Source organism: Thunnus thynnus, chromosome 15, assembly GCF_963924715.1.
Source record: "Thunnus thynnus chromosome 15, fThuThy2.1, whole genome shotgun sequence".
In the NCBI taxonomy this organism is placed as follows: domain Eukaryota; kingdom Metazoa; phylum Chordata; class Actinopteri; order Scombriformes; family Scombridae; genus Thunnus; species Thunnus thynnus.
Window position 1 is genome coordinate 11,096,166 of NC_089531.1, and position 243,793 is coordinate 11,339,958.

The 243,793-nt window shown below is 39.4% G+C and overlaps 5 protein-coding genes across 6 annotated transcripts; 4 read left to right on the forward strand and 1 right to left on the reverse strand.

Annotated features, from left to right (window-relative positions):
• The first annotated feature begins 26,956 nt into the window (after positions 1-26,956).
• angpt1 (angiopoietin 1) lies at positions 26,957-82,329 on the forward strand. The gene is made up of 9 exons (XM_067612551.1): positions 26,957-27,858; positions 48,948-49,103; positions 49,997-50,118; positions 51,173-51,405; positions 58,500-58,627; positions 59,762-59,863; positions 63,048-63,214; positions 76,331-76,461; positions 80,252-82,329. The coding sequence occupies exons 1-9, from the start codon at positions 27,463-27,465 to the stop codon at positions 80,413-80,415; spliced, it is 1,599 nt and encodes a 532-aa protein (XP_067468652.1). The 5' UTR covers positions 26,957-27,462; the 3' UTR covers positions 80,416-82,329.
• A 10,969-nt stretch (positions 82,330-93,298) lies between these two features.
• On the forward strand, positions 93,299-97,311 carry abrab (actin binding Rho activating protein b). Its single transcript, XM_067612553.1, has 2 exons — positions 93,299-94,341; positions 95,877-97,311. Exons 1-2 carry the CDS (start codon positions 93,545-93,547, stop codon positions 96,358-96,360), a joined length of 1,281 nt encoding a protein of 426 aa, XP_067468654.1. The 5' UTR covers positions 93,299-93,544; the 3' UTR covers positions 96,361-97,311.
• A 1,605-nt stretch (positions 97,312-98,916) lies between these two features.
• On the reverse strand, positions 98,917-100,813 carry LOC137198676 (zymogen granule membrane protein 16-like). The gene is made up of 5 exons (XM_067612554.1): positions 100,483-100,813; positions 100,325-100,362; positions 100,173-100,225; positions 99,868-99,994; positions 98,917-99,657 (listed from the first exon to the last, which is right to left on the reverse strand). The coding sequence occupies exons 3-5, from the start codon at positions 100,222-100,224 to the stop codon at positions 99,333-99,335; spliced, it is 504 nt and encodes a 167-aa protein (XP_067468655.1). The 5' UTR covers position 100,225; positions 100,325-100,362; positions 100,483-100,813; the 3' UTR covers positions 98,917-99,332.
• Positions 100,814-104,713: 3,900 nt separating this feature from the next.
• On the forward strand, positions 104,714-106,736 carry LOC137198126 (zymogen granule membrane protein 16-like). Its single transcript, XM_067611782.1, has 5 exons — positions 104,714-104,822; positions 105,017-105,054; positions 105,152-105,204; positions 105,382-105,508; positions 105,719-106,736. Exons 3-5 carry the CDS (start codon positions 105,153-105,155, stop codon positions 106,041-106,043), a joined length of 504 nt encoding a protein of 167 aa, XP_067467883.1. The 5' UTR covers positions 104,714-104,822; positions 105,017-105,054; position 105,152; the 3' UTR covers positions 106,044-106,736.
• A 3,472-nt stretch (positions 106,737-110,208) lies between these two features.
• Positions 110,209-222,732, forward strand: samd12 (sterile alpha motif domain containing 12). Of its 2 annotated transcripts, none has more exons than XM_067612556.1 (5): positions 110,209-110,359; positions 130,055-130,263; positions 139,572-139,701; positions 155,018-155,158; positions 218,793-222,732. In XM_067612556.1, the coding sequence occupies exons 1-5, from the start codon at positions 110,347-110,349 to the stop codon at positions 218,822-218,824; spliced, it is 525 nt and encodes a 174-aa protein (XP_067468657.1). In that variant the 5' UTR covers positions 110,209-110,346; the 3' UTR covers positions 218,825-222,732. The 2 variants fall into 2 exon arrangements, with proteins under 2 accessions (XP_067468657.1, XP_067468656.1); XM_067612555.1 differs by lacking the exon at positions 110,209-110,359 and adding an exon at positions 110,530-111,202.
• Positions 222,733-243,793: the final 21,061 nt, after the last annotated feature.

Here is a 243,793-nt window from a genome sequence, read left to right on the forward strand (position 1 = left end):
GTCCACGTATATTCTCATGAGAGCAGTCTCACCAGAGGGTGGTGGGTGACAAAGAGCAAGACTGTATAGCTGCTTGTGCTTCTGTATCTGACCATGACTAATATTCTCCTGTTCAATCTGTTATCTTGTATGATATAACAGTATGATACAACAGCAGTAGGATCTGGGGGTAGACAGAGGGCATGTCCTCAGCAATAGTTAGGGCATTAAATATAATTGTTCCCAGGTTTTTTAAAAAAAAGTTCTGTGCATAAACTGACTATAATGGACGCTGATCGAAAATGGGACTGAACTTTACTTTTTGTTCCAGTGTAGAGTAAGAACAAAGTAAAGTTCCAAGTTCCAAGTTCCAAGTAAGAACGCTACTTTATTTCATCAAAATAAGTCAGATAAACGGGAAGAGCTTAAAACAAAACATTACAAAAATTGTGAAACTCTTTGGCCACATTCGAGGCATTAACTCAACATCCATCATCTTCTAAGTACTTACAAGTTGTGATGAAAGGGATCTGGGAAGAGTGTCATATGAGTGTAATATTTACCAGACAGAGATCGGGGGCCTCATCTGTTATGTCAACAGTTATGTCTCTCAAAAAAACAACTATAATTAGTTTTAAAAATAATTGAAATAAATAATAAGAATTTTGTGTTAATAGTTCTGCTAAGAATAACGCCCTTTGATGACCTGACATGATTTACCTGTGCACTCTTTTACATTTCTACAAGTAAGATTTAGCACCATCTATGTGCTCATTTTTCAGAGGCGTTGAATGTAATTTCCGAGGTGCAAATGGCTGGAATTGTTGTTGCTTGGGTTTGGCAGCCAATGCGGAGAGAAAGGATTAGTAAGGTTGATGGTTTTCAGTTGAAAATAAAGCTGAATTTCCAGTGTCAACTAAGACTTGTGACTCCTAATGACGAGCATTATTTCTACTCAAGAGGCCTTGGAAATGACACGCTCCACCAGCTTTGAATTAGTTATACAGAACAGGAAACATTTCTTGTAGTTCTATCATTGCAAGCCATCTGCTTTTAAACCCTGAACTCTGACGAAAATGTAATTTGCAACTCTCTTTAGTGCTAACGCTGTGAGTCACAATGACAATATTTTAAAACATGATGCCAGAATTTTAAAATGGCCTTCAAAGGAATGACAAATCACCTACAAGATTTAAGATAGCACACTTTTTCCTCTTTTACCCCTAAACGTCCTGAACAAGTCTGGAACTCATTTCTGTCCGTTTTCAGATAAGGACGTGAGTAGCACTTTTCGTGACACTCTGCAGAACGCAGGTTTGAGTCAGTCTCACAAAGAGTCCATTCAACTCACAGGGGCAGAAATATCCTTTCAACGCAGATGCCATCTTTCCAGCTACATATAGGACACTCGAGAGAGACGTGGCAATAATAAGCTTGGAAACTTCTCGGCAGCTCACAGCCAGACACAGCTCAGGTATGTGTGGTCAAGAGAAAAAGGGAATAAAACACAACACTGGGATGAAATGAAGCAGCTCTCTAGGCTAAACCACTAAATTGAGGTCAGATTTATTAAGGGCCACTCAGGGGAACGTGTCGGTTTTCAGATTAATCACATTTACTCATGGTTACATGCGCAGACACACACTACGCTGGCAGAGTCACAAGTGTGTTCAGCAATTAGAGTGGAAATCTTTTACTAAACCTCTTTTCATCGATCACACTGACACTGACCGAGCTTATTGGCTCGCGTCCAGCAATTCATGTCACATTAGAGATGTCAAGTAGACAGTTGTGTGCATCTCGATGCCAAATCAAATACATCATCGCATAGGTGGAGTGTGGCATAGTGCAGCGGGCTCATATCAAGACTTGTGCAACAAATTGACCATAATATCGAGCAGCTGTGAAAGTGATGGTATAATTACAGATAAACAGAGACATCTCACATTCTGGATTTCCCAAAGCAACAACCACAGAAGGGCGGTCTGTTAACACAACGTGACATCTCTGATAAATTAGGATAAATTGGTCATTGAAGTCTATTATTTGGGAAATAAAAAGGAAGCCTTTCTTAATGAAACATGATGGCTGATTCTGTGTTTTTTATTTACTTTGTTTTTATTGTAACCATTGAGAAAGGAATTCCTAAGTCCCTTAGGCGCAATTCAAACTGATGAGGATGTTGCGGAGGAGGTCCGCTGGTCTCAGTTTTACATGAGGCAGAAAACAGGGATTACATCAATATTTAAGAATCAATTAATCTACAGTGACGGGATCAGAGTGGATAGGGGTCTGGCATCCGGTTGTTCCCCAGCTGTCAGAATGGGTTCCATGTGCTGCCCAGCTCTGCTGCACTGTGCAGCTGTCAGTGGCTGGTAAAAATAGAGGGTGTAAGAGAATGAAAAGACGGTCATGCTGCTGTGCCGCAAAGGCCGCTGTCCTGACACCTTTCAGCAGATATGAAGCCAAATTAATTGAGCAGTTCTTCCATACACTTACTGTAGAGGAAAGGTTGTGTTTGGACATAATCTCCCGACACCTCGGTGACACAGGCCTCAGGGAAGGGGCTCTGTGAAACAGGCTTAGCTCTTACCCCATCCTTCAACTCTTGATTGAATTTATCTTATCCAACACCCAAGTGAGCACACAGACATGCCCGAATGCACGCATGAACACACACGGCCTTTCCTTGAATTAAACACTCCTCACAAATTACACCAATAGAATAAAATGGAGGAAAGTGAAGTACATTTACTAGTGCATATACACAAGTGTAATCTGAGGCACTCGTACTTTTCATTTTATGCTACTTTATACTCCACTGTCATGTCAGTGGGAAATTTTGTACTTTTTACTCCACTACATTCATGTATCAGCTATTGTTACCTTCTTTTTAGATTAATATTCTACATACAAAACCTCAGTTTACAAAAAAGTATGTAAAGTAGTTAAAATTAGCTCCACCTCAACCAACTGCAACATCAAAATGCTGCTTACATCCTCAATAACAATAATAATCCAATAATACATCACTCAAAGAGGCCATTTTGCAGAATAAGCACTTTTACATTTTGTATGTTCATATTGCTGCTAATACTATACTTCTGCTACTGTAAAATTCTGAATGCAGGATTCTGAATGGAGGGTTTTTAGTCGTGATTGTGTTTTTACAGTGGGGTTCTGCTATTTTGCTTATCTAAAAATGATCTGAATACTTCTTTTGCCCCTCATAGAAGAATAGAATAGAATAGAAATGACAAATCAAGCTAAAAGGTTCTTTATCTCAAATGTTTATTTTGCTTTTGAGATAAAGTTTGTTCACTCTTTAGTCACAAAGTTTGCCCACAGCACCACTGCGGCTGCATATTATCACCATAGCAAAGACCGGAAAGCTTGGCGGCAGTGCCAGTGTTGGATGACAGTTCTCCATTTCCAGGCAGAAACTGGATTGCATTTGGCCATTTATCCAGCTCAAAGGTGACAGAGAGGCTGTGGTGATGTCACAAGAGGGTGCTAGTCACTACACACCATATCAGGACAACACAACCTGCACTTTCGGGGAACTAAGTGACAACTAAACTCACACAGACACGCACTCAAACAGAAGGGTGAGCATTACTGTGGAAATAATGGAGAATAATTGTAGAATTCAGCATTAAAGCCCATTTATAGCAGTCTACATTCACCTTTTTCCCAACATTTTAGAATGGAGAGAGTATGATTGGACATTTTTTAACCTGGGTACGTTTTGGGGATTAAAAAAACAATAACAACAACTATCACAGGTGAAAAAGATGCTCCAAAGAGGAAGATGTGGTTGTGACAATGACACTTGGATTTCTACCTGGATGGATGATTAGTGTAGCAGAGTTGGTGATTCCACTTGACATTACTTACCATTATCACTATAAATGTGTTCTTATTATTAGAATGCTATATTTTATCATTATGTTATTTACATTTTTATTTCAGTTAATTCGATTTATAATGTATTATATTAGTTTTCCACTCATGCTACACACAACAGCCAATGAACGAGCTCCGTTAAGATACTTTAATCAGCTTGTTTTTGTTGGTGAAATTGTATTTATGTATGTTATAAGGGTGTGCAATACCCACAGCAAATACCACTGTGAAGATACTAGTTATGAATAATTTGTTGTAGAGTAATTTGTTGAGTACACTGCAATTTGCTAACCAGTCGTTAGTAATGACAAAAAAAGATGCCCTTCTTCAGCATGTGCACTGGCAATTACACAATCAATAGACACAGGTGGGGTTAATTATAGATGTCCACAACTGGCACAATAGGTCCATCCCAGCAGGGGGAGCCACAAATATATGATGTAGGTTTCTCACATTAAACAATATATAGAAAATGATAAATAAAAGGAAAAAAACCCAATATGTTCAATTCATAAGAAACAAGCAATTGAAATCTCCTCATTCAACCCATTGGGAATGAAGGTGTTAAGGGAATGTATCCAATACGCCTCCCTGTGAAGAGGGATTCTGTCCCTGTTGCCACCTCTCTGTGGCATATTCACTGTCTTAATGCCCATGTAATGTAGTTCACTCAAGCTGTGTTAACACAGCTCAAACTGGTTGTGAGAGACCTAATTATATTCTATTCTTACCAGAACAAAAGTGTTCATCATTCATCAAATGGGTTAGGAGCGTTAGATAAAGAGACATTAAAGCAAACTTTACAAGCAGAAAAAATCACCTTCATCTTGGAAACATTCAGACATTATTGGACACTGGACTGTTTTAAACTTTATACAAGATTCAGTAGCAACACAAAAGCATTCAAACCCTTTTCAACACCTACCTTTGGGGATGACACTTGCAGTGTTGACCCCAGTTTAAACTGACCTTCATGTGATATGTGTACGTGCTGTTAATCAGTTGTCCCTTAACCATCTTTAGCTTGAACCCAAGCTATAAAGTTAGAGTGCAACAGACTCATTTAACAAAGATAAAGATCTAGCCCTGATTCTTAATGTGAGTCAACGTCAGTTTGCTCAGCTTTGTCTTTGGCAGAAACGTTCTCAGTTTAACATGTGAAATAGCTTGAAGCCAATTTCCTATAGCTTACTTGAGGACTTTTTTGTCCAACTGGATCAACTGAGAATTCCTACTCAAGACAACAGTCAGGCCAAAATGATATTAACATTAAGATGACGCTATAATAGGAAATTAGCTTTGTAATGGCTTGCTTAAGTCAATAGGGGATTTATTTGACACATGCACAATGAGACAACCGGCCAGTTGGACTTCACATCTTTGTTTTTAGACTTATTTCCCTCCTCTCACAAACCACAAACACCATCGGCGCCAAATCCTGGAGATTCGTGTGATGTTCCAGCATGAAAGCTCATCCTCATGTCGCCAGCCTCCTGCTGCAGGGCCAAATGTGCTTGTGTATGTGGTGTGGGTCAAAGGGACAGATATCAAAAATAACACATGCATTAAAACTACCCTCTTCCCTACTCCATCCTGCAAATTTTCGCCTGGGAGCAGAGCTAGTGAGCTTTACTGGTGCCCAACATTTTCCTAATCAGAGTCTTTATATGTCTGTGATCTTTGGAGGCTTAGAGAAACAATCACAACCTCATGGAAAGTCTTGTTTACGTTGTCTTGGGCAGTTATAAGCTAACAGGCTCTGCAAGTGTAACAGAGTCCTTACCAATGGCTTATGTTGGTCAGCTTGTTTTGCTTTCATAAAATTTGTAAAAATATCACACTTTAAAAATACTCTATATTGCAAATGTAAGTCTTACCTCCAAATTTTTACTTTAAAGGGCATATGCAATGTGCATAATGTACTCCTTTTTTCTCTGTTGGCGTTATTTATAGACCTGTGACCCTTGGCTACCCTTTCACACAGATTGGACACTGGCTGCCTTTTCAATGGCACCCTCTTCCCTGCATGCTCTTTATCTGTTTGCCCTTCACCTTCTTTACAAAGGGTGCGAAAGAGAGTGAAGGACTGTAATCAAGGAATGATTGATCAGGCCCCTTGATTTTGAGATATACTGTAGCAGCAAATTTGCTTTAAGTGAACCAAATAATCTACTTTGCTGCACATGTGTAGTTTTTTCTATGAAGATTTTTTTTTACATTTGACAGTGTTGCAATTTTTAATCCAATACAAAATCTCTCTTGAACATTGTGCATTTACTTTATTCTCTGTCTTGTCTTTACTCTGAGATCCAATTCATGCCGGCACAGTGCCGCATGTTAAACGTGTAGTATATTAGTTGTTGACGTGAATGAGTCGACGCACGTCATCCAACCAGACTTTAAAACCCTCCTCTGGACATTGCCCAGCTTTGGGAAGAGGCATTTAGAGATAGGATTTGATTTAATGCTACTGACATTTTAAAACATTCAACCAAGTCCCCAATTTAGCCCACAAGTGGGCAAGAGACAAACACACAGCAAGGGCAGCAGCAGAGAAATTGAACTAAAACTAGCTTTATTAGAGATTCATGTAAAGTAATTATGTATGTTATAGTTGCAAACATATTCTATCTGAGCGGTTTCACCCGTGACAAATATTACAAACATTCAACAAAGTACCACTTGGAGAAGTCAAGGGAAAACATTATGTACTTCTCATCATTTCTCTGCATGGTATGTATTTGTGGCATGAACAGATGATTTTCCATTAAAGGAAAACTATTTTTCTATGACTTACAGTAAGACTGTCTGTGTCTGGTGAGTACCTAGTAAATAAAATGCTATAAAACCTGAAATAATAGCCCAAAGCACAAAAATATGACAGATGTAATTTCTCAAATGCAATGGAATTGAACAGAGAAAGTAAAATATGTCTACATGATCAAACAAAGTTGAAAGTTGGACCCAAACAGCAGTCACAGGGAAAGGTGAGCAGTCATAGACGGATATGGCTACAGTTACAAAATATAACAGTCTAAAAATACCAACAAGCAGGGATACATTTTTATAAAAAGAAAAAAAAAAAAGAGAAACAGAATTTTCATGGCATATCCTGGAAGTCAAACATGTTAATTCCAAGCATGATCTGAGAAAGCTTTACACAATCCTTAGCTTTTCACCTCTTTCTGCGAAATGGATGTTTAGCCCTTAGTCATTTTAGATGTTTTTGTAACTTGCACAATACCAACTGAAGCAAGCCAATTTCCCACAAACTAACTTACAAATTTGACTGAAAAGCTGTTTTCTGAACTTGAGAAGCCAAAATGTAGAGAGCAAGGATCTGTCAGGCTTTTGTCTCCCTTATTCACCACCAGTTTATGGTTTTGCACGTTTTAAATCACAGTGATGACCACATAATTCCTCAAAGATAAAGAGCTGTATTGAAGCTATATCTCTGCCCACTCCTCCCTCTGGGCTGGTTAAAATGCCACAAAGGTACATACTGACCTTATAATAAGTTACTCATTAAAGCCTCTTTTTGGATACTGTAGACAGTTTGCTCTGCAATTAATTTTTTGTTATTTTATGTTGTAATGCCCAGAGGAATATTACATTACTGAAATCAAAAGCATATTCTGTATCAAAGGTGGATAGGACAGTTGATTTATGAACCTAGGAGATGTTCCTGGTGTGTTGTTGCCAAGGAGCTGGGTCATCACCCTAACAAGTTGGCCCACCCTGCAACAGCATCTGCAGAGTATTGCACTCATCACTAGGTGCCTCTAAGAAGTCTTTCATGCATTTCCTTAGGGATTTACACCTATCCTCATCCTCCTCTTCTGTTGGAAGAACAGAAAGGTTTCAGTTGAACCTAAAAAATGGCATTGAGAGGTCAACTGGCACTTAATAAGCCCTCGAGATGCCATAACTTTGGGCCAATCTCCATGTGTGGAGAACTTTTCTGGCAACCAGAACACAGCATATGAAGGTGTTTAGTACAGAACGTCTCACTCACCATGGCAGGGGAAGGAGTGGGGAGAAAGAAAAAAAAAAGAACTAGCATGTTAAGAGCAGCAAGGGTTGGATGTAGTGTTGAAAGACTGGCCCGTTTCCAGCGTCCTGTGTGGTGTCATGTGATGGACAAGCTACGGATGATATAAAAGGTTCTGCCCCACACATTCGTTGTTAATTATCAGTTTGGAGGGTCTGGGTGGATGCATATGTATTCTATGTTCTCAGATAGACCACAGAAATGGTGGAATCTGACATCATTAAAAAGACTTATGACAAATGTTGTATGGCCAAATAACTTCTTTTAAGTGTTTCTCTGTATTTTTACAATGCTTGATCAAAAAATGGTGCCATCACAGTTTGTGATAGACTCTCAAATTCCCGTTTTTCTTAACTGACTAAAGATGATGATTGTAAAGTACGGAAAGGTACAATTTAAAATTTGTCGAGGACAAGACAAGAGGTTATATCAGACTATGATTAAAAGATGAACCATTTATTTCTATAGACAGATATGTTTTTGACATGACAGAGGGGAGAAATTGAACTTTACTTTTTGTGTAAGTGGGGCTTGAGACAGGTTAACACAAACTGGCAAGAATATTATATTTTTGGGGGGAAGGAGACCCATGAAAGTCATGGGATCAGTGATATACATGCATACCTTTCTTCTTGTCCAGGTACTGAGTCCATATAAAACATTCAACCATATATAGTTGTACATTTTATGAGTTGTACATTTTATGATGTAATGATGTAAAATGTACATTTTACATCATTATATTTAGAAAAAATATAACATTTCAATCCCAAAGTGGCTCTTCATCAGGTACAGCGGTACAGTACCAATATGTATTGCATAAGTGTTTATCAAGTCATGTTTTTAACCCAAACATGACCCCATTAGTGTGAAACACAATGCTCCATTAGTGTGACTTGCCGTAGTGGCAGCACTCCACTTAATAAAAGAGACAATGCTGGAATTTATTTTCACAGCAGAAACACTAAAGAGACCTTTTTCCCTTCTACACCCAACGACCTGGGGATGTGTGGTAAGTCAAAGGCTTCATACCAAACATCTTCCAAAACCACATTCTGACTGCTTCATATTAAATCTTCTGTGATCGCAGTGTTTTTCTTTCTATAGAAACCAACTGACATGCTTTATGTCAATTTGGCCTCCAAACATCAGCCATTGCCAAGCAGGGTTCTGAAAGCACAGATTAAAATGATCTGAAAGCAGAGCTGTGACACAATAAGATAGCGCCAAAGCACATTATTTATCACTATCACATCAAAGCCATCAAATTTTAGATGTACTGATTTTTTCTTTGGTATTTGAATTAGATTTTTTTTTAAAAAGATCAGATAAAAAAAAATCAACCCAAGGGGAACATGAATATGTCATGGCAATTCATTCAATATCTGTTGACATTTCAGTCTGGACCAAAGTTGTGGACCAACCAACCAGCTGACAGACTGACAAGCCATGCTAGCAGATAGCTAAAAATGTTCTATTTGAATCTGTTGACTGTAATGCTATGACTGTTATGCATCTATTTTATGGTTCTGGACATTTTAAGTGTCATAATTACCAAATGATGCAGTCTGAATCATTATTGCTATATACCAGTGGTCCTCAACTCAGAATGAACCCGGGGTCCTTCACTTTTGGACTGCAGGCTCATTCTGCACGGGTCAACTTGGGTCAACTTTGTCAAGAAAAAAAAAAATTGTATGAAATGTAGTGAATTTCCACAACAATGCTTTTATTTTGAGATACCACTTCCCATGCAACTTCACAGTAGGAGTATAATTGATGGTGGCTCGTCATGGCTGGTCATGTGACCCTCACCTTGCATGTCCATTGACTGTAGCAGTCTTTCCAGAGATGGAGAAGAAGTTTGCTCCTCAACAGGTTGTATAAAACTGAAAGAATATATTAAGCTTGGTTTTACTTACACTGAACGCAAAGAAGAAGTAAAATACATTTTATTCAATGAAGTACTGGCCTGGCTTGAAACCTAGCTGACCTGGCTTAAAACATTTTAGCTTAGGTTGAACTCTCTTGCTACAATGCTTCTTATTTAATTGAGCTTTAAGCCTCAGCTGCATTTAAGTTATTTTAGTTTCCATTTTGTGAAGGGGAAACAGTGGATATTGTCTCAATCAAGGTAGGTCTAGGGTTTGAATCTACTGACAGGCAAACGTGATGATTGGAAACACAATGTCTAGGTGTTGGTCAATATGTGGACTGTGACTTGATGTCCAAGGTAAAATCTGGACCCTGTGGCTAGACCAGTTGGGAACCACTCCTATACAGTGTAATTTACATACTATGGAAATAAAGGAATGATTAAATTAATCCAAGTTTTTGAAGAGCTTTAAGAAGTGCACAACTAGTGACGCTTTGACACTGTCATCTATTTTGATAACTTGACGTGTACTTCACTCAGTGCAGACACAGTAGGGATAGAAGAGAAAGTGCATTAGCAATGCCACGGCTGTCTGCCCATCTGTGAAAAGTGGGAAGCGCTGTACACCTCAAGGCCCCAGTTCTGTCAACTGTTAGAACACTAGAAGCAACAAACATAACCAGAGAGATCTGCAAGTTGGTCAAACCCCGGGGTCACACAGGTCATATACCATGTGGTGGTGCTTTTGCTCCCCATTTGCTAAATTAGTTTCAATTTATTTTTACTTGGTAATAGCGGCTTTAGTGCGTGACATGTTCATAGACACATACTCAAATAAGCACTAAGGACCCTCTCTGGTTTGTCCTGGAGGCGAGGCAAGAGGGCCTGCCTTTGATTGTGTTTAGTGTTGGCCCTCTGACCCATACAACAAAGTGACATGATGTAAACCATTGGAGCACTTCTGGCTTTATTTGATATGACAGAACCCTGCTAAACATATACATAGCGTGGTCAAGTTTAAATCACTTCTCTACCTTCAAACTTATTTCCCGACATGAAATCGATAAGGTCAAATTATCAGTCAAGTGAGCACAAATTACTCTGATTTAAAAGGAATCAATTCATCAATAATGACAATGTAATGAGACATTTGTTTCTGATCAGCAGCTGAGGAATTCACCCCCAAGAAGCAACTGGCATCAAGTGTTTCACCACGTGAGGTGTGGAGGGGGACGTGAAGATCTGGTTTGTAGCACATTCAATGTTTCTGACAGATCACTGAAACATACCCACCCCAAATCACCAGGTGAATAACTGCCAGTTTGCCATGAGACATGTTAGACACGCTCTTTTGCTATTTGAGTTTTAATAGGCAGTTAATAGCCCTGCTTTCTGTGAGGTGTTTAAGGTCCACGCAACACTCTGTCACTCGCTCCCCTGACCTCATTGTGTTTCTAATGGTTGAGGCAAGCGTCGCCAGACACTGACGCAATGAAGCCTCACAGGCCGTTTCCATATTCAGAGAAACTGTAGAAAAGCTAGGTGGAAATTTTCATTTTGCATTTGGGTTACATGTTTTCTTTTCTGGGTTTTTTTTTTCTCCGCTTGTCTTTATAATTTAAGTCTATAAATGTCTCCAGTTATCAGAGGGTCTTGTCAGGCAAAGCAAGAGGTGCTATCAACAATGGTGATATGCATTATTTATTTATTCGTATCACTTTGACATTACACACGATCCCACGCACTTGGTAAATCTTAGAGAAGTACTGCATAAGATCAACTTTGTGGCAAGAGACAAAAATGAATTGCTTTGGCTCAGTGACATTTAACTTTATGAGTGCACATAATGATGTGGTCATATCTGTTGGGTGCTGTTTCCCATATGGTTGTCATAAAAATATGATCTTATAAGCTCAAAACATATCCTTTCAGTATGTTATAAATCAAATTTTGGCACAGTAGCTTGTTTGGCACCAGTCAGCAGGAAATCACTGCAGCGCTATCACAGGTTAAATGGGTGGTCACCGACTGATATTTGTGCAAAAAGAAGATAGCCACCCTAAATGGTAAAAGCATGTAATATCTTTTAGTTTAATGTTTTGCTGTTGAATCTCTATAAAAAGCTGCAGCAAATGTCCTTTTTGAGGCAGATCAGCAAGTGGATAACAACTTATGACTCATGTGCTTCTTAAACTGGGATAAGTCTGACAACCTATATGAAATTTTGATCTTTTTAATCCCCATTTTCATGCTGAGAGTTCCAAGTTCAATTAAAATATGCCAGAAGGTGTGGATTACTTATGGTGACAGAGAACTTGTGTTGTAGTTACAATATAGACTGGAGAAAACAAACAAAAAAAGGAAAAAAAATTAAAAAAGTTTGTTTTATATGCAGAGATCATCATTGTGGTGAAGGGCAGTGAGAAAAAAAAAAGCAAAACAACCTAATCGCTTCAAATTACAGCAGGAATGCTTGACTGGATGTGAAAATGGGGGAAAAGGTCAAAAACAGTGATTAGTCCACCACCAACAACAGACTGTTTTTAGCCAAGCTCATTTTTGTTTGGGTTTCCTTTCTGCATGGGGACATTTTTTTTGTGATGTGAACCAATACAAACACAGGAACATGATGAGGCTCCCACAGAAAATATGGAAATATATATTTCATATGAAAATATTTTCATATGCTGTTGCATTCATCAAACTTGCTGTTACCTCAGCGTAGGCAATGAGCCTGAGGTGATGACAGCACACTGTGCAGCAGTTCACCTGGTCAGGTGATGACAAATATGCTTCATTTGTTGATGGAAAAATTATCTTTCAGTGACCTTATTTTTTGTCCTCTTGAAGACACAACATAGACGGGAGATTTCTAATATGAACTAATATTATGAAATGATAAGAAGAACAAAAATGTAGAGAATGTAGCCTACTATGTTACAGCCTTCACCCAAATAATATGCATATTCGATTAAGTAAATTGATGAACTAACCACAGTAGATGACAGACTAGACTGCCAACACAAGACTGAGTGCTATCTACCATCACCAAGGAACAAACGACTGATCAATGTCAGGGCTGCGGAGATGGAAAATATGAAAATCACTTTGTGTTGTCATCAGGTGATTCAGATACAGCAGACATATAAGGGATAAAATTGAAAACAGACCATTTTTTGGGTGAGTGAAAGTGAACAAGAAAGGGTGGGAGAGAGTGAGACAGAAAAAATATAAATTTAAAGCAATGCTTTTCTTGAAGACCAACTATTCTCTTTTATACAAGTCGCAGGTCCACGTCTTCAAAATGCTAAACTCTACTGTACAAAAACATTTCAATAATAATAATAATGATAATAAAGTTAGTATGTATTATTTTAAGACTATGGAGAGCCTTAAAAGTAATCAGTTAAATCTTAAAATCAATCTTATAGGAAATGACAACCACTGCAGTGAATGGAGTAATATGATCTCCTTTCTTGTTTTTAGTTATAAGTCTAGCAGCAGCTTCCTGTTCTTGTTGGAGCCTATTATGTGACATCTGGTTTATACCTGCTAATGGACCACTGCAGTTGTCCAGCCTTGAAGAAACAAAAGCATGTATGACAATTTCTGTATATATGAAGCTGAATCCGATCTTTTTATATGATAAAAACATATTTAGGAGGACAAGCTTGCCTCCTAAACCCATCCCCCAAATATGATTCGATTTACACCTGCTGATTCTTTGGACCAATGATAAGAATTTCTGTTATGTCAGAATTTATTTGTCGGGTAATTTGTAGACATTTAACCAAACAGGACAGATTATTGAGGTCGCTGGGCTTCACAGGAGTGCCATCTGAGTGTAATATTGGACTGCAATGCCATGCTTCTCTATAATTAGCATATGTAAAGAGAATATGATTGGTCCCAGAATTGAACCCTGGGGTACATCGTATGTTATAGGGGCTAACCTACATTATCTGTGTATTGCTTCACCAAAAATATGTGCAGGGAGATGGTAAACAGATGCAGGATTCACAAATGTTTCAGCATGCCTCTGTTTAGTCTGAGAACATCAAAGACAGATTAGCTAAACATGATTGGTCCCGTGGGGCTTGGTGGCCATGTGCAGTTGATTTCTTTGCTCAAAGCAAATATTTATGTTTTCAGTGCATGAAATGTGACAGCTGTTGAGTTTTAAAGTTTATATTGACTTTTTCTCACATTAGTCAATTTAATTCTTGCTTCCCTGCCATGTATCATTAAATGTTATTAAAACAAGGATACAAAAAGGATACAAGCATTTTTTTATGCCAAATGATTGATTACAAATGAAACAAATCCATCTAAAAAATGTACGCAGGTGACTAAGGGTGTTTTCAAACCTGAGTTATTTAGTCCGGTTGAAGTGGACTTGAAGTGGTTTGTTTTCCTCCTTGGTGCGATTTGTTTGGGCAGATGTGAACATAGACATCATACTCGAGTGCGGACCAAAATAACCATACTGAAATCAGTTCCTCAGAGGGTCTGTTCCCAAACAAAGGGAGCAGTTTGTTTGTGGTGGGAACATGATCCGACCTTGATCCGACCTAACTACTAGGCGTACTCTACAAGTTTGAGCTAAACAGCTCCCATAGCCAGGTGCATACTGGGATGCAGTTGCTAGCAGCCAACTTCAATTTTTTTCTATGTGGAAAGAAACTGAACCAATGAGAAAACACAGCAAGTTCACCAACTCATCCACCAGTATGGACCGGCTCAAACAAACTATGGATTTGACAATGCTTTAAGTATTTCCGCACTTTCCACAGCCTGTTAAATTTGTGAATGCATCTTCTTCTCTCCTTTCAAGCCCTCTGTCCAGACTAAAAAGGCATTATTCTTCCCACAAAACTGAGCTTTTCTAAAACAGCTTCCAGAGTATATAAATCTGAAAACGCTGGCTTCAGCATGTGTGGGGAAAGTGGGGGGGGGGGTTGCGAAACCGTGATATAAGATGTCCACTGAGGGCCTGGGCTTTGTGGCAGATAAGTTTTGAAGGACTTTTCTGTCAGTTTGGAAATGAGTGCTGGTTAATATGTAGTATATGTGAGCCATGATTACATTTGTTTTCTGTTGTCTGACAACAGAAACAGAAAAATCTGTCTCTAACTTTCTCTGTGATCCTCATTTTAAATGTCAATATAGCAGATCACACAAATCATTAAATCGTATCTATGTAGATTGTTGTTCCATCACAACCATAAAACTATGATTTGTTCAGGCAGGCTGAGTTTGTTCACTCCTTACCTGATGTTGGCTGTCAAGTACAGTTTTGTTGTTTGACAACTAAACAGATCAGGTGTTTCACTATGAGCAGAGGTCTCTACAAAAACAACCTGGAAAAGGGAATGTGGACTTAGTTTAGTGTAGATGTAGTCTCACATAAATTTCCCACCATGCATGTTTCTTCTTGACCATTCTTTAAACAATTGGTGATTGATTTCACAAGCCTTTAACAACATTTAATCACACAGTTAAAGGGAACCTTAACCCACTTTTCTGGAATTTAATAAATCAAACCAGCACTCTCCACTGTGTTTGCAGCAAGTAAGCTGCATTAAGTTTTTATCGCTTCATCACTCCCAGATAACACATGTTTGAAGATGGATGTTACATCAAGAGCAGTATCGCAACGATCCATCTTCACTCTAGAGTCTCTATTTTATACACTACTTGACACGGCAAAGACACTATGAACATTCTTGAGCTCTCAACAAACTAACCTTTTGTCCATTAAAGGATTACCGTGGTGACAGAAACGACAAAACGCTGCTCTGTATGATGTTGGCTGTATCATACCTCATAATATTCACAAACAGAGCCGTGAGTAGGTGTAGGTGGGATGAACAGGGAAACACACAGAACAACCCTTGTTCACAAGACCTCTTATCAGATTCGCTACCCTCCATCCTTCATACAGTATGCTAGGAATGGGAGTGGGCTCTGAGGTGAAGCCGTAGCTTTAAGCAGCCCCTTTCCTATTCAACCCAGCCTGATGGACTGCCATACATCATCCTGACAGAAAGAAGGAAAGAGGGAAAGGGAGACAAAGACACTAAGGACTATGAAACACAGGAAGTGTACGTGTGGAAAATTGTGCATGACATCCATTTTCGACACCGCTTTACTGCCTCTTTGTGTGTGAGTCACTGAATGTGATAGGCAACATGCAATTGAATAGACCAAAGGCTGAGAGTCTTAGGTGGATGTATTTATTGCTCTCACATGTATGATCTCATACGAGCGCAACACACACCTACTCACTGACTCAATACGTGTTGTTGATTCCACAGGCAGCTTAAGTCAAGAAAATAACCATGAGCTGATGTCATGCTTGTTTCCCATGTTAGAAGGACCGACTGGCCCCATTACCACAGAAGAAAATACAACATGACAAATGGCAGCAAGCTGGCTGTGCATTAAGATGAAGAGAGCAAACAGCGCTTGCCAGCAGTGAAATTAGCAAAGTAAGAAGATATACCTCGGCTTACTGTGTCTCCTCTGATGTATGATACTGGACAATGTAGCCTATCTGAGACCAACAAAAACCATCTCCATCAGCAATTCTGGGACACATATATCATGATTGATGTCAAACAGTGGTCCAAGTAGCCAGGCTAAATTAGTTATAGCTAATTAAAGCTGCATTGCTGCCTCATACCCGCATCAGATCATGTTCCATTGTTTGATAATGTTATGGAGCACTGACAAACACCAAGACGAGAGTGCCATGAGATAGTCACAGTAAACAGTCTAAGTGTGTTGCTCAGACTGACAGAAAATCATGTTTCTGTTTACAACCAATATCTGATTGTGTAACCCTACACACATTGTGAAGGACACATGGTGATATCAGCAGTCATCGGCTTATATCAGGTGTCAGCCTGATGTTGTCTAGAATGTTCATTTCACTTTATCTGATGTGGCAGAAGAGGATGGAGAACGTACATCGAGAATATTAGCTAAAGGCTGAGGAATGTGACAAGTGAGGCTCTTACAGTTCCTGACTAAAGCTGGGAACAGACCTTGAGAGTATAAAGACTAGGAATCCCCCGACAAAACAACAAATTTCCATAAACATACAGAGATCTTTTACTCTTGACAGAATGGACATAATTTCATTAAAACAGTTTGTCTTTGTAATCTATGCTCCAATTTGCATGGAAAAGGGATTTAAAATGGAGTATAAATGTAAAATTAGAATGAGAGGGCAAAAGGACCATAAACTCTGCAGAGGGATATAGGTGGGTTGATTTCTTATAGACTGTATAGAATTTTATTGCATTTTACATTGTGTGAGACACCTACATAAAATCTTACTCACAATGTGTGTGAGGCTGCACACTATCAACTTGAAGCATGTCAAATCGTGTGCTGAATGCATGGCGAATCGCAGCGCTATGATGTAGAGTGAATAGAAAAAGTTAATGAAAGCAGAGGCCTGTCATCAACTTGCGTCATCCATTTGTGCCGCTCTGATATTTTGAAAATGCAGCAAAGTCACACAAACTTCTATTTCGTTTCACCTCCATCGTTTTAGTTTTTGTGTGAAATGGGTGCATTAAGGAGAATTTGTGTGTTTTCCCCCTAAACTTAATTCTAAAAACTGCACTTATGAAAGGTCACACTGGCCATTGTATTTTGTGTTATTTCATGTTGTATTCTGATTGGTTTATTTGTCGACGTGGGTCATAGCAGCAGTCACATTGTAAAAATTTGGTCTTAAATTTCTGAAAGCTCCAAATAGGTCATCAGTGGATGTGTCTCACAGTGCATCTAGGACCAAAGTTTTGTTTATCTCATGATTGACAGTATAAAAGAGCCTTAGAGTGAGGTGAAGGAAAGGGGAGTTTTGTGACTGAAACCACTGTCACTGTCACTGAAACCTGATAAACTACATTATAATTCTCACTAATAAGTGCACCACACTATTTATCCCTTTTTATATGGTCCTGATTCCAGTTGTAAAAATTAAACATGTTAACAGGCAGCAACTGGATCAGAAGCCTGACATATAGAATCATTAGACATCAAACAATATATGGTTTTATCTCTCATCACCAGCTGATCAATCAACAGAAACATCTGAAGCCTCGATTGTGACATAAAGTGGGAATCAATGTCTTCTGTTCCTTTGCATACAATTTTATGTGTATGTAAATTTCATGTTTGAATGTCTGTGTATATCTTTTCACTGTGTGCTGTGTCTGTCTGTCTACTGTGTTTTGTGTCCTGCAGACCTACATTATTCAGTGTTTACTCAGCTCTCTAGAATAGAGACAGAACAGTTCAGTGTTCAGAGTGTCATGGCAGTGCTGGCCAGTCAAGCCAAATCCCTGTCTGACCTTTGCAACAAGCAAGCATTGCAACAGCAAAGGTCATCTTTTATTTGTGCATTTGTTTACACATGGGGTTGGTCAACCTTATGATTGCGAATTGAAAACAGGGCTCAAGTGACATCGTATAAACTCGATTGTGACAAATTTGATCTCAGTGATTTGTGGAAAATGATTTCAATGTTCACAATGCAAACTCAAACTAAACTACACAGTGTGTGGCAGTGCGTGATGAATCTTTGGAAGGATGAGGGTGAGAAGTTGGAAAAGGATACATCAGATGGGATTGGTAATATGCAGCTCACAATAATATACAGAACGTCTTAAAAAATATGCACATCAACTTGAACTTTGAAATTGATTTTGCTGTAATGATAATGGATCAAGCACAGAGGCAAAACAAACATGGGCTCTAAACCGCAAAAGCTTTTGGAGACAAAAACTTTACAATGGATCCAAAGCACTCATTGTTCTTTTTTTCCGTTTATCTGTTTCTATTGTTAGCTGATGTTTTGTCATTTGTTTTATAGTCCCGCTATGGTGTCATACCCCCCACCGTTGGACCAACAGGAAGAGTTACCTTGATAATGGATGTCCCCGTCTTGGTAATCTTTTTCCCCTTTCTGTTGCTCACATTGTTGGACAAGAACTAACAGTGAAAAAAATGATCCCCTTCAGTTAAGTCATAAGTACATAAGACCTGAAATAAAAGATTTAATGCCATACTCACTGACAGAAAGCTCCTAACTTTTCCGTTCACCTAAGCCTGAACCTTGCGTCATGCATCGAGGATGGGAGGGATAGAAGTGGAACAGGGATTGGGCATGGCCGCTTTCACAGCAGATAGAGGCCATGCCTGTGGCGAGCCCGGGGGGATAAAAAAGAATGGCAGTCACCTTGTGCTAATGGCTTGGTTGTGTCACTCTTCCAGTGGTCTCACCCTGATGACATCATTTCTCCAGGCAGGCACGTGTCACAATGGGTTGTTTAGGGAATCCATCAAATCATCTGCTGCTACAGCAGAAATTACACCGAGCCGCTATTGATGGCAACGAAACAATGAAACGTACTAAGCCTCTTAGAACTGTGAGTTTGTGACTGCATTGCCTGTAACTTGTTGAGCTGAATGAGAATAAATACGCTGTTATCAAAGGGTAATGGTTTTATATTACAGACTGCAATTAATGTGTAATTATTTAGTACATATGGAGTATCAAGAACATACATACTGGGTACCTATGAGTAATTCGTTTAGCCTATCACCACAATAAATGCTATTAATCAGCAAACAAAATATCTCCTTCTCACTGTTAAAACAGTTGTAAGAGTGTAAACAGTAGAATGTAAAACGTGAAAAGTCTTGCATAATAAGACGAATAAGACTGGCTAGCATGTTCAACATCAACGTTTAATTTAACTGGAAAAACAAACAAACAAAAAACACATTTCAAAACACAATCTTGAGCTTGAAGCTAATTCTGGCACACCCACTACATCATCACTCAAACTCTACATCTACAAACCACTTCAAGTGTAGAAATCCCTGGCAGAGATTCACAAGCCGAGGCTCACAAGCATGATGTGAAGGTGATGGGAAGGTGTGAGGTGTGAATGAGTACCAACAGCACGTTATAAATAATAAGAATTCTAATAATAAATAAATATTTTTTTTCTCATTTCATGTAAAATAAGGGTTACATTTAAAACTAAAATACATAAAAGAGAGATTTTGATAAAATGTGCATCTTAAAATAAAGTGGATTGATCATATTGGCCTTTTAGATTGTTTATTTTCTGTACCTTTAGTTCAGATTTGAGTGGGTAAGTTTGCTCAAAAGATTTGTGCTTTGTCTCATCATGGTGCTTCACAATCGCCACAGTCTTGGAACATATGAGACTATGGGACTTTTTTCCTATCTCTATTGTGATCTTTCAGTTTGAGAGCATGATTTATTGATGTAATGTTCAGATTTGGAAGTGCTGCCTCTCCTCCCAGCCACTTCACATTCGGCTGCAAACCATCCAAGTGCCTGCTGGAGGTCGGCCAACAGAACCACATCATCTGCAAAAAGCAAAGAAGCAATCCTGACGTCCCCAAACTGGACACTCTCCTCGTCCCGGCTGTGTCATGAGATTCTGTCCATGACAATCACAAACAGAAATCACAGGTGACAAGCGGCTGGGATGAGAGTGAGCACCTCAAAATCTGAGGCCATGGTGCTCTTCTGGAAAAAGGTGGACTGCCCCAAGTGAAGTAGTTCAAGTATCTCTGGGTCTTATTTACAAGTGAGGTTTAGATGGAGTGTGAGGTTGACAGGCGGATCAGTGCAGCATCAGCAGTAATGCGGGTGTTGGACCAGACCGTTGTGGTGAAGAAAGAGCTGAGCCAGAAGGCAAAGCTTTCAATTTATCAGTCGGTCCACGTTCCAACCCTCACCTATGGTCACAAGCTTTGGATAGTGACTGAAAGAATGAGATCATGGATACAAGAGGCTGAAATGAGTTTCCTCCGGAGAGTGTCTGAGCTCCGCCTAACAGACAGGGTCAGGAGATCGGACATCCAGGAAGGAGCCAGCTGAGGTGGTTTGTGCACCTGGTTAGGATGCCTCCTGGACGCCTACCTCTGGAGGTGTTCTGGGCACGTACCACCGACGGGAGACCCCAGGGCAGACCCAGCACACACTGGAGGGATTACATATCTCTCCTAGCCTGGAACACCTCGCAATTCCCCAGGAGGAGCTGGAGGGCGTTGCTGGGGAGAAGGATGTCTGGGTTTCCTTACTCAGTCTGATGCCACCATGACCTGGTCCCGGATAAGTGGCAGAAAATAGATGGATGGATAGATGTTCAGACTTTGTAATGCTTTCCTTCAAACCTTGCTTTCACACTTAAACAGCCCCTGCTTGCACTTAGATTTTCTCTGCTTCTGCTCAAACTGTATGCTTGCACTCAGACATATTGTTGCTTGCATAGATTTCCTGCGCTCCAGCCTCAGCCCTTCTCCTTGCCCTCAGACTTCTTAAAGTGTCCCGGACAGGCAGTTGCTCTTTAGACAGATTAATCCACTCCCGCCCTCCAGGGCTTTATTAAATGTGCTTCCCTTGCTTCTTTTACGACTTTCGTAATAAAAGGACAGTTAATATATATATCAGCTTCTGTACTTTTTACTATAATAGCTACATATAATAGTAGCCGTATAGCACACTGGCCTCCCGTCTGTCCTATCCCAGGATACTTGTGCGGGAGACTCTAAGAAGTAAATTGAACACGCCTGCAAGCATCTGGCATTCTGTTGGTTGAAGAATTTTGACAGCTTTGTTGCACAAAAAATCTGAGAGCGGAGCAGAAATCAAATTTGCAGATGTTTCACAAGTGCACAGAAGCAGCCTGAGTGTGAGGAGAAGGGCTGAAGCTGGAGCAGGAAATCTCTGCAAAAAACAATATATCTGAATGCAAGCACACAGTATGAGCAGAAGCAGAGCAAATCTGGGCACAAGCAAGGGCTATTTGAGTGCGAGTGCAGGGCTTGAGGGAAAGCATTACAAAATCTGAATGTGAAATCAATAAATCATGCTCTGAAATTGAAAGACCACGCTTTTGAATACAGATAGGAAAAAAGCCTGATACAGGCCCTGGCACAGGTATTTGACCTGTAGCCATTTATTTTAGATATTCTATTTTCTCCACTGTGTTTAGGTCTTTGAAGAATTAAGGATTTTAACTGTTAATTCCATTCTCCAGAGGCCCTAACAAAGCAAAACTGATGTCCTGGCCTGGCCTCTGTATAACTCTATACTCAGCTGAGTGTCTACTTTTCCTCTTAATCCTTTTATGTTTGTCTATACAAGGAAAACCAGTGGAGGTTGAGCCTCAGTATTATTTTCCAAAAGGATTTCTGTAAGCAGACTTAAAAACTTGAGCTTATTACTCTATAGGCTTATTGCAAAGTTGTTGAAGTGGCTTCGGAAAGCCACCAGTGTAACTCTTAACTTCCTGCACATCCACTCGCGGTGCTTCACAAAACCAAAATCCGGTCAAAGCACACACAAATATATAATTCTTCAACTCTCACCTCTGAACTACTGAGTGTGAAATGTGAAGTCATCACTCGGGCAAATGCTAATGAGGCTATTGTGCGTGAGATTAGCGCTCCCTCAAGGCCCCAGCAGACCGGACTACAGACCTTTCAGAAGGAGCCCAGAATATGACAGGTCCGCCCTGCACTCAGTAGAATAATATAACGGAATGAACCGCATTAGCACTTGCAAAAAGGTCTCTCCTCAGATGAAATAGTATGGAGGCTGGCACTGGTTCAGCATTACCATGACATTGTGTCTGTGTACACTTTAATCAACATCACCATGACAAACAGTGCAGCTTTGAGCAAAAGAAATGGTGCCATCAGTGCTTTGTTAGAGTTATGCAACCATTTAATCAAATTCAAATTTTCCTAGTTAAAAGAAACAGGCAAACACTGAGAGTGCTGAGGCTATTCAAGCACGTCTGAATGAGTTGCTGAGGTTTGTCTTTGGAGTCAAACGGAACGCTTTTGCCTTTTATATTCGCTGACAACTACATTTATAACCCACAGTGTGTTCGTTTTCTGGACAGGAATCAAAGAATAGAGACCCACATTTATTCAACTTCAATTTTAGTTTATTTAAAGTCCACAACACTCAGAGAGTCTCTGTACACATTACGAGTCCATAAAAACAACAACAGAAAAAAAAGAAGCACATGGTATTACATGTAAAAGTGTACACATTATACACACGCACTCACACACACACACACACATACACATATTAATATTACAACATGGTTGAGGTTAGTAATTTTAAAGCAGATATCATATAACCCTAATAGGGTTGGGGTAGCTACATGTCAAGGAGGAAAGCAGTTAGTAATTTGGGTTCCCAGGAGGTGAAATTAGGAAAGGTCATAGTAAACAAAAACAAGATGTGTTTTCAGCCTGGATTTGAAAGTAGTATAAGTAACAGAGTTTGCCTCACTGTTGTGCAGTGGTAGATTATTCCAGAGAAGTGGAGCTCAGTGGGCAAATGCTCAACCACCAAAAGTGTTCTTATTTAATCAAGGAACAATTAAGTAACCAAGGGAACGTAAAGGACATGATGAAGTATATGGAGCAATAAGGCTGGAGATGTATGAAGGAGCCAGTCCACTTAAAGCCTTGTAGGTAAGAAGGAGGATTTTGAAATCAGCTCTTGCATGAACTGGTAGCCGTTGCAGAGACATCAGTACCAGTGTTATATGATCCAAATTTTTACACCTTTTGAGGACCTTGTGTTCTGGACCAGCTGAAGACGTTTTGTTGCTATCTTAGGCCTATCTAAGACTAGGTTGTTTACATCAACCTAGTAAACGACATGTTATTATTTAATTTATTACTGTGCTTTACACAATAATGATAATCTAACAAAAGAATGATAAATGAAAGATATGAATGTAAAATCATGAAAATAAATTTAAATTATTAATGCACTAACCCCACTTAAACTCGCATCTAGTTTAATTAATGAAAATATAGTGCTAAATGATCATTACTAAAAAAAAGCACTGTCTTTTACTGCTTTATGTTTGATTGATGTGACAAAATATAGATTTTCTTTTCTAAAATATATGTTGTATATTCCTTGTGGTCTTACCTCACCAATCAGGGATATGGGCAGCATTTATGTAGCCTGAGAGGCAAAACCCAGGGAAACAAAAAGTCTAGAAGTCTAGTTGTAACTGTAAGGCTGTGCAAGACAGACAACAGTGCTGCATGAAAAAATGCAGTCCCCTCATTCATTTGAATGAGAATGAACTCCAGTTAAAAATGTACGGTCATCCCATGCCACAATCCAATGCAACGTCATCTAATAAGGCACTACGTTGGCCAATCAAATACATGCAACGCACAATCCTGTGTATTTCTACCATTTACATGGTAATCATCACAATGGAGGATAAAATGATTGCCACTGGGATAACTTCCAGAGTCTTAAAATCCTGCCTCATAGTATTATAAACCTGCAGATAAGCCTTCAAATTCATTGATCCGTTACTCAAACCAGCCTGAAATGCAAAGCAATTGGCCAGTAAGAGGATACAGTTCACCTTCCCCAGTGGAAATCATGCTCTTAACATAATTTAACATGTAAGCAGCCACCACAACTAATTTGAATAAAAAAATACACCAGTCACACCAGGAAAGACTGAAAACTCTGATCTGCTGTATTCCCACATCATCTATTAAATTTTACATTACATGTGGAAGGCAACATCGGTCAGACTGATGTTGAGTTATACAAAACGTCCTCCCAAACTTTTCACAAGTAAAACATAAGCCAGATTCCCATGAATCCCCACTGCCTCGAGGCCTCTCACAACTGACATGACCCGTGCTGTGCTTGACTGTCACCAACAAAATGACTATTGCATTTTACAAAACTGGGTGCACATTGGAAATGTGTTGGACAGCTTGCACAGAATGGGACCCCGGGGGTTTGCAAATGATTGTACTGTTGCTGCTTTGCGTTGTTTGTTTTCTCAATAAGTTTACATTCCAGTAAGAATTCACATCTGAGATTGCACCGCTCAGTTAACGCCTCATAAATATAAACAGCTTGTGATCTTTTTCTTGTTCAAGAAAGACAAGCCAATACTGGCTGCAATACAGAAAAATATGAGAATGCTGATTTTGATGTAAAATGAGTATTTGAACATAGTTTAATGAAAAGCATGTGTACACAGTTTGGTATCAAATATTAACTGTCTATATAATGCCCATATAAAATTTATAGTACACAGAGGGATAGATGTCATGCCTCCTCTCCTCTCTTTATTTTTAGCCGCTAGCGTTGTGGCTCTATGCCTGTCAATGTCAGTTTGTTGGTTGATCCAGCACTTTGGTCCAAACTGAAATATCTCAACTATTGGATGGCTTTCCATGACTTTTTATGGAGATATTCATGTTTCCCAGAGGAAGAATCCACCTGACTTTGGTGCTCTATTGACTTTTCCTCTGATGCCACCATGAAGTTCAGAGTTTTGAGTGAAATGTCTCGTCAGCTATTTGAGGGATTGACATGAAAATAGGTACAGACGTTCGTGGTTCCCAGAGGATATATTGTAATAACTTTGGTAATCTTCCAACTTTTCCTCTTATGTCACCAGCATGTCAAAACTTTCAGCGGATTTTCAGTGAAATGTCTGGACATCTGTATTGCACAACTATTGTGCAGACTATTGCATTGTGTGAAGTTTGGTGCAGACATTTTTTCGTTCTGAGACATTAGCAGTTAGCGCAAAGCAAAAAAGCCACTAGTGTAGCTGTAGATTGTGTAGTCTTGTTTTTTTTCTACATCTTTGGTTGTTTTGTTTAGCCGTTCATAGTTGTGATGTGTAGTTTTAATTTTGCACACTAAAGGTTGTCCAGTGGCGGCGATTATCCCCCACTTAGTTTCCTTTGGACACAGCAACTGGCGCCCAGATTTTAGGACACCAACAAAGTATGTCAACCAAAGACAAGCGCTCCAAGAGATATTTGCACATGCTTTGTGTCTTAGCCAGTCTGGGTTATTCAGGGGGTTTGTTATCTTGGGTCTCCTTCATGCATTCGTTCACACCACCCCTCTGCTCCCACACAGAGGACCTAGTTTTCTGTAGCCCCCTGCTATCACTGAATACACACGCTCTATCAAACACACACATGCAGGAACATGCAGACATATATAATATGTAAGCACATGGGTGCAGAGGGAGGCAGTGCGCACGTGCACAGTGACACTCATCCACATACAGTACATTTCACACGGATACAAGCATAGATACACACACACACACACACACACGCACTGTCACACAGATTTGAATGGTTTGGACTAAAGAGGAATGTTGAAGTCCGGCCAGAATTCAGGCAGCTGTGTCTCCCGGAATCAGAGATTTTAATGGACTGTCCATAACAAGGACTCGACCTTTGACCCAGGAGCTCTCAGCACTGTGTTTCCTCACTCTGCTCCTTATTCTGGCCTAATGATGAAGAGACATTCCTTCTTCCTCTGCTCATTCTTGGATTTCACTTTTGTTTTCTTGAAAACATAACAGCAGAGGGTGTTTGTGATAGAGACATACTGTATATATAATGAAGATAAAGACAGTGTACATAATGGAGATATTATGGGGTGGATGAAAGACAGAAGATAAATCTCGCCAGCAAAGCTTTTTGCAGTCTTTGCAGAATCTCACAGAAATTGTTTCTGCTATTTCTGGGCTGGAGTAAGGGAAAGTTATTATTGTCATTCAATCCCAGGATGAGCAATACTTAATCATTTAGCATAAATCATTATGTTAAGGTACTTGGAAGATATAAGACCTCCATCGAGGAGAAGAAGAAGAAAAAATATTGCTTATATAATCGCCTTGATGATGGTTTTCTATTGTCAGGAGAGAGACAAAAGTTGAGAACTAGACTGTAAAAACTCCTAGAAATAGACCTCGCTTGTGCCTATTTATAATACAGCACCTGTCATGTACTGTATATAGTATAGTAGGGAGTAGTATCTCAGGAGCAGTAAATTAAACGCACACGTTTAAGTGTGTTTTTTGTGTCAACACAGAGGCAAAAAGTCAGGTCAACCACATGAGCCTGTAGTCAGAGAGCCTGTAAACCGATCCTTATAGTCTAAGCACATCCTCTGTGCTGGGGTCCCTTTCTGCCAGGCTCACACACACAGACACACACTCACACACTCACATTCCTCTGCAGGCTCTACAAGGGGCAGGCGCAGAGTGTGCTGGAAGCTTGGAACTGCTCTTCAGAGTGAGCGTCTCTCTCACTCTCCCCAGTCGTTAAGTCAGAGAGCAGGGGAGGAAGGGAAGGCAGAGAGACCAGGGGAGGTCTGAACGACACCATCCCAGCTATCCCGGCACCTATTTTAAATGCACAGACTGATAAATGCAAGCACGCAGACCAGCTTTGATTTACTGGAGGAACATCGAGATAACCAAGCTGTCACTCTGCAAGACATGTGTTCAACTTTTCCTGCCAGGACACAAACTTAAAGGAGCTCTTCTAGGAACTGTGGCATGGTTAAGTGCATATGAAAATAGCTTTCAATGCTGGAGGTCCAGTATAAAAATGGATGACACATGTTCCAGGCCAACGGTGTTCTTCACCGTTTTCTGATTCCAGATCTAAAGGAAGCATCCAGCCAAAACGCCAACTAAGAAGGAGCAGATAAAGATACAAGGACTTCAATCACCTGCAACCTTTCCCCCAGGCTGATATGATGCTGTGGTACACATTTGGGCACCACTTGCTCTCTCTGGCAGCACTTCTGGTGATTGTGAGCTGCGGAGGAGGGGAGCAGAGGAGAGGGACGGAGAGCAGCACCAGCAGCACAGGTGGCAGCAGCAGCAGCAGCAGTAGTGGAGGAAGCAGTAGTAATTATAGCAGCAGACGTTTTCATAAGATCCAGCATGGCCAGTGCACCTATACATTCATCCTACCTGAGGGAGATGGGGCCGGAGGAGGCTCCTGCAGGGAGGCGAAAGGTGGTAGCCCACAGTACAACGCCAACTCTCTCCAGAGAGACGCTCCGCCACCTGAGCCAGACTTTCCAAGCCAGAAGATCCAACAGCTCGAACACATTATGGAGAATTATACCCAGTGGCTGCAGAAGGTAAGGAGGGGCTCAGGTGGTATGAAGTTTTAAAGCAGCGCTAACAAAGTTGAACACAAAAGCAACTTTCCTTTTTTTAAAAAAAAAAAAAAAATCCAAATCCAAAAGAAAAAAATTGAAGTTTTAAAGGGAATCTTGTATGTTGATTCGTTGTTCAATATCATCATCTGAAATAGAAATGCAGTTAAATGCAGTTTCTGTAATATTATCCAGTTTTAATTTGACCGCCGCTGAAAAAGTCCGACCTTGAATCGCATCTGTAACAACCCTGCATGAGACTGGATCCGTTTTTTCTTTTGAAGTGGTCAATCTGTTGTCTATTTGTTGAGATATTCGTGTTCCCGTGGGTGTGTGGTCTCAGCTGAACGTCTGTTTGTGGCTTCACTAGATAACTTGTTTTGCTTTCTGGATGAGGCTCTTAGACTAAAAGTGAGCAGTGTTTGCTGTTTTCTCATAGTCAACACATTGTTCTCTGAAGTGTTTGTCAGTAGGAGAATTTATGTGATTTAGGAGTTGAGATTTTTGTTTTTCTCTGAGATGCTTTGTGACCAGATTTAAAGTGAAATGTCATGGGGAAAATATTGTACAAATGACACACAAAAAAAGGGATTAACAATGCAGCAGCAGTGTCAATTTAACTGGAATGACTACAGTATATGCTCTTTTATTACTTGAGAAAAGTTCAGCAACTAGAAATCTCTAGAATTTTTGGATGAACTCAAAAATACATTGTGGTCAACTGGACAAGACAGCTGTTCTTTGATTCTGATACGTTGACAACTTGGAGAAACAAAGCTTCTGTCAAAGAGCGACAAAATATGCATTTAATTAGTCTAGAAGCCAAAACACAATTTATATAATCTCTGCTGTGTTGTTATGTAACTGTGTATATTAACCACATTGAACTTTTTGTCCTGGATGTTACTCAGCTGTCTAGCCTCCAGAGACATCTTATACTCCGTGGCGGCTCTTTCCGTCTCCCTGTACCCGTCCAGCAAACACATCTATGTCTTGCCTTTATATTTTCCCTGAGTAAACTACTGTTCGAGTAAATTCCACAGATGTCCAGTTAAGTTCCACAGAGCGTCGGTCATAGAGCAGAGGTAGTTACATGTCAGTCACCCCCTGTTCTCCAGTGGGCTGTCTCTTTAATGGCAGGAAGTCAGAAAGCCCCAGGAGACACACAGAGGAGGAAAAGACAGAGAAACAGAATGCTCCCTTTATTTATTCAAGTCAAGGACGTGTGAGAATAACTTGAAAATACAGATTCACATTAAATAAAAATAATACCCATTTTTATTGAGCGGACACGATATTATGCAAGACTCAAATACCTCCTATTTAATTACTGTTAAACAACACGATTATGATATGTTTATAGAGCCACTGAGGTGTTTACTATGGTCATATGGTTCTACTGTAATGTTAATGAGTTGCGAATTGTGAGGCCATCGCTGATATGGTTTGGCAGCCACTGTGCTTTTCTAAGCTTTGAGACTTTGTGTCTCCAAAGAGAGCAAGTCTATCTCTCTGAAATGAACACATGAATCAAATAAACAAACTTCAAATTTCTGTGTAACCTCTATAAGCTCTCCTGCTCCTCTACTTTCCACAATATTGTGGTTCACAAATAAGATTAGCAGGTCCAATCTGTGATTAATTGCTTAAAGCTAATGGTTTATTTTTGTCTATAAAACAAGAGGAAAAAAAAAAAACTCAGCGGAACACGAAGCAAATGCATGCACAGATAACACCTGATGGATTTGATGAATTACACTGGAACTGGGGTATTAATCAACCTGAACTTCATCAATACTCTGAGTCTATTCATTAGCAAGTAGCGTGTCCCCCCAAAGCTGTCTGAGCTATACGCTGCTGTGTGCCTGCTTTTCATTTGCTCTCCGAAAGTAAACTTTTCACTCTTCAGGTCGGAGGAAATAGTCATTCCTCATCAATTAACCAGGCGTTGGTCACAGTATGTTATAGCGAGATGTTGATTGAGTTTGTAATTAGGGAGGGTAGAGTTAGAGGCAACTCCACCCTCATGCAAATACAGAGTCTCTAACTAAAGCGCAGAGCAGATACACCGACTTTATCTCACGTAAGCAAAGGAATTTGCTGGACTGTATATGGTCCATGTCAAGGTTTAAAACATGTTTTATAGCAAATATTTCATAGCTGTGAGGATTCACCTTTATACGGCAGAGATAAGAAAACATGCAAGATGCAAAAAATGGACACACCTTTTCATCCTACTACATGATCACCAAATTAAAGAAATATAAATGCTGAACTTTTTATTCATTTTTATGGAGTTTCTTCTCCAGTTCATTGTCTGATTCGCTGGTTTCAAAGCTGTTTTCTGTATGGCTCCCAAAAGTGATCCATGTGTCAAGAAAGGCCAGGGGTGAAATAACACCGGCTTTATCTTTGCTCAGTGGACCTCATCCATCTGTGATAGTATAAGTGATACTATGAAAACAGAACAGCAGCATTGGTGGACTGAAGGTTTGACTAATGAGACCTCTGGAATAACTTCTCCTCAGATGCAAAAATGGAAGCAAATGAAAATGTCTTCCATTGCCACTAATGCTATCACGCTTCTTTTCTGACACTCTGGAGTAGTTTTGCGCAACGACAGACATTTTTCATTCCGAATAGATTTTTTTTTAAATACGATATCAACTTTTTTAGATTCTGTAAATCATTTTTGGATTCTATTTTAAAGAGTTTAATGAACAAAACTCCCTTGGTGTATGTCACTGAAAAATATTAAGAGTGTTGAAAAACACACGGCACAGCACAAGCAACAAGTAGACAGATCAGCATTAGAAAGGAATTGGCATAGGCATTTCAGTGGGGACGCTTAAGCACACAGTGGTAATTCAGCCTAATTGCACTGCATTGGGGGGGGGGGGAACATCAGGATGCAGTTAACATTTTTCATTGGACAGAAGATTAAGTGTCCTGGCCAGTCTATCTATCTTAATCACGCCAGCATTTTTACTGCTTGTCTTAGAGAAAGCTCGCCCTGATGTTGCTCCAACCAGCTCTGATGAAAGGGACGGACAAAGGAGACCAGTCCAGATAGCTAACCCGTGCCTGGGTGTTCAGTCCAATGTGGGGGGTAGACAGAGAGAGTGATGCAGCAAACAGCTGTTGGGGAAGCACTTTAGGTCTGAGATCTTTCCCTCCTCAAACCAGGGTAGAGTATATGGACCCTGATAACATTCCTGACCAGTCAAAGGTGGTGTGTGTTTGTCCAAGGATTACTTCTCTGACCTGCCTGCAAGGCAAGGAACCTCAGACAAGCTTGGCTGTGATCTCAGAGAGAATTGGCAGTGAGAAACAAGCTACTTCACACTGTAATAATAAACAAATAAGCACCTTTCTGAAACCATACTCATGTGGTGTTTTGCAAAATTAAAGCTGAAAAAAAATGAGTGGCAGCAAAATGTAAGACCAACAAAGCAATAAAAAACAAATAAGACAATATAAGACAGCAGGAAAAAGAATTTAGGCAGCAAAGCAATGTTAAAGAGCACCTGAACACCTGAAAATAGTCTTTTTGCTGACCTTGCTGCAGTGATGTAGAGGTGTACTTCAGGGTGTGTTAGTACAATGTGACATCACTGCTGGGTGTGGTCACAGGTGCTACAGAGCACACTTCTGTGATCACAGGTGAAACAGCCTCAAAAATTTCAATTAGAGTACTGTGAAACACAGCTTTTTAGCCCCACATTTGGTTACTATTTTAGAAAATGTGATTTATGAGAAAATAATATGATTGACCAACTGAGGTTATTGAAAAATCTAGGAGCCCTGATGGCAAATGATCACTCAGCTTTGGTCTTTTAGACTTCAGAACAACCAGAAGAGTGACATATCAAGGATCAATGGGAGCAGTTTAGCACTGAATAAAATGGATTCTTTAAAACTTTAACCGTTGTGCTCTGAATGGCAATTACTTATACTAAGGGCAATGAGGAGTCTTGTCAGAAATACAGTATGGATGGATTAACCTGCATTAATTGATTTTCTGGCCACTTAAGGATAACGCAACGCTACATTAACATTTTATCACATTATTAAGTTGACACGGAGCAACATTAGCATTCATTTGGAGTCATGTTTCTGGCCACCTGATGAGTATAAGTCCAATATTTGCTCTTCTTTTAGCTCTCTTTTACTATCCATCAACTCCTGTGGGAAATATCTGGTTCTTTGCTAGATGCTCCACTATATTCACCAGCTAGTTGCTAAATTTGTCTGTCCCATGTTTGGTGCAGGGCAGATTGTGTTCAGTGGGGTTTTTTTTGGAGCTTTTGCGCTGAAAACAGATTCTTGTTGTGTCTGAAAATGATACTGATGACAGCAGTGAATGAAAACAGTAAAATTGTAGGTCATAAAACCAAACAAAGAGTAAAGACACTAAAAAGCTCCGTAGAGCTGAAGGGAACTGCATCAAGTGGTATTTCTCTGTAGATTTATCACTATAAGCAACTCCTTTCACAGTTCATATTTGATTGATTGTTGATGTAAAAATACTGATTATAGCAGCTTTAAGATAAGAAAAAGGTTCCATTCAGTAAAAAGTCGATGGGATACTCTTTGGTTTGCTCTGCAAGATGCATCTTACATCTCACACTGAGAATATCCTTATACTTTTGCAATATTTTAAGGACAATGAAATTTGGCAGTGATAGTCAGTTAGCAAGCCAAATTTTGTTTCTGCTCTTGGGAGTGAAAGTAATAGATCTTCCCATTTCCCTCCTCGTGGAGACAGTAGAAAGTGGTTGAGAGCATGGTTTCTTGAGAAGGACAGTCTGCCAAACTAAGCTGTTGAACAAAGGGAGGGGGAAAACTATCAGCAGTGTCTTATCCCTGTGAAATTCCCATCATTCTGCCTCTCGACGAACATGACTGTGCTGCATAAACAGTGGTTTAAAAGGATCTACCGACATGTGGGCAGCAGCTTGTTTCTCTTCCATACTGGGAGATCATACGAAAAAAGGGTGAATATGTTTCTCTACTTAATGCTATAAGAAGGCCACACAGCATGCCTAGAGATCCAAGGAGAAACCTATCTATTTTAAGGGTCACTTCCTCTATGAGAGTTTATTTTCACTGATAATGTGGGCCAAAACTAACAATCGGATGATGCAGAAAGACTAGGAAATGCCCGGAGGAATAAAAAGCTCTTCCCTCCCGACCCCAAGACTGGTAAAAGGGAAACCGTGGAAATTGCTGAAGGACACTATAATAACAGCTTCCATAAAAGTTGCCTTGGTCACACTTGTGCTACAGTATGACTGAAAGTGAAAAAGAAACAGACCTGTCCTGAGAATAGGGAAAAAAATTACGGCCACGCTACAGTATTTCCACCTGGACATGAAAATGGAGCCCAACATAGTTAATGCTCCTGATTTTCAGGAAAAGGGGGCATTGAGTAGTTTTGTCATGCTCAATATAGCAAGCCACTTTGTTTCCCAGAAATCATATTTCAGTGCAGTCGGTGGCCCTGAACGAGCTGGAAGTTTTGATATTGGGCAGAAAGATATTGTACACCTACATATGTCTCCATAAAGCTCAGTGAATGAAGATGGACGTAAATTGCTTGGTAATTTTGCAGGTCATCTTGAGTCTGTCTAGTTTACCTTATTGCAGCCGTAAAGCAAGCATACGGTTCCTTTTCCATCACTCATTCCATGAATCACTCTCGGGTGGGTACTTTATATGGGATTTATTTTGTTTTAATTATAAGGTTATACATTTGGCTAAATGCAAGCAGGATTTATGGTGTCCCTTCAGACAACGTTGTTGCTAGCTTGTAGCTTGGCACCCCTTGATGCATCTGTAGAATCAATTTTGTATTTCCATTTACACCCTCGAGTATACTCACTCTCCTGTAATGGCGCTAATTTTTCTTCATTTGGTTGCCAGAGGTATTATGAACGTAAGTGTTCTGCAACATTACTCTACCATACAGCGGAAAGGATATTTAGATATTTTATCCTACTGTGGCATTTAAATATTTTCTTGTTAAACGTCTGAAACGTTTTTGAAACATTTTTTTTTTAAAAAGAATGAACATAATATTATTTTGGGCAGGCAAGTGGAAGTCATTAGTGCTGAGTGTGTAAGTTATGGTCAGTAGAATTGCCAAAAGCACAAAGTTCATGGCTGTATCTCTGCCACTGCTAAGGTTGAGTGATTACGAGCCAAATATAAGATAGTAATAGCTCAGATAGAGTGAAACATTAGACATTACAGTCAATCTGAGGGTACAGTTAGTGAGCAAGTAATGTGGTGTTATCGCATCCTGCAGCAAATCACAACTTTGTTTGAACTTATTTCAGTCACCAAACCGGCTTTTATCTTTGTTGAATTTTTTGCTTTATAATGACTCTTGATAAACAGAGCAGATGATAATATTACTCCCGTATCTGCTGCCATTTATTTTCCTCCAGACGTGGGGTTCATTTAGGTTGTGTGCTGTAAATCAAGTTTTAATGAAGGTCAAGGGGAGTGAAACAGTATCAAAAACACAAAACAGCTTTTTGAGAATATGAGCTGCCCGAATGTAATCCGCAGGACGTCTACACAGTGTGAATTTACAATAACGTGTCAGTCACTTTTTTTTTTACAGCAACTTTACTTCCAGGAAAGGAAAACATTGAGAAAACATGCATGTCTTGCATTGCTGATTCTGGCAAGCAACAGGAGAATGAAAAATCAGAATACACTGTAATATTCTATCCTCTCTCTACATGCTTGATTTTATGTTCATCCAATTTTTTGAAGTTTATGGTAAATTGCGTTGTTTGATCCCCTTGAATCTGACAATTATTAATCCCAAAGTTAATTCTGTAAAATCCGTGAACTATAGAAAGAAAATTCCTGAAGCCTCACCACATGCTACCTCTGAGGCCTACTCTCCCCACAGCGTCTCTTTGACTCTCCCTGACAGATGTTTCACTGAGTGGATGTCTTTGTCTGTCAGCACTGGGGAGTTTTCCAGAGGTTCCAGAGGACAGAGCCATTTCACCTTTTTTTTCGGAGTTCAGCCTTGCGGAGTGAGGGTTGATATGATTTAAAATCGAAGAAACAAAAGAATCACAATCAGATGGTTGAAAAAGAGATGCTTGAATTTGAAAAAGAAAGGGCTTGCCAGTTGGAGTTGTGGAAAACTGATGACAAGAAGCAAGTGAAGGTGAAAAGAAAGGAGGAGATAGGGACAGTGCAAGATACTGGGTGAAAAATAAACAGTCTCCACTCCCTCGCAGTGTGGTCTAGATAGATCTGAAAATGACTAATGGTTGGCTCTGCTGTTTTTGTTTTGTCCTTCTGGCAGTAGGATATGAGCCACTTGTTCTTAAAGCCTCCGTGTCACTTCCAGGAATTACCTCACTTATTTATTTAATCTTTATTTTTCACCCTTTGGTGTGGGTAATAGAGGGGATTTAGTGGGCGCATATCATGTGATGTATTAACTTACAATTTCAGACACACACATCTTGACGGTAGACAGTCTGGAGCTACGCAGAATGGCAGGCTGATTATAGCCCTGCTCTGTTTTCTGTGGGTGGTTTGGGCACTTGAGTGTGTTAGGTCTCTCAGTTTATTGGTTAAGTGCTGTGATTGGCGTGACACCTCCGTCAGCCTGCTCATGGACACACATGAGGATACACACACAAATGCACACATAGAAAAACATAGACGCAGGGGCAGATTTAGACACACATATACGCTTACAAATGTGCATTTTGAAAACAGAAGCACACTCTTAACCCCGTCCAGAGATGTGTTTTCCTTGTCTGGGACTCAAACCAGGCTTCTCACATTCAACACAATACCAGAGCTGAAGTTGGCGGAGTGACTACAGACGTGAGGAGGCAGATCGACCTTACAGTAAAGTGGGTTACCTCCTGACATTTATATCACCCATGTAACATACAGCTAAAAGTCAAAGGTCCCCATAAAATAATTCACATTGTTGATTATTCACCTCATCTCTTTGCTGTTGGTTTTTTTTTTAGTATTTTGTGCTTTTGATGACAACCTAGACAGTGATGGCAGAGCATGTGATTAGCTGATGGAAAACACCTGCTGCACATCATGTGTGTAGCATGCTTTGATGAAGGACTAGAGATGCACCCATTCCACCTTTTCTCCCCGGATACTGATTTCAATACCTAAACTAACTGGCTAATGTTGAAGTGCTGTTCCTTTACCAGCAAACTGTTTTTTCTTTTCTAATAAAAATTTACTGCTGACTTTAGAAAACTAATTGGAATCAATGTGTGAGACTGTAACAAAAAACACTTCTTAACTGCTTAACTACGCAAGCCCCTCTTTGCAGGATTAGAAAATGTCTGGATTTCGCATATAAAAAAAAGACACTTTGCTGAGTAAGAATGCACATGATACACCCTTATATAATTTTCAATTTCCATGGAAATTGTATCTTACTAAAAGGAAAAACCTTACACCGAGATAATTTAAATAATGCTACAGAAAAAACAGCAGTGAAACAGGCTGTAAGCACAATGAAGTGTTAGAAAATAGTTGCCTTTTACAAATCCAGCAGACATGGAGCAACATTAGCTTTCATTTTGAGTCTTGTCTCTGGCCACCTGACAAAAGTAAGTCCAATATTTACTCTCTCTCTTTTTGGTCCATGACTGGTTTCCACCAACTCTTGAGGGAAAATTCTGGTTCATGGTATCTGGTTATAGCCGCAAAATGTTCCACTATATTCACTCAGCAGTCGTCACTTTTGTCTGTGTGCCGGATGGTGCTGGAGAGGAAACGTTCAGTGGGTTTATCAGATCTTTTTTGCTGAAACGAGCTGCCTGCTGCTATTGAAAACAGGGATATGAGAGTGGTGAGAGTGAACCAAAACAGTAATGTTGTGGGCCATAAAACCGAAGCAATGAGCTGAAAGACGCTAAAACATTCTGTAGCGCTAAGGAGAACTGTGGAATTGAGTGATAACTGTCTTTGGCTTTGTCACTACGAGCGACCGCTTTCACACACACGGTCATTTTTATCCATTATGAATATAAAAATGTTGATTATAGCATCCTAACTGTAGTCATTTCAACATTATGGGACTTTGACGAGCATATAAGTCAGACTATTAGAAAATAATAACAGTACGCACCCTCAAAAAAGTCATTTAAGTGGTACTCCACCCTAAAGTTAAGCATAACACTCCTACAGTTATCCCAAAAGTAAGAGTGTGTAACAGTTGATGGCACATTAACTCTAAAATGTGCTGCTGTGTCACCATAACACCAGCTACCTAGATTAACAGGAACTCGCTCATAAATCTGTCATAGACTGAACAGACCAATGTGCTTTTGGTCTGGGTTTACAACCAATATACAAATGGTTACAAATGGTTCTTGATGTTTATTTAAATTGACATGTTTGCAGTGGTCCTGAGATGGAGAGAGAGGGTAATCCTCTTGGGCCTCTGTGTGTGTGTGGGTGAGTGTGTACGTGTATTTCTGCATGTGTGTGCGTACAGAAGAATCTGTGTCACAATCATGTTCATCCCTGCATATGTTTTTTTGTGCATGACAGTGTTTGACACACACAAGCTTGTGTTTGGATGAAATAACCTTCAGCTTAACTGATGGCCTGTTAAGGATCTTCAATAATGGGATGTTAGATGTTGGAGCTCGTACATACAAGAGGCTGTCACATTTTCTTAGTGTATGTCAAACAGCACTCCCATTATGAGCGTAGATGTACATTTTAGTGATGCATGATGTCTATGATGTCTGAAAGAGGGATGAGAATAGAATAAGACATGACATCAACGGTTATATTAAAACAGATAAACTCTTCCTGAAAAAATGAGTCTGTGTGAGACACTTCTTCTCCGCTGTTAACAATGATGCATTGGTTTCTTGGCATTTCTCCAAAACCTCAACCACCATGTTCAGAGAAAATAGTGACTTCCTGTTTCAGTCATTTCCTTAATAAACAGTGAGTGTATTGAACCATTTTTGCTTGAATAAAGTAATAATAAAGTAATTTTCCTTATGTCAAGGTCCATTTAGAAGCTGTTCTGGCACTTTTAGTCATTTCACATGCTGGTGATCAAAAGATGGACTTTGCTGAGGTGTCATAGAATAGAGGATCTATGAGAACTTGTTATTCATGTTGGCGTAAAAATTGAGTCATCAAGTTCATTCTTCACCTTGGAAACCGCAGCTGACAAATAGAAATCTTACCTCAAGGTCCATTTATTAACATTTTTTAAACTTTTAAGCTATCATAGCCAAGACAACCTAAGCACGAAGAGACAAAGGAAATTGGAAATTCTACAGTTGACAACCATGACAGATTGCTGATGAAGATCATGCAATTCAAACCCAAAGCACCAGAACAGCCACTTAAGATCAAGACTTCAGATTTGAAAGTAATAAAATAATAAAGTGCACCACACAACGAGCACAGAAACTAATAAATAACTAATAAGTAAACATCAGTATTTTCACCATATTCTATCTCTCAAGCTACATGGGAGTGCTTGGATGAGATTTAAATGATGTTCATGTTTGGTTCCAATATGGCAAGGCTTCATAAGAATGGATTATATTGTGTAATTGTAGGGTCTGTGGAAATTCTGTGATGCACAAGGATGTTTTGCCTTGTTGTCTGAACATAATGATCCTGAGCTTAGTTGCTCTGGTTTTGATCCTTTGATCCTTCCTCTGCCTTCCACTAAGTTTATATAAACCTCTTGTGCACTTCAGTCTAGGAAATGCAAAAATAAACAGAAACCTGGACACATGTAAGGAGATTATACAAATGGTGCACAATGGGCTTCTTCCAGAGCTCTACCTCATTCCTTGTGTCTAATTGTGAATCTTTTCCCAGTAGAAATATGCTGTGAATGATCCTAAAATGAAAGTCTGATGAATTTAACTGCCAAATTTGTTCCAATTAATTTTAGATGCATAACTCACAATTATATTTGCATTGCAGCTTTTCCAGAAACAGCTGTAACTCCGCGAGCAACAGACTATAGACACACGTTATCAGCGTTTCCATCCATCATCGGCTGAACGTCAGACAGCAGCAAATGTTTTTAATGTTGAAGCATGGCAGTGACACAATAATGGCTATGCATGAGCTGCACATTATCATTAACAGCAGCGACTATTTTCCTCCTCTCCAACAGCCGTGGTGAACCGCAGGTCAGACCGAAGCAGTTCCATGTGCAGATGTTATGCTGCTGCACCTCGTCTTCCTGCTCATCTCTTTTGTTTAGACGGAGCGTTGGATTCAGCATCACTTACGGGAAATTCGGGCCCATATGCACTCGGTACTGCCTTTAAGTGCCACCATGGGTATTTAAAGGTGTCTCATGCAGCCACAGATATGATATATAGTCCAGGGTGTGCTTGCCACTAGCAAAAGCAACAGGGGGAGAGTCGAAGTGACTCATAAGTAACATAATATGGACCTGATGCGATAACGTCAGTCTGTCTTTGGTGACAGAAGCAAAGCAAAGCTGAGACTGTAAGAAAGAAGGGAGGGGGAGCAATACGCAGGGAGACAGAAGGGATACCGAGAGAGACAGAAGGAGAAAGTGAGTAAAACTTTAAGGCGTTAACTGTGGAGATTTCTTGGTGGTGATTTTAACCCTGAACGACTGCAGGGATGGTATAAACTCTGGAATCCTCCCTTAATGGGATGTTAGGATGAAAGATAAACACTAACGTGACGTTGAAGGAAACAACCCCAGTCATTAAATGCCCATTCATTTTGATTTTAAGAGACACACAGCTTGATAGGTAGCGCTGCTGGCACACACACTGGAACACTGGACGCATTTTTTCCCTGAAGTTTTGCCCGCCTAGGAGGTTTAACATACAACAGCATGTATAGCAATGTTTCTGTCACGGCTGAGCTTAAAACAAAACATGTCCTTTTGCATCTATTTCTACAACTTTTTGGCAGAGGAACTCCCTGCTGTGCTGGTTTTTTATAGGGTACACTGGAATGCTATCTCAAATATTTAGATGTAAACGCCTCCTCCGTGGGATGGTGGGTTTGTGGTATCCCTGCGTGCTTCAGGATTAGGGCAGACTGACACGGCCTCCACCAAGTGACATACAATAAGAAAGACATCATCATGCATATTACTGCCCAGATGTGTCTCTGAGGAAAGATTCCCACAACTGCATCACACATCAAATTCTTCGTTAATCTGCCCCACTAGTGGTACTCACAGTTAGGACTTCTGGATGAATAAGCAGGTCGGAGTTTGTTTGGTTGTTTGGTTTTCGTTACGCATTCCCATGTCTTGGGTGAATGCAAGTACTTCCTCTCCCATACGGCTAGATACGCATAATTAATTGGAGTAATTTTTGGGTCCATTTTGACATTAGAGAGCAGGATTGTAACCGGAGGATTTGTGAAAATATACATTCATGCGTAATCTCTGCTTCACTCTATTTATTTTCATTTAACATGGAAAGAAATCACGTGAGGTCTCTGATAGCCATCGTTGCAGCTGCTCGAGACATGAGTCAAACATGAAAGGAACGTATATATTATATATTTTCATTCTTTTGCGTATGCTTTATTCAAACCTTTCTTGCTTTTGTCTACAGAGAAGCAGATTTTTTTTTTCCCTAAATAATTCCATACTCATGCAATCATGGACTTGACTTATGTGGTCTGCTACTGGAATCTGGTCATAGAAGACTGCCAAATTATCCCCGTCTAGACCAACTCTGAAAATTCATTTCCGGAATGAATTTTGATCGTAAAAACAAGCAAGTGTCCACACCGCTGTACTAATATCAATAAAAGAAAAGCAAACATTTCTGTTGGATGTGCTCACACCAGAGTGTGAAAGACCTCAAGTTCAAGGCGAAACATTTTGTCCATCTCTATTTTGATGTTGACAGAAAGTTCATTCTTTTCATAGCACAATGTCAAAATTTAATTTGCTGTTTCTTTTGTAGATCATGTTTGACTTTTGAGATAAACTGGCTTTTATCTTATATTTTGCAGACATACAGAAGACTCAGACTAATTCATCTTGCTCTGTGGCTTGCAGGGTTTGTCTTATAGACATAACACTGTCAAAGTTCTTGATTTAAAAAGTTCTCTCAAGCTAGAAGTTACTTTCATGTGGTGTGATATTTTGGTTAGTGATGTTGCCTTAGTGTAACCTTGTTACACTAAGGCACTAAACGTAGATCACAAATGATAACTTTTGTGCTAATAGTAGAAGTAAAAGTAGCCATATGAAACAAACTAAATACAGCAACAGTACATCCAGTCTCTCTTAATTTCTTGGAGCTTATTTTATTTCTAATAAACATTTAAATCTCAAATTTGACTCAGCTGAAGCCCCATTTCTGCCAAATTGTGTCTCAAAACTTATTTTAGCACCACATGCTTAACATTTTACTCATACTTTGTTGAAATCAAAAGCAGCATTGTGGTTTTCTGTTGTTATAACTTGAAGCAAATTAGCCGTTTACAGAGCTCATAAGTCGTCAAAAAAAAATTCTGACTGCAATTTTAACATCATATTTTCCAGTCTGTTTTCAAAGTGTGTGGTTTATTCGGATTCTTGAATAATGATTAACAAAGCTGTGTAGTCGAAGCACATTTGACAAAACGAATATGGAAAATCAATTTGGCCTAAAACATTTGCCCTCTGGTTTGAAGTTCTGATTTCTTTTCCCACAGAAAACAATCAACCAGCCTTGAAAGCTTGACTGTTGGCTAAATATTCTCACTTTCTTTTATTATCTGCCCTGTTGACAAGCCATTGTGACAGAAAACCTTTGACGGGTGAAAAATGGTGTGTCTCTGGACCTGCCAAACAATTTTGGGCACCTCAAACTAAACGCCATGATTTACCCAGAGATTTATCCAGAAGAAAGGTTGGTTTGGTTGCAGGTTGTGTATACAAGGCTCATTATATTCTTGGAAGTGCATGACCAAAACGTAATTGACATCAGCACAATAGCATCTTGACAGAAAGACAAAGGGGGAGGAGAAGAAGAAAGACGCAGATGGGAAGGAAAAAAGAGCCTTAGAGCAGTTGGTGCTGGCAGTGGCTGGATTGTTTTTTCGGATGGCAGTCGTGCTTTCTGGCTGAGATGAGATGATGAAGAAGGGTCTGGACCACCCACCGCTCTGCAGACGCCTGTTTCTACCATCTATGATGCCAATTCATCAAACTCACCTTTCAGAGTCAAGTTTAAGCTGATGTTTTGTTCACTCATTTCTTATTTCTGTATTTTTGTTGTTTCTGTTGAAAAATGTGGCAGCAGTTGAGTGAATGCCTGGATGCTGGCCACTGGGGTCAAAGGTCACAAAGGTCAACTGTTGAGTTCAGACTGAGTTGTTACTCACCTAATCTTGACAGAGTTTAAGACAGAGAGCCTTAAAACTGTTTCAAGGTGGCTTTTAAAACAAACAAGCCAGTGACTGAGTAAGACAGCTTTCTAAGATATGTGCAAAGGTTGCCCATAGCTATATAATACAATGCTGGGGAGTGACAGCACAGTGAATCAGGGTAACACCTCCTAAAGCCCTTCTAGAGTGACTTATAGGTACAGTTTTCACTGAGGGGTGTCAAATTCACCCTTCACTGTCGGTGGTCGATAAGAAGGCATAAGTGTATTCGCTGGTGTTGGTCCCAAGGTGGCGTGTGATACACCAGGAGGTGCTGATTTGGGGGGTGGGTATTAGCTTCCATACTCTTGTCCATTAAAGGGTTCTGAAATGGATCCAGGGTTGAGCGTACGAGATGCATCCCAGAAGCCAGACCGCTCCAGTAACACCATCACCTTCCTACACACACACACACACACACACACAGAGTCAGAGATAAGCAGAGATGTGACAGAGCTCGAGTCGTAAGTGTTTTATACAGTCCAGGCCCACCGTTTTCTAACTCTCACAGTGTCTCTCAGCACCACCACTGCTGCTGTTTAGAGAAAGATCAGGACCCCCTTTTAGAATGGAAGTTACGCTAAATGGGAAATGTCAAGAAAAGTGGTAAACATTTACAGCAATCTGTAACAATGATAGCAGGGAGTATCATCTTGAGGGATTATCTTGTTCTTGGCTCTCAAGCGATGGCAATTTAGCAGCTGCACCATGATAATGTACAGAATATGCATGTTGGGGATCGCAGCGGGTGAATTCCTTGCCTTTTCGCTTGTGATGCTTTCCATGAAAAACACTGTCCTATTGTAAGATGAACAGTCCCTTTGCTCTTAAAATCTGCATGTCTGTTTATAATTTATGTTGTAGACAGCCCAAAGCAACTTGTTTAGTGATTAACAGCCAATTGTACCCCATAAACTAAACGGACAAGTCTGTACATGCAGTAAGTTGCACTGAGAGGCAGTAGTTAAACCATTTATGGATCTGCACACTCCAGAATTGGGACGTCAGGCAGCATCATTATTAAAATCCACGTGGAGCATGTCTGTGCCAAGTACATCACCTTAAGATCTTTATGCCGTGGTGTAAAACAGCACTTAAGGAAACATAAACTTGTGTTTATGTGACTCTCAGTTAGCAAACAGTGATTTTGTAAAACCAGAGGCAAGATTTAGTCGTTTCTAAAAGCAGAGCCTAGGGTTATCTTACCCTCTGGAATGTCTCTTATAAATCTACTTTGTCATCAAAGCACCAGATTTATTTTTATTTTTTATGAGCGTGGTGTTACATTTGAATTCCTCTTCGCTATCAAAGTGTCAAATGTTCACACATATAGAGGAATACACAACAGTTACAAGTTTTCATCTTGAAACACGCTCGCTCACTTAAATACACACTTGGGTTTTACGGCTACAGCCTTACTTACTTGACCTGTAGCTTACGGTAGCTAATGTTAGCTAATGTTAGAAAACTTTAGGTAAATATTGCTTTGTAATGGACATTTAGTCTGTGTTAACTGAATGTATAACTTCTCTACACTTGTGCTATTGTTAAAATATTTTTTTAGTATCTAAGATTATCCCACAATTTTCACTTGTGCCCTCTGTTCAGCAAAGGTTAGATAGTCTCCGTTTAAAGATGCAGTTTAAAGATAGTATGAGTCCTGTTTTGAGTTTATGACACATTACTTCTGATATCCCACATACTTAGATGGTCACACCTTACTGCACGGTTAAGGGTGACCTCCATTTTTTTTTAGTATGACCCTGAGTCGGTGGGCTCCACGCAGAAGCTTACCAAACCATAAGGCTTTTAAGCCCAACTTTCTGGTCTGAAACCTGTTTCTCTTCAAATTCTCATCTGTGAGAGAAATCTGATGATTGTCAGATAAAGTTACCATTTGGTTCTGTCATTTCATTGACTCCACTTCTTGATGAAAATGTATTGAAAACAGCACCGTGAATTGAAATTAATTTGTTCCATTTTCAGGTTGACTTAGAATGGTTAGGTTACAATATTTTCTGCAAAAAATCAGTCACTGGCATGACAACCTCACGTCTTAGTAGAAAGTAAAGCACCACAACCTTTGCATTGTCATTATACACTCATATTTATTTCACCATCTCAATCCCATTCCCACCTAATTTGCATTTCAGTTCTGGCAATGGAAAAGAGTATTTGCTTTCTTTGCCGACAGTAGTTTCTATTGGTAGCCAATGACTGGAAAAGCACAGCACTTATCTGGAGTCGAGGTTGGAAACCATCTAAATAACCCAACACCCACATAGACCTATTTTACGGCTTCCAAAGTAGTGATTTTACATGATTGGGCGTGTTTGTGTAATCTTGTTTCTCCTTGGTACTTTCCATTTATGACCCCCGCAAGATTCAGCCGTGAGTCAGCCACATTCCCTGAGAGACAGACCATGAAGTGATTGCTGGGCTTAAGTTTCCGTAAGCCATCTGTCCCCTCACTACCTTTTCTCTCAAGGTGACTTACACTGTGCAAAACCTATTGTGGTCCTCAAACAGTGCACACAATGATCTCAGCAGATGAATAAACTGCAGGCTGCTGCTATAGATTTGAACTCAGATTTCAAAGATTTTACATTTCTGGATGCACTGAAAACCATTTCCAAACATAATCATATTCTATGGTTCATTATCAGGCAGAGTAATCCATCATTACTTGAGCTTTGTGGATTCCAGACTCCATGTTTTCTTTCCTATTCCTCTGGCCAGACCATTGGAGGTTATGTGGAAAGTGACACTTATATCAGCCTTATGTAGTTCACAGTTAGGGGAAACTGTATTATGTCTGAAATCCGGCCTGAAAAAATGTTACATTTCACATACATATCATTGCCAAGTAAGGATATTACATTTAAAAGCTAATTCGACTTGGCAGACCTGTGCAAATGGCTCTGAACTGGATGTTTCAGTTGAGGAACAAAACTTCCACCTCTATTCTGACTTTTATCATCTATCAGACTTTGATCAATTAAAACAATAGAAGTCATCTATTCTTTTTATAAGAAAAAAAAGGCATTTTTTTTTCCCCAAAGTAAATGTTTTACTAGAAATATCTACGGTGTACATATTATCCACATTTAATTGTGCCAACAGAAACAGATAGAAAGATTTTTCTGTTAGTTTTAGAAACCTCATGATCAACAATACTGATCCAAAACTTTGTCAAACCTTGTGGCCAGTTTTTTCTGTTTCAATACACACATGTTGTTGTCTTCACTTGGTCCTGTGGTCCCCCATATGGAAGTCAAACAATTACAGTTCAAGCCTGCTCCAATACAAATATATATGTTAAGGTCCCTTTGACTGTTAAGGGGGGGTATATCACCGGATATCAGGACTAATGCGATAATGGGAACAATCTGTATGTACAAAGGGATGGAAAGATGAACTGAGACTTGTGTTGTCACCAGCTGCTTTCTGTGGAAGTGCCCTCTGACTCGTAACAAACCGTTTTCCTTCACAGACTTAGATTAGAGTGCGGCATATTTCAGCTTTCTCAGTGTGTGAGCGTTTAATTCGGCCCCACAGCTCCACAATGAGAACTGTTGCTAAGGACACCGACACATCTGATGTTGTGCTGTTTGATGCTGATTTGTCTTGGTTGATGCGTTCCTTAAAAAATGGCTGTCACAACCCATTGATGAGCCAAAGCAAAACTCAGAAAACATCTTTTAAAGATGAAGTAGTTTATCTCAACTGGCCAATCACGGAGTCATCTCAGTGTGTGTTCAGAATGTGAGCAACCAGACCATCACTTAAAATCTGATCAAGTTCAATTTATTTATAAAACAAAAGCATGTCTCTACCCATACACAGACGAGCCCTCCAAGATTTAATAAGTTAACAGTCAAGGTAACAAAATGATGTAAAACACAGTACAAATGATGCAGACACAAGGAGGCAAAGCACAAGATGGCAAGTTAGAAAGACCTAATACGGTTACCGGACCTACTTAACTGAACCCTAGGGAAGAAAAATGAACAAAAAAGACCAAGAACAATACACAGATGGTCCATATAGTTCATTGATATGAAGAATCTTATCAAAGCTTTACCTCAATTTCCATCTTGTGATTTGTTTGGCTTTGTAGATAAGGATGAAAGAGTTCTTTCCAGAGAAGCCTGAGTGAATATCTGTTCATCTCTGCCTCTTCCATCCCGAGTTAACCACCTACATCTGGCTGAGCCTATACTGACTTAAGTCATTCTTCACTTCAGGCACGGTGCCAGGATTTCAATTTTGGATGAGCCGAAGTAATTTTGGCTGGGACTTTTAATTACAGAAGTTAATAGTGTTTGCTTTTCTTTCACAGTTTCCAACTGGTAGACAGAAATTAAATATAAAACAGAAATGACTGATATCATGCTGTGGAAGGCGACTAGCAATATCTGGTTGATTATGTTTTTTTAAAATCTTTTTCTAGGACATTTTCAATGTTGAATTAGCTTAATATTTACCCGCAACAGTTTGTGTTTATTACAAGCGAGTACTCGTGGGTACATTGCTCAAATTGTGCGAAAATGAAACATAGTATCTTATCTATCATGTTTATTTTTTGCTGTGGATTGTTTAGGCCAATGCATCGCTTTATTTAGAACACTGATTCCAATAATTCTATTTAAGGACATATCATCTTGTTTGGATGATCTGGCTGGATTATTATTTTTTTAAGTTGATTGCAGGGAGACAGCGAGATCAACTGCTGGGTGAGCTAAATTCACTTTTAACGAGAGAGAGAGTGGCGCATCGCGCTGTCAGTTCATTAGCTTGTCTCAATAGAAACGGTCTATGCTTTCAAGACGATATAGACAATCAAGTCGAGCAGGTATTTTCAGCTCTACCTCCTGTTTTGCCTACATTGTTTTCTAAGTTCTTCTAGTCTCAATAGGAAATGCATTTTCAGCTATGAAATTAGACAGTGACTGCATCTGCACTCTGATAGTAGCCTGATAAATGTTGTTTTTTGCTTTTTTGGAAACAGAAACTTTTTTTTTGTCTTTATTGTGTATTTAAATGTTAATTTTAATCATTAAAAATAACAGTTTTGTGGGAGGGCCTACAACACAGCGCCTGCTTCACTTGAGTGCAACTCAAATGATGGAAAAAATATTTGTTTGTGCATTTCTTTAGATGTAAGCAACCATTTCCCATATGTAGCAGTAAGAATGTTGATTTGAAAACATTTTAAAGGGGACATATCATGCTTTTTGTGATTTTCTGTTATTATTATACTGTTATGATGTCTATAAACATGGTCAAAGTTCCGAAACTTGAGGTGAACATATGTGTAATAAATCTGAGTTCAAACAGAGACCAGAATTTATGTGGGATAAATGACAGAGACCTCAGAATAACCGACAAAGTATCAGGCAAACTGGAAATCTTTATTAGGGCTGGCCACACTATAAAAATACACACCACCATCCAGAGATGCAACACACATCAGGGATAAGAGCACATCACAACAACTTCAGAAATGCCTGGGAGCACACCACACTGCACACAGTGGAGTCACACGTCTACTTTAAGAAAGAGGGTGGGGCCAATACAAAACCTCCCCCCGCCCGGGACCCAACTCAACCCCACCCAGCTTCTCTCCTGTCCCCACGATAATAAAATACAAAATAGAAAATACACAATACATACAAGTTAAAATATATACTAAACTTGCGTGGTCGACGAGACCCCCCCCCCCCCCCCCCGGGGTCTGAGCTTGTGGCACCGTCCAACTCCCACGGAGAACCACAGCTCCGTTGGACGGCGCAGCAGGTGAACAGGCAGGGAATGGCGGCGTGCCAGAGGCAGCAGCGAGGTTGGGGAGCAGCGGCGGCGGCTTGCGCTCCTAAAGCCCCAGCCCTAACTAACTAAAATGCCGGAAGTCTGTTTAGGAGCAGCGTCTGGAAGCTGGCCTATCAGAACAGAGTGGGCTCCCCGGGATGGGGGCCTTACAGAGACAAGAGTTAAAACAGCCTATTTCAGACAGAGGCTGAACTGAAGGGCTGCATAAAGAGCCAGTTTTGTTTTTTTTTTAACTGTAAATCATGCAAAGATATACCAGTAGAGCGCCAAAACATAAATATAGACATGGAAACGTGCATGTTACGTCCCCTTAAGAGAATCTTGAACAAGGAACAGCAAACGGTATGCTTCAGGTCTACTGTTGCTATGAATGTGAATGTGTAAGAAACAAAATATCTGAGAAGTGGAGACAAAAGCAATGTGTGCAAGATGATATTAACACCAGTCTTCTCAGTCCATGTAGTTTTTAGAGTTAAAAGCCACCTTAACCGTCTTTATTCTAGTGTGTTCACAAGCAAAAAGTAAAGAATTTGATTGAATTAGTGCTGGGTTTACCCAGCTTAGTGGGTCAGGTTACATCAACATTAGAGTATTTATACTGTACATTCATACATGAAAGGGGCAAATCAGTGTACGGCAGAAGACTTGCTGTAATATGCTGATGGGGAAATGACATGTAGGGTAGCCCTGACATGGCAACTACACTATCTGTTAATTCTTTACCTTTGGCACCTTCATCTCTGTCTATATCATTTGTTACTACCCGTTTTCCTCTGTGTCTTATCTGTCTTCTGCCATTTTCTTTTTTTGGGCAGATTGAGAACTACATCAAAGAGAGCATGAAGACGGAGATGGCTCAACTGCAGCAGAGTGCTGTCCACAACCACACAGCAGCCATGTTGGAAATGGGCACCAACCTTCTCTCTCAGACAGCTGAACAGACACGAAAGCTAACTGATGTAGAGACACAGGTAACACCCCTCTAAAAAACATACTCTTTAAACCTCTTGTCTGCATGAAAATGTGCAAGCTGATCCAATTCCTTGTCCCTTGTTCCTTGTAACTTTTCCTTTTGTCTCTGAGAGGATCCATCCTATGCTCCATTAACGCAACTATTTCACATTCACCACCCTTAAAAGGTTACAGTCAACTGGCCAAAGACAATACTGATGCTATATAAATGCTTATCCCTTCTTTGAGTCATTTGGCTCTGGTTCCTTTTATCTTGCTTATGTGGAGGAGTTTGAGGAGGAGATGATGTAAAGTTACAAAGTTAGTGGTGAGTAATTTTTGCTAAAGTACTAAAAAGATAACTGTTCGCAAAGTTAAAAAAAGATAATCATAGCTGAGATGAATATCGCCTAAGTATTTCCATGTGTTGGGTGAACACTTGACAAAATGAAAACAAAGATGATGGTTTATAAGTGCCTCAAATGTGCAGTGTGTGTTATTCCTGCAGTGTGCGGGAAGGACTTAAAGAAAACCCTGTGTTTTTGGTTTCTACTCATGGTTTGGTGCTGTTGTTACCACAGCTAATAGAGTGTGTATAAAAGCAGATAAGGGGCCTGTTTCATCAAATTTGCAACATGCAAGCTACGACTTGCAACATAAGATAATTTCCTCTCACATCAATTTTCACTTGTTTAACTGATCAAAAGAAACTCCATTCTTGCAACACATGCATTGGCATGCAAGAGGACTGTAGGACTCACGAATTTATCTGCAATTTGCAAGTGACAATCATTTGTGAAATTGGCTCCAGACCTCTAAAGCATATACCACATTCGGTCTATTACCTTTTATTGATTTTTATTACCTCTTATCTTTTGTATTCTGCATATCTTTGTATTTGCTGTTGTTGCAGGTTCTGAATCAGACATCCAGGCTTGAGATCCAGCTGCTGGAAAATTCTCTTTCCACTAACAAGTTGGAGAAAGACTTAATGGTCCAGACCAATGAGATCAGCAAGCTCCATGACAAGAACAGGTAAACAGACAACACTTAAAGCCCACACCAAAATCACAGGCTGGCTTCCATTCATACTGCAGCAAATTGGACAAAGACATACTGGAGTGAGTAAAGATGATACATTGACAGGCAACGAGCCAGTCTGTGCAACCCCCCCCCCCCCCCCCGGGCCCCCAAAAAAGTCAAAGAACATACAGCTGTTCTTCGCACGATCGGGTAAACAAAATCAAAAGCTTGCTACCAGCTTTCATTTACTATCACACACTTCAAGACAATATGCAGTTATATTAAAACAACAGCATAATAGTAAGCTCTTATTCCCTGTGATGTTCGGTAAATCTGTCTCAAATGCATGAGGCTATGGTTTCCATATTGCACCACTGGGCATTTCTTACAAAATCAAAGAAGTGAAATGTGGCTTTTGGATACGTTTTCATGTCTCTAAATCTTGTTCTTTACAGTGATTGGTCCCGTGGGATTGTCTCAGATGATGTAGTGTTTAAAGGGTTTGGTCCGCATCTCTCATTGCAGACTGAAGTATCCATAGAGACTGCTTGCAATCACTTTGAAAAAAAACATGAGCACCGTTTGAAAGCATAGTCTCTGGTGATTCTGACTTTTAAGTTATTCTTGAGGCTTACGGAGATAGAATATGGAGGACAATTTCCCTAAGCTTGAGCAATTGTGGCGTTATTCCATCTTGTACGTGTTGTCTTTTCTTTTTCCTTTACCAAATCTATTATGTATAGAAATATATGATTAGTTAATGAATTTGATGTCAGCTTATATCATCTTTTAGGCATTAGACTGTATAATGGTGAAGCTCAGATGCTGTAAGGGCTTATTCATTTACTTCAAATGCATCTGCAAAGTAACTTATATTTATTTTGTATGAGGATTACATGGCAACCAAAGCTACAGACATCCTTCTTTCATTCTTGTATTTGTGTTTCCATATCACTAACTGGGGAATAGTTTTTAAGTGAAGGCACACAAGTGAAGGATAATAACATAAAACAACTTTTCCATCTTTCATAACAAACTTTTCTTGACCCTTTTTCCTTTCCCCCAGCCTCCTGGAACAGAAGATGTTAGAGATGGAGATGCGACACCATGAAGAACTAGAGACGCTGAAGCAGGAGAAAGGAAGTCTCCAGACCCTGGTGGGGAGGCAGAGCGGGGTTATCAGGGAGCTGGAAGCCCAGCTGAGACGGGCCACAGGAAACAGCACGGCCCTGCAGAGACAGCAGCAGGAGATGATGGATACCGTCCACAACCTGCTCAACCTCTGCTCCAAAGATGGAGGTAGGTGAACTGGAATCAAAGTCTTACAGGCTGAGAGGTTTGGAACTTTTCAGATGTCACAGGGAGAGTACAGTCTTAAGCAATAACCTTCACTTACAATAAGAGCATGTTCTGCCAATGGAGATGAAGAGAGTCACAACCTCTACATAAGCACGTCTAACCAAATCGAGAAGCCAGATCCAGACTCACATCAAATTCACTTTTTGCTACAAGATATTGGTCTGATGTCCACTGAGAAGTGATTGAGCCCAGCAGCTCAAAGTTGGACCAATCAGTGAAATACTGGGAATGGTTTAGATGATGACAAAAACAAGCAAGGTTATGTTTTGAAGTTTAATCTACAGCCAAGAAATGACAAACAACAAATAACTTACTAACCTTTTCTGTTTGATAGATTAGGTATTATTTGACATTGCTATAATAGCTGCTAATTTTTAGCCTGTAAGCAGTCTGTCTGTCCAACAACTATTGGATGAATTGCCATGAAAGTTTTACAGACATCTGTGGTCCTCAGAGGATAAAGCTGAATGACTTTGGTGTTCACCTCAATTTTGCTCTTGAGTTACCATGAGGTTGACATTTTGTTTGTTTAATGGAATGTCTTGACAAATGGTTTTTGGCATGAAATTTGGTACAAGTATCTTTGGTGCCCAGAAGCTGTTTCATAATAACTTTGGTGATCCCCTAACAAAATTTCCATTTTTTCGATACTTTGGTTTATGACCAAATACCTGCAAAACTGGCATCCCTATCAGCCTCAGTTGTCCTTTTTTGTTTAGAGCTAATTAGCAAATGCTAGGAATGTAACACTAAACTAATATAGTAACTATTGGTAAACATTACACGTGCCAAGCATCAACATGTTGGGATTGTCATTGTTAGCATCTTGATGTTAGCATTTAGCTCAAAGCAAGAAGCCTTGTTTTACTTAGAAACCCTGCAGCAAAATCAAGGACATCCGATTTGCATTGGTTTGGCGAAGAAAGGTTCATGTTCATGTTTCAGCAGAGGGGAGCACTTGTCGGTCATCTGTTGGTTGCTTATAGGCCGATCCAAAAGTCATCTATCCCCACTAGCAATGACCCTAACTGAAGAAAATGCCTATTTATCCTTGCCAGACCACAGTGTGTGAAGGAAAGTTTGTGGACTGGCTGTGCAGGGCTTGAACTATGAGGCAGCACTTGTTTTGGAATACTTACTTCCTCTAGTCAGATATTACAGCTTTAACATCTTTAATTTTACAATCCCTCTGAAATTATGATGACACCATTCCATGAACCCTACCCCATACTAAGAAACGCACAGGGATGCACTGGCTATTAAACCCTGCATCACTGAGAGCAGCATGAAGAAAGAAACATGGTTCTTATCGTAACCCGGCGAGCTCCCGTTAAAGAGTTTTGGTGCCTCTCATAAACCAGTATGGTGCTCATTTTTTGCAGCAATCACTTGTCACACTTTAATATTACAAAGTCTGTGCGCACAGCTTCACTGAAACGTCAAACGGGATGTATTTTAGGCTTATTTTATTCCTCTGCGTCTCTCCCTTCTGTTAACATGAGACCAGGGATTTCCCTTGCAGCCCTATGTTTGACCCGACAGTAACACAGCCTTCCTTACTCGGTCAAATGCAGTAAACTCATTTACCCCTATTTCAGCCCTCCAAACACCAAACCAGCTTGATCCTAACATGGCCTTAAATCCCATTGGTCACAGGAGATTTGACATGAATGTCTGTGTCGAGGGAATTCTTGAGCACATTGCGTCGTCGAACTTTAGCAATCTCATTTCCATTTGAGGATTTCCTGTGGAGACGCCTCGAGACGCCACAGTGCTTCTTGAGGTTTCTCATCAGACAGGAAACAACAAAGGCATGAAGAGATGTCAGAGTCATGAGTGAATAACTGCTGCACGTGATTAACATATGTTTCGTATTTATCGTGGTGCTCCCTTTTGTAATTTTTAGTGTTCCATGCAATAAAGGTCACGGGCGGTCTCTGCTTGTACTCCATCTGTTTAGTCTGGATTTATGTATGTTACATTTAATTACCAGTGGTCTTTGGAGACCATTTTGGCCTGACTGGTTCGTATGTATTATCTCCGCATTCTTCATGTTGAGATTCAAGTGTGACCTAATGCAACCCTTGTGGTTCTCTAGTTTACTGGCCTTAAGTTTGATTTACTATAAATTACACTTTTATAACTTTTATATCCCACTGCTTAAGCCAGCAGGGTCATTAGAGCAGATTACCTCAGACTGTCCCCCTGTCTGTGATTGGTGGCCGCCTTAACAAGTGACGATAGAAATGTAACGTGCCTGTCGCTGCTTTGTGGTTGGTCCCTTCCTTTTCCATGCAGTGTTGAAGGTTGAGGCAGGCGTGCAGGTCAGAGGTCTCCCCTTTCTTCACCCTAGCCTGAATAAGTCAAACTGTAATAGCTCCTCTGGGATGCCCCGTCCAAAGGAGGTGAAGGAGTAGGTAGATCTCACTGATCATCTGACGCACTGCCCCTGTTTTTCGACAGCATTTAAAAACACAGAAGCAGAAAAGCTCTCTTTTTTTTCCTGTGTTCAGGGGAGGGCTTTTTGTTTGTTTGAGAAATGGATTAGTGTTTTCATTTGAGGATAGGGTTAGCATTTCATGCCATCGAGTGGCGTCTGCTTGTGTTAGGCTCTGTTTTGAAAACTGAGCCGGGGCATTTCCTTTTAAGCATGGACTCATATCATCTTTGACTTTGCCTTGAAACTGATGGACACTTAGAGAAGGGAGTTTTAACACTAAATCTCCTTAAATGTAGTTTTTGTTTTCCAGTTGTCCATGTACAGCTTTTTCTAAAATTAAGGTTTCCAGTGTGTTTTCAACTGTTGCAGTGCAAACTCAGGTCTGGGAAGATATTTTTGATGTGGTCAGATGAAGCAGTGGAGTTCTTGTTTAGGTTGTAATCATTACCTAAACCTAATTAGGGTGCAATGAGCCACATACTCTTATTAACAGTAATTGGCCACAGCTTTGGAACACTCTTTAAAAGTTTCTGGCTGCTAAATATGATTTTGTTTTACAGTGTTCTATTATCCCACCAAATGAATGACATTCATCATTTTTACAACTGCTTACTCAGAGTCAAAGGGAGTGGAATTATTTAAGGGTCCATGCAAAGCCTCAAATAGTATTTGCAGTGTGTTACGCCCTAACACAACAGTATGGTAAACCACTTCATAAAACATCACTTCACGATCCAGATCAAATTTTAAGTGCTGCACATGATTATTATTATGCGTCACTGCCCGGCAGAATGAGTTGACACATATTGATCCCTCTAAAGTGTGTTTTTGTGCAGTTAATGTCAGCCAGCTCAGTGACCTTCTTAAAGGTGGAGGGACCTCTCACCTCACTTTTCAGGGAACTAGACTTTTTCATGTCTGTTAAAACTGTAAAATCATGTTAAAGAGTTAAAGGCAGCTGGATTCACAACTTCACAAGATCACTCAAGAATCCATCTTGTCAGACTTCAAGGTATGTGATTGTGGCTGAACCACAGTGGTTCAAATCAATCAGCGTCCCATAAGGAACTACTGGCAGCTACAGGTGTGGTTTAGGTCTGATGACAGTGAGAATAGCCCGTGATAGATGGTGATAGACAGATAGTTCATCCAATCACATGCCAAGTATTTTTTAAAAGTGCCTGTCCATTTCCGAACAGTTTCCACAGACAACTTCTCAGATGGTTCTGTGTAACAAACTATCTGGTGCGTCAGGTTAGCGGATTCCAACTCCAGTCATCAGAATTTTTAAGTTAATTTATTGTATTTATCTAGTGAGACTATAAGCCTACAGTATACAGACTCTATACAGTAGATTGCTAGAGTAAAAATCTATACTTTTTTTTCCAATCCAGGAGATGTGATGTTCTTTTACTGAACAGAAGTCATAGGGAGATAGTTAGGATGTAGACTTGCATGTACAATGGACACGACTTTGACACCAGAGGCCAGGTTTGACCACGTTTAGACTGCTTCAACTAGGTGTTGGCTTTTTCAATATTTAACTAAGACCACAACCTTTCCCTAACTTTAACTAAGTACTTCAGACACTATAAAAACATGAATTATACTTGAGCTCCCAGAAGCAGATATTGTAGGGCAGACAAATGAAATATGAAGAGGGACCCAAAAATTCCTGGAATTGTTAAAAATAAACTGTCATTATAAATCTTTCAGTAGCACTCTCCTTGGGTTGCGACACTTATCTCGGTGCTTGTCATCTTTTGTCACTGTATCCAGAGCCTCCTGTGATTCTTCCTGGATTTCTTCCACGGTGGTGAATCTTCTCCCTTTCAGTCCCAATTTTATTTTCACCAAGCTGTAGGCGTACATTACCTAGCCGCAAATCCGAAAAGTACACCCTGTTCTTTTGTTGTTGATGACTTATGGGATTTTTCGTCCCTCCTTGCATATTGATGTTGAACAGTTTTCGGATACTTTCACTACAAACGTTTCTTCATTAGGTTGATTAAAAATATAATCCTGGTGGCCTTACAACTATCTAGAAAACAGATTTACTAATGTAAATTAATTGTTGATATACACAATTTTCAGGACACAGTGTCTTTTCTTCACTAAACAGTGTGTTAATGGAGGCAGGATTTCTTTTATTTAGCAAATATAACTTAAATTGAATATTACATAGACATTTTCATACAACGCCAATAATCCTCTTTACATTTTGAGCAAGGATTAGACATTATTGCTGTAAATACACTGTGGGAATCAACTTGTATTATTTTATAGTGCTTTGCAACCTTCATATATGAATACACCAGAGAAATTCATTTGATCTTGTAGGAAATCACTTTAACTCTCAGCTGTATTCGAAGACTGATTATGGTCACATGGGAGCAGTGATGTCTATGGTAGTCCATTTAGCTCCATTTTTCACTCTTCTTAGTTCTAGTATTTGGGCTCATTTGGCAAGGGTACTGATTTATGCAAACACCCAAGCCCTGCTGGTCTTTTCACATGAACCCCCTACTGAATACGAGTCCCCACTGAACCACAAAATATTTTTCTGTAAATAAATATTAGGACATAAATAATATTTGTAGAGCTGGGCAGCAAGCTGTTCAAGGGAGCCGCTCCTTTAGTGGAGCATCCAGTCCCTCGGCAGACAATCCTTTTCCTCTGAGTGAGATCACAACGGTGATTGTGAAATAATTGTCCACACTGTTACAGATCAAATACCAAAAAGTCCTCCTCTGACAATAATCTCCCAGGCTCCTAAAATGTGCCCCACTGTCTGCCTGCTTGAGGTAAATTACCACCTGACAGGGTGTCCTTTGTTGTATTAGAGTCTGGTGTGCCAGGGCCTACAAGGTCAACCTGTCACAGCAAGAGATTCTTGTTGCTGACACTCAATACTCTGTCAGAATAGTCAGTACACCCAAATAAGCGAAAATGCTTCCATGGAGATGTTCTGTGTGCGCAGGATGAGGGATCAAAAGGGGTAAAGGGGCTAAAGATCGCTGACACATTTCACTTTTCACTGACACCCTCTTTGGCTCAACAATAAAAACAACGGTGTGAAAAGTGAGATGTACCCCTTACATGGTAGGAGAAAGGGAGGAAGAAAGAGGAGTTTTAAAAAAGAAAAATCGGAAGGAATTTCCATCAATATAACAAGGGCTTGGAAGGTAAATATAAACCACTTGTTATAACAGGAACTTGAAATTTATAGCTTGTAGTGTTTTGTCCTTAGCCCCTTGCTTGGTTTCAAAATAGTGCTGCCATAATTATCTACAGATGGAAATAGATGCAGCTGGTCTGTCATAGTCTGAGGCCTCGTCTACGAGTGGGAGATCATTCAGTCAATGAACTCCTTCTCTCTTGCTAATAAGATAGTCACTCCAGATTTTATCTGGCGGTTACAAGATACTCACAGTGAAACCTCACTGATCAGCTTCTGCCTCAGACTCCTTTTATATATTCTCCTCTGAGATGTACAGATCTGAAACAGGATAAATTGATCTGTTGGGGGTTTGTACACAATTTGTGATTTCATAAAACATAACAGAACTATAGTGTGAGTTGAGGTTGCATCAAGGGTAACAGTTTTTAATAGCATGGACTTCATTTACAGTGCTATTCCTGTGTCTGTATCTATGTATCAAGTGTGATCCCCTCTTATATCACAAAATGTTCTAGCACTAACACCTGAGCTTTGCCCTGTCAGTCAAAGTCCAAATTTGCTCTGTACATGTTTCTCACAGACAGCTGGAATATGTAGCAACAAAGTGTCCTGTGGGTTGTACAAAAATGACAACATTAAATCCCCTCTGTATATAACCTGACTTCTGTGCTCTCATTGGCAGTATCAAAAACACATTGTGACAAACAGCAAAGTAATATCAGTTTTCACTGCCACTGTCTCAGTTTTCTATGCACAAAACTTTATGTAATAAAATAATTTTAAAAGATGCTATAATCACTCGCTTGAAATGTACATACATACAGTGGCTTTAAAAGAATAGTCTGACCTTTTGTTAATGTCAAAATTCACAAAACATCACTGTCTTGCTGAAAGTTCCACCCCTATCCCTATTTTTGTGCCCTAAGCATGGAGCAGAAGCCAGGAGGCGATTAGCTTAGCTTAGCATAAAGAGCAGAAGCAGGGGGAAACAACTAGTCTAGCTTTCTACAAAGTTCAACAATGAATTCACAGAGATTTGTCATCTCGTCAGTAGGCTTACAGGCTTGTGTTTCTTTGTAATACAGTATTCTACAGAGAAAAGTAATGCAGAGCTGCAACGATTAGTCAATTGATTAGTTGCCAACTATTATATTAATCGCCAACTATTTACGATTAATTGTTTAGAGTCATTATTTAAGAAAAAAATGTCCAAATTCTCTTATTCCAGCTTCTCAAATGTGAAAATTTTCTTGTTTCTTTCATCTTCCATGAATAATAGTATCTTTGAGAAAAAACAAGACATTTGAGGACATCGTTTTGGGCTTTGGGAAACAGAGATTGACATTTTTCATTATTTTCTGACATTCTATAGACCAAACGATATTGTTTTCATCATTCCTTGTGTACCCACAGTTGTACCAAACAGTACAAAGGCTGCAGACGAAGAGAAGAAGTTCCGCGACTGTGCCGACCTCCACCAGGCTGGCTTCCATAAGAGCGGAGTCTACACCATCCAGATCAGTCCTCAGGAGACTAAAAAGGTGGGAAGCCGCAATATCTTACAGCCAGCAGTCCATTGTAATGTGAAAATATCTGCCCTTTCATCACTTTTAGGAAGCTCTTTTCATAGTGGGTTTAAAGGGTTTCACTTGTTTTCTTTGAGCTGAAGCGAGACTCGACTCTCTCCAAGTGAGCTAAAGATACTGAGCCACTACTGGACATCTGCCACTGATGAGCGTGAATGATGGGTACTAGCTGGTGCAGGACTATTGAAAGCTGAAAATACACTTGGCAGCTTTGAGACCGCAGGGGTTTAGTGTGGGGGGGTAGATGAGGTGTTAAACAGGACACGGAGCTGATCAGGATAGTGACAATGGTGCGAGTGTGTGCGTGAGGTTGTATGTGTTCTTAACCTCTACACTATGCTTTCACGCTCCTGATTGATGGGAGTAATGATTTAATCAGTCAAGAGGTTTGCAGAAGGTTTGTTTGTGTGGATTTCTGTCTCTCAAACTGGAATAATTGCTTTTTTTCCAGTTCAGTAGTGTTTATATTTATGTGTGTGTGCTTTTTTGTGCATGTTTAAGATGAATGATGAGCTAGTCGAGAGGTACTTCCCTAATTATACCCAGGCTGCTTTCATGTGTGTTCAGCTGTGTAGGCTAGCTGAGGTGAGAGACCCTCTCCGTTCCATCCTTGGGTCTCCTCCTCAAAGCAAAGAGCAACACTGCAGCTAGAGCCGCAGACTTGCATTATCAGCTTACACACACTGAGGTCCAAGGTTAAGGGCCACATTACACCCAGGTGTCTGCTGGTATGTGTCCAGCCCAGACTTTCACTTTGATCCTATAGAAACAAGGCCCTCTGATGAGGAACATCTCTGGGGAGTTGGTGAGGGATAAGGAGACACTGATTAAGTTTGAGGGGGACACAGATACATCGCATTCCCAAAGATGATTCATCACAAAAGCTGGGAAAAGGAGTGTCCTAAACCAAATAATTGTCCAACTGACCCTTTATTGTTTCTCAATGCCACTGAGAATCACGTTGAATGTGGAAAGCATAAGCTTGTTCTAGTTAAGTTACATCTTCTAAATTCTGAAGAAAATGACAGACCTATGGGTGCTATCACCTTTTCCCAACCCTCCTTTTCTCTCTTTTTTCTAATTGTGTAGGTGTATTGCAACATGGAAACAGTCGGTGGTGGATGGACGGTCATCCAGCGCAGAGAGGACGGCAGCGTGGACTTCCAGAGAACGTGGAAGGAATACAAGATGGTGAGACAAAACAAATACACGCGCACAGACACTCACCCAGCATGCAGACACTTATCAGTATCCACTGCATACTAGATGATAGCGATGGTTGTTTAAACACAAGACAGTGAGTCAAAGCACACAGAAATGGAGAGACACACTCATCCATATCCATTAAGCAAAAATGATGAAACTGCACGATGAGCAAAACATCCTGTTTCAAAAATACACTTCTGCTGTGGGATCATGACAAATAGCATGCACTTTTTGGCCTTGATGGAACGTGTTGAAGAAAGAAAGGCAGGATCCACGGATCCAACAACATTTGGAACGCTTCATCCAGATGTCATTCCTCCTCAGCAATAGGTCCCTTGTCGTTTTTGTGTTCGCAATATTGTCTAGGGTCTCTGAGATTGGCTTCAGTGACATGTTGTTATTCTTCCTCCTCTCCAACAGGAAATTATTACCTAAATCTGAAAACAACACTTTTGTTTAGTCTCTGTAGTGCTGTGCCAGGTGAGGCAGAGAACATCATCTGTTTATCATCAAGGAGAAATCTATGCATATTTGCATTAGGAGTGTTAACATTTTCAGCCTAAGTTGTGTTTAGACGGTAAATGTGGATTTATTATTGCTGGCAGTAGCTTTGCTGGTGTTTGCTGTATAAGTCACCTGTGTATACCTTCCAATGTCTGTCAGTTTATTGTCAAATGGACTATGTTCATTCTATCCCCTGTAATCTGCTTTCTGTTTCCAGTTTAATTTCCCCCCTTCTCTCCATTCCTCTGATCTTGATGTACAATTTACAAGTCAATGCGATTTTATTTCGAAGACTGATGTTATAAGCCAGAAAACTCTCAAGCTGCAGCACGTAACTGGGACTGAAAACTGTAATGGCCATTTACCATTATACACCTACATATTAAGTGTAGTGCTGTTCTCTTTTAATTGGGACATTTACAGTTCAGTTCAGAAAACTCCTTATACTGGCCCTTTATGCAGCCGCTCAATTCAGCCTCAGGCTGTTTTAGCGCCTGTCTCTTTAAGGCCCTCTCCCGATGAGCCCACTCAGTTATGATTGGCCAGCTCCGGGAAGCTACCCCTTAACAGACTTCTGGCAGTTCAGGAGGCTATGTAAACAAACTATAAAAGTAGGGTTTCACTTCTGTTTTTCGTTCCTTACTCAGAATAGAAACTTCTCAAATACATCCGTACATGTTCGAGCCTGAAGCCAATCCGAAATATGTGAATGGACAATGCAAACAACCCTTGGAACAACCTTAGCAATAAAGGCTACAGAATGGACAGCTGTTTGTGGGCACGTGCAAACAATCTGACGTCATCATGAGGAGTTTTGGACCTTTGACTATGTTTGACAGAAGTAGACATCCGACATTAAAATGGTATAAAAATAACAGAAAAAAAATTTGAACATAGCTCTTGGACAAAATTCAACTCAGATACACTGTCAGATATTGACATTTAAGGATTTGGAGTTGGGAAGGATGAACTGATCAGTTTGTGGGTTAAAAGGAGGGATGTGAAAGATTAAGAGTGTAAAAGCAAACATATCAAGTGAAAATAAATACAGATAATGTAAGTCCTTAAAGAGAAGGACATGGAAACCCTACAGCTTTGAACAGGTGTACAGAGAGAGCGCAGCATGGAATGCATTACAGTACATGAGGGTACACTCATGGACCTTGGCCGACATTTACCGTACGTTGCTGATCTACCAGCGTATTATTACGCTTCCTCTCCTTGAACAGGCTGGAGGTGATTGATGGTGTTTTATTGTGTTATTAATTTTCACATTCTTGAGCTCAATAGGTTTGTGCTCACAGATTTAATGACCTGAAGGATTTGTAAACCTTTCAGTCGAAACTGCGCGGCCTATGAAGTTTCTTAGCAGGACTATGGAGAGAGTTTAAGCAACAGGAACGTAGTACTCTTATTAAAATATAATCTTAAATCTATTCCATATTTATAATCCCATTCCCAGGAGACCAAAGATCACAAAAGACCTTGCAAATTTTATTCACAACCCACTCCTTCATCTTATCAGCATGTGAAATTACTGCTTGTAGAGTGCTGGGCTCACTATAAACTCTACTTTATCCTCACATGTGCAATAGTTCCTTAATACGTCCAACAATATGACTAATCATCTCCTCATTCTGTCTAAACTGAGTGATGTAGATCAGGTTTGCGTGTGAAGGATCGCAAAAGCCGGAACTGCACATAGGAAAACTGTCGACTCCGAGCTTCGTTCTCCAGCCAGAGTTCTTGAGATAAACCCTGATCACAGTAGGAGGCACTGGACTGAGGTGAAAGCCAGTCAGAAGGGAACATCTCATCAAAAGTGAGATCAATTGTAGAGAAAGAAAGAGAGAGAAAAAAAAGGAGCTGTAATGGGCCCCAGTCACTTTCTCTTCCACCCACTCAGCAGGACATGCCTAAGGCCCAAGGAATGCCCCATATTTACTTTCCCTCCTTCCCATTCCTCATCACCACACACACTCAACGCAAACACAGACTTCTCCCCAACTTTGCCCCCACCCCTGCCCCCCTGCCCCTCTTTCCCAATCTTTAATGGAGCAGTCCAGACGATCCTGTCAGGGCTGTAATGTCATCCTGCTTCATGATATTCCCCTCTGCAATCCACTGCTCTCGCTGCTGTCAGAAGCACTTTGCCTGTGACCGGGAGCCACTCTGATCAAATACAAACTTTGCAGTTGTTTGAAGGAGTGTCCCGGCATGCATTATATATTTTGGGAAAGAAGTCTTCAAGTAATAATAAGTTTAACATGTGTGACTTGAGTGGAAGACAGAGATGGAAAAAGGTGTGTGTCTTTTTCAGCTGGTACCAATTTATGCACTTTCATAGATAGGTGGCCAACATCATGCTTTAAAAATACGTTAATATACAATGTGAGAAGCTTTTTCTCAGAGGGCTGTAGAAATAATAAAAAAAGTATGCTTGGATGTTATGAATCAAAAATCTAATTATGTAGTCCAGGAATATTTCTACTGGTGGATAACAGCCAAAAATGAATAAATGAATTAGAAAATTCCTTCCCATTGATTCCACAATCCTCTTGTGTCGAGATTTTATCATTCTAGGAAAAGAGAGACAATGATAGCAATGAATAATTTCTAGTTAGTATTTCAACACTGATTCATGTGTTTGCTTCCGTAATTGCAGGGTTTTGGGAGCGTGTCTGCAGAGCACTGGTTGGGCAACGAATATGTTTACCAGCTGACCAGCCAGAGGCAGTACGCCCTCCGTGTAGAACTGACAGATTGGGATGGACACCAAGCCTTCTCACTGTATGACCGCTTCCAAATCGGCAGTGAGAAACAAAACTACAGGTAATATCACTCATATTGCTGCTGGCAAACAAAGAGGGGGAAATTTGTCTGTTTTCATTACAGCTTTTCATAGTGGCTGGTAAATTTAGCAGCAACGTCCTTGAGACTGGATCTGTTTTTGCAGAATTCAGGGGGGGTTTGAAATATAGTCGCATATTTGTACCACATGGTAAAGTGATGCAGATCTTAAGGTTTAAAATGAATTGATTAATTAAATTGCATATAACTGAAAAAATGAGCGGTGTGGCTGCTGAGCAAGTATTGAAGCAACCGGACTTGTGTGTTCAAAACTGCTAATCATCCCATCCACTACCAGTCCATTCTTTGCCTTGTATGCATACATGTGTGCTCAGGCAGGCATGCACACGTAAACGCACAGACACACACAAACAAGAAGACAGATAAAGACACACTGAGACAAACTGCACTTGCAACCTCCAACCTACCAGAAATGCCATAGCAACCACCTTACCTAGCAAAAAAAGGTAGCAGTTAACTACGACCCCCACGGTGCAATTTGGCAAGATCACCATATCACCAAGCTTAAAATTCTGCGACCCAATTTGTCACATACAGATGCTTAGTCAGGGTACCCTTTAGCATAATTTTTCAATGTGCAGGGTAGTCCAGTAGGCTTCTGTAGAACTCCCACAACGCCTGAAATAGACAACATGAGACCAATGACGTCTAAATAAAGTGATAATTTGCCTTATTAGGAGATGGTGGGTTGGGTGGATGGCTAGTTTGATAGATGGTGGACTTAGCTGTTCGCCTCCCATTTCCAACTGCGAGTGTCATGTTTCCAACCACAAGTGGTGGTATTTGCTCTTGCCATGACCACGAAGGTTGAATAACTTTAACCAACTTCCAAGTGATCATTTTAACCCAAACCATGATCTTCCCCTAACCCTAAACAAGTGTTTTTTGTGCTTAAACCTAACCAGACCTTAACCACAACATTGTCACACCATATAACTGCTGTTGCTCTAAGCATCTAATATTGCTGCAGAGTTTACATTGGAGTTAGTTGAAAGCCCAGTGTGTCTCATACAGACACCAAAGGGTGCCTTGTGCGTCAGCATGAGACGCAGAGGGACATGATGAAGCATCCGTATTTGATGACCTTGGAACGCGAATGGATTGGATCATTTCATTATCCAGGAGAGTCCCACGGTTCTTTGTTGAGTAACATTTAGGATATCATTTAAGGTTAATCTGAAATGGGAATACAGAATGGTAAAAAACACTTCTCGGACCAGCGGCCCCTCCCACTTCGCAACTCTATAGCAACTTCCTAACAACTACTTACTGACATCCTAGCAACTAACTAAAACACCCTAGCAACCATCTGTTTTTAAAAAATACAAATATTCTCTATTTTTTTCTTCTCTCATCTTGATAACTGCATATGGGAGGCTTGTGAAACTTTGACTTTAGCATGTCACAAATGGAAAAAAAGGAAGGAGGATTGACAGAAGGAGAAAAAGAAAGAAAAAGGAAAGAAGCGAATAATACTTCAATGGACAAATTGTTCAAAAGTGTTCAGATTATAATCATTGCTAGTGACGATGAGCTTTCCAGACACTTAAATCATCTCGATCCTGTTATGTAAGTCTGTGGCAAGGTTTTTCTCATTGCAAATTCCTTCCAACCCAAATGTATCCTTTGTCATCGGCTCGTCTTTGCAAACTTTCCTTTGACTGACGCTTCTTGTATATTGCAGGGGTGAAGGTTTCTGTTTTCTTTTGAGAGGGTTAATGATAACAGGCCTCAAACTGTGGCAGATACTTGGCCCTCTCAAATGTGGAAAACTACCACTAATTCCACAGAGTTCCAAGCAATTGTTGGCTTCAGAGGAGAAGCTCTGACATCTCCAATCTTGCAGTTTTCACTGGATTGGTGATAAGAGGTCCCTTCGGTTGCAAAATGTCCTGTGTTCAGCTTCAAATGACGAAATAAGGGAAAGGGAATCTGTGTCTTAAAAGCCTTCACCTCAATCCTTCCATTCTTTGCACCCGAGGTCCAGAAAAGAATACTGGTTTCAAGTGTTTCCTTACAGCGGGGGGCCGTTAGGCTTGTTGCCATGTCTAATTTTCTCAATTGTCTTGCGATGACAGGGGTTTCACTTTACAAGGTTTTCATCTTGAGGAGTTTGTACCTGGAGAGTGGGCTCTGTGGTTTTCTCTGAGGACTGGAGAAATGGATTTCAATCAGGCGGAAGAGATCATGTTGTTCTTTTGTTTTGAATTTCATGCTTTTTTGTGACCACAACATGAGGACCCAGAGTAAGTCCATCTTTTGTTACCTTTAGCCTTCAGTTCTGGCTCTGGTCTGAATGCAAAAGCATTGAATTCATGCTTCTCAGTGTGGCACACAGATGTGGTGCCAAAGGCCATAAATACTGTATGTAGGGCTAGGTATCAAACCTTAATACTTTTCTTGTATACCTATCAAAATGTGTATCGAAATCTGTCAATCACTGAAAGTTGGCACTGAATGCCTGTAGTTAGATTTGGTGTCTTGTTTAGGTTATCTGATTCCAATCATACTATTGCCAATTTTAGACTATATTTTATTTAAGCAAACTGCTTGTACGGCTACTTGTGTTAAAGGGGACGTAACATGCTTTTTGTGATTTTCTGTCATTTATACCATATACTGTTATAATGTCAGATATCTACGTTAAACATAGTCAAAGTTCCAAAATATGAGGTGGACGTATGTAAAAATGCTCCCTGAAAGTCAAAAGCTGATTCCGAGTGGGCTCATCAGTAGCGGGGACAAGAGACAGGAGCTAAAACGGCCTGTTGCAGAGAGACGCTGAACTGAGACGCAGCAGTAGGGCCAATATAAGATAAATAAAGAGTTTTTTGAACTGTAAATCATGCAAAGACTTTGTTAAATGAAAAAAAGATTTCGTACAAAACCCTTAATTTGATCAGCGACAAATAGTATTATTGGCACTATCATTTAAAAAGTTCAAACAATACAGATCCTTATAAAGTTTTCTTCGATAGGAGATTGTTCATGTTTAACCTACAACATTTACTGTATCTAAGAGAAAGAGGTTTGTCAAAATGTAAAGCAAATTTAGCTTATCACAACCATCCAACTCCTTCTGTCACTCTCTTTCACACATAAACACACACTTATATTTGCTTTTATATCAGCCTGTCCTGCATTTCACACATATTTTTAACATTCCACTCTTGACCTTTTGTTCTTTTGAATAAGGAGAAATAGTAATTGTTTTTGTCCTGCTGACCCAGGGAAAGGGTATCCCTGACCATTTTAGCCTGTTTTGGATGCAGGCTCATACTGTTCAGGAGTCCGGTTGAAATAATGATCTCTATAAATAGATTTGTTCTTGAAAAATAGTTCTGGTATGATAATCACATATTGCTTCTCTGAAACATGGGCCAAAACAAACCAGATGGTCTGGCCCCAAACAAACTGACGCTGCCACGTTCTCTGTTCTTTCTGCTTTGGCACCTCACGGCTTTTAAATGTCAAACAATCTGCGACAAGTTCTCCAGATTGCATTTATTGCTCTGAAACATGCAAGATAGTTGTAAGTGATAGGGTCTGTCTTTTAGTTGGTTTTGGATCATTTTCTATCATCTGTGGTGGTTTACTGGAATACAGTGTGCGTCAGCGAAAGTCAGATAAACATTTATAAAGACCTCATAAGGTATAGTCAATCTGCCTCTTGCTCTTTCTGTTTCTCTCTCTCTCTCTCTCTCTCTCTCTCTATCTCTCACACACGCACACACACACACACACACACACACACACACACACACACTGTAAGCACAAAAGCATACAAACTATACACAGACAAGAACCGATTGGAAACCAGGCAGAAAATGTAATAGTCAAAGTCCAACAACGCACTCAACTCACCATTTATCATAAAAAATATTGAGTATACTAGCCAGAAAATGTTGTCTTGCTGCCAGCTTCTTGGTTTCAACTTTATATATTGTGAAACGGAAATAACTGAATTTTAAGAGAGAGACAAAGGTGTGCAATTATTCCTCTGTGAAATATAGGGTCCTAATTCCTAAATGATATCATGTACTCTGAACGAATGTCACATTTATCACCAGTGCTCTAAAAGTTTGGCCCTACCATTAATCTTTATTCAGGCATTTCATTCTCGTTGGCTTTGTCCAACATAATAAAACCAAAATCAAAGTAAGGTGGCATTTTTAGTATGCCTTTAGGTTCCATTTGGTTGATGTTTCCATTGAAATTTTAAGAATGGAAACTCTATGAGACTATTAATATTTTATAGCTGTGCAATATCAGTATCTGGCAGTGGTACAGTGGTAGTTAAGGAGGGATAATTTCTAAAATACGGATATTTTAATGGTATTGTCGCGTGTGTGCATGCTCAATGCCCCAGGAAACCCAATAAACACATTTTTCCCAGTTGAATGGTATTAGGAAAATCATAATTTCTGTCAGTGAGTTTTTTTTTGTTTTTTTTTAAATGTTGAATTTTGACTGATAAGGTTACAACACATTGCGGCACAGGTTAACACAGGTGAGTCCATGCAGTCCAACACTATTGTGTTCAAGGGCTTAGAACTCAAATATTTTGCCAAAAATGAGAAAATATACATTGTCCAGCACAAACATATATATAAAATCTTGAATTTTGCACATCACACACATAAAATGAGACTTACATCCATAAACCCTTTGCTCTACTGCATGCAGGGAACCTTTCCAGTTTGCAGGCTCCCAGGACGTTACAGTATCTTAAACCGTTTTTTGTCTTTATTTCTCTTGTTCACTCCTTGTCCACATCAAGTAACGCTACATTAAGGCTACTAGACCTTTCAAAGGGATGTGGTTGACCACATATGGCATTCTGGGGCATTTCTGTATGTAAATGAGACATTACTGGCACAAGCAGATGGATGTAGAACAAGTCAGATTCATCTTTGTTCTTTGTGTGAAGTTGTCTGTGCATACATTTGATGAATACCAATTTTCTTGTTCGTACAGACAGTTCCTACTCATGTATTTTCTATACATGCTTGAATAATGAGGTCCCTGGACTTCTAATCCTGGAGAACAGAAAAAAATATACCTTAATTATATCTCATCCACAATATTTACCATCCATTGGTCTTGCAGAACTCACAGGAAAAATATTCTTAGAAGTGGTGCTTATTGCAGGAACAGATCCAGGGAGCTGCATCAATGCAAGGGCAGCCAAATAAAAGAATAAATCTACACTGGCTATGTCTGCACAGTGTAAGCTGACATCAGCAATGTTGTTTTAATCTAAACGTACAAATCCTGTTGACAACAACAGGGATAAATTTGGGTTGACCACATCTATAAAGTTCCCACTGAACCACAACCTCATAATATTGTGAAATGAGCTCTTTCTGCTCTATTGCCCATTGTGACTAGGGTCACCATAATTGTAGAGGTTACTGTCTTATAAACAACATAAAAAGTCCCCTATCATCATAGCTTAATTTGGTTGCTGTGAAACAACATGGGTTGCAAAGAAAAAAAATCATATATAATTTGATGACCTGCAAATATTGTTGTAATGATACCCAACAAACCAGCACATTCACTTAATTACCCTCATTTGTCAAAGTTTCTTTGCTGCAAAAACTGTGCCTTGTGCTAAGCATCAATATGAATAGAAAGGACAAATAAATGTTGACCTGTATGACACAGAAAGCATAATAGTAAAGACACATAAAAGAGCTAGAAACAATAAAGACAGAGTGAACAAAAGCAAAATTATGCTGAGTCAGAGGGAATGTTATGGTACAGTATGAAGAAAATTGTACATTACACAAAACAAAATTATGATGTAACCAGAAAAAACAGAGCCACAAACTGAACAAAATGATACACAATACAAGCTTAGATAAACAGTTCTCTGCAAATAAAGGGTGATTACTGAAAATTATCTTTAAGTTACAGAAGAGTATAAGTCTTTCTATTTTTAGGTGGCTTTGTACATTTTTCCATGTGGCAGTTCTTTGATGAGGACTTTGTAGATAAATAAATACCAATGGTTATTATCTCTCTTAGCCAAGAAAGACCACCTGCAGTCGTTATACACAATGCGGTGGTGAGTATTGTATCTCTAGTAACAAACCTGAAAGCAGAAAAGAAAATAGAATCTAAGGGCCAAAGTGAGAAGGCAGCAGAACTTCTTGCAATGCATTGCAGATGAGCAACACATAAATTTATACATATAAATCAGCATCATCTGCATAAAGATGCATTTTACAATAATGGATGAAAGAGACAGCACTATATAAAAAAAAAGCTTACAAAGCAGACCAAAAAAAGCTTACTCACAGTAAGTGCATGTAAACATACAGTAATGAATGTTGGCTGACCTCCAGCAGAATTCTTACTGAAATTGGACTAGAGGCCCAATTAAACCAGCAGCTTTGGAATAAATGTGTATAATCATGTTTTAATAATAGAGTAGGTCAAAGAGGGGTACAGAAACTATGGTGATATGTTCTCCTAAATAACGATAATAGGCATTTCCAGAGTTGAGTTTGCTCTAAAATAAAATTGGTATAATAAAACCCAGAGAGAGAGAAAAGAGAAAGAGACAAAGACCAAAAAAAAAATCTACACTGTATGTCATCATGCAAGCTAATTGCAAGATTAAAGGCAAATAGTACAAAATTCTTCAAAAGACATTCACTACCCAAGTAAAGCATACTGATGAGTTTTATCAAGATCTAAGTGAAATACATATACTTTATTTGTCTAAACTTTGATGTGGGATACTGTCCTCCAATCAATCCAATCTATTTTGCACCGAAGTGGACCAAAACTAATCTTATCATCACATCATATGTTCTTCTAACTCTAACTCTCAATGAAACATAAACATGTAAGATTTTTGTTGAGATACTCCTTCAAAAATCATTTGCTAGATATCCAAAGCCTGCCCATTCCTGCACTTACCTTTTTTTATGAATAAGAATTTAAAGTCTCATGTAACTACTTCAGAGGAGTGGTATGTGGGTCAGTGAATGTCTGAGTGTGTTTAATTCATATAAAAGCACTAATGTGCATGTGAAGATTCAGTGGAGTACCTTGGGCACCACAGAGAACCATCATTTCCAAAATTGTCTGAGATAGAAACATGCAGAGCAGTTGAATATATGCACAGACACAAGTTGAGGTTGATGGGGAAAAATGTTTCGTATGTATGTTCAAAGCCTCCCAGCTCGAAGAAAAGACTTAATGTTTATTTCTTGAACGAGCCATTACATCTTTATTCAATATCCCTCCTTGTTCGGAAAGCCAAGTTCTTAAATCCAGTGATTTCTCCATATGGTAATGGACCGATTTCTCTGTGGAATCAGATAGATCTCATTTAGATGTTTTTCATGGGGGGGATTTAGGAAAGAAATTGGCAGAGATTTGGGTTCCAAAACACGGTATCCCCTCTATTTTCCAAGACTCACATTGAGATAATCTTAGATACCTCAAGTTATGTCTACTTGAACTCCATCCCTGCAAGCTTCAGGTTGCTTGGTTTCCTATTATAAAGAGATGAAGCATCAAAGCTACAGGCTGCAACATAACTGTAGGTCAGAACAAGGAGTCAGAAGCAGGATGTGTTACAAGTTAATTGTGTTGTGTATTTAAAATTGTATTTAAATGTGATTTTCCGTCCAAAAAAAACTGATTGTGTAACTTCCTCCCTCAGTAAAACTCAAAATGCAAGAGAAAATAGAACAAAACGAAACAAAACAAAATATAAAAAATGCTGACAACTAATTTCAACTCAAGACCCACTTGCTCATTTTTTCCAGAGCTTTCAACAATATCACACAGTATTTATGAGCAGAGAGAGTTTGCTCAGTTGTCTTGGAGATTCATCTGGTGTCTTTAAGTAGCTATGGATAAAATCATAACAGCTATTGAGTTAATATGTCAGCCAAGTGAGCAAACTCCATCCACTGTTGAAAAATTGCAACATGGTTAAAAGCTCCAGAAAAGGCTAGTAAATGGACATTAAGTTTGTCAAACTACTATTTATAAGGCCAGAAATGTTTTTTTATGCTTAACTAGGCACATTTTGTAATCTCCAGTAGAACAAAAAGCAACTTTCAAATTTCCGTTTTAATTATTTAATGAGAAGTTCAGCTGTAGAAACCAAGATGAGATGTAAAAAGTCAGCTGTCATTCTACATGCACTATATCTAGTCTACATGCATCTATACATACCGGTTGCATGAGTGTATATGTGTCTCAGTGGAGCTATATGACACCCAGTGGCACGAGAGCAGCTAAGCAGGTCTGAGACAGTCAGACACCTCTGTGGCCTCATGGTAGGAAGCGAACCATTGGTCAGGGTGATTAACCTTTGCAATGGACCAATCAGACTACAGTTCAGGAGGCTAATGACTGCCAGGTGTGTAACAGCACGCGCTGGAGTCTCAGCTGACTGGGTTGTCGCCTTCATGCATGTAGATGAAAGAAAACAAGCAGGCTGAACTCAGCTGTCAAAAGATGAAAGGTGACATATTTTAAAGAAAGTGCCACAACTACTTTCATTTGAGTACAATTAAAGCTTAAAGAAAGATTTTGTGCGTATTATATTGCTCATTAACACTATGTCAGCATTTTATTTGTGGCGTATGCTTCAGAGAATCAATTGAACTTTATACCCGGTAACATATGTTCCCTCAGACACTTGAGGAAAGAGGACTCGACCGAAACTGCTTTCATAAAGTTACTGTATCACAGCAATATTCGCTGTTCAGTGTGTTGTGAAATAGAAATTGTCAGATAAAAGACGGACCGCAAGAAGGCGACATGTTAGCAGATCTGGGGCTCCACGCCAATCCCAGCCTGCTCAGTTGTAATCCAACACATCTCTCCTCTGCGTGTGGAGAAACGGACGCATTTTGTAGAGGACAGCTCCAAGAAGTATGCATGCTCTAGTTTAAATTACATTACACATTACAACCCGCGTGGAGGTGCATTTCTACAAAGATGAAGGCTGATTTAAGTTTGCTAGAAGGTAAGATGCTTTCCAAGGAGCACATTTCCAAGATACAGAGTATGAATATATATTTATGAATATTCCAACTTAAAAGGTTATTTTAGAACCATATATTTTCGATGAGTAATGCTTATTTTCTATGCAGAAGCTCTAACATTAAAGAAAAACTATCCAGAGACTAAAATGTGTGAAGCCTTCAATCCTCAAGCAAGTGTTTTAATGATGTTTGATAAGGTTTTTAAGATAAGGTTTGATAAAATGTCAATCATTGCAACCTAGTTTTACTTGGAAATCGTCTCAGATAAACATATCACAGTCATCTGATTCCTCACTTGACCCTGCTACAACTCATTTCCTACGTGCTCAGCTTGCAGCTGTAATACTCCAGAGCATAGACTCATTATGACTGAAACTGAATCTATATCAAAGCTTGAAGGTGTCAGTTCACCCAAATCGCAAAAAAAAAAAAAATTATCTCTTGTGGTGTTTAGTCAGGCAAATAGTTTCGGATTTATTTGCCTGTGTTTTGATATATCTTCCTTGCAGAAATTTGTTGCCACCCCATATTAAAAGGTCATCGTATATCTAGAAGTGCTTAGTCAAGGGCAACTGGACTGGCTTCAGCTTCTTGGAAACATTTCACCCCTCATCTTGAACTGAAGAAGCTTTGGGATGAGAGGCAAACCGACTTACAGTAGCACTTCTAGATAGCACTTCTACTGTGAACAGTTTTCATTGGGATTATGTTTAATGACCAGGTCCATGCTTTTTGAAAAATGTGTTTTACGTTGTGTTATTCAAATGTTATTTTCCATTGCTTTGAGATGGTATTCGTATCCAAGTCTCAGCTTAGATGTCTCAAAAAATGTGGAGACAAAAAAAATAAAACAATTTGCCTGACATGATACGTCTAGAGGGAAATGAGAAAATATGTTTTTTGCCACTTGGGTGAACTGACATCTAATGATGACACTCAGTGCGGCTACTTTTACTTTGGAAATGTGTTGAAAGATTGCAAACAAACTGCAGTGGATATCAGAGGACTGAGATAGCGGGAAATACAACTCCCTCCCCAGAGGTGTCATCGAGTAAAACAAATGATTCCTCTCACAGCTCAATATTTTTGTTATTAATGAGCCTTGATCGATCGCATTTCTAAGTTGCTTTAACAGGAACAATCAGATTAGCACGCATTGCCTATTAAATTCCCCATGTGGCTTAGCAGATGTCTCTCCGCTCATACATTTCATTAACACAAATTGCCAGACACCATCTCTCTGTTTCTCTGTCTTTCTCTCTCTTCTTCTGAGAAATATGCCTCAGGAAAGCGTCTCTTCCTATTGAGCTCATTACTTGGCCCATCTCTGGATTACCCCACATATCATTTGAGTGCAAAAAGGACCCTGACAGGAAAAACTTGCAGATGTCAGTTGAGTTGAGGATTGTTGGTCTGGTAAATATGCAGCGCACCCAGTAAACACAGCCGCAGACTATTTAAAGCAGACTGTCAAAGTGTCATGCTGAAAATCCCTCTTGATGATGTGCCTTGGCGATTCATCAGCACAACAGAGATCTCAAGGGCTTTGTAAAACAGAGAGTAAATTTGCAGCAAAGTCTGTTCTTTATCAGAGCAGTAGCAGACCTCATCTATGAGATCGCCTGTTTTTATTCTTGAGAATCAGGATTTTTTATAGAAGTCATGCTACCCGTAAGTGAGACGGCGTGTTGGGATGAGTTTACTCTTAACTGGAATATATTTCCTAAGACATCTGTTGCCTTGTAGACACCAGATAATACTTTAGTATGTGTCACAGATGACGTACTGCTCACACACACACACACACACACACAGGAACCTGCACATTCATATATGCTTATAATACACTCAAAGGCCCTTATCCAAACTTGCCGTGTCTAGTGGTTATTTGGTGCCACTGATTAGACACATGAATCAGACAGATTACACGTCTCAGTTTAGTGGGTTGGTGAATTCCCCACAGTGACCTGCTGTCACACTTTTTTCCTCTGCTGTACAAATCAGCCATTTACACAGCTGTCTAAATACAGGAGTCTTTCACGTTAAATGACTTTCTTTCCTGGGGAGTCTACCAGTCTATTCTTTGAGGTATTCAACCTGATGCCTCAGAGCAACAAGCTTCACAAAGGTTGGAGGTGCATGCAGAGTGCTCAACATCTCCCAAAAACACAGAATATTGTTTTTGTATTTGTTACTTTCTCATCGGAAAACCCGAAAAGGGTGCAAGGTTCACCACACGCCCCTGGTCCCCCGTTGACGAGACGTGAACTCAGGAAATTGCTTTCTTTGAGAGTGAACTTTACTTTATAATAGAGACCTCATTGGCATGGTGCTCGAGCATTGTTCTTTCGATATGCAATCTCTTCTGTGGGAGAGAAAGTGACACTGAGAGAACGGGAGAAAAACAAAGATATTGATAGAAAAAGGCAAATGTGTGATACATCAAGTTAGAGCAAACTGCAAAGTGTGCTCTTGCTGTTAGTGCTGGAGCTTTCCAATGGATGCAGAAACTGATAGATTCGCACGCAGCAATTCCCACTCACACCTCGAGTTAGTTTACAGCAGGAAACACCCTGGAGAAATCTGCTTCCAAGCTTCATATTAGTTTTAAATGTGTTTATTGAGCACTGAGCATGTGAAGGAATTCAGTTTGGGATCATTGGTCTATTATCAGTCCCATAGCGGTTCACAGAGTGGAAAGATAGAAAATTTAATACTAACAATCTGGTTACCTCCTGCATTGGATGGATAATCGCTGGGTAATTGTTCTCAGCAGCTTTATACTTCATTATAGCATCGCTCCATTTATTCAGCATACAAATACATGTATAGCTGCATCCACTATGTATTAACAATACCTTAGGCTCTCTGTATCACAGGTTTAATCAATGACATGAGTTCTCAGAGTAATAGTTTGCGACTTACTTTAACATCTTTATGTTCACAGGGAGTAATTTTACAGTACTATATGTATACATAAGTGGCGTTTTTGGAGTGCCATCTACAGGAACTCATTAACAAAATGTAAAAAAGTTAACAAAAACAACAAATAAGTGTCTCTTGGTGCACCAGTTTACTTGAGAACACTTAAAAATTGTAATTAATGATAAGGTATTCATAAAATAACAATTAATTTCTAAAAAGTAGTGAAGTGTGATGTAGTGATGTTGCAGTGAAGAGCCTTCTGTATACTAATAACACCTTCTCACTTTCAGTCTCTACTGTATCTGGCTACCTGGATCTGAGTCGCTCACCATTACTCCCGGACTTAAATTGATGCATGTTCTACTTGTTCACTTTAGCAGGCCCTGAGAGAACTAACATATTGCAGATTCTGCAGTGTATACTCTACTTTTAGTTTCACTATACTTTTTAAATATATGATCTTTTAAATTGGGCATGACATAAAATATAACTGTACTGGCTGTAGTGTCTGTGTTTTTACATAATTATTTTAATAAAGGAAGCATCTTTAATGGCCAAGTCTAGCAACAAGGGATGTAACATTGTGAAAAAAGGAACATAAAAAAAGTTGTGCATACTTGGACAAGAAAGTCCCACTGAGAGTATACCCAGCCTATCCAGTTACGGATGGATGATAAGTTAAACAGGTTGCTTATTGCTCTTTTACTGTGTTTAGCTGTCAGGTCAGTCGTTAATGATTTAGTCTCTTGCCATGGTGTAAATTTACACATTGTAGCCCTGCTGCAGATGTGTTTCCCAGACATTCCTTAGACAACATAATCTCTCCTTTCTCTGTCTTTCTCTTACTTTCCATCTGTATTTCTTTCACATGTTCTCTTTCTCTTTCTTTCTTTCTTTCTTTATTTTATATTCTTTCTACCCGCTTAATGTTGTTCCAGGTGTTCCACATGTACTCCATCACAACAAATAACGAGTATCTCTCAGGAGACATTTCGTGCAGCATGTTATGTCTTCTTGCCCTCTTTATTGCTTACACTGCTCTCACCACCACACTCTTCTCCCCTCTTCCTCCCCTTGATGTGTTTTCATGTCCTGACTCCGCCCTCTTCCTCCTCCTGATGTCTTTCAGGCTGTTCCTGAAAAGCCACAGTGGGACCGCAGGTCGACAGAGCAGTCTGGTAATCCATGGAGCAGACTTCAGCACCAAGGACATGGACAATGACAACTGCATGTGCAAGTGTGCGCTCATGCTAACTGGCGGTAGGTCCAACTACACAGAAAGGTTACAATCATTCATGGCAAAGCAGAAGACCTGAACAACCTCCTGGTTTAATAATTCTGGTTAATTACAAAGTTTTCAAAGTTTAGGCCATAATTTCTATTGGCAATAACAGCACTGTACTCACTAAAGTCATTTCTGTAATCCGGGAACATTGAACTATGAAGTCCAACAGGGCAAGAAACATGAGCAGTCAGACTATCTAAACCGCTTAATTGGAGATAAGCCTAAAATATATCGGATAATCCCTCATTGCAAAGAAAAATTGAGGCAAGTACAGTAGATCAAAGTTGAACCAACCTACATTAATTGATTTCTTTGGCCAATTGGGGGGGTGGGGGGGCAGCACAATACTGATAGATTACCAGCTGATAAAGTTGATATGGCAATTATTTGATCAAGTAGTTCCTAATTTTCTCATCTAGCAGACACAGAGCGACATTCAACATTCAATTTTAAACATCAGTTTGTAGTTGTGTTTGTTGGCAAAACTGGCAAACTGGCAAAAGTCCAATATTCATTATTTTTTTTAGTTCTGTTTCTTTCTCCACCAACTACTAAGGGAAATATCTGCTAAATAATCCATTCTGTAAACCATGTAGTGGCTAACTTTGCTGTTTAGTGCTGGGTAGGTAGAGCACAGTCAGAAAGTTTTCATTGGAGCCAACAGGAAATGACACTGTAGAGAGTGGAGAGTGAATCAAAACAGTAAAGTTTAATCGGATAAAATCACAGACTGAGCATTTGTATATATATAGTACCAGGGAGATAATAAAGATTTGCTTTTATGAGAAAACAACACCATTATATGAGCTCTCCATCTGCCATCCCAAAAACAATTCTCTCTGATTGGCTTTACGAGCATCCCCACAATGTCCAAAGCCCAGTCATTAGTTCAGGACATAGTGATCACAACCTGCTCCTGCAAAACATGTAGTGGGCTACATGTGGCCACTTATGCATCTATCTCCACCTATTAGGCTATATTCTGCCTCCCCTCCCCACTGCACTGTGGTTGGAAACAAGCACATTATAGAAATCCCTGGGCGCGGCACCAAGTGTCAAAGAGATTTAAAATGACACTGCTTCTCCTGCTGTGTAAGTGGAGCCCAGTGACCCTCATGGCAGCTCTATTGCTGGAGAGTCCTGACCTGGTTCTAATCAAGCATTTCTAAGTGCAGATTTAAGATCAGTATTACCTCTTAGGTCATTGGGAATGCAGTTGGTTAAAGGGAACTGGCATCTGATCACTGATCAACACCCCCTACTCTGCTTGATTCATAGCCTGCTTAAGGCTAGCCACAAAGGATCGGCATGACAACATGTAGCCTGAGTCAAGGCTGGTCTGAACCCAGCAGTGCGCTAGCTATAGTATATACAGTATATCATCTGATTAATGCCCCACATTTATAAGAGCAGGGCTGACATCAAATGATGTAAGTGTCTGGAATAGGAAAATATTTCTCTGCTACATTTATGAGGACAATGACAACATGCCGTGTTAAGAATACAGAGGAGGATATAAGGTGGACACATACATGATGTATATATTTACCCAGCACCAGAACACACAGTAGGGATAAAGCTCTGACAATAGAAGATAGGAGGGAGCCCTCTATCATGAGAACAAACTGCACTGGCTCAGACTTTTTTTTTCAAAGAGAAGATATCCCCATTGTTTTTACAAGTCAGTAAAAATCTCTGGCCTGGAAAGAGAAAGGATACTGATCATAAATCCTGAAGCATTGCTGCTGTGCACACTGAATGTTTATGTGCGTGATGGTGTTTGTGTGGTCTGCGGTTTATCAACAAAAAAGTGATGGCAAGGGGGACACATTTTCTGTATTCTGCTTCACGCTTGAAGAGAAAAAAAAACACTGTCTCAATAAAATAAAACAGCAGGTTGCACAACAGACGCTTTGAGACATGATATCACTGAACAGAACAGAACTCTTGCTTACCAGACACAAAGCCTGTTTGCCTCCATCACAGTATTAACTTACAGTTAAGTTTGGACACTTTCGTTGTCCAAACTTTTGACTAGTACTGTACGTTACTATTCTGTTGCATGAGCACTGTCGACTGTCTTTTCATTCTGATTGTGTCTGGTGTTGTAGACTCTCTCTCCTGATTATGTAGAGTGAAGCAAACAAGTTAAAAATATTAGCAGTCGCTTGTTTACACTTCCAGCATACTTGGAGCAGCATTTGCATTCATTAGGAGTCACGTAACTGGCCACCTTGTGAAACTCTCCACCAACCCCTGAAGGAAAGCTTTGGCTCTTTAACTGCAAACACTCCACTATGTTCACCAGTTAGTCATTAATTTTGTCATTTGGTGCTGGGCAAGTTGCATACAGTATGTTTACAACAGTTTTTTTTTTTTTGCTGAAAACAGCTGCATGCTGCTCGGAAATTAATGGTGAGAGGAATCAAAACAGAACAAGTTACTGGCCATAACACCAAAACAATGAGCTGAAAAACACTGAAAAACTAAGGGGAACTGCAGAGTCGGATGATAATTCTCAGAGGGTTTGTCAGTACAAGCAACCCGTTTCCCATTACACAGTAATTTAATCCATTGTTAATATGAAAATATTGACTATAGCAGCTTTAACCTTTCACAACTTTGGTCCGCCCACAAAGATGTCAAGTACATGGCCTCTTCTATGAGAGCTGACCAGCTTGTGGCCATTCCTCATTGAATTTCATGTAAAAACAATTATAGCAGAGTGAGTGAAATTTCAAACTCAATTCCCACCGGCATCCTGAGACTATACGTAGTTGTGGAAATGTAAGGAGGTGTCCACAGGTTTAAATCTGATGTTATGTATGCGTGCTGTATGCATGCATGTGTACATGTCTTATGCAATTAATGCAATGAAATTTATATCTCTGTGACCTATGACAGGATCAAGGACAGAGCATTGCTGCTGATTACAGATCTTGTGAAATGTCATAGGCCACAGTGGTATTCAGGTCTGACAGAGGAGAGCAGAGAAGTGCTGCCATTTGTCATCGTGTGACTGACACATGCCATGCCTTGCATATGTTCTATACCTAACTGTGTATCAGTGAGGGTGTGTTTACAAGTGGAGATATAAGACATGGCTGTTGGATCACTAGGATGGAATATAGCATGTCCAGTAAGTGAATTTGGTCATGTGAAATGTAAATTTGCAAAATAAAATGTTGTTTATACCCTTATGTTTAGCCTCTAAGATATAAAATTCCCATTAAAGTCCACACTCTACCCTTTCTCTAAATACCAAATATGGTTCATAATAAAATGTCATAGCTGGGGATCAAAATAAAAGTTTCCCATGCCATTCACAACTCTAGTGTTCCTCAGAAGCTCATGTACATGAACTCTTACTTTAAATAGAGTGCGGTACCGACAGTGTTCAGCAACAGGTACTGGCATGCCCATGAACCCAGTGACAGTAACACGTTGAACAGATAGCAGTGAAATGGTGTCTGAACCATTGCCATGGCCCTGTGGGAGAGGCCATGGGAAACTTTCAACCTTTACCAGTAAACACTTGGATGACACTTTCTGTCACTCTCAGGGTTAATCATGCTCTGCATGTCAATACTTGTACAAAGCTTTTTTTTGTTCCTACTTTAAGACCCATTAAGACTTTGGAATTTATTTTCTTTGATGCCATACAATAATATCGTTTGGCCGTTGCAGCAGGTTACATCATCTATCTTTGTCTGCTAAGGCGAAATTAATATTTTCATTATTCTTGTCTTCATATTCTCTATTTAGGTTGGTGGTTTGATGCCTGCGGCCCATCCAACCTTAACGGCATGTACTTCACTCAAGGGCAACATGTAGGGAAGCTGAACGGTATCAAGTGGCACTACTTCAAGGGCCCCAGCTACTCACTGCGAGCCACAGCCATGATGATCCGCCCGCTGGACTTCTCCTAGTCTTTAGAACTTCTGAACCTCTAACTTCCAAACAGGCTATGCAGCACATTAGAGGGACGCTTCCTATTTAATCCTCTTGTCTCATCTCATTTCGCTGGCCATGGGAGTCATCCAACGAGCCTTTTATTCAACCTGGTTCCTCCCCAGAGCTGTTGCTGTGCACAGGTCAAAAGCTGTGGCATCGACATGCTACTGTTGCCTCATAACCTTTCACCCTCCTTCACTGCACTGAAAAGCAGCCACGGAGAAGAAGACAGAGCATGACATGTTTCACCTAAACTGATTTCTGTTCCAAACCAGATTCACAAATTCAAAGACAAATGAGCTCAGGTGTGTTATCCTACTCCTGGAATTTGTGCACATTTTGTCAGCTTGTATGAAGATTCAAGCATTATGTCAAACACATTTTTTCCTTTTTTTCTGGGGACTTGTGTTCTAATAACATGGAGGACTTGAACTCTTCTGAATGGAAAGCAGCTATCACAGAGCAGCACTGACTCTTAAACTGCTGGACAGAATTATCTGGAACGCTCTAAGGGGACGAATGAGAGATATGCCTTTTTGTATTACAATGTTGCTCACAGAAACAGCCCATAAATGTTTCGTTTGTATTATATATTGTGTATTTAGTATTATTTTTGTTATCCCAACTGTATACAATATCCAAAGTGAGATGAAATTGTCTTTTGTACTGTACAGTGTATACTGAATTTATATCTGCATTATGTATAAGACACACACTCAGTTTTAAGGTGACCTCTACATGTAAATTTAAGTGTTGATGTGGTGTGGCAGTTGGTAATAGTTATTAGGGTCACTTGCAGCATTAGCTGGCAATTACACACTTGCCGTCTTGACACAGTGTGATTATTTTTAGAGTTCAAGATGTGAGGTTATTATTGGATTAGATTCTGGACTTAGATCCATTTGCCTTTATTACTGGCTGAGAAATGGCGAATACCTGCCAAGGTTCAGATCCGGAGTGATCATCTTACCTCTGCTGAATATGAAAAACAAGAACATTAATTCAGATGCGTAGACTTAGTGATATGTAATCCTAGCAGCTGTGTGAGTATGGAAAGAAGTAAATGCATGTTTGCATATACATGTAATGGGTATTTTGAGATTTTGACTCCTGTGTAATCACAAAGATGTAAATGCTTATATTAAGCTGGTGTCCTACAAGTACATAACTCGCAAAGAATGAGGTTGAAGTTCATATCACTGTACCTCTTTTTTTTTTTACTTTAAAAACCATAAAATCATTCAAGACTGGTCCTGTCAAGGCAGTTTTAGTTTCATCAGACTGTAACCTCTGACCTTAAGACAACGAGCCAATCATTAAGACAAGTTTTGTCCAAAAATGTTTTTCACAGACATCAATATGACATGGTTTCAGAATCCAGCCAGTTTCTGTTTCTCATCAATGCAGCTTATAAAAAAAGGAGGTAGAGTTGGATATGAAGCATGAAATTAATGATTCCACCAAGTGATCCGTGTGAACATGTATTTCATAACTTACAACTTGCAACAACAGAATCTACTGTGGAGTATTTACTAAAGGTACATGTGGCGAGAAGATAAAGTGTATCTGGAACTTGTAAAACTACAATTGACATGTTTATTAGCATACTAAAATGGTATAACTTAACGTGTGTGTGCATAAAGAAACTTTCCTGAGGAAAGCTGTTCTTTTTCTGTTTTTTCTCTGCCAGAAGTACAATTGTTTTTTGAAGTTGAGCATAAAACATAGAAGTTAAGATAATAACCCTGGAGAAATGTGCCTTTGATAACTCTGCTTTTACCTCATTAAATTCTAGATTTGCAGATTTATTTAAACATCTTTTGTAACATGTGGTCAGTGTTGTGTTGCTAGATTAAATAAAAGAGCATGTGATGCACTAATGTTTTCAATCTGTGTTCAGGCTGGACTTTTTGTGCCAAATTGATGTGATGATAGACGTGGGTTTTCAAGTCAGGGTTCCAAAATTTGGGCCTCATTACATCTTTCTTTAAACAGACATGCCTTAACCTCAAAACGCTTCCTTCTTATGATAATATCTTCAACATCAGTTTAAATCTTCCTATACAAATGCTATATTGTATGTCACGCAAAGCAAGCTTATTGGCACAGAAAGACATGAGATAAATCACAAAGATAGAGCAGTTATGCTCTCTTCCGCCTTTTTGAAGTCCGAACCAGATGGTGCAAAGATTAGAACTGCCTCTCTGCTCAGGTAGCGGAGGAGCTATTGTCTTGAGTGGTGATTTGCTTGCTTGCTAGATAGTGGCAATGACAGATTGCCAAAGTGCCAAACAATGCTGTCGGGACCTGTAGTGTCTCTTCATAGTTGACATTCCTGGGCCTAATCAGAGGTTAAACAAATTACTGCAGCCTGCAAACCACTGCATGTCCTTCAGCGCCTGCACTGACCCGACACCCTCACTGGAATGTGTTCAATAGAGAGTCTGAAGCAGTGGAGTGTGAAGAGGGTCCACACAAGCAGGCAAACACCTATGTGGGTCTTAAGCTTTTGTCCTTTGTTGGTGTGAGGACAGGAGGTACCAAGAACCACTTCTGAACAAGGGGAAGTTTTGTCTCCAGTGGACATTCAGGATGTCAAGCAAAGAGGCGTTTCACTTTCACTGTCACCTTCATGTATGCACGTCCACACACCACCAACTCCTTACATCAACTGCCCGGTTACTTTTTTGAAAATGGATCCTTTCCTGTTAGCTGAGGAAAAAGCTAAGGGGTGGTCAGGCGATGGGACTCCCAGAGGGAGGTAGGGGCCTGAGTTGCATGCAGACAAGACAGTGTTGGACCCTGACCAGATCAGATACGACAGAATACAGTACCTGCAGTATGAATACTCGGGGCCATCGAATTCCCTGAAGAGACCACCTGCTCACATAGAAATGAATAAAAACATTGAGAAAGGAAGTGGAAGTAAAAATAGAAAATTTCTCTTTAGCCTTTGCTCATTCACTTTGACTCCAATTTAATCCTAAAATGTCTTAAAAATGCATTCTTCGTCGAAATATTATATGTAAAAAGAGATCTGCATGAGCATGAGCTATCATTTTCTCATGTCTGAGATTGTTTGACCTCAGGTAAGCAGATAAGTCAGAACAAAAACAGTAAAAGGTGACCAGGATGCAGCACTGGAGTCAGCAGAGGGCAGAGAAAACCAGGATGAAGAGTCAGACAGGCGCAACCAGACTGATGAAGAGACAGCTAATGATATAATCCTCTCTCACCGTAAGTTTAACTCCAGTCCATGCCTTTCCAGTTTTCTGACATGCTTGCCAGTTGAACATCTATAGTAAGTTAGGCATATAATATAACATAATATATATAATATAATTTAAATTCTAGACTCATTTGCATTGTTGTTGCTGTATCGGTTATTGCAAGCTTACATTTATTTAGCGATGTCACTCAACAAAAAGCAACTGTTTATCACTGGAAAAGAAAAATGAGGATATGATATAAGCCTGTTGATGTCTAAGTAAAAATATATTCTAATCAACACCACAGACCTAAAAGGTCCTTTTGAGCCTTAAGTAACCCCGATTTTGAACTATAATATATGTTGTCACATGATCATATGTAGGGATTTTGGCCCTCTGGCTTTAAAAAGCAAGAAAAAAAAGGCTATCTGAATCTAAACGAGGGCACAAGTCTCAATCCTGTATTGTTGTGAGTATGGAACACTGTGAATGCTCTGTACGCTGTCTTAACCCTTAATGAAAAACTGCCATGACACCTGATCAGCACTCCTAATTAAAGCCAAGTACAGAAGACTTCTTTCAAAACACAATGTGAAAGCATATGATATTTTATGTACTGTATTAATAATATTGGCTTTCAGTCACTGCCTACCATGGTATCAAGAGTCCTGTCAGTCGATTTGAGCGTGAAAAACTAAACTTCTGCCACCAACTGTTGGTTTCAGTTGGACTTTCTGTTGCTAGTGGCAACTCCAACAGTTCCATAGGATCTTCAGGGAAACGGACATTGTTTCATCCATCTTTGATCCAGATACAGATGCTCTTGTTTGAGTATTATCTGTAGGTGCTCTTTTTACTATAGCTAGCTGTTTTATTGATTTGATAATTTAGTTTTTCTGTAGGCTGTTAATCACTAACCAAGCTAGCCATTATACCAGCTAGCTGTCTGACGCTAATGTGTTGCTAATATAGCGTAACTGTGACTTGACAACCTATTATGTGTTTTACTCTTTTTATATTTATGGTAGCAGTAAAAATGTTTTATGTTTGGCTATTACTGTGTTGTACTTCCTATGGCAACTTAATGTTTATCTGGTGATACTTCTGGTGTCTCTTCTTTAGTCTATTGTTGTAATATTGTTTAGAGTGACTGTCCTCCAAAGAAAACTGACACAATAGGTCGACTGCTGTTGGTTTCCTGTTTCCAACCATGAGTGTAACTTCCCCAACCGCAAGTCAGGGCAGTTTTTAAAAGAAACGTAACTTCATAATGAGAAGTTGCATGACTTTAAGAAATTGGTCATTTTAACTCACACCACATGTTTCTCTAAGCCCATTTCAGTAGTATATCATCCACCTTTGATCTAAGTCTTGTTTCTGGTATCACTTCTTTTTTTCAGATTTAATCACTTCCATTGAACAACACTGAGTTATTGTATGTTATCCTGTATTAGTTTCACAGTTCAGTTTAATAATTGCTTCCAGTAAAAGCTTAAAAGGCCAATTCCTGTCTTCGATCATTATTGGAAGTGTGTTTAGCTTGCTGCATTTCTAAGCAACACACATAATGAGGGCAAAGAAAGCACAGTGTTTTGGCTTTCGAGACACAGTGATATAATGTTGCTTGTATCTAATTAAAGTCTGGATCTTAAATGTTTCGATGTGGGACAATCACATCACTGAGAAAAGAAATCATCTGTTCAACCACATAACTGGCACAGAATCAACTACTGATGAAGCAAAATATTGTAAAAAGCTGCCACAACACAGTGTATGGTGCTAAAAGGACACTTGGGGAATGAACTCATAAATTCATTAGATGCAAGTTGACCTAAAATCATTATATTTAATGCTGACATCAATACATGCTGCATGCAAGTCATCATCTTTTTCACTGCAGAAGACTTTATAATCCCAAACTAACCGTGTAGTCTCTGGATAATTGTTAAGAATTACACTGTGTTTATGGAAAATGAAAGAAGCTTTGTTTTTCTTTAATCTTGCAGAGCATTTTATTAAACTTAGACAATACCCGTTAGATTAAAGATTCACTAATTTTGCCTTATTTTTTCCACTTCCTTTTCCATCACCTGACTTCCTGCTGTCTTTTTTACTTCTCACTAATTGGTTGGCCGGTTCACACTTCATTATCTTGATTCATTTCACTTGTGCACTCTAGTCCTATTTAAACACATCCCTCACTGTCATTCATTTTTTCACTTCTACACAGGGCAGCAGAATTGGTAAGAAGTTTATTTTGCACCACAATTTAAACTTAGTTTTGTTGAAACAATATTTCCTTTTTAAAGATATGAGAATAATTTTCTGTGTTTATTTAATCTTGTATTTCTTGTCTTTCAGATATAGACCCATGTGTTTCTTTTCCCCCCCTTGCTTTTCCCCATACACTTCTACAATCCACATTATCAAATAAATATCTTGAGAGTGAATTCAATACCCTATCTATTTAGGGTATTTTCAGATCTGTTATCTAATCTCTCATCTCTCAAGATTACAAAAGGCAAACTTTTATCTGCTAGCTTCTTGATTTTTATACTAAGAGTGAACCCTACAATATTGGTTATCAAAGGGGGGGGAATTTCAGATTACTACACTGGCAATTATGAAGCAATTTCGTACTGCAGTGTGGTGGTTCTGAGCACAAACTCCTGTGGTTTAACAAAATAAATGAGAAAAAGAATGTAAACGTGAGCAGAGGTGAGGGACTCCCACAAATAGAAAAACTCAAAAGGAGCTTGATATGATTAATGATCTGTGGAAGTGAGAATGACACTTGGTGTACACAGAGGGTGTGAAGCAAAGAAAGGCTGCAGGCCCCAGCAGGAGCCATTCAAAGTGATAATAACATAAAAAATGCTTTTTAGTTGAATGAATTATCTAAGAGCTTTAAAAATATCAGCTATAAACACAATATGGATCCCACAGTGATTTTAAATCATGTAAAACATCTTGGGAAGTTCAGGCAAAAGAGGATTTACTTATTAGTTTCATTCATACAACAAAGTGTTATTTTATGTGTCTACTCCTGCAGCATTTGTTATGTTGAAAAATTAGCAAAAACTACGGGAAACCATGTATGAACGTCAGTAAGTATGACATGTTGGGCAAAGACACAGTGGAAGAATGAATGTGCAGGTTCTATTTTGGGCTTTTGATTTCAGAGCTCAGCGTCCGTGATATCGTAAAAGCTGATGTAACAAGTGAGAAGTGTGTGGCCAATTATTGCTCCAGAGGCTGCTGCGGTCAGAAGTAATGAAGTGTGATTGCTGACTGACGCGATGCAAGCCAAAAGCAACATGTTTTTATAAGATCTCTGGTAACAAGAACATGTCTCAAGACAAACAGCCCATATGTTTTAATAACACAGTCAATATCTCTAAAATACGGAGGATCCAGGATGCAAATTCGCCAAGACGCCTTTGAAAAAAAATCTATACGGTCCTAATTTTCAGAACTATTTTATCACATTCGCTACACCTGTTTCACACGATTTCACGTTATTTTTCTAATTTTGTGATTAACCATAATCTTAAAAGTCTTCCTATCAAAATTGATAATATCTTTCTCGTTTGCATGCACATATCAAATTAAAAAACAGCTGATAAGCAGCCACAAAGAACAATGTATTAAAGAGAAAAGTAGCTTGCGTACTGTGGGCTATTTACTCTGGAAATAGTTTTGTAATTCTTGAAGAAATCATGCTCATACGCATATTAAAGAATTTGCATTTGATTCATTGGCTCTCTTAGCTTTACAGAAAACCTGTTTGACAAAAGAAAAAAAAATCTTTTCAAGCGAATTTTAGAGTTAGATTGTATACAAAGTCAATGGAAAGACGTGAGTTGACACAAATATGCCCAGGGCTTTGCGAAATGATGCCAAGGTGTGTCTGTGTGAGTTGAAAATGTTTCAACATGATTGAAAAATATCAGAAAATAACAGAAATAACAGGAGTCTCTGGTGAGTTCTGAGTTCAGTTAAATGCTGAACTGAATAAACACACACAAAAAAAACTCCCACAGACTGTATCGGTGTATCCATTACTAACTAGCTTACAGCTAACAGTACAGTTGGTACATTGGTTGTTTGGGGCGAATAACATAAACGGTCCAGCGGTCTAACTCACACATGATGCAAGATTAACATTTGTGGTTTCAAGTAAAAAGTCTCAAGAACTATTTGATTGGCTGCCAAGAAATTTGGAACAGACATGTTTCCCTGAGGATGAATTTTAATAACGTCAGTCATCCCTTTACTATCCATGTAGTGCCATCATCAGGTCAAAATGTTATATTTCAAAAACCTTCCAAACTAATGACATTGCCATCAGCTGTACTTTGTATTTATTGATCACTAGTGCAGTGCCCCTTAAAAACGTGCCTGTTTGGAATGGGCCGATTTCTCGCCTCTCATGCAAACCATCGGTAGACAATACAATTTACCTAAGTTCCCTAAACACCTCACATGCAGAATATCTAGAGACTACAATTTTGAGTTGAGCTGAAGTTGATCAGATGAACTGTAGTGCCTGTTCAAAATGTGCCTGAGACATCTTGGCACTATGTCTTGAACATACATACAAAGGAATAGAGCTTAACTCTCTAAACTTTATCAATTCATTTTTTATGGTAGTTCTTATCACTATAGATGTAATCTCATCTCTTACCACAATGTGGGTTGCAATGGCAGAGTGGCGCTGTCCATATTTTTTCGCTCATTGAATCATCAATGCAGAAGAAGAAGCAGAAGCAATGTTGTTTATGAGGTATTTTTATATATTTCTGAATGTGCCTGACACATCCAGCACTAAGTCTTGAACGTACATGCCAAGTTTCATTCACAGTACAGAGTTGAGCAATAGGTCTTAAGTCTCTTAAACTTTTTCAAGGCAGTAACACTACAGATGTAATCCCACCTCTGACCACAATATGGACTGCAATAGCAATATTTCCATCGTTAACTCCATGGGCAGAAGAAGCAAATCAATGTTGTTTATGAGGTACTTTTATATATTTCTTGAGAACCGCTCATTCAAACAACTTCATACATCGACATTGCACTTCCTTGATTCCCCAGCAATCCACCTGCCAGGTATGAAGTAGATCAGATGAACGGTACTCGAGATATGCAAAGGACAAACATACAGACAGATTCCTTTCTTTATATAGAGAGATTGGCAAATTAGTTAGCCTGCTAAGATGTTAAATTAACATGTTAAACATAATACCTGCTAAATATCAACATGTTAGTACTGTTACTGTGCACATGTTAGCTTTCTGAGGTTAGCATTACCTCAAAGAACTGCTGTGCCTACGTACAGCCTCACAGAGCCACTAGAGCTGTAGACTCTTATTCTTGTTTGAAGCCATTAGCAGTTATTAGTGACACAAAAGAACATTTCTTACATTAAACAGTGCAGTTTAAATCCTCTACAACTGTAAACATTTGCCACTCCAATATGCTCCTGGTTTATCTTTTATCGTGTTCCTTCCATTTCTGCTTCCATCCTCTTCATCATGTAAGACATTGTCCTGAAACCTGCCATATAAATCCAAACCAGGGACCTTCAACTCTTACCCAGCCTCTAATGAGTTCGTCTGGCTCCAGCAGCACTCTTTGTCATCCTGTCGGTCCCTTTGCAGGGGACGACGTATTCTCTCAGCTTCCTGGCTTGCCCTCACTGACCCGAGTATTGAGGTAGCTTTAATTTACTATCTTTCCCATCTTTATTTATCAGAGTGACATGGCACAGCCAAACAATAACATACAGCCTCTTCGGAAGGAAGTATTAGTGAATTACATAGTGGTTTACTTTTCCCGGGCCAGGACAGATTTTTGCGGCTGGCTTCCTTGTTGAGGTCAGCATTGTGGAAAGGAAAGAACAACATGCAGTTGCATCAAAACTGTGGTTGAATATAGTTATTTCAGATTATTTGTCAACAGCAATTTGTTCACCAGTTATAGTTTATTGAGCTGTGAATGGAGAGGAGAGATTAAATCCATCAAACTTTACAAACAGGAAGTCCTCTGAAACCTGGTAACAGCTGTTTCATTCATGAATTTTACTGTTTCATGAATTGTGTTCATGAAAATAAACACTGTCTAAACTTTAAGCTACTGTTACATGATCAAGATGATAGTTGTGAACATCTCTTACTGAACATGCTGGGGTCTGATCATTGCAACAACAGAAATCCAATTATGTGCAAGCTGATCACCCCAAGTACAACACAAATGAGTATCACATACAGGGTCACGGAGAGACAGCAGAGGAGATGCTCACAGATGCATTCCTATGCAATTAATGCATAATAACACGGCCTGCCAAGTAAAACAATCTCGAAACAAGCTGTGGAAGGTAAACAAAGCTTCAGTAACAGTACAGATGTTGATAAGCAGCAGGAAAAACAGGTGCATTCTCTCCAGATCTGGATCTCCTCAGCTTTCAGTGGGGTTGACCACCCAGTTCATTTGGCTCAAATCATCAGAGTAGCTTTTAATTTAGGAAATAAACTGCCTTCCCACCTGCAACATATATATCTTTTTAGAGGCTTGTACACAATTAAAACCACCTGAGGACACTATTCCATTTCTGCTTTGCTAAGTCTGATAGAAACCAGCAACAGTTAATAGCATTTTAATGGATATTTATCTTGACTTTTGAGAAGTGTTTGATATTTTCACTAATTCACTGTTGTTGCAATGAATTAGTGTCATTTTTAAAGTGTCATTTTAAAGGCAGCCAAATAAATCAAATATGAAAGAGACGATAAGCAGTGTGAGATAGTGGCATAAAATTAATTCCTATTATATTGTTATAATATACTGTGGTACATAGTGTAAATCACTTTACTCTAATTCAAATAGTATGACTGGTTGCTAATTCATTGGTAGAAAAGTTTACACATTTACACTGGTGTCATGGATACAACCATTCATATACAACGTGAAGGGCTGTGGAGAACATACTGCTCTAACACTGAAATCATAGCGACCTCTACTGGTAGACCCCCACCCTCACATTCACCCTAAATTGTTCAAACTCACTCTAAAATTACTTTTTTTTGCCTTTAATTAGCTCAGTTATCTGTTAAGCTATTTAAATTAATGAAAAAACCTTATTCTTCTGAGTTTCTCAAAACTCTATGGCTGTAACTTTATTGTGGGAAGGAAGAATGAATCATCCTCATTTTGCTATAATCTGAAGGAAAGATGATACAGACTTAGTGTTTCCACTGAAATCAAAATTGTTTCAGATCCCAGCAGATATGCTGTCATTTGGGTAGCCTCTGAGGTAATATCCAGTCATGCATGAAGAAGGCAAATTTAGAAAAACTGGTTCTCAAGGAAAGAAACAGGGTTTGAGGGTTGTCTTGGATGTGACAGATGGACCATGAGTCCCTAATGTGACTATTATTATCATAATATGCAACACTCTAAGAGAGGAGGTATTGATTGTTGGATAAAAAAGAACAAGCCAGAGCTTCTCAACAAGTGCTCTTTTTTTTCTTGGTTTTAATCTTCCCTCACTGACACTGCTGCATTTAACAAGTTAACAGGTTAAATGCTGATGTTGTGCAGCCAAAGTTTGTTCAAACTGACAGAACTGTAGTTCTAGCTTAGTACTGAATTCATAGGAGCTCTCAAAGATCTCAAAGATACCAAATATGTTAGGCCAAATTTTGTGAAAATTAGTTTAAAATGACAGAGAATATCTAGAATAGTTCTATCTCATGGAGTCATGCATCTATAAAAACTACAGAGTTGTGGGTTTGAATATGTAACTCAGTGTAAACATTATAAAGCTTCAATGATGAGCTGGAACAAGCTTTGAGAGAATATATAGGCTATTTGTTATTGTCAGATAGTGTGTAAAAAACATGATTTTTATATGAGACTGTGCAATTTTTACAGAAATATTACAATCTTCAATCTTCAATACTGTTACAAACGTAAAGTTGAATTCATAACCAATAAAACTCACCCTCTCTCAGCTCAATACAATCGGGGGTGTTGCAGCTACAGCCTTATCTTGTTTGGTATGACTGGTAGCTTAGTGGCTAATGTTAGCTAATGTTAGCAAAATTTGTAAAGATATTGTTGCGTAGTTGACACTGCTGTTATACTACAATTTACTGTATTACTTAGGCTATTACTATCCCATTATCTACACTGTAAGGTGTTAAGGAGTTAAGCCCTGCTGCACAAACAAAAAGTAAAAGAAGTTGGTGGCTTCTTGTTTAAAAACAAGGACGTTCTATGGTGTGGTTGGAGGATTGGAAAGATGTTTTTGTCATAATATGTTAGCTGGAGACTCTTGTGTATACATGTTTTTTTATTGTAACTAAAAGTAGCAAAAGGAAGCTGAACGTCAGTGGCTGTTTACTCTTGTGTTTTAAAAATGAGGAAACTCTATCATACCTTTGACAACATCTACTGTAGATTAGAAAGAGTGTATTTTAAATAAAATACTTTGTTAAAAAAACAAACAAACAAAAAAACAAAAAAACATTGGACCTTTGTTCTATTTTTAATAGATTTTTGCAAGGTCCATTACCAGGTCCATTGCAGAAGCAGCCCCGCCCATTTATTTTAAATTTCATCCCTAACCTGAAAGCGTAATGAGCCTGTTTGTCCTTGTGGAGGAGCACTACTCTTCCACTCAGACCTGAATATGGAGCTGTATATCATGCTGAAATGGTTTGGGGAGACATCCTGTGCTTGATGCTCGATGAGTCACTTCCACTCTCCGTGACAGACTGCCAACAGCTGCAACTTCATGTCTGTGTGCATGTGTGTGTGCCAAGTTCTATTCATAAACAAACCCCCTCTGCAAACATGGTTATGAAAAGTCAACATACATGAAATTGCACTCTGTATCTTCGCATAAAACACAGCTCTTAAACCACCACTAAACACCCCTGTCAAATCTCAGTTTTGCAAAGCATGAACTGTTGAGATTTGCAATGTTAAGGCCAGAATGCAGTGATCTCTCTACCAGCTGCATTGCAAGACTAAACCCCGTCATGCGTCAGCTTGAGATCCTTGTTTTCTCCAGGTATCACATTCTTTCCTGGTCAGAAGTTCCTTGTTTCTTTTTCTCACCTCGGATTAGGTGTCTCCTCATATCTGTGACATGCTCTGTTTCTGTCTTGGCTGTGTCTCCTTTAAGCTTTATAAAGTTTTATACAGCCTCACACTGGTGGTCATTTATTTTCTGGCCTTGGTTCCCTGGCAACGCTTGATCTTAAATTTATATCCCAAACAGTATATTATGAGAAAGGTTTTCTTTTTTTATTGAAAATAATATTTGTGAAATGATTTCAACATTTAAAGCCTGGGGAAAATGTTTGGAAGAGTTGCATCTACACTTGGATGCTACTCCAGGTGTCAGATGAATGATACTGGGGGTCTCTTTTTGTTTTCTCTGCACCTCTTTATGTCTTTCCTAAAAGGTTGTAGGTGCACAGAAATGACATATTAATCTGTAGATGTATGTTTGGTAGTTTTTGCTTGTGTATTTGCCTTCATGGCTCATTACGATTGGCACTCTCTGGTCTACTGCCACGTTAACCTCTAGTTACAAGCTCCACAATTTGTGATGAAACATGAGTCCGTAGGGGTGACCCGTGTCAGGGAAAGACGATCAGGACGGTAGCCTTGGATGACTTGAATACTTTCCATCTGTGTTGGGGTTTGCTCTCTCTATTTCAGAGCTGTATAGTAGCTGGGAGTGTGAGGTTAGAAAGCAACACAGGGAGGAAAGTTACAGAAAACAGACTGAGCAGAGAGGAGATTAATTTGTTCTTGCTAATCTGACAGCTCACTTAGGAGGATTATTTGTGCTTAAATTGACACATTAACACACGTAACTATGTCAGACAAACAGACTGGTCAAGCCTCCCAAAGGAAGCCATCCACCAACAAGAACATCAAGAAGCTCCGCACCATTAGCATGGTGTGCAGCCTGACGAGGAGCTGGCAGCAATGGGTGACAGAGAACGAGAACAAGCAGGCGACTGAACCCAGCGGCTGGGCTCCCTCTTGGATGAGAGAACCAGCAGAGGAACCTAAAAAGACATGGGTCCCCAAGAAGCCTCATCCCACTCAAAACCAGCCAACAGAAGTCTCTCAGCATCATGTAGTTGACGAGGCTCAAAAGATATCAACTCCCCATGAGGAGACCAAAGATGCAGCCAAGACTGAGGAGGTTAAGGCCTCAGCTGAAACACCAGCTGTGTCTCCTATCAAGACAAAGCAGGTGGTGAAGACCGTGACCAGTGGGGCCCAGGAGAAAAGTGCTGGCATCGGGCTACTCACTGAGAAGATCAAGAAAGAGGCTCTGCCGTCAGATGAGGAGATTGACAAGCTGCTGAAGAAGAGAAGCTCACCGACACGCCGCAGAAAGTGCTCCAATATGGTGTCATCACTGACCAAAAGCTGGAAGCAGGTAGAGAATGAACAGAAGTTTGGAAAAGAAGGAGGAGAACCAGTAGAGGGACACCCATGTGGGGTTGATAGAGAGGACAGTGGACACCCTGAAGTAGAGGAGAAACTAAACATAGAGGATGCTCAAGAATTCAGGACAATCTCTATGAAAGAGGCAGAAGAAAAAGACTCTGAAGAAGACTCTGAATCAGAAGTGCAGATCAAAAGATCCACAGTCCCGACGTGAGTAGGATGAGTGTGCTTGATTTTGTGTTTGTAGTAAAGAAAGCAAGTTGTTTCTGAACAAACTTGTAAAAGGCTAACAAGTTACAACAAAACATAGTGACGTAACAATTTTCTTCCATCAGACAAATTCTTAAAGGCCAGATGAAATAGTATCATTACCTCATTAAAGATCCCCTCCAGACACATTTTAAGGCACATAAAAATACTCTGCTTTGACGTAGTTTGTGTCTGATATGGTTTTTCCACAAAAGAAAGTTCAATTACTTCCTTAAATATCCTTAAAATGACATTTCATCTGTGTCCCTCAATTAAAAAGAATTTAACTCTTTAAGAGTTTAACTGCTGGACACAAGATGTGTCCTACTTCACTGTGCTGGAGGCTTCGTGTTTCCATATCACACTTGTACAAGTTGCATACTGATAGGCAATTAGCTTCAAACTATTTATAATGTCACAAATTATGCTTGTAAGTACACACCCTGAACTTTGATTTACGGTAAGCACAGACAAACTTTCCCCATTTAGCAGATGAATGTGCAAAGAGTCCTCTAGTGTCAAACTGCACATATATCATTCTGCACAATGAAGTTCAAATATCCATCTGAATGAACAAGAAGAATAACACATTTTTAAGTCTAGGGGAACTTTTCATGTAATATTTTCTTTTGAAGTCGGACGTTGAAGTGAGAAATTTTAGTGATCTAAGTAAAACCAATGTTAGTCATGGCCGTAATGGCAGCTTCATTTGACAAAACAGGCAGATTGTTGGCATGATCGCGGAAATATTTATCACCAATGAGAATACAAAGTCTTCCAGGATGTAGCAGTTTCCAGAAAGTTCAGTGACTATTTCCTGACAACTTTAAAAACACAATCTGGTAAAGATTTCATGACTTATCTTAAAATATTTCCATTTCAAAACATTTTCACCAGAGTATATTTGAATAAGCTGAAGAAGCTGAGAATTGCGGGATTAACGTGTTTTTAGAAAGAATTTGCAGTTGGGCCCCTGTTTTCCATCAAGTTTCCTGTCAAGTATCGTTTGCATGTGTACAGTATAGATTGAAGCTCAATTTTATTTTGCACAAAGACTCAGAAACTCCTATACTGGAATACTAACTGGCCCCAGGTTTTCTGTGTGCCAGTTAGTTTGTGGTAATTTGATGAAACGCAATATTATTTAGGAAAATGCACCATGTGAGCAAGACATAAACTAAAATATTAAAAAGATGTTGGAACTAGATTTTGACACAGAGCTCCTCTACAAGACAGGACCACAGTATTACAGAATAATACAGGACCAGGTTGATATTGTACTTAAATTGTGGATACAGAGGTAACTTGGGGCTTGTGGAGCTCCTGGAGGTCTGGCGTTCCCTTGCAGCTTTGCCTGGGAATCCACATGAGGGGTTCACATTTACACTTGCAGTAACACCAAGTAAAAAAGCAATAACCCTGCTGGTTCAGAACAGATTCTGAGGGTAATATATGTATTTTTATCTCTTTGTAACGTAATCTGACATCCCCCCCAGGTACAAAAAGGAAGCTGAGGATGCCAATAAGATCAACGCCCTCTCCAAGAAATACAGCGCTGTGGGAAATCTCAAGAGCCGCTGGCAGAATTGGGCCTCAGAGCACACCGTCAACCAGAAACTAAACCCCTTCAGTGAATACTTTGATTATGATTACTCCATGTCCCTCCGCCTCCAAAAAGGCGAAGACGGCTACGGACGCCCCAAGGAGGGCACTAAAACAGCGGAGAGAGCTAAACGCGCCGAGCGACACATCCACCGGGAGATTGACGACATGTGTTACGTGCTCAGGACTATGGCTGATCCAGACCCAGACGGAAAGACCAGAGTCACGTTCGGAGAGCTGTTTGACAGATATGTCCGGATCTCCGATAAGGTGGTGGGGATACTGCTGAGAGCAAGGAAACATGGGAAGGTTGCGTTTGAGGGAGAGATGTTGTGGCAAGGCCAGGATGATGGAGTAATCATCACTCTGCTGGTGTGATAGTGACACCTGGGTCAAAGCTGTTAAAATCCTCTTACAGCTACTTGGCTGGCACAGTGGAACTTGTGACATAATCCTAGTCATTACCAAGCAGGGCTAAGAGGAGGATTTAAAATACTATTTGACCTGGGTTTGTTCAGTGGACACACACAGAACAATATCAAAGGAATATGGAGACTATGAAGCTTGGTGGATGAATCGATGTGGATTATCCAAAGAAAATCCTTGCTGCTATTTTTATACATACTTGAAGAGTCTTTCTGCTAGTGTTGTTGGTGTGTGAGTTGTAGCTGTCAGGCACATGTTTTGTGAAATCTGCAAACTTTGAAGTTTTAATTCATAAACTCTGTTCTAGCTTTCGGCTACTTACGTTTACATTCAGAGTAGCTTGCATAAATTTTTATGTGGGTCTCTTTTTTAGCACTTTCTTTATGGCTTATGTTAATGATATACTTCAGTATGTGTTAATGTACCAAATACAGTATAGCGTAACACAGTCATTTTAACACAGATTGAGTTTCATTGCCCGAATACATGCAGCTCAGCATTCATTTCACTGTACCAGGCATAATGCAGAGGAACAGAGCAGACCACAGCATTTTTAGACGTCCTGGCCTGTAAGACTGAGGCTGTTTTAACGAATGCAAAGGGTGACTATGACTGTCTGGGGGAAAAAGAAAACTTTCCTTTCAAGTTATTGAGTTTCAGCTGAAGTAATTGAGCTTTATAGAATCAGCTGGTGTTAGCAGTTATTTTTAGTGTCAAACAAACTGCAGACAATTGCTATTTGTTCTCCTTTTTGGTCACTAATGCCATATTGAGGCATACTGTGCATTTAAAATATTTGCTAACACACTCATTCACTTGAGACAAGACACTGGAGTTATCAATTATCCTTTAAAGCTCTATGTGATGACCTTTTCCTAATAAAATATTAACCTTTGCTTTGAACTTTTTTTTTGTAGTTTACTCAACAGCGTGAAACGATTGTGTTGCTCAGGAAGTGCTTGTTTTAATGGAGAGAAATTACTTAAAGGAAGTCAGTCACTATTTTCTGAGTGGTGAAGGTAGAATCCCAGCTTTATGAGTGTGGGAGTTGTACAACAATGAAATCTGAGGATGAATATCAAACCTGTTTTATCTGGTGTGACATTGATACAGCTGTCATCAAAAGCCTTCACTACTAAGTATTCACTATCCATGTCACCTTTATCAGCTTCCAGATCCGACACGCCAGCACCTGGTCTTTTGTTGCTGGCTACCAATACAGTGAAGCCAAGGAGACTGATTTATTTGAAAGTGAGGGCATCATCCAGATTTATGGGAAGCATTCCTATGCTCTGAAGTCAGTGGTGTTCACCACCAATATGGGCTGTTCCCTCTATGCAGGCCAACCTTATGGCCACTCCCTCAACATGTATGCCAGCAAGAGGCAGGCCACGCTGTGCTTATTCAGCGGTCGGATCAATGGAGCCATCACCTCTATCGCAGCTCCCAGCTTACTGGGCCGTGATGCAACCAGGCTCAAACAGCACAGACAGACATATATATAGCTGCCACTATTTTTCAATAATACATCAAAGATATAATCTGTAGACCAGATTCTAAACAAAAAAAACTTTTATGATATGTAATTTGAATTTTGGCCCTACAGATTGTTCTGCTATTGAAGCTTGTAATGTCTTTGGGTGCTTTCTTTTATCTTGCTGTTACTTTGCAACTTGTCATTGTGTCACTTGTGCTTTTGTGGTCATTGTGATTTATTAATATTTGTAAGATCATCTATATATGTTGTATTTTTACAGTTTTTTGGGGGGGAAACTCCATTTAAGGATAAGTGGAAAGCTATGGAGCTGAAAAGTACAACACATTTACATTTGGCAGGTTTTCAACATTGACTTATGATTCCGTACACTATTTCTCTCAATTTCTTAACCATAATTATAATTGTTGCACTACAAGGGAAGCTTTTTCTATCAAAATATAAAGTCAGATGCAATGTTTTATGGTTGCACAGGTATCCTACATCTAGAAAACGCTTCATTAAGGGGGCATGCCACCGATTTTATACATGAAAGTCAGTTTTCTCATCATGAGAAGCACCACTCAGCCTCTCAAAGCAGTCTTCTGAAGCGTAGGAGCTCTCAAAAAACTGAAAAATAACCAACTCATCTGGGTTATCTCAGTTTGGGTTTAGAGACTACAAATTTACAACAGAAAGTCTACATTACCTCATATTCCTCTCCCAAGTAACAGTTGCTATGGAAAAAGCACATGTAGCCTTAAAATTGATCATAATTCAGCATTTTTAGCGCATAAAAAATAACTGGATCCCAGAGGAAAACCGAATGCCTGGATATGTTATGACCTCAGATCAGCCCAGCAGCAAATCCATAAACTACTGCCCAAATATTGCATTGTCAGATGCATATTTATTATTATGATCATGACATATGATTCAGAATAAAATTATTGTGAGGATTGATTTTTTTCTGGGAAGCGGTGACTATGTTGGCTGTCTTAATGGCAAAAACATAATAAGAAAAGCTCAAAAGCTCAACGTTTGATTTTATTTAAAGCAGTGCAGACAATTCCAGTAATGCCCTTGAGAGACACAGTAGTAAACACAATGATTAGGTGAACAGTTTTAATGTGCAAAATAATATGCATGTCTTTCAGTCAAAGGCAAGAGCATGATGTGTGCAAATGCATAAGTACAGAAAAAAGTCATTCCTGTTGAATTTAAAGTTATACAGAGAGAGACATTGACCTGAGATTTATGCTTCACTCATGGTACATGATTACATGAAAGTCATTCTTTTGAATTACACAATTACTAAGACAAGATGTGCATGACAGCCAAACTTTTAATATAGTATAAATAATTAATAAAGTATAAATGAATTAAAGTGTGATTGTCATTAAATTGGTTTGGCTGAATATCTGAAAAATAATAGCAACTGCTCTCCTCCTCAGTGCTCGGTGGTGCTCTTTTCAGCCGGATTGACAACAGCCCAGTGGGCTCCAATGGAGGTGATGGCTCTGTGAACTCTGCCACTGATGAAACGCAGCTCGGCCTCGCTGTGGGCAGGATACATGTTGAAAGAATGGCCAGTGGGTTGGCCCACAAACAGCGTGCGACCTCTGTTAGTGGTGAACACTACCCACTGCACATAGTGAGCGTATTTCCCAGAAATCTGGATGATGGCTTCACCCTCATATAACTCCATCTCTTGGGGGGTGCCAGATCGGGAGCCAACAACAGGGGACCAGATGAAGCCGTAGCGGAACTGGAAGCTGATGAAAGGGAAATTGACAAATGTATGACGAGGAAGAAGTCATATATTGCTCTAGTTCAACTCATATAACAACAAAATATTGTACCATTTAGTATATGTTTTGCCACAGAGCAAATACTACATAAAACAAAGTCATTATGTGATTAGCATTATCCAGATCGGTCCATTTTGTGTATGACAAAACAAGATTCAAATATTTGATATTCACCCATAGATGTAGTTGTTGTAGGCCTCCCAGACTCGGACAGCTGTGATCCGTCCCTCTCCAGTGAGACTGTATGCGCTGCCACTTCCTGACCCCACCGCTGGGGAGAAGGAGTAGTACTGAGGTGGGTCTGCAAAGATAAGAGATACAAACATGAAAAAAAAAAGTCTAATGAGTATCTGTTTTCTTAGCTGAGCACTGTGTGCCTATTATTCGGTGACAATAAATTGCAAACATACTGTATCTGAGCATCTTCAAAAGAGAATATGCTAATTTTTTTTATGAATTACTTTTAAATTTCCACTTACTGTCAGCCAAGACAGAGGCTGTGAGCAGAACGAAGAGGGCAATGTAATGCATTCTGTGAAACAAGTTGATAAAGAGGCAGAATTATTTACTCAAGATTTTTTTTTTCTAGGACACAGTGGATCTTAATAAAAGAAACCAGATGAATTCTTACCTGTCCAATTGATTTCTTGCACAATGATCAAGAGATATCTACAGAAGAAGAAACAGAAAAGTTAAAATATTAATGGGTCTAATTGATGAAAAATTCAGTATTTGTCACCAAATTAAACAATAGCAAACAAATAAGCATAAAAATAAGCACATACTCACCAATCTAGAGTCAAAATGTGCAATAATGTTAAGTTTTCAACATCAGAGTGAGCAGCTTCACCTCTTTTCAAGCTTCTGGTTTGACCTGTTGAGTTGTTAGTGGTTTTATATCATCTTGATGCACCACCTCCTGAGGACGATTCAATGTCTTTCCTACCTCCTGGTTGAAACAGGTTCAAGGAAACAAACGGTCAATGAGCAAAGGGGTAATTTCCAGTCAATGTTCATCATTTTATCTGAAAAAATTGTGATATGATCGGTCAATTGTGGTGAAGTGATGCAAATAAGCGAAGGAATGCAAACCTGCTCTGCACTTACAGTAACAACTGAATACATGCCTGGCAAGAATACATCATGCTGAAAGATGTATGCAATTTACTGAAACATGTTGACATGTTTATTTTTAACCATCAGATATCTGCTACATAATTATGATTATAAAAAAACAGAAATGGTATTTCATTACAGATATTCTAAGAAATGTGCAAAATAATTATTGTATTGTTTATTTTAAAATGACAGTTACCAAAACTGTGGTAAAAAATTAAAACAAAGCTACAATAACATTTTTAAATACATGAATGCATAATCTGCAAATATAAAAAGGAAGAAAATGATCCTAATTTGTCATCCAGACATTAAAAAATACATAATTTTCAAGAACTAAAGGATGTAAAAAAGTCTGATAAATGTGTTCTCGCCACTTTCCACATCACATTAGCTATGCATTTATGTGTATGGAAAGAGCATTTGTAACCATACTGGCTTCAAATATGAAGCTATCAACAAAAACTTGAGCTTAATTGACAAACCTCAAGAATAACAAAACTGTCCCGCAACTGGTACCAGATTCCTAACACACTGGATTTACCATAAATAAAAAAGAAATCAATCTTATAAATGGCATGTTATTACATAATTTTGGGAGAAATTGGAAGGCTTAACTTCATCTCATAGCCAAAGATTCAAGCAAATATAGGAGGAAAAATTCAGCTTTAGTTATTTATGCATCATCTAAAATGACAGCTGTCAGTTATTCCTCTACATGTACCTCTGGTACAGAAACATAATTAATCAAGAAGCTGAGATAGGCATTTAATTTTGCTTTATTTGGTTATATTTTTCATTTTATCACTCACTCTTGAAATTTTAATTATATTCAACAGTTAACTGAAATTTACCGGTCTGATAATGTCATATAATGATGAAATACAAATAACAGAATGTTAAAAAGCAAAATAACAGGACAATTTCAAAACAGAAGTCAGAGGAAATATAGAATTTCAAATGCAAATTCAGCTCTCTCACGCTCATGCATGTATCAGATAACAAAATGAACATTTTCAAAAGGGACAACAATTTCAGAAAAGTGCACAATTATTGATGATCAGAAGCTCGTCTCATTATCTTTTGCTCAAATCTTCAGAGGGTTAACCCAAGCAAATTATTGTTTACCTCCTGCTACTTTCATGTTGGTCATATTTGCTGAGTTCATGAATATTTTATTGCTGTTCAAATTTTGAGATTCTTTGTTACATTAAATTACTTCAGGTAAGTAATGCGGGAAACTGATGAATAAGTTGTTTCATGAATTACATGTTAAATAAGTTTCACTCTAGCCGACACCGAGCTTTCTTTATCCTCGAAAATGCAGCCCTGATGGGAAATCAACGCTGCTGATGTGCTAACTTCCTTCTTCAAGATATTCCAAATATGCAGACTTTGCCTTTTCAATTAGGTCAGTCAGTGTTTCTGTCAAAGGGAGAGTCATTCTGTATCCGCACAGATGTCCCATTCCTGAGACAAAGGAGACAAGAAACCTTCACGCAACATGAAGAAAATGCATCACCAATTATTGTGTGACCGAGTCATGTCCTCCGTATTCTTGCAGGAATTGACAAGTCTTTTTTTATTTTTATCACAACATGACGTGTGTGACTTGTAACATCACTTCATGTGGATTTCTAGATGATCTGCATATACCACATCTCTATGTACTTCACTTATGAGTGATTTTTCTTACTCTTTTTTTACTCTTTACTCTTCCCTGATGGGGAAATTCATCAACTTATTTTTAACCAGCTTTGTGCGACAATCAGTTCATTATAACTGTATTTCCTTAAAGGCAAAAAAGGATAATGGAAGAAAAAAATGTTTTAGGTCTTGTTAAATTAAAGTGACAGCTCTTGCAAAAAGAGCTTGATCACAATGCAAATCCCCATAATTTCTACAGCATATTGGATATCTTTTTGACAACATGATAACACATATGTGTGTAGATGCTGGATCATCTCTTACTTAAAGGTTTAGATTGACTTCATATATAAAAAGGGCTAGAAAAAGTCATTAAGTGACAGTTGCAGAGATCTTTCAACTCAAACTGCAATGTGAAACTTTCATAATTTGACCAGCTTTGTGTTTTCTTTTGTTGACTACGACAAGAAAACAGAAAGCAAAAAGAAATAAAAGGTACTACAAACCTTTTGTCTCTTCCTTTGAAGAATGAAGAAGGAAGTATCAGCAGTGTTGACTTCCCATCATCTTCTGTTTTGAATTGTTACTGTTGCTATTTGTATTGTGTCGTTATATGACATGATGAGGCCAGTAAACTGCAAGTAACTGTCTGATATAATTAACATTTTCAGTATGACTTACAACATTAAAAATATCACTAAATAAAGCTAAATTAAATGCCTATCTCAGCTTCTTGATTAATTATGTGTATGTAACAGAGGAATGTGTAGAGGAATAACTGACAGTAGACATTTAAGATGATGCGTTAATAGCTAAAGCTGGATTTTTACTCTCATTTTTGCTTGAATCTGTGGCTATGAGCTGAAATTGAGTCTTTCCCTTTCCCCCCAAGTTATGTATTAACATGCTATTTGTAAGGTTGATTTCTTTTTTGGTTATGCTAAACCCAGGTTGCTAGTAATCTGGTACCAGTTGTGGGACAGTTTTGTTATTCTTGAGGTTTGTCAATTAAATTTGAGTAAATTACTTTAGATAAGTAATGCAGGAAACTGATGAATAAGTTTTGCTTTAGCCAAGCCTACTTTATTCTCTAACATGCAGCCCTGATGGGAAGACAACACTGCTGATAATTCTTTTCTTGTCATAGTCAACAGTAGAAAACGCCAAGCTGGTCAAATTATGAAAGTTTCACATTGCAGAACTGAAAGATCTCTGCAACTGTCGCTTAACTTTTTCTAGCCCTTTTTTATATATGAAGTCAATCTAAACTTTAAAGTAAAAGATGATCCAGCGTCTACACACATATATGTAATCATGTTGTCAAAAAGATATCCAATATACTGTAGAAAGTACGAGGATTTGCATTGTGAGCGTGATGATTAATTATGTGTCCATAATAGAGGAATGTGTAGAGGAATAACTGACAGTTGTCATTTTAGATAATGCATAAATAGCTAAAGCTGATTTTTTTCCTCTTATTTTTACTTGAATCTGTGGCTTTTTTGTTTATTTTGAACCCAGTGTGTTAGGAATCTCCACCAGTTGTGGGACAGTTTTGTTGATAGCTTCATATTTGAAGCCAGTATGGTTACAAATGCTCTTTCCGTACACATAAACGCATAGATAATGTGATGTGGAAAGTGGCCAGACTTTTTTATGTCCTTTAGTTCTTTAAAATTGTTTTTATTATTATTATTATTTTATATATTTTTAATGTCTGGCTCAACAAATTATTTTCTTCCTCTTATTTGCATATTATGCATTAATGTATTGAATAGATTCAAATGATACATTTCTTACACTGTAATTTTCCTGAAGCTTTGTTTTAATTTTTTCAGTTACCACAATTAACATTTTAAAATAAACCATACAATAATTATTTTGCACATTTCTTAGAATATCTGTAATGAAATGCCATTTCTATTTTTTATAATCATAATTATGCAGCAGATATCTGACGGTTAAAAATAAACATGTCAACATGTTTCAGTAAATTGCATACGTCTTTCAGCATGACGTATTCTTGTCAGGCATGGCACGTTCAGTTGTTACGGTAAGTGCCTACGACTCTGTTGGCAAAGCAGGTTTGCATTCCTTCTCTCAAGACCTCACCACAATCAACTGATCATGTCACATTTTTTTCAGCTAAAATTATGTACATGACTGGGAATTACCATTTTCCCCCACTTGTTTCCTTGAACCTGTTTCAACCAGGAGATAAACAAATGAACGTCCTCGGGAGGTGGTGCATCATAATGATATAAAAACACACGTTGCATGAGTTGAACTAGAAGCTTGAAAAGAGGTGAAGCTGCACACACCGATGTTGAAGCCTTAACATTATTGCATATTTTGACTCCAGATTGGTGAGTATGTGCTTATTTTTATGCTTATTTGATTGTGATTGTTTAATAGATTATTTGTTGATTGTCAGATTTTCATCTCAAAGATAAATGAAAATAAATTGGTCAACCAAAGTTACAGCCGACGGTCACAAATACTGAATTTTTCATCAATTAGACCCATTAATATTTTAACTTTTCTGTTTCTTCCTCTGTAGATATCTCTTGATTATTGTGCAAGAAATAAATTGGACAGGTAAGAATTCATCTGGTTTCTTTTATTAAGATCCAATTTGTCCTAGAAAGAAAATCTTGAGTAAATAATTCTGCCTCTTTATCAATTTGTTTCACAGAATGCATTACATTGCCCTCTTCGTTCTGCTCACAGCCTCTGTCTTGGCTGATAGTAAGTGGATATTTAAAATTAATTCATAAAAAAAATAAGCATATTCTCCTTTGAAGATGCTCAGATACAGTATGTTTGTAATCTATTGTCACCCATTAATAGGCACACAGTGCTCAGCTAAGAAAACAGATACTCATTAGACTTTTTGTTTCATGTTTGTATCTCTTATCTTTGCAGACGCACCTCAGTACTACTCCTTCTCCCCAGCAGTGGGGTCAGGAAGTGGCAGCGCATACAGTCTCACTGGAGAGGGACGGATCACAGCTGTCCGAGTCTGGGAGGCCTACAACAACTACATCTATGGGTGAATATCAAATATTTGAATCTTGTTTTGTCATACACAAAATGGACCGATCTGGATAATGCTAATCACATAATGACTTTGTTTTATGTAGTATTTGCTCTGTGGCAAAACATATACTAAATGGTACAATATTTTGTTGTTATATGAGTTGAACTAGAGCAATATATGACTTCTTCCTTGTCATATATTTGTCAATTTCCCTTTCATCAGCTTCCAGTTCCGCTACGGCTTCATCTGGTCCGCTGTTGTTGGCTTTCGATCTGGCACCCCCCAAGAGATGGAGTTATATGAGGGTGAAGCCATCATCCAGATCTCTGGAAAATACGCTCACTATGTGCAGTGGGTAGTGTTCACCACTAACAGAGGTCGCATGATGGTTGTGGGCCAACCCACTGGCCATTCCTTCAACATGTATCCTGCCCACAAGGAGGCCGAGCTGCGTTTCATCAGCGGCAGAGTTCACGGAGCCATCACCTCCATTGGAGCCCACTGGGCTGTAGTTCATCCAGCTGCAAACAGCACCACCGAGCACTGAGGAGGAGAGCAGAGGAGAGTAGTTTCTATTATTGCTATTCATTTCCAGAATTTCAGCCTAAACTCTATGACAATCACAGTTTATTTCAGGATTGTAGTTTTCTCTTCTGTGGTGCATATCTGTAAGTTTTCACTATTTTAGATTATTTTTCACTATTTTTACATCATGACTGAACTGTCTCCAGCTGAGTTGCTGATCATAATTATTATGCTGTGTTGCTGAAAACATCTTTTTTTTTATTAAATCTGATTATCTTCACTAGAATCTTTTTATGTGTCTGTGTCAAGATTTTAAACAACCAAACTGAACATCAGAGGGCATTTTTAAGTGATTTATACCATATTAAAACTTTGGCTGTCATGCACATCTTGTCTTGGTAATTTTTATGTGCAATTCAAAAGAATAACATGTAGAAGAAAATACTTTCATGTAATCATGTACTATGTGACTACTTCATAAGTGAAGCATAAATCTAGGGTCAACATCTCTCTCGTATAACTTTAAATTCAAGAGAAACTGTTTTTTTTCTGTACTTATGCATTTGTACACATCATGCTCTTGCCTTTGTTTGAAAGACATGCATATTTTGCACATTAAAACTGTTCACTTAATCATTCTGTTTACTACTGTGTTTCTCAAAGCCATTGCTGGAATTGTCTGTACTGTTTTAAATAAAATCAAATGTTGAGCTTTTGAACTTTTATTATTGTGTTTTTCCCATGAAGACAGCCAACACAGTCACCAATCTTTCCAGAAAAAAAATCAATCCTAACACTATTTGTATTCTGATTAATTTATCATGGTCATAATAATAAAGATGCATGTGACAGTGCAATATTTGGGCAGTAGTGTATTGATTTGCTACTGGGCTGATCTGAGGACATAACATATCCAGGCATTTGTTTTTCCTCTGGGATACACTTATTTTGTTGCACTAAATAAAATGTTGAATTATGATCAATTTTAAGGCTTCATGTGCTTTTTCTGTAGCAACTGTGACTTGAGAGAAGAATATGAGGTAATGTAGACTTTCTGTTGTAAATTTATAGTCTCTAAGCCCAAACTGAGATAACCCTGATGAGTTGGTTATTTTTCAGTATTTGGAGAGCTTCAAAGCTACAGAGGACATTATACAACTGCTTTCAGAGGCTGAGTAGTGCCTCTCATGATGAGAAAACTGACTTTCATGTGTAAAATTGGTGGCGTGCTCCCTTAATGAAGTGTTTTCTAGATGCAGGACACCTTTGCAACTGTAAAACATTGCATTTGACTTTGCTTGTAGTGCAACAATAATTACTATTATCACAATTATATATTATTTCAGCCAAGACTTCAATATTACAGCATAGTTGTTATTTGTGTGTCATGCTTTTTTTAAAGCTTTTCTTGGATGCGCCTGCAAAACCCTACACACATATGTCTCACATTGTTGCTTTTGACAAAACTGCAAAATATGGTTTTAAAACGGCCAAAGAATATCATGTGTTACAGAGATGTAGGTTAGTTTGTGGTTTGTAGTTAGTTGTTTTAATGACTTCCTCATCTTTAATACAAACTGCACAGTAATAATTACACGTTCTTTTCTTTTATAATAGCCACTTATTCACTACATGTCTATTATGTGTTTCTGTTGGAGCGGATTTTACTTTTCATTTCTGTCGTTTGTTTTGTGAATATTTTTCCCGCTAATCTATTTTTAGCATGTTGGAATTTATAAATCATATCATGCATCTCCTCCAAAAATTTATTATGACAGATATGAAGATGAAGCACAACCAAACACAGGGTCACGCACATACAAGACACACATTTACTGTACATACTGTTTACTTTTCAGGAAGACATGTCAGGGAAACCCCTCAGACAGGCTGAACGAGGAAGAAACAAAGAAGAAGACCAAGAAACACTTCAGCATGCATAACGACAGCCAAACCTGTGTGAGCGGATACATCTTACATACAACATACAAGAAATAGACTGCGAAGGGACAGACAGACTTCCTCATATCACATCATTCTTGGATATCAGGAAGGAAGATGTGAGACTCAAATACCATGACACACATGTGGGGCAGACTGGGACAGGCAGAGTGAGGCAGACAGGCAATACCTGTACCTGTGCACATGTCTTTCACTATCTGGAGGCTCTGTAGCCTGAAGCGACTTCCTGACGCTAAACTTCTATTTTCACTTTAATGTAATAACCACATGATCTAGGTCAGTGGATTTTGTTTTTGGCACAGCTGATAGTTCAACTAGCTTGGCCTACATCGACACACATCATTGATGTCACAGAATAAACAGTGTTTACAGACAGGAAGGAAAGTTGCATGTTCAATTAACACATTGTATAAATCATCTGTCCTTTCTTCAGACTTGTTTCTTGTGTTGAAATTTCTCTGTTTAATTAACATACCAAAGAGGATTTGCAAGTCTTTACTGAAGCTCTAAGTTCAAAGACCTGATAATTATGGTACGCACCTTTAGACACAGTCATTTTACAAATAAGCTACTGTTTTATTGCTTGCACCAGTGGAGTGGAAAAAGAATGAACATCCTCAAAGCTGAATATTAATGTGGGGAAGCACAAATCAGTGCACAAAGAGATAATTAATTTAACAGAATATTACAGTGTGGTAGCCATATTGCACAAAGTCCCTGCAGAACATTACTTAACAGAGAATAATAAACATTACCGTAGATGATACAGTGATTTCCTATAGCCAACCATGCAGGTGAATATCTCTGACTAACATCCAACTAGACCTCTCGAGTTTTACGTTTTGGAAAATACTATTACTTGCTTTCTTACTGAGAGTTACATCAATATGAAGCTGGAGCCAGGAGATTGTTAGCTTAGATTAGCATAAACAATTGAAACAAAGGGGAAACAACTACCCTGACTTTGTTCAAATGTAAAAAAAATAATCATAAAAAAATAAAAAAAAGCTCACTAATGCACGTGTTACATCTTGTTTTTTTAAATCTGTACAAAACCTGAGGAAGAAAAGTTGTGGTCACACTACTTTTTGGCTGCAATTTGTAATTTTTACACTTCGAACTTTGTTTGAATTAAACAAACAAGACATAACATGTGAGCTTTAAAGGTCCAGTGTGTAGAATTTAGGGGTATTCAGGTATTGAGGGGTATTCAGTTGGGTATTCAGTTCACCACTAGATGCAAGAAGGGTCTATCTGCAGTCTTGCACTCCTACACAACACATCCACCTTACTACATGTACTAAAGAGGATATGTCGAATAGATACTGCGTGTGTGCAGATAAACCTATTTCCTAGATGCCACTAAATCCTACACACTGGTCCTTTAAAGGCCCTGAAATCCTATTTTCTCAGTCAGCCTTTACTATTAGTGACGGTGTCTGACATGAACACTGCCAAAGTTAGAATAGTTTTGGTTATTTCATATGAGAGGTTTCTGCATTTCTGTTTTTTGTCCTTGCTTTCTCACAGGGTTTAGTTAGAAAAAGGTGATATCACAGACATCAACGCGCCAATCAGAGTTTAGCAACATCTCAATCAAAATGTGATGACAGTTGTGTGGTTGATTGCTCATGTTGCCAGACCACTATCAGTCAAATCTGATGAAACCACACCTACACATTCTTGATGAAGCAGATTAGCTGCATTGTTGAAACTAATAATAACTAAGGATGTTTTTCCACAATTTTAACTTTGATTGATGCTTACTAAGCTATTAAGATTTGTATGTTAAAGAAAAATACTTCAGTTTGAAATAAAGTTTTCAGGAACTGTAAAAGTGTTGACAGGTAGTGTTTTTCTCTTTTCTTTCTTTCTTTCTTTCTTTCTTTTTTTTTTTTTTTTTTACCTCTGAACAGCGCCGGGCTACCTGTTTCCTCCTAATGATGATGTAAAGCACTTTGAGTTTATTCGTAATTAAATTGAGTAGGTTATCAAATTGTGTTACCCTGTCTTACCTAGATATAGGCTGGGAATGGGCTTGTGGACCTTATGATAGTGATTTCCCATTGGGGAAAATGCACCTCACACACAACAAGAATGAGAAAGAGAAGAAAGAGAGAGAGGTGCTTCTCAAACTGCCTTCTCTGCAAAACTGATAAAACTTGCTCTTCCCTATTATTTTTTCCAGAAAGCGCTGCGACTACACTTCCCAGGATCCTTTGAGGCGCGGCAGCAGCTGTGCGCTCCGGCTTCCCCGCAGCAAAGTGATGATAACACGCCAAACAAGGTACAATGAGAGAGCGTTGAGTTTTACATTTCGCCAGCTCCCTTGCGAGTGATGCCCAAATCTGTGGAGTAGTACAATGGCTGTCGAAGGTAAGGCGATTCACCCTGTGCTGCCCACAGTATTTACAATTTTGTCTCGTTTTCTAGTACAAAGATAATTAGTTACAGTTACCATGATGAAAGGAGCACTGAGCTGCATGGTATGCACGGCTCAACCCGGACACGGTCGGGTCAACTGTGAAAGACTGTGATTGGGTGATGTTGCAGCCTCTGCTCTCTCCGCATTACGTACACTGTCCTGGTCATCGTCTCCTATTATTGCACTGTACAATTGAAATGATACACCGCTGGTGTTCAGCGCTGTGCTACATGGTCTCACACCATCAAGACGCGTGTTAAATGCGCAGGCTCTTTCTGTATTTATATTGTTACTGCCTGTCAGTGTGTGCGCCTGATCGTAAGCTCAGCGATTGGAGACAACAGGTCTGCGACCGAGGAGCAGTTCCTTTGCATAATCATCTCCAGCGTGTCGCTGTGCTGTCTGTTCTCTGGAGGATGTTGGAGCCGCGCATTGTTGAGATCTGTATCTGACTCTTTTCTGAGAAATTATATTGTCCTGTAGATAATATTCACCGGGCTGCTCTGTGTTGTGTTGCAACAGAGCGCCGTGCGTGCGCTCATCCTGTTCCACAAGACCAGTCTGCTTGAGACGGCTCATCTGGCAGCAGGTGGTGTGACATGTGTACCGGGGAAGTCACTCGCTTTTCCCCGTGATTGTCAATAAATAGTTAGTTAAGGTGCTCGCTCCGGACATTAGAGGTGAGAAAAGTGCGCGTCTGCCGCGGATCTCAGTGACAAGCCAGTGACTCGGGATGCTCGGCCAGTCTCCTCACCTTATCGGAGGCATCTTGTGGATCCAGAATCCAATGAGAGGTATGTTGGAAGGAGGGGGGGGGGAGAGGTGTCACATGCATGCAGTGAAACCAGCTCATTTCCTCAAAGGCTTTTCCAGACCAGTGCCCTGTTTTGTGCGTTTGGCCATGCTGGTATGAATGGTATGAGACTCTGGCACTCCTGCATACTTACCCGAGATCAGGTTATTCATCTCTGACAGCCATCACAGCTCACATAGTATCATGCACATTGTCCACATGTTGTGTTGTTTGACCTGAGCCCATCTCTCCTGTTCCTCTTCTGAGATTTATTGAAGTTGGCTTGTGTTGTGGACTATCATGCTGTGTTTGCCATTCAAATATTTACGTGAACTGTCACTGATAGCACAGATTAAACAGCAAGAGGATTTGCATGCAACGTATGATTGGAAGATGTTGTTATGCAGCATGACTTCTCATATTTTCCCATGTCAAGCACCCAAAAATAGACATATGTGAAGCCACAAATTCCTGTTTTGAAAAATTCTATGCCAGGGATTTTCTCTCCTGATGTTTTGTACAAATTTGAGTGAGAGTAAACTAAGAGCATATCAGTTGAGTTTTAAACCTGAATCACAGAAGTCATTCTTACAGACTATTCTCTCACCAGGCTTGTGCATATTAAAGAAAAATAAATGAACAATAAATTAATTCCTTATTGTGTTTGACAAATCTCAGCCCCCCCTATATGTGCTTTTAGATTAAGGAATTTCTGATACAAGTTGTGCCATTCTTGCTCTAATGTTGTAGCTGTTTTATGGTACTGACAGCTGACCTACAGGTATAAAGATGTCGCCACCTGTTTCAAGCTTGAAACATGTCTTTAACGGTATACATTGAGCACAACAGCAGCTATAACACTGAACACTGCCATCCTGCCAGCATATCACCCAGTACAGTTTCATGCATCTCTTGAGAATCGTCTTTTAAAGCAGTAAAAAAAGGAGGCAGATGCTGCAGCTGCCTGCAGATGCACACTTTGTTCCAGTACTGAATGGTTTATCCGTTGTACAGTTTTATCCCTTTCTGGTTCGTTCGTTGCCAGGATAACACAGATGAATAAAAATGATGGGTTAGTATTTTAACAGTGTCTCTTTGTTAGCTATCATACCGTCGTTATGGAAAAAAATATGCTTTATCCTCTCCACAACCTTGAAATTCCACAATTATGATATCACTATCATGCTCATCGAATAATCTCACATTCTCCTATTAACCAACTGTTGTGATCCTTTCACAACATTTAGTTTAAAATACCAAAAATTGTGAAAACTTTTGTTATTGGTGCAGAAATGCAAACGTAAGTAATCACAGAGTGAAATACAGTTTCATTACAGTTTGTTACTTGAGCAGTTTGTGCAGCTGTAGGATAACTCATTGCATTCAATCATAACTCACTGACTTGTGTCATTGACAGGGATGAATTATGATTCATGTCCCCATCCCACCGAAGCTGCAGTAACTAATACGTCCTCTAGAATTAGGGAGAAAATAAAAAAAAAACTGCACTTCGAAACACACAAGGTCAGATCAAATTTTGCTCGAGCAGCCAAAACATCCTTTACAGCCTGATACTGTGACTGCAATATGATACTTTGAAGTACTTTGTCCTGAAAGAACTGATGATTGTGCCACATTTGCCTCAGAGAGAAAACTGGACGTCATACAGGCTTCAGTGGTGGCAAGTAACTCACTCAAGTGCTGCACTTTAATATAATTTTGAGGTACTTGTACTATACTTGAGTATTTCCATTTTATGCCACTTTATATCAAAGAGGTAAGACATTTAAAATATTTTGCAAAAAAGCAAAGAGTTTTGTTTTTGATTCTTAATCATTTCACAACCCCTCAGATTTATCATGTGATGACAACATGTTAATGAATAAAGATATAGTATCTTTACAGCAGGGCAAGTACTTTTACATTTGAGACTTCAGATACATTTTGCTGCCACTACTTCTGTACTTTTGCTGTAGCATAGGAATGCAGGACTTTCATGTGAAATGGAGTGTTTTACTTGTTTTGTTTGTACTTTTTCTTAAGTAAAGGATCTGAATACTTCATCCACTGCTCATAAGATTTAAACCTGCAGTGCGGAACTTTTACATATAAATCAACGTCCGTTACATGCAAGCCCTTGCCAAAAGAGTTGACACAATGCTGATTAAGCCTATCACTACCAGATAAATCTCCCTGTATTTCACAGTATACAGAGTTTTCAAATCTGGTTGGGTTTGACGTTCCCTGCGCATGCCAGATGAACGCATACTGCAATGCACACTAGAGACCTCCGCCAGCCGAACCGGCTAACTTCCGGTTAGCTCTCTGCTAACTTGAATGGGGATAAAATGATTTAATTGTGCAGCTCTTCAAGACTTTCCAAATGTTATCGGACTGAAGGGATCAATGATGATAGTGAAACGAGTCATTTCACAGGGGTTGTGTGACGCTCAAAACAATTCATGCACCATTTTACAGCTGCAACAGTAGTGACAGAGTAGGCTAGAGCTGAGCCCACGACATAAGCATGTGTCGGTAGTGTTTTTGTAATTACTTTCACTGCAATGTATGTATGTGTGTGTGTGTATCAGTGATTATTTGGACAATCAAATAACCTTTTCATTGTGTAGAATCACTACATTTTTTGCTTATCACATCTTAAATGAGAAGATTTTCAGTGTCTACGTTTAGACATTGTATAGATCAGTCACTGATATAAGCAACACATATAAGCAAGAACCATCCTTTTGTTGTATGTTGTATCTAACATCTCGCTAAGATGATGCTTACTGACTAGTTTGTTTCAGGAGATTGGAGCACACTGACTTCCATTTCTAAATTAGCCACAGTTAGCTAAAGGTGTTATTTCTTTTTTTTTTTTTTAGATCCTATCTAATTAAAACTAGTTTTGTTTATTTATTAGCAGTACAAGCAAAGCTGTCCCTGTGGATTGGACAAAGCTTGCTCCAGCACCATCACTTTTAATGTTAGATGAGACAATTGAGAAAAATCACACAACTCTGCAGTGTCACTGTTTTCTGTCCCACTACTCCACCAACCCCTCTTAGACAGAGAATATAGGTCAACTATTTAATCATTGATAACAAATGAGAAGACAATAAGCTCTTTGAGTAACTAGCATTTTTGAGAGTGCTTACCCCCCATTTGAGCATTAATTTGGAAAGCACTTTCACTTAGCCATATTTGGCAAATTCAGTCTGTGCGAGATGACAAAACATTCCACAGATGACTGCAAAGGTCTGTACTGAGAATACTTAAAGCAGGCAAGTGGTTTGGTTTAATCAGGTTCTATAAATGTTTGGTTTGGGAGCATTGATTTCTTTTGCATGCAGCCTTTCTGTGTTAAAATCAATACACCTTTTAAAATTACTGGTGAGTCTAGCATAGATATCAAATGCTTGGCTGAGGATGAGATGATGTATTAGTGTCAGAATTGTTACATCATAAGCATGCTAGACAGTTAATCTGATACCCTACTTGGGAGAGATTATATAATCAGTGTTGAGTGAAGGTGTGTGGCATTGGTAGACCCTGCTAGTCCCCTTAAAGTCCCCCTACACTCAAAAATGTGTTTTGCTTATTGTTACTGAATGGTTACTGGATGTTTGACCTTCACTGTGCAGAGTGATATATGTGCAGAGTTTGACACTAGAAGGCTGAAGGAGTTTAAGACATGTACCTACGAGCATCACATCCAGTTTTGGACGCCACTTATGGTAAAATATGCAGGTAGGAGACATCATGGACCAGTGGTTAAACTTGTGAAATAAAACATATTTGCATATTCACAGATTTGAAAGTAAATTTAACTATTCTTATGAAAAAAACAAATCAGACATAACTTATTATTCCATGCAGTGTTTTTTAAATGTCTAAAACATGTCTAGAAGGCATCTTTTCACATTCTTGTACATGTAAAAATAGTTGTTCATATGCAGTTGCACTTATGCTTGCAGGGTCACAGCTAATCACAGATACAAATACAGATTCATATCACTTGTGACTACTAATTAGGCACAGCAGTTCGAGGCTCCTGGTGACAAAGCTTTAGATCATTCTGCCTCGAGTCCTCAGTGCGGTTGGAGACATCATTGTCACAAGTACTTTTGCCTATAACAACTGATATGGATAAAAGTCAAGACTTAATCTTGTGCTGCGTGATATGACAGTGATGACATACTTACCCCATGTCATTCTGACTAAGCTGCGCTCAGACTGATAATAGCAGTGTGTCAGAAACGAAGCGTGCACAGTGCATTTCATTGTGATCGCAGCGTTTGAAAAGAAAGCTCTAGCAAAGCATGGGTAAGGCCAATCAAACAGGTGCATATTCCAGGTAGATTACATTGTAGCATAAATAGTATACGGTTGTAATAATGCTATGATTTATTACTGTCTAATTCTGCTGCTTGATCCAATGTCAGGACAGGAGATCAAATTATTGCTGCTGATATGTTTCCAGAGCTGCTAAATCTTTCCTCAAAGTAGTGTAACCTGCTGTGCAGCATCTTTGCATCCAAGAAGCCTTCAAACTGGACTTTTTGTTCATGTTTCATCTTCTCACAGTGTCTCTAGCATCATGCGACTGCAAAATAGCCCTTTGCCTTTTATTTTAAAGGGGGACGTATCATTCACATTTCCATATATATTTATTCTATGTTTAATTCTGGGGTATCTTTCGGCTACATCTATTTTTAACTTATAGTGGCCCTTTATGCAGCCTGTCAGTTCAGCCTCTGTCTGAAACAGGCCATTTTAGCTCCTGTCTCTTTAAAGCCGCCCTCCTGATGAGCCCACTCTCTTCTGATTGGTTAGCTCTCAGAAGCTGCCCCTTGCAGGCTTCCGGTGGTTCGGGAGGTTACATAAACAAACAGTTGTGGTAGGATTTCACTTCTTTTTCTCTTTCTTTACTCAAAATGGAAACTTGTCAAATACATGTTAGAACCCAAATCCAATCCAAATACGCGAGTGGACGCAAACAACCCATGGAACAACCTTAGCAACAAAGAGTACAGAATGGAGGTGTGTTTGCGGGCATGCGTGACCAATGTGATGTCATCACAAGCAGGAAGTAGAGGTAACTTTGCAAACAAAGCGTTCAGAGCAGGCTGAAGCCCTGGCTTTTGATTGCAGGGAGCATTTTCACGTACGTTTACCTCAAGTTTTTGACCTTTGATCATATTTAACACAGACATCTGACATCATAACAGTATGAAAATAACAGAAAATCAAAAAACCTATATGTTCACTTTAAGCCGTGCTGTTTTTGGTCTTAACACAGCCTAATGTTTTTATGACTGCTTTGGGAAATCTATTAAAAGCTGTGTGGGGCAACAATGAACAGCTATGTTTGATGTAGACACACATAAACATGTGACAAAAGCATATATGCATGAATTGCAGGCACACAGACACACACACACACACACATTAGAAGTGGACCCCATGTCCAGCCACAGCAGTGTTTACCCCTGTGGCTGAGGTTGTTCATTTCACTCTTCCTCTCTTGCCTCTGTGCATCAAGCCCCCTTGATATGTCCTGCCCTGTTCTGCCTGCCTGTGCACCCATTCAGAAAACTCGTTTTAAACCCATCCACGGGATCTAGCCCAGGAATAGAATTAGTAGAATAAACATGTTCATTTGAGTCGTTGGAATAGGATTACATTTTAGGAAAGTTAATTAGGTGTTGCCTAGTGAAGGAGCATCTTTCCAACCTTGCTCAGCAGAAATGGGATTAAGATGACAGAAGATTTAGCAAATGTCATAGGAGAGCAGTGTTGTGTAATCATCCCTTGGGTGGACCTACAGCCATCTTTGATGTGTCCTTCTAAAGTGCTTCTGCATGAAATTCAGAATGAGAACTAAGCAGAAAATAAAAATAGAAAATAGAAATGGAAAAAAAAGTAGTAGTGGGCACAAACGTCCTCTAGCCTTATCAACATTCACAAATTAGACTTCATCAAGAGACTTGCATCTCTTGCAGGATTAATATAAACTGCAAGTAAATGGATGGCTCTGTCTAACAAATGTCAGGGGTTAGCTCATTACAATTCTATTGGGTCTGTCTCCAGTGCTTTAGCTGGCTCAGCTTGCATCACTGTGTCTGACTGTCAGCTTGGGAGAAACAAATCCAGGAAAAGGTGAAGCCAGTAGGGTCTAGTGCAAGTGAAAACACTTTGTCTTAATGCAACGCTACTTTATGTTCACTTAGTTTAACCACAATTTGCAGGAATGGGCTCATATTGCCCACTTGTACAAGTATAATTTCAACTGAGAAAAGCTTTTGTCACTTCTGTTGTGTGTCTTTTCTTGTTTGCAATGGTACTGTATCAAATGATAGGTCTTTTTCACAGCAGATATTCTGACTTGTCATAGTAGAAAAACCTTAGGTGTTATTAATAATACTAATGATGGGTCCTTTCTATTCCAGCCTCCCAGTAGAAGCAGATAATGAAATTCAGCCATCATTAATTAAATCCTTTACACCCGTGTTTTACACCTGTGTTTTCCTATGACAAGTGAAAAGGTCTTCTATGAAAAAGTCAATTAGTCAATTAAATGATCACTCAACAGAAAAGAGTCAACAATTTAGCCAATAAAATGTTTTTTTTATGTTTCTTTTTTTTAAAGACTCCCAAAAATCTCTGGCTTCAGCCTCTCAGATCTGACATGTTATAGAGCAAATGAGTAATTGAGAAAACAATTAGCAAATTAACCAAAAATGACAATTGTAAGTCACAACTCTACAAATTAAAAAGTATTTTTAGGTATAAACCAAATTCTGATATGACATTTTGGGAAGTACTTGTATTCACTTTCTTTCTGGGAGTTAGATGAGAAGATGACACTCACATATTTGGCCATTAAATATGAAGCTACAGTTCTCAAGATAGAAGACTTGTCCTATATCCCTTATTGTTTCTTGTCAAAAAATATTAAGACATTCATAGCTAATCCCATTCTTAGTTATTCAGTGAAGATTTGGATGGATGTTCATAAATAAATGAGACAACCAATTTCCCTCTCCCCTAAGACACCCATCACGCTCAATAGCACTCTGCCGCTAGCTTTAAGAGACCATTCCTTCGGGGTGTGGTCGCAGAAGGGCATAAAAAAGATTTTTACCAAGGGGACACATTGATGTCTTTTGTGCATTTGAGAGTTGGTAATCAAATTCCAGCCAAATACTTCTTCAGATATTTACAGGTACGACATTTCATACAATCCAAGCAGAGAGGCTCCTTGGATAGGCCCAAGTACTTTATTGCTCAAAACAATCTGAACAGATGTATATCACAAATACATGATTGACTATGTAAATATTTTAAGACTAATTCAATAGCACTAAAAGAGAAGTGGGAAAGGGATCTCCAGATCACAGATGATAACTGGAGCAAGAATAACAAGCAATCACAGAGAATTTGCATTCATACCAGGTTTAAGTGCTGCAATTACAAATTTATACATAGTCTCTCAGGCATAAGAAAGGCTCTATCTTTCCCTGCTGCAAACTGGAGACTGGTACATTCGTACATATGGTGTGGTCTTGTTCTAAGCTCAGACAGTGGTGGCTGGAGATTGAGAATATTCTTGAAGAAGTTTTATTAAGGTAAATATCTTTATTTCCTGTGATTTACAATGTTGGGGGACTTGACTGATCCAAATCTTCCCTCCCCAAAGGATAAAGGGTTTTGTTATATAGGCAGCCTAGATATTACGGCTGCCAAAAGATGTATCACATCTAAGTGAATTCATGACGATCCCCCTAACATTACTTAGTGGACTAATGAGGTAAATTCATGCCACGAGAGGAAGTCCACAGCTGTTCCGTAGGCTAGAATTTTTACACTACAAGATATAACATGTTTATTAGTGAGCCTTAGAGATACTTGTAGGCAGATTTTGTTATTTTTGGACAGAGCCAGGCTAGCTGTATCCCCCAGGTTCCAGTCAGACGTTAAGCTAAGGGACTGCTGCAGAAACTATATATTTACTGTAAAGACATGAGAGTGGTATCGGACTTCACATCTAACTCTCAGCTGGAAAGAAAGCAAATAGGTGTATTTCCCGAAATGTCAAACTACTTGAACGATTTGATGTAGAAGCCATCTGCATACTTTTTTTCCAAGTATGTATAATTGGTGCTGCTTTGGAAAACCCCAGGTAATGTGGACCATAACTATATTCTCAATATTTTCAAAATTTTATGTGTTACTTTACATAACCGCAGCCTAAAATACTGCAGCCCTGTGGAGAAAATGAATTGAATTTAAATCGTGCCATGTGTTTCGAATTGTAGCTATTTCCATAATCATGCCACACCTGCACTAAGACTTCTCAGTCACTGTGTTAAAGTGTCACCTGTAGCCTCGGGATGCTTTGAGCTACTGTTCAATCAATTTGAATTGGAAGCCATATGCCATTTTTGCACTTGACACACTCACTATTTGCACATACTGTGGCAGATTCACAGCAATGGAAGAGGGGAAAAGGTGTCAATTTTCCATATTTAGATCTGTTGAATATGTAGAAGATGGAAAGCAAAATGATGAGAGGCTCTGTGTTGTCCTTGTTTTATGTAAATGCAGTTCAGTATCTGACCTCTATTTAGGACTTTTTTAATGTGCTGCAACATTAACCTGGCTGACAGCGTAACCAGACAGGGCAGTACAACACCTACTGTACACAGCATTGTTGACCTTCATGAAGTCTGAGCATGAAGCGAATTAAACCCAAGGGAAGATATAAATATTGCTGAATGTTCCAGTCATTCGTTGCTCATTTCACCATTGTAAAGCCCTTTCAGCCTTTTGTGCGTCTGTCTTCTCTGTGACAAGTGACTTTGTGCTTTTTGTGAATATTCTGCACCATTTGGCACCCTGTTGTGTCGATTGCAGAAACTTGGCGGCGTGTCAGCTCCATTCTCTGATGACCATGAAGTTCTCTGAGCTCTGTACTGCTGACTGATTGAAGCTGCTGAACTAAGACAGTTTGTGTGTCACACAATATTACTGTGGGCACAGATGGACGGAGTCGGTGTCAGGTGAAGACAGTCATTATGTGTCGTGTTTAAGCTGTGATGCAGGGTGGATTATTTTAGGATGGAGCAGATACCTTAGTTTTAGACAGGTTTGATGTTTATTTAGATTAATTCTATGAGAAGATATTTGACTCTTATATAACTGTAAGACTGCTGTATAAGAGTTTGGATAGATACAAAAAATTGATCTGAAGTGTCAAAACCAGATGCTAACGAGTGTTGTCAACCACTTATGGCAGTGCGTCCGACTGTTTGAAAGCAGCTGGATGGCAGAATTGCTTTAAAGTGACAACAAAAAACATTCAAACTGTTAATTGTGATTCTTACGATGCAAGTGAGTGGTGAGGAGTGGTGGCAGCAGTGCTAATTACAACACTACTAATTTAATCAAGCACTTGAAAGAAAAACAGAGTGATTGGGTACAACAAACTGAAATCAGCTGAGACAAAATTTTAAAGATCCAGTGTGTAGAATTTAGTAGCATCTAGTGGAACGTACTTGACAGAAATGGAATATAATATTCATAAGTATGTATTAATTAGTGTATAATCACCTGAAAATAAGAATCATTGTGTTTTTGTTACCTCAGAATGAATATATCTACATAGTGTGTCGCCATGTTGCGCCATCATGTTTCTACAGTAGCCCAGAACGGACAAACCAAATACTGGCTCTAGAGATGGCCTTTTCCTGCTTTTTGTGAGTTTCACGCCCACCGTAGGTTCTCCTACACGCTTGGAAGGAGAAGGTGAGGGGTGGTGTATTTAGTTGGTTGCAATCTGCAACCTCACCGCTAGATGGCACTAAATTTTACACACTGCACCTTTAAGTAACAAATGTGAGGTGATGTTTAGTTTTTCTATTATTTTACAAAAAAGCTGGTGCTATAACAACAAAAACAAGACTGTGTGTAATATCATGCTGTATTCACAAATTTGTAGGGTATGCATCAATACTTTGAAGGTAGGTCTTTAATGTATGGAGTATATTCATTGTGATAATGAGAAACTGAGGACCTCATAATGGCTTATGATAAAACTGGTAGAGGATCTAAATGTATGACTCTCAGAAAGTTCAGGTAAAAGCAAAGTTTTACTGTGTAAATGATCATAAAACAAAAGATGGTTGAGCAGCAGGCAGGCACAGCTCAGTCAACCGGAACAAAAAGGGCAAGGCAGGCAGGCAAAGAGTTGAAAAGGGCAGGCGCATGGGCATAAAAAGTCAGACAGGGAGGAACTAGACGAGCAGACTGCTAAGGCTGGGTTGCGAAACAGAAGACCTGACAGGGAACTTAGGGAGAGGAGAAGGTAAAAAAAAAAAAAAAGACTGAATCTAAATGTGCAGACTTGCAGACCGAACGGGCACCTCCCTGGGACATCCCTGATACAAGGACCAAATTCACCAAAGCCACAAGCGGACTTTTTGAAGACTCCCTGAGAGTTCACTTAGGGTTCAGACTTTGTCAGGATTAACTTGAAAGATTGTCCATAGTTTATAGCAATATGGGTGCGATGATGTAAAAAGAAAGGAATAGTTATCACAATAAAAATGTTTATTTCTTTTAAAGGACGTTTTAATTTCTGACACATATGTATTTGGTAGTGAGGTTTGATATTGCGTACAGTAGACAGACAAATAAATAATTAATAAATAATTCTGGTTTGACTGTTATAATGCTGTGCAAAGGTTGGTTTTCCTTCACCTATGATGTTGACGGTTTGATGTGCATACAGGGTCACCTGGATATTCAGGGGACTATGTCCACAGGTACCTTTGGGCGACATCCAAGGAATTTATTAGCTGCTCATGTAAAAGGAAATTTCTATCCCCTGCTATACTATGCAGAACTGAACTTTGAGCTTTGGGTTACAGGGTCAGGAATTTCAATTCATATCCATGGAAACTATTGAGATCTGAAGTCTTAGCAGTTAGCATATCATCCCCTCATGAGCCAGCCTCTCTGTTTGTCTGAAAATAAGTCCGTGGTTACTGCTACAGTTAAAGTTTGTAAAACAAACTTTATAGCAGGAAGAAGGTGAAAGGTTCAAAAGACATATAGTATAGCAGAGTTTCTTATATTGGTGAGACACAGAGAAATCCGAAAGTTCCCACTTAATCTGTATTAGTTCCTGTTGTGGTTGCCAATAGAGGAAGTTTGTGTTTCTTATCAAATATTTATAGATGTTACTCAGCTCCAAATTAAGACAGTCTATTTTTGCAGTCCTTTTACTGTCTGCCTTTGAAGCAGAGCACGTTAACAGCTTTATGCCTGGGATACATGCTTCATGGTGAGCCAGAGTGAACAGTAGTTATATTTAGCCCATATGTGTTTGTGCTGTAAAGTGGGTCATTTCGCTCTGTCTTTTTCTTTCTGGTTCTGTCTCACTGACTTATTTTGCCTGTCTTTCTCATCCTCACTTTCTATCTCCCTGCAACTTTTTCTTTTCATCCTCTCTCACTTCATCTGCCTCCTTTTTCTTTTTTATCCTCCCTCGCTCTCTACAGCTGAGAAATGTTCAAAGCTGAGCACATCTGTGCCTGCTTGACACAGGACCAACCAATCATAGCTGATCAAACCCCGGGGTTATAGAGGGCGGTCTGTGAAGTTTGAGCACAGTTAACTTTTGATAGGATGTCAGGGTGAATTAAGATCCCCACAGAGAGTCTAGCTGGCTGGCTAACTCGTTACATGACTTCACTTTGATAGTCCGCCGTGCAGTCAATCCTCATTGTCTCAACAGCAGACATAGTACGAACAGATAAGTTAACCTAATCAGTATATAAGAAGCAAAATGAAATGTGCAACATTTTTTAAGGCTTTTGAGTGAACACTGTTGCTTGTGTGTTTCATATCTTAATTATATCCTGCCCCAATGTTTTAATTTTAATTTTAGTTGCTCAGTAATTGCACTAGTTTTTTTAATCTCCTATTACCAATCAGTTCTGATTAGTGGGATTCATGTGTAGGCTTTGTATGCATTAATGAATTTACTAAAGCCAGCAAGCCTAAAAGGAACTCGACAAAAATTCCTTCAGATGTCATGTCCTGTTAGTAATGGGTCATTACATGTATATTACCCGGCTAAGCTTACACAACAGTGTCAAATTTAACCTTTGTTGCACCAACCTGCTAAGCATGCAAAGAGGACGTAGTGGAGTGATCGAGCTGTTAAATAAAATCTCATTAAATTGACAGAAAGTGACAGAAAGCCCAATAATTGGTATTTCACTTGCAGCTGTTTGAGCTTTTAGCCCACTAATGAACCATATCGTGGTAACAAATTCATACAGCTTTATGCTTTTTACGTGCAGCAACAACAGAGTTGACCCACTGAATGTTCTGTGCTGTGAATGTTACCTGAGATCACCTGTGCTCCTGGAATCTAATTGCGGAGAAGACTCATGAATTTTTATGTTGCAGTGAAGGCGTAAAAGGCAGGTCTGTTAATGACTTATGGATCATTTAGGGTAACAGAGTGATGGCCTACTTACTTCGGTGTTCGAGGCAGAAACACCTTAGCCACGCGCTGCATGAAGTGGGATACCTTGGCGGCTTACATAACTGAGTGCTCTCATTCCTCTGAAAACAGATACACCCGTTCTGTGTGGCACCGTGAAAAAACATCTCTAAGTACAGTAGACTTTAGATAGCTGCAACATGTAGTTGAAAAAATGACAACTCAGGTTTTGTTATGGAGCAGGAAACCTAAAATTTTACCTAGCATTTTTCTCTGAGCAGAACAATCAAGGATTTTTCTCCCTAAAAGAGTTTTCATTGATTAACACATTTAACTCCAAATTGCACCAATGGCTGCTCATTAGCCAGACGTTGTAAAAGGTAGCTTTAGGTGTGAAACAACATTAATGTAGTAGCTAAAGACAAAATGTACCAAGAAGACCTGCATTTCCTAATATAAATTAACAGCTTTCTAATTAAAGAACAAGTAAACAAGATAAAAAATTTGACCAGACTTTTTGTACTTGACAGTTTTTGATTCTTGGTGCTATAGGCACATTTTAGTGGATACCCAAAAAGTATTGAGGTTTGATACTGAGCCCTAACGAGTGCCTTTAATGGTCATCTCTGCAGTGTCGTAAATGAATCGCTAGTCTCATTCTAAGATCCCTTGGGAGACTTTTATTCTAAGGTTTGCAAAAGAATGGACTAGAAAGAAGAAATCATCCATACAGTACATACACATCTCCCCAATTTAAAATCACAGAGCAGAAAGCCCATCCCACAGGCTCTTGTCCAAAACATCCTATGCTGCAGACGACGTGCTTCTCTCCTTGTCTCTTTATACCCTTCAAAGATATTCTAATTAGTACTTTAGTAAGCGTGTAACGAGGATCTGACTGTGTCTTCTGTCCCATACTGATGGAAGCGCTCTATCCAAGGTCCTCAGGGTAGACAGCTGAGCAGACACACTCTTCTCTCACATTCACACACTCACATTTCTCACATTTTTTCTAATGTGGAGAGCAGTGGATGGATTCACTTGACACCCTATGTAGATTTGCTAGTTTTGCTCACTTTCTCAGAGCAGACTTGGTGAGAATCCGCAATTGCAGAGTATTAGGAAGACATTTTGACACGTTTGTGTGTGCATATTTGTCCATGCATGCACACACAGGTTTGTGTACAAGTGCACATATGCATACCGTTGTGGAATCATGCAAATCTGTGAATGTGTGTATGCCTGTGCATGCATCTGTGAGCTGATTGGAGAGTGATGACAGATGGAGGAAACTGACCAGCTCTGTGAAAAATATGTGCCAAACCACACAGTTAATTATTCCTAAACTGCCTGGTTATTTTCAGTGTTCAGAGTTTTTTTTTTTTTTTTTTTCATCCATGTGAGAGAGACTGATTCCTGATTCAGCTCCAAGCCACTGTTAACATATAAAGAGAGTAACAGCTGCGTGGATGACTGAAATGTCATTTTGCTGAGATCCTGCCAGTTTTGGTGCCAGACCACCTCTTCAAATTCCCAAGAGCGTCTGTTGGCACAATTGGTTTGATTCGGGAATGAATGCAGCCACGTTCTTCCTGCGCTTGTGTTTGCCTATTAGCGGGTTGTGATTAGCTTCACCTTTTGCTAAACGTCCTGGAAGCAGGCAAAAGAACAAAGGACTCATAGCTGCAGTGCAGAGTTGTTACAATCTCCACAGTCATCTGGCCTGGCTTACCCTGGCCTCTTTCTCCAGGCTTTGTTTCTGGGTCATACAGTTGATTCTATTCACAAACAATTCATTCTGCTCCACTTTGAGAGTCAGCCAAAGAGAAACAGATCACTATGAGCCTGAGCGCCCACACAGAGCAAACTTCACTTTTGATTATGGACCCACTACTGGTTTCACTTTGAGCCAGCACTCGCTCTGAAACAGTCTCTGGAGCTTCTCTAGTTCTCACAGTTTGAAATATGCATTTTATTTTGCAGCTGGGTTTGAGTCATGGGGATGGTTTTGGGGAAAGACAGACTGACACGTCAGCCCCGATAAATTTATATCATTCATTTGTCTGCCTCAGTTAACTTCATCACATGCCCAGTTTAGAAATGTAACTTAAATGTAACTATTCAGCAATCTAAATTCTAAAACATATCACAGCATTTTGTAAATTCATTGAAGCTATGTAATTATCTTTATTTTCTGCTGTTTAATTTTTTCTATACAACTTAATAGTAATAATAATAATAATAATAATAATAATAATAATGATAATGATAATATACAACTTTATTTATATAGGACCTTTCAAAATGCAGTTACAAAGTGCTTTACAATAAAAACAGAACATATTTAAAACAGAGAGATTAAAAGCCACAAAAAAATCAACACATAAAACACAAAGGGAGTAAAAGGCAGTGCACACTTGTTCAGGCACGCCACTTTATTCAATTATCAATAATTGTCAGTGCTCTTCTGCTGTTTACTTCACCTGTAGAGTATCTTCAGCAGTGATGAACTTGAACAACCTGAGAAAGAAGTCCGGACTTCAAGTCTACACAGAAATTTGAACCATGTTTTGTGTCTGAAATATTTTTCCACTGGAAAATTGACATAATGATATCAGCATGCAGACTAAAATAATGTAGACATTGTTGAGTATTCTAATAAGGCAGATTGTTAGTCTTGTTTGTTATGGTGACTCTGATGAACATTATGATCTAGACGATGTTCTAGTGTAAACTCCTTAGTCATTATTCTCTGGGTGAGGGGTGATGTAGTGCAGACATTCCTAACAACAGAGAAACATCTGAGGTTCAAATCCTGTCTGGATATCTAAATATTTATTTTTTTCTTTAGCAGCACCCATCTGGCCCAGAATCCTTGTGTAGACATAAAAGATAGAAATGATTAAGCTGACTACATGCTCCTCACACACGCAGACGTACACGTTGCTCTCGGTGGCTGGTATTTCTCAAATTCGATTGGTTGGTAATGGCTTCTTGTTCAAAACCATGTACCAGTAATTAAGAGAGACAGAGTTATGTAAGACTAATCCAATTCTTTATAAATCTTCCTCTCAATAATAGCAGTGCATTTGGCTGTGCTAGGATGGCTCCGTTCTCTAACATTTCCATGTGCGCTCCATTAATTTTCTCCCCTCATTTCCCCCCTGTTTTACAGAATCTCATTGAGAGAAAAAAAAGGGAGTGGGAGAAAGGCAGACATCCTCCCTCATCTATCTCTCTTCCCTCTGGATGCTTGCACAGCGCATGTCAGGGAGGAGAGAGGGAAGAATGTAATGGTGCTATTTATAGTAACTGTTGCTGATAAAAAAAAAATTTAAAAAAAAAAGCATTTCTCTATCTCCTAGCCCCCTATTCACCCACCCCTCTTCCCTTTTAAAGGATAGAGAGCAAATCAGCTGTCCTTCCTCTCTATGCTGTCTTTCTCCACTTCCCTAACCCCTCTCATCATCTTGTCATCCATCTCTCTATCCCTTTAGTCTGCTTGTACCATTGTTCAGATGCTTTTAGCGGAGGATGTATAATTCATTTCTCCTCCAGAGTGGTTGCACACCACACCGTGAGGAGAAGAGGGGAAAGAGTGAGCCAGGAGGAGAGAAGAGGGGAATAAAGAGCGAGGGGAGGCAGTGAGAGGGAGCCGTGCTTCGTGCCGTGCATCTCAAGTTGGCTTTGTTTAAAACATGGCCCACTCATGTATATTCTCTCTGTGTTTCAAACTGGGCATCTCAAGGCCTTGGCTTGTTCTTAAAAGGGATCAAAAGAGAGCACGTCTGCAGCTGTACTGTGTTTGTGATATTATTTTATAAAGAGCTGTTGTCCAGGGTGTGTCATTTCCAATGATTCTTTATACCCTTTAAAACTTGCAGAGAAAAGTACATGAGGAAGAGCATCGCTGTGTGACATTGCTTTTTTTTTTATTTGGACATTTTGCTGACTTACAGTGAGTTCAGTAATAGGAGACGCGTATATTCCTTCATCTCCAGTTTGTGTCAGCCAAACGGATATCTGTGCAGGCTTTCTGACAGAATGTAAAGCAATAGTCCTGTGTCCCTAGAATAATCAATGAAAGCAAAGACAAGTGTGTTTTTTAAAGCTGGGGCTGAAACATTTTCATTGCAGTTCTGAGAGGAGGGTGTGACCGAAGTTAATAGTTCACTGAAATATATTGAGTTCCTGCTTTGTCTTCCCAGGTGTACGGCATGTCACAGGAGGAGGACAAGACCACCCACAGTACAGTAGCTTTCACACTCCTGCTGCTGTCGTATAGACTGACAGCGCAGATGTAGCTGCCGGTGTTATTGACTTGTTTCAATTCAGTCTGAACTGTGTCAGAGTTGTTGTAATTGCTCAGTGACAGTGGCCTGAAATAAGTCCTTAATTGGCTGTTTTCCTGGTTTTGCTGGCCTGCCAACTAGCAGATTGAAATGTTTGTTTGGCTGATATATGGCTGTCATCTTTTTAATCCCAGCCAAGAACCAATTTGTTCATGAGGGATATCAGGGGCATTCAAACATTTAGGCATTTGGGCATTGCTAAGATTCATTTCCTGTTATAGCATGTGTTTGTAACATCACTTTTTGTTATAGACCAGTAATGCCTGTCTTAATTCTTGTATGCACTGATGTGCTTTTCTTGCAGATTTCATCTATATTCTTTTTTCAATTTCATTCTCAGGTCTCTTCTTGTAGCCCATTAAGCAAAGTAGAATGTGCAGCTTTCGAAAAATATTGCTTTGACCTTTAATCCACCGCTGCAGCAGGAGCTGAAGCAGCCTTCAGGTGTGATGAAAGGCTGTTTGGTTCCCATTCCACATAAACGAGCCGGCTGTGTTTTTCAGAACAAGTGGGCAGATTGCATGATGACAAATGGCCTATTTTGGTGACACCTCACAACTCACTGCTAGCTGTCGCCTCTGTGTTTGCATCACTGCCTGATGAGACTAAAATAGTGCCGGAGCCTAACGCTTCCTATGAAAAACAAAACTAAAAATAATCACTTCATGGAGGAAATGAAAAGGTAGTACGATACAAGTTTATAAGAAGTAATAGAAGCTTTCTACTGATATGTGACTTTTGTCCTTCATCTCTTGAAAGCTCCAGTCTACAATTTATAGCCTCTGCTGAAAAAATAATCATCCTTACCTGGATATGATTTGATTCACTTGATTTAAAATCCCTCTTCACTTTCAAGTCCACTCGCTTGATTTTGGCTGCCAATTTATGTCAGCCATAAAGCATAAAACATGAATTTTACATAGATTTATAGCTGTAAAAATGTTAATCTCTCATCAAGGTCTGCAGCTTTCAGTTTCACCAAAGAGACACTTCTCTCAGGCTGAAGATGAAAGCTGCTGCTGTAGTGCTCAGTTATCATTGTTGGGTCACGATGGCATATGGGGGAGACTTTTCTGTCCTTTTTTTTTGTACAGGGTGGTTTGAAAACTTGAATATAAGATGAAGTAATTCTGTCTTGTGAGTTGCGAGCAAACTTCATGCAAGTCAAACATCTATGACACACACATGTATTGTATACTTTATATTTATACAAAACAAATGTGTCCCAATTCCATACTGCATGAAGCTTACAGAAATATGTGGACAGTGGTGAGACACCATATGGGATATCTCAAAATGCAAAACATAAAGTAAATATTTAGAAAACCATTTAGCTTTCTCTTAAGTCCCAGTTTATCTTTCAGCACACATGTTGTATCATTCACTGTTAATATATACAGTAAAGTGCATTTAATTCTCGTATACTAACTGCAAAAACAGTATATTATGTCAGACTTAGTATTAGTATGGCTCCAGTTGCTACTCCTCTACTATGTCATATTATCTGGCGCCATCTAGTGGAATCTGTGCAGTGTAGCATTTAGTATGGTTCAATATGCTCACAGAAGGAAATGTCATCAGTAGACCAAAGATTGACAGCAAGAAATTATAGAACAGTTGGAAAGCAGCTTAAAAAAGATATGCTTTTAAAATCTATACGATTAAGTGAATTTTATAGCACTATTATGGAAGCCAAAAGTACTGAAAAGCAGTCATATTTAAGAATTTCTACAGTAAAGTACAGCTTTAATACACTTACCATGCAGTTTTAGTAGACTCCTTCTAGATACATAAAATGTACTCTTACTACAAAGAGCTAGCTTAGTATAGTATATAATACTTTCAGAAAATATACTTGTGTGCTCCTTGTGTCACCCACCTCTTCCAGAGCATCCTTTTCTCTGTCTTCCCCTGTCTTCTAGTCCTGTTTCTTCTCTGTCTCTGATCCAGTCATTTATTTTTGCCCTCTCGCCCACCACAGCTGTTCACTGCAACCTGAGCCAGAATGGCATTGACCACCAGATGTGCCCAGAGGACATGACATCACAGCTGGAGGAAGAGGAGGAGTCCGTGGACGCCGGGGCTGTGCTGCTGGACGACGACAGCCCAAGCTACCAGGACATCAGCCCCCCCATGTACCAGCGCCGCTCGCCGCCGCACCGCTCTGTCTCTGAGTCTGAGCTGACACGGGTAAGAGTTGGTCCAACGGCACCCTACATAGCTTCAGTGTTAGATTAACCCTAATAGAATCATAAATACTTCAACGGCTTTCGCTTTCCAGTGTAGACTAATCAACTCCAAATAACTGTCAATAAAGAATCACCTCTTCTGAACAATGACACTGTAAAACTTGCTGTCCATTTATCTCAGTGCTCCTCTGCTACGGTGGCTTTTGTAAGTCTACCACTCGGTGTTTGTTCATTTAAAAATAGAGAATAGGACAGTAAATGACTCTACTAGTGCTTTAATGTTACACTGGTTGGTGTCCTTCAAGTTAGACAAGTGGGTTTGTAACTGTAATAGTCACTTGCTGATGATGCATTATCACTCTACTAGTCATTTTCTTCAGTGTGTTACAGGATGGTAAAAACTGTACACAATGTCTTTAGTTAAAATGAGGAATTTCTTTACCACCTTCTTTACTACTTTGCACCTGCAAATCCAAAGATTTTGAGATGGGATGTATGTATTGTTACTTTAAGTTTCAATCAATTACAGATAAGATAAACTTTAAATAAGCAGATCATTTTAAATCTATTCTGAAAGAATTTCATGAGATTCACACACATTTGTATCTGTAGCCTTTATTTTATACATTAATTGTTTTTTGACCACTTGGGGGCAGCAGAACAAGCTGTAAACACAGAATTGACATACAGTATTATCACCTTATGAAGTTATTATGGTGAATGTGTCAGCAAACAGTTGCTTATTTACACATCCAGTGGGCACGGAGCGGCATTCATTTGGAGTCATGTTTTCGTCCACCCAAAATGTAAGCCCAATATTCACTCTGCTTTTTGCTCACTTTTGATCTTTATCAATTCCTGAAGGAAATATAGCTTTTGAGCAGCACCACAATGCCTAAGTAGAGCCTCACAGCTGCTAGCATGGCTGTAGGCTATAATTTTGTCTCCACATCAGTCTCACTCAGACAAGAAATTCATATTGAGGGCCACTTTTGCACAGCCTTGAAACAGCCTATCATTTGTATCTATAGCCTTGATTTTTAAAGCGACATTCATTGATTTTTTTTTTTTTTTTAAGACTTGGGGTAAAAAATATATATATGGTAAACATTATACCTGCTAAAAATCAGTATTTTAGCATTTTGTACAGCCTTACAGGCTATAGTTTTCTTTTCCACATCAGTCTCAAAAGAATTTCATATTTAGAGCCACTTTTTCACCACTATAAAACAGCCTATCAGTTGTATCTATAGCCTTGATCTTAGAGCGACATTCATTAATTTTTTTTTTTTTTTACCACTTGGGGCAGCATAACAAGCTGTAAACACAGCATTGACATTCAGTATTATCACCTGATAAAGTTACTATGGTGAAGTGGTAGCAGACAATTGCTTATTTACACATCCAGTTCAATAGTCACTCTGCTTTTTGCTCACTTTTTTTTGTCTCATGAAGGAAAAGTAGCTTTTTAGTAGCTAAATGTTCCACTATTTTCACCAGCTAGTTGCTAATATTTCTACCATTATGCACACAGTGGGTTCATCACTTGATTTGAGTGATAAATCTGAACCAAAATAGTAAGGTTGTGAGTTATAAAACCAAAACAGTGAGCTGTCTTTTATGTGTCAAGTACTTTGGTTTTTGACCAAACACATGCAAAACTAATGACATGTCCATCAGCCTCAGTTGTGCTTTGTTTAGTGCTAGTTAGTAAATGTTAGCATGCTAACACGCTAAAACTAAGATGGTAAACAACCTGCTAAACATCACCAAGTTAGTGTTTAACATTAGCTCAACCTCAGGCACCACTGTGGCTAAATACAGACTCACAGAGCTGCTAGCATGGCTTTAGACTACAGTCTTGTTTCCACATTAGTCTCCCTTAAACAAGAAATTCATATTTAGGTCCTGCTTGCACTGTGGTGGTTTAATTTCTTTTATAGCCTACCAGCCTTACTTATTGCTAAATCGATTGTATTTGTGGTCAAATAACAAAAACATGCTTGTACTGTAATTTGACTGCATGCCACACACTATACTGATCAACCACCCACTCGACTAAAATAATCCCCTATGTTCCACACATGTACCTCTTAAATACAAACAGAGAAATTAACAGGGAATAAACAAGAAACGACAAGCTGTTGTTTCAGGCTGCGTTTCAACTCTCCCTCCGTGTTTCTGATAATAGATCAAAGGACCCATCATCAGCAAAGCAGAATAAATTCCTCACTTCATCTCCAGAAATAGACCTGTGGTTGGGACAGTGGGAGGAGACAAGAGAGTGATCACTCCTGACGCAAACACACTCTCATATTCTCTTTTCTCTGTGTGAAATCTGTGGTAATCAGCTGTCAATCAAAGCAAGTGGAAGTATTTTGAGTCAGACACGGTCCTCTGTGTAAACCCTGGATGAGCCTTTGAAATATCAGACAGACATCCAGGCCTGGGTTCATATAGTACAAATACACACACAAAAACACACACACACATGTTTACTTAAGTCACTTTTGGGGTATTTACATAGACTTATATTCATTTCCTGGAGACTTACCCTAACTCTAACCCTAACCACTACATGCCTAAACCTAACCCTAACCTTAACCACTGACCCAAAAATCAGCTTTTTTACCAACTGGGGACACAGCTTTTGTCCCCAGTTGCACAAACCATCCCCAATCAACTGGTCTTAAGTCTGGTGTGTGTAGGTCATACCCACACAAATACATATAGCATATAAAGTGGAGATGCTCTTTTCTTTCTGGATTTTTCTACAACTGTGTATATCTAAGTTAATATGTGGTGATTCTGTGGGGGGAAAAAAACACAGTATCTGTAACTTGCCGTGTGGTTTGTGTTGGTATCATTATGTAACTTAATATCACGGTGTTATTCCATTTGAAGCCTGAATTGCATTAGAGACCTGGAGGAAGTACAATATTAGCTGAAATAATTTAACTCTCTGAGCTTATAGTCTCACTGTTGTGTCTCTGAATTGCAGTTAAGAATGACTTTTTCTCTTTTGGGGGAAATTCAATAGATTAAGTGCATAAAGACTGTAATTACATAGAATGGCAATCAATTATATCATGCAATACAGCCACGGGGCCAAGTAATATTTAGTAATATTTAAAAGGTTTGAGCTTAGCCTAATTAAGAACTAAATGGAAGGTTTGCCTCATAGGACATATTCACTCACTGTTAATCATTAAACCTTGTTTTTACTTCTCTGATCTAAATTGTGGCGTAGTATCTGGAAATGTGTACATGTTAAAGGGTTCAAAGACTTAAATTAAAAGAGACAAGAATAGATTTTTTTACTTTGCACATCGAGGTACACGTCAAATAATACTTCACTGGTATATTTGTGGCCAACTTTTGTAAATGTTTCTTTTTATACTACCGCCAGTATAACACCTGAGTTGGACATGTTTTCCTGCAAAACAGCAGAAATAAAATTGGCAAAATTCTGATTTAAATCAGGGACTTTCTGGTCAAACAGTAAGTTAACACAATTTTGAGTTTGAACAGACCTGTGATACTCAGTGCTACAGATGAATTTTGGCCAAGGCCAAAAAAGTATTAAGGTTTGATATCCAGCACTATAATGTTTCCTCAGTGTGTTGTAGGGAAAGTTTTACAGGATTGATGACTTAAATGAAGATACTCTTGTTACTATGTCAAAAATATTCAAAGGACTGTTTTGTCATAGGAAAATCATACATTACAGCTCATTCATCTAGCTCTCATAGTGCTTATAGTCTCAAAGACTATAAGCACCTAGTTTAATGATCCCTCAATTAGCACTGAATAAATGTGAGGACTTAATAAATCCAGACCTTAGTGTCTACCTGTGGGAAGATATATTGTAGGTCATCTCAGTTCATAACATCAACAGTGTTAGTTTTTAAATATTAGATTAAAGCTCAATCCTGCGCCAAGGCTTAGCCATAGATTAAACATGAGGCATAAAACAGCCATTTAGACTCAGTGGATGGCTTTAACATCCATAGTAAATCAGCTCATCTCAGTCATAATCAATATCAAGCCCAAGGTGAATCTTCTTGTTTGGTGTTAACACACTCTGGTATGCTTTATGGACCCTGGCAAATCCCAAGGTCAGGGACTGTGAAGGGGTCTGACTCTTGTGTACTTTCTTTGATGTGCTTGAGTAAAGTTGGCACTGCCTGTAAATCCAATTTCAAACAGAGGCTCCTTATGAAGGCTTATTAATTTATCCAGCATAGCGTGTTATTCTCTGTCAGCCATCCACAGCTCTCTGGACTCCACTCTACCCTGTCCATGCATGCATACACATACACACACACACACACACACACACACACACACATAGACATATCTCGGTTTCATCCCCATTCCTGTATGTAACAGATTAATTAATACAGGGAATTTCATCTCTTGCCAGCTCTGGCTGAGAGAAATAGAGCGAGGCAGAAAGAAAGAAGGAGGGAAACGTGAGAGAGAGCATGCCAGAGCTGTTAATTAGCTGTGCAGTGGCGATAGGGCAGACGACAGCGCTCTGTGTCTCAAACAGCCATTCACTCAGTCAACATGGCACTAATGGCAGTGGCCCTCCTCCTCTCAGGTCTTTTATGTCCAGTCACACTCAAAAGGCAGGTGCAGTGTTCAGCTGTGACACTAGAGGGTAGTATGTAACAGTGAATCTTACTGGTGTACTATAAAGGAAAGCAAAGGGGGACAGTCTAATGCAACCTTGCAGTTTCACTGGTACTTTTAAAAATAAACAAAATAAATGGAAAAAAGTAGCTTTCTGTGCAATATGTATATTCAGATTTACATACTGACAGCTCGGAACATAATTTACTAAGGCTGCAACTATTAGTCGACTAATCGATTAGTCGATCAACAGAATGTTAATCAGCAACTGTTTTGATAATCGAGTCATTGTTTTAGTCTTTTCTAAAAGCAAAAATACCATATATTTGCAGGTTAGGTACTTAATTGAATATCTTTGGGTTTTGGACAAAAAAAAAGACATCTGAAGACGCCACCTTGGATTGTGGGAACCCTAACCCACATTTACATATTTTGCATATATTTGACATTTTATAGACAAAACAATTAATCGATAAATCTAGAAAATAGTTGACAGATTAATCAATAAGGAAAATAATAGTTCGTTTCAGCCCTAAAATGCATAAAGCATGCACAGTGCAAGATATATGCGATTTATTATACATTACTCTGTGACCCCCAGCTATCTGGATCTGGATCCCAGTGACATGTTTAATGGTTAAAGTTTGAGAGCTAAAATGCAGTGAGTGCCTGACATTACGTGTGTATGTTTATATTTCCTCCTTTTATTTCTAGCAGAATTCTCACTCTCCTACATCCCCACTTTCACTCTGCTTTGATACGATCTTTCGCAGCAGTTTGCTATTTTGGAAACTGTCTACCCTGAGCTGAAGTATTGCTGCTTCTGTGAAATTATACTTCACTCCAACAGTGAAATTGTGCACAATATTGTTCAAAAGAGCAACTAATTAAAGTTCCTTTTATTGCTTTTAATAAATCGTATTGGTTTTTTCCTAATATTTCCTAACAAAATTAATTGAAAACATAAAGTAAATGTCTATGACTATGTACATGACACCCATGCCAAATTTGCTCTTTCAGCCACATGGTCTTTGTCTCTGGTATGCTGCTCAGTGCGTTCAATTCCCAGCTCTTCTTTTATTCCAATACCGTCTCCACAAAGGAGGGCATGTGATTGCCTCTTGATTAATTTAGCTGAGTACATTCATACTGGATCTTTAAATGCTTATCAGTGTTAGAGCGATTACATGGTCCATTATGTATGTAATAGTTTTCAACTGTGGTTGTTATGTGTGGATGTTTATTCCAGGCTCCAGTTCATGTTAGGGCTGTGCGTTTTCCCAAGGCTTCATTCCTCGTCTTTAATTTTTGAGGTTGTCCGTGCTCTGTTGCTAAGGTAACGTGAAGAATACTGGGAACTGCACTGGGCTTTCAGTTATCAATTAAAGCCAAGGACAGCGCGACACTGAACGCATGTTGGCACACATGGCAAATTTGATGTTTTGTGTGTATGACTGTGCTGAATGTGTGTATACATCGCATTCATGTATTTTTCACAGTGTGGGCGTGTTTGTGTGCCTGTGCTATACTGCACATGTGGGTATATGTATAGCTGTATGTGCCTCCAATCCTGCATGTATTTGTATGTGTGCACGCCTGTTCCCAGATGTATTCCACTTAGAAATAAAGCAGCCTTCCTCTCTCACCCCTGTGCTGTCACTCAAATCTCTAATTGGCCCAGAGTCTCTTGAACACAGCTCTTTGAGCATGATTGTACTCCTGTTTTCTTCTCTCTGCTGTTTCCTCCCCGCCCTTTGGCTCTGCTGTCTGGCTGGCAGGCAGAAAGGCACCAGCTCACCTATTGTACCGGCCCCAGGAACACAGCTATGGGCTAAATCAGTACAGAATGTAAAACACAGATGGCCATTGACTCACAAATGGGTTCATGGAAAATGAGAGAGTCTCCTGTGTCAAACTCTGCTGAGTCCACTGTGGAGCTCTAGCTTTTTCGACTCTCCCTCTTTATTTCTGCACCTCATCTGTCAGTCCAGCCATCCTCCATACTCCCAGCTTCCTCTGTTTTTTTTCTCCTGCTAGTTATACTCTCCCAAACTATTCTTATTCACATGCTTTCAACACTCCCTTTTGCTTTCACTCTGTCCCTCACTCTTTCTCCATCTTGGCCTCCCTCTCTCTTTTTTGTCGCCTCAGGCTCCTAGTCGGGGTTAATTAGCATTGAGTTGAGCAGTGTTTAATGGTTAATGTGGTTTCTTCCTCCAATACCACTCCATCTCTCCCTCCCCTCCTCCCTGCAGATTCAGCATCCACGCCGCTGCCAAGCAATCGCATTAAGAGCGGTGGTCTCGCCTACCTGCCTACCTGCTAGGTTTGGCTGTCTGTCACTTCGCCTACCTGCAGGGGATACAGACCATATGCCAAAAACAGCATGTACATCTCCCCCCAATTCCTCTTTCTCTCTAGGATGCTAGATATAGAATGAGTGGGAAGGAGCAGTGGATAGGCATAAAGGAAAGAGCAAGGTAGTACCATATAATAAGAAACAGGTGAGAGAGAGCGAGATGGGAAATATGAGAGCTACAATATGTGAGGAGAGGAAGTGAGAAAGACAATGTGACAGATCTGACAGGGACTGAGCCGGATTGAATACGGAGGAGAGATGAGAGATGAGGGGGAAGGAGAAGGCAAAGGAAAGCAGAGGAAATGCTGCCAGTACCTGTTATTCTGCTTTCTCTGGGTGGGGAAGAGAAGGGTTTCCATTGCTATGCCACACCACACGGCAGCCAGAGAGCAGGCTGAAGTGGAAGGGAGTGGATGTGAAATTTTAATCACCTCTCTCTGTTTGTAATTTTAGTAGCCCCTCAATCAAAATCAAAAGCGTTGCCAGCACTTTCAAGAGCGATCCTCTGGCAGGCTACTGCGCTGCCTGTTATTGAAGTATTTAAACTAGAATGGTATCTTTTAACTAGAGTACAGTGCAATACAGAGTATGTGTGTGTGTGTGTTGCGTGGTATGATCTATTATATGCATTCTAATGTAACCTAAGTCTGCAGTTGGATTAAAGCTTCACTCTCTGTTCTTTCGTTACAAATAAGCGGCAACTACCACAGCTTGAGGTTGAAACCAATGTGGAAATATCTTAAAGTGCAATGCAACCGACGGCCACTAGATGCTCCAACTGACTCCCATCCAAAAAGCGTCAACTTCTCTCTAGAAATCTATTTTTTTTTCTTTAATGCGTCATTATTGTCTCAATTGCTAAATTAAGGCCTTCTAATAAGTGTGCTGGTGGTCATTTTGGAAATTATTGTTAATAAGATTTGAAGGCTTATATTAGGCTTTGATGTCTGCTGTGTGGGTGTTGACTGACAGTTGGCTCACCTGCTGCTCTTCCCAGCTCCAGGACTCGCACTGTGTCGGACTACTGTTGCAATATTTTAGTAAGTTTAATGTTACTTGACTATGATACCTGCCCTGTTAGCACAATTTTGCTAAAGTAGCTAATGTAAGCCCAAGTGTGCACCATTTGACGTTCTCAGTAAGATGGTGGTGCGTGTTTCTGAAACATGAAAGGCAACAGCATCTCTGGGCTTCAAACCGGCTCCAATGCAAACCAGTGGGTGACATCACACTTTGCTACATCCATCTTTATATACATTCTATGGTTACAGCTACACTACTGGAGTTTTTTTACCACATGTGTTTTTACCACTACTGTAGAGCAATACTTTGATTAGCCTGTATTGTTTGTATTTCATCCTCTATTATAATGATATACTTTTCTGCCAACTGTTGAGGGCAGTAAGGCATACTGACAGACATTTGATGGTGTTTTTAGCCACACTGGTGGCCTGACTCTATGGTCTATGGGTTGGTTGGTTCACTACTTTGGTCCAGAACTAAATATCTCAACATAAAATGGATTTATTGATTGCCACTGACATTTTGTACAAACATTAATGGTTCCCAGACGATAAAACCCAATGATTTTGGTAATTGCCTGACTTTTCTTCTAGCGCCACCATGAAGTGACATTTGTGATTTTGGAGAGATTGCCGTGAAATTTGGTACAAATGTTTATGCCCCCTTTTGAGATGAATTGCAATAATGTTGGTGTTCCATTAACTTTCCATCTAGCACCATCATCATTGGAAAATCTTCATCCAATTACCTTGGTTATTCCACATCTGGAAATAGTCTTTTGTGATTTGTTTACAATGAAAATTTCCCAGGGGACTTTTAGATTTTATGAATGTCTTATTATTGACTTTCCCAGTATTGTGTGTCGTCTTATTACTTTAAAAGATTAATACGTTATTGATCCTTGAGGGAAAATGTTACACAGCAACCAGTAAATATTCTATGACAAAATCAGTGAGGTGGAAGGCCAAACCATATAAAGGACTCACATGATGGCACCATGGCCAATCGGTGGAAAGCAATAACAGTATTTCATTAGATAGTTATTGCAGTCCTTAAATCATATGCCCCGACCAAAATGTAGTGGTATTCCACTCACAATGCACCAGTGTTTTATTTATATATGTACTGTGCATCAAGGTGGAACAACAGTGTAATAAACCCATAAAAAAATGGGACTTATCTTGTACAACCGCTTCAGTAGATGTCAAAGTTCGTTGATTATAAAATGAAAATACAACCTGTATTAACAAAAATTTTAAAAAGTGATATTTTATTTGTCTCTGAAACAGCCAGGATATGTGAAGCTGTCCAAGCCAGTGGCCCTGTGGACCCAACAGGATGTGTGCAAATGGCTGAAGAAACACTGTCCCAATCAGCACCAGATCTACAGCGATTCCTTCAAACAGCACGACATCACAGGTACGATTTGACACCCGCACTGGCCTGTACAGTGGCTGTCATTGAAGATGGTCATCATGTATTCTTCAATCAAACTGTCTGTTTGATTTTATTTTTTTTTTAGCGTGAAGGTGAATATCACACTATCAGCAAGTTTGTCATGTCAGTTTTGTGCACCAACATAATCATCATATCAACATGGCAACACATTTGAAGTTGACACATTGCATAAAATTGCACCACATAAAGTGCACTGTTCTTTTGTCATTTCTCATCTTGATGAAGCCAGATCTCATTCATAACATCCCAGGTGCGCTCCGCACCCATTGCCGCCTGCGGCCTTGCCACCCGGCCCACCCGTCTGTCCCTTCCCACTTTCAGCATTTCCACTGACAACAGTTTCCACGTCAATCATTTCCCTAACGAGGCTCCTCAAGGTCACCCCAGCGCTAATGACACTCCGGTCCGCATAGCAACAGACGACCGTTAATTGCCATGCACTCTACCTCTCAGAGCACGACTGATCACATTAATATGTTTATTTGTTGCCATTGAGGACCTCCTCGACTCAGTGACTGGCTGGCAGGATAAATCGCTTCGTGGTCATGATGAGTGGCATAATGACTCACGCTCCTGTTTTACCCTTTGATGCATTTTGACTGTTATATGTTTGCGTAGAGGGTATAGAGATTTAGCATCCTCTGTTAAATGGTCTGGAAATCTGAATCTTGCTGTTTTTCACTTCAAGTTGCACATATATCTCATGGGGAACGTAGAGATCTGGAGGAAACCCACAGTTCATTGCATGCTTGCTGAACCGCTGCTACATTTTGGATCCATCTCCAAGTAGAGAATTTTATTTTGTTTTCCTTTCATTCAAGGGACAAGCACTGATGTTGTGCCAAATCACTTGTGAAAAACAAGTTGTTTGTTTTTAGAGTTTATTAATTTGGTTCTTATGTTCGTATTAATATTATTGGCAGCACTAATTCAGATTAAATACAGGACACATGCACAAAAAGGACTTATACAGAAGCTACCACTGAAAACACTCCTCTTATCACATCCATGCAGTGTTTGTTATTACATAAAAACGAAATTATGTCAACCGCACTCATCTAGTCATTCACTTGGTAAAAATTTCTCACGAGGTCCATATATAATTAAGGAAAATTAATCTAACTTTAAGATTAAACACCTCAGTGTTACCTGACAAGCCCAGTGCATTCAGTTTAAGCCTGTAAATAAATTATACTTTCTCTTATTAGTCTTTCAGTGATTAAAACATTGGAAATTAGCTTCCTAATGATGCATTAACTTAATGACCTGTGTTTGTTATTAAGGTGTAATGATTTTTACAGGATCATACAAGTTAGGAAAGGGTTAACTGAATATGCATGCACACTCATGCACATACAGTACACAGACACACGTTCTCCTACTGGTACAATTAGGAGATAATGACATGCGCAAAACCTGCAAGTAATTCAGTTTGTCTTCACATCGAGCATTAATTAACAGAACCCAATTAAAACAGGCCAAGCCACACCAATTGGGCTCACAAGGCAATTTGCATCCCAATCAATCTTTGAAATATTATGAAGATATTTTTCTGTTCCTGTACTCTGTTAGAACAAACAAGAGGGAAACAAATGATGAATGGAATATTGTTGTGGAAAACAATCATGCGTAGACAAACAAACAGTGAGTATGAATACATTTATAAGTGCATGCAGGCGTGCATCTGAGAATATCTATTTGCACAGTGTGCTTGTCATACGCTAGCTGTGACCCTTGAAAATTGGGAATGTGTGTGTGTGTGTGTGTGTGTTCATGTGTGTCTGCGTCTACATGAATAAGCCTAATTTTTGGTTCGCAGAGCATTGGATTCTCCAGACCGTGGCATTTTTTTTCTGTGTTTTCTGTCCAATCCATCCATAACAGAATACTCAAACCTCTTTTCGGCTGCCAGCAGTACTCAATCTCACTTGTCTTGGCAATGTAGTCATCCCTTCATAAAGTAGCAAATCAATAAACCGTCTCTATTCCAGATCATAATTCAAACAGGCATTTGTGTCCTCCCTCCTTTGACATAAAACAGCAGAGAGGGAAATGCATTTTACTGTGTATCAGGGCTGGTGCAACATTTTAACGTTGAATGACTTCAGTATGCAGCAGCTGCCTCCCTGCTAGGCTCCTGTAACCTCCGCCAAAGAAATCAATGTTTCCCATCCTCCCTCCAGCCTATACTGCCAAGAAACTCTTTGCCTCCCTCAATCTTCACCTCCCACCCTCAACAGAGGCAGCCCTCGAATTTGACTTTAACACCCAGCTGTCATTAAAAATGCATTAAAGCATATTAAGGCATAATTAGATATTAGTCCCTAATCCGTTGTAATTACAAGGACAAAATTCTTTATGTGAGAGAATAGCTTGGCACGATAGATGAGTTAAACACACAATTTCCGATACCTCAGATGTAATCAGCGCAAAAGGTGTGGTGACATGGGTAATCAAAAGAAAGAGGGTGGAAGAGGAAATAAAGGGTGAGTCACTATTAAGTTATATTTTCTGTCAGAGAAGACCATTACATCACAATGTGGAAATTCAGAGCCTCTCTAGAGGCATACAAAGATGAGAATTAGATGCAGCTGTAGGGGCTGGCAGACTAGGTAGCCAGTCATCCCGGCAGCCAGTCGGCTAATTTGGAAACACTGTAGGTTTGATAAAAAACAGAGACAGCAGTGAAGTGTGAATTGGGACCTGAGCATGCAGAGATTACTGCTCCTACCATCCATCGGTTCGGCCGTTTTTCCTCACACAGGAATACGAGGATAAATGAATAACCAGCCTCCTAACATCCATTGATGTATGGTGTCATAAGGCGCTATTGTGAATAATTAATAGTCTGTAATATTAGTGGTTTAATGAAGGGTGGCCTGTATCCAGCAGCTCACACTATACGACTTCAGTTCTTTTAAAGGTCTGTGTTCAACCCCCTACGGTTGCTGGATCCATCATCTTTCCACTTTGAAAATAACAGCAGCCTGTGTCGCTTTGGCCGTGATCTCCTCATCCACTGGAAGGTCTCACACTGGGTACAAAATGTATATTTGATGAGCCACAGAAGAGGATGAAAGGTGACAAAGGCTATTTTAAACCAGACACCCAGGAACAGGCCTAAACAGCACTTGAGTGATGAGACAATGAATTCTACAGGCACCACAGACGGCTGTCATAAAAATGCTGCTGTGAAATAGAGGAACAGGCATACAATAAACGAGTCAAAGGGTCTAACATGGCTGGGTATCAACTCACAAGCAACAAAACGGCTCCACTGGTGGCCATTGTTTTGTGTTATTTCCAAAAGGGAAATTTGAACAGATCGCTGTTGATGAGCTGTCTGAGGGGCTATATGATCCACAGACAGAAGGAATCATGGTTAATGATGCTATTGGCAAGGTGATTATATAGCAATGTGTAATATAAAATTAATTACTTTTCTATCAAATACATGTTTCCAAAATGTCACCCTTGCGTTGCCATATGGAGAATTTGGACATTAATCTTCAGAGATCGTGAGTGAAATGCAGTAGAGCAGTTACATAAAGAAATGTAGTTCAGCCTGTAGAATTAGATGCCGCACAGGACACAATTACTTCAGGGGTTCTTGTTGCAACAGATCATTTTAACACAGTGTGTAGGCTAATGAGTCCTTTTAGAGAGCAGCTCATGTGCTTTCACTGTTTGTTGCAGTTTTTAACACAAAAATGATTTGAAAGACAAACAACAAAAATAGAATACAGCAGTGGGCTATGATTATTGACAGAAAACATAAAATAAAACCAGATAAATACATGTTTAACAATCATAAACCCACAGAAACAAAATGGGAACATGCAATATATAATTGTAAAGGACACTTACATTCCAAAAAGTTTCACCAAACCCACATGGAACTTCCCGTAGATTGCACAACTCAACACACTGACCTTCAGAGTTAAAATGAATGTAAAACCCTCTATAAAACCCACTTCTCTAGTAACAAAGTACAATAGCACCGTGTGGCTCTATGCACGCTAACTTTACCTTGCCATGCCATTGAGAACACAGTGGTTGACAGCTGGCGCCAAAATTCCAGGACATGAATTCCAGTAGTGCTTAAATCAAACCGTCCTGTCAAAATATCAACAGATAACATTGTTTAAGTATTTTTACAGGGATATTTTACAAGCTATGTGTGTATTTACCTTCTACTTTATAGGGATAGGCATTTCAAGCAAAAATATTATTTGATATTCACTGGGAACTATTCAACCTTTCTTTGAAGATTCCCCCAACCCCACCCCACCCTCCAACACACACACACACACGCACACACAAAGCAAAAGATGTCGTGTTATTGAGATTATAAGATGTTATTTAGTGAGGCTATGCTTGTCCGAATGAGCTACAACCCACAACAGACTCTAATTAAACTGTTAAACTCAAAAACCTTATAAAACACAGGGTAAATTGAACTGCACCACCTCCTTCCCCATAAAACGAACAGACAGAAATGGATCATTTCTCTTCCACAGGACAGTTTACTGGGAATCAGCCTGTCATACTACAACTCAGTATATTTAAGGCAACATGGTCCTGACTCTTCAGGCCTAACAAAAGCTAATGAAATCCCATATGCCAGCAGCACAACCAGATAAAGGGAAATGACTTATTTGTATATTTTTCATATACTGTAGTGGTGTTTCAGTGTTAATACAGCTCAAAAGGTGCTTGTGCGAGTTTAGCATGTCAGTCAGTATCACAACAAACTGTTAAATACATCAGGGGAAAATGTGGGCTGACATCAACTAAGCCATAATGATACTGATAATGATTTTGAACACGTCTAAACACGTCTAAACTGTTCAGGCTTATAGCCTATTCCATATTTTTAATTAGAAAAATTAGCATGTCCACATGGTCAGGATGAAGACGGGAGTGCAGTCTGTTTACAGTAACTCCTGCTGTATAAAACATCCTCTCTGATGGCACAGATGTTGCGGGCACACACAGGTATGCCCTTACTAATTTTTCCAGTCAGGGATATTTGTTTTTGTTGGTTTTCCACCAGTCTATGGGTTCGATGTGGAAGGGTGGGCGCTTGTCCTTGCAGTACTGGTTTAGTTCAATAGTTTTGTCCATTGTTTTCATGTCATAATCCTCGCCAAACAGTTCTACGATGGCAGACACAGCATCACTTTGTGTTTTGGTTTGTTTTGGCCAAAAGCTCAGTTTCGTCTGATTCAACTGTGACCACCTCCTCCACGCCCTTTGCCTGCACAGCAAGTTTAACTTCACTGTTTGTGAACCTTAGGTGTTTGTGCCTTTGATCCAGGAAGGATGCGATGTGTACAACCTTGCGAGGCACTGCTGACATCTGCAGGCGCAGTTCAGTGAAGCAGACATGGTGTGCTTGAATTGAGATACTTTGGGTGACTCCCCCTGGGTTTCTTTGAGGTGTTCTGACATAGTTGGAGATGGATACTCCGGATTGTCCACACAACACAGTAGTAGCACATTTCAGTGAGTGAAGCACAGGTATGAGCTCCTCCATAACACGCCAGCTATCATCAGTCAATTTGAGGGTTTGTGCATCTGATAGTTCGTTGAACACTCTGTCTGACAAGACTTCAGATATTCCCCATCTTTGCTCAAGTAGTCACTGGAATATGTCATGAATAGAATTCAACCTTGTTCAGCGGAACTGCACTAATTTGTGCTCAGGCAAGCTCTGAAATTGTTGCTTTTGTTTCAATGCTTGTGTTGCAGTTGTACTTTGATGGAAATGAGAAACCAGATAACTGGGAAATGCAACCACATGGTTTATGTGTTGAAGCTTGAATCCATCTTTTATAGTGAGTTGTAGTGAATGTGCAAATCAAGGCTGAGAGTCCAATTCTAGGCATTCAGTGTTGGCTAACACTGTGTTGCTAGCATTGTCATGTACAAATGCTTTGACTTTTCCTTTTAGTCCCCAGTGCTCAGAAGCGGTGAAAAGCACGTTTGCCACGTTGTCAGCAGTGTGCCGCTCTGGCATTGCTTTGGTATGCAGAACAGCACTCTGTATTTCCCAGTTGAGTAGTGACAGGTGACTTTGCTATCCATGAATTTGTGGTCAGAGACAGTTTTTCAACACTCTTCAACCAAGTGCGCAGCTCACTTTCGTTATCATATCACATCATATATCATATCAGATCATATCATATAGTTTCTCCAGTTTAGAAGTAAGTTGGTGGGAAGCACGTCTTTAGCTGTCATCTTTGAGATGAGGGCCGTTGTTTGCTCTGCACATCTGCCATCAAACTTACTTTGTCTGATGACAAAGCTAGCCAGTTATTGTTGATCTGTGGATGGACCCCCACCTTCTGCTATGTGCTTCACTCTCAAATAACTGTGCGTCTTTGTTGTAGACTTGTGATATGCTAGCTTTATCTGGCAGAGTACCTAATTATTTTTTTACTTTTTTTCTTGAAGGAGTTCCACACAGAACGTTTTGACGGCTGTAGTAGTCTTTGCATGTTTCTCCTGTTTGTACATTAGCATCTACCTATCTCACAGCACTGTAGCCAATGCTATACCGCCCTCATGCGGAAAAGAGCTGAAGAGAACATGCCGCACACGTTTTACTTGCACCGGGAAAAAGGGAAAAAGGGAAAATATATTTTTTAAGACAAGCCAAGATAGTCAAATTAACTATTTGATTTTTTATAATTTCGTGTACACTATTTACACGATGGGGTCACAGCACCGTCCACTCTGCAAATCTCCAGGTTGTTTGCACATAAACAGGAAGAAAGACCAAGATGCATTTGGCAGAGTAGCAGTAATAGTACTCACCACTGTGTGTTTTTTGCTTTGTACTGTTTTGTTATTGTGCTTTTATATGTTCTATTTGTAAGGGACTGCAGATAAAAATTAGCTTTAAAGCTAAATCTAGTGCAGTACATCCAATGTTAACATTTGTGTTTAAAACTGTACATTGTCCCAATAAATACAATACAATACACCTCGCCACCTGGCTACATTAGTTTCACTGGTTTACTGATATTGATAATGAATGGATACAATTACTGTATTCTTCTTTTTATTCTATTCCCTTATGTTTTAAAAGACAGATTAAAAGCTTGGGCCTGCCAAAAAGAGAAAAACAGACTCTTGATATTCAAGTCACAACAGTTCATGCCACCAGTGTAGTGACCGTAGCAAGGAAATTAGAGATTCAGTCAAAGGCAGCCTATATCGTGGCCATGCATGATGTGATCATATGATCAGTCTCAATCATGGTAATGTTCTCACACTCTGCTGAATATGTTCCACCAGTCTTACCCCAGTATGATTCAGCAGTGGCACTAAGGCTAAGAAAGGCTACGACCATGCATTTCTCTATTTCACTTTGGGCTTTTGCAGTTCTCACAATTTGGTGTTGCTGCTGCTCGTTACCACATAGAGACATTAAGCCTCCTCTTCTACTTGTAGAGACATTAAGCTTGGTGAGTCTTTCAAAACATTGTGGGATTTGATTACCTGTGTGACAACCATCCCTGTCTAAATTGCATTCAGGGCTCCAGCTACATGTGTTTATGTAGGTTATGTGAGGTTAAGATAAGAAAATTTACTGGCTTATTATTTGGGCTAGGTGAGTATAAAATCTGTTGCAAGCTGGAGGCATGGAGTTTTAATGATGTGAGCATTTAGTAGGCAGCAAGGCTCTAACAAAAGATGTTACTGTGTTGCATTGTGGGAAGTGTTGGATCTAGTGTTTTTGGAGCTTTGACCTACACTTTGGAAGTGAAATTGATTTTAACCACTTTATGGCAGTACAATGTTAAATTGCTCCTATAATATGGATATGTATCGTTACATCTTGAAATGGCAAATGTATGTAAAACCACATATAAAATAATCAACCTGATGTTCCACGTTTATCATTTACATGAGACCAAAATTCAATAACTAATTTTGTTAATTTTTTCAAGGGTTACAGATATTTAAGCATCAAAATTGATATACTCATCAATGTACACTAATTAGCCTGTTGAAGACTCCCTTAAAGAGTACAGATGTGTAACAAGTGGCTTGTGTTACAAACTGGAGGTGTGAAGTTTGAAAGGTGTGGACACGTACAAAGCACAGAGGGTCTAACAAAAGATGCTATAAAGTTGCATTATGACAAAGACAGGATCTAGTATTTTTAGAGTTTGAATCATGCTGTTGGAACAACTTTGTTCATTCTTTTTCCCCCCAGTGTTATAGAAATACAGTACTTTATTTCTGGTGTACACCATTAATTACAACTTGCTCTGAAATGTGTTGAATGATAACATGATTGACACTGATAAAAGAATTTAATTATCTCATAACCCTATTTCTTATTTTATCAGTGAGAGCCATTTTTTGAAGCTGTGTAAACTGACAGAAAATAAATGTCAGGCTGGCCTGACAAGGTCAAGGCAGGTTGTTCCAATCTTAGCTCGAGTCAACAGAAGGTCTGTGGCAAACAACAAGTGTCTGCAATAAATAATTGTGATATCCCGACTCTGACAGGATGTCATGTTGTGAAATTACAGATGCTAGTGCTTCTATAATAACCACGGAAATCTATAGTGGTGTGTTTAACTCAGGACAGCTTCTTGGCTCCATAGTAAACCTTACAATGATTCCAGTAATCTATACCGATTCCACAGCATTGGGAGTCCCAGTGAGATGTCTACAGGTTGTTAGCTGTGGCTAACCAACAGAGGTGCAGTATAATGATCAGCAAACTGAAATAGATCAGTAGTGGTGAAATCAGCATGAGGCTACTGCTGCTGTGACAAGTGGAGGATTGAGGCTGCTTATTATCTTTGTGTGGGTGTGTATTTGTGTGTGTTGTCTCTACTTGTGCTCTCTCTCTCTCTCTCTCTCTCTCTCTCTCTCTCTCTGGCTGAACTAGCTTCATTACGTAGAATGAACCATGTTCTCTTTAGGATCATAACTGGCCTCTTCTGCTACAGTCAGGAATAGCATCAGCACTGGATCACAGGTGCTCAGTGGCTGCAGTAGCCTTTTAGCTGCAGGGCTACAAGCAACTCAGTGACTGAGACAATCAGTCACAATTTACTTTAAGGACTTCAAGCTGTGCCAATGAAGAACATGCCCAGTGCTGCTACTTTCCATATTTTGTCGCCATCAGCTAGTTGAATCCAATGCTATCATTTCATTCTTCAGGGGAATCCTATCGCATATTACAGCCAGAAGTATACTTACTACCCAGCGTTCAACACTCACATCACTTGTTATTCTGTTCTTGACAGAGTGTAGCGCAGGTTTGGAGTGCGGTTTGCCAGATGCAGCTCAGTGACATTCATCCCCAGAGGACACACATATGGGTGCACAGCTGCGCTGGAGATTTGAGAAATATGTGTGACCGGTGTGGAAGATTTACCTGAGGAGAAGTAGTTATAGAATACATTCTTTCCCCATATCGCCGGCTTCCAGCACAGCTGCCAAAACATGTCAGGGCTGAAAAGTACAATTTTTGAACTTAAAGGGAGGGGAGGGTTTGCTGCTTTTGTAGTCCTGTCCTTACCCATGGCTACACCTTACACAGCCATAATTAGCGTGCCATTTTAGCCCCACATGGAAAAATGAGATGGACTTGCAAGATCAGTGTCTGTGTGTGCAGGCACATGACCAAATATTTCCCATATTATTGTGTGTTTGCGCGCGTTTGTGTGTGTGTGTGTGTGTGTGTGTGTGTACTGATGCACTTTAAGCTCCCATTCATCAAAGCCGTGGTTGACTGTGCCAGGCTGTAGCTGTAGATTAATGTGCTTTCAGCCCAACACTGCTGCTTACACACCACTCATTAATCTAATTCCCAGGGACAATGTGTTTGTGTGTACATACATCAGTGTGTTTCTGTAAAATGTGAATGTATACATGTGTGCCCATTTATGAGTTTGTGCATGCATCAAAGTACGTACTGTACAATGTAGCTGATCATACGCTTTTCAGTATAGTTCTAATATAGCTCTTGTCTAATAAAATACAGTGAATATGAATCAGAGCTATAGATAATTGCCTGAATCAAAGAAAATAGGTGAAGTAGAGGAATATTCAAAGTACAGTGAAAGCAGGAGCAGCAGTTGGATCCACTAAAGAAAGAGGGGAAGACATTATTTACCTCACTCTAGGGGGACAGATAAATATGGTAGTCAAGAAGCTATCTGAATAGGTAAATGACAGTGGAGAAGCAGTGAGATAGAAGAGGAAGAGGGAAGCAAGGAGGCTTGAGAGCAGGAACAAGGCTGGGTAAAGATGTATTATTTCAGCATGTAGATTGTATGGAAGGTAGGACACCTGTCTTAATGTGCCTTTTTAAAATTTTACAAAAGAAGTTTGAAAAAAAAAAAATGTTTACACTTGGCCGTGGCAAAAAAAACTTAGCATATGAAAAAAGCAAGGTTGTGATTAATACTGAAAAAAGAGGCTTCTGCTTCTTCTATGTTAGCCAAAGCATTTGTATGTCACGCTGCCACTCATCGTGAAATGCCACCACTCCGCCAGAAAGCCTAAAAATTAAAGACTAAATAGAGTGGTGGTGTCAGGGATGCACGTAAACACAAACTCCCTGCTTTGAGCTCAGATGGGGGCCCTGCTTGCATGTCACTCCTCTCTTTATCACCATGGCAGCTCATAAAAGCACCACAGGGTACATCATAGGAAATAAATTAGTTTATTTAAAAAACACAAATGCCATCTTGGTACAGTCACATTGCGCTTCCTTTCAATGAAATTGCCACGCACTTATACCCAAAAAAGGACTTAATTTCACTTTTACGATGTGAGTAATAAATAAACATTGATCAGAGCTAAATAGATCACAAACTAAACAGTGTATGAGAGAGACACTGCAGTTTGCAGTCAGGTTTGTAGTGTAATTCTGTTATACACAAGGTAATGGAACATGCTAGAAAAATAACATTTCCAAACACGGTGAAACAGTGTTTCTATTAGCTGAATGTGCACATATATGGTCAAAGGGGACGTGCGAGTCCGCCAGAGCCGACTAGAGATTGTGCCAAAAAATGAAACACGATTGAAGTGTGATGCAGCCTTTAGTAGAAATACCTTGTAGTATCATAGTTAGTGGTGCTCAATTACAGTGTTTATATTATTAGTACTTGTCACATCCTGGTTAACTATTAGCATTTTGGTTGTTGATGGAAACATACGCTTTAGAAATTTGCTTGAAACTTGCATAACATTTTGTTTGGAATAGTGAGTGAGAGCGGGCGTAAATAAGAGAGGAGACCCTGTCAAGTGTCAGAGGATCGAGTAAACTTTGAATCCAGGCAATAAGCAAAGAAGCTGTAGTGACAAAGCAACAGATGGAATATCTGGACAAAGGGGATTAAATAAATAGGTTGAAAAAGTTCTTTGTTGTCTTCAAAGACAAGCCAATGATTATACATATGTTCAGAACTAGATTCCTGACCTAACTTCCCCGCCACTAAGAGAGGAGGGTACAACAGTGTCGTAGCATAAGTGTTTAAGTGTGTACAGTATATGTTTCAGGTCAGTGAGTTAATGATTTTCTGCCATGTCTTGTCTTTTTGTGTTGGCCTGCCGAATGAACTTAGGCAGTGCTCTGTCATGGTACTGTAGAATTTACCAAGCTGACATAATATTTGACGCTGTCCTCCAAAGAAAAACAACACAACAGGTCATAATATCAGCCACCCAGAAACGACCTATAGTTATATTTGAGTGACAGATGCCATCTAGAGGCTGTAGTAATCAGGGGAATAAGGGGCAGTGGTGCAATTCAGATGATATATATATACACGTATGTTGACAAATTTCCTTATTCAAAGGAGGAGGGCTGGATGGAGGCATTAACCCAACAGTGGACTTTGCCACAGGAGACCACTGTTCAATTCCTGTTTCCAGCCACGAGTGTCACATTTCCAACCACGAGTATTATTGTAGCCATGACGACAAAGGTTGCCTAACTTTTAGGTAGTAGTAAGTAGCTTTAACCAACACCACTTGGTTCTCTAACCTTAACAAAGTGATCATTGCTAAAACTAGCCAAGTGGTTTTTGGGTCTAAACCTTACCAGACTATAACCGCAGCATTGTCACATTATAAAACATAATTGTTTTGGAAAGCACAGACAAATGTCCTGGTGATTACTGCCGATAAGGCACCAGATTAGAAAACGCTTTCATGTGTCGTTCTGTGGTGCATATGTTTAAACCATGTATTTGATTATTTAATTTGGAGGACTTTTTGTAATATTTTGTTTGTACCACTCACTACACAGCACAGCCTCTATATTTGCGATGCTCTTTGTAGTAGATCCACTATTTTTCTACCACTTAGTTTTCCAGACACTCAACTTTTCTTCCAGCATCTCTGCCTCTCTTACCTCATTTATTTCCTCTTGACCAATTTCCTGCTCTGTCTTCTCCTCCGCCTCCTCCTCCTCCTCCTCCTCTCCTCATGGCCATGCTACACTGCTCGGTGTATTAATTGTGGTTTGAAAAATTCCCAGCTGAGGCTTGGTAGGATTGTCGAAACCAATGACTCAGAACTGCAGGGCAAGAGAGTGAAAGCTTGGACTCCTTACAGAAGCTGTTCCGCCCTGCTGATACTGCCTTGCTGACCGGAAGGAGCGCCGCATTGGCATCCACCACGAGAACTGGCAGTTTGTCCGCAATCATCTGCAAGTTTCTCATATTCCAGACATGCGCAACACTCCACCTGCCCACATTAGCACTCTTACACACTTGTTCGCAGATATCAGGCATGATTTATTAAAACCTCCATGGGAAAACATATTTAGTGAATTAAATATTCATGCTAAACGCTTTTAATAAATAATTCTAAAGTATAACTGGAAGGTTTCATTAACCCTAATGTTCTTTTTTTGGGGTCCTGGAGGCCTGGCTCCACTTTAACAGCTCAGTAAACATAGTTAATATTGATTTAGCACCTTTATATGTTTTCCTAATTAAATGTAGATTTTTAATTGATGACATGTTTCAGAAGTCCACTACAAAAAGTTTGGGGTCTCAGCTGTATCAATAAGAAAAATATAGAAAATAACCAACTGTATCTTTTGATTAAAACAGTTTGTTCACAAGAGGTGTAACTGAAAGTTAGCATAACATCACCATGTAGGATAACATAATTTACATTTCTTTGTCTGTAAATGACTTTTAAGCAAACTAAGGGAATATATATTTGTTCATGCATAGCCCATATAAGATATAAAACATGAAACATATCCCTGTTTGGTGTAATAGCAGTGCTTTATGGCCATTTCTGTATTTTGTCACCCTCATCAAATCTGCCAGCCCAATAAATGGCAAAGTATTCTAGCAAAATAAATAAATTTTATGTTTTATGTAGTTCTTATTTTATTGGTTCTATTACATTTTCATCTTTTTTTAAATGTTCTCATGCACTACTCTCACATTTTTTTGTATTTTTTTACCTTTGTTCTGTCTCATTATCGGCTTGTCAGTCATCCACAAAGCACTTTGAATTGCACTAACCTGCACAAAAGGTGCTCTACCAATAAAATTTGATTGATTGATTGAAACACAAAGTTTACAGCTTCAGTACTTTTCTGCATAGAGTTAAAGGGGAAAAACTGGTTGATTTTGCAATTATTATTAAGGCCAATGTCAACAAAACACAGGGATTAAAGAAGACATACTCTTCATGTCAACATGTGAATACCTCAGTAAATAATCCCAAATGGGTTTTTTTGTTGTTGTTTTTTTTGTATTTTAAGGATTAGCAAAGATGCTGTTAAGCATCTGTTGGTTCACATGCTCTGTTGTGTCTCTTGTGTCTGTTATTTAAGATAGACAATACTGAAGCAGAGAAAAAGTGAACCTCTGTTGCCATGCAGATCTATCTTTGGTTACATGATGAGGTGCCAAATGATAGTTGCTCAATATTCATAGACTCATAACAGCATATGATTTATGTTCACGTCGTTTTTTGCTGTCAATTCGTATGTCTCCCTCTTCTCCCCAACTTTCCGCCCTCCGCCCCGCCTTTAATTCATTAGTCCACTTTCCCTTTCCACCTCACTAATCTTCGTCTTTGCATCTTCCTATTTAATATGCTGCTCTCACTTCTGAGCCTTTATGACTGTACTTAGCTCCACAGTGTTTATGTAATGGGTACTTTCAGCGCCATTTTGCATTGAAGCGTCTTAACTATGTTTGGCATTTTACCCCCATCTGGCCATAGCGCCAAGCAAAGAGCTTCTTTTGTTAAGGTGGGACAAAATTGGCCTAACACAGTCAGCGTTATACCACTAACACTGTAGGGTACTGTGGTGATGTGGTAGCAAAGTGGTAGCATGGGGCTCGACATGCCCTAACGATCTACAGTAGATCTTCCAAACAAGTCAAGAAGCATGAAATTATGAAGTCTGCCTTTTGATTTTAGCAAGGACATTGAGTGAAAGCAAGTAAACCACTTTGATTTTCTTGCGCCAGTGAATGAAGCATCACATTTGTTAGTTTGTCAGAGTGCTTTTAATGATCTAAACAGACACAGGGGGGATAAAAAGAGGAGAAAGAATGCGATAGGCTAACTTCCACGGGCCTATAAGGACTGATCTTTGCCCCAGCTGTCAACCAATCAGAGCAAATTTCTGCCCCGGCAGTCAGCAGGACAAAAGAGCAAAGGGAGCTGTCGGGGTCCAACATAATTCCTAGTAATTACCCTGCATTATCATCCTATCTGCTTACCATCCCACATGTAACAAAGGCGCTCCTAACAAGCGTTAATAATTACACCATACTCTACTTGCATTTTATCAGCAGCCCAAATCCCCTTCATAGAGACTGATTGGATGATTAAATTATGGATTTTATACAAGGATTTGCAATTAAGGAAGGAACTGTGAGAGATTCGTGCTCAGGGGATGTACAGCCCTGATATTTATGTAATACATGTGCCGAGCTTAATAGCAGTTTTCAAACTAATTGACAGTCACATAATAGGAGAAAGACTCTTAAAATATTTTTTATCTCAGAAACAATGTTGCAACCTTGGAAAGCTGCAAGATTTTATGCTCTTTTATCAACATGCAACACATGAATTGTGCGGCTGTGATCATCTGACCGTATTTGTTTGCTTGTGTGTTTCCTCACTCAGCTGACACAAATGCTTTATTTGTACTCTTTTAAAGTGTCTCCAGCTGTGCATATTGGATTCCCACTGGCTTCTCGCTCCTTCTGTCCCCTTAACTTCAGGCTTGTTTTCTTTTTCTGTTTAGGGAGGGCTCTGATGAGATTGACAGACAGAAAGCTGGAGAGAATGGGTATCATGCAGGAAGCCCAGAGGCAGCACATCCTGCAGCAGGTCCTGCAGCTCCGTGTCCGGGAGGAAGTCAGGACCCTTCAACTTCTCACACAAGGTAAACTTTTCAGCAGAACACATTGACACTTGTATAAAATACTGTACATGTTTCACCATAATTATGTGAATCACATACAGGATGTACTCACAGAGGCTTCAAGCTCCCGGGTAAAGATTATTCACAAGGAGACTGACATCTCACATTCTGATAAATATTCAAATCATTTACTGTGCTGCATTTATGTGCATGCCATCTGTAGTCATGGCAATCACTGCATTTTTTAAGGCCTGCAGGAAATGATGAATCAAGAATGATTATGCAACGAAAAGAGTCAAACACAAATGTTCTCCTTTGATATCATTTGGTGTAAAATGATCACAGACGAGTTTAATTGGTAAATATGAGTGTGCAGATAGCTGATATCATGTTAAAGAACGCCTCAGTTTTGAAGGCTACAGTTACTTCTCGATGTCATTTAGTCTGTCTGCACAGTTACTTGATGTAGCTTTAAGATCCATAACTTCACTTACCTGCAAAGGATGCACACATGACTTAATCTGCAGTTAAGTTGTAAGGTTGCCTCACATCATATTTTAAAATAACTAAGTCTACAGAGCATACATACTCAATAGGCGGACTGCGGTCAGTATCCAGACTGAATAACAATTTCATTCAGACCGGGAACAAAATGTAACCATAACCCAGACTGCTTTTGTGTGACACATTCAGCCGCCCACTAGTTGCCACAGTTAGCGAGGTTGTTGGAGGAGCTCATGTTGAAAAAGTAAAATGGCTTGTTCAAAACTAACTGATAAAAAAAGGTGAAAAATATGCATTTAAAGGACCAGTGTGTAAGATTTAGAGGCATCTAGCAAAACAGATATAGCAGAAATGGAATATAATATTCGTAAGTATGTTTTAATTAGTGTATAATCCCATGAAAAGAAGAATGGTTGTGTTTTCTTTACCTTAGAATGAGATCTTTATATCTACATAGGGAGCGGGTCCCGTTCCACGGAGGCCGCCATGTTGCACCACCATGTTTCAAACACTGGCTCTAGAGAGGGCCTTTTTTATGTTTTTCACAAGTTTCACAGCCATATTCCTACACGTTTGGAACGGGAGGGTAAGGTGAGGTGTATTCATTTGGTTGCAACATGCAATCTCACTGCTAGATGCCACTAAATTTTACACACTAGTCCTTTAAGGATGACTGGGCTGAGAAATACACATTAATTTTGCCCAAGAGCACCAAAGCAAAGCACCACTATGACACCAAACATGCCTGTTTTGAACAAAATTATCCCCAAAAAACACAGATAAGAACCAGGTAAGAACGGCAAAACTAACAAGTTGAAGTCATCATATCAAGACTCCAGCAGAATAATTGTAACATCAAACATTTTCAACAATGAATATACTGCCGCAGACTTATTAATGAACATTTACACCAGTGTCTCCACCTCTCTACTCGCACCTTCACAATGATGGTGTCATGTCTCCCGTTAATACAGAAATGCTGTTGACGTACATAGTTCTGTAGTTTTTGCACTGAAATATCACCATGTAATTCACCCTTACTGGATCTTTGATGTGGTGGAAATTGATTAACTATTAAGACTCATATTTGCATGCAATGCAAGACAATCATCTCAACAAGAAGTGTAGGTGTTACTGCAGTTCACACCAGCGCAAAGGATAATCAATGTTGGTCCACTGAAGGAAGAAAGAATACCTTCAAAATTTTGCAAGCAATGCGTTTGAGTCAAAATATTTGACTTTTATTTAGCAATTTTAAACTATTTTAAACATTCACTCATGTCAAATATCAGACTTTGCATGAGGCTGTGTTAAAAATGTTGCTGATTACAGTGTATACAGTATAACCAAATCACAGTAAGACAAAAGTAAACATATTCACAAAAACTACAATATACTCATAAAACTGATTTACATGAATACCTCTACTTAATTTGATATTTTACCATAATGCTGGAGAATTAATTATGCTGTATATAATTTACAGAATTTGCATTTCCTACAGTATATTTATAACATATGTATTATCTGTTTCAAAACAGAACATCATCATCAGCATCATCCTCCCTTCATCATCTTTTCCATCACACACTGTGGCACCCTGCAGTCTCTCACTTTAACCTAATTTCTTTGCTTTCTACACAATGCATTTCTCACTTTGCACAAAGCATCCTCTGTAACATGTTTCATAACAACAGCCAAGCACTGTTGTTTTCCATCCTCTCTTCACTTTCTCCTTCTCATCCTGTGATTCTCAGCTTCCCATGTCTCTTCCTCAGCAATTCTAGCAGCTGCCCTCCTCCATTACCGCTACCGGCAGCACCCCGCATCACCACTACTTCCATCAGCACCCGTCTGCACACAGACTCTCAAATAGGGCTTTGCCGCAGGGCCCGAGAAACATATTCTAGGGATCTTTGTCACTCCGCGAAATTCTTGGAAAACATTTGGAGTATAATAAAGAAGCTTCTATCCCCCGCTGCTGTTTTGGTCCCCTAGCAGTGAAAAATAGAAAGAGAAAGAGAGAGTGCAAGGGAGAGAGATTAGCTGAGTGCTGACACTTTGCTAAGGGATACTCTCTAGCCTCCTATCCCTTTTCTTCAGTGCATTTTTGTTTCATCTTGCCCACTCTTCTACTCTTCTCTCATCCTTCTCCTCTCCTCTCGTCTTCTCGCCTCTGTATTGATGATATGGGAAGCGACAGCCCACCAGCCTCAGCAGCGTCAGGCCGCTGGCCTCAGCAGGAGGCAGCCTGTTAGTGAAGCCTATCTGGGCCTGCAGGGAGAAAGGACAGAGGGAAAGAAAATACTGAAATTTGGTGGATATACAGAATTTGGAAATGTAACAGAGAGGACGAAGGGGAGAGAAGGCAGAAAATGCTTTGTTGAAATCATCTTGAAAAAATATTACTTGAGAAAATTAGTAACATTTTACAATAAGGGTACATTAATTAACGTTAGTTAAGCAATAAGAAGCATTAACTAACAGTTAATTAACAGTTAACTAATGTGTCTAGTGATCATTTACTAATGGTGTTCATGTTAACTAAGATATTAATTTATGCATTATTTAATAGTTTATAAAGATGTTATTAACATTAGTTAATACAGTAATAAGTATTAACTAACAGTTAATATAATAATAAGCATTAATAAACTTAACAAATGCCTTGTTAACATTTATTAAGGGTTTACATATTAATTTACTGATATTAGTAAATGTTTGGTAAAGATGTTAATTAACATGTATGTCATGAAGTTCTCAGTTAAGCCATTTCATTAAGAGAAAACTGTTTTTATTCATATTTATTGATATTTATTTAAAGGTTATGATTGTCAACTTAATTGTCCATCCTCCAACTTACGACTTATTTTTGGTAAAGGTTAAGATCAGTGGACACACGCCATGGTCTTCATGTAGAGGTTTGCTTGTTTCTTTATCTTCATGTAGATATTCCTTAACTTATAGCCTAACCTATAAATTATTGTGCATGTTATACTGTGTAAGCATTTCTTAACCATAATTGGCCATTAATGAATGCTCTTTGTGACCTTTATCGTAAAGGTGAAGCATGTATCCCTTAAGTAACACTTCATACATGCATGCTGAAAAAGCATTATTTAACCATAATTAAACATGTATTAATAAATCAGTGTGTGATGATCATTCCTTATCTGGCGATTTTCTTTAAATCCATCATGTAACTCCTGTAGAATGGGATCTGAGCAGCTGTCCACACCGATTCCAGGTTTCTCTCTGAATCTTTCACCACTGGCACTGGCTCGCCATCACGCTCCAGCAAAGTCTTAACTCCAAGCTACAAATCCAGGGTCATCAAAAACCAATCTGCACATACAGTACAGAATAAATCAGATAAATCTTCATACAGTCTACTTTCAAATGAGATCTCATCTACCTCCTCTAAAATCAATTTCACAACCTTATTGTCTAGGGATTTTTCTTATAGTTTTATAGTATTCCACTATAAAAAATGAACTTCATCCGGTATCAGTAAAGCAAGGCATTGCTCATATAAGTGAAAATTATTTACCACATCTTTCATATAACATACCTAACAAAGCAAAAAAAAAACCTTTGCAAAAATTAGACTAACATTAGAATAACTACATTCAACATATTATCATGAATACAGCCAATAAAATACAATTGGACACACCGTATACATCCAAAACATTTTGTAGTACTGTTCAAAATACTGTTCAAAACACTCTGATTGGTTTTAGCTTAATTTCACACAAATTAACTGAATTGCTCATATTCTCTTAAGCTATACTATTAACTATGGACTAGTGCAGGCTAATTCAACTCACTGGAGCTTCCAGAGTAAGAAAAAAAAACCACAATCCAACTCCTTTGGCATATGTGACAAAACAGTTCTAAACCTTCAAGAAACAAGACTGATAGTTTATTTGAGCTTTATAACTCGTTTCTGCACTTGTGCTTTCTTATTTATCAACCGGAGTTTTTAGCTCTGCAGTTTCACACGCTTCCTTTTCTCTCTCGATCGTTGGGATCTGGCGCTAACAGGGCGCACTCTCTCACTGGATGAGCTGAAAAGATGCACCAAGGGTCAGAACAGCCTGACTCATGAAGAGTTTACCCTTTAGTACCCATATACTTCTAAGTGGGGAAAAGTATTTCATTTATATGAGCAATGCCTTGCTTTATTGATACCGGATGAAGTTAATTTTTGGTGGAATACTATAAAATTATAAGAAAAATCCCCCAGACAATAGGGTTGTGAAATTGAGTTTAGAGGAGGTGGATGAGATCTCATTCGAAATTAGACTGTATGAAGATTTATCTGATTCATTCTGTACTGTACGTGCAGATTGGTTTTTGATGACTCTTGATTTGTAGCTTGGAGTTAACACTTTGTCCCAGTGGTAAAACATTCTGAGGGAAACCTGGAAGCAGTGTGGACAGCTGCTTCAGATCCCGTTCTACAGGATTGACACAATGGATTTGCAGAAAATTGCCAGATAAGGAATGATCATCACACATAGAGAGTGGCAACTAATGGCAAACTAATGTTTAATAGCTGTGGGGTCATTTAAAATTTACAAAGCTCACAAAGAGCATTAATACATGTTTAATAATGGTTAAATAATGCTTTTTCAGCACTCATGCATTTATGAAGTGTTACTTAAGGGATACATGTTTTAAACTTAACTTAAACTACAATAAGAGTCACAAAGAGCATCAATAAATTGTTAATTATGATTAAGTAATGCTTATTCAGCATTCTAATACATTTATGTAGTGTCACTTAAGTAACAAATGTTTTCAACTTCACAATAAGAGCATTCATTAATGGCCAGTTATGGTTAAGAAATGCTTACACAGTATAACATGCACAATAATTCATAGGTTATGCTATAAGTTAAGGAACGTCTACATGAAGATAAAGGAACCAGCAAACCTCCACATGAAGACCATGGAGCGTGTCCACTGATCTTAACCTTTACCAAAAATAAGTCATAAGTTGGAGGATGGACAAGTATGTGGACAATCATTACCCTTAAAAAAAACATTTATAAAAACAGTTTTAACAAAAGACATTTGTTAACAGTTTAACGCTTATTATTGTATTCATTGTTAGTTTATGCTTATTACTATATTAACTAATCTTAATAGCAACTTCATAAATGATTAAATGATATATAAATTAATACCTTAGTTAACATGAACACCATTAGCAAATGATTACTAGACACATTAGTTAACTGTTAGTTAATTCTTATTACTGCATTAACCAATGAACCCTTATGGTAAAGTGTTACCAGAAAATTTGATGTACACATTTTTGTTGTTTTGCATGATACTAACTATGTATAAATATATCATAGGAAGTTGGATAGGGTCTTGTAAGGAGTAATATGCATAAATGAATAGTTTTCTAAATAAAAAAAAATACAAACAGGTTCTATTTGATATTGGTGGTTGTTTTATGCTTTAACATGACTATTGTTTAGAGGTTCTAGTCTTTAGCAGCCACATCACTGAATGCAATGCATGTCACAGACTGGTAAAGTGGAACAGTAAGAAAAGCATGAGAAAGAAACAGAAGTATTTTAAGTCTCCTAAGCTGACGCTTCTGGAGATGCTTTTGGCAGGGAGTGAGAAATTGGAAGGAGAAGAAATGGTGGAGTGTTTCAGGGCCCAGGGCGCACTTCCTTGAGCTGTTGCTAGAGGGAAATACAGCTGTAACCAGTTGGAAGCTGAGCTATAGAGGGAGAGAGAAATAAAGTGAGAAGGTGAGGGGGGAGTGGTGATGAGATGATGAAGAGAGAGAAAGAGGGACAGAGAGAGGGAGGAATGGTGAGAGGAGTGGTGGAGAGAGGAAAAGATGTAGACAGTAGGTGACAAGAATGTAGGATGAGAGAGGGAAAGCGAGAGAGAGGCAGTGAGAAGATAGAGAAAAAGAAGAGCGAGGAGTGTGAGAAAGAGAGGAGGTGAGAAAATGAAACAGTCCCCCTTCCAAGATCTGAGGGAAGACAAATACATCTCTATATCTATGGAATATCTATATATAAATGTTACTTATATTTATATCTAAAAGAAGCAATATCCATATTTACCCTGAATTCTCAAATCAAAGCTGCTATTCAAACAATTGCTGAGTTTCAAATAACACCTGAACATTTAATATCTAGTCACTAATAATAAAGGCCGAATACAAAGTATTGAGGAGGGTTGAAATTACATGTAAAAAATAACTCACATTGTATATTCAGCAGCATGTACATCACTACAGCATTAAGTCCATCAGTAATACAGCATAGTCATGACATACTCACCAATGTGCTGCTATGAGTTGCTATGTTTTCATTCACTAATTAATCATCTCTACATTGCTGTTTTTTCACCAACAAATTTCAATATCTGTTGAGCCCCTGTTAAAGATACACAAAACTTCCTGCAGTAGAGTAAAGCCTTAATGTCTCCGAGGGGTAATTTGGCTCGCAGCCAGCAGTCAGTAGCGGAGTTACAAAAGAATTAATTCAAAAAAACCATCAATACTAAAAAAGTACACATGATAACACCACCGTCGCTGTTGTCATTTGTCACCAAAATCATCATAAAAAAGCAGTGACGAAAGAAGCCAGAGGTCAGGTGACACCGAATCACATCCACAGGCCAATTTTGTTTAAGAAGCCAATTGCTGATGGAATAAAAGACCTTGTAGATGTTTTTTATTGGCGGTAGCTTAACAATGATTGAAAAAAAACAGCAAAGTAGAGGTGACTGAAATGAATTGGTGAAAGAAAACTGTTTCTGTTGAACAGAAAATCTCAGAGCAACAAAGTGGTGATTATGAAATGACTATGTTGTTGTACATATGGAATTCATGCTGTGAAAATTATGTTAAGCCAGCAGATAAACATTATCTGGGTTCCACCTCTACAATTTGTTTCAGCGATTCATGTAGGTCTAGAGTTGTGTTCACTGACGGTTAGTTGGAGTAACAATCGACTAATCACAGCTTTGAAGCTTTTTTCAATTAATATATGATACTAGAATAATGACGTTGTCTTCTTTAATGGCTGGGTAGCTACTTAGCCGCGTCCATGAAAAATGGCAACAAGCATGGATAACATCAACGCTGCTGTACAGGTTGTTGTAAATCGACTTACAGAGATAACAACTATGTCTTTGACAGTCATGAAATTGAAATGTTCCTAGCATCAGCTACCACGGCTGTGGTCGACTAAAAATGACATTGATGGGGCAGATACTGTATGTCACTTGCTACTAATTGGTTAGAGCAAAACAAAACAAACATGAGGTCAGCTAACATGAACACGATGTCAGGCTGAATGAATGAAGTGAAACCAAAGGGCAGTTTAGTCTGATTATCAGGTTAGGTAAACATGGAGGAAGTGTTGAGTTCAGATTAACAGCAAACTGTATCAATAGCAAATTGAAATGGCAACAGATAAAGGTCTGTCTGTTATATGAGCCTCTTTCAAATAAAGGATTGCTTCTCTCTACAACTAAGGTAAAGCTCCCAGGCATTATGTGAAATTTACGCTTTATACTGTAGGTGCATGTTAGAGAAAGAAAAAAAGAGCCAGAGACATTCACCATCTATATGGAAAGACGAACATGATAGAAAGAGAGAGACATTTATAAAGAGAGAGGGTGCAGTGGAGAGCACTGGAGCGAGCAAGGTACACAATAGGGAAAAAGGCGAGAGAGCAGGCGAGAGAGAGTGAGGTGTTGTAATTACTGCAGTGTACCCAGACAGAATTAGCTAGACGGACAGTGATTAACCTTTAAGGCTTGCTGGGCCATGGGAGGGAAATAATTAGATTTCCCCTCTCTCTCTTTTTGCTATGGGGACGGCGGAGAGCGGAGGCTCATCGCTTATTGCTTACAGTCAACAGAGACGGACTGAGGCACTCCAAATAGAAAGTGATACCAAAACAACAGTCTCAGTGTCAAAAGGACGGCCTGATAGAGGCATTTTTTACTGGATTGCAGGGTGTAGAGCCAAGATAGTTTAATGTAGTGGCTTCCAAACTAGGGGTGTAGCTCCCCTGGGAGCATGAAGGCATTGCAGGGTCGGAGCAAATGGCCAGGAGGAAAAATTTGGCATGGTTCTAAAATTGAATGAATCTGATTAAAGTTGTAATTGTTATAAACAAACAAGTGCTTTCACACTAACAAGGTTATCACAATTCAGATTAACAAGATTTGAGGTTCAAACACAGGGTCAAACTAGGCGATGATATTCTTGCACATGACATCCATAGCACAGTTAATATTAATTACACATCTGTCAAGAGAACATAACAAAGCCTATCTTGTTCGCACCTCTTCCCCATGTGACTAAAAAACTTTGTCAATTAAGTTTAAGTTGCTTTTATTATTTGCACAACAGCAAATCAAATTAAGATGAAATGAAACATGCTGCTTATGGTCTTGGTAATGGTATTTATATAAAACAATATTCAACTAAGCTACTTTTGTCACAGACAGAGTTTAATAAAGAGTTTTTATTTTAAATGAATTGGTTTGACTCATCGATCTAATGTAATGGAAGATAAATTGAAAGTACTCCTTTACTCATAATAATTATCTGAAATACACGTGACACAGTATATTCATGTCACATCTACAGACACACATCTGCGACAGGCTTATTTATTGCCTGCTGTGTTCACATAGATAAAAATATCATTGCTGTCAGGTGAAAACTGTTATTCTCCAAAATGAAATGGCATGAAATGAAAAATAAAATAAAATATAAATTTGTCCTCTGCTGTGGTGAGATGTGTCTCTCTATCTTCAACCTTCCAATTTCAGAGTAAATACAAGAATATAGCCTTGTATTCTGCTTCATTACCATGCGTACATCTAACTCACACCTAAAAATTCACATTTCCTCAACTCACCAAGGAGGGAACATATCCTCCTTCAGCTGAACTTTGACAATATTGGATTTATATGGTTGTCACTCAAAAACTGTATTGTAAACTCTCATTCCTCACCGTCTCAAATAAAACCTATTTCTTTGACAGCTAATGGCAAGAATGTGCATTATAGGGCCTTTGTCAAATACACCCGTCCTACTCAGAGGGCAGGAAATCAAATCAAATGGTAACATCCACAGAAAAAGAAAATGTCAACACCGAATCAAGTAAAATATGAAAAGTAAATACATAAAAGAAATCCAATAAAACTGAGATTTATGAGGTGATTTAAAATATGATACAGGTTTAGTTGGCACGACAGCTTCTGTCTGGTCAATTAATGTTTTTTCTTGTCTTCGCCTGAGATAGACCTGCTTGTTGTACACCGTGTATTTAGCCTTAACATTTGTATCCATAGAAACAAACGAAGATCTTTCTGCACCTGACACAAAATGGAGAGGGCAAGGTGAAAAACAAAAGTATCTGTCTTTCCTCCGGCAAATTAAAGTGAGTTGTGACTTCATATTAACCCCCCTGACAGCTTAAAAAGTCAAACTATGTAACAATGGAAAAGAGGGAATGAGAATCTTACGATTAATTAGGTTGTTTTCTTGATAATGGCATTTAACTGTTCAAATACTTCTGTGTAAAAAGCCTCTAGTGACTGCACTGAATCTCTCTGAATTAACTCTAATACAAAGATTGGAGCCATTAAGCCATCGCATTTCTCCCCTCCTCAAAACAAACAAAAAAAAACCCATTTTACTCTTTTTCTGTATTCAATTTCATGCTTATAACCATTTCAGAGTTTTCAATAACAGCCCTATGCCAGTAAATATGCTATTACTGGCTTGTGAAATCATCACTCTTAAAAGAAACTTGAATTACACAGCTGACAGAGCTCTATGAAAGTGGTTTTCTGAGTACATAGTGCTAATCTGTGAATGTAGACACAGGCTTGCTGTTTATGCTTCATTTACTGTAACAGAGTCTCATTTAAAAAGAGAGGACGAAGACAACTTTGGAAGAAATTAGACATAGATGCCTTACAGTCTAACTTTCCTTCACTTTGTGCATTTGTGCCTTTTTTATTGTCCACCTGAAGAAGTTTGTTTTCTTCAATCTTTACATTTCTTAGTACATGCTTAGTGTTAAAGGAATATTTTGAATGTCCACTTTTGCCACTGAATCATAGAAAATAAAAAAAAACAAAATTAATCTGTAATTAAACAAATCAAACTCCTTGAAAGTCTTTTGACAGAGTTTGGGTGTTATTCTTAACAAGAGTTATAGTTAACAAGAGCTGCAGTCACTCCTCTGAGCCTGAATCTCAGACAATAGTCTGAATTTCTTATTCTGGTCCCAGGGTGAAAAAGTTCAATAACATCTTTTGTAGAGAACTGTGGCTCCAGGGCAGTAAATGAAGGAAGCTTTCCTGTTGTGCTTTAGCAGACCTCAGTGCCTTTGCTCGAGGCACCTTAATGAATTATCTCTCTCCGCTTCATGGCTTCATAGAGGAAATCTCTTCAGTCAGAGATCTTGACTGAACAGGATGTCCTCCTCTGTTTTTATTCCATGCTTTTTAACTAGTTCAACATGTTAAGTTTGCTGACTTGAATATCTTGAGTGACGAGAGAAACTTTACTGAGCTAAGCACAAATAAAGGCTAGAATTGCACACTACTGGGTTTCATGCGTTCCCCAGCTAGTAGATTAACACTTAATTTTACAGTCTGATGATTGTGGAATAACAAGTAGCCAAATCAATAACTTTTTAATGCTGACAGGCCTGAGGAGAGAGCAAGTGACGCTCTGTGGGCATGTGCAGGATTGGTTTGAATATCTCATCATAAAATATACTTTTATCTAGCTTTTTTTACTTGCAATCTATCTTTACTGAGTCCATATAGAAAACACTGCAGTAACATTACAGATATTCATCCACTATTTAAAACTGCACACTACCTGCCCATCACCAAACAGACAGGCAACTAGCTAGTAAACACAGTGGAGCATTTACCAGCTAAGAGACTATTATTTCCCTCAGGAGTTGGTGGAGACCAAAACAGAGATAAAAGGACACTTCAGATGAATACTAATGTTGCTCTATGTCTGCTTGATGTGTAATCCAGTGATGTGTAATAGTCCATTTCCTGTTTCCAGCCATGAGTCAACATTCTTAACTAAACCATAACCATTACGTTGTCACATCATAAAACATATTTATGTATTTGTTTTTAAGCGGTGATTTGTAACGGTTTTAGGAAGACACACACAAATTATGTCATTTTGCTGACAGGAGCATCGGATCAGAAAATGCTTCATAATGCACACTGCATCTGATCTGTTCCACAACTGAGCACAAAGTCAGTATTTTGTCACTTTGACCAGACAATGTCAAGATAGAAAGGATCTTTACTGAAGACCAACAGCACACATTTTCTTAGCAAACCGGCCAAAGTGTGTCCTGTTGGCCATCTTGAATGAATAGAGTATCTTTCCTCCAAATTCTTTATTGAATCTGTTCACTCTGAAGATTTAAGGAGCTCTGGGTGACTACTGTCCTTCCTCTGGGCTCCAGTGTGTGGGGAGCTGAGCGCTCTCATTATCCGAGTTCTCTCCTCTCCAGGATCCTGCCCTCTGTGGAGGCCCTTCCTCCTTAAACCTCCCTTGACTCCATCTATCCACCCTCCCCTCTACACTATCTCCTCTTCTCTCTTTCTTCCCCCCCCCCCACCTCTCTCTTTTTCTTGCTGCAAGGGAAGGTCAAATTAATTCTTTTTCATAATTTCCTGTCAGCGAGATTCCTCCCTCAGAGACTCCATCTATGGCTCAGTGCCTGAAAGATGTGATTAAGGTGAAGACAAAGTGAATACCTGTGTCTGACCAAGTGAATAATGTTTCTTTTTTCCTTATCCATATACATTTATAAGGTGTATGGTAATATCACACTCACTAAAGTCTCCCACAGTTTCATTTTTACTCTTCTTTGAATATGAATACAATGTAGATGCCTTGGGTGACACTCCACATTAGGAACTAATATGGGCTCATACTCACAAAGGAAATGTCATTTAGGAGCAAATGGCTTCACTGCTCAGACGACACAGTGCGCGCTAACCTTGCTCATTAACGCTGTGAGTCTCTGAGGGTCTCAAAGCCTAAACGCAGACATCCACAATATAGCTACGTACCTCAGATGGTAATAATGTTATGAAATACAGGGAGTAATTGCATCCCCTGTTGTGAAAGCAAAGGCTCCTTTCATTAAGGCATGAATTGAAACTGCCCTTGATAATGAAGGTAGAGCAGACACCCCATAGCTGGTATGGCATTCATTCAATCACTAAATGGGGTCCAGTTGTTTTGGTTTTTTTAAATAAGAAGGGAGGGGGGAAAAGAAGAAAGAATGGGAAGAATGAAAGAAAAAGAAAAGAAAGATGGCTAATGTGGCGTATTGAAAAGAATACCCCTCCCCTCAAACATAATTTTTATGACCTCAAGCTATAATTCTTCTTGACATGCAGTAAAGACAACCCTCACTCAGGGCCCCCAATTACAGCCTCACCTCAAGACACTACACGCTGCACTGCCAGTCGGCCATTTTCCTCTTTTCTGCTGGAAAGAGAGCAGAGAGGGAGTTGAACATCATCAAGGTTAGGCGAAGCACATTTCATCTAGTTTTACCCAGGGAGACGCGCAGGATGCATGAATACAACAAACCCACTCTTATACCTCCATCTCTGGCTCTCAAGGACACTAGAGCAGGATGCAGCCGAGTATGAACAACATGCGCAGATCTCTTAATGAAGCTGAAGGAAAGAAAGAGGGCACCGCTAGAATTCAAACAATGTTAGAGAAAACGGAAAAGAATAAAGAGAGATAATCAACAAAGATAAACAGAGAGGCAGAGGAAGAACTAGAGGAGGTGTGCAGGTGGAATAGCCTGAGGCACAGCACCGCCACTCTAGTCTATATGTGATATGGTGTGTGTGTATATAGACTCCATGTTCTGGCCTCTGACCCATGGCAAAGGAAAACAGATTGCTTTGATAGGTCCAATGACATCACCTGAGATGTTCTGCTCTTTTGCCAGAGTCTCTAGAGAGACCTTGGCTGCCAGATGTCTAGCAGGATTTGAAGCATTTGTGTAGCTTGCGCCCTATAATGTGACGGCTATAAAAGGAAATTTGCAGAGAGCTTAGCCGTCAATATACTATTTGTATAGAAGTGATCTCTCGTCACAAGGGCCAAGTCTCAGCAGACTCTGGAAGCTGTCAGTCATGTAAACTTAATGGAGTTCATGCATTTTGCAGAGCTGACCTAAATGGTATGGTTGTGTGAAATCACAACCTGAACTTTATATAACAAAGACGACCCCACTGGTCGATGAAACCCAAACGCTCAATAGTTTGCTGTTTTATGCCTTTTTAAACCAGAGGTGGTGGGTTAGGTTTCACTGCGCAGAGCCACATTCATTAGTTTATAGTGAAATGAGAAGCCATTAAAAAGTCATTCTATCGGACGCTTGGCAGCATGGCTGGTTCCACTCAGTCTGATGCTGTCTCCAGCCTCGCTGACCACCTCCGGACATCCAGGAGCCCAGACAGCATGGACAGACCATAGTCCTGAGCACACGCCTTCAGCTTCCCAGCATTTGCTCCTGATCTTACCAACCTGGATCAATAGCCATAGGACACTTACTGTAGTTTGAGACTAGCCATTACGCCATAAATGTTCCCGAGCATTGGCTCCAGACTTACTGTATGTACGTATAATGGAGAAGAGAAAAATGGCACTTAAGACGTTATTTTACTTGCTGTTCATTGTCAGGGCAACCACTGTGCAGTTTTGAGGTAATGTGGTGGTAAGCCTATCAGTTAATGGATTAACATAATGTGTTAATGTTCCCTGGTACTTTATTTTATTAATATTAATAAGATAGAGCCTCAGTGCTGGAAGTTCCCAGCTTAATTTGTGCATAGAACACAATTGCTTGTATTACATTACAGTTATTGTAGTTTTAGTAGCACAATTGGGGGTCAAATGCATGGTAAGAAATTTAAAACAAATGTTAACATGTGAGAACATATAACTCCAGGCTAAAACTAAGAGTGTTGTTCATTTACTATTTGTTTGAATTTGTTTAAGGCCTTTTTTTTTTACTTTTTCCTATGGATAAATAAGGATTATATTTTGTATGTCTGTGTTTATGGACTTTGAAGCAGAACCACAGATGTTAAATGAATTAATTAGCCTATATTTATAATTTGCACATCTACAGCCAGCAGCAGCGTTACATGCAGCTGTGGCAGCAGCAGGATAGATTAACTGCCTGCTCACTATCAGTTGCATTTTGTGCTCACCTTTCAATATTTCAATACACATACAGACTTTGCAGTAGTCTACATGCAGAAAAAAAACTTAATTATTGAGGGTCCTATGTGTTACTAAAGGCTTCTGAGACCCCATGTATTTTGCACACTTTAGTACATCTGTACGTCATGTCAACTTAAAGGGAACATATCATGCTTTTTGTGATTTTCTGTTATTTTTATACTGTTTTGATGTCGGATGTCTATGTTAAACATGGTCAAAGTATGAGGTGAACGTATGTAAAAATGCTCCTTGAAAGTCAAAAATATTCCAGTAGAGCACCAGAATATATATAGACCTGTAAATGTGCATGATATGTCCCTTTTTAAATGTTCTGGTCTTCCATAAAAAAAAAAACTTTTGATACAGCAAGGAGACCACTTGTTCGTGTTACATTTTAAATATTGTGAGCTGGCAATTATATAAGGAAATGAGTCAACAGTTCCCGAGTGTGAAAGAATTGATGGAGAGCTGGTTAACCCAAAGTGAAGAGCTTGTAAGCCAGGAGACCGGGATGTCTTACGCAGGTACATTTATTGAAGTGGAGGAGAACAGCGTCATAGTACAAGTGAAAACACTGTGCAGTGCCACTCAATTCTGTGGCCTACTTCCGGATAAGAGTATTATAACCCTTCACCAAATCCTTACCCTTATCACCTCCAAATAAGGTTTCTTCACTCATCTATGCCTCTGTTGGTTATTGAACAATAAACAAGACCTTATGCTGATTTAAGTTAATTGAAGTCACGTAGTCTGTACACAGGTCACTTACTATCCATTCTAAGAGGAGACCAGTCTGACTGTCTGCACAAAGCACAACATATCTCCACCTGACCTTGGTTGCCATAGGATACAGCCAGCTTTATCAAGACAGCTGTTCACCCCGGCCAACCTGAGTAGACAGAGAGATGAACGACTCTGGAAGAGAAAGGTCATGACCTACTGCTCCCAGGATAGAAAATGACCAAATAATGACCATGGGAACACAAATATTTGCCCCACTCTGAGTATAACTCCACTAATCAAAAGTTCAGTATCCGAGTGATCAACTTTTAGGGAACTTGCAAGTTATTGCTATCTGTTTATGTGTGCATCGAGCAGACATAGCCGGCTAAGCCAGGAAGAAGAGTGACAGACATAAAAAGAATATTTACTCATTGAATCACCTCCGAACGCACAGCACCATACATGCATTAAGAAGAACATAAAGTAGAGTGAGAGAGGTGTTGAGTAAAAAGAGAGAGATACCAAGGACATTTTGAGGGAAATGGGGTGCAACGAGTAGGTACATAAAAGGAAATGATGTATTTTACGCCAGTCCGGGATCATGGTTTGTGTATCAAGGATTTATGGCAGCGTACTTAGCAATGGCACAGCACCACACCTGATCATCCATTATTATTGTAACTCTCACTCTGAGGGCAGACATGATTGATGGGGAGCTGTTAATGACTTTGGGTTTAAATTGTTATTACCACAGAAGTGACACACAGTATTTAAAAAGGAGATCTTAGCAACTGCCCATTGCTGTGAAAGAACGCAGTAATTTGTCAACTAATTGCTCTAAAACATGGATCAATGGAAGACAAAACACTAAGAAAAGCATTTCACACTTTTCACTAGAAACATGCAAGCAAAGAAGATACTGTAGGTGACTTCTTGAATATAACATTTTCTACCCATAATATGTCTCTCAGCCATGTTCAACTTTACTTTATCTGTTTGCTTTGAGACTGTACACAGTGTACAGTACATTTTCTGAACAAAAGCTCACACTGTAACTAGTCTGTGCCTTGATGTGTTTCTCTACAGACAAATTATAAGCAAAAATTAACTGCCCACTCCTGTTCCACCCAGCAAATGGAGTACTACTACTCTAATCAATGTGATTGTACTCTTGTACACTCTAATAGCCCTCCTTTCTCACAATCTCTGAAAAGGCATACATGGCAGTGATTCCCTGTAAAACACAATTTGTAAAAAAAAAAGAAAAAAAATCAAGAGCAAGCCTTGCATAAGAAACACTGATCAACCCACCCCACGTCAGTTGTAATTGGTGCCATTAGTCTTTTTATGCTTGATTGGCTGCCAAAATGTCAGCCGATCTATTTCCCCCTTGTCGCTTTTTTTTTCCTCTTTTTTTTCTTTTTTTTTTTTTACTGTCAGTAATTAAAAGTGATTCTCTACTTGTATTGGTGCCAAGTGGGAGACTTAAAAACATAAAAACTGGAAAAAAAATAACATTTTTTTTAATGGTTTGTTTGTAACTAATGGTGAAAGTTCTGGGTAAGCAGTAAAGCACACCCTCAGCGTAGGTACTGCACATTGCACAGTATTGTGCCAGCTGTGTGTTGGGTTATGATGAAAGCAATTAAATGTGACGGAGAAATCACACTGTGTCCTGAATGACTCATGTTCAATGTTTTATTGACCCTTCTGGAAAATTAGCCTTTCAGGAGAGCATACAGAGTGGTCTGAAACAAAATATACAGCAATATATATGAGACAAATTAGAATAATAAATGAAAAGAGCTGAAAATTGAATAAGCAAAGATGGACGTTATCTGTTGTATTCCAGTAGGTTTCAGTAAAAAAAGGTAGTGGTTCTCGACTATTTTTAAATGTTTGATGGTTTGGCATGAAAAAATGTAACACATCTTTTCAACAGAACAATATGTGTTAATTTCACTGCCATCAGTCCATTATAGCCCTTTGGCTGCTGCTGACCCTGATGCTATCATAACAGTTTACAACACTTACCTAGCTTGTATACAGATTTTTTTGCTTATATCACTTTTAGCGATGCTAGCGGCGTGGCTCAAGGGATGGCAGTCCACCACTTAGCTCCACACTGAAATATCTAAACAACAATTGGATTGATTGCCATGAAATTTTGTATCAATATCCATGGTGCTCAGAGGATTAATGCTAATATAGCGATAGCCTGACTTTTTGACGAGCACCATTAGCAGGTAAAAAGTTTAACTTATTCATCAAAATTTGTAAACATCTACTTGATAGAATTGAACAAATTTTTTACAGGCATTTATGGTTCCCAGATGATATATACTAATGACGTGAGTGAAGTATCCAGACAACTATTGAATTGATTAAAATGAAAATTAGTAATGTTCATTTATCTTCTTTATGGGATGATTTGTACTAACTTTGGTGATAACAAACTTTTAATTTGTCCAACATGGTTTATAACCAAATACCTTCAAAACTAATTCTGATTCTGATCAGCCTCAGCTGTGTTTTGTGTTCAGTGCCAATTATAAAATTTTAGCATACTAACAGGGACTAATAACTGATGTGGTAAACATGGTAACCATTATGCCTGCTAAACATCAGCATGTTAACAGTGCTACTACGTGCGTGTCAGCATGCTTACATTAGTATTTAGCTCAAATCACCACTGTCCCTAAGTACAGCCTCAAAGAACAACTAGCATAGCTGTAAACTATTAATCTTGATTGAAGCCAAACCATTGTATAAATACACAAATTTCAAAGGTTCTCTTGACTGGAAGGCACATGGCATATATGAATAAAGACACTGGGATAATATTTGTTTTCGACTTTACAGGTTATGATTTTATAGGTTATTTATGAGTGCAAGGTGCCCTCTAGTATCAGCATTAGCATCTCGTAAAGCATTCATTGACCCCATGATACTTAGCCTAGTTTTAGGAGAATTTTACTCCCCAAATGTATCTGAAACACCACTGGTTAAGCTTTGGGTTTTTAACAGAATTAATTGTAAGTGAGCTGTGCTTTTTATCCACAACACCACCACAGGACCTCAAGCTTCAGAGGCTTTTTAACTTTTATTTAATTACTTAATAAATATTTAGAGGCAAGGGTTGCCAGAGGGATGAAATATAAATGGGGCTTTTTTTGCAAATAGCTCATGATATAATTCTTTGCACATTTTTTCCCTGTGTTGATGCTTGTGAGTGTCTGTACTCTGGGGTTTTGTGCTGCATGTGCATAGGTGTGAATGTGCTTGTATGTAAAAAAAAAAAAAAAAATTTCTGAAACAACATGTTCAACATCTTCCCTTTAAGTTCTCTTCAGAGCAGGTAGCATTTTCTGTTAACTTTCCCAGGCCTCTTGCCCAAGCATGTTATGTGTATGCTACAGCAGAGGAGTTCGGGCTGAACTTTCCATCCATTAAAGACTTAGCTTGTTCACAGAGGGGAGTTATTAGAGGCAGGGGCCCCTGCTCCTCAGAGAGAAGTTTCACATCAGGACCAGTTTGTTGCATTGTCAGAAGATTAAAGCCAGTTTGTTGAAAGGTTTTTTTGCTATTCCACATGGTTGATCTTCCTCCAACCCCACCACCCCCACCTTTCATTCATACACCAGCCACAAACGCCAAACTGGTCTCCTTATCTCTCCTTCTCTTTTGATTTTCTATTCAGTCAGTTTTATCTATTTATTTACATGTCAGTGTCTCCTGTCTTTCATTGTCTCTCCACTTTTGTCATTCTATGCCTCCCACATTGCTGTTGTTACAAGAGCAGTGCTTTTATCCAGCCGCAGCTCTAGGATCAGCGCTTTCTTGAAATGGTTTCTTTTCATGTTTACTTTATTCCCTTGCTTGGTTTTTCTGTTTATTTCTTTCTCTTATTGTCTCTACTGTATCTGTATGCCTTCCACGTTCTGTCTCTGATATTGGTCAGCAATCCTTTGCCCTCGCCAGTCACTGTGCTTGAGGGACATTCGTGATATAATTATAGCTTTTGATTATCCTCCAGACTGACCCCAGGATGGCCTGGCCCTGATGCAGCACCAGTCTGCCAGCCGCTACTACTGCTGCAGCTAATGAGGGACGCCTATTGTTTCCCACTGCTGGCTGACTCCTTGATTTATTGTTTCACTCAGTATATAACTGCGGCTGCATTCCTGTATATTAGGAAACAGTAAATAATGAAGTTTACTCTACGACTGATGTACCTATCCTGTGGTCTTTTGCAGACAAGCTTGCCGATCCTAAATAGCAGCATGTATCTAGCAGTGATGTAGTGGTAGATGTATAATCCCTCATGTGGAAATTGGTTTTACTGCAGCTTCACATAAGGCATCACACTACATAACTCTGACTTGACATTAAAGCCTGACATATAGCTCATTCTGAAAATAAAAATGCAAACATGGTAACTGTACATCAGAGTTAAGCTGAATGATGAGGCGCATAGATAGTAAGATACACTCTAGCAGACTGTGATAGGATGGAAGTACCTTACATTTACTCCCCTTCTCACTGTAGCTTCAAGGACTGTCACTAATAAGGGTTTTGGTGAAAAAATATCTTCTAATAAAGCATCATATTCTATATATCAAAATAAAAAGGATGACATAATATTGATCCAATCTGAACCTACTTATGGATTTCCTCTCATAACCCTTGGGAGTTATTTTTTGCAACTAACTTCTATATTCCTAACCATTTGAACTACTTTTCAATTATTAGCTAAATGTAAGAAAATAGTGTATAATGCCAGTTGCAAATCTTCAAATTGTTTGTTTGGTATTACCATCTCTCTAAAGTCCTTGAATATTAAATTTACAACATTTTACAAAATTGATATTTGCAAAACTGGAACAGACAAATGACAATTTTACTTGTAAAAAAAAAAGGTTTCCAATTGTTTCCTGTTGATCCACAAATCAATTAATCGACTAATCATTTCAGCACTTTGGTCATCCCTGGTCTACTACAGACAAAAGTTACCAGACGCTCTATTGCTATCAATCTAAAGATTTTCCCATTGGAATGATTGACTTTAGATGTCAAACCAGTGGAGCGTTAAGTTGTCAGTGCAGCGGATGCAAGGAAAAATTTATGCTCCTACTGATATACAGTATACTCCTCTTTTCCCTCCTGTCTTGAGTTCGTTCCACTTCTATGGGCTCACAATGCATACGCTGCAGCTTTGACTGCACCGTGTGCATGTGTGTGTTTGTTGGCGTATGTCTTGAATATATAGGGGTGTATGTGTGGGGGCATGCATTGGTAATACTATATGTGTGCATATTTTTTTAACCTTTATTTAATCAGGAAAGGTTGACTAAGCATGCAGCACATCATCTCACAGGGGCACACATGTATGCATTATTCCTCACATAAACAGAAAACAGATGCATAAATATCCAAGGCTGTAGCTGCTCTTCTTTATGCCATATGTATTATTTTTCATTGTATTCAGATTCACGATATCACACTTTTTAGCAGATGAGCTTTTGCAGAAGGCAGCATTGTGAACATCATACTCATACTGTCTCACTGTAGTGTATTTTCTACTTTAGAAACATAGTTGAGAGGTTATGGAAGAATCAGAGGTCAATTTGATTGCTGAAACAAGAAAGAGACTCATTTAACTTTGATTCAAATCCCCACAGTGTTGCACAAACACACTCCAGACCTGCATGCACACATACACATGCACACACAGCAATATAGAAACACATCCACATTTACATACCCAGTGACTCTTTAATGAGCTGCAATCTAATGATACAGCCACCTGTGACAGCTTTAGTACAGTTGTAATTTTCAACTTAAATACGGTCATTGCTTACAGCTCTGTCACCCTGTGCATGTGTGAGTGGATGAACGTGACACTAACCAGTACGAACTGGCTTGTGTAGGCATACCAGCTCTGCTCATTTGCTCATTTGTCATGTATACAAGCGCTCTTTTGTAATTAAAACAGCTCGTAGTCTGTATGGTGATTTCGGGGGGGAAACATTGTTGGTGTTTATAACCCTGACAAATCAAAGGAAACCTCTGTGACCTCTAATACTCGGTCGGATGTACACACACACACACAAATGCTTAGTGTCCTAACCGTAATTATGCAGATGGAGAGGAAGTAAGTGGCTAGCGAGCAACACTTTAATTTGAATTCCTCCTTTCACCCTCCATGTTTCACTAATAGTTCCATTTACAGTAATTTGTTCTGCCTGAGGCAATGACTCATAACAAAAGCATTTGGATGTAAAACAAATGTACAACACACGTTTATGTACGCACTCTCCCTTCGTCCCCTCCTTGATTCTTTACACAGTTTACCTCCCCTTCTTACACTTTTCTCATGTCCCCCTCCTATCATTTCTCTCCATCTCCACCTTTTCTAGACTATCAATGTTACAGCTTTTGGCTGCAGAAAGTAAAGAATTATGGCATGTCAGTGTTTTAAGTGCTGCCACTATAAAATGGGCGCAGAGAAACCATAAGAAGTAGAATGAGGCAGCTATGCTCTGCTATGCCAGCCATTTACTACCCTGGCACAGCAATATCATGATACAGTGCACACTTGGGGCACATGACACCAAATCTACCCAGCAGATATTTATGAGGGATATATTATTTTTCATTATGCACACATTAAATCATCAGTTGAAATATTACACGGGCGCTCGCTCTTTTCTGTTTTTTTTCCATCTGTGTGATTCCACCCTGAAGCCTGACAACATTCGCAAGAACTCCTGTTTTTGCTTTAGAGTTTTATTTCCCCATTACCACGCTGACTTGGAAGTAGTTCACTTTTGAGTGCCTTTAACTCTAACACTGTCTGTTTGACTCTGACAAACACAGTACAGATTGCTACTTAGTCAGTTCCCAGTGGAGAAAATGTCGTTCTTTTGAGGATGTACCCACTCTGTGATCTTTTATGGGATATTCTGGTTCTTGTGTTTGACTACAGCAGTAATACTTGAGTGGGCAATTGGAAAAGGAACAAATGTCTGCATTATCAAAGTACCCATAATCGCACTGAAGAACCTCCACCAGGATATCATGGCTTCACTATTTACCACATCACTTGCTAGCTTCCCGTTCCCACAAGAGTGTTGTGTTTATGGGAATTAACAGCACAGGTGGAGTGGAGTGCTTCTCTGCCGCTCTGCTTGGAAGAAAGTGCCCATTGTATAAATATCTCCTGACAACAGTTTGACCTGTGCTAGTTTCATATTGATCGGGTTATGAGATGCACTGTTTGCTAAATGGTCCACACAAACTTCACTGCCGCATCTCATCTGTTTTACGCCCACATCACACTTGCTAACCCTTTTGGAGTTAAAGGTTGCACTGTAGCAACACTACCTTACTTCCCTGTCACACATGAACTGCATGAACATGTCGGAACGAAGGTAACTGACATGTAGGTGTGAGTGAGTCACTGTTTGCTCTGTTGAGCACATTGTTGATCTGTGCATACTCATTTGGACTGTGAGCCCATAGGACTACGCATTCAGTTTTCCCAGAATAAGAATGTTAGTCTTGGATCACTGGCCTGGTTTCCTTCAGCATCTTATTCATGCAGTCATACCCAGCCTCTCAGAGGAGGAACAGTAATTTACATTTTGTCTAAATTTAGATTTACTTTAAAGGCCCCTTTAGTATTTCTGACTAAATAAATTCAGCTATATTCACATGCTGTTTATAATTAAAGACCTTTACTCATATATTAATTTTTTGTGTGTTTCTCAGCCAGTTATAATTAAGCATATAGGCCAGTTTTACTCTAGTGTGTACAACCTACTTTCACAGAAAATATTAATAACTCTGGTGTGTAGACCGTCATGTAAAAGACCTGTCAATAAATGTAGGAGTGATAGCAAGTTCCAATCAGTGTTATGCATTTAGGAGGTCTCTCTTATTATTTAAATCTGCAATAGCTGTTTGGCTGTAGGGGTTTTGGCCACTTGAGGGCAGCAGAAACAAGCTGTAAACATGACATTGACATATTACCACCTTAAAAAATGACATTCAGTCACTTTTTAGCTTTGTTTTAGTCTCCTCTTCTTCCTACAATGTTGCTCTTTAGAGGCTAAATACTCACCAGCTAGTCACTAACTTGTGTGTCCGTGCTGGGCAGGTAGCGAACAATAGGTTCATCAAAGGTTTTTCACTTAAAAAAAAAGCTGCCTGCTGCGTCTGGAAACAGTACTGATGTGTGAGAGTGAAGGTGTGGGTTGTAAAACAAAAAAAAGACAAAAAAAGCTCTTTTTTTAGAGTGAATTGATTATTCTCTTTGGATTCGTGACTACAAGTGAGACCTTTCACATTACACATAGTCTGTTGGTCTATCGGTAATATGAAAATATTTATTAGAGCGGCTTTAAGTTTGGATAACAGGTTGCATCTTTAAAAGACTACACCACTGAAAACCCATGTTTTGAGTATCAAACACTAATCTACTTTTAGACTAAGTCAGTCACCTTGGAATTAAGGCAATTAATATTGATTCCAGATTGAAACTCTTTAAACCACTCAGAATAATGGACTCCTCTCTCTGTCCATTTATGTGCACAGTATGTTCCAAATATTCATGTTTTCACCAATATATAATATGGCTAAATACACAGCCTTTAGTTTTCAAAACACCCTTTTCCACTTTCTTGGAAAACACACTCTCTATGTTGTATGGACAAAGAAGCTTCAAAAGATAAGGGGGAAAAAAAGACAGAATCCATGGTACTCTTAAAGGATTAGTAGGACATTTTTGTCTGCGAATGATTGAACTCATTTTGATGTTAAAGGTTCAGAGAAATACTGCATGGGTCCCCATTCTCATGCAGTACTAAATGGAGACGTTTCAAGATCTAAATCAGCACGTTGCCTCTGGTTCCCCTCTGTGGCGGTGCTTCTTCTTCTGAGACTTCCTCATGAATTTTATGTCTCCTGACAGTAGGCTGTAAATTTATGTATGTGAATACTTAAATTTAATGACATTCACATCTGATAAACAGGGCCACTACAAACCACAGTGTTTTACATGGTTGCTGCTATTCTTAGGCTCTTCAAACACACCACTAGAGTCCCGTCTAGTCATAGACTTCATTTTGTCTCTCGTGTGTGTCCTCTGGGAGTGTGTTTCTAACAGACGATGGAGAAGCAAGCTGGTGTAATTAAGGTATTGGACTGAGGAGCTGGTTATGATTCTCTCAGTCATAATTTGCCAAGTTATTAAAAGGTGAGACTTACAAGGAGGTTTATTGTTATTCAAAATTAAAATGTGCCATGTCAGTACAATTGCTTATCTTATGATGGTAGGATATTATCATCGCCCTGTTGTACACACCCTAGCTGGTCTGCTACCATACGGTGGCTAACAAAGGTGCAGAAGAAGCGGATATGTTGATGTTAGCTCTTGGATCTGTACCAATCTGTGTTTGATAAGGACAGGAAGGGAGGGAGGGAGGTAAGGAAGAAGGCAAAGAGAAGTTGACTTAGTTACATCCCACCAACATATTGATTTTTTTTTTTTGAAGCAATGAAGGAGATCGGGAAGCAGGAGCCCTCAGGAATATCAGTTGCAAAAATCAATTTCAAGTGTTGAAGTGATCACTGACAGTCAGACAGACAGACACACATTGTTACTGATATCTGACAAATGTTTGTTTTCACCAACACAGATGAATGTTTCTTATTTAGTGTGCAGATGGAATGACACAATTATTGTTTTGAGTACATTTACTTTGATTATTTCTATACTTGAATGGATATTTCTAATGACACTCTCCTCATTTAATGATATTGTCTAACGTTCAATTTTGATAGCGTCATCTAAACACAATTTACAGACAAAGACATTTATTTTTCTTTCTTTTTAAGTTTTTCTCAGTATTGATGGGTTAGACTGATGCTTTCAGCACCCTTCCCTTCCACAGGAAGGGAACACAATAGTGTGACAAATAACACAACAGGAAGACACATCTTTCACACAACACCAAGAAAGATGATAGTCATCAGCTGTTATTATGTTCAGGTCTGGATGCTATCCATCCTTGTTTACCATCACATGGGAACGCCGGACAAATGTCAGACAGATGCTTCAAAGTTCATCACAATGGACCATTTTATGACAGGAGGCAGTCATTTATACATGCACTCATGCATGTGCACACGCTGCCCTGTGTGCACAGACTTACTCTTGAAACCATCGTACACAACCTCTTATAGATGCCGTAAAGATGCGTTAGCTAGATTTTCCTTGCTAGCAGCCCTTTGTAAATTAGCCCTTTGTCAATTAAAACCCAGGGTCCATCAACATGTGACCTTTTCAAATATCTGGCCTCTGTCAAAATAGAAGTATGCAGCTGTGTAGTTTAACTCTGACTAGCAGCCAACAATGCTGACTTATTCATCACCTTCATATTTACAGCCCAGACCTTATACAGAGAAGGCACTTAAAGCCAATCTGTCTGCCTCTCCCATCTCTTCACAACATTTTTCACGTTCTGCAAAAGAACATGAGATGACGTGTCAGACTCCTTCCCACACATTCCATCTCTTCTTCATAATCCCCTTTTCCGTGCTTTCTCTCTCTCACTGTCACTTGCTGTCTTATTCCTCTCCTGTACTTTTGAACTTTTTCCCCCTTAATCCTATTTCCTAAAATGGCCCTGTGTTTCTAGTCAGCTCGTCCAGCACTGCATGGAGAAGACTAAGGCCTAGTCTTTCGGTTTCCAGCCAAGTGTAAATGAGCAGACAGGCGAAGAGAGAGAGGAGAGAAGTTGGAAGGGAGAATTACCAGCAAACAGACAAAGAAAGTGAGATAGCAAGGTGTGAGAAGGGATTGATCAAAGTGGTTACAGTGCTCACATTATCATCCCTGAACCAGATTACCACTGCCTGCTTCATAACCTTCATACAATGAACATATCCTCCTTTTCTTCTTTTTGACTATGTTCATGTTTATATCTGCCAGAACTGTCTCTCCTCTCTTGCAGTTTTATGTTGCCATGGGGTTTTACTGGTTCAGCTGGAAATGTCACTGTAGGCCTGTAATAGTGGGAGTATTTGTGTGATGTGTGTAATACAAGACTGTCATTAGCATTATCAAAGTTAACCATAGGTTATAAATGCACCGTGCGAACCAAGCTAGCAGCTAGCGACTAGCATTAGGGTCAGCGTCCAAATGTGGTCACTTCTGGTTCCAAAAATCCAAGATGGCGACAGTCAAAATGCAAACAAAAGGCTTCAGAACGGGAGACCACAAACCAATGGGTGAGGTCACAATGGCTATGTCCATTATTTTTTATAGTCTATGGTTATTTGTAAATCCTTTTTTTATGTTTTTCTGAATACTGACTTCTTGTGGCAGTGCAAATATGACTGTCATCTCTGAGAAGCAGGGGTGGAAGTAGCATGACATTTTAATAGCTGTGAAAAACCTTGTGGGAGGAAGTCAGAGTTGATGGTTGGCTGTACAAAGTATCTGACTTTGATGCTGGACACCATGGTTCACATATCATCTCCAAACAGTCAGCGTTGCAGTCATATGAATGGAATAGAATAGAACTTTATTGCCCACCACAGTGGAAAATAACCAAAATATAAAAGCAGCACACAAATATGAAACATATAAAACAAATATTCTAACAAAAAACTACACAAAACCAAAAAAAAACACAGTATACTTGTAAAAATGCAAATAAAATATACTTAAAACAAAGCATAAACATTAAATTGTGAATCAGATTCTTGTCAGTTTTTCTTTTTTCATTATTTAAAATGCTGATATTGCACATAGAGCAAAAGACTTCCTAAACACTTGCCAAAGGCACCTTGAAGCATCTCTTAAGGTTCAGAGTCTGAGGAAATAAAGGATGAGAACTGTCAAACGTGACCACGAATAAATGTACTTATTGTGTAATTCTTGCATGTGTGTGTAGGGGAACAAATGAGTAAATGTGTTTCCTGTGTGCGCCTTTCTAAAAAGTGTGTGATTAAATGCATTTGTTTGCTCGTGTTTAAAATGTTCCACCTGATATGAAGCGACACCTGCGAGCTAGTTCAGGCAGCCCAACTCAAGCTGCTGCTCCACTTACATGCCATATTCCCCTCACTCTAACATTATTCCAACACACCCAATTATCATGGCGGCATATTTAAGCCGTAAGTGCTCTGCTCACACTTTGCTGCCATACCTGCTGCCACACTGCTCACATGCTTGCTTGCTGCCATTTGCCGCCACTTTTGCTGCCATTCACGTAGCATTTCAAAAGCCCCACCTCCACCCCAGCATGAACCTGTAGGCTCTGAATCTATCTTCCCCTAGGGGGGAAGTTAGTATCGTGGCTCCCCACTCCCTGCTGTGAGAGATTAATATTTCTTTGTGGGGAGCAACAAGGTCAGAGCCACTAAACAGAGACGCTAAACACTAATGCTGTGCATATTCTACATTTAAATAATAATCCACTCCACGTGAGTTGACTGACTGAACTGTGATAGTGGGAGGCAGGACTTGTTTTCTTGCCACAGTGCAGCATGAAAGAGTCAGAGAGACAGGTAAAGAATGAGGAGGGGACAGACAGATGTGAGAGAGACAGATCTGGAGAGACTACTTACACTGCATCAGGCTCAAGGGAAATCTAACCAGGCAATATCCAAACCAAGTTGCTCTGCTCCTGCCACCTTAGCCCCACACAATTACAATACTATCTGACAAAGATATTGAGCGCGGATCCCTTGCTATTTCTGCGGAATGCGTGTACCCAGCTTGAGTCTGATTTTATATAAAAGTACCAAAAATGGCATTAACACTGACTTATTGAAAAGCGACACCATGCAGCCAGGCAGAGCGGGCAAACACAGTAAGAATATGTTGACTCTCCCCAGTCCAGGAGAGACAACATATAGAAAGTGACTGAAGTACTAATCTTCTTGTCTGAGGTGGAGGTTGGACTTTTGAAAGGGTAACCTTTGTCTCCACGCCACCTCTGAAAAAGTTCATGGGTTATGCACGTCAGGGACTGAATAGAGAAAAGAACAGCCTTTATGAATGAAGGCTGCATGTAAGGACAAAAAAAGAAAGTAAACACACACTCATACATGGACCAATTGCTATCTCATTCTTGAAATGTGTCACAGATTTCAGGAAAGGTTCAGCTTGACCCTTGAAAGTCTGATTGCTTGAATGAAAGAAGGAATATGTTGATTGAGAAGTTTCACTCACAGAAGCTCACTGAAATAATGTTCTGTTTTGTTTCTCCCATAAATAAAACTACAGAATGTGCATAGTATCCTTGCACCTAGCATACATATTCATTCTTGATCAAAATTATCATTTGTATAACTAAATTACAAGCTACTAAGTGTTTTTTATTTTATTTTAAAATACGTGATTTTATATTAGGGTACTTTTTCTTGTTGTCTTTTTCATCATATGATTTCCAACCTCATATAGGTTTGTCATTTATAAAGACTTTATTGAGAAATAATCAGAAAACGGTATGTACATGACAAGTAACAACTACGAGGATAAAAGGACAAATAATACAAATTATAGCAAAAAAACAAAATTGCCAACTGTTTCTGGTAGCAAGCAGCATGAAAAATGTGGCTACAGCTACAAAAAAGAGCATATTGATTTGAAAAAAATAGCTACACACAATTTTTTCAACACCATCTGTGTTTTTAATTAATTTTGTGCCTTTAATTAAATTAATGGACTCACAGATGTAAAATAAATGTACTATATTAAATTGAAACTGATATAGAGCCAAAATCATCTCTGCCTGGGATGCTTCACCTTAAAATGGCCATCATTTTAGCATTGTTGACTAAATTAGTCACGTCATGATGCAGGAAATTCAGTGTCCCCATTTTCCTACTTATAAAACCTGGTGAGAGGTAGTGGCACTTTCAAAAAATCTGTTAAATGTAACATGTTATCTTACCTGCCAGATAATCGGGATGTTTTTCTCTTGCAGATGAGGTATCTTTGGATGGTTTCACAAACTCTTTCGGGAAATCATGAGATGTATTAGTAGTTTTCTGCGCTTTAAGAGTTTCACCAGAACACAGACAGAAAAAGGTAGTGAAGAAGATGAATCAGGCTGATGAAGCACTTGGGTGAATACCTGCAGAATTCAGCTTGTGTCAGCATTCTTGGTGGCAGAAAGTAAGAATAACATGCTTCATATGGGGAGTCAGTTCAGTCTGTTTGAAATATCATGCCATTCATGTGAGATGCTTCTTCTTTGTCTCATATTGTTGTCTAGTATTGTTGATGTACATGCAAACCAGTTGCAAGGAGTACCGGGGGTTTACACCTTTTCAGTGAACCTTTTTCTTAATATATATCTCTTTGAAGCCCATTTGATGCTTTCTGCCTGTGAGTCATATCAATTACTTTGTTCTTTTGACATTGCTCTCATTTTAGTGAATGTCTACAGCCCATGTGAAATTAAAGAGTCTTACAATTTCTCATTTTCTCCTTGAGGATTTGGACCCCACTATTGTCCTCACTTTACATGGTCATCGCAATCAAGTACCACAGATACAGTTTACTCTTTTCTCTTGCTGTTTCCAAATGAGAATCACTTAACTTACCAGGAAACATTCTACAATAAGGTTGTTTCAAGGATACTGGTGCAAAGATATTTTTACAACCTCACTACACACTGCAAATATAGATTTAGACCCCTCATAATGCAAAGTGTAAGATACCGGTAATACTTGCTGTTGCAAGCTTTCCATTCTCACATGGCACTTAAGCAGTTATAGCGTGGTGATAACCTGGCAGATTTAGCACTCAAAATTCTTTGTAATTTCTTAAAGAATGTGTCTTTCATTTCATACAGAGGTAGACAAAAGCAGTCGTCTCATTTCTAGCTGGCAACTGTCAAATGACAACTGCCGTTAGCAGATTTTAATCAGCTGTAGCTAGCTAAGTAATTAAACTAACATTTGTTCCAGTAGTTGCTTGAAAACACTGTCTCTGCCTGACTTTTTAATGTTTCAAGTTCATATGTTTTTAAGTGAGAATCTTATAAAAGGGGTCTTAAATATGTACTTGACGGCTACATCAAGATGTCATGCTAAAAGCCTGAAGCTTAAGCTGCATTTCCAAGGAAAAAAGTCAGGACCCACCAGTTGATGATTCATGTGGTAGACATGAAAATAAAGACACAGCATTGCTCTTGTAGCTAGTTAATCCTAGCTGGCAACTGTCCAATACAGACCATCCTCACAAGAAAAATGATAGTAAAGGTCTTAAATTCAGGCTTGAAAAAATGACCTATAGTTACGTTTACACCATCTAGCAGTAATTTCAGATGACGTCAGTATAAGGTGACTTGATAAGCTGACTTGATAAGATGATTTTGCCTTGTTAGGAAGAGGAGGTGGGTGAATTGCTAGATGGGTAGTGGAATTTGTTGCTGCAGGAGACCACTGTTGGCTTCCCGTTTCCCACTGCCAGTGTTTCCAACCACGAATCAGATATTTTTTTTAAAAAAAACGTAATGTGGTGTTTCCTTTTGCAATGATGACGAAGGTTGTCTAACTTTAAGCAATTATAAACCATGTTTCAAGTGATCATTTTAACCCAAACCATGATCTTTCCCTAACCCTAACCAAGTGGTTTTTGTGCCTAAACCTAACCAGACCTTAACCAAAGCATTGTCACACCATAAAACATAATTATTTTTTAACAATGACTTGTAACAGTTTTGGAAAGCCACAGTGCATTAGCCTACTACAGTCGCTAGATGGCATAAATGTAACTAAACATCATATTTGTCGGCCTGAATTCTAGACCCATATCGTTGTTAAATTATGAGAATGTGTTGGTCAAAAGACAACTGTCGCTAGCAGATTTTTATCAGTTGTAGTTAATTAGTTAATTAAACTAATGTTAGTTCTGTTAGTTGGTTGAAAACGCTGTCTCCACCTGACTTTGTAATGATTTTAGCTTATTCATTTTAAAGTGAGAATCATGTAAAACGTGTCCAAATATGTACTTGATGCTTACATCAAGCTTTCATGCTGAAAGCCTGAAGCTAAAGCTGAATTTAAAAGGCAAAAAGTAACACCCACCAGTTGATGATCATGAAAATAAAGACGCAGCACAGCTCTTGTTTTGCAGTGTAAAGCTAGTTAATCCTAGCATGACAAGAAAAAAATGTAACATGAGACAGTCATTTCGTTCTAACATAGCCCTGATAGTTGTATGTATGATAGTGGCTTACATACTCAGGTTACATTGCTGGGGTTGCTGAGCTAGAGCTGCTACCCTACACTATGATAGCCTCCCTGATCTGCTTTGTGGTTTCCTTTTATTTGACGTGAGATTTATTTGGGCAGCGTGAGAGCATGAGACAGTGCCTGAAAGCGGGTGTCTCACACCAAAACAGTGAGAGTTGGCAGCTTGGGCATGTTAAGCAATTCAAAGCTTGACAGGCCTGCCCTGCCTATGTGGTTGTTCAGCAAAATGTCATTTGTAAAAATCTTTGTTTTCTCTTTATTTAGATCCCCATAAGCTTCTGCAAAGTGGTTGCTAGTCTTCCTTGAGTCATCACTGAATAATAATAAAAAAGAAAATGAATAGCTATTTATGAATCACAGCACTGTAACAAGAAAGAGAAGAGTATAAAGGAGGTGAAGAGAATATCTTACTAAAGCACAGAAACGTGCCCACACTAAAACAAATGCAGTGTGGCGGATGTCCAGGTGCCCCGAGAAGTTCTCACCACATGTTGTGATAATGTTTTGCTAGTTTATTGGTTCCTGCAAGGAAATTTTCTTCTCACACCACAGTGAGGTGAGAGAGCAGGGTCAGATGGAGAATAGCAACAGTAAGGATTCACTGTGTTGCTCAATGACACTTCAGTAGAGTGAATGCTTGGAAACATGGTGGCCTGCACCTTGGTTCACCAATTGAAGAGTGGTATTCATGTTTGCCATGCTGCCTTCCTTCCTACATGCACTGGACACTGTGGATTTGAAAGTGACCACCTTCTTCTTCTCCTTCTTTGTTGATTTTATCCATTGCTTAAACAACACTGTCAAAAATAGAAAGAAACTAGGCTGGAATTTAATGTCCAAATCTCCAAAATGATGTAAATCAATTTACAATCTAGTCTATAAATGTTTTAACTAATGTTAGTACTTTTCAATGGTTATTGGGTAAAATGTTAAAATGTCTAGTATACCTTATTCTGGTGGGAAAATATTTTCAGATTCAAATACAGCCAGAAATCATCCAAAATTATTTAATGTGTGATATTAATATTGACAGAAATTACTGACTTTCTTCAGGTTTTTAATTACTCTTTTTCCTGCAATACTTTTAACAGGGCAATAAAACTTAAACTGAAGCACGTATTAACACGGATACCATAAAAAATTTTTTACAGTCTTCCTATCATAACCACCTTAAAGAAACGCATAAGAAGCTCCACTGTATTGAGAGCGTGAACATACTGTGTGTAAAAGTAATAAAGGATTTCAGGGCGATGGCGTTAGCGACAGCACTGGAACTGCATGTTCTTTTAGAGATAATATTCTCTTTATGGGCCCTATGGCTGCACTGAAAGCCTCGGGTCAAATCTTTTCCCTCTCAGTGAATTCATAATGTAAAGCCGCTGCATGATCAGTAAATGGAATGTACAAATGTAAGACTAATATATGATTTAGGGCAAAGATGCTCTATACATTCAGAATCAATAATTTACAAATGTAGATGCGGCAGGGAATTGTTTCACTTGAGTATGTCTTGGTTTTAGTCTACCATTCCTGCAATTTGCACTTTAGAAAACTGTGTATCATTGTTATAATTTATGTAAGCATACAGTAAATGCAGTGTATATGATCTTTACTGTGCTGTTCAGTCCAAAAACATATAACTTGTCCATAGTTATGGTGTAAATGTGCCTTGTGACCTGTCCAGTGTGTAACCCCCTGGCTGGATAGATAAGTAATTAATGGTACCTGGATAAGAGGAGAAATCACCAAGGAACATATGAGTAAGGCTGCACTACCACAATGTAGAAATACTCTGTTTCAGATAGCATACTGTATTTAACTTAAATAAAAATACAGAAGTTATATCAGCAATATGCATCTAAGTATCAAATGTATAAGTGTCTGTTATTCAGGATTTACCCTTTCAGTGTGTAGGGATGTATATATATGTACAGTATACATTAATTTATCATTTAATGTGATTACTTGTGGAGATGGAGCCAAATTGAACTACTTAATTAACTGTTTGGAAGTTTAATTGATCTATATGATGATCATAGAGTATGTTTTGTATAGAAAATAATATCTGCAAAGATAAAGATAAATGTTATACTGTAAAAAGAACAATATTTTCCTCCTAATGGAGTAGAAGTGTTAAGTGTCTTAAAATGGAAATACTCAAGTAAAGCTCAAGAACCTCAAAATAGTTCTCAAGTAAAGTACTCGTGTACAGTTTTGTGGTATTTGCACTTTGAGGTAATGTACTTAGCAACTGAATAAGAGTGTGTGTGTGTCCTCAAGTGTTGTGTACATCCTCTAGTGTCTCTTACAAAAGTGCACACAGTCATAACACAATTAGATGGCTTGCCATGACCGCATATGCCCTTTTACCATCACTGCAACTTCACTCACCATCGTCTTCACTCCTTCCGTCCACCCCCTCCCGTATCTACCCTTCCACCTTCATAACCCTATCAGAGAGACAAGGCAGTCTGACCAGGTCGATGGAGGGGTTTGTATCTGGAGGTGCACCTTCCTCTGGCCTCTAAGAAACTTACTGAGAGCAGAGAGCTCAGCGTGTGTTTAAGTGAAAGTCCTGTTAACCCCCATTACCCTCAGCAGCACTGTACTGGAGGATTAGCAGAATACAAATCTCCCCTTTTACTGCCCCTGTCCTCTACACCGCAACTCCTACACCATCCTCGGTAAGAGTTGACGACGAGCAAGAGTGAAATATGATTTGAAGCCAAGCAGGTGTTTACTGCATGCTAAACAGTGTCCTGCTTCTCATTATGCAGGTCTTAATGGTGAGAATACATTAGCCAACGATGTGAAATTTTAAATTGGGGGAAGGGTGATGAAGCACACCACTGAAATGTTACTACTGCTTGGTACCATGTGAGCTTGGCATGCAGAGGCTCAGATCGTGGTGTGGAACAAGGGGAATGCCAGAGGGTTCGGAGGCTAATTAATAATTGACAATTCAATGCTTCTTTGTATTGCATTGTTAGTGTGAAATCAAAAGGCATTACAAATCAACTGGAGCTGGTCAGCTATCAGCAAAAAAAAGCTGCCTGCACTGGTGAACTTGGTGTTGATATCAGTGGAAAACAATGTGGTGTGTTCTGCTTTGTCAAAAAAAAACATTTGCTGTATATCTAAATCCATTATTCATCTGCATTTTTCATCAAATCAAGTACTCTATGGGCTACAACTAATTATTATTTTATTATCAATTAAGTTATTATTCTTTTGATTAAATGATTTAGCATTTAGTCTGTAAGATGTCAGAAAATAGTAAAAAAAGGTGCCTAACACTCCAAAAACCTATTAAATAGAGAGATATACGATATTAAATGTACAATTATATAAAAGAGAGAAGCTTTATATCATTGTAAACTGAATTGTTTTGGGTTTTGGACTGTTGGTCAGACAAAACAAGACATTAGAAGATGTCACCTTTGACTATTTCCTGACATTTTAAATATAAAACAAATAAAAATCTGCCAATTAATATATAATGAAACTCATGCTAGTTGCAGCCCTATAATGGATACTGAAACGTTTTAGAATTTCAAGTAGTAGTTGAGTATTTGTTTATATTATTAAATATTCATAACTATAATAAGCCATAATCATAATTAAAGTTCAGGAAAAAAATTGAAAATACTACTTATTAATTATTTAACACTAAAAAACTCCAATCTGCTTGATAGTGGAGTCTCCATAGCAACATAAGCAAACATTTTTTTAATTGTTAATTCAACTTTTCACTCAGAATGAGAAGGTAACAGTGTCATCTATGTAAAAATATTTTGTACGTTGAATAAAAATCTAAGAAAGCCTTACAAATAGTGAAATGTTCAGGTATCACTGGGCAGATATAAATGTATTTCCACCCTTTAATAAAGATGTTTGTATCTAAAATTAGCATTATAACATCAGCAAGGTGTGAAAAAACGAGTAGGATCCACATGTAGTATCCCCCTCGTGTATCTTAATGGAGTGGACAAAATATTAGGAGCGCTATTCAATATAATACACCCCAGTACACCACCACCACCACCCACTATGACCTCAGTAATAAACATAAAGTAGAATTATCACCTTTCTGACCATGTCAACAAAAACTGAAAATGTATAAGCTTTGCAAATGTAGAATTTATGGAGCTGTTGTATTAGATTGCATTAGATTGCACAGGTGTATCTAAAGAAATGGCCAGTGAGTGTATATGACATACACCTGCACAAATAACCTATCTCATATTGAATGCCTGTATTATTCAGTGTAGTTTGTCTGATACCACCTCAAAACCCCCATATTTCACACCCTGCCTGTATGTGTGTGTGTGTAAGCCCATGCATGTCTCACTCTCATGCTGCTGCAGCATTTCACACATCTGTGAGAGATAAAATAAAAATACAATCCATTAATTGAATAAAAAAACGCAAAAGCACAAAGGCAGGCGGAAAGTCTGCATACATAAAGGTGAATTCACATTCTTGTAGGCACACAATGTTTTAGTAACATAACGATCCACCACAGACTTAACCAGTGAGTTGACTGATATTTTGGAGAGGATTAGATTCACATCATTGGGCTGCAACACAAGAGAGGAAACATCTGTGTCACAACAGAATTTTTTATCAAACTGGTGACATTAGAGTTATATAGTTTAACGTTGGGGTTAACCAATTTAACGTTAACAATAGACTAGAGTGACTCCATTCTTTAGAGCTCCATGGGGCAAACGTTACCAAGCGCTCCACACATGACACTTGTTGACAAAGGAAACCTGTTACTGTGAAGTTAGCTTGTTAACAGTTAGCTAATGTTAGCTAGCCATGATATGGGGCACATATTATGACATTCCAATGTTAGCATGGCTGGATAGTGCAAATTAAAAGTAGCAACCTACATTTTTGTCAAAACTAACGTAACTCACCTTCGTGGAAAAAGTCATGAATATGCACTCAGAGCACGGACTGAAAGGTGAAAAACGAAACTTTTAGGGAGGGAATGGGGTGGGGTTTATAACTTATATGCAACCAGCCACCAGGGGGGCGATCGAGATACTTTGGCTTCACTTCTGGAGAGCTTTAATGTCATCGATCTTTATACACAGTCTATCCTCTCTTCCCATTGGATCTCTTATTACTGCATCCCCAGCAATTGGTTTCAGTTGGGTGTTCAGTTGCTAGTAGCAACCCCTACTGGCATAGTTCCATAGCAGTTGCTGTTTAACTGACATTGTTACATCCAGCCGTTTGTCAGATGTTTGTCCAAGCAAATATTGACAGGCATCTTTTATCTACTCCACAAATGCCCTTGTTGAAGCATCTGTAGGTGAGAGGAAGAGGAAGTCACAGATGTGGTTTAAGCTGCCTCCTGACAGTCGGCTTGTTTATTTATTCAATTATTTATACTGTGTAAGAAATCATCATGCTATGCTTCCATGGTTAACAGGCTTAAACAATGATTAGCTCTTAACCTTCAGCCTCAACCCAGGTTGAATGAAGAAGACTGAAAACCACAAAGAGAATACCTATTCATTCTGCCCACACAGCCGCCCTCTGCTCTTTTTTCTTCATCTCTTACCTTCCTCAACATGCCTCTCCTTGTCTTCTCCCAAATGTTTTTTTTCCCTCCTCTATTTCCTTGCCTCTCCTCCGTTCCTGCTTTCCACTCTCATTCTCATCACTCACTCTCTTCCCCATTGATCCTCCCATTTTCCATCGTCTCTTTCTCTCACTCCCTCTCCGTCTTTCTCTCCTTTGCTGTAGCTCAAGCCAATATATAGCAGACCAATATGAGATTTCTGGTTTGATGGAGAGCCACAGCCACTCCATCACACTGTTTTTGTGTCCGCTTCTTTGTGTGCTAGCACGCTTGTCTCTGCTATATGCCTTTTGTTTTGTGTGTGTATTTATTTCTTTGGAAGAGAGCAAGAAAGCGTTTTGGGTTTTTTTTACAAGTTTGTGTGTGTGTGCACGCATCTATTTCTTTGCGTGTGTTTGTCACACTGCAGCTCTGCAGGCCGGTGGCTGTCCGTCTAATTCCATTTCTATGGGAGACAGAGATGCTGGAGATAACAGTGTTGTGTGAGCTACTGTACTGCCCGGGCTTGTGTTTCACTGGAGCTTCAATTAAAGTGAACTGGCTCCTGGGAGAAGAGTGGTGGCCATCCGCCATGCTGCAGACACACACTCTATTCCCTGAGACTGATCGAATGGTTCCACACTATACAGAACCGCTTGACAGCACACAGCCTGATGGAAAATAGTGGAGAAAGAGGCAGGCAGGCAGGCAACACACACACACACACACTCATAGGCGTGTGTCTGCAAATAGATTCGCACACACAAACACTGAGTCACTTGCACTCTTTTCTACATCCACTCTGATTGCAGTTGTATTTTGGAAGAAGGTCTGCATGATTACTGGGACTCCTGGAATACCTATATATGGTCCCTCTGAAAATTACATTTTATAGAAAATGGCTACCCCACGATGTGCATGACCGCACCTTCGGCAGAGAAATTGCTAAACTTTGTCATTGTTCGCTTCACAGAGTCCGTATTGTTGCCACCTCAAGTCGAATGTGTGCATATATTTTTATGGTTATTAATCATAGTGGCATCTCATTTTTACCGGCTTATTCCTCAGAGAGTGTACAGAATGTCGCTGTCGTGCGACATCAGCTCACAACCTCCTGGGGAATAAATGTACTTAGGCTGAGAGCTTGTATGACTCTTACATGCCAGCCGCACTTGGTCTATTTCTCTCCTGAGGTCATAAACTTAATCTAAATGTTTACAGCCGTGCACAAAGACATAAGTGGAATAAGTCTCAAAGGGCTGCAGTTTTGACCCAGGTTTAGAGGGTTTTCTTTAAAGGGAAAGTAATCAACAGCTGCTGTTAGGATTTATTTCAGTTCTGATATAGTTTACATTCATTTAAGTAAACTGAATGTGTGTATTTTCTGCAACAGAGAGGAGGCACGCTAACTGACTGATCTTCAGTTACAATAAATGTTGGCATGATAAAACAACTATTGGCAAGGACACGTATCTGCACATAATGAGATGAAACTTTATTTATAGCACAACAACAGTTACAGAGTGCTTTGCAGAGCATGAATAAAGAGGAACGGACGGAAAATAATACAACAAGGAGGAAAGCAGTTGACAAAAGACTCTCACCTCAAGGTCCTTTAAGTAGCTGTTCTAGGGCTTTTGATGTCACATGGTTTTTGTCAGTTTGCTCAGTGATCATGGAATTGTATATTTTAAAATTCAGATTTTTTTCTCTTAGCACTTTAAGGACCTTGCAGCCATTTTGGTTTAAAAGTGCTTGAGGGGAAAAACAGCTACTCAATGGACTTAAAGGAGAGATTGTTTTGTCGACTGCCGTTTCCAGGGTCAAGAATGAATCTTAAAACACACTGAAGAAAGTAGTTTGCACAAGGCACATAGTGTATATCACTTGATTTGCACGTATCACTTCATATGCTCTCAGGAAACGGGCGCAATTTACAATCAGTTATACAGTAGATAAAGTTTTACTGCGGCCGTAAATAAAAGAGGGTTGGTGACAATCCAGCAGTTTTCCACACTGCTGCACAGAGATGAACTTGCATTTTTCTCTATTCACTATTTGCTGAGTTGTCATGTAAAATCAACCAAAACCCCACACAGCTACAGAGTATTCCTCCACTTTACTTGTTTACACATGATAACATGCTGTAAGTAAACCTGAAGAAGGCTCCATCAGCATCACATGAGGATACAGAGTTTACTCAAGTCAGCGCTCCTTAATCTCAACATGTGACGAACGACACTAATTTCCTCTCTTCTTTTCTCCTCCGAGCGCAGCGCCGTTTTGATGATGTAAACACCTTAGTTTATCGTGGCTGCTTCCAAATTGCCTAAAGTGGCTGCTTCTATAATTGTGGGTTGGAGCAGAGTGCACGCGATTGCATATGTATGTGTGTGTTTGTGTTAAAGACTGTGCTTGCCTGCGCAAAAAAAAGCCCAAAGAAATGTGTGCACTTTTGGGAGAGAGTACATAGTTGATTCTGCTGCAGTGTGGCGAGAAGTGTGCCGTAAATTATCCCTAAACACTCTCTGAGGCTTGTGACTCTATCACATCCACACCTTGATTAAGATCTTTAGGCTGTGACAGTAATTACCTGCCAGCTAGTCGTCTTAAACACACTGCAGACCCCAGGGAAGGAAGGGGGAAGCTTGAGGAGGAAACAAGAGACAACAGACAGAGGGGGGAAGAAAATAAGATGATGACATACCAGTTGGAGTGTAGTTAAAAACAAGATTGAGGGGAAATAGGAAGAAAAAGAAATGAAGTGTTTGTTAAAAGGAAAAAGCAGGAACTGGAAACAGAATTTGAGGGAGGTGAAGAGAGGACGGGAAAAGAGGTCTGAGAGGGAAGATGGCAAGCGATGATATTGAACGGATACTTATAAGCCAAACCAGCCGTCTCCTTTCACAAGTTCATTTGTCTATTTGTTGGAGTTATAAGACTTTTATCTCTTAACGCAGTGACACTTGTTTCATCTGTGGCAGCGAAAAACCCTAAAAAATCCCTCAAAAGAAAATATTAAGCATACAAAACTTCACCAAGACAGGCTCCTGCACATACAAACTATTCCGTTCTTTTTCTATTCTGCACTATGCATGTACATGGACTTCCATATTGGCTCACAAGTTAAAACCTCACCAACATTTCTTAAAGAAAAGACAAGTATTCATCAGACTAGACAGACTCACAAGAAAAGGAAGCATTTGAATGCAGATTTTGGCATTGATTACCATGGCAACAAATAAAGCTTCTGCGCAGTGGTGTAGGCCTAAAAAATATTCAGTTTAAATTTGAGCTTCTCTTGACAGACTGTAAAATGGTAAAAAAAAAAGTAACTTTGTTTCAGAATAATGCCACTAAGTATGCAGCACAAACACCATATATGCAGCATTCAACCAGATATCACTGTACCGCTACACCGACAAATGGCAGCCTATCTCTGCCGGGGACTAACAATGGATCTTCACATCTCCTTTTCCCCCCTGTCTTCTGTCCATATCTCCTCTTCTTTTGTTTCTGTTTTGTCACACATTGTAACGCCCGTCTTTTCACCTCCTACAAATTAAGGCCTGCGTTCAGCCATCAATCACATGAGTGCAGTCTTACACAGAACAAGGAGATAAAGAGGCGAGGGTTGTAATGCTTATTTGTCCATCAACTCCCTCTAACTGACTAACAGGCTGAATCACAGTTAGCTTGCCGGCGATGGCCTTGTGCTGCAGGATCGGTGTGTTATCGGGTTTGATTTCTGGGGCTGTTCTGGTTATTTGGTTGTCAGAGTGAGGTGTGTGTGGTGGTTTGTGCACCACCTGCCTGCCTTGCGACCTGTGATCCATGAAGACAAACTCATTTTCTCCTCTGCCGGTAATGAAGAATGAAATCCTTTTGTTTTATGGCGGTGGGTATAGCACACTATTGTCTTTAGTTCTGTCTGCGCTTAAGAGCAGGTCAAGTAGATTTTGCTTAAGTGCCTTGTGCTCTCGCAGTGAGACAGATGATTCATTTAAAGAGGCATTCAAGCATATGTTGTTAGCTTGCTGCCTTTGATACACTAACTCATGGCTCCCAGTCACACACACATGCACACTTATGTTTACATTTGCATATTAACACAAAAACACAAACTCACATACATGCAAATGTGTTTGCACAGGGGCTCTACTTATCCCCAAATGCTTCCATTTCTCTCTTTCTGGTAAATGCAAATTACAAGGTGTAATTATATGCCACCACAGCATTAAAGCACCTTATAATATTCAAATTAGGTTTGTTTGTTTATGCTGTTTGAATTAAATCATAATTCTGCAACTCACAATTAAAATTCTCAGGCTAATTCATTTTGTTTACTCACTTCCACCTTCACCCTAGTGGAATTTTTGAAGAGGCAGAAACATACTGATTTCATTTTGTGTTTCAGATATGTTTATTAAAATGTTTTGGATTCCAAAACAGCTTTGCAGCTGGGTATTACACATTTACATTTTTACATCCTAACATAATACCCGAAGCAGGCAAAAGGAAATGCACATTAAAGCTGCACTAAAAAATATTTTTATATTAACAATCGGTCAAATGACTATGAGTCGTGGAAGAATTTGCTTGCAGCGACAAACCTATGGAGGGTTATTACCAGACCCTGCAGTTCCCTTCAACTCTACAGAACGTTGTAGCATCTTTTAGCTCATTGTTTTGGTCTTAACAGCCTGCACTTTTACTGTTTTGGTTCAGGCTCACCATTCACATCAACCTGGTTTCCAGCAGTAGCAGGTAGCTGTTTTCAGCGACTACTTGCCCAGCAGCAAACAGTGCACAAAGTTGTCAACTAGCTGGTGAACTTGAAGTTGAGCGTTAAGCTGCTAAAGAGCCAGATATTTCCCTCACGAATTGGTGGAGACCAGACAAGAGCTGAAAGGAGAGTTAACAGTGGACTTAAATTATTTAGCTGGTCAGAGAAATGACTTAAAATTAATGCTAATGCTGCCACTGTTTGCTAACATGTTGGCCACATTGTGTTACAGCTTGTTCTGCTGCCCTCAAGTTGCCAAAAAAAAAAATCAATAAATATTTCTTTAAAGTTCATACTGATGAAATTAAAAAAATCTTCTTTGACCTGTTTCACTTCTATCTCCTCACACAGTTATGCGCCCCTGTAATTTAGTCATCTTTCTCCCCAGGTTAGCAATTAAGCGTCCTCAGGTTTGCTCAAATCATCTCATTTCTTGTAGAAGGACTGATTATCATACAGTAGGTGCTTGAGAAAAAAAAAAGATTTGCATTTCTGTCAGTACTTCAGTCAGCTTTCCACAGATTCGGCCTTACAATTGGAGAAGCAGAAAAGCCAAGGTTGTTAACAGGAGGATATATAATAGCCCTTCATTAGAGTGCTGGCTCGCATCCAGCGTACCTGAATTTCATCTGACCCATTTGATATAGCTTACTTTCCTGCAAACCTGGGTCAAATAGCATTTGTAAATTATTCAGTGTTTATTTTAACTTACATAGACTACCAGATGGGTGGGGTGTGCTGCAACAAGACACAGAAGCATGCAATAAATAGACACTGAAATACTTTCCTTTGATTCTCCTTACGTCTTTGGTGTTCTGTTTGTTATTTAATTTTACACTAACCATCTGGCACACACATAATCTAAACTAATTTTCAAATGCTATACTGAGTCCGTTCTCTTGTTCTAATGCTTTGAATGCCTCCCATGTTGCCTTAGTCTCTCAATACTTTGTTCTATCTCTACTTTCTTTCACATCCCCACCCTCCCTATGTCTCTTGGTCCTTCCTCCCTCCCTTCCTTCCATCTGTATCCCTGTTTCGCACTGTTTCTTTGTCCTGATGTTGTTTTCTCTCCAGAGCCTCCTTGCTCTCCTCCTCCTTCTACTTGGCAAACATTACAACAATAACATTTACAGCCAAGACAAGGAAAACTATTTTGGGTAATGTTGCTTTTCGTGTCTCTTAACTAGGTGAAATATAGAAGGATGGATCATTGATATCTCATCAGCAGCTAAGATATGGTACATCATGTGTTCAATTGTTTGCACAAAAAGCTTTCTGCAATACCTGATGCTTCCCGTGGTGTTAAAGGGGTCAGTCCTTATCCTTCTGTACTTCCTGTGGCACCCGGTTCCTACCTACCAATTGGCTGGAATGAATGTAGGAGGCAACGCTGCCATCCAGTAACATGGCAGATGTCTGTTACTGTGTGATTACTCAGTGTCAAGTAGGCGGTGAAAACAGGTGACACGTTTATTTGCGGGGTGTGCACGAAGAAGGCTTTGACGATTAGTCATCATTTGTGCAAATGTTCCCTCTCTTCACTTTCACTTCCTAAAGAGACTGGTCTTGGTTTAAAATTAAAAAAAAGAACAGTTGCCACACATTACATTCAAGTACTTTGGCACAAGCAGTCGATTTTACTCCTACACCACTAGACTGCGCCACACAGCTTGACTGCACTTATATATTTACATAAAAATCCTACCTGTGGCATGGAGGACAGATGAATATGATATCTATCTCACTCCATGCCTGGCTTCTCAATACAAAAGTAGCAGGAATAATGCGGGACCACTTCAGTTCAGTCTGTGTGTAGTGTGCTCATGTAACACTTACTACACACCACAGTAATCAGTTCTACTACAGTCCTGATTTGTCTGTAGAGGACAACCTCTGCAGCCTTCCGCTAACCCCATTTAAAAGGAAATGCCTCTCCTTTTAATGGGTCAAATGTGTTTTCTAGGGCATCAGTCCTTTCAGGATATGTGAACATCTGCAGCTCTTTCCTGAATTTAATTAAACTGCTCCTGTAGCAATACACATGTAGCTTGTATGGACTGTTAAAATAGTGATCATGAACTTTGCTTAGGTGTTTAAATAGAGTTTCAAGTCATTAGCCCCAATGAAAAACATCTGTAAATCAATGACATATTCAAGGGTATTATAGTCTAATGGAATATAAGGACTACTAAAAAGAAATTCATATCTCATATCTCAATGAAAATCAAACCTGTTATTTTAAACCAGAGGTGGAAGTGGCCTGATAATTGGACTGAATTTCATGTCACCTGGTTATTAAATCTGGCATTGTGTTCATGTTAGCCTTTTTCTTTTTGGGAGGGTTGTTATTTTTTCCCTAACCGATTCTCCCCCAGATCTGCAGCACATATGATGATTAATATTCATCATATGGCTCCTCCATTGCCTGCAGATGCCCCCTATGTATCCTCTGGGACCTACACACCCTGACACCAACATTATATCCATTTACACACAGCCGGCTTGATGCAATGCGTACTCGACTGTGTGCTGTGCTAAGGTTAAGGTGTCTAGCTCAAGGGCGATGTGGTGTAACTGTGGCAGGTATGGTCCCGCTGGGAATCCAGGAGCCTCGTCATGTATTCAGACCCCCAGCTGGTAAATACATGTTTAATGCTACAGAGTCAGCAGGGGCAAGCGGCGCGTACAGAATACACCATCACTCCAGGTGATTTGCTTTGAAGCAGCGAGGGTGTGAGGGACTGGTGGGAAGATTTTCAGCGTCAGCACATGAAGACTGTGCACTGCCTTACACCATATGAAAGCTAACTGCTCCAGTGAGGAATTAAGAGTTTGCTACAGACTTTGCAGTAGTTTTTTTTGTAGATTGTTTGCCTTTTTTTTTTTTGTTACTTAATTAGTAGACTAATTTCATGGTCTCACACAGACTAGTCAGTACTGTTTGTCAAAAGGAAGAAAAAAATTCAAATTCATACTATGAAAAATATGAATTAAGAAAAATGTGTCATTTAGCATTGGGCTATGTGGCTGATATCAATTTTATTGTATTAAATTTTTTTTAGGGCAAAAATCTGATATAAATGAATCAACTTGGTGTTTAATGCAATAAGCTTTGTTCCACTGTGATGAAGAACATCATACAGAAGTTTTCTATGAAAAAACAAGAACGTCAATAATAGATATTTACTTTCTATAAACATCTATTGTATCTGTATAAAATGTGATAATTACTGATACTGAATTATCACCTAGACTTAATGTCACTGAACTCTAATGGTGAACATGTGATTTTGATTTCCATTGCTCAGAACTTAAACCTGCATGAATATATGTTTTAGCCACTTGGGATGAGCACAACAAGTTGAAAACACATTATTATTGTTAATATGAGGACATAAAATCACTTTAAAAAGTTATTAATGCAAACTTGCTGGCAAGCAGTTGTATTTTTACATATGTATGCAGCAGATGTGGAGCAACATTAGCAATCCAGTCATGTTTCTGGACAAATGGCCAATGTAAGTCTAATATTTACTCTGTTTTTAGTTCTGTTTTGGTCTCTACCAACTCCTGAGGCTGAGCTGCTAAATGCTCCACTATGTTCACCCGCTAGTCACTAACTTTGTCTTTCTGCCATTTGATACTGGACAGATAGACGGAGGTAAACTGCAGAGTCGGGTCATATGACCCATTGTTCTTATAAAAATAGCGATTAGTGCAACTTTAGAGACAAGAGGGTTTTCGTAGACTAAACATTTTGTGCTGATGTTCAACAATCTTACAGGGAGAACCCTACGAGAACGCAGAGGGACTAATTTTCCCATCGACAATAGACAACATTTCTTGTGGCACCGCAGCCACAAAACATGGTGTCTATTGAGTAAAGGCAATAATGCTCCCTTTTTTTTGCCTGGAGATTCTCACTCCGCAGTTACTATTCTGTCGCTATCATTGTATTGCATTCTCCTCCCACACAAATTGAATACAACAAGTTCACTCCTGTTCTCCAGGGGTTGGTCAAACGCATTCTGGGAAATCTATGCAATAGCCAAAGCAGAATTAGATAAGGCAGTTTGAGGGAGAGTAGGTACACCAAAATGTACTATGCACAAAATAACCCACAGAAAGCACTGAACACCACCAACAGTAGGTTTAGCCAAGGTAAGATTTTTCTTCAAACCTAAAATATTTGAGATTTTACCTTGGATGAATTTTATCAGTTTCAAACCATCAACTTTCATCTAAAAAAAAAAAAACCCTGAATGTTCTTATTGCAACCAACATCTTGCACTGAACCAAAGAGTGTCTTCTTGATAACACTTCACGTTAAGGTCTTCTGCTTTCTTGCTTTGTGAGATTTGAGATGCTTGTAAATAATGCTTAAGCAGCAGCAGCAGACAGTGTGACTTATGTGAAATTCTAAATTGAGTGGTTATCATCAGCTTTAGGAGCTCACAATCTCAATTTAGCTCATTTATGTAAATATCAACACTGGTGCCGTTCTGTTAGTGTCTGCATTATTCCTGTTTTATGTAAGAAATGACTGGTATTCATGCATTGCAAGAGCTCTAAACATTTTTTTCTGCTTTTCTGATTTCCAAAAAACAAAAACAAAAGCTTTGCAATCAGCCTCAAAGAAGACAATTTTTCTCACAACACCCACAGAACAAACACTCAATAATGTGCCTGTACAAATGAAAATACTGTATACACAGAAGCACAGACGCGCACAAACAAATACTCAAAGTCACACTCACAAAGACTTTAACAAGTACTACTAGCTTGCATACACGGGCGGAACTAATTGTTTGTACAATTGATTTCTTATTTAATTACCAGACAAGCAAATTAGTTTAAACTTGAAATCCCAGAGCCACTCAAGAGGAATTAAAGTTTTTCCAAAAGTTTTCAGTAGAGAGGAAAATGAAATTTGCTTTTCACGGTGATTGGTTATGTGGCTGAGAGGAAGCTTTTATTGCACCTGTACCCATATTTATGTACTAAATACACACAGCATCTCTCTATACAGAATTGTGAGGGCTTCTTCTCTTCCTTAATCCATCTCTTGCACAGGTTAGATTGAGGGAAGAATATATATTTTCAATATTGCACCTTTTGGTAACAGAATCCAGATGCTGAAAGCTGCTTCTTTAAGTTGTCACTGTGTGAAAGAGGATAATGATGCCATTAGTAGCAACGGTGCCTTCAGGGACAGAACGGATGCATGAGTCAGATTAAATGGAAATTGAGAAAAACACACTTGCATTCTCTTTTTCCGCAGTTTTCTTATGATAATTCCACACAATTAATTTTATTGTTTTATAAAAGTGGCATAATGCTTGCGAATGTAAAGGTTTGCCGTCACATTAAATAAAGGTGGTTTAAAGGGTGCAGTAAGTGATTTTCTCAGATGATTCCTCTTGCCATTGGCTCATAAACAACTCAAATAAATATTCTGTCAGACTGTAGCCCTACTAACACCTCAGCATAGTGATTAAAGAAATTCAGTTTTAAAAGAGTCATTTAGTTAGTTACCTGTCCAACAGAAATAAGCAACTATGACATCAATCCAGAGTCCTTTGTCAACTTTCAGAGCTATACCACTGGAGAGGGTAATATCAACACCCACTCTCATTTTCAGCTCTCGTTTTTCTCCAAGTTATTGCTTCCTTTTGATTTTTCCTCATGTTTCATTAAAAATATTCATGACATCCCTCCTGTTATGCATTGGCTTTCTGCACAGCAGCATGCATGGGGCTGTAGTAAGAGTGATATATCTTTTTTGCTTTTCCAAAACTATAAACACAAGAACAAAAGTGCAAAGAATGGGTTAAACAGTGTGTTTATTTGCTCTAATGTAAGTTGCGATCATTAGCATGTCCAGCTAACTAGCTTACTACCACGGGGCTGTTAACTGTCACACATTGACCATGAGACTCACACAATTGAAACTTTTCACATGCTCTCACACCACACATCCATTTTCTCACGCAGTGAAAAACAATTTCATGGCTGATAACGTTGTAGCGCAAAAAGAGAACACTGACAGCGCACGGACAGACGAGACAGAGCAGCACAGAGCGACAGCAGCACCGTGCAGCAGCGAGTTATTCAGACCATCGGGGGAAAGCGAGAAACATACACATATCTGTTATAATGTAATTTATTCCCATGCATGCTGTTCAGAGTAATCTTAGTCAGCAGCTCTTCTGGCAGCAGCACAGCATTTCTCCCTCTCCTCTTGCGCCATGCGCACGCAGGCAGGGGAGAGAGTGAGTTACCATGGTTATGGGGATGCTCTGTGTCTCTGTCACTCTGAAACTTTCTTGTGATTCCCAATAATAGGTTTTTAGGTAACCTATTACCATTTTAGGCTACATAATGTTTTTGTAAATATAATTTTAAATGTGAAATAGCCATTTAATTCTTCTAATAATCATTTCCTGTTCTGATTCCCATCTAATATTATGAATTCATCGGGTGTTACTCAGGATCTGTTGGTGTAAAGTTGTAGAGCTGGCCTGCATAGAGCAAGGTTAGTTAAGTTATTGCAGCACTAAACAAGGCCAGAGAGAGGTTGAGTGGGTCAATTTACCACAAATAATGCTCATTTTATTATGAACAAAAATAACTACTACTAAAAGAATTTTTATTTTCAAATCTCACTCCAAGCTGAAGTTAAAAGTTGGCACAGTAATAACTGATTGTTCCAAGTCCAAGGAACATATCATTAACTATATCACAATATCTTGTGTGTAGCCATCAAGTGTTTAAGACCTCATTTCAGCTGGAAACATAAAAAATCCAATCACAGACTGATTTTTCAAAAAAAACTCATAAAGCTAATGTTAGCTTAATTAGCCTGCCAGCTAAAGCTGATAAAATCTGGCAAAATCGATGGTCATTGGCTAGACATGAGAAGCCTGCTTTTTTTTCTTCTTCTGCCTGAAATTAAGGACTGATAGATTAAAAATTTACTGAGAATTTTGAGTAGTGCACAGCTATATTTGTACACTGCTTATGTGCCATGCAAAGATGGAGAGTTTAACTTGGGTACCAACAGCAATTAAGTGGAGCAGGGCTTAGGGAACGGTCAATTTCAGATTTACTGTCAGTGAATGTTATTTAAAACATTTTAAAATCATATTTTGGGGAGCTTACAAACCACATAACGGCTCTTAAAGGCATCCCCTCTGTCTCTCTTTTTTTCAACTTTGTGATGAATCATTTCAGGATTTGAACAGAAGGCAACATGCAGTACCACCTTCTCACTACAGCTGGCAGAAGGACAGAAAGTTGATAGAGAGAGATAAGATCCCATTACTACTCTCACAAAGGGAAATAAGAGTTGTCAGTGTTTCTTAGCCATGGCGCCATGTGAGGTCATCATTATTCACCGACAGCTCTGGCGAGAGACACAAAAAGTGAGACAGAGAGACAGACAGAAAAGTGAAAACACATTGCGATTCCTTCCTTATTGTGAGCCCCACTTTCTCGCTCCCACCGTCTACATCACTGCTGTCTTCCTTATTGTCGAGTCATCACATTTCCGTAGAAAATGAGATTCGCTGTGCCACCAAGACTGATTATCCCCTTTAACCTCGGCTACTGAAGCACTTTCCCGTTCCAAAATAGCAACCAAGCCTTTTTGTCTCTGCTCTTTGAAGGCCTCTCATATCTTATGTTTAAGTGCTGTTGACTTTGAACATGCCCTGTTCGAGTCTTGATAGGCCGCCGTATCAGCTGAGTGACTTGAGTGGGATCGTTTCCTTCAAGTATGCTCAAAGTACACTCAACAGGCGTATCCCAAGGGCAAATTGGATAGCACTGTGGTAATAGACTCGCTTTCTTCACTTGAGCGGTATATCATTGGCTTAAGAGCTTGTCCTAGAATCAGGAGTGTCATGGTAACACTAATTTCTCCCATGTCTGGTGGCTTTGGTTACACGACATGGAGAATTCCCAAGCAACTACACATCTAAATGGGATAACATGGTTAGAATAAGCTTGTTTACACATATACTGTGGTTTTAGGAAAACCTGGAGCCAATGTTCTTCTCATTCCTTACAGGACAGGTGCACAATTCTTCAAGTCTGTCTTAAAACAATACTCAGGTGCCCAAATATATATTGACACAGGGTTTTTTGTTTTTGTTTTGTTTTTTGCTGTAATCACTCATCCTGATCATCCTGACTACTCGATATAATAATCTTAAATGTGTGATGGGGGACAAAATCCACAGGTGTGTGCATGCACCAGAAACAAGTATATTTTTCTATCCTGAAAGTATAATAAGTGTGTAAAGGTATATTTCCACACATCTGTGCTTTTCTGAGGGTATACTTGCAGGGTATCTTTGGTGCTTCGTTACATGTATTGTGTGGTGGTCACTGATTGCTGCGAGTGTAATCTAAGTATACTTAACTACACACATGAGATGTTTATGAGACTTAGGTTGTACTTTAGTAAATGTATTAAAAGTGTAAGTAACCAGGAACACATCGATATAATTTCATTATATTTAAGCACATCTTCAATGTAACTTTTAACACACTAAGTACAACTTGAGTGGTTCGGATTTAACACAGCTTTAGTGTATTTTCTGAATATATTAAAGGTATACTGAGGTATATTAAGTGCATCTTCAGAAAATATACTCAAGTATACTTTTTTAATAAGTTTTTTTGTTTGTTTGTTTTGTTTACTTTGGTGTATGGGGTTGGAGGGAAGGGATGGGATGGGGGATATGAGGATACTTCCAAAGTACAAAGATATTGGAAAAAAAAAAAGTTAATATGAGGCTTCAACAGTCTGAGCTAGTTGAATCAAGTGGATATCGTCCAAAAGAAAAAAAAAACCCTCTTTCTGTTTCTCTGTTGAGTTGCAATGGAAGAATAGTAATAAAAAGAGGGATTTTCTTCTGAAAAGGCTGTAACTTTGGAAGATATTCACTTAATTTGACTAATTTAGATGGCTAAAGCCTAAAATTAGCTTTAGATACATTTGAATACATTTTTGCACAGAACTAGGACTGTAGATTTTGTCCCACATCACTTACAGTGAGAGTGCTTTTGGAAGGAATCTTTTTATGGTCAGTATTAATGAGAGGAATGATTACAGCAAGCAAAACACCTTTCAATGTTCATAAGGGGACCTGACTACTGTTTTGAGACAGACTTGGAAAAAATGTGAACCTATCCTTTAATTGTGAAGCATTTCATAAAGTCTGCTCTGTATAAACAATTCTGACGTTTCATTATGTTTCATATATCACTGATGATAATGGCTTACTGTCAAGTCAAGTCAAGTTTATTTATATAGCACTAAATCACAACAGAAGTTATCTCAGGGCACTTTTCACATAGAGCAGGTCTAAACTACTCTTTAATTTAAAGAGACCCCCCATGAGCAAGCACTCTGCGACAGCAGCAAGGAAAAACTCCGCTTTAACGGGAAGAAACCTAGAGCAGAACCGGGCTCTAGGTGGGCGGCCATCTGCCTTGACTGTGATTAATTGATGATAATACAGGAGCTAAAATAGTCACAGCTGTGTGTGAAGATGGCTGCTGTTCGCCATTTGAGGACTTTGGACAATCTGTGAGTTTGTGCGTCTTCTTTACCCTTCTTTTCATTGAGTCTTAAGACTGGTGAAGCAGAAAGAGATATTGATATGCAAACAGGTGATTATGGTTATATACATGGCTAACTGTGGGAGTGAGTCATATAAGTATTCAGACAGGTATATAGGAGACTAATTAATTAGTCCAAATAACAAAAATCAGCTCCCACATACTGTGAACATTTGGTAAACACAGCATGTTTTCAGAAAATCTAAGTTTTCTGTTTTTGGACTTTGTTTGCTTCTTTGAGAACTGATTAATTCTCAGCACATAGTCAAAAGGTTTCAAATATTCATGTTACTAAATTAGAAGCACAAATAATATTATGACAAGAATATAACCGGTGGCCAGGTTTGCTCAGGTAAACATAGCCACAGTGTTTATTTGTGATTCTTTTCAGAGAAGGTGAGTTTCTTAAAGAATGAGAGATTAAGAGAAAGATATATGAAGAGGAAGAGAATGTAACAGCTAAAGGGGGAGAAAGTAAGAGAGAGCAAGAATTTCATAGAGACTCAGACGGCAAAAAAAAAAAAAAAAAAATTCTCTGGGAACACAATGCCGGATGGCGTGCTCCAGCTAAATAAATTATCACGGGGGCTATTTTTAAGCTGAAGTGTAAATGCAGTAATCCTTGGAGCAGGAGCTGCGAAGAGCCAACACACAGAAGCCACATCAGGGAATACAGCTCTGCCTTTATCTTCCACTCCCGCCCGCCCTACTCTCTCGCTTCCCTCACTCTCTTTCTCTCTCTCTCTCTCTCTAACACACACACATCCTCCTCTCAACGCACCTCCACCCCGTCCCAGCACCTCTATCTTTTCTTGCTTTATCCGTTTCCCGTTCCTCTTTTCGTTCTTCCCTTTCTTTTCTCCCCTGCCTTTCATATGGTAAAAGCCTTCTTTCTGTGTCGGAGTATTTTTCTTATCATGGAGCCCTCTATGGGGACTCCACTGATTTCTGTTGTAATAAACAATAACAGACCTTTGAACAAGACAGAGAGGGGCAACATGTAAGTGGCACGCAAAGAAGCAGCAGTCAGAGGATATTAGGCCACAGTGGGTCGTTCTGCAACTTGCAAACAAATCATTCTTAGTCGATGTATAATGTAAAGGACTGATTTACTTATATTCTGGTCCCTGTGGGAGAATGCTTTCAGGCACAGGCAAAGTTTCTTTAAGACGTCGCATTTCCTTGGCAGTGTTTTGCTGTTTTGCTATGAGAAAGAACACCCTCCTCTGCTGCTGTTTAATAGCACATAATGGGGTGTCGTTAATCACCGGTGCAGGCTGAGGTTTTACAAGGTTAATGACAGTGTAGCCAAGCTCTCGACTGTGTCCTATTCCTCAGGTATTTATCAGTGTCAGCAGGAACCTGAGAGCCGAGGGTAGTTCATAGTTCTTCTATTCACCGTGTCCACATGTCTTCACCTCTTCTTTTCTTTCTGGTCATCAACAATCTGTCCGCCTGCCTTTGTCATCCCCTCTCCCTTTTTCACAATTTTCTGCACTGTGTGTAATTTGTCAGACACACAAGAAAACAAAAAATAAATCAGATCTTGAAAGTATAATCGATATGGATACAATTTTTGATGTATAGTATGTAATGTTATATTGTCTGTCATCTGGAAGCTTAATTGAGAAACAATTTTTTTCAATTTTTGTACCACTTACATGTAAATTTTACAGAGCTTTCAGTCACATTTTGTGGCCTTCATCAGCAGTTGAATTTAGCTCAGCGGAAGTATGGAATTTCATAAAGCTGAGCAAACTTCATCTGCTGATGAAGGCCACAAAATGTGACTGAAAGCCCTGCAAAAAATGTGCAGTATTTGTGCTAACCTCTTAGAGTTTGATGAGAAGATTGATAGCACTTTCATGTGTGTACGGTAAATAAGAAGGTAAAGCCAGTGGCCCGTTAGCTTAGCTTAGCACAAAGACTGGAAACAGGGGAAACAGCTAGCTCGATATGAAGGTAACAAATTCAGCCCACCAGCACCTCTTAGACCTATTATGCTTTTCCTTGTTTTCAGCCACATATATAATGTTACAATATCGGACATTCATATGAAAACGTGGCCAAAATGTCAAATAATGACAAAAACCTAAAGTATGTAGAAGTAATTCCTGTGAGCAAAATCACCGGCTTCAGACTGCTCTGAACGCTAGGTTTCCAACAGTTTTTCCTACCTTCAGCCTTAGCCAACGTCGGTTCATGACGGATTTCTTTATATGGTCATCTGCTCCACACACAGCGTGCAAGTTCACTGCTCCGCTCTGCTAACATCATGGCATTTTTCCATTGTTTTGGGGGTAGTCACGCCAAGCCATGATTCGAATCGAGCTGGCACACTGTGAGTGTTTTTCCATTTCACAGCAGGGCAAAGTAAAATAAGTTGTTTACCTGTTGGAGGTGTGCTGGTCGTCTGCAGCTCTTCATCAAATATCATCATCACTGTGGCTGTTTCTGCTTGTACTATTCCTCCCTGCATTATTTCTAACTGATCTGCTGAACATAGAGCTCCAAATATCTCCTTATGTTGTTGTGTCAACCGATTTTTAGTGCCGCTTATGAAGTCCCACTAATACAGTGAGGAACACATTTCATTTCTTGTAAATTTGTCACAATAAAAGTTATTTGGTCATTTTAAAAGCTTTTAATTTGAAGCAGTAAAGCAGGAAATGTTGGGTTTTCATCTGCGGTAACTTAACACAACTCTGATACATCTGCTCCTCGGCAGGCTTACAGAAAGCTGGCCAATCAGCACAGAGTTGGCTCATTGGGAGGGGTGTCCATAAAGAGACAGGAGCTAAGACTGCCTGTTCAGAGACAGAGGCTGAACTGAAGGGCCAGTATAAGATAAATGAGCAGTATTTTTGAACTGTGAATCATGCAAAGCTACTCTAGTAGTATAGAGCTGGAAATGAGCATAATAGGTCCCCTTTAAGCTCACTAATTAGTTTGTTATATATCATTTGTTTAATCACTACAAAAATCAAATTGAAAAACAACTTTTTTAGTTTTTGTTTTCAATGTAATTTTATTTATTTGTTATTAATTTGGCCCATCAGTGGAGATAGTGGGAGGGTTATTAGGGGTTGAGGGGTGAAAGGAAGCGGTCTGCATTATAGTTATGACATTATGTACTACAGTCTTATATGATATAAGATACTTAAGTGACTTGTTATGTATCCACCTGTGCATATAATAATGTAAAAACACCATAAAGAAAGAAAAAAAAAGAAAACGACATGTTGAGGTTTTACGGGGGGTAACTTGCCGGACTATTCTTTGGCTGGGTGCAGTGACTTCCTGGAGTGAGGATGCCAGGCAACCAACAGAGACTCCAGGACATAGTGGGACTGGCCATTGGGAACACCGGGAGAAATCCCAGTAGGCCGGTCGCCCTGTGGGCTGCGACAGAGATGCGTCCTCAGCCCACTTTGATTATTACTTTAATTGTCATACTTTGTCCTCTAAATTTGCATTTTCTGACTTCTACTTTACAACAAATAACTTTTGTTGTATTTAGTCAGCAGAAATAACTGTAGGAGCTGGAATACAGCATGCAATGTCATGGATATTCCTTGTGATTTACCATGATGAAATACTCCTCAGTCATGTTTTTAGTAACCACCAAAGATGCTGCTAAAGCCTGGGGCTAATCACAGCAGTAATGACATCATAGCGAAACTAGGCGATTGTGCTTTCCTGTTTAACACCATGAATTATCTAAAGCCATATCTACACAAATTTCCACACATACAAGCATTTTGTTCACCCACGTTGACGTGTACACAAATATAGATACATGCAGACACCAGCATACATGCTCTGAAATAAATGAGGGGCATGTTTTTACTGTTCCACTTTTTGCTCCTTTGCATCGCCATCTTTAAGCTCTGAAGGCCATGACAGCTCTGTGTCAGGAGAGATATCCTGCATGATAGAGCAGCGCAGTAAAGAAATGGTACTGAGCTCAGTTTGACAGTCCCCTGCTGAGCAACTAAAGGAAGCTGAAGCATGGAGGCAAGGTCTGTGTGTGTGAATATGTGTGTGCTTGTGTGTACGTGTTGGCAGGTGGCGCTGGAAAGTCACACTACCAAACAAATCCAACTTGACACAAGTTAGAATACCGAAATACAAGTGCTTTGAGAACTACCATTCCTCTGTCTCTTGCTCTGCATAAAATAGACTTATTTACTTAACCTCACAGGGTTACGCTGATGAGCAGCTCTGCTTTAAAGAGATAGATACAGAGAGGGAGAGGGGGAAACTTCCCGTCAGTTGTTTATGTTGTTGAAATCAGGGCAGGAAAAGAAGCAGGCGTGCTTGCTCAGAGTCGCAGAATAAGATGACCTATTTTGAACAAACGCTGGGAGACAAGGCTCTCTAAACCTTATCTGAGAACCGCAGAGGCTCAAAACTCTACATGTATAAATATTTATTCACATGTATTCGTCTACATGTGCACACATGTATCAGTGACCTTCATAACTTGTCTGAACTTTCACGTAAATTAATTATCTAAGCCTGTGGTCGGTGTGATACAGATGGACTCAATCACCCCCCCTGCTTTCAACAACTACACCTTCTACTGGAAGCCTTTGAGTCAGGCAGACAGTAGAGTTAAAATAAATCAATACATAAATCAATAACATGCAGTCTCCTGTAAGTGCAAAGAGTTTACCCATGGCCTTCCTCTCTGTGGTCTGTTATTAAGGTTATCATGGTCCATACCACAGCCATGCCTACCATACTTTTATAAGAGTGTGAGTCATAAAGAAATAATTTATTATCGAACCATACAAGAATGGGTGATGATGGGCCAAACCTTTATACCAGTTAACCTCAGCAACCAAGGTGATTATTAAACAATGACTCCTGTAGAGTCTGTCTTGTAGGTCATTGGTGTCACAAGTTTTGGTTTGTGTTCATATTGTAATCGTTTAATTATTGCTTTTATTACTGTTTATAATGTTAAAGCTTATGCAAAATTATTTTGACCTTGACATCATTAGTTCTGCAAACACCTCCCCACATCCTCAAGACGTACACATTCAATTGTCTCTGAGCTAACAGGTAGATTTTTAATCTTAAATCCAAACTTAACGTTCTCTGAGTTGACTTATTGCTTAAGTGTGAAAATGACAGTTGTGCAGTAGCACTAAGGTAAAATGGTAAAAAATCCAATATTACAGATAGCTAAGTCGTCGATTCTGTGGAGGAAGATGGTAAAATACATGTAGTGTAACATATGAGGAGGCTAACAGTCTACATCCATGCTAGCAGCTCAATGAGGCTGTAATTAGGCACAAAGGTGCTTTGAACTAAATGCTAACATCAGCATGATAACATGCTCACAGTGACAATACTAACCTGGTGATGTTTAACAGGGAGGTATTACCGTAGTTATCATCTTAGCTTAGCATGCTAACATTTGCTAATTAGCACTAAACATAAAGAAGTGGTGTCGGTATTTGGTCATGAACCAAAGTATTGGCGTTAGAAGAAAAGTTAAGTGATGACTAAAGTGGGGAAATGAATATCAGTACCAAGTTTCCAATCCATCCAATACAACTACTGAACCACAAATTTCAACCTCTTGGTGGCACCTTGAGGCATCAGTACCTTGTCTGAAAACCACAAATGTCTCTTCATGGTAATCTATCCAATCCATCCAATAGTTGTTTTTTAAATTTTCAGTCAGGACCAAAGTGGTGGTCCAACTGACAGGCCGAGTTTGTAATCCCTAGAGCCATGCCACTAGTATGGCTAAAATCTCAAATGCAACTCAAAAATAAACAAAAAAAAAAAGCATTCCCTCTTTTCACAGTAAGTAATGGGTGGTGGACAGTTGGAAATGTGTGAATCTAAAAGCCCATCAATAGATTAAAAAAAAAAACAAAACTGGCAGTTCACTGTCACTCCACATTGTGTATGCTCAAGCTTTATCAGACAATTGCTGCCACAAAGTAGAGTGTATGGTTACCACAGAGAATCACAGATGCCTTTGATATCTATGTTCTCATCTTTTATAGATTAAGTTGACAAACATACAGATCCATTGTCTCCATTATTTGTCTATATGTTTCTGCTCACCTGCTCACTACCCACCATCCCCATCCTTGATCCTGGCGCTTTGCCCTTGAGAAGGAAAAATCAATCTTTGTTTGAGCTGCGCGCAACTTAGGTCAACACTGAGGCCATAAACTTTGATAAGGGGTCACGTGATCAGCCAAAAAGGTTAGGAGCCTTTGCTCTAAAGACAGTGTTGGCTGGCTGAGTTTCATTTTGTTTTGATCATGTATTTCATCTCTCAAATTCTGCTGTGTGTAAAATTTGTTACTGACATCTAAATCTTAGAGACTCCATTCTTAAAAGGCTCTCCCTTTGCATGGTGGTGTTAATTGAAAGACTCACTACCTCACAGACAAGAGTGATTATTTTCCAGCCACATACTAATTTGATAACGGATCAAGGTCAGGGTATCTTGACAGAGTATCTATCCTTATTTTTAGCCATGCTAGCAGCACAGCTCAAGGGACGGCAATGTCAGTATGTCGGTCAGTCCACCTCTTTGGTTCAGACTGAAATATCTGAACAGCTACTGGATAGAGTGCCATTACATTTTGTACATCCCATTAAATACGATATTCAGGGTACCAAGAGGATGAATCCCGCTGACTTTGTTGATCCCCTGACTTTACCTCTAGCACCACCAGCAGGTTGACATTTTTGTTTTTTGGTGAAATATCTTGGCAACTATTGGATGACTTGCCAGATGGTGAACATGGTACCATGGTATCTTATACCTGCTTAACATCAGCATGTTAGCTTTGTCATTGTGAGCATGTTAGCATGCTGACATAGCAAAGCGCCATTGTGCCTAATTACAGCCTCACAGAGCCACTAGCATGGCGGTAGACTCATCTGTCTTATCCTCCACTGTTCCCAAATGCCAGCATTGTGATTGTGATATGGTGACATTCAGTGGTGTCCCACTAGTGTTCCTTTAATGCAATATGTGAAGATATTCAACCCAAGCAATATTTGTTTTCATTAACAAATCCCATGAAAAGACCAACACCAATGATGTGATAGTTTGTGTCACAGTATTCTCTATACTTAATCACCTGGTCTGTGGTACTCTGTCCCAAGCCACTTGTTTTTATTGAGGACATGAATCCTTAAAGGTCCAATAAATGACATTGAGCCTCACTGGATGTCAGCAAACAACTGTTTGCTATGTAAAGATAAAGTGGAGTAATGGCAACCTGAGCAGCGAATGAAGTCACACTCCCTCTGTGCATGTTGTTATCCAAGCTTCTCTGTTCTTTGTTTTGGTAGCCTCACCAGCTGCACATGCATGTTAGTGCATGTGCATGTGCATGTTGGTGCATGTGAGTTTAATCTGAGTTTCTTGAGTTGTCTGCTCTCTTTTTTGTTTTTCCAACTTTATTGAGCAAACAACACACACGTTTGTTTTGGTCTGAGATGTTGGTGCTATAATGTAACATCTAGTGGCTGAATGTCATGTATTGCGACTTTAAAAACATCGAAAATAGTTTCATTTTTAAACATACATAATTTCCTAAAACAGCAGTAGATTTTAGCAAATGTGATTTACAGAGCATTTGTTGAAATATTGGTTTATTTGTTGGACTCTTTTCAGCCGTGGATTAATACACATTTGGTAAAATAGTGAGTGTCTACAGCAGCAGGATGATTTATGTGGAATTAACTCAAAATAAAGTACAGCGCCCATTTTCATTGTAATTAAGGAACATGTCACCTTCATCACTGTGGCTCACTGATTATGATTATTTTAACAGATCACAACAATAAAACTGATCTTGCAACACTTTATGTCAAAGAATGCTGGCACAAGTTGCCACAATAAAATCAGTAAAATGGCTCACTGATGTGTTTTCAGTCATTTCTGGACCAAGATGGAGGTCTATTGCCCAAAGGGAATAAGCCATAACAGCCTTTGGCTCTCCCTGGATCCAGCCTATAGAACAGATTCTTCAAAGCTGGATGGTCAGAATCAATGCAACTACTGTACATCTTCGTCCACATTTGCACTATGAGACCTAGCGCACACCAGAGAGACAGCAGATGCCGCTTGCACACTAAGGTGTGCTCTGATTAATGAAGCAAGACAGGTCTGATTAGAAATGCACAGGTGAAAGTCAAGGAAAGAAGGAGAGAGAGTAAAACATGGCAGGATGAGAGAGAAATTTTGATGATCCAGACATTTGACTACCTGTCTCTGAAAAGCTGCTCATCTGTGACTACTGGCAAATCACATTCATCATTCGTATCGGTGGCACAGCGGAGTGCGCTATCGCAGGCTAAGGGAGCACAGTTTGTGTGTGTGTGTGTGTGTGTGTGATGTGCATGCAAGCATTCATGTGTGAGTATGAGTGTGAGACCGAAACTGTGGGTGAATTACACAGCAGAACAGTACATTAATAATAGATCAACTCTCCCTTTGTTTGGGACGTAAACGTGATGAGTGGGCCCTGTAATTGGTTAGTTTAATAACTGGAGACAAACCGAGTGTTCTGTGCTTCTCATTCACACACACACACACGCATGCAATTACACACCACAGAAACATACCGAAATTGTAATTCTCTCTCAAACGCTGCAGCACACACACACACACACACACACACACACAGTCCACACTCATGTCAGGGAGGCATTCACACGCTGGTCTGTTTAATTTAGGTTTGGCAGATTATAGTAATTATGTTAAAGAAAAGATTTTCCAGAGTAATTTGCCCTTTTCTGTCCTTGAAGACTGAAAGAGCGCTGAAGTAGGATCGTACTCGTTTTATTTACGCTGGTATTTAACTGTTCAATCAGATTGGAAAATATACCCATATAAAGGTTGTGAAAGCATCCAGGATATTATTGTTTTGCATGGTTTTATGGCAACAGGAATCTCTTTTATCATCTGAAAATGTTTTCTCACATTGACGTAACCACAGCCATAGCAGCAAACTATCCTTTATATTAAAATGCAGAGCATGTATTGTCTGTGTGTGTGTTTGTGTGTGTGAGTGTGTGTTATAGAAAGAGACGCAGTGAGAGAAAGGGTTTGTGTCTCTCTGTGTGTGTGTGTGTGTGTGTGTGTGTGTGTGTGTGTGTGTGTGTGTGTGTGTGTGTGTGTGTGCATGGTGGCAACCAAGAGAGATGTAGTGATGCCAACATAAATTGGAAGTACAGAGTATGTCATTGAACTGCACCTCTGGGCCTGCTCTCCATTCACCACTACCCCAGAATAATGTGTGTATGTGTGTGTGGGTGTGTGTGTGTCTGTGTGTGTGTGTGTGATTGTGTCTGTGCGACAGAGAGAGTCAATGTAAACTATCCATGAAATTAAGATTCAGAACTGAGTATTCCGTGTTTGTATGACGGTATAAATGTAGCCGTTTGTGTCTGCGTGTGACAGTGCAAACTATCCTTGAAATTAAGATGTAGACAATGAGACATTCCCGTGTGTGTCTGTGTGTGCATGCACGCACGTGTGTGTGTGTGTGTGTGTGTAAGACAACAGATAGCTCCAAAGACCGAGAAGGGAGGGGGATTGGAAGAATCTTTTTTGAACATGCTGACAGCTTGTCAAGGCCCTCCTACGACTGTAATGAATTTCAGCCTTTTGTGGTGTGTGGTCCCACTGCACTGATAAGCCTTGGCACTAATACAGTTAACAAGGAGTGAGAGAGAGTGTGTGTGTGTGTGTGTGTGTGTGTGTGTGTGTGTGTGTGTGTGTGTGTGTGTGTGTGGGCTGACATGGTGTTTACATGCTTTTGAACAGATGCATAGCAGTGTTTGTCAATAACGGTGATGAATATAATGTGGTTGAAATAGCTGTAACTGTGTGTGTGTGTGTGTGTGTGTGTGTGTTTCTGTGTGTGTGTGTGTGTGTGTAAAATAATAGCCAAGCTGAACCAGAGTAGTAGAGTACTTTTTATTACATTTATTTGCCGTCTGTACTGGCTTATAAAAGCTTATAAAATACAGTGCATTGTTAAAGATTAATACAGTGGTTCCCGATCTTTGTAGCTTGTGACTCCTTACAAAAAAGCAAGTGTCTAATTGGGGCTACTTGTCACATTGCAGACATCTGTGTTAGCAGTTCCACCAAAGACTTAAACCTGGTTTAATTTAAAGCCCCAAAGAGGGAAAAATCTCCAATGTTCCACAAAAAAAACAGATTAGAGAATAGTCCAAAACATTTTTCTTTTAAATATTTATATTTCCCACCTCATTAATCATCTCAGCACCCCACAAATATATCTTATGATTAATGAGTGAAATACTGTTTAACTTGTTTTATTCAATTGGATATCTAATTTATGGACTTTGCCTCCTTTGCGCACCTGTTTTTTTTAATGTTTTTATTGTCTCCTCCACTTTACTGATCACAAGTCATTGTGTAGTGTTATTTTAGAAATAGTATATACTCTATGTACCAGCGGTAAAAAAGTGCATTTTGTATGTGTCTGTATATAAAAATTTTATACCTATATAATGTGTGCATTATGTGACCTGAGACAAATTTCCCCTCAGGAAAAATAAACTATATCTTATCTTACCTGCACATTCATGCAACAGTATTAATGATCTAATGATAGTAAGTATATAATCATCTATCGGTCATAGGGGCCAATTTTCTGCAGAACGAGTAGTTTTACTTTTGATATTTAAGTACATTTAGCTGAGTTTTACTGAAGTATGATTTTGAATGTAGGACTTTTACTCATAACTGAGTACCTTTACATTGTATTGTATTGATGCTTTTAAGTCAAGGAACAAAGTGTATTTACTTACTACATTACTCTTACTTTAGCCCCAAGTTTGAAAAAGTTAATATGAATTCCCTCCTCTATGTTGCCTCTTTCTCTTTGAGTTTCAGCTCCCACAATCGAATAGAATAGTATATAGAATCACAAATCTGTTTCCTTTCTCTGAGCCCTGCATTCACACACATACACACACACACACACACACACACACATACACACACACACACAAGCTGTTGTCAGAGTCGGGGTTGGCATGTATCTTTGTGCCTTGTCATCACATGCTCTGACTGAGCTCTAAATGTCACTTGTCTCTCTCCGCTTCATCTGCATGACTCATCCTCCTTGTCTTCACTCTGCATTTGAAATGCTTCTGTGTGTGTGTGTGTGTGTGTGTGTGTGTGTGTGTGCGTGTGTGTGTGTGTGTGTGTGTGTGTGTGACACTGACATGTGCTGGTGTGTTTGCATTTGATGGACACGTTACTGCTCTCCACCTCCCTTTGTACGGCGCCTGCAAGCACAATGATGCCCACTGCATTGATTTTCTCATGCCATTTTATAATTGTCTCCTCTCTTTTTATTCCCCCCCCCCTCCTCCTTCTTTCTCTCTTTTATCCTGTCTCTCTTATCTCCCCCCCTCTCTCTTCTATTTTTCTAATTCCATCCCCTGATCCATTTTTATGCCTCACTGTGCCCATGCTTGTTATCTCGGCCCTTTCTCTTTTTTTTCCTGTTTGATCTCAACTTCTTAATTTCCTCTCTCATCTACGTCACTCCGCTCGGTTTCGTTTTGCACCCCCTCCCCGTTCTTTCTGTGATGGTCGTCATCGTTTCTCTTTCTGCTCCTCTGTTTTCATCTTGTTTTTCTCTTTCTTGCCATTTCTGATTTTTCGTTGGAAAGAGAAAGAGGTTGCTTTTCCCTCTTACCATTCACACCCTCCCCCCCCCCCACCCTCTTTCTGTTATTTTCTCTCATGAATGTTTTCCAATCTTTTCTGTCTTCTGTTCTTTTTTTTTTCCCGCAGCCTCTCTGGAGTGCACTCCATCTTCACCATAGCCTGATGGAGCAGGACAACCCAGTCACAAACAGACGCCCACCGCCTTGTCAACATACATCCAGACCTCCTGTATGTGATCCCCGGACCTCCTCCTGGACCAATCACAGCTCTTCGTGTCACACCTTTGGTCTCCGTCCTCGACTCCTCCTAAGACCGATACAGAAAAAAACCCATGCCATGTTCCCAGCCACTCCTGAAAAGCTCCCACAAGTTCTGACTTGTCGTATCCTCACAGTCCAAACAATTCTTCACAAGTTCCTGGAAGCTGACCAACAGTTTCCATTACATGCATCCCATCTCCAGTCATTTCTGACCTTTGCAGTAAAACTTCCACCACACCTTTCATGCTATAACTCCTACTTTCCTCCCAGACATCCCTTCAACTCTCCTTCAAGGTCGTCGCCAACAGCCAAGCCCTCCCAACGCTCATCTACCCAGAATTCAACACTGGCTGCAAGCAACAAGAGCTTGGCTGGGTTTCCTCAAAGCATTTAAACACCAGGATAACTTCTGTACCATTGCCTTTTGATTGGACAATAGTTTTATATATGTGCTGGTTGGCTTTTAGGGAACTTATCCCAGAATGACACCCCTACTCTCACAGCAAAGACCGACACCCATAATCCATTTCTTCAGACTGTCACTCAAACTCAAAGAAAGTCATTTGGTCTGTTTGTGGCATGTTAGCTCCTTCATCATAGCACTTTAAGGTGTATTTTCTCCCGTGGGTACTCTTGTGGTGCACTGCTGAGGCGGGTTCCGCCCTGCTAAGGACTTTCTGTAGTGGCAACGTAAAGACAGTTCACAAGACCACTACTGTACACGTTTCCTTCCCTAATTCTTCCTGCTTATCTCCTCACAAATTATATTCCAACAACTGCAAAAGGGTGACACAATTTACACAACCATGCCTGTGTTTTTGTGCTCTTTCTCTCTCTCATTCTGTGCATAGATCCTGTAAACAGTGTTTTCAGCAACGCCTGGTGAAGTATCTGTACCTGTCTATCTTCCTCTCCTCACTTTTTGCCCTCTCAATATCGTGGATTGCTCTCATAGGATAACCTGAGAGAACTTCATTGTGAAAACAACCAACAGTTAGTAGGGGAATAAACATTGAACCTGGCAACACATTAGGTACGGTTAAGTTGGCTCCCCGAGATGAACAACATCATTGTGAAAAGCAATCTGAAGGAGATGGAGCAGAACCTGGAAAAAAAAAGGGATGAACAGTTGGAAGGGAAATTCCCTCGGTATCCCTAAAAGCACTGTGCTAGTAGGTAAACTGATTTGGTAACCCAAAAGGGGGTGGCTGAAAGAAAAAAGGAGCAAGCAAAGCAAAAGGGCTTGTGAACCAATAGATGCTCTGGCTTGAAATTCTTTACCGGATAATAAGGAGCGAAAAAGAAGAAAAGACATCACCGATAACAGAAGAAGAGCCTTTTTCATCTCCTCCCCTCTGTATTGCTGACTCTTTATTGCTTTGTCTGCTGTTCATCTCAGTGCTTGGAACTATTTTTAGATGAGAAATACTGAAAATAGTGTAGAAATGAGATGTGCTGTGCGCAAAAGCTCATCATGGAAATGTTGTCTGTCAGTCTGTTAGGAAGATACAGTGTATCCTATTTATCTCTGATGGGAAACTCAAATCTCTGCTGTCAATGTGAATAATGGCCACTCACTGTTGATATTATAGGTATTTTAACTGCACTTAAAAAAGCACGTGTCTGTCGCGAAACAAAACAGTTGTTACATGGACCAGTTTCATCTACGCCTCTGTGTGTGTGTGAGTGTAAATACATTATAAAATCTTGTAGCCAGTATAATGACCTCTAAATATCAGCCACTGATTTCAGTGTAGCAGGAGTGATATTTATCAAAAGCTCATATCCATACCGGTGTAGCATGAGCTGTTGTCACGGTAACAACATCTTTCCTCTCCTGGATAGGAGCTGTCAATCAGAGGAGCATAAAATAGCTGCTGCGAGTTTGAGAGGGAGGGAAAAAAAGGGGGGGGTCAGCGTCGGCCCCTGAGAGCCATTGCGTTTTAATGGGATTCCATTTGTACACGGGTCCCTCTGTGTCCAGCCATTCATTGTTTGGATAGCAGCCGTAGCCTAATGCGGCAAAGGCCTGCAAGCAGATTGAATAGTATTGATCAGTTCTTCAGGACATACAGTCGGTCCTCCAGGATTACAAAAGCCTTGTGTGTGTGTGTGTGTGTGTGTGTGTGTGTGTGTGTGTGTGTGTGTGTGTGTGTGTGTGCGTGTGTGTGTGGAGGGTGGAGGGAGGGTTCACTGCCATGCTGACAGTCACATAGGAATGGAGTTGTTCGGGCTAAAACACAAGTGGCTATTTCACGGTCGGCTGGAGGTGCCGTGTCCATGTCAGCCAAGACAGGAGGAAGAGGAGGGCTGAAGCTCCTGTTAAAGTTTGGAATTCTTCACTCTTCGATTTCGGATTGGAAAATTGTGAACTGGAAGAAATGGTTTGCAGTGGTAAAAGGTTTCTTTAGTGTCAGGCCTGGTTTCATTTATGACCCTCGACAGGAGTTACTGACTCTACATTATAACCATTCTCATCAGTATAATGAATTGATATTGATGATATTGTTCAAAACATTCAATATAACCTCTTAATGGCATGAAAGGAGTAGTTGCGCATTTTGGGAAATACGCTTTTTCTCTTCCTTTGCGAGAGGTAGATGAGAAGATTGATACCACTTTGTGTTTTTCATCTTCTGATCCAACTCTCTGCAAGCAAATAAGCGTACTTCCCCAAATCTCAAACTATGCCTTTAAGTTAAATTCTAACTTTTGCTCGGATATGGTCAGAGGCATAAAAATTTGCACATTAGAGCCTGACAAAACCAATGTCCATGAATTCCCAAAATCTGGTGGGGGAAAAAAGAGCAAGAGGCTGAGTGCTTGTGATCTTACAGTATATGATCCACTTGCATTGAATTTCATCATATTTTAGATGGTGGCCCTGTAAAGAAAGTACGCTGTCTGTATTTTAACTCAATTGCAATTCTGCACTTCAATGTGACTGTAATGGATTACTGAAAGCCTTTGTAATGAAATATATTCCTTTTGCTCTCAAAGCATCTTTGAAATTATTTTTTACAAATTTAATGCAGGGAGTCTTAACTTTCGGTCAAGACCCGAATTTGCTTGCAGGCTCCACAGTACATAACAAATGTAGCAGTGTGTTTTAGTGATCCATATCCTGAGCTGCAGCACTGTAATAACTCCGGGTGTAGGCAATAAAATATTCTTTATTGTTACTCTCTAGAGAGAGTGTGTTCCCTACTAGCAGGGATGGAAGCAAGAGAATAGATTTTCCTCCAGTGGCATGAGGGAAATTTTCCACAGTGTATTTGGCTCTGATATCCAGGTATAACCAGCTCTCGATCTGGCAACTGTGCCAAGATGTCCGAGGACATGCCCGAACTGGCTCAGCCCGTAGTCTCCCAGTACCTGTGAGAGGTTTTGGCACGCATGCATAGATGCTGATACACAGTGCACTGTTACACAAGAGAAAGCCAGACTAAACCTCACACAACGTTATTGCACAATAACTTCACACATGCTGGCACACACGAAAAACTGCACACAAATGCAGATTTTGTGTGTAAAATACACAAACACACACACACACACACACAGTGACACTATGTACACACACATTTCTTGACAAATTAGCAGTTAACACAGTCACAGCCGCTCACACATATTATATTAGTTATGCATAAACATGTAGAGGCAAACATGTAAGCGACACCTCAAACAAAATCTAAGAAGAGGACAAACAAATCTGAGTTGTTTTTTTTTTTTCTTTCTGCCATGTTGACAGCATGTTTCGATTCTGTTCTGAGTGTTTTTGTAACCAACAGGCATGCAGACCAAGTCTCTACTCCCAGTCTATCTACATATAAGGTGCCTAATGATGGATATTAATGATGATATTGATATCATGATGCGTATATATAATAAACAGATTAGTCTTCATGTACAATGAGTGCTCTGTTTATTCTCTATTATTCAGTGTGTGATTGGCCAACTATGTTACGCCTCATTCTAAATTTGCCTGAGGGCTTTGGGTTTGTGTGTCTGTAAATCAATTTGCGTTCTTATGAATGTTTCCAGCAGATATAAACTCAGGTTGCAAAACATCACCTGACAGATGTGACAGATGTTTTTTCGCTGGAGAGATGCATAGTGGGTCCAGTCATTTACAAAGTTTTATTCTCCGCTTTCTCACAAACAGTAGAGGTAGCAAAAGCAGCTGAATGTGCACACACATCAATACTTCAGTCTTCTGCCCTAGCAGATCATTTCTCTGGCTGGGTTCCCATTTCCTGCCACCGTAAGCCTCTAATAATTCCACATTATGCTATACTACATTGCATATACTACAAGGTAATAGGTACAATCATTTGATCAGGGTTTACAATGTAAGACAGCTGACTGCTGAAGGGCTGGCAGAAAGTCGGCGCAGACGGCCGACTGTTGAGGGTCTGGCAGGACGACGGCAGGTGCAGCTGACGGCTGGGATTCTTGCAGGGCGACGGCAGGTGCAGCCAGCGGAGCCAGGGAAACAGGAGGTTGCTGCAGCTCAGCAGGGACAAGAGAGTGCTGCAGTTCAGCAAGGACAGGAGGGATAAGAGGGATCTCAGTAGTAACGCGGAGCAGCAGAAAGTCTGTGGTGCTGGGCGGTGGAGACTCTGTGGCATTGGACTGCTGAGAGAGCCAGTGGTGTCAGAAGCCATGGGGACCACGCCTGCTTTTGGAGACTCCACGGTACCCTGTGAAAACGGCAAGGCAAGTCCCTTATAGGGGTAACCACTGGACATCATGGTGGCTCCTCAGCCACTCCACCTTAGTGTCATAGGGTTCAGGAAATGCAGGATGAGGACAGGCAGGAAGAACGCTATCTGGGTCAGGACAAACAGGTAGCGGGCTAGTCAGCTCAGGACAGGCTCACATATCTGAGCCTAATTGACTGGAGTGCAGGCTGGTTGTTAGTAGTCCAGGGTGCAGGCTGAGATGTAAGCTGGAGGTTATCATACTGGTGGCTAGCAAGTAGGTGACTGACAATCTTGGTGGCGGCATGGCTACCGGGGACGACAACATAGAATGGAGCCTCACGCTCCACCGACTCCCAGCGAACTGCTGTCAAACTCATAGCCAGAGCAGGGTCCTCCTCATGGATGGACTGAAAAAACTTGACCATGTAAGTGAGTACCATGAAAGTGGAGCAGGTGCACCCAAACGCAGAAGACTGCAGCCAAGAGGAACTTGAAGAATAAATCTTTATTGAAGTCTGAGTGCAGGCAGAGCAAAACTGAACTGAACAGAACAAAGGATCCAACAAGGACTAAACTGGAAACCAGGACTTAAATACTAAACTGATGAGGGGATGGGGGAACAGGTGACTAGGCAGAGCACAGGCAAGGAGCTGATTGGTTGGGGAAAACACTGGGAACAGGGAAGGACTCAGAGAGCTGATACAGACAAGGTGTGGAGGGGAAACAGTACAGGAACACAGGAGGAAAATCAGAATACCAAAAACCCAAAACACAATAAGTATGCTCAAGAAAGCCTTAAATGCCAGCAGGCCAAATGCAAACACAAAATCACTGTGCTACAGAGCTAAGATCATCTGAGTGACATACTAACTCCTAAAGTCCAAAAAATAGATCTGTTTCATTACCCAAAAAATGAGAGGGGGAAAAAGCAAAAGCTGAAACATCACAGCTTAGAGTGAATTGCTTGAAAAGCAACTAAACCTGGCAGCTCAGTGAAACCAGTCTGAAACACATTCTCAAAATAATCTGGTCATAAAACAAACAAAAGTATTCAGATTTCACTTCAGTTCTGTATGTTCTTCCAATTTAGCACATGTATTACAAACAAGAAAGTAAAATGTTGCGACAAAGGTTCGATGCAACAAGCAACAGTATCTCATCTGTCATTCTCCCACTCAATCCAGTCTAAACAGACAGAGAGAAAACTCTGAGGGCAACTGGTGGACTGGTGGAGAATGGCAACTAAGGGATAGAGCCAGAGTGTGCAAATTAATTGAAATTTATACCTAAGAATGCTCCACATGCAGGAATACTTTTTTAAGATGGCCCATACTGCAGTGGAGGAGAAGGAGGTGGATAACAGGTGTGAGGGATGAAGAGAAAGAAAGATATGACAGAAAATCGCTAGCACTCAGTCCCCTGCCTGCCTCTCCTGAGACCTGCAACACACACCCTCAGCACTCTGAGCTTTCACTGCCTGCCTGGTTGAAATCTGCACAGTTTTTTTGTCCTGTGTGTGTGTGTGTGAAATTTCACTCCACTGTTTTCTCACTTTGCACTGTCCTTTTTTTCTCTTTCAGTTTTACTGCTCTAATTCTATTCATCTCTCATTCTTTGTGTCCTAGCATCTGAGAATCAGTCTCGTACATGAGCTCTATCATCTATTCATTTTTCTAACTCTGGTGTTATTTTACTGCTTCACAGTTTTCAGCTATGTCTACTTCTATATCCTTGTTTTCTTTGTCGCTGTGGAAACTCCTACATCACAGTTTAACTTTGTTTTATTTCTCTCTCCTGCTTCTTCTTCTTCTTCTTCTTTTTCTTCTTCTTCTTATTGGCATTCTGTTCTCTCTCTCTATTTATGTAGCCTCCCTCTTTTGTGTCTCTGCATCATCCTCAGCCTGGCTGTTGCGCATAATGCTCCGCATTCCCATCTTCCTCCGTCACACATTCATGTCAAGCACAAGCAGGCGGCTGTATGAATTAAACATCTTAGACAGTGCACACACTGAGCCCCTTTGGAGTGTCAGGATGAGCACTGGTACTCAGATAGGGGGCTCTGGCCACACACCGTGAGTGTTTGTCAGTGTGTGTGTGTGTGTGCATGTGTTGCTCGGTACTTGACACTGTATCACATTGAGCAGCAAGGGTTGTCACATCTGTTTTCCTTCATGTTTTATTGTCAGAAGGGAGAGGGAGCAAGACGGCGTCTTTCTTGCTAAGCTTTACCACTTTGACAAAGAAAAGTTTCTTCACTTTTCTCACACTCTTTCTTATGCTTTCCTGGTCTCTGCCTGTATCTTATCTCTCCTCTTCTCTTATCATCTTTGATTTCTCAGTATGTGTTGTTTTCAACTAGTGGTTTGTGTCAAAATTGTTTTTTTTTGCTTTACCCCCCGCCTCCCCTTCCCCATGTTTTATTCTTTCGCTTTCATTACTTTATTCAACTTTTGGTTTCTGTTTTTTCTCTTTGCTTTTTGTCCTTCTTTTGTCTTTCATCTATATCCCCCGCTCTCCTCCGCTATATCTCCTCTCTCTTTGCATCTCTCCCCCTTTATCCCTGTTCTCACTGATTCTGTCAATATGACTGATATGAAAACCTTTTCAAAGCAATTGATGCTTATTTTGTCCAGGATTGACACAGATCTCAGTGGGCTGTGCGTGTCAGTGTCTGCGTCTGTGTGTGTGTGTCATTATCTCCCTACATGTGTCCGTATCTGCAAGTGCGCCCGTGTGCTTCTTTATGTACACACCGTATCTTCACAAAACTGTGCACACGTGTAAGTGGGCATCAGGAGAGTCTCTCCACCAGCAGAGAAGGTTAAGCCTTCTTATCAACCTTCGCTGTGTGTTGATTCAGTATAGATCAAGCCGACATCCACCCGGTCGTGAACTCCCAGTCCCCGCTGTCTGCTATGCACTCATCTCCAACAAACACTTTTCATGGGGTTTTATCTTGCCAGCTTTGCCACAACCAGTGTCTGCACTGCAGAGGATAATGCACACTTCCGATACACTGATTTACTGTGGCAACCTTTCAAAGTTTAAGGGGTCTTTTTCAGGTCAAACTAGAAGGCTGCAAAATCTAGCCAATTGGACAATGACAGTATAAAGAGGGGAATAATAGGTAAGAGAAAATGAGAAGGTTCCATCCAATAAACCTTTTCATTCAGTTCAGCTTTCTCTTAAAGTAATGCTTGTCAAGTCAATATTTTCATATAAAAAAAAGGGTCAGATGACTATGTGTAATGTAAAAGATTAATCACTCATAGCATCAAACCTACAGATAATTAACACCCGGCTCAACCATTTCCCTGAGCTCTGTGGAGCATTTTAGCACCTTTCCATTCATTGTTTTGGTTTTAAGGCCTGCAACTTTACTGTTTCGGTTCAGACTTACTGCTCTCATTAACCTCGCTAGTGAAAAAGTTAATGATAAATCCACCGTACACCACCTGCCCTACACCAAATGGCAAACAAAGTTAGCAACTAGCCAGTGAATATAATAGAGAATTTAGCTGCTAAAGAGCCAGCTATATCTCACAAGTTGGCAGAGACCAGTACACAGGTAAAAGGGGAGTTGGACTTATATATGTCAAGTGACCAGAAATATGACCCAAATGAATGCTAACTATGTTTACTGGATTTGTAAATAGGCAACTGCTTACTAACACATGCCATATAAACTTTCTTTATTAGGCGATATAATATCAATATTGCGTTTACAGCTTCTTGCGCTGCCACATTGCATACACACATTTACACTTATAAATTCACAGTAAATCTTATATCAAACCTCCTTTTTCGTACTATTTATGGATGGTGTTTTTCAGTAATAGCCATTCAGTGTTTTTGGTTTTCTGTAATTGCCTCTTCACTTGAACTTAAGATCATTTGTTGTATAATAGTATTTTATAATAGCACAGAGCAGCTGGATTTCATCACAAAGGCACACAGGAAACAGCTTAAAAGAATGTAATATAGAGTGTTATTCTCATCAGCGCACTCAAAGTGTCACATCTTTTCTGCGGTGCACAGCCAAGAGAAGCATTAACATGTTTTTTATTCACTTTACTAGATATTATTCATACCATTATAATTCCTTTCTGACTCTCCTCTTCTGTCACTAGTGACAGTAGTCGTAACCTCTCCGCCTTGAGATTCTAATCCTTTTGTTTTCTTCATCTGATTCAAATAAGAAATGACACTTCATCGACGTCCGCTGGGAAATGTTTTCTGGTCAGCGTAGTCACACAGTTGAACAGGCAGGCGGCAGGAACGCTACAAGCCAGCAGATGCTCGCTGCCCGATGGCTTTTCCCAGCACCTCGTGCAGCTGTGTGCTCCGCCGCTCAACATCAAGAGGATTATTACCACTATGTTTACATGTCAGACAGAGTCAATTATACCTCTGACGGGAGGATGGAAAAAAGAGAGAGCATGCACAGGTTAAACCTTTCCTCCCTGAGGCCATGTGTGTAAATGTGAGTGAGATCCTGTGTGAAATGTGCTGGTTGCTCCACAGGTAGTCAGAGAAACCAGAGCTTTACCACCAGCTTCCCCCCTATGTTCAGCGATGATGGAATAGGCCAGAACCCCTACTGGGGGGGGCCAGGTTCTGGCTCCCCAGTAGGGAGCCAGCAGCCTCCAGCCAGCAGGCGCCACTGAGGATGGAGAGCTGCTGTGAGCTTGCTCGTTAAACAGACCTTCGCCAGACCTTAATGATATCCGCCGGCACATTTCCTCTCTCCCCTGCCCTCTCTCCCTCCACCTCTCTCTCGCATTGTATCTTTCGCTCGCTCCCATCTCTCCCCTCTTTCCACTTTCGCTCTCCTTCAAGCCTTCCGCCCTCCTCTGCTCTCTCTCCCCTCTTTCTTTCACCACCACCATCTGCCTCTTTCCTCTCCCCCCCCCCCCCCCCCCCCCCCCCCCTCTCCACTCTCCCCTATGTTTGGGTGAGGAAGTCGAACCCGTCTGGTGGAAGGGAGAAAGGCTCTGTCACACTTGCCTTCTAATGAGCAGTTGCTCTGTGTGCCACCAGCTCTGACGGAGCCAAAATGGCGGACACATTACACACTGCTGGGCCTTGATCTGTCGGGTCTGTGAGTGACTGGCTTGATGGCTTCACTCTGGAATGATACCGTGTTGTAAAAAAAAAAAAAGAACAAAAGAATAAAAAAAACAGAACAGAAGAAAATGATGTAATACGGTGCTTTTGGTGAGAAATCGGCTATTCTTGTTTTCACTGTTGCACAGAATTTGGACAGTAAAAAAAACGTGTGGTCATGCTCGCTTCCTTTAGGTGTTTAAAGTACAGGCCTGTTTGATGGCCTCTTCACTTTCATCCACTGTGTGTATGAGTCAATCTTCATTTAGGGACTTTTCATCCTCCGTTTTCCACACCTAGTTGGGAGATATTTGATGTCAGGGTATTTCCACTGCTCTGGTGAATGATTAACATCAGTGTCCTCAGTCACTCCTTTACTGGAATTATTATTGAGACAGAAGCAATCTGTTTGTCCCAGGTCATGTTTGTCTTACAGGTTGATGATCAATAGAAAGGTGGACATCTGTGGTCAGCAACTTCAACTCAAATAAACCAGTATATGAGGAACATTTTAATCCACTGCCTTAGGCCTTTGTTGTATTTTCCATTTTATGTTGTGTTCTATTCAGAGAAAATTGAACCCTCTCACAATATTTTATGCCAAATTCATGACAGCTGCAGGTAATAGATGGGTGGTTGGAACAAACAGAAACACTCCTCCTACTTTGTTGTGCAACCTTGCATGCGGGTTTTGGTTAACCATAGATCTTCTGATCAAAATCTCTGAATTCTTAGGCAATCATGCCCAAACAGTGTTATGCAAATCTGATTATGTGTCAGGCCAACCCTGTCTCCTAGAAATTACATTCATGTACAACTAAACTGCAACAGCAAAAAAACATTTTCCTAGAAATATAATGCTGGCTGAATTACATTTTCTCTCAACATAACGAGAAAATGATGTTAACTAACCTATTTGGCAAGTTGCAAAAATGTTGATACTGTAGTTTTTTAGGGGGGAAAGGGGGTGTTTCCCACCGAAATATTTGATTTTGCAGTACAATATCCGCTAGAAGAAACTACAGCAATATCTAACTTTTCATAGTTATGTTTAGGCACTGGCAGCACTTGGTTAAGGTTGGGGAAAGATTTGCACTCCTGCAAAAACACAAGGCACAAACATGAGGCGCTCAGCAACGCAAACGAGCAAAAAGCTTCACTGTCATTGAAAATGAATACAAAAAGCCACCTCAGGATGATAAAAGGCACTCTGTCTGATTGGGGCGTAACATGTTTATTAACATTTAAGCCACACCATGATCTTTCACTAACCTCAACCAAAGTGCTTTTGTTGCCTAAACCTAACCACACGCAGGACTCGGGATGTGAACCAGGTCTGTGGTGTCAGAGTCCTACATTTTGTAGGTTCCCAATCCACCCCGACCTCCTCCCTATGACTTCAGAGCAATATATAAACCTGTGAACATAATCCTGGCAGCAATTACATTTGTCAGTGCAACATAATTTGGAAAACAGTTTAGTTGTATATAAATATAATTTTATAGGAGGTAGGGTTGATCAGGCAGGAGGGTCCACTCTCTCTCTTGTCTTGTTTACATTCATTCACTACAGAGTCAGTGTCAAGGACCACAGTGTAAGCAAGAATCAAAGCAGGCAAAAGATGGCAATACTTAAAACCATGAACTGCAATATCCCCAGTTCAAGTCCAGTCAGGGATCTTTGTTGCATTCCCTATCTCTGCCCCCCCTTCATTTCCTGCCATCTCTCTTCTTTCCAAATCTCTAATGCAGGCATAAAAATGTACAAAATGCAGCACAACAAGCTAGCAAAGCTCTGTAAACTAAACCGCATTTCCGGGCATCCACAGTGGCATCTGCCGTACATTGAACTATTCTCTGAAGACTGAAAACATGATCGTTGTTATTAGTCTTCCAAACAAACCTCTGTGTCCATAATGGAGGTCTATAGCACAGATGAATAAGATATTTAAGGCTTCAGGTACACACACAATGCTTGTAAGTAGGATCAGTGTATTGTTGGTTTGGTTCTGCACATGAGATTTGTTGACAATAAGAAAAACATAGAAAATTGTCCTGGAAAATATCCTTAAACCACAGAGGTTGTATTTCAGGAAAAAAAAGAACATGAAACCTTTCTATAATGGAGATACGGTATGTGTTATTTTGGAGGGCATTGCCAAATTATGTTATCCTGATGATCAGAAAACACTCATTATAGGTGTGTATACACATTTTTAAGGAATTCTTGTAGATAGCATAACATTATGATATTTCGTCAACATGTTTGGTCACGGCCTCGTTAGTATCCTTGTCACAAAATCATTTATCTTCTCTGTGATGTGCAACACTGGAAAGCATGAAACATTTCTCATGCCCAACTCTTAAGTTATGATCCCGATGAACCACATCTGTCTGATCCAGCCATTATCAGACTGACATTATTACTGTACAATTAATATTAAGCAGTACAGTAATACTGTATACATATTTCTTTATAATTATATTTTTGAGGTATTTGCACTCAGGTTGTGAGTCACTTTGGATCTCGACTGGAGCAGAGCTGCATGGACTGACAGGGTGTGTTTTGCAAGTGCAATCGGTGTTTGTTTTTTTTATGTGTGTGTGCATGTATTACGCACGTGTGTGGGTGAGGAAGGAGTATCTCTCTCTCCATCATGCATGCATACTTGAGATTGTGTGTGTGTGAAGGTACTAGATGTGCATGATTATAAGGGTGTATCAGTATAAACCTGTGACCCCTTCCAGTCATATGCTGGCACAAAATGGCATCAGTTCCTCCCAGTCAAAGCAACGAAGGAGATGACATATCCTCTCCGCACCTCTGAGGATGAAGTCACACCAAACAAACACAGTTAGACGTATCTAGTTTTCTCACTAGCATCGAGCACAATAACCCATGATGACAAGTATTCTTCTATTTCTAAGTACCAGCACTGTGGAGCATTTGCAGCTGATTGGCTTGAATGAGATTTGCATAATGCGTGGGATGAAATAACGCTGAACAATAACCGTTTCAATATGAACTGGAAGTTTAAGATCTATGGCAACAAAACAGTGAATAAACAACAAATCGAGGAACAAAAGTCACTTTCAGCTCGTATCCCTCAGCCACAGCTCAATGTCTTGATTGTCTCGTTGGCCTACATTCTCTCTCGAACATTACATTCTCCCATTTATCCCCTAAATCAGACTTTTAATCTCGGTCATTATGATCTTGCATTATCGTAATAGTCAACCAAAATTAAAGATGGCATCACTTTCTGTCCCAGCAGCAATTACTTGAACCCTCCATCCCGCCTCCATTTCCTTAAGACGTGTTGAGCGAGGGCACTGATTTATTGATTGAGGCTGTGTGTCTGTGCTGGCGCGCTCTGGGAGACGAGGATTATGTAGCATCAGTGTGATGTTGTTGACACTCCTGTCGCCTTTACAGCTCTGACACGCCAAGACTTGGCTGTGTGCCCACTCTGAGTGTGTCTAAACGTGCGTATTGAGGAGGGGGGAGGCGGGCAACTTTGAGAGGTCAGTGGAGGAGTTTTTGGGTGTGAGATAGATGGGGGATTGTGTGTATGTGTCTCTGCAAGTGTGTGTGTGTGTGTGTGTGTCGTCAAGGGGTTGGTGGTGCGGGGGGGAAAGTGGTGGGCCAGCTGGCAGCCTCTGGCTCCAGTGCTCCCCGTGGGTATCCGGCTTGGCGCAAATTCTTTCTAGTGTGACAGCTGGGACCTGGGTGCCAACCAAGACAGAACTCACAAACATGCAGTAACATACACACACACACACACACACATACAAACACATGAACACAGCAGGAGGACACACAAAACTGGATGGGAGGCCAAAAAAAACCCATCACAGGTTGGAAGCTGAGTAGTTTTGTGCATGGTAGCTGAGCAGCACCTCTTAACGGGCCACCTACCTCTAGTGGTATCTTGACATGCAGATATCAAAATTTTGTTCACTGTTATTGTATTGGGGAGGACACAGATATCTTACACCCCATTATTCCTTTGTTTTATACCCGTATTGGACAATTCTACAGCTCAATATGTGCCAGTGTCAATGTTCAATTCAGGAAGCAGTGTGGCCTTTACATGGCAAGGAAGGGTGTGTTGGTTTTACTTTCATTCAAGAGACTGAGTCCTGTTTTAACAAGCAATCAGACCCAAAATAGTCAACAACAAAATGGATGGGTGAGTAAAGGGCATGTTGTTTAAGGTACAGGTGAAATGGTAAAACAGGGTCTGGGAAGGAGATCAATGAATTTGAAGGTTTATCAGATGCCAAAACATTGCACGGCAGTTTGTAGGATTTTACAACTTTTATAACTATCACTGCTGAAATCATTTTTATCTTTTATTGTAACAATCACATGTGTAATAGGTGATCTGCCAGCAATGTGTTCCTGCACGTATTTGATCAGCCAACACAACCTCATCTTGCCAGATGATGTTGCAACAACTCACTGCTATTGTCTATTGTTGGCCTAAAACCTATAATCAATGTTTGTTTTTTTACAAATCATAACCAGGATTTTTCCTGAACCTTAACCAAGTGATTTAGTTTCCTCACCATAAGCATAACTAAACCATACTTTACAGTTTAACCACAGTAAGTGGGAAAACGTTAGCACAGACCATTTAAAAACATTGTCATTGAACGTAATCCAGGATTTTACATAATCATCCAGATTCCTCACAATGCAGATAAATTCAACCAAAACTACCTTTATAGTCACAAACTTCTCTTTCATCATTATCCTACATGATATTTATATTAAAAAGTTTTAATAAGCCAGCTCCTATTTCCATGTCAGTGGGTGGTGGAATAAGTAGAGAGATAAGAGAAGAAATTAACTGTGCAATTTGCTTTGGTAAAAGGACATTTTTTTCTGTTATACAATAGAAAAAGTATTTAGAATTAATGCTTAAAGAGGAGAGGCACAGATTAATGTTTAATTTAATGTCCTTGCATTTAATGGCTAGAAAGTTTTGCATCTGCAGTTCATTAATCACTATAGATTAAGGCATATTTCTGCTTCCTGAACGTTTGCTTTCTCAAAATCAAAAATGCATGGTGATAGGAGTGATTCTCTAAATGTAAAAATGTGTGCTCATTGAGGGGGTGTAAGTCACAAACTCACAAAGGGAAGGTAGCACCTGTCAGGTACCAGTTTCACAGGTTGTGGTTCCAGGCATCAGGGAGCCAAAAAAAATGAGGACATGGTTTTTGGAAAGCAGGAGGAAGTCATGGAGGTCGAAGACAGCCGCAAGCCACTGAGGGAGGGAGGGAGAGAGGTTAATGGGAGTAAATCAGGGAACCATGGAGGTGAGGTGGAACCTTTGAGTTTTTTTATGCTGACTGTCCGACTCGCCTCATTTGTCAGTGTACTTTGTAACGGCTGGCTACCGAGAAACGGATCAAAATAGAAAGAACCGACTCTAATATAGTTTTCCGCTCTGCTATTCAGTTGTCAACACTTTTCATTAGTCATGCGGGATTGACTTCACTGTTTGGGCTGACACTCTTTTTTTCTGACATTGGAGTTCCTTATCTTAACATGTCTTTGTTTAAGTTTAGAAGTGATACAAAATGCATCGCCGTTTCTGTACTGAGTGAAAATGCACAAGCTGTAAATGATTAACAAGAAGAAGAAGAAGAGGGAGAACAACTGAAAAAAAAGGAAAGAAAAAATGACCATCTGCACAGTTAGACAGAAACAGACCTCTGATCCATCCACCCATCCATCCAGTGTGGGAGATATTACCACCAACATATCTGACGACATGGAAAAATGTGCCTCACCAGGCAACCGAGCACAATGTACCACAATATGCGTTATCACTCTGATATGTTTTGACAGCTCAGAGTCCCTCAATATTAAACTCTGCTGAATATGGAATGAAAACAGCTGGGGCACAAGGTTAGATCAACATTTCAGGCCTTCCCCTCTTGATCATACGTACTCACACACACAACGGCATTCATACATTCAAAATGGCATTCATTTTTCACACGCCCGCCTACACATTCACTTTGAGTAACCCTCATGGGTTGTGACAACACTTGTGCAAATGCACCATTGCATATCAAGCTTAAAAAAACAACACTGAGAAACAGTAACAATACAAACATCCCGTAACAGCGTGAATGTGCAGTGACATAAGTCGACTATGGGTGAAATGAATTCATTGCAGGTGCAGAAAAGAGTCGTTCCTGTTTAAGCTGAGCCAGGAAAGCAGGTGGTTGGGGCTGGTTGACAGTGTAGTAGATTGATAGACTGGCTTTTAGATACGGTATCAAGACCAACAGGCGGGTACACAGACAGGCAGACAGAGATGAAACATTGTTTATGAAGCTACCTCTTTATCTTCTTGTTGAGCAGTAATGCACACAGAAAGGTGAGTACCCTCCCACCTTATATGCACTCACAAATGCAACAATCCTCAACGGGAGTATAAAGCCGGCATGATGCATACAGCGCCTTTCATAATTGCTTGTGCCTTCCCTTATCTAACTACCCAGGACAGCAGCACTTTGTTGGGACTCACTTTGATTAATTGCTGATACAAAGAACCACTCTATTTACTGCATGTAGGTCAGGTTGTACCTGCTTAACCGTTAGGTGGCAAAACCTTGATGTCCCCGAAAATACATTATGTAGAAGTTTACTTTTAGTTTGCTTACTGTGAGATGCAGCAGGGTAATGTTGCACCTGGCGTCTGACCAGATCCAAAAATATTTACTTGCTCCAGAAATGTAGAAATGTGCTTTTTTTCCCCCCTTCTTTTTCTTCTTTTAACTGCAAAGATGCAGATCGCTGTGGCTACTGCTGCCCAGTCAGTGTCAAGTCTTGGCTCTAGGGATGACAGTATTGGTCTAAAATAAAATAACTAAAATAACTATTGACATGAAATGTTGATGTTTGTGGTCTGACTTTTGCTCCATGAGGCTGACATTTTTGTTTTCTTAGTGAAATGTCTCAACAACTAGTGAATGCATTGCCTTGAAATTTGGTACAGCTGTGTATGATGTCCAGAGGATGAATCCTAATGACTTTGGTGATCCCCTGACTTTTCATGTAGTGTCATCCAGAAGATCAAGACTTTCCCTTGGCGGTGAAATATCTTAACATCTACAACATGGGTACCACATCTACAGTTTTTGGTACAGACATTCATGGTCCCCAGAGGATTTTTGTTATCCCCCAACTTTTCCTAGCATCTTAACATTGGCAGTTTTGTTTTTTAGTGAAATTTGGTTGAGACACTCATATTCCCCATTGAATGAATTGCATGAATTGCATTGAATGAGCTTTACTCTGCCTTTTCATCTAGCGCCATTTTCAGGTCAGAATGTCAATTTGGACTTTAAGACCAAATAAAATAAGACCCATAAAATAAATGACACTCTCATTATCTTTACTTGTACTGTAATTGACCTGTTAGGTAATTTTAGTGTGCTAACACACTAAACTAAGATGGTAAACATTATAACTGCTAAAGATCAGCATGTTAGGATTGTCATTATGAGCATGTACAAGGCTGTAGACTCTTGTTACTTTCTTACTATTAGTAACACTTAAAACAACAGCTAGTCTAACTGGGGTGCATGTTATCATTCATAGCTATGTGAATTTCATAAGTATTTAAAAGTCTCTGACGTGCATATTTTTGGAAACTGCTGATATGGCTTTAAATTACAGAGAGTCACTTTATGAGTGTTACTTAAGTTCAGAAAAATCAATGTCAGATATAAAGAACCTCTATAAAATGTAGTTGTTAAAAAGTCCATTATCTGCTATTTAAAAGTTACTGGCTTTGTGGAAATTCCTTATTGACTCTCTGTTGGACTTTAAATATCCCAGCTGGTTAAGTTGGAATTTGACTTGGCAGAAACAATGGCATGTTGATGACTGCACAGGCCTGTTATCTATAAAACTTTGTTGATAATACATTGACCCCATAACTGAATAATTTAACCACAGTTTACATTTCATTTTCCGAATTTTATCATAATAAGCTCTTTGTTTGTTTTCCAGGGGATGACACTGGGTGTAACTTAGACAGTGTCATTAAACTGCTACAAATACTCAGTAAGTTGTTTAACTCTCATCTCTTCCAGTGCAATTCTGCACTTAATCAGTTCATCGCCAGTCAGTAGTAATATGTTTTTGTTTGTTTTTCCTCATTTAGTGTGAGCACAATCTCAGATTCATTTCCCCCTACTGGAATCCCCTCCTCCCACCCCCCGCCGCCTTAGGCGTACACACTCACACACCATGAACTTGAACAATGATCCAGTTCTTCTTCTTCTTACTGTCTGTTAGCCTCTGTTTCTTTCTTGTTCTTTCTGTACCTGCTCTGGTCATGCGTACAGTCATGAGGAGCAGGATTTTATTACCAGTTCCCTTGGTCTCGAGTGTCTTGTGAGCCACTAACCATAAACATATAATACATTTAATAACCCCAATTTGAATCCGTGGCAAGAATTGACAAGATTTGGGTGAAAGCCATGACTGCCTCATATCACGTTCAATTTTGACAATTTGTCAGGGATTAATCAGTCTGGAAATCCTTGAAATGTGAGTTTGCAGGGTTGTTGGTAGATGGAATGTATTGCAGAGATACTTGCCAAGCTGCTCAGGCAAGCTCGAACTCAGATCAGAGTGGTGCGAGGAAGGGGGGGGAGGGGGGTGTCTGTGAGAAAAGACAAGAAAGCAGAAAAAGACAAAGATGGAGAAATTTTTACAGACTTGTAATGGCAAATTGACTGTGGATACAATTACATGTCTGACCTTTAAAGTAGATAAGGAGAGAGAGAGAGAGAGAGAGAGAGAGAGAGAGAGAGAGACAGAGAGAGAGAGAGAGAGAGAGAGAGAGACATACAATTGAAGGAAGAGAGAACATTTCCTGACACTTTTCTCAGAATTTGCCTGTTTGTACAGCACAAACCAGCTGTCCCCAAAATGCTCTCTAGATCACTTTTGCTCTTGTATTTCTCTAACACTTCCCTGGCAAACATTGACATACTCTCTCCTCTATCTTTTCACTTTCTGCACACCTTTTGAAAAGACTCCTACATTCAAACCCCAAGTGGTGCAGCACCCCAAACCCTAAAAGTGTTGTTTTTTTTTCTTACAAACATAGTATAGTTTGAGTAAAATATTTACATGGTTCATAGTAACAGGACTTTCCCAATAAGCACAGTTTGCACAACTTATTTGATAGTCGGGTTAATGTTTACGAGGATGTGTAGATGTAGGATGTTGGTGCTTATAAGTCCTGTTGGTACCTTTAAATGCACCTACAACTTTCACCTACAGCTTCTTAATATCAACATTGGGGTACTGCAAAAACACAAAGTTTGAAGAGTTCTGACTATTTCACATGAGAGATTGTCCTTATTTTTGTTTTGTCTGTAAGTCTGTGAAGAAACTCCATCATCCAGGTCATATATACAGACTTTCAGACTTGTTGCCCTTGACTTAGCCCCTCTGGATATTTGTTTTAATTTAATTTGTTTTGTCTGGTCTCCTCTCAAGCAGCAACTACCACAGTTTGAGGCTGAAGCCAGTGAGGAAGTACCTTAAAGTGCAATGCCACTGATGACCGCTAGATGCTGGCTCCAAAAAGAAATCCCTGGCTTTAATTGACTCCCGTTCAAAAAGCTTCAGCTTCTCTCTAGAAACACTAAGTCAATCATTTCTTTCAGCAAGTCATTATGGTCTCAATCGCTGAATTCAAGCCCTCTAATAAGTGTGCTGGTGCCGACCATAAGCTGGAACTTTGGGCTGCAAACGAGCTCCAATGTAAACCAATGGGTGACATCACACCTCGTCTATGGTCTCCTCACTGGTTTCAAACACGTGGCAAACAGGATTTAGCAATATTTGAATGCAGATCTGATGATAGTTTTTGGGTTGCTTGCTTATGTTCCTTGGCTCACTGTTAATCAAATCTAATCAAACCACACCCACACAGTGTTGATAAGGTAGATTAGTTAAGTGTTTGATGATTAAACTGTTAATTAAGTTTCTTTTTACAAACTTTGTTAAAAAAAAATGATGCAGAATAAACACACCCCAGACTACACAGTATACAGTCTATGTGAGAGATATGATTCGATAAGTGAGAAATTCTGTACTGAAGAAATACTGACAAGATGCTTTTTTTTAATCCATTTTTTGTTATTCTGTTTATGACCTTTATCAGAATAAGATAACCTGATGAAGGTATTTACCTGAAAATTGCAATAATCTGTATCATCTGTTCCTCTGTGTACACTGATCTCATTGAGCGGTGGCAGATACATTTTTGCTCTGCTTTATACTCTCTCTACTCTCTCCTCTTTCATCTTTCTTTATTATCTGTTGTTTTTTCTCACCCTCTCCGCTATTGTAATTTGGCATTTTGATAAAAGGCAGAAGCAAAAGTTCAGGTTTGGATGAGTCCCAATTTCACAGAGGTTTATGGCAGACCTAGGCTGGGTGATTTACAGCGGGAAGAACGCCTTTACTCCGCCATAGAACGGAAGAAACAGCTGGAGGTTGGAAATCGGGGATCTTCTGTCCTGGCAGAGCTCATATTGGACAACATTTACAGGAAATTGGCAAGAGAAGACTTGATCTGTGTGTCTGTGTTGCTAGCGGTCAGACATTGGGAGCCAATGGGCCACCCTTGAGCTGTTCTTGAGGGTTATTTTTGTGGTGTGTCCAGCACCGTTTGCCCTAGTCATCCTTCATCAGTGGCTGTTATATCACTGGAGGTGATATGTCTGACTGGTTCTTCAGCCTCACAAATCATTGATCCTCTCCTCTTCAGTGCAGCTTCTCATTATTTTTCTGCTTTTCATTTTCTTTCTACAAAAATGTATGGTGCTAGAACTTTATTTTTAGACATAATATATGATATAACATACTCTCAATTCATATTTTGAGCAGGTATGGAGCTATTTAAACAAAAAATAAATGGTTTTACTACCCTTCCTACATACTGTCACGGCCTAATCTTCATTGAAGGCTTGTTTTCTTTCACTGTCAAATTATCATAAATTAGAAGATCTAAAGATATATATGAGTACTAATCCATATTCCATCAACTCAAGTGCACTGCTGTGTGTAACTCGGCCTACTTGGCTAACACATCACAGTTGTATAAGTGCTGATAGCTTCAACATGTGCTATACACATTTTGTCTGTGATGTAGGATAATGTTAAGCACATTGCATAGAATCCACTTAATTGGATGACTCGTGCTTGAACTTTATGTACGAGCCTAAAAACAACGCTGATGGCCCTTTTACTTAAAAAATTTTAGAAAAAAAAAGTTCACAATCTACCTTCTCTGCAGCCTCTCATACTTGTATAATCAAAAAAATATTGGTAATTCTTTTGAAGCAGACTTCTCAATTTGTCATGCAATGGAAAGCAGGGACAATGTCCTCCACATCACACGGCAGACAGACTGTATCATCTTCACATGCATCAGTGGTTATGTCTGAAAATAACCTGAGCGCTATTACTTAGCTTCCAGACAGGTTTTTGTGAAACATATGGTTTTGTCATGTGGAAACGACTGATGGCTTTATTATACAATATGTGAATATAGAGCATCTAATCATCCGCTCTTTTCCTTTAGAACAGTTGCAGTCCATTATGAACCGCTGTTATCAAAGTCCTGAGTGTGTCTAGAGGGATATTAGACTGCTCTTAAAGAAGGAAAACTTCCAGTTTTTTGAGAGTTGCACAGAATAGAAACTTTATATTTCAAATATCACTCCAGAACTTTCCATACAGATTTTTTTTTAAAATAATTTTGAATATTGTGATCCTTCACAAGAAGAGGCAGGTTAAGAAAATGGACGTGTGGAGATTTGGTGATCGATCAAGGAAAACCTTTGCTAAGCAGTTTTATTATCATGTTAACATATTGATGTATTATGAGGGAACATTATTTGACTAACAACATCAAAAACTGTCAGAGGCGCATTCAAACTTCAAAAGGTTCAGCTTCTGCTATACAAAGGGTGCCGCTTCTGGTTTTGTGAAATAACCTCACGCATATTTTTTTGGCGGTTGTACAAGCACACAAAGTCATCATCAGATCTATGACTCCCTAGATGGAGGCTCACTTTGTTGCTCACGTATACCATGTTAACATCTGGCAAACATCTGGAAGAAGACTGTGGTTTGAAAGCACCATTTGGCTTTTTCCAACCTTAAACCTGATGCAGGAAGGTCGTCCAAAAAACAAAACAAAAAAAAAACACCTTATCAGACCTTCTTACTGTATCAGTTGTTTACTTGTCCAGCTTTGCCACCCCGGACTTCAGGTTAAATGTCTTTATTAATTGGTCTTCAGAGTGGTTTCAAGTACCAGATGTATAAAGCTGTCTGCGCTGAGACTGTAATAAAGATGTTGATTATATTCTGATGACACTGCGAGGCTGTAGTTTGCCTGTGTTTAACATATGTGTAGTAAATTAAGTATGGGTCTGTCAGCCTTTACTTACTACTGCTGTTCCTCTTTGCCAATTAGCATTGCCAAACAATGCCACACTGAAAAATTCACATGTTTTGTGGCAACTGCATTGCATTTCTGGCACAAACTGCTTTTTCTCTTTGGATCTTTGTTAGCTGCTTTGTGTTGTTTCGAAACTCACATAAAAAAAGCAGTGAAGGGCCTTTTTTTTTTTTTTTTTTTTTTTTTTTTTTTTTTTACTTAAAGCACACTAAAGGTGTATTCAGATGGAACACGAAGCTATTTTTCACCTCACGTCATTCGAGCAAGTTTGACTGCTTCACCATTTGTGTTTATTGGCCTCAAACAGCCAAAATACCAACTGTACATTAGCTGTAAGCTAGCAACAGATGTGTCTGTGGGAGTGTGTCTGTGTGTTTGTGCTCAGTTCAGCCTCTGACTCAGAGCTCATGAGAAACTCCTGTTCCTTCTGTTATTCCCCTCCAGTCTGTCTTCTTTCCCCTCTCGTCTCCATATGTTTATGGAGCGGATTCATGAATCCTGCAAATTTTTCTTTCAAGTTTAACTATTTTATTTGCACCGCCCCTGACAAATTCAAATTTAATTACTGTCTTTCCATCGACTTTGTATCACACCACCTCTAAAATACACTTCACATGCTGTCTGAACACATACGAAGTCATGTTAAATTGAACACAGTCATGTTGAATTTGACATGACTTTTCAATTAAAGACTTAATATATTTGATTTTTTTTTTTCTGATTCTTTCAACCGTATCTCAGGGTCTTATTTAGCAGATGTAGTTTGCTCAGTTGTCATGGACATACTGTAGCTATCTCCATGACAACTAAGCAAACTCAATTTCCTGAGGAGGACTGTGAGATGTGGCTCAAGAAAAAGCTAGTAAGTAGACCTTGAGTTAATTAATTTATTTATTTTTAGGAATAAACTTTCACACGTGACCTAAAATGTTTTTTCATGCGTCACTTAGACACGGTTTTCCTCGTTTCAGTTGACCAAATAGCCTGTAGTGCAGCACGTCATTACAATTTCAGTTGAAATTTCATAATCCTCCTAAAACCTGTGGCATTGTCCCACACAGGGCATGTTTTGATCTGTTCTTTCACTTTGTGATTCATTCCTTCCATATGATCCACGGTATTATCTTTTACCATTGTTAATATCATACGCAGTAAATCTCTCTCTGTCAACAACATGAGCGGCACGTCCCTTAGGATTTCCAGTTCAGCCATAAAATGTAATAAAGAGTAACAAACATGTCAGTTGACACAACAACAGTCATGGGAACTTTGTCAGAAAGCGGCAATTTCCTAACTCTGTAGATGTTTGACGGGTGGCGTGTGTTTGGGGGGGGGGGGCTTTGTCATCACAGTGAATGGAAAATGTTGTTCTTATAACTGTGTTGGTTAGCCCCGGGCAATGTAGCATGGATGTGTCACTGCATTCACTCAGAGCTCAGTGAGTAATAAGGAACTCCCTAACTGTTAAACGACATGCAAACTGATTTCATCAAACTTGATTTACAACTCTGCAGCTCTTCTTTCTGTTCCGTCCTCCTTTCCCACACTTGCTCCTTCCCCCTTTTTTTTTTTTTTTTTTTTTTTGCTCCCTACACACCTTAGTCACTTTCATTCGCATCCCTCTCTTTCTTCTGCCATCTAAACAAATTAGGGAGCAAATGAGGAGGGAGGAGTGATATGGGTGATGAGGCATGCCAGAATGTCAACAGATGACAAGCAGCGCAGATGGGGGAGGGGGAGGGGTGGAGAGAGGGAGAGAAAGAGAGGAGAAGAGAGAGAAAGAGAGAGAGAGAGAGAGAGAATGTGATGAAAAGTGAAAAGTATTCCCCGATAACTCAGACTTGAAAAGAAATGATTAATGAGGCCAGATGTTAGGCTTCTTTTAGCATGAATCACTGCATTCCCCATGACAAAGCAAAAACTACCCCCCATTTCCCCAAACACAGACACAGCAGGCAAATTACTTCCCACACTGTAGACAATAGAGACAAATCCAGTGCTTTCCTGGCTTGAGCAACTTTCTCCTTGCCAGGTCAGGACAGTAAATCGACTAAATTTTTCAAGTTTTTGTTTCATGCTGACATCACTTTATTCCAATCCATACCTCTCCTCCCAGAAGACAAGATGTCTTAAATGGATAGACTCATGCAGAACCACTTCAGAGTGCTTGTTTGCCTGACCAAGCTAATTATGGCATCTGGGCAATCAAATGTGTATGAATCTGCAGTCAGCGATGATGTGCGAATACAACAGATCCTTCAGAGGCACATTTACAGGCCACAGAAGCCTGACATCCTTTAAGAAATCAATGCAACTCAGCTTGTGTGCAAGCTTTGTCAGCTTGGCATCCTTGATTGATTGCAAAATGAACTGAAAAGCGGAATGAGATAAAGCACAGGAAGGATATACCTTTTTCTTTGAGCAAGTTTATAAAATGTTGTTTATATATGGCTTTACTTAACACACAGCTTAGTCACATGCGTATGTGTATACAATAGGAGGGTTAGGGGGAAAACTGTGAAAATAATAAGC

Coding starts and splice junctions, on each gene's coding strand:
- angpt1 (XM_067612551.1), top strand. CDS start 27,463: ATGATGCTGTGGTACACATTTGGGCACCACTTGCTCTCTCTGGCAGCA. Junction 59,864..63,047: donor CGTGGAAGGAATACAAGATG/GTGAGACAAAAC, acceptor CCGTAATTGCAG/GGTTTTGGGAGCGTGTCTGC. Junction 76,462..80,251: donor TGCGCTCATGCTAACTGGCG/GTAGGTCCAACT, acceptor TTCTCTATTTAG/GTTGGTGGTTTGATGCCTGC.
- abrab (XM_067612553.1), top strand. CDS start 93,545: ATGTCAGACAAACAGACTGGTCAAGCCTCCCAAAGGAAGCCATCCACC. Junction 94,342..95,876: donor AAAAGATCCACAGTCCCGAC/GTGAGTAGGATG, acceptor CATCCCCCCCAG/GTACAAAAAGGAAGCTGAGG.
- LOC137198676 (XM_067612554.1), bottom strand. CDS start 100,224: ATGCATTACATTGCCCTCTTCGTTCTGCTCACAGCCTCTGTCTTGGCT. Junction 99,995..100,172: donor AGCCTCTGTCTTGGCTGACA/GTAAGTGGAAAT, acceptor TTATCTTTGCAG/ACCCACCTCAGTACTACTCC. Junction 99,658..99,867: donor TACAACAACTACATCTATGG/GTGAATATCAAA, acceptor CCCTTTCATCAG/CTTCCAGTTCCGCTACGGCT.
- LOC137198126 (XM_067611782.1), top strand. CDS start 105,153: ATGCATTACATTGCCCTCTTCGTTCTGCTCACAGCCTCTGTCTTGGCT. Junction 105,205..105,381: donor AGCCTCTGTCTTGGCTGATA/GTAAGTGGATAT, acceptor TTATCTTTGCAG/ACGCACCTCAGTACTACTCC. Junction 105,509..105,718: donor TACAACAACTACATCTATGG/GTGAATATCAAA, acceptor CCCTTTCATCAG/CTTCCAGTTCCGCTACGGCT.
- samd12 (XM_067612555.1), top strand. CDS start 111,142: ATGCTCGGCCAGTCTCCTCACCTTATCGGAGGCATCTTGTGGATCCAG. Junction 111,203..130,054: donor GATCCAGAATCCAATGAGAG/GTATGTTGGAAG, acceptor CGCCCACCACAG/CTGTTCACTGCAACCTGAGC. Junction 130,264..139,571: donor CTGAGTCTGAGCTGACACGG/GTAAGAGTTGGT, acceptor TCTCTGAAACAG/CCAGGATATGTGAAGCTGTC.